At 60.3% G+C, this 255,428-nt stretch overlaps 3 protein-coding genes across 3 annotated transcripts; 1 reads left to right on the forward strand and 2 right to left on the reverse strand.

The window, feature by feature from the left end:
• Positions 1 to 640: 640 nt before the first annotated feature.
• SEZ6 (seizure related 6 homolog) lies at positions 641 to 40,906 on the reverse strand. Its single transcript, XM_065418501.1, has 19 exons — positions 40,703 to 40,906; positions 27,422 to 27,571; positions 24,405 to 24,522; positions 22,822 to 23,649; positions 21,675 to 21,805; positions 15,733 to 15,925; positions 10,879 to 11,064; positions 10,299 to 10,467; positions 8,234 to 8,400; positions 7,918 to 8,112; positions 7,541 to 7,679; positions 6,958 to 7,154; positions 5,278 to 5,472; positions 3,913 to 4,104; positions 3,305 to 3,502; positions 2,804 to 2,842; positions 1,678 to 1,795; positions 1,111 to 1,213; positions 641 to 673 (listed from the first exon to the last, which is right to left on the reverse strand). The coding sequence occupies exons 1-19, from the start codon at positions 40,904 to 40,906 to the stop codon at positions 641 to 643; spliced, it is 3,555 nt and encodes a 1,184-aa protein (XP_065274573.1).
• Positions 40,907 to 104,816: 63,910 nt separating this feature from the next.
• PIPOX (pipecolic acid and sarcosine oxidase) lies at positions 104,817 to 112,956 on the forward strand. The gene is made up of 8 exons (XM_065418452.1): positions 104,817 to 104,942; positions 105,889 to 106,037; positions 109,484 to 109,697; positions 110,153 to 110,335; positions 111,200 to 111,343; positions 111,761 to 111,919; positions 112,283 to 112,358; positions 112,826 to 112,956. The coding sequence occupies exons 1-8, from the start codon at positions 104,817 to 104,819 to the stop codon at positions 112,954 to 112,956; spliced, it is 1,182 nt and encodes a 393-aa protein (XP_065274524.1).
• Positions 112,957 to 123,601: 10,645 nt separating this feature from the next.
• Positions 123,602 to 231,275, reverse strand: MYO18A (myosin XVIIIA). The gene is made up of 40 exons (XM_065418129.1): positions 230,170 to 231,275; positions 184,477 to 184,512; positions 181,055 to 181,142; positions 180,390 to 180,499; positions 180,057 to 180,233; positions 179,228 to 179,438; positions 178,612 to 178,754; positions 176,611 to 176,711; positions 176,060 to 176,123; positions 175,307 to 175,451; positions 171,446 to 171,619; positions 170,189 to 170,279; positions 169,400 to 169,592; positions 167,983 to 168,069; positions 165,149 to 165,290; positions 164,095 to 164,254; positions 162,662 to 162,848; positions 161,594 to 161,831; positions 159,066 to 159,175; positions 157,433 to 157,498; positions 154,872 to 155,000; positions 153,841 to 153,984; positions 153,285 to 153,374; positions 152,956 to 153,075; positions 152,283 to 152,394; positions 151,850 to 151,977; positions 150,260 to 150,414; positions 148,723 to 148,846; positions 148,420 to 148,620; positions 147,150 to 147,260; positions 145,734 to 145,838; positions 145,010 to 145,156; positions 144,506 to 144,619; positions 143,593 to 143,709; positions 142,946 to 143,029; positions 142,210 to 142,347; positions 140,486 to 140,671; positions 139,218 to 139,357; positions 133,475 to 133,597; positions 123,602 to 123,749 (listed from the first exon to the last, which is right to left on the reverse strand). Exons 1-40 carry the CDS (start codon positions 231,181 to 231,183, stop codon positions 123,602 to 123,604), a joined length of 6,153 nt encoding a protein of 2,050 aa, XP_065274201.1. The 5' UTR covers positions 231,184 to 231,275.
• Positions 231,276 to 255,428: the final 24,153 nt, after the last annotated feature.

The following is a 255,428-nucleotide window of genomic DNA, read 5'->3' on the forward strand; positions in this document are numbered from 1 at the left end:
GAGCGAAGCTGAGGCCCTGGAGCCAACTCGGCAGCGGGCTCCTCACACCTGGAGTACACAGGGCCCGGTTCAGACCCCACGAGCTACAGCTCAGCGCCTGGGACACGAGGGGCTAAACAGGTTCGTGGGAATAAAGCGTCTCCTTGGCTCCCTTTCCCCTGCTCTGGGCTGGGCCAGGCTGGCGATGGGAGGGCGGCTGCAGAGCCCAGCCCCCCGGGCACGGTGTTATCCCCGGTCGCTGTGGGCAGGAGCAGGAGGCCGTGTGGCTGGCTCTGGCCTGGCCTGGCAGGTCCTGTGCACAGCTCCATGCGGCGTGACAGAGAGTCCAGGGCCCATCACACCCACATGGAGCCCAGAGCCTCCCAGTTTCTCTGTGCACAGACCCTGCTGGGCTGGTGGCTGGGGCTGGGCAGGGCAGCGCCGGCAGGAAGGGGCCAGGCCGGGGAGGGGAGCTGGGCCGCTGGCTCCTCCCGGAAAGCGCTTGGGCAGAGTCTCTTGGGGACAATATTTACAGTCCCTTCCCGCAGGACGCCGGCGGGGTGTCCGGAGGGGCCAGTCGGCGTGGGGGGCCGAGGACAGTGCTGCTGGGGCGGCCCCTCCTCCCGGCTCAGCTCAGCTCAGCTCGGCCTAGATGGAAACTTCATATTCCCTCGTGTCCTGGAAAGGAAACAGACTGCAGGGGGTTGGACACTTGCCAGCGCTGTCGGGGTGTGCTCTGCCCAACCCCACTGGGGGCAGCATCCCCACACTCGTTCCCCCCACCCCCCTCACGCGTTCCCTTCCTCCCTCCCCCCTCCTCTCCCTCCACCTTTCCACCCCACCCTTGGGGCTCCCTTTGCAACCCCCTCCTGGGGTTGGCTACTGCTGCACAGAATGACCCCTCTTCTGCTCCACGCACATACTGGGGGGCTGGGGCAGACCCAGCCAGGGCCCAGGGCACTCCCCAGTGAGGGGCATGGGGCTGCCCATTTGCACAGCTGCTCTGCAGCCCTCCAGCCAGGGCTGAGCCAGCCCCCAGCTCCCGGCAGTGCCCCGAGCACCTGGGTTTACTCCCAAGCTGCCGACAGCCCAGGGCTGCTGGGGCCCGACTGAGCAGGGCTCAGTACTTACTCCTGTCTCGTAGGCGGTGTTGTCAAAGGCCGATTCCACGGTGATGTGATCGTAGGGGTGAGAACCAGACAGGGGCAGCTGCAGGGACCGTTTCCCCTGGAGCCTGCAGGGGACAGAGACGAGCAGGCAGTGACCCAAGCTGGCAGCACTGATGGGCTCCCACTGACAGACAGGGCTGGGCAGGGCGCAGACAAGAGAACATGGGGCCCAGGTGGGGCAGATGAGTCCCAGGGCAGATGAGGTTGAGCCGGGGCAGATGAGAACATGGGGCCCACGCTGGGGGGCAGGGGCAGACAGGGTTGGGGACTGGGCAGGGGGGCAGACAGGATTGGGCAGGGGCAGACAGGGCCAGGCAAGAGGCAAATGGGGCCAGGCAGGAGGGCAGGGGGCCGGGGCAGACGGGGCTGGCAGGAGGCAGACAGGGTAGGATGCAGGGCAGACGGGACCAGGCAAGAGACAGATGGGGCCGGGCAGGAGGGCAGAGGGGCCAGGGGCAGACAAGGCCGGGCAGGGGCAGACGGGGCTGGCAGGAGGCAGACTCCCCCCCTCCTTCCCCGTGGCACTCACTTGGAGAAGTAGAGGTAAATGCCTCCAATGAGCAGCGCTACGACCAGCACTGGCAGGAAGATGGCGATGGCAATGTTGGGGCCCTCCTGCGGGTTCCCCGAGGGCGAGACCTTTGCGACTGCGGGAGAGATGGGGAAAGGGAGGGGGGTGGGGTACAGAGACCGGGGCAGCGGGCAGGGGAAGAAGAGAATTTACCAGACTCTTTGGGTAGCTCGGTGGGGATGAGGGGAGGGGGGATCCTGCCCCCCCTTCTCAGGGCACTGGGGTTCCACCCCCCTCCCCCCCAGGCACTTCAGTGACAGGTGCCCTGCATGGACATGGGACCCAGCCTGCTGTGCCTCCTCCCCGCTCACAGGGGAAACGGCGCCTCCTGCTGGCCGGCCGCATCCTGGCTCTGCGCTCGCTGCTTAGCCCAGCCCACATCCCCAGATAGCCCACCCCCACGGGCACCCACTCCCACCACACCCCCATGAACACCCCCACGGGCACCCACTCCCACCCGCACCCCCACGGGCACCCCCAGGGGCACCCACTCCCACCCGCACCCCCATGGGCACCCACTCCCACCCACACCCCCATGGACACCCCCATGGGCACCCACTCCCACCTGCACCCCTACCCGCATCCCACCCCCACCCCCACGGGCACCCACTCCCACTGGCACTCCCACCTGCACCCCCATGGGCACCCATTCCCACCCACACCCCAACCTGCACCCCCACCCTTACCCCCACCGGCACCCCCTCCCACCGGCACCCCCACCTGCACCACTCCCACCAGTACCTGCACCTGAACCCTTTCTTTGATCCCTCCTTTGCTGAGTCTCCCTGGCCGGCCGCTGCCGGGTGAGCCGTCCCTGTGGGCAGAGCTGCACTGCAGGCCTCAGCAGTGAGCCCAGCCCACCTGCCCCCTGCCCCCAGCGCCATCACTCCCTGCGTTTCTGCATCTCCACCTCTCCTGATATTCAGTGTCATCTGCTCTCCCCACCAGTCTCCCGGCCCCAGTGGCTCCCAGGCCACCCCCCTCAAGGCCCCTGCCCCACATCTGCCCTAGAGGGACCCTCCCGCATGGCAGCCTGTGGAGAGCCTGCAGGGAGAGCCGAGTGAGACCGCTGCCGGGTTCTTACCGTCCAGGTTGCGGTTGCTGTAAAATTTATCGTAAGCGGCTGGAAGAAGAGAGGGAAGAATGAAAGGCGGGAAGGGGGGGCAGCAGCTGGGCAGAGCGAGGGGGGCAGGGCTGCTGTGGTTATTAAGTGTGAGCCTGTGGCCGGTGCTTTGCTAGTGGCTTGGCCCAGCGTGGCCCCCCTGCCCTGGGGCTGACATGGGCACATGCTCCCTGTGCCGTGGGGCAGGAGCGTTAGGCTAGAGAAGGGACAGTCGGCTTTGCAATGCCAGGGAGAAGCTAGCGCTGGCAGTGGCCGGGGCACCACGGCGGGGGGTGCGTGTGTCCCTTGCACACTCACCGTTCGGTCGTGGAAGGGGCAGGGGAGGAGCTGGCGTGCCCAGGGCGCAGTGACCACAAGGCAGTCCCTGCCGGAGAGGGCAGTTCTGCAGGGAAGTTGAGACGCTGGGGGCTCAGGGACTGGCTGGCCCACACACACTGCTCGCCGGTCCCCGGGCAGACTCACCGGCCTTGCAGATGGGGGGAGAGCTGTTCCACTGCGAGGGGTGGCCGGGCACACAGCGGAGGCTCCCCTCCCCCCGCAGCACGTAGCCCGTGGCACATGAGAAGCGCAGGGTGGCCCCCGCCTGGTACAGCCTCTTCTCCGGGGTCTGGACGCCGTGCTCTGGGGCGCCCGGGTTGTGGCAAGGCTCATATACTTCCGCTGCAAATGTGGAACAGAGCTGGGGTGAGACGCACGCCTGCAGCTCAGCCACGGGGTGGGGCCGGAGCTTCCTTTGGGGGCCGTGGGGAGCCTCCCGCACGGGGCTCAGCCCTGGCCCAACTGCTGGGGGACTCTTGCCGGGGCTGGGAGGCGGGCAGCTTCTTGCCAGGCTGCTGCCCAGGCCCTGGGGGACAACCCAATGGGATGCCATGCCCAGCACGATGCTACCTGCAGCGCCCCCCTCCCGAGCATCCCATGCTTCAGGGTGCCAGCACAGGCTGCAGGGCCAGGGCTCTCCCCAACCCTGGAGACAAGCAGCCAGATGCCCCGTGACCAGTTTTGGGGGGAGGTCCCCAGCCAGCCAGCTGGAGCAGGACCCCACGCAAGCAGCTGGCAGAGCTCGGACTCACGGGTGCACTTGGGGAGGCGGTCGCTCCACTTGGGGCCCCCGGCCTGGCGGTCCCGGCAGGTCAGCAGGCCGCCCCCCGTCAGGACGTAGCCCTTGTCGCAGACGAACTGCACGGTGGAGCCCACGGGGAACTTGGAGCTGGAGATGATCCTGCGGCTGTGGTCCACGTCCCCGGGGTCCTTGCAGGCGGTCACTGTGCAGGGGAGGGAGGCAAGACTCACACCAAGCTGAGGGGCAAGGGGGAGACGCCTCCCCGCACGGCTCAGGGCCTTGGGAGGGCTGGAGCCAAGTGGGGCAGTGGCCCTTAGCGCTGCAGGGTGTGGGGGGAGGGGAAGCGAAGCTGCTGGGGAGGGGGGGCTGCAGCCCAGAGCTGGTTACTGCCCCTGCTGGGGGGCAAGGGGGAGGCTGCAGCCCCCGCAGCCTGCAGAGCCACGCCGTGGCAGGCAGCGTGGCTAGTGGTTGAAGCACAGGGGACCACAAACGCCTACAGTCTCTTCCCAGCACCCCCATCCACGCCCTGCGGGGCGAGGCCTCCAGCCCCTCTGCACCCCAGAGAGGGACGCAGTCAGACCCCGGGCGCCCGGAGCCCTGCCCCAGGGCTGCAGTGGGCAGGTGAGAGTCAGGCCCCCTGGGGCCAGCATTGAGGGCACAGAGCTCCAGCAGGGGGAGCTCTCGGCCCAGCGAAGCCGGCCTGAGCCAGGCAGCCTGGGCACAAAGGGGTGCAGGGTAGTTTGGGGGAGGCGACTGTTGGCGTCCTGGCAGGGTTCTGGTCTGGGGGACTCTTGTACCCCAGCCCCACCCTGCTGAGTGCGGCCGCCTGGGGGGCAGCCCCACCCACCCCTCCCAGCTGGGAGCCCGGTTCGGAGCTGAGGGGGGAGACAAGGCACTGTGGAGGGTCCCTCCCAACCTACGCTCCAGCAGCAGCAGCCAGTGCTGGAGGGAGGCCCAGGCCTGGCCAGCTGATTGTCCCCTGGATGGCAGGGGGCCCAACCAGCCGGCACTGGTGCAAAGGGGCCAGGACCCTGGCAGAGCTGGCCACCATGGCTCCTATGCCGCCCCCCCTTGCATGGCTGCCTCTCCGCTCTGGCAATTGTCCGCTGCTGCAACAGCCAGTGGGAGCGCGGGCAGGGGGAGGAAGGGGCTTGGAGCCGCGGCCCATGCCCTCCCTGTCTGTGCCCTGTGTCTCTGGGCTGGGTCTGACAGGTGGGCCAATGGCAGCAGCTGCTCATGGAACATCTCCTGGAGGCAGCAGGCGCTGGGGGGCAGCCCCAGAGGGCAGGCGGGGAGGGGACCCCCGGGGCAGTCTCTGGGGCGTGTGGGTGTGTGGTGCAGCCTGCCCCAGCAATGGCCCGGGCCCTGCGCTCACCTCTCTCACAGGTGGGCAGGTCCCCGCTCCAGGTCAGGTCCCAGTGGCACATGAGCAGGTCCGTGCCCACGAGCTCAAAGCCGGGGTAGCAGTGGTAGTTCACCATGGTGCCGTGGATCAGCTCGGGGTGGGACGTGGTCTTCCAGCCGTTGGGAATCTCGGGCAGCTCGGGGCACGTGTCGTTGCGTGGAACCTCTGCAGGGAGAGACGAGTGAGACCGCTGCCAGCACGGGGGCTTGGCCACACAGGCCGGCTGCAGGCTGGACTCCTGGGTTCTATCCCCAGCTCTGAGGGGTGGGAGCATCTAGAGATTTAGAGCAGGGGGCAGGACTCCTGGGTTCTCTCCCCAGTGCTGGTGGGGGGTGGGAGGTCTGGGGGTGAGAGCAGGGGGGCTGGGAGGCAGGACTCCTGGGTTCTCTCCCCAGTGCTGGTGGGGGGTGGGAGGTCTGGGGGCGAGAGCAGGGGGGCAGGTCTCCTGGGTTCTCTCCCCAGTGCTGGTGGGGGGTGGGAGGTCTGGGGCTGAGAGCAGGGGGGCTGGGAGGCAGGACTCCTGGGTTCTCTCCCCAGTGCTGGTGGGGGGTGGGAGGTCTGGGGCTGAGAGCAGGGGGGCTGGGAGGCAGGACTCCTGGGTTCTCTCCCCAGTGCTGGTGGGGGGTGGGAGGTCTGGGGGCGAGAGCAGGGGGGCAGGACTCCTGGGTTCTCTCCCCAGTGCTGGAGGGGGATGGGAGGTCTGGGGGTGAGAGCAGGGGGGCAGGACTCCTGGGTTCTCTCCCCAGTGCTGGTGGGGGGTGGGAGGTCTGGGGGCGAGAGCAGGGGGGCCGGACTCCTGGGTTCTATCCCCAGCTCTGAGGGGTGGGGGCATCTAGGGATTTAGAGCAGGGGGCAGGACTCCTGGGTTCTCTCCCCAGTGCTGGTTGGGGGTGGGAGGTCTGGGGGCGAGAGCAGGGGGGCTGGGAGGCAGGACTCCTGGGTTCTCTCCCCAGTGTTGGTGGGGGGTGGGAGATCTGAGGACGAGAGCAGGGGGGCAGGACTCCTGGGTTCTCTCCCCAGTGCTGGTGGGGGGTGGGAGGTCTGGGGGCGAGAGCAGGGGGGCAGGACTCCTGGGTTCTCTCTCCAGTGCTGGTGGGGAGTGGGAGGTCTGGGGGCGAGAGCAGCGGGGCAGGACTCCTAGGTTCTCTCCCCAGTGCTGGTGGGGGGTGGGAGGTCTGGGGGCGAGAGCAGGGGGGCAGGACTCCTGGGTTCTCTCCCCAGTGCTGGTGGGGGGTGGGAGGTCTGGGGGTGAGAGCAGGGGGGCAGGACTCCTGGGTTCTCTCCCCAGTGCTGGTGGGGGGTGGGAGGTCTGGGGGTGAGAGCAGGGGGGCTGGGAGGCAGGACTCCTGGGTTCTCTCCCCAGTGCTGGTGGGGGGTGGGAGGTCTGGGGGCGAGAGCAGGGGGGTAGGACTCCTGGGTTCTCTCCCCCGTGCTGGTGGGGAATGGGAGGTCTGGGGGCGAGAGCAGGGGGCAGGACTCCTGGGTTCTCTCCCCAGTGTTGGTGGGGGGTGGGAGATCTGGGGACGAGAGCAGGGGGGCAGGACTCCTGGGTTCTCTCCCCAGTGCTGGTGGGAGGTGGGAGGTCTGGGGGCGAGAGCAGGGGGGCAGGACTCCTGGGTTCTCTCCCCAGTGCTGGTGGGGGCCCCTCACCGAAGAAGTGGATGACGAAGCCCTGCTGGTAGCCGAAGACAGCGCCGCCGGGGTCCGACTGGAACTGGATGGTGACGTCGGCCATGGCTGTGTAGAGCTTGAAGCGGCGGTGGGCGCCCATGTACTGGCCCAGGATCCGGGCTGTCAGGTCATCCCCATCGTAGAACGTGAGGACGTCGCCCTTCCCGATGCGCAGCCTGCGGGGAGAGAGGGGCTGGGGCAGACGCCCTGCGAAGGGGACCTGTAGAGCCCGGCTTAGCTGGCCCTGGCCCTAGGGGGGACTCTCCCCTTCGGATGAGTGGGGCTCTGTGGGTGTGGACTTCACTTGGGGGGGGTTCAGCCAAGACCATCCTGGGGCAAAGGGAGCCCAACCCGGCCCTGGCCCCTTTGCAGCCACAGACCCACGGGGAGGGAGCTGAACTAGCCTCTTGCACAAGGGACGAGGGGCTCCCCACGGGGCTCACAGCTCTGCCAGCCAGCACCCAGGGCAGGCTGCCCCCACCCCCCGCCCCGGGGCAATCCACAGGCCCTTGCTCCTCTGCCTCCCTGGGGGACCTGCCCTGGGCAGCCTCGGCTCACTCACACTTGGACGTCCAGCATGATGCGCTTGTCCTCCTCCACGTGCAGGCCCCAGATGCAGTCCTGGCCCTTGCCGTAGGCCTCCGGCCAGTTGGGGGACAGCACCACGCCCGCGGAGTCTGTGATCTCCCCGCTGCACACGGCTGCAGGGAACACAACACTGAGCTCCTGCCCCCGCAGCCCAGAGCCGCGGGGTGGGAGGCCTCACAGCAGCCCCCCTTCCCGTCTCAGCGAGCAGCACAGGGGGTGCTCAGTGCAGGGCCTGGGCCCCGGCTCCACACAGGCCTGGGAGCCCAGGGGAACAGCGCCCTGCCTGCTCTGTCCCCCCAGGCACCTGCCTGCCCCCTCCCCTGCCGCCTGGCTTGGCCTCAGCAGACAGACCTCGGCACGCCGGCTCCGTCTCGTTCCACTGGGGGTCGCTGGGGTCCACGCACTCAATGATGATGGAGCCCTGCTCCAGGGTGTAGCCGGGGTCGCAGCTGAACTCCACGCTGGTGCCCACGGCATAGGTGGCGTCGCTGGTGGTGAAGTTCCCGTACTTGACGAAGGGCTCATAGCAGTGGCCCTGCTCGAAGGCTGGGGGCAGAGGGGCAGGGGGTTAATGCTGCCACCCGAAGGGGGCTGGGATCACAGGGCTCGTTCTCCGGGGCCCCGGGCCAGGCGTCTCTCCATGCCCTGCGGGGGTCTCAGGCCTTACCTTCGTAGCGGAGCGCCACGCCGGTGGAGGCGCCGCTGCTGTCGGTGGTGAGCTCGAGGAAGAAGTGGCAGGCAGTGCTGAGCAGCCCCTCGATGGGCAGGTACTCCACCTCGTACGAGTCGTACACCGGCGGTGCCTCAATGTCCTTCCCGTTCCGGATGATGAGCCTGCCGAGCAATGGGCACAGTACCAGCTGGGGGGGAGGGTGACACAGGCCTTGGCAGATCCCCGCGGCCTGGCCGCTGGGTACTAGGGCTCTGTGGCTCGGCCTCTGGAGGCCTGTGTGCATCGGGAGAATGGGAGGAGACAAGGGGCAGCTGCTGATGCCTGGAGGCAGGAGGGCAAAAACCACAGGGGCAGGGTGTGACGCTACATAGAAATATTGTTAGAATATGATTATAGCATCACTAAGATGCAAGAGAAGGCATGCGAGGTGTCATTGGAAGTTATGCTTTGCTGAGTATGATTATCCTATTTGTATGCATGGATCATTTTTGTATCTAAAGTTAGGAATATTGACTATACATCTGTACCACAAATACGTTTGCACCTAGGGAACGCCCACCAGACAGAATGCAATCAGTCTGGCTGCCTAGCTGGGGACAAGTCAATGGACCATTAGGGAGAACAATAGGCCTTTGAAGATGCTAATCTCTCACCTTCCTGGGATGCTCAAACAACCTCTGACTTCTGGCTGCTTTGACACTGCAGGGTCATGTGATTAAGTCCCCTGGTACTGGACTCCATGATAGAATACCAATATTTTTCTACTGGGGAATAGGGGGGAAACCACACTGGAAAACAAAGGATTCCCGCCACATGTAAAACCTATTTAAGGCGGGGAGGAAGATAATCAGTGGTCATTCTTCACTGACTCCCTGCCCAGCATAGGGTGACCAGACAGCAAATGTGAAAAATCGGGATGGGGGTGGGGGGTAATAGGAGCCTATATAAGAAAAAGCCCCAAATATCGGGACTGTCCCTATAAAATTGGGACATCTGGTCACCCTAGCCCAGCATGACTGCTGTGAACATCTAAGAAACAAAGACAAAGGGTGTGGGAAGGGGGAAGGACTGAGCCCAGGCAGGGAAGGTGTCCGCCTGTGAAAGGGACACCTGGAGTTTTAAGCTGCAAGCAAGAGCAGCTTGCCTTCAAGAACCTCTGCAGCCTGCCTAAACCAACATTTAGGGTGAGAAATTACTACTTGTAACCAGCTTCTTTTCTATCTTAAGCTGATCTTCGTTTTTGTTTTATTTGCTGGATAATCTGCTTTGATCTGTTTTCTATCCCTTATAATCACTTCAAATCTATCTTCCGTAGTTAATACATTTGTTTTTGTTTTCTCTCAAACCAGTTTGTGGAATTCATAACTGGGGAGTGGGGGAAAGCTGTGAATATCTTCCTCCACATTGAGGGAGGGGGCGAATTTCATGAGCTTATGCTGTGCAGTTCTCTGTGCAGCTCAAGATGATATAATTTGGGGTTTGCACTCCAGAGGGGGTGTGCACTTGAGTGCTGGGCTGATTTCAGGGTCTGTGTCGTTCTGCAGCTGGGCGTCCCTACCTGTGTGTGCCAGAGGAGGCTTGAGGGCCTGGCTCAGCAAGACAGTGTAAAGGGAGCCCAGGCTGGTGGAACAGGTGGGCTCAGTGGTACCCCAGTACATCAGGTGGCACCCTGGAGGGTGGGTAGCCCATCACACAGGGGAGCTGTGGTGCCCTGGGTATCTCCTCTGTCCCCTCTCCTAGAGGGGCTCAGTGGGAAGACAGGCCCAGGCATGGAGACTCGAAGGGCAGCCCCTGGTTGGGGTGGAAGCCCCAATACCTGTCACTATCCAGCAGGGCTGGCTAGAGCCCTGACCAGAGAGCAGGGCAGCCTCAATGGCACAGCTGCTCTGGCATGTGCCATTGGTAGGTTTCAGAGTCAACATCCATTTGCAAACACATGTTGCAAGTCCTACACAGAATGGTAGGGGAGCTCTAGCCCCCCAGGCCTCACCGACACGTCCATCCTGCTCCCCTGAGGCCGCACCCTTCCCTCGTGTGGGCCCCACTCCCTCCCCCGCACCTGTCATCATCCTCAGCCAGCGAGACCTTCTCAAAGTGCAGGTGCAGGCGCTGGCCCTCGGGGGCCTCCAGCAGCCAGTGGCAAGTCAGGTTGTTGCTGTAGTTGCCTGGGAAGCCGGGCGAGATGATGCGTCCGATGGTGGCGTTTCTGATCACCCCCCCGCAGGCCGCTGCAAGGGGAGGCTGAGGGTTAGGAGCACTGGGGAGATGGCTGCCAGGCAGCTGCTTGCACAGACGGGGGCATCAGAGATGGGGCCCGTCAGAGCGCCCTTGGCCACATACCGCCTGGCTTTGCAGCAGTGGGCAGAGGGCAGTGCCTGGAGCCGGGCGGCGGCTGCAGGGCAGTGGTTGGAACATGCCCAGTGCTTAGGGGGCACCCCACAGCCGGTGGGAAGGTGCTGGGGTGTGGGACCCTCTCTTAGGAGGAGGCAGCCAATCAGGAGCTGGCGGTCTGGGGCCAGGCTCAGGCTGAGAAGGCCAAACTCATGTCCCTTGTGAGCAGCTGAGGCCTGCTCTGGCGAGGCCCGTGCCTGGCCAGGGGGGCATCCGGCAGCACTGGGCAGGCCCTCCCCCCCACTCACCCACACAGATGGGCTCCCGGCTGCTCCAGAAGGGCCGCGTGGCGTTGAGGCAGGTGAGCGCAGGCGGGCCCTGCAGCTGGTACCCCGTGGCGCAGTAGAAGTGGGCGCTGCCCCCAGGGTGCAGGCTGGTGACGGAGACATCGCCGTAGGCCGGTCGGGAGGGGAAGCTGCAGCTCAGCAGATAGGCTGGGAGGGAGGAAGGGAGAGAGAGGGGCATTTAATGGCAGGGCCTGGCAGGCTGAATGGCTGGAGCGCTGTGCTCCCTGGCTTGGCATGCCTGGGGACTGTAGGGGCGGGCGCCTGGTGCCTGTGGGGCTGTGTGCCCAATGCCTGGAGGGGTGGGTGCCTGGTGCCCACAGGGGGGGGAAGGATAGCTCAGTGGTTTGAGCATTGGCCTCCTAAACCCAGGGTTGTGAGTTCAATCCTTGAGGGGGCCACTTAGGGATCTAGGGCAAAATCAGTACTTGGTCCTGCTAGTGAAGGCAGGGGGCTGGACTCAATGACCTTTCAAGGTCCCTTCCAGTTCTAGGAGATAGGATATCTCCATTAATTTATTTTTATTTATTTAAGGGGTAAGAGGGCTGAGGCCAGGGCCACAGGTGGGGGCGGGACCAGGAGCGGAGCCCCTGGGTGTGGGGCCGGCAGCCAGGACCCCAGGTGGGGGGGCCAGAAGTGGAGCCTCGCGTAAAACCTGGGGGTGCTGCAGCACCCCCACCTCCCTAGTTCCTGCGCCTATGCCAGGCTGGGGATCAGAGGGATCCTGCCCCACAGTGTGGGTGTCACGCCTTCCCTCTGAGAGCCACAGGGCAGGAACTGGGATGGGAGGAGGCAGGCTTTCTCTCCTGGAAGTCCCAGCTGCTGAGCTGTTTTCTCTCCTCTCCCCCCATTGCATGGAGACCCAGAGCCTCTGGAAACAGCTGGCCGTGTCTGGGGGCAGCGCCCAGTGGGCGCAGTTACAGGTGGGTCGGACAGGGGTGTTGTCCCTGATCCCAGCCAGCAGGTGGCAGCAAATCCTTCTGTCTGGCCAGGCAGCTGGCCAGAGGGGTGCAGCCCCCAGGCCCTGCCCTGCCGAGGGTGCTGCCTGCCCAGGGACACGGCTCTGCCAGGCTGCAGGCGGGGGGCCAGCTTCCTCGCTGCCCCTCTGCCAGGGGAGCTGGTGTTCCCCACCCTGCCAGGAGCCTGCAGGGATGAGCCCTTTGCCCCTGCTGATGCCTTGGGAACCCCGGGAGCCACGGGTCCGGACTGAGCGGGCTGCTCCCATGGGCTGCTAGCATGCCAGAGTCCCTGCCATCCTGGGGCAGGTGGCGCTGCAGGGCGTGGGCAGGATGCAGGTGAAATCTGCCCAGGTCACGCTGGGTCTGTGCAGGCCGGGGGTGCTGAGGGAGCGACTGGGGCAGGAGCCAGAGCAGGGCTGGCAGGACCTTTGCAGCTCCACTCTGGCCGAAGGGTGCTGCACAAGCCGGGTGGGGAAGGCAGCTGACAGTGAGGGAACATGCTGGTGCCCGGGGGAGGGGCGCAAACGTGGCTGGGGATGCAGCGCCCTTCCCCCTCTGGCACCTGGCTCACGTTGCTCACACACCCGGGCACAGCCACAGTGTAACAGAGGGGACACTGCTAAGCACTCTCCTGCCACGGGCAGTCGCTGCTTCCCAGCCTCCGCGACTCAGGGCTACACACTGACTGCCAATGAGCTCACAGCCTCTGCTTGTGACATCACTCCATCTCCGCAGCAACAAGCTGTGATGTCATAAAGAGGCGAGCCTGACCTCAGCTGGGGTGGAGGAGGGATTTGGAAGAGGGAAGGATCCCAGGGGCACTCCAGGAAGAGCACCCACAGGGGTCACAAGCAGTCCAGCACCTGCCCTAGGAGCTCCCCACATGGGAACCAGCAGGGGAGGGGAGCAGGGATGGGCGCGATGGCCAGTGGTAGCCAGCCCAGGGCTCTCAGTAGCCAAGGGCCTGACCCTGCTGTCTGGGAATTGAGGGTGACTCTCAGCTCATGGAGCGGCTCAGCAGTACCCAGCAGAGCAGAGCTGGGCCTGTCTGTACAACCCCGGGTTACAGCTCAGAGACCCTGGCCCTGGCCCCGCCTCGGCCTCAGGCTGGGGAGCGCAGCAGGCGCTTGGTGCGCTGGCGGAAGGGCCAAATCCCAGCAGGACGCTGCCCCTGAGCAAGAGGCAATTCCTCCTGCCCCCCATTGGGTGCTGGGACCCTCTGCAGCCGTGACCTGCCCCCCCCCCCCCCGTCCATAGAGTCCCTGCCCCGGGCCCATCGCGGCCATAAGCACCTGCGGTGGGCCCTGGGGTACCCGGGCATCCGGCTGGGGGGTACCACAGCCCGGCGGGTGGGAGTGACTGAGTCATGCCCAGCCCCCACCTGTACCCAGAATCCCCCTGAATCCAGAGGGGGGGCTGGGCCCATCAGACAAGAAAATAAAGGAGCGTGAAGTGCGGCTTTTCCCATTAATTTGCTGCACGTTGCCATGGCGACCCCGGCCGAGGGACGCGCTCGGCACAATCTGTCGTTATTTCCCCATTAATAGCGTCAGGGCGGCACCAGGCCTGTGGGTGAGTGAGGGCAGGTCGGGGGGGCAGCCCACCCCTCACAGGAGATTCTGGGGCAGACAGAGACCCCCCCAGCCAAGTGCCCCTGGGGGTATTGCTTTGCTGAGGAACCTTGGGCAGGTTAAGGAGACAAAGGACCATGGGAAATGGGAGAGGAGGTGCCCCCCATCCCTGAAACCCACCGAGCTCTGCCAATGCCCCTCAATCCCGACCCGCAGCCCTCGATAGCCCAGCCATGGGCTCCCCCCATCCCCGAAACCCACCGAGCTCTGCCAGTGCCCCTCAATCCCGACCCGCAGCCCTCGATAGCCCAGCCATGGACTCCCCCCATCCCCAAAACCCACCGAGCTCTGCCAGTGCCCCTCAATCCCGACCCGCAGCCCTCGATAGCCCAGCCATGGGCGCCCCCCATCCCTGAAACCCACCGAGCTCTGCCAGTGCCCCTCAATCCCGACCCGCAGCCCCCGATAGCCCAGCCCTGGGCGCCCCCCCATCCCCGAAACCCACCGAGCTCTGCCAGTGCCCCTCAATCCCGACCCACAGCCCCCGATAGCCCAGCCATGGGCTTCCCCCAGATCCAACAAGCTCCACGCCCCAAGGGTCTGGACTCCAGTGCCCCTCCTGCCCCCCGCCAGGCCCTGCCCCTGTCGTGCTGCCCAGCATCTGCACTGATGAACCATGCAGCCCAGCCGCCTTCAGCCCATGCTCCTTGGAGCCTCCCACCTCATCGGCTGGCTCGGCACTGACTCCCTCGGGCTCTACAGCCCAGCTCTGCCATCAGCCGGGTGGGGGCGAACCTGGCAGCCCCTGGGCTGAGACACAGAGCAGCTGGTGGGCGGGGAGTGATGCTGAGCCTGGGGACGAGGGGGCTGCACATGGTGTGTGGGGGGATTCACTCTGGGGGCTCGATGTGGGCATTGCAGCGAGAGGGGGCAGGGCGAGGGAGGAGACAGGTGCACAGGGCATGATAGTGGCCTGCCCGAGGCTCTGCTGGGCTCCAGGCCCAAGGAGAGGGGCAGGGGAGAAAGTCCCTGAGCTCCAGGCAGGCCTATAGGTGTGTGGCTGGCTCCCCCGCCAACAAGTGCCTCTGCAGAGCCCACAGGAGGCTCCCCGGAGGCACGTCCCTCGGCTGGCCCCGTGGCACATGGCGCCGTGCGGGAGGAGCGGCTCCGCCCTGCTATCAGCGACAAGGGGCCTAACTTTGCCGGTAATTATGTTAAATGAGCCCGTAATTGCTCACACCAATTATCTCTCCATTAGCGCGTCTCTCTGGTTGGTGCCCGTTTAACCTGGCGATGTCGCAGATTAACTCCGCCGGCAATTCCAGAGCTTTAAACAGGCTAATTGGCCCTGGCTGGCGGCAGCTGTGCCAGGGAAGCAGGTTCACCTGCAGGGGAGCGGGCAGGGCCCGCCCTGGGCGCAGACCCTTGGCAGGATGGTGCCATGCCATGCACTGGGGCGAGATGGCTGCGCTCTGACCCAGGGCTGGGCCTAACTCCCCGAACCCTGGGAGGGAGACGCTGCTGGGTGTCCCAGGCTAGGGGGGCAGAGGGGTGGCGTGGTGGCCTGGGAGGAAGAGGGGGCTCTGGGAGGGACGGGGGGGGGGTGTATGTGACCCACACTCAGCCAGAGCTTGCCTGGCAGCTCCCAGCCAAGGTGAAGTGCCAAGGGCCCAGGTGCAATGCCAGGCTGAGCTCTGGGCAGACACATACCCACAGGGGTGCCATGTTACATGCCCAGTGCGCCCACGGGCTAATGAGCCAGATTACAAAGAGACTCTAGGTTGGCTCCATGGGAGGGAAAAGGGCCCCTCCCCAGCCTCAGCTGCCAGGCCCCCCTTCCCTAGGGGCAGGGGCATGCCCAGCCCCATTGCTAAGCCAGGTGGCCTCTGGCTCCAGCACGTGGCCTGGAGATGAAGCCGACAGACACTGGCTGCCAGTCCCCTTCCCAAACCTGCCAGGCTGCCCGGCCCACCAGCTCCTGGGAGCAGCCCCACACTGCTGTGGGGCAGCACTCCTCTCCCGGGGGTGGGGCTGGCTCGCGGGGCACTGGGTCTATGGCGCAGGTCACCACATTGTGCCACCCAGCCCTGCTGCAACACCAGAGCTCTTGGCCCGCAGGGCTCTGCCCATTGGTGCGGGGGCAGCTGTGTGACCCTGCTGTGCCCCACCAAGGGACGAGGCCCGCTGGCTGCAGGAGGGCACCGTGTCTGGCTGGCGCGTGGGGGGGGCAGGACGGCACAGGGACCGTGGCTCCGCAGGGCACCGCAGGGAGCAGGCCGGGCCCGTACCTTGGAAGCGGAAGCGGAAGGTGCCGGGGCTGGCGGGCTGGGGGCTCCGGAACCGCACGCTGACCCGATTGGTCGGGCTGCGGATCACCTGGCCCCTCATGAGGAAGGACTCGTTGGCCAGGACGACAGGCTCTGCGCCCCCGAAGGTCTCCATGGCGACCGTCTCCCCTTCCAACAGGCTGATGTTCAGGACCTGCGGGAGGAGGGGGCATTGTCAGTGGGGCACCAGGTTATTGCCAGCACGGGCACTTGCCCCCGGTCCTGTCTGGGCGACTGGCACAGCAGGAGACTGCCTTGCCCCCCCCAGCTAAATCTGAGAGCCTGGGGGGAGTGACCTGGCCAGCTGCCCCACACCCACCGGGCTCCAGAGACAGCCCACAGCCCTCTCCTGCGCCAGGCCTGCCAGCTCCATGGGGGGCAGGCAGTCACCCAGACTGCCCCCGAGAGGGGCCGGTGCTCACCCCCATGGGGCCTGTTTCCTCTTCTGGAAGGGGATGTGCCTGTCCTGCCCAGCTCCTCCCCCGACACATCCCCCCGCCGCACCCCAGAGCCCCAGTGCCAGGCGGGCACGTCTCTCTGCGCCTTTCCCCACAGTCAGTCAGCGAGCGGTGAGGCCTGTCTGCGCAGGGCCAGTGGCAGCACCAGCTTTCAAACATGCTTAGCAGCCCCGTAAATCTCGGTGCTGGGAGATGCCTTGGACAGGCGGCGCTCGCGGAGTGCTGCTCCCGCACGGGCCGGAACCGGCCCGCGGGCACAGGGGAGAGCCCACACGAGAGCTGCCAGCTGTGCCCTGGCCCCGCCACTGGGCTCAGTAGCTGAGCTGGGGACAGAACCCAGGAGTCCGGGCTCCCGGTCCCCCCTGCTCTAACCCACCGGATCCTGCTCCACGCTGAGCTGTGCTGCTCACAGGCTGTTTCTCCCAACCCGCAGCAGGCAGGGCTGGAGCAGGCCCAGCCCTGGCTAAGCCCTGTCATGGGCCTATCGCTGCAGTAGACCCTGGCTGGTGCTGCCCACGCTGCCATTAGCTCCCCCAGGGGCACCCGCGCCAGCTCCCCCAAGCAGCCTTTCAGTGGCAATAACGCCTTCGCTCCATTGCCATGGTAACTGGTGGCTGTCCCAGCCGCGAGCTTCGGAGCTGTGATCACCGCCAGCGCACGGGGCACGGTGCCAAGGCGCCTCCAAGGGCTCCCTCTGCTTGCCACGGGAGGGGGCAGCACGATGGGCCCATGCATGACCTGCCCCCCCCCAAAGCCCGTGGGGACTGGCCCTGGGCGTTGTCCTGGGAACGCCGGGGCTAGTGACTGCTGGGGGCAGATCCGGGATCTGAGTCAGAAGGCAGCTTGGCCCCACAGAGGGGTGAAGGGACAGGCCCCAAGTGTAACTGCTGGGTGCCCCAGGCCCAGGGTGGGGCTGGATGGACAGGAGGGCGGCTTGTCCCTCTGGAGACTCCGGGTCACCCCTGGAAGGGGGCACAGCGGTGCCAGTCCCTTCCGCGGGCTGCCGGGGCCACGTGGCCCATCCCCCAGGGCACGGAACGTCCTGCACCTGGCGCAGCCACAGCATGCAGCACCTGAAGACAAACCACGCAGTGGCTTGTGCTGGGCCTGGCACTGGGAGAGGGCAGTCACTGGGGCTGCAATGCTGCCAGCATGTGAGGCAGGTACGGGTCACAGATGGTACCTACCTGCTGCAAACCCCTAGTGGAGACACCATTTGCACGGGCCCAATGAAATCAGGGAGAGCTGCATGGGTGCAAACCACATCTCCGTCACTGGTGCCTGGGGCAGCAGCACCAGAGACTGGAACCCCAGGGAGGCCTGCAGCCCCCTCTGCCAGGGACAATGGCTGCTCGTGCCAGCAGTACAGGGGAGCTCACAGCCAGCGTGCAGGGACGGAGGCTGGCAGAGCCCAGAGCAGCCCCTGCAGGGGCTCCAGGTACAGGGGGCTCTGCGGGCAGCAGCTCAGACGCCAGGCAGGAAGGGAGCCCTGGGAACGGCACGTGGCAGCCTGCACATGGCTCATGGGGGGCACGCACATTCGCTCCCTTGGCCTTAACCGTCAGGCGAGAGCCAATGGGAACCGGGGACGAGGCTCTGGGCACGGCGCGATGGATCCCGGCCAGCGGGAGATGGAGAACCGCCAGCACAACGAGCTCCAGATGGCGAAGAGACGCAGCCAGCTGGAGAGAGGGGCCCAGCCACCGAGCTAGCAGAGCAGGGAGCCTCCAGCAGGATCCACACAGCACACAGACACTCCCCCCAGCACGGGCACACGCACACACTCATACACCCCTCCCCCGCATGCACACCCCCTCCCCCGCGTGCACACACTCATACACCCCTCCCCCGCGTGCACACACACTCCGAGACCCCCCCAGCATGGGAACACACTCATACACCCCTCCCCCGTGTGCACACACTCATACACCCCTCCCCTGTGTGCACACACTCAGAGACACCCCCCACAGCATGGGCACATGCACACACTCATACACCCCTCCCCCGCATGCACACACACTCACAGACACCCCCCCCCCCCCGGCATGGGCACACGCACACTATAAACCCCCATGCACACGCATACACACTCCCCCATGCGTGTGCACACACACACGCACGCCCCTCCACATGTGCACACACACACTCAGCAGCAGTGATGAGAGGAACGCAGCAGAGGGTTCCGTGGCAGGATGCTGCAGCCGCAGGCCAGGCTGGGTTTGGCTGCGTGTCTGCAGGTTGCTGCAGGGCTCTTGCCTGCCAGCCCCAGCGGTGCCGTGCAAGTGCCACGTGACTCACAGCACGGCAGTCAAAGCGCAGCAGCTCGCCCCCGGCCCCAGGGGCTGCTACCGTGCTAGAGCCTGCAGCCCACCCACATGGGTGTGGAGCGGGGGGGGGGGGGGTGTCCCACAACAGGCTATGCCCTGCTCTAACTGAACTGTTTTCACACCGGTTGGATCACGCTGGGCACCGTTTGGTGCAGAGGTGGCCTGGATGGGAGGCAGCTGGAAGCTGGTTTACACAATGGGAGCTGGGTGCTGGCCAGGGCACAAGCTCACGCTGGGTTAGTGCATGTGATGCCTTCCCCGCAAGCGGCTGCCTCGTTGAGTAACAGCTGGCTGCTCACCTTTGGGGGCAGGGCACACACAGGGCACAGAGAGCCGCAGCCCGGGTTTCGTAGCTGCCTCTGGGCCAGCGCGATCCCGTCGAGTCCCCGTGCACCTCCCCATCTCACTTCCAAGGGCTAAGGGGCTCCTGGAGTAAGAACGCGGCTGCCCTCCCAGGCAGAACAGACCGGGCCCTGCCCAGCGCTCTCAGTCAAGCTGAATCGCATTCACTTAGGCCAGCCATGGATTCTCACGGCGGGCGCGGTCACGGCTGCCACTCAGCCACGCAGCGTGGAAATGCAGACAGATTGCCCGGCACGGGTGAGGAAATGGAGTTCTCCCCTGTGATTGTGCCGCAAATTCAAAAACTCCAGCTGGGGTGGGCGGTGTCCTGGACGGGGCCCTTGGCAGCAGCCTTGTCCAGGCGAAGGCAAGTAACTGCCCCACTCTCCCTTCACTGGTTTCAGCATCCCTGGGCCTTGACATCTGCAGCTGTTCCAGCCAGCTGCGAGAGCAGAGCAGTCCCCACATGCCCCCGCGTACCCCCACAGCCTCACGCCCCCTGCTCTGGGGGTCAGGATCACCCCAGCTTTACAGGGGGGCAACACGGCTCAGAGAGACTCAGCCAAGGTCTCCCAGCACTAGGAATTGGACCCAGGTGTCCTGAGTCCCACCCGGCCCGGCTCTGAGCCGCTCGCTCGTTGCTGGAGGTGAGCGAGCATCCACACACTCACGGGCTCCCGGCTTGCTGGGAATCCTGGGAAGGTTTAACCTTGAGGTTGCCTGGCAACAGTTTATATTTTAATGGATCGTTATAAAATATAACAACCCCCGCCCCGTTTGGGACTCTCCCGCTGGTGGCCCGGGGGTGGGGCGCTGGCGGGGGAGTAGGGGTGGTGTTTCAGCCCATTCAGTGGCCACGGAAAGCCCCGAGGCCCTGTGGCTGGGGGACGGCCGTGCAGCCCGGCACAGACACTGCAAGGACCAGCCCCTGGTCCCCAGCGTCCATCCCCACTTCCCTGGGGCCAGCGGGGAGGTTCCAGGCCCCGAGGCCTGGCTCCCGGCAGCCTTCTGCTGCAACGGCATCATCACTTATCCTGAGAAACCCCAAGCTGTTGGCTTGTCTCATTAGGAGGTGATTGGATATTAACGACATTAATTAAGCAATGCTACACGGTAATGGAGAGCAGTGCCGGTACGCACTTTCTCGCCCCACGCCGCTAATTACCGCGAAGTACCTGTTGGGCGGCGGGGGGTGGGATGCCACGTGTGGGCCGGCACCGTGCCGAACTCCTCGCCGTGCTGTTCAACTGCCGCGGGATGGAGAACGACGGGGAGGAGGGAAACTCCTCGCCTGGCTCCACGGCGATCAGCTTCCCCGCCCCATAGCCAGCCCCAGTGCAGCGCTGGGCTCACCCTGCCATAACGGGCCACCCCCTCCCACTGCGCCAGGGCCGGCCCGCGGGCTGATCTCCCCCCCCAGCCCCTCAGGATGCCGGGTACTTGTGGGCCGACCCAGCCGGGGTCTGGGGGATGTGAAACCAGAGCCTGGCTTAGAGCTGGAGCATGACACAGGCCCACAATGCCCAGCCCCGGGCAAGCAGAGCCTGCCTGGTTCTCCTCCCGGTGCCGCCGCCCTGCCCTCTCAGCGTGGGCAGCCAGCACGTCACCCACCCTGGCTCGACGGACGAGGCCTGTGCGGCAGGTGGAGGCGGCGGGGTTATTTATTTATTAATATGGAGTCTGAAAGCTCTGCTGTTGCCGAGGTCTAATTAGGCCCCAGGAGGGGGGCTGGCTGGGGGCTGGAGCGCATTGTTCAAATGTCGCCAAATACCACGTGCATTGATTTGACATTCTGTTACCCTTTCACGAGAGCAGCGCTGCATTCGCGTGCCCCTCGGTTGAGGGCTGGGCTGGGTTTGCTCCGCAGCGGCAATTCCAGCCCCCCTGCAGCCACCTCCTGCTGGACGGGCTCCTGAATTGTGCCCCGGGTCCCCTGCTATTCCCCCTGGGGGTCCCTTCCAGCTCGCCAGCCAGCGTTTCCCTCCCGGGCGGTTCTGCAGAGCCAAGAGGGAAAGTCCTGGAGTGCTGGGTCATGGGCCCGCCACAGACCCCATCAGAGCAGGGCTGGCCTTTGCTGCTGTCTCCAATCCACAGCACCGTGGCCGTGCAACCGCCCAGCTATGAAACACGAAACACCTGCCCAGGGACTGCCCAGCACCCCACCCTCCCTCACCCGCCTGCCTGGCACCACAGGGCTCAGCTGCACCAGTGCCCAGGCACGAGTTCCAAAGGGAACAACTTCCCCAACCCCCAGAGTGAAAATCTTCCCCACCCAAACAGCCGTGGGTGACCCTGGTTCCTGCAATGGTGCCCATGCTACTCACTCCTGCAGCCATGGCAGGGCCTGCCCTGCCCCTCCAACCTGGCACCGCGGCCCAACTCCCTGTCCCACAGCTGGAGATGCCCCCTGCCAGGTAGTGAGGGGCAGGCCCAGCATGCTTTGCGCAGAGGGATTTGCACATTGAGTGCCCTCTGGTACCACCAGCGCCATCTGTTGTGGGGGAGGAGAGATGCAGGGTGCTCAGCAGCTCCGCCGGGGCGTTCCCAGCGTGAGGCTTAGGGGCTAAAGGCAAGGGGGGGAGCCAGGTGTTTTGGCGGTTTGAGGCACTTCGCTAAGATTCCGTTCGCGCCGTGAGAGACCCACACTGCCCAGAAACCCCTCCTGTCCCCCGCGCTGCGCGGCCTCGAGTGCGGGGGTGTTTCCCACTCAGGGCCTTGGGGGCTGCAGGGTCCCCCCCGGCTGGCAATGCGGCATTCAGGAGCCCCCGGTACCAACCTTGATTTCCACGCCGTAGCCGGGGTATCCGGAGATGGTGTAGGTGCAGTCCAGGCTGTCGTAGGGCGAACTGACCAGCTCCGGAGACTCCAGGGAGCCCTCGGGGCCCGTGAGGTTCCAGTTGCACGGAGCTGGGGGCAAGAGGAAACCATGGGATCAGACAGGCCTCACGCCTGCTCCCTGCCCCGCCGGCCCATTCCACCCCTCCTCCCCAAACAGAGTCCAACATCATCACCCTCCTCTCGCTCGCCCAGGCTCCAGGACACCTGGTGCTGATGACAGGGTGGCTCATGGTCTCGCCCCCAGCCAGGGAAGTGGAACCCCTGGTTAGCCTCATCCCCGGTACCCACCAAGGGCCAGAAGCAGCCTGTGCCCTCCCTCCCACCAGCCCCATCGCCTTAGATACGAGTTTGCCCAGGCCAAGCCCCCATCATGCCCCATTTCACACGCAACTGTGGCGCTGGGCCAGAGCCCATGGGCTAAACCGGCCTCCCTCTAGGGCGCGTCTACACTGGGCGCAGCTCCAGCAGTGGTGCAAAGGCGGGAGCGCTAGCGTAGACTGGGCACAGGTCTCGTCTCCAGTACAGCTCCCACCGCACCCTTCCCGGTGGGGCCACGGCCACAGCCCCCCACCACAGGAGGGGCCGCACGCCACAGCAACTGCCGCCCCCTCCTGCTGGGCCGCGCACCCTGGGAACCTGGGGGCTGAGTGCTGCTAGCGGAGAGGTCAAAGCAGCTGATGTCGGCATGGCGGGACGGTCCTTACAGCCGTTCCATACCTGGACAGCAGCTGTCCCATCAGCCCCAACGGGTGCTCACCAGCCCAGTCCCAGTGGGAGCCGGCTCCCAGCCAAGGCAGCTGTGTCTCCTGCAGCCCAGGACCATCTCCCTGGCATGTGGTGACACGCTGGCTGCATGCCTGCCACGCACTGGGCGTGGAGCGATGCAGCCAGTCAGAGCTGTTCCCAACTCCTCCTCGCCTTCCCTTGTGTCACCAACGTGTCGTGACTGCCCTGCGCGACGGCCCACTGCCACCCCAAAAGCGGGTCCAGCTCTCTCCGAAGACCCTGCCCCCACCCCCACCCCCTCTTTAGCAGGTAGCCTGGCCAGGTGCCCCTGGCCCCTGCTGGGGTGGGAGTGCCCTCACCTGGCACCTGCACCGTGGTGATGGTGGTCGTGGTGATGATGGTGGTTGTGGTGGTTTCCTCGTCGTCCCCAGAAACCGTGGCTGTGGTGGCAGCCTCCGTCCCAGGCTCCTTGGCCCTTGGCAGCGCCGGGCTGGGTGCCCGCGGTGAGACAAATCGGGCTGTGGGGGTGATGGCGGTTGGGGTGTTGCTGGTCACCATGGCGGCAGTGGCTTGACCCGGGTTGGGCAGGGCGGCTTGGGAGATGGCAGGCGCGGGGGTGATGGGAGGCTCCGTGGGGACAGAGGCGGAGTTGCTCTCTGGGCCGGCTGGCCGGGGCTCTGCCCATGGCGCCACGCGGCCTGCAGCCGTGGTCAGCAGCTCGGCGGTGAATGCTGGCTTGACCATTTCTGGGGTCCTCTCCGTGTCTCTGGCCTCGGCCTTCTCTCCCACCAGGGCCGTGGTGCTGGTCATGGTCACAGGGGCCGTGGCTGGCACCGTGAGGGATGTGGTCAGGTCAGAAAACACCGGGAGGTCATCTTGGTTTGGCAGGTTGGCTCTGGGGGTCTGGGTGATCTGCCCTGGCACGTCAGGCAGGACCGGGCCTGGCCCCCCCAGGCCCCATGTGAGGAAGGGCACCTGCCTCAGATAGTCCTTCTTTGCCAGGGCCTCGTGCAGGAACTCCTCCAGCAGGGGGTGATGGTTGAGCAGCGTCAGCGTGGGGGCTGTGGTGACAAAGCGGACCTCGCCCTCCAGCTCGTCCGGAGTGGGGGGCACCGTCTGGTCCCCCTCAGCCTCAGAGCTCCCCACTGCCTTCCGGCCCACCACGTTCGGCTCCTCTGAGGCAAAGTCTGGAAGCAGGAGAGAGGCGGCTGAGAACACGGGTGGCCAAGGGGGAAGGGGCCAGGGAGAGGCGGGGAGCTGGGCTGCCAGAGGCCTGGCTCTATGAACCTTGGCATCGCACCCCCCACCCCCAAGGGGACCTATCGTGGCAAGTCACGGTGTGGCGGCTGGTGCTCCGGGGGCACCCAGGTGCTCAGAACACCCCCATCCAGCCAGCAGGAGACCCCCAGGATGGGTGGTGCTCAGACCAGCTGCCAATTCCCGCCACAGCTGCTGACAGCCACAAGCCTCTGCCAAGCTTGTGGCGGGGACAGACACCATGTGCGCAGGGGGACAGGTCCCCCCCAGCACAGCGCCCTCAGAGGCGTGGGGGGGTCTGCAGAGCTGCCCCCAAAAGGCCCTGCACTGCCCTGCTCCTGCTGGCAGTCACGGCTTTTACACCACACGCCCTGGGCCGCTGAACAAACTGAGCCACTGGCCTCCACACTGTGCCCAGGGCCCCAGGGGAGGGGAACTGAAGCCCTGCTGGGAACACCAAAGGCCCCAGCTTCTCTGAGAGACAGCACGCCCCTTTCCTGGGCAGCAGGCCCCGAGTAAGGCTCCCGAGCGCTCCCCAGGCCAGTCTCAGCAGCTGGCCGTGTGCCCTGCCCAGCCTGGTCTCTGAAGGGAAGCTGCTAGGAGCTGTGCTGAGCTGGGCCAGCCCAAAGCCAGTGCCCCACACATTGCAATGGTGCCAAGGGGGCACAGCCCTTAGCCCTGGCACCGGTATCCTGCAGACCCAAACTATCGCACTTGGCCCTGGCACTGAGAGACACAGCAAGCAGCTCCATCGGGCAGCCAGGCTGGGGGCCCTCCATGGGGCTGGGGTCCTGAGCCAGGGCCTGGAGAATGGAGGGGACAGGACACTAGCAACAGGCGGCTGAGTAACTGCCCCAGAACTGCGCCCACCCCGCTCCTCCTACCTAGACAGGCTCCAGGCCTTACCGTCCCAAGCCAGGGATGGGATCGGAGCTAACCCCCCATGACTGAGACAAACCCAGCTGCCAGCCAGCCCCCTCCCCACCCAGGCAAGACAGGGGCACTGTGAAGGCCCCCTCCCCATTTCCTGCGAGGAGGGGCGGGCAGCCGGGAGAGGAGCGGGAGCCGCGAGGCGGAACGGTATCTAAGAGGAGGCGCCAATCGCTTTCAATAAAGCTGATGACTTTATCGGGGGACGTGTGTTACTGGGTAAACAGAGCCGGGGCTGGAACGTCACTGACTGTGCAATCAGCAGCCGGTTCGGCAGCCCAGCCACGCGGCTGATGGGTGCTGCCGAGGCTCTGGGGAGATGGCGCTTCCGGACGGCATTATGGGGCCCTTATCCTGCACGTGGCTGCTCCGGAGAGTCATGCCCAGCAATGCAACACTTGCTAATGCATGGGACGCAACAGTTTGTGGGGGCAATGCCCCCTGCCCTCCCCAAACTACGCCCGTGTCTTCAAATAGCCTATTCCGGCCGCTGGGGCTCTTGATGGGCTGATCCGCCCTCCGCCCCCCACCTGGCCTCACCAGCCCCCACCTGCACAGATCCTGAACTGGGCCCTGATGTCAGGAGATTTTAACTCTAACCACATCTGGTTCTTTGCTCCTGGGTCAGTGTCTCAGGGCCTGTTCCCAGCAGCTCTCCCCCAGCACGAGGGCGGGGAATGCACTCTTTTCCGAAATGCCAGCCGAGATTTCCCCCCAGTCACCTGACTCCAGGAGCTGGGACATTAGGCAAGCAGCAGACGTGGCAGGAGCTGGCAGAGTGCCGCTCCGGGCCTCCCGGGCCAGCCACACGGGGTAGGGTGGGCAGGGCAACCTGCACGGCTCCGTGGCAGGCGCGCTCCCCTCCTGCCAGCGCCGCAGCCTCATTAGCGGCCCTCCCTGCACATTATCTCCTAAGCTATGCAAATAACCTGTGTGTGAAGCCATTTAAAGTATTTAGACTAAATGAGAAAAGGCTTTCATCAGTCCTAATGAGCCATTGAACATGGCTCCCTGGCGAATTCGCTCTCCCTGCCTCTCCTCCCCACCACCGCTTGTGACCCCATCTCCCGGGGATGGCTCCCACACATGCCCTGCCCTGCCTTACCCAGCAGGGGTGGGGGGGTGGGGGGACAGAGCTCCCAGAACGCCCCCTCCCCCGTTACAGAAAACATCACAGCTCAGCCATGCGGTCACCGGTGACACCAGTGCCGCCCGGAGACTACGCAACACTAGACTTATTGTAGGGCCTACGTAAACGGTGGCTGAATTGTTTACTCTTTCCAGACAAGCAGGGAGATTGCTTTGAGGAGTGGAGAACCCTTGATTTTCCCAACGGGAAGGGCATTCCTCATGTGCTAAGGGGGGTCACAGCCACATTACACTGTCTGCCTGGGCCTAATGCAGAGCCGGCTGCTCGGGGTGAGATGGGCCCTCGCCAGGCCTCAGGCCTTGTCTTCAGCTAACTCTCCCCTGCCCCTTGGTCACACCTGGGTTGGGTTGTTCGGAGCCGGCGGGGAGTGGGCTGCCCTGCTCAGGGCGGGAGTGGGCACACAGCGGGGCGCGTGTGGCTCTCAGGTCCCCAGTGCGGGGCAGTGACTGACCGCCGGTGAGGGTGGTAACACCTGTCGGGAACATTGAACTCCAACTGCAGGAGGAGAAGAGCTCTGCTAACGGAGCTAAGGCTGGCGCTGGGAGCTCCTGGCTCAGAGAAGGCAGGACGGCCATGTCGCGGGGAGCTCCCGCCCCCTTCGCCCCCCGGCCAGAGTGAGCAGGCAGCCCCCCTCGCTGCCCAGCGCAGCTCCCTCAGGCCTGGCAGCACTGGGGACGTGGCAGATGCACGTCAGGGTGGGCGTGGCGGGGGCCATTGTGCCACCTGCCAAAGGGGAGCAGGAGACTCCCGCTAACGTGCTGCAGCAGAGTTCAGCTCCCGGGGAGGGTGGGACAGAGAGAGCCAAGGACGTGCCCAGCAAGGGCCAGCCATGTCCCAAGGGCCCAGCCCGCGGAGCACGGCTCGTGTCTGCAGGAGGCAGCGGCACGAGGTGGCCAGGCGGCGCGTGCTCTGAGACAGGCTGCGTTAGCGCACAGGGCACGTCCTGGCGGAGCGCTTACACTGCGCACCAGCACTGATGACATGATACTGCCAATTAGCAGGTAATTATACTGAACGCTACCAAGGGCAGGGCCCTTCAAGGATTAATCGCCATGTGACTGCCACTTTGAAGGGACTATTAAAAGGCTTTAGCTTCAAAGATTGGGGGAAAAGTTATTGCTCCAGTTCCTGAGTCCTGCTGAATGGGGTGCTCAGAGAGTGGGTGGGGGCTGCCAGCAAAAGGCTCCCCCCCCCCAAGCTTTGCCAGTGCCCCTTACTCCCGACCCGCAGCCCCATCCCCACTATCACAGCCCCAGGCTCCCCCACTCAATGCAGTCCTTCAGCACCTCATGCTATGTTAGTCCCACTCACCCTCACCCCAGCTAATGCCCCTCGACCCACAGCACCCAGGGCGTGGAGGAGATGCTGGCTGTGGAGAACATCTCTCCAGGCCACGACAAGTCGAGGTCCCCCCACCCCCATTTTCACTTGTTACTCCAGGCACTTCTGGGGTCACAGGACTCGCCAGACCCGCCTAGCCCTGGCCCTGACACTGCCAGTTCTGTCAGAGGAGACATAAGGAGCAGCCGGCGAATGGCTGTTTCCTGCCCTGGTACAGCCGGATTTACGTCCCTTCCTACTTTATAATTAACCCACTTCATGGCGCCAGGCATTCTCCTTACCATGGCAAGGCCCCCTATGAACCCAGGTGTCCGGAGGCCAACAGCTGGCGTGCTGGCCCCCAGCACCACGTGCATGTAGAGCAGGGTTGGGTGGCAGTTGGAGGGAGCCCCTGATCTGCAGCCTCCAAGACCAGGGGCCGGGATGCGCCCCTGGGGCCGGCGGGCGGCCTTACAGGGGCGTCCCCAAAGCGCCGGAGGAGCCTCGCTGCACGGTAGTGGCCAGGAGAGGCCCTGTTCCCCGCCTCCCCGGCTGAGCAGGGAGAAATATGCCTTGTTGCAGAAGTTCTAAGAGGTTAACTTGCACCCAGCACGACTGGAATTATTTTTTAATAGGATCCATTTATTATACCATAAAAGTTAATGAGTTTATACTGAAGGGCGCCAGAATCCCTTTTAGGTTTTAATAGGGGATTAGCACTCCAGCCCAAGCCCTACACCGGCTCATTAACTGCTGCCTGCAATGGCTCCCCACTCCAGGGGGTGGGATCTCTGGGGAAGCGATTCCCCCAGCCCCCTGGCCTGGCGTGCTCATGGACACAGCCAGTCAACGCAGATTCCCCTTTGTCACCAGGCCTCGAGTGGCCCCACAGGACTCAGCCACCTGCAAAAGCTTCTGGGAATTTGCCTGTCCCGGGCCAGGCATCCAGCAGTGACCCCAGGGTCACCGAGAGCCGTGTGGCCACAGCCCTGCACGGAGCCTGACCAAACCCGGGGGAGATGGGCAGAAAACAAGGCCGTGTCCTGTGGGGTCTCGGAGCCCAGCCAGGGAGCGGTTGTGCGGAGACCAGTGCCAACAGAGGGGTGCCAAGTGCATGGCCCCATCTCCCCTGGGCAGGGGACACACTGGCAGAGCGGGCAGCAGGGTGCACTGGTGCTATCAGGCGGTGCCAGCCCTAGGGAGGGAGAAGGCTCCGGTGCTGGCACTCGCCCCGCCCTGCCCCCTGCTCCTGCCGGATGCTGCCCCCAGCCCCGAACCAGCCGGCTGCTCGGCTCAGCTCTCCCCGAGTGGGTTATTTTCTCCTCAGCGCTCTAAACGGCTGTGATAACTCTGCTCCTGCTGCTCGCTGGATGGCTCCGATAATGAGATGTAACTTCTCAATGGGTGTTTTGTGCTCCAGCAAAACGTGTAAATAAATTGAAATGCTAATAATACCCCATCAGGAGAGATTCACTCCGCGACCCCCGCAACCTCATCAGCGCCGGCTCCTCTCTACCAGAGGCTGCCGGCAGAGACGCAGGGCCAGCCAGGCGGCCGATTATGGAACGCTGGGCTGGGGGAGCCCCTGCGGGGGTGGGACGGAGGCAGCCGGATATTTTGGTGAATACAGAACAAGGCTCTGCAGGAAGAGACATCGCTCGGTAGTGCCCCCGCTCCCCACGGCGGGCGTTGGCCAGAGGCGCTGCTGGGCAGTCCTGGAGCGAGTACCAAACGTTTCCCACCATGCCCTGAGCAATACGCTGGGCTGCAGGCAAGACAGGACCAGAGAGTGGGGATGCAACGGGCTGCACCAGGTACCCTGCGGGTGCTGTCAATGCAGAAGGCCCCTGGGCACCGCCTGCCCTGCCCCCACCCTCATGCCTGGCACAGGCTGAGTCCCAGCCCCGTCCCACACCCCTTATGCCACAGCTGGGCACATGCTAGCGCCCCACTGGAAGGGGGAAGCCGGCGCTGGGTCACCGCACATGAGGTGGCCAGTGCCACCAGCCGGGGGGCTGGGCTAAAGGCACCCTCTTTGCCCAGTGGCGTGTTTACCCCCCGGAGCCCTCCGCACTCATCTTCCCACCTGCCACTGAGAACAGCCATGAGCCGCACGAGACACCTGGTGCCCGGGTCCGCCAGGCGGGTGGAGAGTGCTGAGCCGGAGCGGGGCTGACTGAGCCCTAGGTACAGAGTCGGGACTGCCTGGGCTACCGGCCCCCTGCCAGCGGCTCCAGGGACAGCGCTGGGCATCAGCACAGAATAAACCTCACGCGCAAAGCTGTGGGATCCCCCGGTGACGAAACAGGCACAGAGATGGATTCATGTGCCTGACATCACACAGCAAGTAGGTGGTATGGAACCCAGGAGTCCTGCTCCTCCCCCCGCTCCAACTCACCAGCCCCCACTCCCCGCCCAGAACGGGGGATAGAACCCAGGAGTCCTGCTCCTCCCCCCGCTCCAACTCACCAGCCCCCACTCCCCGCCCAGAACGGGGGATAGAACCCAGGAGTCCTGCTCCTCCCCCCGCTCCAACTCACCAGCCCCCACTCCCCGCCCAGAACGGGGGATAGAACCTGAGTCAGGCTCTGAGCTCCACACTCCCCCCAGATGCATCTGAAGAAGTGAGGTTTTTTTACCCACGAAAGCTTATGCCCAAATAAACCTATTAGTCTTTAAGGTGCCACCGGACTCCTCATTGTTTTTGTGGATACAGACTAACATGGCTACCCCCGATAAATACTCCCTCCATTCGGCTCTGCACCCCTGGCTGGGAACCAAGCGACTGGAAGGGGAGACCATGCCAGCAGCGGGGCGAGCGGGGGGGTGGGTTGCCTCAGGAAAACGGCTCAGATGTGGAGCTGCTCAGGCAGGGATCCGGCAGCGTGGCTGCTTGTTAGCGGAAGGCCCTTTAGACTGCGGGATTAGGCACTGAGCTGGTAACAAACACTGGCAGATCAGCCCTGCGCTGCGGCTAATCGCACATAAGTCAGCACTGGCTTCTGCTGAAGGAGGCTCGTCTGCTCGGCAAAGCCAGGAGAGAGAGAGAGATCGGCTCTGCCAGGCTGTGGTGCCCATAGTGCCCTGGGCTCTGGGGGGGCTCCCAGCCAGAGCCGGCTCCAGCTTTTTTGCCGCCCCAAGCGGCGAAAAAATCAAAAAGAGAACAAAGAAAAACCCGATTGAGCTGCCGCCGAAGTGCCGCCGAAGAGGAGGAGAGGGAGTGAAGGACCCGCCGCCGAATTGCCGCCGCAGACCCAGATGTGCCGCCCCTTTCTATTGGCCGCCCTGGGCACCTGCTTCCTTCGCTGGTGCCTGGAGCCGGCCCTGCTCCCAGCACACCTGCCATGGGCGCTGGGTGCGCCGCCGCCCCATGCCAAGCAGGGCGCTCTGGGGCCGAGGGGCAGGCGCTGCCAGGAGGGCTCTGCAGGAGCGAGGAGGTCAGGAGCCAGGTTCCCGAGAACGATGGCCCCAGCTCTGTGCCAGGCTCCGCTACTGAAGCTTTGCCGGGCACATCGGAAACACTCCCTCCGTGCTCCTATTACTAGCGCCGGAATAATCCGCTGGGGGCCGGGGCCACGCCCTGGTAACCGGGCTGGGGATGTGGGGGCACAGCACCGTCGCAGCACAAGGGAGGGTCTCAAGGCCGCGGAGGCTCCCGAAGCGGCGCCCCCCAGCGGAGAGCGGGAGGGGCTCAGAGCCCCGGGGTGACAGCAGCCCCAGGACGGCTGCCTGCGCCTGGCTCCGGAAGAGGAGGAATATTTACTTCCTGTGCAACCAGCAGCTGCTCAGCCTGCAGTGCAGCGCTCAGTTTGGATGCCCCCCAAATGCTCCCCAGGCTGCGGCACGGCCACCGGCCACCCTGTTCACTCCCCAGGCTGGGCACAGCCAGCAGTGCCAGGGGAGGTGGCAGCCGCCTCCTGCTTTGCCCCATGCAGCACCCCCCAGCGCGGACGCCACGCTGCTCGCCACAGAGCCTGGCAGAGGAGAACTCTCCCGCTCCCCCTGAGCTCGCTGGAGCTGAGACGGGGCGGTCGCTGGCTGGAGCCTGGGGCAGCAGCTGCACAGAGAGGGTGGGAACGAACTGCCTTCTGGAGTCCTGCTGAATCCGGTGGGGAGTTCTCGGGGCCCCGGGCCAGCCCCCCAGCCCCAGGAGGGGCTTGGAGCAGGAGCCCTGAGCACACAGGCCCCGAGGGGCATGGGGAGACAGCAGGTACTGAGCGATGGGGCCACATTCCCCATGGGACAATGGCTGCACCACCCAGGACCCCAGGCAGCAGCGGCAAGGTGGGTGCCACGTGGTACGCCAGCCACGAGCCAAGACACCCACCCCCCCGGCCCAATGGACGCTGGCCCTATGGCGGGGCCTGGCACCCGTCACTGGGCTAATGCCCCCAAGCAGCCAGGTGGGTTTCAGATCAAAGGGATAAAGATGACGCTTTCTCCAGCTGCCATCCAGGGCAACTGATGTCCTGTGCAAGGCGGTGCCAGCCGAGTGCCAGGCCGAGGTGTTGCAGGGGCCAGTGCAACTGCCGCTAAGAGAGGAAATTTCCCCCAGGCCTACAAAGCCTCTCCCCACCCAGGCATGTCCCCGCTGCTGGCAATGGGCGTTTATACAGACACCGCCCAGAGCCCGTTGTCTTCCCCTTCCTCCTAGTGCCAGCTGCACGGCCGGTGCCCCCCACCGCTGATCCCACAGGCCCCACCATTGCCACCCACACCCTGAGCACAGCGCGGCGACGGGACCTGCCTTAGGCCAGAGAGAGAACCCAGGAGTCCTGACTCCCCGTCCATTTCGCTAACCACTAGCTGGCCCCGCCCACCCTTGCTTGTGCTGTCATGGGACAGGCACTAATGAGGCCTCAGCCCAGCAGCAGAGCCCTCCGGTGCGCGTGTGCAGGCTATTCCAGTGCAGATTGGCACAGAGATCCTGACAGCTCCCCCTCCCCGGGGCCTGGGCTGGCAGGGCCTGGCTGGGCTCTCCTGGCTGGCCCTGGATTGCAAGGGGCACCCTGGAGCTGAGCCCGCAGGGGAGCTGTGCGGAGGGGCAGGCTCGCGGGGAGGGCACTGCAGGCTGGCTCCCAGCAGCCTGTCCGGCGCTTGGCACACACCACATGCTGCCAGCCGGAGCAGCTGGTCTGGGGGCCTAAACTTCCTGAGCGCCAGTCTATTAACAACGAACGCACGTTGGGGCTGCTGGAGAATAAGCCTCTCTGTGCTGTGTGCGGCAGGTGAAGGGGGGGTGGGCGGGCAAGCGGGGGGTTCCCAGCAGAAATCAATAGTGTCTAGTGTAAAAAATAAACAAACAGCAGCTGGGAACGTGCTCAATCGATATCGCGCAGTGCACGAAGCAATACCCTAGTGCCTGGCAAAGCGAGGGAGACGGGGCTGCGTGCCACCCCGGGCAGCGTGCATGCCGGCCGGGGGCCCAGCGACTGCTGCTCTGCACTGCTGGGGCCTGCTGGAACAGGCAGGCTTGGGGGGGGGGGGGAGGCTCGACTGAGCCCCTGGGATGGTTTGACCGTCAGCATCTCTGTGGCACAAGCTCCCCCTGCACATTGCTCCCTGCCCTACGCTGCCGTCCAAGAGCACCTGTGCTGTGCCCCAGAGGTGGCTGCATTGCAGCAATCCTGGGGCCTCTCCCACATGCTCTGGAAGGCCGGCCAGGTGGCAGGGGAGGAGGGACGCGCTATCACTCAGTGCTGGCTGAGCTCTCTGCGCCACCCGCGACCCCAGCCAGCAGAGGGGACCTTTGGTTTTCTTTGTAATTGTCTAAAGCCCTGGCTGGCAGGAGCCTTGCCCAGTCCTCACTCATTAACCTCCCAGCGAACAGACCCTGTCTGTGCAGGAGCCGGGCGCCGGCTGCCATGAAAATGAGGCAATTAGAGCGAGCAAGCAGCCCTGGGCAGAGGGCAGGCGCAGAGAGCGGGATGGCTGGTCAGCTGACAAAGCAGCTCCCTGCAGCATGGCCAGGACCACGCCAGCCACCGCTCTGCAGATCAGAGCCCCCCGCTCCTGTCAATCAGCCTCAGACCCATGGCAACAGCCCCCAGGACCAGCAAGCACCTGCACGATGCACCAGCCCCCTGCAGAGCCCGTGGAGGACCCATGCCGGCCACCTTCCTGGGGCACCCCCACCCCAACCCCCACACAGCCGTCCCTTCCCGCACGGAACCCTGTGATCATGGGGGGGGCCGCTCCTTGGTCTATCCCCGCCTCCGATGTCTGCAATGACCTTTCACGGCATTGGCTGCAAAGCTCGGAGCAAGGAGGCCGGGGACGCAGGCAGGCGGCCCATGGAGGCACGGAGGGCTTGCTTGGAGGGGAGCAGTCGGTGCCTGGGTTGTTTGCTTTGTGGGGCCTGGTGAGATACTGCCCCGCCCACAGCTCCTCCCCACAACCTGCAGCCTGACTTTGGGAAGGGTGGGAATTTCTGAGGCTTGAGAAGTTCTCGGGAACAGGGTGAAGCGGGGGATGGAGAGTCTCCCCCCACCCCTCCACTCCCGCTGCCAGCCAGCCACCAAGGTCCTTCCTGCATGCGCCGCGGCCCCTGGGGCCGGGAAGGCTGACAGCGGAGAGACATGATGGGAATGCGAGAACGAATCGTGCTCTGGGTCAGCTCTTGTTCTCCATCAGCGCGGAGCTGCAGGGCAACTCACATTGTGCAGCCAGAACAGGTGTGGAGCTGAGAGCCGGGGCAGGGCGCTGGCCGCCCCGGCTGGGAAGCCTCTGTCCCTGCTGCACGCTGTGGGGCACCCCTAGTGTCTGGAGCAAGGTAACCCCTCCAGGCAGCACCATGGGTCTGGCCCATCAGGGCCCTGCCACACCTGCTGGAGTGAACCGTGTTGCGAAGCTAGCAATGCATTATGGGCCACAGTATGCAAATGAATCCTGCATGGACTGGCCGCAAGCCGGACATTGCAGTCACACGGCTGCTGCACCAGGAGAGGAGCTGGTGCCGCGGGCAGCTTCCATTGGGCAGGTGCCCCCTCAGCTCACACCCGCTGCAGCTGGTCAGCATGGAAAGCTCTAAGCGCTCAATGCATGGGGAGCCGACATGCAGCAGAAGGGGCTGCCTCTTCGCAGAGCGCTGGCCTGGACACTGCACCCCGAGGCCCGGCCACTGCACCCCCAGGCCCGGCAGCATGCGGGGATGTGGTTTGGCTGCAGCCTGGGCCCCTGTGCTAGTTTCTGTGCTTCAGGCCGCTCCTGTGAGCGGGAGAGTCGCTCTCCGTGTCCCCCCACCGCCTGCTCCAAATGACACCTTCCACCACATCCTGCCCTTCAGGGACCACCTATGTTCTCTCTGCCCTGGCCCTGGCGAGACGGCCCCACTCCCCTCCCTTGGGGTGGTGGGGTTGGGGATCCAGGGAGCCAGTTCACATCAGCTACACCCAGCTGGTGCTGGCCCTGCGCAAGGAGAGGCAGAGAGGGCAGGGCAGGGCAGGGCAGGGCAGGGTGAAGCCCCAGGCCAGAGCACGGGGACCCTGCTTTATGCGCTCCATGAGCAGCAAGGTGCAGAGTGCGCGGGGAGGGCAAGGTGGAAACCAATCCGGCATCACAGGCCCACAGAGCCTGGCTGGTGCTTGCCCCTCGTGGCTGCTCTGTCACACCTGGTTTCCATCAGGCAAGCTGCGAGTCCAGCAGCCTGACGGGTTGATGAATCCAGGCGGGGCCGGGCCCTGGAAAAGGTCACTATAAATAAAACATGGCTACGCTGCTCCCCTCCATGCCCCCTCCCACCTGCTGACCTTTCGCTGCCCACAAGTTCCCACCCCCAGTCTCCAGATCCAGCCACACAGAACGGGGCAGCCCGGAGCCCTCCTGGGCCAGCCGGCGGGACACAGGCCTGGCACCAACGAACCCTGCTGTCCAAAGTGCCCCCCAGGTTGTGCCGTGTTGGACTCCGTCCCACTATGGAGGTGACGTCGCTGCCCACCAACCCTGGCTGCTCCCAACGCCCCAGGCCAGTGCCGCTCGCTGCAAGGTCCATGGCGTGCTTTACAGACAAACCATAAAGAAAAAGACCCAAACAAATCCCTAATTAAAATTTATGCAAAATTGCGCCCGGCGCTGGTTGCTGTAGGGCAGCGGGACTGGCATCAAAGGGCCCAACAGCTGGGCAGGCACAGGTGGCCCAGCCCAGCCAGGCGATGGAGGAGCGTTCGGCGCGCAAAGCTGGGTCGGGCGCTAACGAGAACGGACAGGAGCCCTCCAGCGACGAGCGCTAACGAGAGACGTGACAGGACAGGAACGATGAAGCTTTAATTCTTGCTGGTCTTACTCAAGCAGAAAGGCCGCGGTGCCTGGCGTGAGGGCTGGTGCCAGGGCTGGTGCCAGGCAGTCACCCCCACCCCTCTGGGCTGTCCCCGCCCGGGCCAGCCCCCTCCCTGCCTCGCCGGGCCATGCTGGGGGCTGCCCCCTCCCCGCAGGGCTGGCTCACACAAAGCCAGGCAGCGCCTTGGGCTCTGGGAGCTCCTGGGGCTGGAGGGAGCTGGCTCCCCAGCCCTGCTTGGTCCTAGATCCCGTCTTGCGCAGCGGATTCTGTCCCCACATTCCCTGCCTCCCTCCCCCCCATGCCTGTGCCCTAGGGAGCAGTGCCCATGGACCCAGACACAGACCCTGCTGCCGCCGGGGCTTCCCGCCAGCTGCTCTGGGTGCGAGGCAGCTCTCCTGGGTCTGCCCTCTGCTGAGACTGCCCCTTGGGTCAGATGCCTGGAGCCGCCCACTCCCCCGGTCTCAGCCCCTCGCCAGAGCTCCTCTCTGCAGCACTGCACTGGTCCCCCTGGAGCCTGGCACTGCGATCCCGCACGCATGGAGGGAGCGATCCACGCGCCGCCCCCGGCTCCCGCCGAGCCCTGCGGTGGTCCCCGGGGGCTGGCCCGGCATCGCCTCCAGCGCCGGAGCTCCGGGAGGCCGCGCCGGTTTAATATTCCTGCCGGCGTACGCAAGGAAGCGTTTGACCTTGTGTGTCTTGCGATTCTCCTTGAATTGAACAGTCATTTACCCACTGACACGTGTCACATGTCGTCTCAATAGGCTCCCTCGAGCATCAAGGAGAAATACAGCGATGACAAATGACGGCTGACATATCAACTGCAATGTTTGGAAATTACAGCCATGTAGCGGTAATGGAGCAATCCTGTCAGAGCTGTGCTACAGCCGGCCGCGCCCGCGCCGGGGCCACACCAGGACGGGGCACAGCCGGAGCGCCTGCGGATCCCCTCCCAGACACTAGCTGGGCAGGGGCTGCCGGCTCCCAGCGGGGGAGGGGAGGGGAGGGGACGGGACTTTCTGGGTCACTCCACAAATAAAAAACGGGAGGAGCCGAGTGAGTCCCAGCAGATGGGTGGCCAGGCGGTGCACTTGCCGAGGCTCGGGGGCACTGTGAGAGGGGAGCATCGGGGCCCGGGGGGGACACAGCGCTCCAGCCCGGCCCCAGTACACCTGCAGCCAGCGGGAGGCCCCCATGCCGGCCTCCAGCCAGCCGGGTGACCCCGTGGGCCCTGGCACTTCCTGGGAATGCCCCAAACTCCACAGCCCCGTGGGCTGGCTCAGCTCAGAGCCGTTTGCTAGCAACTGGTGCACCAGCGCAGCCTGGCTGGGCAGAGGACGCTGGCACTTGGCCAGGGTAGGTTGGGAATTCCTTCTCCCACCCCAGCTACAACCTGCTTGGCAGGACCGAGCCCCAGGGAGCGTTCCCCTAGCGGGGCAGTGGAGGGAGGATGGGGGAGCACGGCTTCACCCTGCCACCTTCTCCCAGCCCAGCTGTGCCATTGCCTGGCTGCTGTCCCAGCCTGACCGCGCTATGGGGTTCCGTGCCGGGGGGACCACAGGGCAGGCGATTTGCTACCCGAGGGCACCTGGAGAATGGTAGAGGCCTGCTGGGCTTGTCCTACCCCCCCCTCCGTTCCCCCCGGAGGCAGCTAAGCCGAGGGGCTGGCAGTATGGAGGGGCAGGGGTGCTGGGCAGGGCCAGCTCCTAGCAAGCCAACATTAGCCTAGCTGCCTTTCTCCACGTCCCCTCCCCCACCGCTGTCCTAGGCCGCCCACGCCCAGCCTGCCTGGCAGATCCTCCTGCATGCCAGAACCTCAGGTCTAGACCCCCAAAGCACCCCCCACCCCCATTCCCAGCTCCCCCGGCGGCCCCACCCCGTGTCTGTCTAATCCCGATTCCCCGCTCTCCCGCCGGAGCTAATGCATTTGTACAGCAATTTCCCTGAGCAGTGGGGATGATAAATGGCGCGTCGGCTGCTATTTCAGCCCCGGGAGTCATCGCCAGGCACACACAAAAGGAGCCAGCCAGGCTTACAGTGGCATTTTCTCCCCGAGCCAGCGTCACTTGAAACAACCCCCTCTCTTCTCATTGCAGGCAGCGCGGCCGTGACCTCCTGCAATGTGTACTCGGGACGTGCTGGAGCCGAAGCCGGAGCCCGACTGGGTTTGGGGAAGGGGAAAATAAGCAGCTACAAGAGACATTAAAACAAGGCGCGAGCGGCATGGCGAAATAGTGACCCGCTTCGCACCCACGCTGGAGACGCCAGCTGATAGCCCCTGCCACGGGGCTTCTGCGCAACTTTCCAGCCCGACACCTTCCAGCCCCCGCTGGAAAAGCAGCCCCCAGCTCTGCTCCATGGGGATCCCCGTGGGCACTGCAAACTGCCCCGTACACCAGCTGGGGCCGGCAGGCAGAAGAGCTCCCCGGAGCGGAGCAGAGTGAGCCGCTGGGGTTGGGCGCCTGGCAGACGCTGCGTCCCACACTGCAAAGGCACTAGAGGGGATGGAACCCGATGGGCAGAGTCGCGCCAAAGTGGTGGAGGCGCCGGTGTGAGGAAGGAGCCTGCGTTAGCCAGGCAGGGGGACCAGGCGGCCTGCTGGCGCAGTGCAGGTCTCTGCCATTCCTCACCGCGCGCGCCAGGGGTGGCTCAGAGCGTCTATCCCATACGAGACACAGGGCAGCTGCCCAGGGGCCCATGAACCACAGGGGGGCCAAGCAGAGTCCATTGGTGGCGATCCCTCACTCACGTGCCCTAGGAGCTGCGCCCTGGGCGAGGGAGGACGCCTAGGCTGGCTCTACGCTGCCCGTCTAGCACCAAACCACCACTCCCTGGACTCTCTGGTAGCTGCCAAGCCTCAGTGGCACGTGGTGGTGAAGCGAGTCCAGCTACCCAGCACCCGTGGGTCCCTCGGCACGTGTAGTCTGGCAGGGCCTTGGACGGACCAGCTCACTCACGCTCGCTTGGCGGGCGCGTCATGAAAATACCGTGAGGGAGGGGTCACTCCCAAACAGCTGTTCATGCCTGGTCATTCGCCGAGCGAGGTGGGCAATTGGCTGCCAGAGTCACATGGCAATATTTCTGTTCCCCGATTGGCTGGCTAGCGTATCATTTCCCGCACGCACCACGTACCCACAACAGCGGCCAGAGAGAAGGTCGAACAGCCAGGAAGGGGCTGGGCTTATGCCCAGGCCTGTTCTGAGACACCTTTGCCCAGCATCTGGCCAGCTCCCAGTGCCAGGAGAACAGATGGGAGCTCAAATGCCGAATACTTAGACCCGAGTTTTGTATTTGCAGCCACGCTCCCGCTCCAACCTCCCTGGAACCCAGCACGACCTCCCCATGGGGGGAGCTGGGCCAGGCGGCAGCACAGAGCTGCCCCAGCTCCGATCCGCTTCCCCCAGTGCCTCTGATCTCCCGAGCACACAGCAGCGAGTGGGGCGGGGGGCTTGCTGAGGCTGCGCCTTGGCTGAAATCCTGCAGCGTTCAGCACCCAAAGCCCGGCTGCAGGGAACAAAAGCCACTTTCTTCCCCGCTCGCTCGCTGCGATCACATCTCATTTCAGGTCGGAGCGGATGGCGGCTGAGACTGGGCATGAGCACAAGCGGGAAGAGGCAGAGGCCGGGCACGCGAGGCGAGCTGCAGTGTGGGGTGCAGGCCCCTGGCCCCGCAGGCTAGGGGGCAGCTTGCAGTCACCAGTGCGTGACGTTAGAAGCCATCTAGCGGGGGCTGAGGGGGGGCACACGAGAGGGTAGGTTACTGGGCGGGCTCTGTGCCCATGGGCAGCAGCTGGTTGAGTTCTCCCCCCATGCGGGCTCTGCTCAGAACTCAGTGGCCTTTGCTGCAGCGCCCAAGGTGGGGGGCCGGCAGCCAGACTGGCGATGCTAGAGCTGTGCCAATGCGGGGATGCTGGAAAGGTGCCAGCGAGCACACTAACAGTGCGGCCGGGGAGCTGGGGATGTTTGCTGGCCAGGGTGAGCCCTGGGGGCAGCCCACGCCGTGCCACGAGCACGGAAAGCCTCGCTGCATGGGAAGGGGCTGTTGGAAAAGTGTGGTGGGGGACTGCTCAGCAGTGGGTGGAACAAGGGACGTGGTTTCTAGTCTCAGCTGTGCTGGGCTAGAATGGGGGGGGGGGAGTTTGAGGGCTCCTGGGCCCTATTCTCAGCTCCGCCACAAGCTCACAGCATGACCATCTTGTGCCTCAGTTTCCCCAGCTGGGGTGAGCAGGAAGTTCCTTACCCCCAATTGTGGGCTGGGTGCTCTGTAACCGCACGCAGCCCCTGCCGCCCGTGTGGCCCTGTGCCCGGGGTGCAGACAGGGCACGGGAAGGCCCGACGGGTGCCAGGACGGCTGCTGGCAGCGTGGGATCCGTATCATGTTTCCCGAGGTGTGTTTGTGAAGAGCCACTTGTGCTGCTGCTGCTGCTAATTGGCTGCGCTGCAGTGGATTGCGAGCGCGGTGACTGCTCTCCCCGGGGCCCCACTGTTTGCAAACACGACGGCAAAGCAGGAGAGGGGAAGGGCAGCGCCCTGAAGCGTGGCCTGATGCGGAGAGACGGGCAGCGCTGAGCACGGCTGGGGCTCCAGGGCGACTCTGCTCTGCCCCCCCCCCACACACTTCGCCAACCCTCGTCTGCCAAGGAGACCCAAGACCCCAGCTCTGGTGCTTCCAGGTGTCTGGGAGCTCACGGAGCCACCCCATGCAAGGGCCCTCCCTGGCCAGTCCCAGCCCAGCCGTCAGCTGGGGTGGTTCCCTAGGGTCAAGATTTCCTTGGAGCCAGAGATCTGCCTCCCATCCTGTACCAAGCCATGCGCGCCGCCAGTGCTGGGTCACGCTGGGCACACCCCAGCACCTCCTGTCCGAGGGCTCGCCGCACTCACAGGGAGCTGGGCACGGGCCCCATGACGCAGAGGGGAGGGGACATGTGCAGGGGCCCATGGGGCTCACCTGCAGGAGAAAGCTGTCTCCAGCCGGGGCAAAGCAGCCAGCGGGCTGTAGAAAGAGCCCAGGTGGGTGGATGGAGAGAAACCAAAGGTACCAGGGGCTGGCAGAGCGGGAGCAGGCCTGGCCGGGCACGCAGCAGGAGAGCACAGTCGGTTGTCAGCTGTGCCTAGCCTCCCTCCGACACAGCAGCCACCGCCCTGCCCTGTGAGGGGAGAAGGTGCATGGAGGGAGCAGGTTGCCATGGGAACGGCCCAAGGCAGCCCAGAGATAATCCGCAGGGCCAAACGCTGCGGAGGGGGCAGCGCAGAGGGAGCCAGCCCGGAGCCCCACCTGTACCCCCAGCTCCCAGGGCAGCTCACCCCCCTACCTGCCACACAGGGAGAGGAACCTGGCCCTGCCTGGGCTGGCGGTGGCGCACGGCCAGCAGCTGCGATTCTGCAAGGGGCGCGGTGCCCTCCATTGCCAGCACGTCGGCGGAGCTGGCAGTTAGCCAGCCTCGAGCTGGGCGCCTGGCTGCCTGCAGGGCACGTCGAGCCGCCGTCCCCGGTGGCTGGGATAGGATCCAGCGCATGTCGCAACTGCAGGCGTGCCCTCGCCAGCCAGCAAGGACGAGAGCAAAGGAGTTTTGCCCTTTACCAGGCTCCCTCCTCCCCCTCGCCCCCATCTCTCTGTGACACTCACAATAATTGAAATCCACTTGCGTTAAGCGTGCGAGATCTGCTTGTTCCCTTTCCATGTTCGGCTGCTCAGCCATGTCATCATCCCCTGCAGCCACAACTCCTCAGCCGCACGCGGGAAGTTACTCGCATGGCCTGTGAGACAGAACCCAGCCTCCCCTGCAGAGCACTGCCAGCACATCCAACACCCTGCTGCACGGCACAGGACACCTGCCAGCCCCTGCCCCCGCTGCCCGGGGCCTGTAACCAGCACGGTAAGACTTGGCCCTCAGCACTAACCGGGATTTGGCTTCAGGCAATTAAGAAGCTGTGACGTTATTGATATAATCTGGGACCATATAGATCATTGTTGCAACCAAGGTCCTGTAGTGGCACCAAAATCTTGTATAAAGGGGGTCAAATGGGGTCTCTTAGACAAGGTTATGGTTTACTGGTTATGATTATGCTGTCTATATGTGTGTATCAATTTTGTAGTTGAAGTTATGACTATTGGCTCTATACTGTCTATATTTCAAACTTATGCTATGCTGCTGGGTGACATCCCAGACAAGCTGGTGTTAGCTCTGCCTAGCCGCTGGATGGCCCATTAAGGACCATCAGCTATACAATGGACCCATTGAGAGAAGGCAAATATGCCTTGAGACTCAGCAAAGTATGCAGGGACTGGCCCATGTGACTCCAGGCTCCATTTTGCTGTAATTTTCCACAGTAAGGACAAAGAGGTGTTCTTACACCTGGAAAAGACTATATAAGGCTGATGCCTCATCTCCATCTTGTCTTCAATCCTGCTTCTTACCTCTGGAGGAACTTTGCTACAAGCTGAAGCCTTGAACAAAGGACTGAGGACCCATCCCAGCGGGGGATGTATTCCAGAGACTTGATTTGAACCTGCAGTTTATTCTATCGCTGCTGCAAGCCTGAACCAAGAACTTTGCCATTACTGTATGTAATTGATTCCACTTAACCAATTCTAACTCTCATCTCTATCTTCTTCCTTTTATGAATAAACCTTTAGATTTTAGGTTCTAAAGGATTGGCAACAGCGTGATTTGTGGGTAAGATCTGATTTGTATATTGACCTGGGTCTGGGGCTTGGTCCTTTGGGATCAGGAGAACCTTTTTCTTTTACTGGGGTCTTGGTTTTCATAACCATTTGTCCCCATAACGAGTGGCACTGGTGGTGATACTGGGAAACTGGAGTGTCTAAGGAGATTGCTTGTGAGACTTGCGGTTAGCCAGTGGGGTGAGACCGAAGTCCTCTTAGTCTGGCTGGTTTGGTTTGCCTTAGAGGTGGAAAAACCCCAGCCTTGGGCTGTAACTGCCCTGTTTGAGCAATTTGTCCTGAGTTGGCACTTTCAGTTGGGTTCCGCCAGAACCGCATTGTCACAGAAGCGACCCCTTAAAGCAGAGACCCTGGAGCTGGCAGAGTGAGAGGCTCCCAGGTAGCTGGCATGGAGCGCAAGCCTGCCATGACCAGCCCGGCACCAGGGGTGTGGGGCTCTGGGGCATGTTCCCTGCCTCTCCCTGTAGGCCCTTCCATCAGCCCAGGTCTCAACAGGCCCGGTGCCCTTTCCCGGCACCACGAGGTCACCCAGCCCTTGGAGGCAGCTCTGGAGCCCTGCTCAGCCACCCACAGGAACCAGCAGGGGAAGGAAAAGACACACCCACATGCCAGAGCCTGGCACCTCCATGGAGAGCTGGGGAAGCTGCGCTTGGTGGGCACCAGCCTGGTGTGCCATGGCGCGGGGCATTCTGTGCTCGGGAAAGGAGACGAGACCACATATCCAAACGCGCTTCCTGTTCCAGCCTCAAACCTGGGTCTGAGTCACTTGCCCACAGATTGCAAACATAGCACTCTGCGCAGTCCAGGATCCCCACTTTGTGTTTGTATAGGACCTACGTTAAAGGGCCACTCAGCCAGTTTGATTCTGGAGCCATTAAAGACCCATGTTCTAGCAATAGATGTAGACGTTAAAGTCATCTCTTCCCTCCCGCAGCATCCCCGTGTCCTCTGCTGCCACACGCTGCCCCGAGCTGGATCCATCTGGCACCTGTGCTGACACCTGTGCTGCCTGCAGCTTGCATGGACGGGCAGCGTTGCCTAACAAGCAGCAGCTGCCAGAATCTTCGATATTTCATTTGCAAGTGGGGATTATCTATTACATGAGTTCAGGCAGACGCGTGCAAGGAGTTTAAAAAGGAGATTAGATCCCTGCACCTGACGAACTCTCACCCTGCGGCGCTGCTGGGGCATGGGGGGGGGCTCCCTTTGCCACCTGCACTGCTACATGCCAGATGGCACATGGGCCAGGGGCCCTACAGTGGCAGAGCGGGAAGGGGGGTGTTTCTCTTGGGACCCAGCAGCCCCACAGGCTCAGCTCAGTGCACCGGGGACCAGACCCGCGTTGGGATCCCCCTGCCTGGCGTTGGCCACTGGAAGCCTCCTCCCTTGCTGGCTAAAATCCCCTGCCCTCCCGTGCCCTCCGGGATCAACTCAAGTCTGTTTCGGATTCAACTGAAAGCAAAGGATGAGCAGGGACAGGACAGAAACGCCCCCAAGTGCGCGTGGGAAGATCTCCTCTCGAAGGAACAACTGAATATGCGGAGTACACAGCGCAGCTCTGCCCCTCTCCCGCCACACCCCCCTTGCACTGGGAACACCGGAGACAGGCGAGCCCGTGACAGACAGCGATTGCTCCTCACCCTGGCCCATGGGGAATCCGCCACAGAGGAGGGGAGACTTGCTCAAGGTCACGCAGCCAGTCAGCGGCGGAGCATGAACACAGGGTCCCGGCCCTTTGCTCTCACCACCAGGGCACACTGCCTGCTGCAGGGACGCTCGGCTTACAGCAGGTGCCCCTGGCTCCTAGACAAAGCTGGACGTTCAGCCAGTGGCAGGGAAGGCCTCGTCTACATGAGAGAGGAGAGACGTTTCCTGTTTGCGCTCTACAGCGCCCGTAACCCCCTCATGCCCTCGCCGCGTGCCAGGCTTGGCTCACACTCCCGGGGCCTGGGCAGCCAGCCCCACAGTGCAGTGCTCCCGGAGCCAGGGAGAGCTCGCCAGAGGCCACTGCAGCTGGGGAGGGGTGAGGAGTGCGCTGGAGTGGCGGTGGGGCAGACGTGCCACCATCCTTAGCTGGGTGCAAGCGCACTGACTCGGACGGGCTGGGCCAAGGACTCCATTCTCCGCTGTGGGCCCAGCCCGAGAGTCTGGGGGGAACCGAGGGAATGAAGAGCAGCTGCATTTCGACCAGCTCACCAGGTGGATCTAGCCCAGGACTTCCGTACACGCGCAGCGACCTCCCGAAACCCTGCAGGAGGCAGCCCAGGCAGAGAAATCCCGTCCCAGGCAGAGTGAGAGAAGAGAATTCACTCTGGAGAGGTCACACAGCTACATCTGATCTTGAATTTCAACCACCTCACTCCATTTTCCCTGGGTCACAGCCATCTCGCTGCTGATTAATATTTTAAACCTTCAGCACATCTCATTACCGGATTTAAATTATACATGCCAGAATGCCCATTGGACTCTGCAGCATGTAGGCCGGGTCTTAATGCTCCTTCAGAAGGCCTGCAATTGCATGCAGCCTTAATCTAAACAAGCAGAGACCTCTCCTGCGCCCCCAGCTGCTCTCCCGAGACCCACCCAATAGCCCGGGGCAGCTGCAGAGCTCGGGGCCGGGCAGCAATGCGGAACAGCATGTGCCCACACTGCTTCACCTCAGTGTGCTCAGCAGAGTGGAGCCACAGGGGTCTTGCTGCAGCTCGGGGACTGGGGACCCTTTCACCGCTAGGGGACGGCTGCCTGGGGGAGCTGTGCCAGCTCTCAGGACGCCCGCAGGAAGGGCAAGGACCGAGTGAGTCCCTAGCTCCCAGCTGGCCGGTGGAAGAGGTCACTCTGGGAGGGGAGCTGAGACAGTCACAGGCGGGTCCTTGGTCCTGTTCCGCAGGAAAAGGGCACCTGTCTCCAGGACTGGACTGACCCCTTCGGAGTCACAAGGCGATGGGTCAGAAGGAAAGGAGTGACTGTGTGTGACAGAACTGGGCTATTGCTCGGTGGTACCCCAGATCCAGGTTGCACCCTGGGGAAGCACATCACAGTGCCCTGGGCTCTGTGCACTTTGGGACACGTGGTGGGGGCGGGGGCGATGGATTTGCTGCGATGGTACAGGAGATCCCTGCTTGGGGGGTTAGATCTGGCAGCCCTGGAGCAAGGAATTGGGCCTGCTCTCGTTAGTCGGGGCTGGGGGTTTCAGAGGCAACGGAAGGAGCCTCGCCATACCTCCAGGGACAGACTGACAATATCCTGCATGTCCGAAGGAACTTAATTCAATTGAGCGCAGCATCTGAGGGGACCATTGTATTAACAATGCAATTGTGGCTGTTATTGTGGTGCTGGCTGGATGTACCTGTTCTAGGAGACTGGCTAATGCAATCTCTGGCTGGATTAGGAACTTCAAAGGGCTTTTGGGAACAATGCCTCTGAAGTCGATTTCCCACTTACAATCCTCCCTTTTCAAGCTACCCCCGGGGTGGAAAACCCATTATCTACTAATTACCTGCGCCTGGAAAATCCAGCCCAGAGACCCCTGACCTGTCTAAAGGGTGGACTAAACATGTGATGAGTGAGCTAGTTCTTAGCTGAAGCTGCGATGAACTTGTAACCCCCACAAGCGACCCTTGGGAGGGGATTTGAACGGATGGCTCCATGTTAGGGGTGGGGGGATCTCTGGTAAGGTTATTAGCATGTGGGGAGGTTCTTTCGCTGTTGTAATATATTGTCTCTTTGGTACTTTTACCTTCAGAACACAGCAGGCTTCACCGGAAGAGCAGCGATTACACCTGCTGCCCGTCTCCAAGGTGAAAGCCGGCAGGACAAAGGGTGCTGGGAAATACAGTGATGGCAGGAAACTGCCCCGGTCAGCAGGGAGAGCCACGCGGGTCTCCGCCCAGAGAGGCAAGGGCTGGGCCACGGGAAGCAAAGAGCAGGTGCCCTTTGCCGATGCACTGAGGGAAAACATGGAGCCTGCCTGGGGCTGCCACGCCCCGAGTCCATCCCCACTGCTGAGCAGTAGGGTTTAGACCACGTAAGAATTTTGCCTCAAGCTCCTATGCAATTTACTGCTCAACTGGACAACTTCCCACTGCGTCCCCCACTCAGAGGGCTCATCGCATCTCCCCCTTCATCCTGACCCGGGCGACAACAGCCCCTCCCACGCCCATGTGTCGCTCCCACATGGGCTCCAACCTATCTTCATATTTAACCCCCAGTAACTCGCCCCAGTGGGCGGGCGCCGGTGGAGGAGAAGGCAGGCAGGGACAACCTGCAGGAGCCTTGCAATTCGCTTCCCTCTGAAGGAACTGGGTGGCGGGTGGCTGCTGTGCCCAGAGTTTAAAGGCTTTGAGATCTCCCGCAGAGAGGGGCTGGACAGAGGGCAGTTCATGAGCAGCATCAGTCATGGGTGCAAGCACAGAGGCCACTAGCCAGAGCCAGCTGCTGTTCACCCCGGGCCGAGCTGGGGAGCTGCCGGGGGCCAGTCCCTTTGAGTGACTCAAAGCAGGCGGCCACAGACCCGGGCTGGCGTGCGTCTCCACAGCTCATTGCAAGGGGAGCTTTAGGCAGCCACAGTGGCTCCCTTGCCCGCTTTGCTCAGCCTGCCAGGGCCGGGGCCACTGCCCAGCGCTCGCCCAGCTTCACTTCATTGCTTTTATTTCACAAGCTCAGCACTGAAGGCTGCCCAGGGCCCCTCGTGTGGTAAGTTTACGTGTCGGCTGCCTATTACTCGAGAGGAATCCATTATCACACTGTTTGTAGGCAGCTTTCAAAGGCAATCTTTCAATTGTGTGCATTTAAAGAATTGATTGGAGGCTAAATTATCCTCTTCTCCTGGCTCCAGGAGAGGGAACTTTCTCCCCATCTATTACGCCCAGGCCGCCAGCTTGCCTCCAGGCCTGGCTCTTCGCTGGCTGGCGGGGCCTGGGCCCGGTGCCTCGTCTCGCCCCCTTAGGGGCTTTTGGAACCGGGCACCGAGGGGGAGTTCATGTGCCCATTGCCTGCATCTCCCCGGGAGAGCCCGACACCCGGGGCGCAGGCCCAGACCGTGCCCCGGGGCCAGCAGTGCTGACGAATCCCCGTAGGCCCAGCCTGGCTTGGCTCCCCAAGCTTTCCCTGCAGCGCTTTGGGCGGGAAGCCCCACAGTAACCAACGCCTAGAACGGCAACCTCCACACTGGGCCCCTGCCACGGCCAGCCCCCTAGCTCACCAGTCCCACTGGCACAAGTGCTCCGAGCCCACGCTGCCCGGGGAGCCTGCTCTGGGGCCAGCCGCAATCCACAGAACGACGCCATCCAGACTGGGGTCGCCCCTCCAGCGGGGAAGGCCTGTCCCCATAACGCACCTGCCTGGCTGTGCAATACCCTCTCCCGGGACCCTCCTTCGCAACTCCAGCTGCCGGATTGGGGTTGGCCGCCCTGCCTGTCCCTGCCTGTGTACCTAATCCTTGTATCCTGGCACTTGCAGTCCTGGCCTGTGGCAGAGAGTTTCACAGGTTAATTGTGCACCTCTCCCAGCTGGTCCAGTCCTTCGCCCGCCCCGCCCCGCGCCCCGGCCAAGCACCGTCTCTCCAGAGCCGTCCCCACGTAACCCCTGTGCTGGCAGCGCAGCAGCCCAGCGGCACACTTCTCCGAGATGCAGGACGAACACGTATTCAACTCATTGCTGAGCCAGATGTTGCCGGAGCTCCTCTCCGGATGCCCTGGCTTCCCCAGCCCCTCTCGGACATGAGCACCACCATTTCCAGCTCCTGCTGCACAGACAGCCCCGCTCGCTGGGCAGGATGCCCCTCAGCGCCGCACCCTGCCACATCTCGCCCTCGGGGACGGGCCTGCCCAGGCCTCCCCATCACTGGGACCCTGTGCCCATACCCGTAACGGTGCAGAGCAGGCGCTGCTCTGAGTCCACAGCGGCTCCGCCCAGGGCCCGCGGGGCTCCCGGCTCAGAGCTGGCTTTTGCCGACCGGCGGGAGAGGCCAGCTGGGCTCTACCCTTTTCGCATGTCAGTGCCGGTACCCCTGAGCCAGAGAAGGGGAGCACTCGGCCCGTGCGCTCTGGGAGGCACCGGCCCCACACTCCCTGGGTGGGCTCTGCTCCCAGGGCTCTCCAGGAACCGTGGCAGGGCCAGCAGGTCTGAAGGTGGCTCGGCGAGCTGCCCCTCGGGCTTCGGGGAGGGCTGTGCCAGGCGCAAGGTGCCTTGTGCAGGGGCTGGCAGGGCGCAAAGCGGGGATGGCAAATCCTCTGCTGTGCGAGGGGGATTCCTCCTAGCCCCCTGCCTCCCAAGGCCTGGGGCTGCCCTGCCCGGCCCCCTCCACAGCAGGGAGGGGCTGCCACCAGCCTCGGCCGGCTCTGAACAGACTGCACCAGCTGCGTGATTGCTGCCGCCACCTCCCTCGCCAGGGTCACGTTTCACCGGCGGCTGCCCCCAGGTTAGACGCGATTCCTTCAGAAGCGCAGGGTCCCCGCGGGCCGGAGAACAGCAAGGTCGGGCTCGAGCTGCCCGCACTGGCCCAGACACACGAGCAGCCTCAGATCCAGGCCGCAGATCAGAGATCCTCCTCATCCACCCGCCGGCTGTGCACCGCTGTGCCTGCTGGCTACAGCACGGGCCGGGCCTGACCGCCTCCCAGGGCCACTGGGCCCCGTCTGCGCCAGCCCACGCCCTGGGGGGCCAAGAGGAGCCTGGCTGGAGCCCGAGGCATCAGCTCCAGGATGCCCAGAAGGTGGCAGCCTCTGTTGGGGCAGAATCCCAGACAGGAAAGGTGCCTCAGGGACAGCGCAGAGGGGAGGGGGTTGCAGCGCTGAGCTTATCCCTTCCTTTCCCATAAGCTCCTGATTTATAGCCACCCGCAGCCCCCTGCTAGCCTGGCCCTGGGCTCCCCCCTCACACAGCCCCACCGGTGCCCCCAATCCCAGCCTGCAATCCCCTACTAGCCGAGCCCTGGGCTCCCCCCTCACACAGCCCCACCAGTGCCCCCAATCCACTCCTAGCCTAGCTCTGGGCTCCCCCCTCACCCAGCCCCACCGGTGCCCCCAATCCCAGCCTGCAACCCCCGGCTAGCCTAGCTCTGGGCTCCCCCCTCACCCAGCCCCACCGGTGCCCCCAATCCCAGCCTGCAACCCCCTGCTAGCCTAGCCCTGGGCTCCCCCTCACACAGCCCCACCAGTGCCCCCAATCCCAGCCTGCAACCCCCTGCTAGCCCAGCCTTCCCCTCCCCCCTGCCCCCCCCCCGCAATTGAGCTGATCCACCCTAATCCTCCGGGATTATCCAGCAGGCACCAATGGCCATTCTGATGTAAGGAGCCTGTTGCTACCTTCAGCTCTGGGCCATCACCAGGGCACCCCGGGGCCACCCTCCCTCAAGCTGCAGTACTTTGGGTTTGTGTCTCTTTGCGCCCTGGCTTCCTCTGGGCATCCCCCGGAACATGCACTGCTCGGGGAACGGGGCTGGGGGGGCAGTGGCTGCTCCACACCCAGCAGGGGGTGCTGTCACACCCATGGGTTATTACTTCGGGGACTGAAGGGCTCTGTGGGCATGGCAGGGCCCAGCTCCGAGGGAGGAAGCCACCCAGGCCCACGCTCCCAGGAACGTGCCCCATAGTCCTGGCGGAGCACGCCCCAGGGCTCCCAGGTGCATGGGTTGTGTGGCCAGGGCACAGCTCTGCCCTGGGCACGCTACCAGGTCCTGGCAGGAGTGCGGCAAGCTCCAAATGCAGCAGGCAGGACACTTTGTCAGGGGCCTGGTTAAACACCAAGAATACACAGGCCCCAGGTTCCGAAGCACAGGGGATGAGACATACCCCGCCACCACAGGGTCCCCTGTCTCCTGCATGTCTGGACTGGCCCCAGGACACAGGCTGGGGAAGGTGGTGTCAGGGCTGGGAATGCCCTGACAGAGGCGTGGGAAGCTTGCTCAGTCCCTGCCTACCTGCACCCAGCACCGCCAGCCCCTGGCCAGGCACAGAGCAGAGCCATAGGTGCCGGGAGAACCCTCGAGGTTCCCGGGCCACCGACAGGCCTTCTCACGGGTGGGACGCACAGCGAGGAGCGGGAAACGTAGCCTGAACAGCAGGATCGGGCCCTGCCCTAAACACGTCCCCTGGGCCCTGCCCTAAACAATGCAGGGACTGCTGGGGGGGCTGGCTCCCCAGCGGGACGTAACCAGCAAGAACTGCCTCCCAGTAGGCCGCTGCGGCGCCGGCTTTGGGACTGGCAGAGGTCCCCGCGGGGATGTGGAATGGACGTGTATGGAACCACTGAGAAAGGACTCCAGTAGAGATCAAGGTCATTTAGCAGCTGGGGCCCTGCCTTCACCCTGCTGTGCTGACAATCCCATGGGGTGACTCTTCCCCATCACATGGGCCAAGTGTTCCTTCCCTGGACAGCCCACAACAGGCTCATGAGGCCAAGCTGGGAGCGCAGCAGCCCCAAGGCAAGACGCTGCCCCTCAGGGCCACCCCAAGCCCCAGATGCCAGCCCCCAGGGCTGCCCCATGCACCCCAGGATCAGCTGCTCCCAACAGCGATACTGGGCAAAAGACGACAATTGCCCCACACACACTAATTCATCTCCTGAGGTCCCTGGAAATGAAAGTCAGAACAAGCCTAACAAGGATGCAGCTGCCCCCTTGCTGCCTGCCCTCCCCAGACCTAGTCTGGGCTGTGCCTCCCTTGGCGGGGGCTCTCTGGGCAGTGTCCCACTCTCACATGGGAGCTACAAGGTGTCCCAGGCTCTAGACGATGCCCGATGGGGGCCAGGCCCTCCAGCCCCGAGGAGCGGCAGGCTGGCCCTGTGTTATGCAGGTGGAGCAGAACGCACACCTGGAGGGCTGGGGAGCACCAGAGGGGCCCCCCCGAACTCCACCAGCCCGTGACCAGGGCTCCATTTTCCTTAATGGCCGAGGAACTGCAGGCTCACGACAACCGCGCCCTGACAGCAGCAGGCCCAGGTGCAAGGGGCCTTCAGGTCCCCCAGCTCCCAGCTTTGCTCCTGACGTGCCACCCTAGTGCCACCTCAGCCCAGGCAAGGAGACGGCTGGGGGGCCCAGCAGCCAGTCACGGCCACGCTGCTGTGAAGCCACTACAAGCGACGCATCGCTTTGCGGGCGGTCCGTCCCCAGCACGAGCCCCTTGCTCAGATCCAGTGCTCAGCCCCGGTGCCTCTTTCATTACAAACTCAGCACTGCTCAGCTCCCCCGAGGGCTGCAGCACAGGGAGGGGTGCAGGAGGGCTGCCCCTCTCTCCGCTCCAATCCCACCCACCTCCTGCTTGGGAAGAGGCTGTCAGCCCTGGAGCTGGAGGCGCCTCTCGCCGGTGCGCCCTCCCTACCTTTCATCTGCTTGCTGCTCAAAAGAAACACACATGCAGAGTTTAATTAACTTTATTGATATTCAGAAATTAGGAGAATGACTAAAGGTAATTGCTCATTAAAAATCATTACACTGACACAGCAGGCACCGTGCAGGCAGCCTCCTGCCTTGCAATTACGGCTAGAGCTTCGCTGCGGCCTGCCCAGGACCCCACGGCCAGGCTGGCCCTGCACCGGCTACAGGGAGTGCGGTTACAAGTGCTGAGCCATGGAAGTGGGCACGGCTGGACGATCAGCCTGGCCTTTCCCAGCTTGCTGTCGTGCTGACCAGCTCCCCAGTGCCAGAGCACCACAGTGCCCCCAGCCCTGCCTCCTTCGCCACCCTGCACGAGAGGGGCCCCGGCCAGAGCAGGGAGCTGCAGGGCCTCTCCCCAGCTCCCAGCCTCAGGGGGTGGGGAGCTGGCTCTAGCTTGGGGATGGTTCCAGTCTAGCCCATGCAGCACCATCCTCTTAGACCGACCCCAGGGACCAGCCTGGCATGCTCCAAAGGAGAGATGCCGCACTGCCCATCCCTGCCGAGCCCAGGGGAGTGGGGACGTGGCATCTCTGCCCTCAGCGGGAGGCCCAGCCCCTTGCTGGCACCTCACACAGCAGCTCCTCCCTCTCGGCTAGGAAAGGGTTGAAGAACCATTCCCCCTCCAGCCGCCTCCCACAGGCAGTGGCCCCTGGCTGTAGGCGAGCTGGGCCAGGGCAGGGCACGAAGCCGGGGAGCCCAGTGTCAGAAGGGGGCTGCCAGGCCCCTGCCAGTGCTGGTCTCCCCACCCCCTCTGCAGCCCAGAGCATGCAGCACCCTTCGCCCCTCACACGCCAGGCTCCCAGTGCAGGACGCGGGAGCAAAGTGGCTGCTAGCAGGGCTGCGTGTGCAGGGAGACTCCAACCTTCAGGGTGGTGGCTGGTGCAGCAGCATGGGCCTCCCTTCTAAGGCCCAGGCGTGGCAGCCAGAGCGCTCCCCAGTACTTACCCTGCCTGCTGGGGTTTACCTGCATGGATGGGGGCTGGGATAATGCTGCTGAAGCCCCCCAGAGCAGCAGGTCATGGCATGAACTCCCATTGAACTGAATGGAGTGGGTGACGCCTCTCACAGCAATTGGTTCAGGCTCTCTGCAGACACTGGCAGATGTTGCTGTGTCGGTTACATGCAGGACATGTTTTTGAGCTTTTCTCCTCAACCACAAGAGCTTTTTATTTAAAAAAGGAAGCTGAGGTCTTGTGCTGATCACCTGACTCCAGGAGCTGGGGCCATAGGCCTATGGTCCCTGAGCCTTAAACCAGCTTTGAAACTACACTGACTTCCATGGAGGCACTCCAGAGACACACTGGGACAGGCCTAACATTTCAATATTGACCCAGCCAAGTGCTTCAGACTGTTCTGAAACTCAGCCCATCTCCCCCCACCCCCGCAGCTGCTTTAGGAGGCAGAGTTGAGGCACACAACTATGGATGGGAAATCAATTAACCTTCCAGCTCCAGCAAACACTCCCCGGCTGCGAACTCCAGCGATGATGACATTCCCCCAGAACAGCACCATGCAAAGCATTGTGGGCAACAGCTGCATATCTGCCAGCCAGCCAGCAATGTCGACGTCTTTGCATTGCTTACAAGGCTGAATTACTGCCGACAACATATGGTGCTTTATGTAACTAGCTAGATACGGCTTCTCCTTGCATCTCCACTATTAACCACGTTTGCTCATGCCTTGCCCTCCACCAGCGAGCTCTGCGGGGCGGGAAGGCCCTGAACAACGCAAACAACTCTGAAAGCGACAAGGGAGCCCGTCTACCAATAAATCCGAGGGGAGAGATGTACTGTAACCGATTGTACTGCACTACGAGAACAGCTAGCTCTCTGCAAGTAATTACCCACCAAGCCAACAGGGCCCTGGCAGCTCCCTGCCAGGCCACTCAGGGTCTCTGGGAAACACAACAGCCTCCAAAGGTCAGCGAGGTGGTAGTTAGAAATTGCAGCTCACGTTCCTGCCAGGAGCTCAGCACCAGTCACCACCCTAAGAAGCCAGCGGGACCCAAATATCCCATTTCTACTCTTCGGAGGAGCTGCTCACAACAGACGTGGAGTGGGAACAGCACACGGTACAAACTCCATTAACTGGGCCCCCAGCAGCCCCGGGACGGGATCCTCAGCACAATTCCATTGGCCAAGTTCCCCCAGCCCCCGTGTTTGAGGCCCCCCTCCTGGCTGCCAATGATGCAGAGGAAGGTCCATCACTCACATACAAACCCTCCTCCAGAGGGGAGGTGCAAACACGCTCATCCGGCCCTCAGCAAGTTTAATTACAGCCTCCCGCAGCCTCAGCTAAACCGCATATATTTGGAGAACTGTGATTTCCCTGCCCTCGGAGTGCAGAGCGATGCAGCCTGAAAGCCTAGCCTCCCGCCCCCTGCCATCCAACGCGCTCTGAGAACCGCCTTGCAGGCTGAAATCCTCCTGCCTGACACGGAGGGCTCCCCCAGGCCCCTGCCATATGGCTGGCTTAGAGCATCGCTCTCCCACTCAGGGGGTCATTCCTATTGCCATCTGGCTGCCTCCAGAGATGGAGCAAACACGGCAAGCTCTGCTAAGGTGGACTCTGCTTTTTTCCCAGGCATCTTCATTTCAGGGAGAGTTCAGGACATGCACCACCAGGTTTGGAAGGGGGAAAAAAAGAGTTTGACACTTAGCAGCTCATGTTCCCGCTACCTCCAGCACCCAAGGGAAGCCAGCTGCTGTTTGCTTTTCCTCCGGCTAGCTCGCAGCAACCTCTGGTTAACAAAGAGGTTCGCCTGGCAGTCACCCTCGCTCCCCAAGGATGGCCCACTGCTACCCTTAGGCTCCCCGGCCTCCTCCCACCAAGATACAGTTCCACTGGGGGCTGGAGCGTGAGGAGCCAGAGACACTCAGCTCCTTGGCCTGTAGCTTGCAATTAAAGCACCAGCAAGAAGCTTGACATGGTTTTCAAGATGGCCTCTGCATTTCCATGCAGGGAAGCACTGGAGCACTCTGAGTAATGCCAGCCTAATATCAGCCTAATAGGGGAGTATTTGGGGAGAATTAGTGAGCCAAGGCTTTATATACTAACAAGTGTTCTGACTCATGTGAGCTGCGAGATCAGTCCCCGAGCAAGGAGAGAAGCAAATCTCCAAGTCACAGAGAAATCAATCCAGAAATACCCAGAGCAATGAGACTACAGGAGCACTGCAGATTTAAGGGCATGTCAGACAATGTGGCAATTAAGGAAAACCCAAGGGGCCAGTCAGCCCTCTGGAGATGCAGGCAGGGTAGGGGAGAGAGGCCTTCCCAGGCTCCTGGGAGAGTCCTTGCAGCCAGCATGAAGCAGCGTTCTCCCACGGCCCCGGGGGGCCCTCTGCTCTAGGTGGGGGGGGTGGGGAACACGGGGGCAGCTCACCACACAAACAAGGGCCTGAGCCAGACCCCGTGCGGAGACTCTGATTGGTTCCCTGGGCTTTGGATCAGGCCCAGTGAGCTAACAGTGTTTCCCTTGGCGAGCTACCCAGAGAGACATGACCATGTGTCACAAAAGGAAATACGGCCTTCCTCCCTCTCTCCAAAACGGTAACTCTGGCCTCCCCAGCGACGTCGGGCCCAGCACAGATCCCTGGGAAAGGAGCCCCGGCCAGGGCTCACACTTGGGAACAGTCCAGCTGCTCGGAGGATCAGCAGTGAGCAAAGCAGGGGGATTGGTAACCAGTCTGTGGTTCTGCCTTCCCCACAGCTCTGCATGTCCGTCCTCTGCTGGCGTCCCGGGAGAGGAGCCAGAGCCTAAGAGCAGAGCGGAGACGGGAGGGCGACTGGGACACCAGGCGTTATGCCCCCAGTGACGTTTGCGATGGCCTGGGCTGTGCAGAGGTCACAGAGCAAGGGGCCATTGCAGCAGGATGGGGCAGATGCCCCAGAAGCACTACTGGCAACCGAAGGCATCACAGCAGCACAGGGGGCTGTGCGGTGCCCTAACCCTAGTGGGTATAAATGGATGTTAAAAGAAAAAAAGCTACTGAACATCTAAGCACCCGGGGGAGGCTCCTTAGGAGAGCGCCCCCCTTCCGGGAGGAAAAGGCGCCAGGGAAGGTGTATTACCGGCTCTGGTGGGGGTTTCCCTTTTGATCATGTCCAGCATGGGAGCTTGTTATTGTATTAATACCAGAGACTGGGAAGAGCCAGGCCAGGCCAGACCAGAGCCAGGCCTCCCCTCAATTAGCCACTGCCTGGTGCACCAGCCCCCAGGGCTCTCCCATGTTACTGACAAGGCTGATCCGCCAGCCCACAGAAATCGGCCCTAGAGCGCCAGCCCCGGGAAGCAGCACATGGGGGGGCTCTGGGAGGCAAACCACCATCTTAGGTCAGCAGCTGGGCAGGGTTTTCGGCCCATCGCGGCCTCGGGCCACTGCTGCCCATGGGCTGAGGGCACACCCGGAGCTGTGGGGAGCGCAGAGCCGGGCCGGGGCCAGGCCCCGGGACACAACGAGCGCAGCAGGACAAGTCGTTCGGCGAAGATCAAAGGAAGCCGAAGGAAAGGAGGCGGCGAAGCGCGGGCTCCTGGCGAAGGCGGCGGGAATTGGTGCCTGACAGCCCCGCTATCAGCAGAGGACGGGCGGTGCTGCGAGACCCGCAGCCAGAAACACCCGCTTCAGCCAAGCGGTTCGTGCGGAATCCGGTTTCACCCCAATCGCAGGAGACTCGGGGTAAACCAGCTCCGTGTTCCCCCCGGCCCGGGCAGGCTACTCCTGTTTGCAGCGCTACAAAGGAGCTTTACCAGCAGTCCGCGCCGTGCCGGGAGGGGTAACGGGGCGGCCAAAGGCAGAGCAGACTCACACGCGTTTACACGGGCAGCTCCAGTCATTCGGAGCGGGCGCTAGAGCAGCCGCGTCGGGACCTGCAGGGAACGGCGGGGCTGTTGGGGGCAGGCGCGCCGGGCCAGCCTCATCCCCCCACGGCTCGGGCCAGGGGGGTCCCAGCCAAGGCGGGACCCCGCGTAGGAATTACAGACACTCGGCAACTGACGTCCGAAGGCAAAAGGATCCGCTACGCCCAGCCCCGCGCTCCAGCCCCGCGCCCCTAGCAGCGGGCTGCGGTGCCCGACACCCCGTGCACCCGGCGGCCGAGCGAGTCGCCCAGAGGCGGGCAGGGGGCTGCCGGAGCTGCTCCCCGAACGCCTCTCCCCGGACCGGGCGCGGCTGCGTCCCGGCCGGGAGCCGAAGTCCCCAGCCCGCTCCCCACCCCCGAGCCCCGCAAGCGAGCTCCCGTGTCTACCCCGCAAACCCGCCAGTCTCCGAACTTCTGCCGGGCCGGGCACCCCACAGCCCGCAGGACCGGGGCCCCAGAGCGACACCCGGCCCGGGGCACGGACCCCACCCACCGCCCGAGCCCGCTCCTCTCAGCGCCTGGCGGGGTTAGTCCGGGCAAGGGGGCCCGGCTGCCCCACCGCCGGATCGGCCGCTGCCCGGGGGGCGCCTCGGCTGCTCCTGGCCAGCGGGCTCCGCGGGGCGGAGGATCCCGGGGAGCCGGCAGCCGAGTTGACGGGAGAGCGCAACTTGGCAAAGTTTGGCGCAAGGAGCCACGCTGGCCGGGAGCGGCCGGCCCCGGGGGGACCCCTCGGGCTCGGGCGGATCCGCAGCCCCGGCCGGGCCGCGCCGTGCGGAGCTCCGAGCCCAGCGGCGGGCGCCAGGCAGCAGAGCCGGGGCTGGGACCGGCTGCCCGGGCTGCGGGGGACCCGGGCGAGCCCCAGGCGGGCGGCCTGGGGGGGGGGGGCAGCGGAGCCCCCCGGAGAAGTTGGGGGGCCGGGCGCGGAGCGAGCTCTTACCTCGAGCCTGGCCCTGGAGCAGCGCGGCGAGCAGCAGCAGGCAGCCGGCGAGCCCGCGGGCGGGAGCCCCCGGCGCGGCGCCCATGGCCGGGGCTCGGCGCGGCTGCAATCCGCGCTCCCCGCGCTCAGCTGCGGCTCCGGACCCGGCGCTGCCCGTCAGCACCGCGGAGAGCGCCTGGCGTCTGCTCGGGCGAGCCGCTCCTACCGTAACGCTGCGAGTAGCGCGCCCCGCCAATCCTGCGGGGACGCCCGGCCGCCGCTCCGGGGGAGGGGGGCTGGTTCCTCCCCGCTGCGCCGGGCTGGGGGGCGGGGGCAGCGCCGGCCCCGGATCTGCCCCCCCCGGCGTCACATGGCGCTGCCAGCGCCCCCCCGCCCGCCCGCCCGCCCGCAGCGCCGCCGGAGTCCCGCACACCCGGCAAAGTTGGCGGCGAGTTGCGGGGCGCGCGCACGGGGGCGCGGGGGGGGGTCCCCGCAGGGGTAACGCAGCCGGCTTTGGCGCGCACAAAGGAGGCAGCTGCCGGCCCGGGACAGGGCAGCGCCGGGCTGGTGCCGCGGGGATCTCAGCGAGTGACTGCGGAGAGCCGGGCTCCTTCGGGCGGGGGGCGCGCAGCCCTTCCCGGGCTCCCACCCTAGCCCCCCGGGCCGGAGCCCACGTCTCCTTCCTGCTGACCTGCGACCTGCACAAGGTTAATCGCTCGCGGTGCCAGTCAAGCAGATTGACAAGGATAGCCCCTCCCCCACCCATCCCTAAATCGTCTTTATTTGGCTCCAGCGAGTTGCCCCAGTGGTTATTTTCGAGGCTGGAGGAAGGGCAGCTCTGGCAGGAGGCTTCCTCTTGTCTGCCCCCCTCCCCCTTTCCCCCATCTGTCAGCCCTGCCTTCTCCTGGGGCAGAACCAGACACAAGGACAGCCCTAGAGATCCAGGGGATTGAATGTTTACTAGATTCAGACCCATTCTGGGTCCGGCCTCTGGGCCCCTGCTTTGGATTTCTCCTCCTTCCATTGAATGGTAACCTCCTCCTGTGGGGAGAGCAGCGATTTCCAAGTGACAGAAAGAACTGCTGGCAGCAGACAGATGGCGTTTGGAATTAGCACAGAGAGCTGCTGCTAGCTGGACACGTTTGAATGTAGTAAATAAAATAATTAAAATAAAAAATCAGCTGTTTGCTTAATGAAATACCCCCTTAGTCAGAGTCCAGCTGGCTTTGGCTTTGTGCAGGCACCACAGCACAGGGAAATGGCCGCAGCGCCCTTCCAGCCTGTACCTACCTCCATGAACACACCACAACAGGCCGGAGAAGGAGCCGTTCTGCAGCCTGTCCATATACTTTGGGCCAGGGCTTTGTCCTGCCCTAGCGTGGCCATGCACCTTCTCCACCTGAGCCAGATGAGCACGGCATTGGCCTGTCACCCACAGAGGCTGCACTTCCACACGGAAGCTGGCAAAGTGCTGCAAACCAAGTGTAGGCATCAGGCTGCTGGCAGCCCTCCGCTGGGTACTCTAAGCTCTGAGATCCTAGGAAGGAATCTGCTTGCTGCAAATCATGATTCTCTTAAGAAGCAGAGCGGCCTTTCCCAGTAGGCAGAGCCTGCCCCTCCCTCCCACGTCCTGGCTGAGCATGGGATAGAAATGCTGGGATGAAAGGGAAACGTTTCTTTCCAACATCCTTGCCTAGCACCTAGCCCCTCGGCTGGATAGGAGGGCATTTCGAGCTCCCTAGGAAGACTGACCCTCTTACTCCAGGTGTATGTCAGCATAACCGCACTGAAGGCAACCAAGTTCCCGCTTTATACTGCTCGAACTCTCCTGGCTTTGGTACCAGTGGAACTCCACCCCACTGGATTCCTGCACCTCATTCTTAGTGGCATACACACATGGCTCTGGTCACTTATTTCTGCTCCCGCTCTGACATTGCTGGTACACACACGTTCCAAGTGAGAGCAGGAGAAAACTGCTCTAGGCTGGGGCAGTTCTAAATCACGCATGATTCAGAGTGGGAGGAAGTAGCCTCTGTTTTTTAAATACACGTACAGACAAGACAATACTAGCTATTGTTCGCCTAGGCAATGCAGAGCTATTTGCAGTAACCCTACAATACGTGAGGGGAGAGCAGACCAGGGATCCAAGTAACACTGGATTCTCAGTTACCATTTTAAGTGACAAAAAAGCAACTGTTTTGAAAGCCCCAAGCAGCTTAGATGCTGGAGCCTCCATGGAGAGCTGAGTTTCATTGCAGGCTAGGCACCCAGCACACATCTGCAAAGCACTTTCAATGCTAAATTTGAAACTTTGATCCTCAGTAGCTCTATAAATGTTTAATGCAAAAACGCTTCTGAAAGGACTCAGAAGATGTGCAGTTTGAAGCCAAATTGAACTTTCTAATATTATGATATTCAAATAACTTTAAGCTGCTTGGCACTTTCCAGGCACATACTTGGACTCTTAATGAGGGGGGGCTCCTTTAAAAATAGCTGTTGATTTTAAAATAAAACAAAAACCTGATTTGCAGGTACCTTCAAAGCTTTATTGAAGGGAAGCGATGGGAAGAGAAATGATATGTGAATGCAAATACAGCTCAACAAACAAAGCAGCAAATAAACTCGCAGACGAATAATCAGCCCCTTTGGAGCCTGCTGGAGGTGTGTGGATGTGTGCGTGTGAGACAGTGTCTCGGTGTGTTTGCATTTATCTGAAGTGCATGACAAGCTGAAGACTGAATTTAATTGAAAACCTCATCATTTCCCCATGGCTTGTCTCACAGCTGCGTAAACTCAGACAGCACCAGAGTTTCTGGGTCCCCACAGTTATCTGAGGCTCCTTGTGTCAGGGGTGGTTCTTCACTTCAGCCCAATTCTTTACAATGCCAGTGTAAGCTGCTGAGCCGAGACTCAAGCGGAAGCTGGCAGGAGGTTCTTGCTTGGGTGATTTTTGACCTTTGGGCAAATGGCAAATGTAAAGCGTGGCCCAGCTGTGCTGTGAGAACACCCAGGGCACATGTGCTGCTGCCAAGCACCAAGGCAGGTAGATCGCAACAACTGAGCATATAGGGTACATTCAAGGAGTTAGCCAAGGGCGAGAAGTGGGGGGGGGGCCCTCTCAGGGTGGAAAATGGCAGATTAGGAGCCTGGTTTATAATGGATCCTAAAAAAAAGATGCAGCCAGGGGGAGGGTCTCCGGGTTGCTGCTTGGTTGCCCCCATGAGGGCTGGCCAAAGTGTGTACAGGATGGCAGCCTGGTGAGCCCTGAAACACCCGGGCTGAGGAGGGGACCAGGGAAGCAACTGAAGGATGGGGGGGGGGGGGAACCAAAGGGCAAACTGCAAAGGCGCTTCAAGTGCATGAGGAGATGCTGTGGAAGTGGACCCGGCTCCCAGCACTGCACAGAGACCAGGCGCTGCTGGAAGTCCCGTCAGCACGTGACAGGAGGGGGCCAAGGCCTGTGCCCAGCAGGCTCCAGGCAGCACTGAGCAATGCAGAGAGGGGGAGTGGGTGGTTCGTCCCCAGATCAGGCCATTGGGTGCATTCACATAACTACGGCCATCCCTGGGGATGGAGGGGAGCTTTAGCCAAAACACAGGGCCTGATTCTCCACGCCTTGCACTTCACACCATCACTGACTCATGCAAGGTGAGTGCCACATGCTTTGCACTGGAGTTGATGGCCGTACAAGGCACAGGACGAGAGAGGACCGGGCCCACATTGTTAACAGATGCCGAGAGTTGTTAATTTCCCTCCTTCCCCTTCGATCCTGGAAACAGCAGCTGGGTCAGCCTGAAGGCAAATGGGAAAGGGGGCAGGAGCAAGGGACAGACCAGGAAATCCACAGCCGAGACACAGGGAGGGAGGAGACCCTGCTAACAGAAGCCCTGCAAAGGACTCATGGCCTCCTTTGAGTATCATTTAAAACACCCTGAAGGTTCCCCCCTTTCGGCCTCAAACCTTTTTTTAACCTTTGAAATACCAGGAAGGTTAAACCAGTCCGGAGTGTTGCTGGAGGGCGCCTGCGGGTCTCAGTATGGGTGTGAAAGTGCTGGCAGCTTGGGAAGGGCCGGAAGATGAATCATTAGCAAAGAAATCCTTTTCCTGAAGTGTTCATTAGGCCTCAGAGTTGAATACATGTTTAAAAGCCAAGAGGTTTAAACAGTCCCTCCTCTCTCAGCTACTCACCGTTCAGTCACTGTAACAGGCACCAAACTCTTGTGACTCCAGGCACCAGGCCGGCCTGAGTGTGTAGCGTGAAAAGAAGCAGGAACCCCCCCCCCCACACACACACACACACTTTTTAAAGACAAACGTTTCTGACCTTCTCTCTCCATGACAAACAAGCCCAAGCCCAGCTGTATAGTCCCTTTGCATGTCACCATTAACGAGCAAGTCCTTCAGGGCAGAATATTTAGAAACACAGGAGCGAAGAGCCTCTGGGAGTCATTCCTTTTCCTGTACTTGGCAGCACCACAGACTAAAGGTAATCTACAAGGTCACTAAGTATCACACAGGCAGGCTGCTGCAATCAATATGGACCTGCCATGGGTACCAAAGATAGAAGACATCTGTCAGAGGCAGTAGATTGGGTTAGAGGGAGCTGAGTGCTGGTGTCTCACCAGGATCAGCATCGGGGCTGGTCTGACCCACTAAGGAAATCAATGACCCAGAGGAAGAGCCATGCAGGGCTGGAGTTTGTCAGTGACACAAAACAGATGAAGCCAGGGTACTCTATTATTATTAATTATTATTGAATAAGTGCTGACAAGACACAACGAACAGACAGTGCCTGCTGGGGAGAGCTGGGGAGCTAAGCCAGATGTAGAAGGGCAGACGCAGAGGAGGAGTGGACCTGGACAATTAATGTATGTTCATGATTTATTTCAGTTGCCTTTGGCAGGAAGTAGGAACAGAGTGCCAAGAATTCCTGCATTCTGATCTCAGCCCTGCCTACTGTAGGATCTTGGGCAAGTCAGAACCCTTATGTGCCTCAGTTTCCCCGTCCATAAACTACAGCTAATAATCCTCCCTGCTTCACAGGTGTGTCAATGTCTGCAAAACGCTTAGGGACAGGGAAGAGGGCCCATTACCTGAGGAGGGGGAGAGCTTTCAGGATGGCAGGTCAGCAACAGTGAAGGGGTTTGGGTAACTCCAGCCCGCCAAAAAACTTCTTCCACTCGTGTTGAGTTTCAGGAGACGAAGGGCCTGATGCCTGGGCCCCAGTTCTCTTAGGAAAATGAGAAAGCTGCTGCTCGAGGGACCTCCTCCTGCGAAACCATGGGAGGCAGAAAAGCCCAAGCCCAGGGCTGTGTCCACGGGCTGGAATGCCAGCTGCTCTGAGGATCTAAAGCTGAAAGGTAATTTCCGGGGTCTGAAGTACATGGCTATTTCTACCAAGTTGTCAAGTGTTACTGATTCATGCAATCTTGTTAAAAGATATGAAATCCAATCCCCCGTCCCTCTCACGGAGCCAAGGGGCTCAGCTCAGATCATTAGAGCTATCCAGGAGCCTCAAAGTCCCACATCTCTGGCCTGACACTTGATTGGATGTGAGACAGGCTGTTGTCACGACTGCTCTCCTCCTGGCATTCACTGCTCAGATTGGCAGCAGCTCTCCTGTCATCTCCTCTCCTTCGCTCACAACTTTCTGTGCAGAGCATTTGCTCTGGCGCAGATGAGAGGGATATTGTCAGTGCTTCAGCAAGCTGCCGGGGCTGACCTCAATCCGAGCCAGCCCGTGTAATTCTCATTCCCATCCCAGAGATACGAGGGGAAATTGCAGCTCTGAAAAATGCCCTTTCAAGCACTAACCCGGGCTCAGCAAGTTATCAGCTCTGCAGATTTAATTCTGAGCAGAGACGCCATCCAGGGCACCCGGGGAGCCAAGCGCCGGCCTCGTCACCCCGAAGCCGGGTGAAGGTGGGCAAGGACACGCAATCCGGAAGGAGATAAATGCTTGAGCCGATCGGCTTGGATTGTCTCTCTGCCACTGATCTAATGCGAGGGCTGCCACCCCTTGAGGTCCAAACGAGGGGCCACGCAGGATGATCCGGAGCCCACAGCAGTGGCCAGCTGGCCGTGTGTTCTGGGCACCTATCTAGTGTTCCCAGGACAGCTACTCAAAGAAGGGACGATCCTGGGAGAACCGGGACACGCGGCAGCCCTAGCTAGGATTGCCTTGTATGAGTCCAGACTGGCCAGAGCAGACGTGTGATGCTCCTTATGGCCTCCAGGGCGGTGCAGCAGACACCTTCCCCGTCTCTTCATGCACAGACAGGGGGTCAACCCGGCTGGATTTCTTGTAAGTTGCCACTTCCCAGCTGCTGACGGCTACACAAGGTCCTGCCTCCTCTGTCCCTGGGCCCAGCCGCCAAGGCCTGCAGCCGCCTCCCCTTGGGTGAGCTTTGTTCCAATGGAGTCAGGCCCCAGGTGTGAGCAGAAGCCACTGGGGGTGCCGGGGTAGCTCACCGCACAAACCTGCAGGGCTGGCTGCGTCCCGCAGCATTGCAGGGCCTGTCCCCAGGCGAGCCCGGAGAACGGCAGCTGGCCCCCCAAGTCCGTGAATTCCCGGGGCATGGCACGATGGTCCAGGCTGCTTCCTCAGAGCCCAGTGGGGCTGGGTTTGAGACCCAGCCCGGCCACTGGGGGAATCAATCCACACGTTGCTGTGACGGATCGGTGCCCATGGCCCTCTGGCTAAGCCCACTGCAGCCAATTAGCAGGCTCTTGCCGGAGCCGTCCCAGCTACAGGGTAGCAGCTGCCTGCCTGCCACAGCTGAACAAAACTGTCACATGAACGTCCGTGCCACCAGCCGCTTAGTAACACTAACCTCCAACGTGTCATCTTTCTATCTCCATGGGAATCCCACGCAGCCGGCTGGCTCTGAATCGCACCAGCGCTACGGTCAGGCAGCACGGCTCCTCCAGCTTCAACCCACAGACGCCAAGAAGCACAGAGTGATCTCTGCCATGCAAGAGACCCTGGGCTGAGAGCACTCAGAGCCGCCGCGTGGCCACTCCGGGCCAGCGGGTTCCTCCTCGGCTAGTCTGGGTTTGTGACATCACAGCAGCTGTGATGTCGTAGATGCCAGACAGAGGCTGCCTTGAAGGAGCCCGAGGAGCTGGAGCCCAGTTTGTAGCCAAAGCCCGGGTTCCTTGCCCGCCCTGTCCTGTCAGAACTGGGCCGTGTCTGGCAAGCTCCCTGGTCTGCTTTGCTTCCCCTGTGCTACACTGTTCGTCCTCCCAGGACAGCAGCCATTCTGCACTCAGCCAGGCCGGCTGAGGGGACACATGGGGCTTCACGTTGGCTGGCTTCGAGCAGACATATACAAGTAATTTGGAGCGAACGTCCCCTGTTGCTCTTTGTGTGCTCGAGAGCGAGGAGGGGAGCGAGGCGGAAGCCGAACCGTTTGGAGACGGGAGCTTGGCCAGGCTCCCATGAGGCAAAGCTTCAAATCACGTTCGCTGGCCTAGCAGCTCCAGCAAAGGAAGAGCTCTCTTGTCTCTTGCGGGGATAATAACCAGCTGTCGAAAAGGCTTCCTGATGGGTCTTTTAGTATCCCCCCCCCCCCGGATAATTACAGCCCGTTGAGTCACAGCCCCAGTTCTGTCCAGCACCGCCCACCCACGTCACGCTAGCCTCGCTCAGCCGCAGCGTTAGCACAGACTCCAAACTTCCCCTTCCTCGGCAGCGGGCAGAGAAAGGGACAGAAAATGCAAATTCTCCTCTTGTCAAATCATCATCAAACTGGTAACCAACCCACTCCCCCTGCCCCGGTCCCCAAAACAGAGTTTGAGCAGCCTGTGCTAGGGTTCAGCTCTTCCAGAGCTCACTGAGACCCTAACTGAGTAGAAAGAAGCACTTGGAAATTGGAAGCAATCTTTTTATTTACTGCTTCAACTCTGGCCCTATAAAGGTGGCAGGAACCATGCTGCCTGTAGCAGGGAGCATGAGAAAATCAATCAGATCACCTGCTGCATATTTGTTTGCTAATCAATTTCCTGAGATGCTTCTCCTCCACATGGATTAGGGAGATGACACAGGGGCTCAGAGCATTGCAGACAGGTAGCCAAAAATACAGATCAGAGCAGGCTTGCTGAGCAGACCCAGAAAGTGCACAAACTGGCAGCTGAGACATCGTCAGAGAGACTAGATCTCAGTTCCCTTGGTTATCGGATCAGCTGGAAAGAGGCGCTGAGAGCACAGGACTCAGCTGGGGACTCCCAGGACATCGGCTTGTTAATTATTATTATTATTGTGCTTCTGTTTAAATCCTGAGCTCAGCAGGTAATGTCATGCCCCGGAGCCCCTCCCCATGCAGCTCCTGAGGAAAGGACAAGCTCTGGAAATGCCAGGGCTGGTCGAGTGACGCAGGGTCTAGCTTCCTAAGCAGCCAGGGCTGGCGTATGTGGGACCCAAAGCCCTGGTTTTGCCTGGCAGAGTTACTGGTGGGTTCTGTGTGCACCCAGGCGTTGGGAGACCCTCCCAGTCTTCCCTGGCTGGTACAATAGATTCATTGTGCTAGGTCCGTTCATTATGTGCACCACTGGAGCATCCAGAGCTTCGAGTCAGGCTAGGGACTGTGCTACACACACACACACACACACACACACACACACACACACACACACACACACACACCAGTCTGTAGGGCCGCTCCCCACACACCCGTGCGCACACACACACACACCAGTCTGTAGGGCCGCTCCCCCCCCCACACACACAGCAGCAGAGTCAGCGGCTCATGGCTCATCAGGGGCTAGCTGGACCCTGCCCCCCAGCTCTGTGTAAAGGGTGGGGCGGAGCTGCACAGCCACAGGGGAGCCCCAGAGAAGTGGGTGGGGCCTGGCACAATCCCCTCCCATGGGGAATAAGCTACTGCTCCCTTCCCCCATCATGCCAGCTAAGTGGGGGTGTGGACTGGCAGCCCTGCCATGCCTCGGGCCATCTCCCTAGGACTGTCCCAGCACCACTGGGAAGGAAAAGGGAATCCAGTGGACCAAGCTGCCGGGCGCTGCCCATGGGCTGCAGGTCACCCAGCGGCCCCCAGTGACGGGCAGAGCCCGGGAATACTAATGGGGCTCAAAGTGGGACGTTCACAGACATCCGGGAAAATACAGCATCACATTAAGCAGCGGTGACCTGTGAACCAAGTAGCATGACTCATCCCCCTCACTGACTCTCGAACCTGGGGGCTCTGCAGCTGGATACATCAATGTATTTGGGGGGAATCAAAGGCTTGTGCGGGTCAGTAGCAGACCCCCCCGGCAGACAGCCCTCCTGCAATCCAGACAATCAATATAAACACACTACAAGTCGCACCGAGCAGGGGAAATCGATCTCTGTGTATGGGCTTGTCCACACAAGCTGTGCCGCTGTAGCACGTCAGTGTAGACACTACCTACACCGATGGGAGGGTTCTCCTGTCGCTGCAGTTAATCACCTCCCCGAGAGGCGGCAGCTAGGTTGGCGGAGGAATTCTTCTATCTACACCAGGGTTAGGTCAGTCTAGCCCCGGCTCTGGGAAGGTGGATTTTTCACGCCCGGAGAGACCGAGCAATGCCATGTCAGTTCCAGAGGAGACCAGCCCTTGTTTGGAGTGACGTGAGCACGCCAGGCCAGCGACCAGCTTTGAATTTCTGCAGCACTAGCGGAGTTTCCTTCCGTCACCGGGCTGCTCTGATTAGCCCATGTTTGTAGCTCGCTGGTGGATGGAACCCCTAGGGGTGTAAGTCAGCCTGGGACTCCGGTGCCAATTTATCCTCGTCCAGAGGAACCCTGCACAGCCTGGGGCACTGGACTTCACAGCTCGGCTAGACACTAAAAAGCAGGGCCTTGGGAAAGACCTGGATTTATGGCTCATCACAACACTCTGTAGCCCACTGACCCCCGTCTCCTGCTGAGTGTTAACCTCCAATGGGCTCGTGCAACAGGTGTGAACTCCTTACGCTGACCAATCCGTTCCTGACACTCAGCGCCCCGGCCCGAGCCTTAGGGAAGAGCTCTGCATGCCCTGAAGATGGGCCAATCAAAGCTATTACCTCCCCTCCCCCCTTGCCTCACTAAAGCTGCTCCGGTTTACACCAGCCGGAGATCTGGCCCAAGAATTCATTTTGCTCTTCCCTTCCAGTGCCGGGCGGGAGCTTTACCAAAGGCACATGGTCAGCGCTGCCAACTCACACAGCTGTGTTGGGAGCTCGTGACAGCTGGTGCCTGCCGAAAGCCCCAGCTCCTGGAGGCCTGGGACTGCAGGAGAAACAGGTTCTAAGTAGCCATTTCACGTTCTAACCCTGCTGCTGCGGGATACGCTGGAGATGTGGCCCTGCCCGGCTCACAAACCGCAAGGCCAAGGTGGAATAATTTAAAACTCACCTGACCTGGGGGAGTCCCGGCTCCCGATTGCTGAGTGCCTGGGGGCAGCAGTACCGGAGCTGGCATCCGCAAGTGCAGCTCAGCCCCGTGGCCTGACCGGGAGCCCTTTCCCGCTTGCTGATGGCAGGCGCTTGCAGCAAGGCCTTGGCAGAGCCACACACCCTCGCACCAGCTGCAGTGGGCCCTGACTCCATCCCCCACCGCTGGCCACACCCCTTCCCTCTCCTCCTGAGCTGTTGCTAATTAAGATCCTGGGTGCAATATGCAAACCCTGAGCAAACCAGTCTCTGAGGCCCACTGCACAACATCAATGAATTCTCCCTTCTGGCTCTTGGCACTGACATTGCAGAGGTTTAAATGAGCACATGGGGCAAGGCAGCTGACCCACTGTTGTGTGCGTCTGGACTCAGATCTGCTTTCCCCAGTGACAGAATTCAGGGTTTGCTCCTTCTCTCTCCGGTTGGCCCTGCGGAGCCAGCCCAGCTGAGGGAGAAGGACCTGGTCTGGTCTGGCTCTGGCGGGCTCATCACCGGGAGAATTGTTAATTAAGCTTCAGTTGCAGAATCTTCGCTCCTGGTGATGAGGCGTGAGCCAGCCAGTGCCCAGCTTGAGCGATCCCTGGGAGGAGCCTGCCGGGCTGGCAGCTAGAGAAAGAAACAGCTTTTCGCTTGTAATTTGGGCAAATTTGAGCCAGCGCCTCTGAGGGATAATGGACGTGGAACTGCACAATGCCAGCGTCTCAGAGCCACTTTCTGGTAAACATCAGGGCTCCAGCAGCTGTTCTTGGAAACGTACAGCAGGTAGCCCCATGTTTGCTTAACATGAAATGAACAGGACGGCAGGGCACACGCTTCCCTCGCTGCCAGGCACCATAATTCTACCGCTTTGAATTCCTCCCCTGCGGCTCCCTGAGTGCCGAGAGGCTGTGATGTCGTCATAGGTTACTTGTGACATCACAGATGAGCCGGCCGCTGAGGGAAATGCTTCCAAACAGTAGGCAGAGAGCTAGATGGAACTAGAATTTTTATCTAATATTACACACACACAACACAACACAACACACACACACAGCATCAACACACACACACTCTGCATCAACATACACACACACACAGAGCTTGTATCACACACACAGAGCCTGCATCAACACACCCACCCATACACAGCCTGCATCACACATGCACACACAGAGCCTACATCAACACACATACGCGTACACACAGAGCCTGCATCAACACACCCAGACAACACCAACACACACAGCCTGCACCAACACACACACACAGCCTGCACCAACACATCCAAACACCAACACACACAGCCTGAACCAACACACAACAACACACACACACACTGCACCAACACACACAAACACCAACACACACAGAGCCTGCACCAACACACCCAGATAACACCAACACCAACAGAAACACACAGCGCTTGCACCAGCACACTGACACACACCTGCACTAACGCACTCAGACACCACCACACACACACAGCTTGCACTAACATACAAAGACTCACACCCACACCGACACACAGCACCAAACACAAACACACACAGGCTCTCCCTGTCTCCTAGTTTGAATGTCTCCAGAGCCGGGACGTTCAGCCCAGCGCTGTTTTCCTCCCTGCTCAGACAGGCCCATCAATCTGGCTGGGCCAGCGCTGCGAGTATTTCATTTTTACAGTGCAGCGTGGCAGGGCTCTCCTGACCCTCACACGCTTCTTTAGGAAACTGATTTCTTGCTGCCATGAAAATCACTTGCAGTTAATTTAAACCAGGGTCAAGAGGAGCATGCGGGGACAAAGGAGGCCAGGGCTTTTTTTCCCCTCCAGCTCGTCTCTCTCTCGCTCTCTGAATTTATTGGCAGCCGGGCCCAGCTGCTAGCAAAGAGGCTGGGACTTGAGGCTGGCACAGAGGGCTGCGGCAGCGCCGTGGGCATGGGGGCACAGCAGGAGGAAGGAGATGGGGTTCTGAGCTCACTGCCGGCCAGGGAGCTGGTCCCTAACAGCCACCTTCTCCGAGGTTACAGGGAGGAGCAGCAGGAGCCCCCAGTGACGGCACATCCCCTGGGGAGAGGGCTTCCCAGCTGTGCCTCTTAGGAGTGCCCATCTGATCTCAACCACCCCCCTCCCCGGAGTGTAATTCCCAAGGTCGGCCCCAGAGATCTGCCATCTGGGGAGGGGGGCTCTGCAGCAAGGGCCTCGGGCTGCCCCCAGCTTTCTCCCATTCTGCTTCCCTGCTGGTGAGAGGCCGGTGCCGGGGGCGCGCCCCCAGCGTCGGGTGCAGCACTGCAGATGGGGCTTGGTGGGCAAGAGGTGCTTTGTAGTGACTGAGGCACGAGTCAGGACTCATTAACCCCCCACGCGCAGCCCTGTCACTGACCCCCTCCTGCCGCGCTGCAGACACAGTCACCGTGTCCCTGCCAACGTGCCCGGCTCTCAGCGCCCGCCTCGCCACGCCACCAGCCGGGACAGGAGACGCCTTCCCCTTCAGAGCCGGTGCGGTTTCACCTGCTGCGGCTGTACATCTGGCTCAGGACACATGCCTTGCCCTGCATGGAGATCAACGCAGGGCACTAGTCCTGGGAGTCGCGTTTCCCTGGTGCCCTTGGAGAACTGACCTCCGGCCCATTATTGTACATGGTGCTAGTCACATGATGGTTGCTGCTCTCCACCCCAGAGGTGGCTGCATTTCAGGCATGACGTACATACAAAGAGTGGGCCCCCTTGGGGGTCTGGCACACTGAAAGGTTCCTCCAAGGGACTGTTTAAAAGCTGGGGCATCGCCCCAATCCTGTGATTCTGTGACAGCCAGCAACGTCTCCATATGGGAAGGCAAAATGCCCCTTCACGTCATGCCAAGGCCTGCTGACAGCATCAAGGCGTGGTCACGTTGCCCCCTCAATGCCAGCCGCAGACTCCTCTGAGGCCACGAGGTGCCCACCCAGCTGCACCCTCACCTAAAGAAGCAGGTTCAGTCTCAGAGCCTCTGGCTCAGGGGTGCAGGCTGCCAGGCTGGCCTTAGGGTGAGGCAGGGCACGGGGTGAGGCCTGGGGCGTTAATGGTGCTGGGCTGCTCCCTCCTGCCCTTCTAGCCCTTGTGTAGCGAGCTCCTGGCTCGCACCTTCAGCCCCACTCAGCCCCTGTCTCCAGTGTGCCCTGGTTTGCACACGACTGCACTGAAAGGCCCCTGCTCCACTCAGCAAAGCCACTTCCCCAGCACCTTGGGGTGCAGCATACACCCCTAGCCCCAGCTCACCAGGCCCTGGCATGGCTCTGATATACAGCTGGTTGTTTGCCAGGTATGGAATCATTTCCAATGTCACCTGCCGGGCGCTAGCAATGCTATTGGCCAATAGGCTCTGTGCCTCAGTTTACCCCCTTCCAGAGGGGTGTAATAATCCAAGCTCCCCCCATATCATTCACACCCATGCAGCTTGGACCTTCCCACGTCCCCTATCCCCTCCCATCCATCCCCCCTTCCTCCTGCCAAGTCCTGCTCTTGTGCTGCGCGGTGCAGCTTTTTGCCCCCAGCTGTTCGGCAGGGTTAGCACAGGACGGCTGGTCCCAGCCCAGGGCTGGAGAGATGACTAAGGAAATAAAGAAACCCAAGCAGATTGCAGCTGCCGCGGGGAGCGTGGCTCGTTTGTTACTGTCAGCCCTCCCGGAGCACGAGATCTGGCTTCCCAGACAAAGTTTCCTTAGGAGGAGGTTGGTTTTCTTTGGGCAGAGACTTCTGGGCTGCCAGCAGGGAGGTCTTGCTGATGCACCAGCAAGCACCCTGCCTGCTGTGCCCCAGCCTTCCTGCTACTCCTGCCGAGCACCCAAAGGCAGAGGGGGGAGGTGAGGGGTCTGGCTCAGGCGGGGTGCGAGTTGCTAACCGACGCCCCATGGGAGAGGCAGAGTGCTGGCTCCACGCACAGCACAGGCAGGCCTGGGGCAGGTGAATGGAGCCTCTGGCAGCGCGTAGGGCACTGCAGAGTTCAGGGGAAATGGGATTTCCAAGCCCTGTTCATTGGGCTGCTCCCAAGGCCCTGAGTTCTAACCGAAGAAGGGCCAGGGTAAAGCAAAGCACGCACGCTGGCTCCTCGGCGCCGGACCCCGCAGCAGCACCATCAGAGATTCCTGGAGTGCAGGCCAGAAGCAGCACGGTGACCATCGAGTCTGACCCCCTGTGTAGCACGGGCCAGAGACCTGCCCCATGTAATCCCTAGAGCAGGTCTCTTCTTCACTGTACAGATCGTCAGTGGTGGAGAATCCACATGACCATGTCCAGTGGGTGATGCACGTCTTGTTTCCAGACTGAATGTGTCTCACTTCAACTTCCAGCCACGGGATCGGGGTCGACCTCTCTCTGCTGGATTGCAGAGCCCAGTAGCAAATCGCTGTTCCCCATGTGGGTACTTACAGCCTGGGTTCAAGTCACCCCTGAACCTGTGTGAAGCTAAATAGACTCAATGAGCTCAATCTATCACTGTAAGGCAGGTTTTCTAATTCCTTAGTCATTCTCAGGGCTCTTCTCTGCGCCCTCCCAATTTACCACCGTCCTTCTGGAATTCCGGACCCCAGAACTGGACACGGGATTCCAGCAATGGTCACACCAGTGCCACACACAGAGGTAAAATAACCTCTCTGCTCCTACCTGAGCTTCCCCTCTTTCTACAGCCCAGGCGCACATTAGCCTTTTTGGTCACAGCGTCGCACTGGGGGCTTATCGCATGATCCCCAAAGGTTCTCCAGAGTCCCTGCGTCCCAGGCTAGAGTCCCGCACCCTGTGAGCACGGCCTAGACGGGCACACTTGCATTTAGCTGTATTAAAAGGCATGTGGTTTGTTTGCACCTAGTTTACCAAGTGGTCCAGATCTCCGCATCAGTGACCTGTCCTCTTCATTGTTACCAATCCCCAATTTTTGTGTCATCTGCAAACTGGATCGGTGACGATTTTATGTTTTCTTCCAGGTCTTTGATAAAACTGTTAAATGGCACAGGGCCAAGAGCCGATCCCTGCAGGACCCCAATAGAAACATGCCCTCTCCGTGATGAGTCCCGTTTCCACACCAATCGCTTCGCCAGCTTTTAAGCCATTTAATGTGGGCCATGTTCATTTCATCTTCTTCTAGTGTGTTAGCGCCATGCCACAGCCCCCTCCCCCCCCAGCCCCACGCAGGGCTCAGGGGCGCACGGGGCACCCAGCTCCCCCTGAATTACTCAGCGGCCGTGAAGCCGGGCTTCCCTGGCACCGTCGATTGTGTGCAGCCAGCGGCAGAGGAGTCATTTTTGCCATTTAACATTTCATGGATAATTAATTATTCGTCATGCTCCGCGTGAAAAGCTGAAGCAGGTACAGGCCGTTCAAAGAGCCGGCTCCCGCAAGGAGCATGATCAAACCAGGGAAAGTGGTGAATTATTCACACCGGCAAACGCAGGGAAGGCGCTCGCCCTTAATGGAGCAGGGTGGCTCGTGCAGGGCGCTGAGACCAGCGCCAGAGAGAGACCGGCTCAGTGCAGCTCCTACCAGGGGACTCGAGGGAGGCCTCTCCTGCCAAGCCCTGGGGTAGCTCGCACTGCCGCTGCCCACGCTGTGTGGAGAGAGGCTGTCGGTTCCCAGGGCCTGCCTCAGTGATGAATACACGTGCAATCAGCAAGCGCAAACGGGGGTCTGCTTGGCTCACACCCCTGAAGACACCCGCCGGTAATATCTGAGCCACTAACTGCCGCACATACGCTAGGGGATCCGGCATCTAGGGGCCTCCAGCCAGCAGCAACGCAATGGTCGACTAGTAGAAATCAGATCCTAGATCTCAGTGCAATGTGGGGTAAGACCTCCCTGCTGCTCCCCAGGGTCCTTGCCCCTCACAGCCCCTCTCCCACTTGATCTGCCCGGTCGCGATGTCCTATGGCCAGGGCTCCTGCTTGCAGCTGAGGGTTTGCACTGGCGCAGCCGTAACAGAGAGGTGCTTTGCTGCACTGTCAGTGCGCCAGTATCTGGGGCCTGCCCATTGGGCGGCCCAGCCGCCCTTCCCAGCACTCCAGGTGTCAGCACAGAAATGCACTGATTAGCATCACCTGGCCTGTCAGAGCTGGGCGAAGGAACCCAGTGCCCCCGGGGGCCATGTGCTATCAGAGAGAAGGGCCTTGAACCCACCCCGCTGATTCCTGGTGGCCCGGCTCACAGGCTGTGCAGCTCCCCAGCCCGCGGGAGCAGAGCCGCACGCTGACCAAGCAGCAATCACTTTCCGGGCGGGTGTGGGCAGGAGATTGCATGAAAGGAGCCGTGAGACCAGCACATCTTGTCTGCAGCAGCTGTGGTAATTGAACATTCTTGCCTATTTTCTAGGTAACCAGTTGAAAGCTGCAGAGATTAAATTTCCAGGCAACGTTTTGTTGTTCAGGGCACAGCTCAGTTAATTAAAAGGGAAGGAAAAGGCTGACCACTGGGGCAAGGGAAGCCGGGCCTCGTGCTCGCAAGCGATACAGGGGGCATGTGGGGGACAGCAGGGAATAGCAGCCATGTGTGTCTTCTCGTTAATTGCATTGGAGACGTAAGGCAAAAGGACCCAGCACCGTTCGAGCCCCTCTGCCGCCTCACACGCAGACCTAGGAGCCTGGTGGCCTGAGACGCACCAGCCTAGGCGGAATAGATGAGCCTTGAGCTGGGAAAAACCCTTCATGTCCAGGCCCAGGACCCTGCCCGAGTCCAACCCCAGCCCTCAGGGTAGCCTGGGAGCTGATTCTGCATGGCAGGCGGTGCTGGGAGAGGATGGGGCAAAGCCAGGATGCGCCGGGACCCGGTGTGTGCCTACTAAGACTCTACTTCAGCTAGCCTGCCAGGCGCTTTGCTCAGCTGCAGCCGAGGGAGAGAAGGCGCCCGCCCTGTTCTTGTTTGCGCCTGGTCCAATGGAAGCGTTTGACTCCACAGCAGCTCACATTTACTTTCTTGTTGCATTCGCTTCCAGCACAATTCTCCTGATTCCCGGAGCAGTGGGATTTGAAATTAGTTTCTTCATCTGAAGGAAGAGTTGGTTTCTCACTTAGAAACCCCCTTTTCTCTCTGCTCCCCCCTTCCGGCCTGGGGCTCCCAGAGGGACTGCCCACCTGTGCCCACAGCAAGCTTCCACCGGGGCTGGAGGCTGCAGCGGCACTGTCTGATCAATTACAAACTGCATTTTAAATACCTAAAAACTTAGTAAAAGCCTGTAAACCCAGCGGGAGCTGGAGAGCAGCTTCAGCTTGAAAGCAATTCTTTAGCATAAAACGTGTTGATAAACCAGGAGGTCGTGAATCATGAGCCGCACTGCGGGGACCGGGGGAATAGAAAGAGGGTTTAAAGAGTGTGTGGAGAGATGTAAATTTGAAAAATGTCCCTGTGTTCTCCTCTGGTGCTGGTGCTGATTCCCGAGTGCATCCAGGGCCCTTTGCAAAGGAACAAAGCCGGGCCGAGGCCTGCCCACGCGCCTGGCATTAGACGTGCTAGCCGGCCCATTGTTCCAAGGAGACGGCTCGTGGGAGTCCGCAGGACTCACACTGCACTGCAGCCCAGCAAAGGCAGCAAAATCGGCTCCAGCTCTCATCCTCAGATCCCAGCTCTCATCCCACATTGGCACCGTCTGACCCTCAGCTTGGTGAGAACTTGCCATGTGTCCACGCACGGGTCTCCAGACCTTCCTGGATGGAAATAACTCCCGACGGTGGCACTTAAATCAATGCCGTGCATGTGGATGCACCCCACTTCCAATGTAACTGAAGTGGTGCAGGTGAGTGGGCAGGGCTGGGCTGGTTGGCTACCTGGCTGCTCCCCCAGCAGGTGAGTGGGATCCGCAGGGCAGGGCTGGCTGGCTACCTGGGGGAGGCTATAAGGTCCAGGTGCTCTAATGCTGCTCCTCCTGATGCCCCCTCCCCTCTGCCCTGCACCACCAACCCCTCCCGTGTCAGTTTGCTGGGGACCCAACAGTCGCGTGGGCTTGACCTGCATCTGGCATCTCCACACAGGCACTGGGCTGGCTGCCTGTGTGTGTGTGTGTGTGTGACCATTACTGCCACAGGGCCCCAAGACAGATACCTTTGCAGACTGTAGCTAGTGTCTCCATAGGCGATGCCCAGGCCGCCCCCCACCCTGTGCCCTCAGGCGCCGGGCTGAGTTGGTCTCAGCTGGGAGTCGCCTCCCTCTGAGCCAGCCCCGTACACTGCCCGCTTTCCCACAGCCAACAGCCGGGTGCGGTGCCCCTGCTGCGACAGTAGCTGCCCTGCAAGGAGGGTTCAGTCAGCAAGTGACCGAACCCTTTGCTGGCCAAGCTGCCCAGCCCTGGGCCGGAGCAAACCCCCGGGACCCAGCTGGGCCGTATGGGTCCTGAGCCGACGGGGAGAGGCGCCGAAGGTGAAGCTGCAGCAGCTGCCAGGAGCCATCAATGCAACGGTTAAGACTTTCCATGTCGGCAAAGGCCAAGGATGGCTGTAGTTGGAAGTCAGTCGAGGCCCGATTCAGCAGTGCCCGGTGGAGTCGGCAACACCTGTGCAGAGCAGGTGCAAAAGGAACAGGGCCAGATTTTCAATGGCTCTGCGCCCAGCCGCTCCCACCGGGACCCTGCGAGCTCGGCAGCACCCGATGGCCGGGCTCCTGGGGGGATCAGGGCAGCCACCTCCTGTGCTCCTGGGCGGAGGAGTGAGCGAAGCCACACGGCTCGAGGCCAAGCACGGCTCCAAGGGAAGTGGAGAGTGAGGACAGCCAGAGTTCTCACAGTTACGGCTAACACACGCGTGAAACCTCCTACGCCCAGGCGTACGCCCGTCTCTGCCTCGGCGGCTGGGGCGCTGTGACACCACCCACCGTGCTGAGCGGAATTGTCTCCTTGCTTCCTCAGGCTCCCATTGTCTCTTAGACTGTAGGTCTCTTGGTCTTGTGTGTGTACAGCGCCGTGCACACTGGGCCTAGGCCATGGCTGGGGCTGCTAGCGGCTCTAGATAGCTACAAAAACAACAAGGAGTCTGGTGGCACCTTAAAGACTAACAGATTTATTTGGGCATAAGCTTTCGTGGGTAAAAACCTCACTTCTTCAGATGCAACAGACTAACACGGCTACCCCCTGATTCTAGATAGCTAATAACTATCAGCGATCAGGATGGGGGGGCAGCTTAGCCCACATCTGCCACTGGGATGTTCCTCCGAGAACCTGCTGGCAGAGACAGGAACCTGTGCCCGCCACACTGGCAAGGCCTGTGTTCCTCAGGCAGGCTCTTCAAGTCCCCCTGTGCTTCCTCTCGCTTTCCTTTTATCTGATAGGAATCTTTTTCTTTTAAGCATTTGCACAACTTCCATTCCCTGCCTGCAGCCGGGCCCGACTCCGCGCCTGGCGGGGCTGGTAATTCCCGCCTCCTCCTGTCATGGTTCGGGACTTTCCCTGCCTTACAAACGTGATTAAGGCTCCATGCTACCTAATAAATTACCGGGAGATTAGCAGTCAGGGGGGCAAAATAAATGATATTTAACATTTTGTAATAACAACAATTAACCAGTAAATAATGTCTTTTAAACTGCAAAAGCCCAAGTAAATTAATTCTTCTAATTAGCTGTCAAGTAATAAAAAAAAACCTGCAGGTTCTGTGTGTTATTGTCGGCGTCTCCCAAATCCAGGCAAAGCTCCCCTCCAGCCTCCCGATCTCCTTACAAGGGAGCCCTCTGCACTGGCTGGCTAGCCCTGTTCACTGCTAATCAGCGCTTTGGGCTCCATGTTCCCCAGTCACACTGCATGTAGTTAACACAGCCACGAACACACAGTGCTGCGCACACACAGACACATCCACATGCACACCGCTGCACACACACATACAGACACAGCCCATGCACCTGTGTACACACAGCCACACATGCACAGTGCTGTGCACACACACACAGACACAGCCCATGCACCTGTGTGCACACAGCCACGCACACACACTGCTGCGCACACACATAGACACAGCATACACATACACACAGGCATGCATACACACCGCTGCACACACACACACACACACACACACACACACACACACACAGAGCACATGCACACGTGTGCAGACATGCGCATACACTGCATGTGCACAGATTCCCACACGCAGACACTGCACGCACACTCATCGGTACACACACACACACACACACACACACACACACACAGAGGCTGCATAGAGCTATACTTACCCAGCTGCTGAAAGACCACAACTTGCCAAGATTCCCGCATGGTACGGTTCCTGCCCGGCAGCAGCTCCGAGCGCGGGTTTGCTGCCTTCCTCTGGCTCCCTTTCTTAGGGAATGACTGTCCGTGTTGGCGGTTGGGGCTTTTTTAAAAACCTCCCAATAAATGTCACCTGCTGTGACTCCCCCGACGCCCGTATCACGTATCAGCCACCTGCTGCCACTGCGCGCGGCTCTTGTCAGCACCAGCTTTAAACACTTCCCCTGCCGCTGGCGCCTGCTGGGACTTTAAAGCCAGCAGGCCCCGTCCTAGCCCACGCGGGTCAGCAGCCTGTCCTCACCGTGTGGGCACAGAGCTACGCGGCTCAGCACCCACACCACACAGCCCCGCAGGCTCCATTGCTGCTCAGCGGGGGGTGGGGAGACCACAGAGACCACACGTGGCCCATGCCCTTGGCCTGGTCACTGTCCAGCCCACCCCCCTGCTCCAAACCTGCCCCCGCTCTGCGGGTGCTGCGAGCTGGATCCCAGCGCTGTGACTGGCCACCCTCACTAACGAAACAAACCAGCCCCTGGCTCCTACGCCCCCAGGCACCAAGATGTGGGAGTTCTGCGGCACGGCCCCATCTCTCATGCAACATTGCAAACACCAGCCTGCGCTGAGCAGGACAGAGCGGCTGGCTGCATCCAGAGCGCCCAGGCATCGCATGCCCCCCGCTGCCCAGCCTGGGCATCCCTGACCTGGGACGCCAGGTGCCACGGCCTCGTGCCGGTGCCAGGCAGGGTAAGGGACTGGCGAGGGCAGCGAGGTTTAGCAAACAATGCTGGCTAATCCCTAGCACTGAATTACGCTGAATTCCAGAACTGCTCCCATCCTTCGGAGACCTCCCCACTCAGAGCTGCCCTGGGCCGGAAGCACATTCCCTGACTCCTGCAGATTGGGGAGGGCTCCAGCCCCAGGCCCTGGCTGTCTAAGGACGCGCTACGCATGCCCCACAGGCTGTCAGCTCATTGGCTGCCCCTTTCCCAGTGACTGGCTGGTGGCAAGGCTGGTAACTTGCCCCTGGGCACTGGCGTTCGGAAGGGAACCACGATGCTGGCACCACGCTCCATCCAGCAGCTCTGCCCTAGGAAAGCAGGTCTCTGGCCCTTGCGATCCGGGGGGTCAGACGAGATGATCACAGTGGTTCCTTCTGGCCTTGGAATTGATGGGTCAGCCGGCACCCTGGGCAACCAGCCCCTGCCAGCTAGCTTTGGCACAATGGGCATGGGTGTGAGGGAGCCAGGCACACTGGGAGTGGGGGGTCTTACTGCCTGGCCTGGCTCACCGTCCAGCTCTTCTGGGGGTCTGCATCTTCTAGGCTGGGCCCCTGGGCAGTGCAGCTGGGGCAGGCAAGTGAGAGCCCTGGCACGAGACATGATCTCAGCTCGGGCGGGCGAAAGCGAAGGGCCAGGCCTGACATCCTCAGCCCCTCCTCCTGTCTCTCTCTCGCCTGCGCTGCCTTGGCCTGCTTCCCACCTGCGCCCACACCTCGGTGCTGGCGCCTTCCTTGTGCTCCATTTCCTCTCCTGCTCTTTTCCCCTCCGCCAGTTCGCTGTCTCGGCCCATCGCTGTCTCCTCCCCGCTCATGCGGACGCAGCCGAGTTCCCCGTGCTGTGGCGGACCCAGGCAAGCGTGTCGCATGCTGCAGACAGGAGGGAGATAAAGGGGAGCTCCCTGCCAACAGAGCTGGGCTACACAGCTCTGTGCCCCTCAGCTCAGCCAGCGGCTAAACTACCCTGCCAGGCTGCAGCTGGCAACGAGCAGAACATGCTTCCCGGCTGGCAGCTGCCGTGCCCAGGGGCGGGGCGAGCGGAGAGAAGCTCCCCTGACCGGCTGCAATTGGGGCTTGAACCCTGTGGAGCAGAGGGAACGGCTCCAGCTGTGACAAAGGGGGGGAGGAAACCACGCAGCATTTCTTCACTGCTCAGGGGAGTGAGTTTTATGGGAGCAGCGCGGGAGAGAGGCATAAATATCCCGTGCCCTGGGCTGCACAGAGGTGGCGATTTTATCCTGGCGAGTGATGAAAGGCCTTAAATCCAGCTGCCTGTTAAGCCACTGAAGAATTATAGTGAGGATAAAAGCAGCGTCCCTGGCCCTGGCAAGTGTGCTGGGCCCCAGTGGCGTAGCCAGGGTTGCAGCCGAGGAGGAGCGGCAGAGAAAAAAGGCGCTGGTCCTTCGGTGGCATTTCGGCGGCCCTGCGCATGCGCCGAAATGCCGCCGAAAGACGGAGCGGCGCATGCGCAGGGCCACCCCGCTTCCCCATCCGGAGCGCTGTCCGGGGCACCGAGACCCCCGGCCATGCTCTCAGGGCCGGAGTCCTGGCTGGAGCGCCGGGAGCCCGCGGCCCCGCTGCGCTGGCCGGAGCGCCGGGAGCCCACGGCCCCGTTCCGCCAGCTGCCTGGAGCGCCGGGAGGCGGGAGCCAGCAGGCCAGCCCGCGGCCCCGTTCCGCCGGAGCGCCGGGAGCCAACCCGCGGCCCCGTTCCGCAGGCGCCACTTTTGGGGAATGTGGTCAGGGGAAGCAGCCGCTTCCCCTGAACCCCGCTAGCTACGCTACTGCTGGGCCCCCCTCCCGCACGGTCACTGGCGGGGCGGGGAGACACGCGCCAGGCTGAAGGGATTTCAGAGCAAGGGCTCCCCCGAGCTGTGACAGCCAGCTCACGAGCAAGCGGGCATGACCCTTCCTCACACGTGCTGCCAGGGGTGCCAGGGCCAGCCTGCTGCCTTGGAGGGGCGACCTCTTATGCAGTGCTCCAGGAAGCATCCAGGAGAGCCGGCTGGTCTCTGGTGGCAGCCCCACGAGAGCCCCACCCTCATCACCCCCCAACTTCAGGGGCCACAGAGGGCCCAGGAAACCTGAGGCAGGGAGTTCCCAGAGCCACCCGAGCCAGTGGCTGCCCTGCCCCAGATACAGGCTGCAGCAGATCAGCACTTACCCCGGCCTGGGGCTCAGCGTGCCGAATGAGACCCAGGATCCAACCCAAGCTCCCGCCACAGGAATGCTGCTCCTTGTGCTCCTCCCTCCAGACTGCTCAGCCCACCGTCTAGATCCTCTCCCTTATACCAAGCCCCCTGCCTGAGCAGCCCCCCCAGGACACTCCCCAGTGTGATCAGCACCCATAGCAGGGCAGGGTGCCACTGGCCCAGTACAACCTGCCAGTGCCCTGTTCTGCAGGGAGGGGCTAGCAGCCTGCCCGGCCCGAGACAGAAGCACCTTTTACACCAAGAAGCACAAACACTGACTAACGAACACAAGGGAGCGGGGAAAGTCTCAACGGCTGGAAGGCTCCTCCAGCGGCTGAATGAAAAGCTTAGTGGCTGATTAAAGGCGAGATGAAAAGTGAAGTGCAGGTTGTGCAGTGCAGTGCAGCTCCTCTGCCGGTGCAGTGAAATCATCCTCATCTCCTGGACCTTAATCAAGGGCAAAGTTCGGCTTCTTACAAGCAGCCCTTTCATTGATTTGACACAGTGCCTTTGCCAAGCAAGGAGAAAGCGTTATGTTCTCAAGTGCTCATTAAATTTTATATTTGTGACATGGGGCAGTGCATTTACAGACACAGGCTGATTGTCAAATAAATCAGCGCGCAAAGCAGGGGAAAACAGCCTGATGAAAAGGAGACAGAGAGAGAGGGGGAAAGAAGTGAAGGGAAAGACAGGGAAGGGTTTTGCCAAGTGGTGTGAAGAGAGGAGAACAACAGAGCCCACTTCCCTCTTGCTCCAGCCTGACACTCACTCCTGGGCTGAGGCTTGACGCCGTTTCCCCCTGCCCCAAACTCCGACAGTCAGTCGGGTCGTCTCTGGAGACGCCTCACCACTATGGCTGAGCGTCACGTGTCTGGCTCTGTGCAGAAACCTGGCTTGGAGGGAGATCTGCTTCTCGACCTGCCCCAAAGGGTGGGGGCCCTGCCCAGGCGGAGGGGGAAAGGCAAGGGCCCAAGGAAAGGACTGACTCAAACAGAGTTCAGATTGGGCAAGCACCCACCCCCCACAGCTCTACCTGGCCCCCGTGGGTGCAGGGGGCCTGGGCCCTACAGGATCAGCCCTGGGTTCCTGAGTGGAGCTGCTGTCCCACAGGAGAGTCACCCCAGCCCTCAGGTGACTGGCAGAGTGCCCAGCCCCGGCCGAAGCGTGGGGCATCCAGCAGGCACGGGGAGCCGGCCCCTCGGAGCCTGCAGACAGCAGCATGCAGAACCCCGCTGCCAGGGGGATGGGAGGAGCCGCGTGGAGCAAGCTCTGCCCTACCTTCTGCAGGCTGAGCCGGAGCCCAGGGCGACTGCTTGCTTCGCAGGGACTGCCCGCCCCGCCACTCTCGCTCCAGCAGCTTGCAGCCAACACAGCTGCACCCAGAGCGCGAGCAAAGGCCGCTGGGCGTGCCGTACGGACAGCCCGGGGGCCCGTGAGCCATGCACACCCCTCGAGACGGAGTGAGCGGCATCTTGCCTTCCCCAGCCGGCGTCACAGCGGCCGGCAGGGCCTCTCCACTAAGCTACTCCCAGTGAGCATCAACTCCTGCCCTAAGTAACCCCCTGCCGCAGGAAGGTCCCCTCCCCGTGGCTGCACTGGATTTCCCACAAGGCTTCAGATAGCGCGGTGGGGGGGAGGGGGAGAAAGATCACAGCTGCTGCCAATCGCCAGCCAGTAAAGCAGAAGGTTTACTTAGACGACAGGAACACAGTCCAAGACAGGACTTGCAGGTACAGACAACAGGACCCCCTCAGTTAGGTCCCTCTTGAGGGGGGGGGGGCAGGGAGGCCAGAGCCCCGTTGGGAGGTCAGAGCCCCATCTAGGCTCCCCTCCATTTCCTCAGCCAGCTCCAAACTGAAACTCCTTCCAGCCTCTCATTCAGCCTCCCCCCGGCTCCTCCCCCAGCCTTTGTCCAGTTTCCCGGGCAGAGGTGTCACCTGGCCCCAATCCCCCTCCTGGTTCTTATGTTACATGCTCAGGTATCCTCCCTCAAGGCCAGTCTCCCATCCCCAATGCAGCCAGTCCCAGCCAAACTCCCCTGCAACATTCCACTGCCAACACTCCCCAATCAGCATTCAAAGACCACATTAAGAACAGTCCCAGTTCGTCACAAGGCGCCTTTGTGTTTAGCCAGTGCCTTGCCCAACGGGCTCCTGGCCCAGGACTGGGGCTCTGAGGTGCCACCACCAATCACATCCTCAATAAGAAATGTGAGAGGACAGGCGTGAGATGGCGCCAAACAAGGGATCCCCAAATAAATGACAGACAAGTCCCATGGGACTCCACACAGGTAGCCCAGGCCTGGGATGGCCAGGGGTTGGTTACTGGTGTGGATCCGGGGCAGGAACAATCTCTTCTGTCCTGCCTTGGGCCTCGACAGTCGCTTTCCCAGGCCGTGCGATTGCCTTTTGCTCTGCACGGTCCTGCTTCCCATTGTCCCAGTAAAGGGCTATTTGTACCCACTCATCCAGGGTGAAATTCCCCCTTGTGCCAAGACCCCGGCACTAAGTAAGTCCCACAAGGCCTAGGCACCAATTAAGTTGGATCCCAGAGGGCTGAAGCAGAACTTAATTTAGTGCCTAGGCCTTGTGCTGTATGTCCGCACGTGGGTAAATTCCACTCACCCACGCACCCTCTCATCTAGTAAACAGAGCTGGTTGACGGTTTTTGTCTGAAAGAAAAAATAGCTTTGGACATGGACCCCACGCCAGCTTTTCATCCAAAACCGAACCGTTCTCAAATTGTTTTCCACTGACCTAATTTGCCATGGGAACGTTCAGTGATTTCCCCTCGCCCCCACCCCCGATAAGTCACCAGGGGGTTTATGATCAGTTCTAACACCAAGGAGACCTGGGCTCTGTTACCGTCTGTTTTAAATGAGAACGTCTGCTGCTGACTCTTGTGACTTTATCGTGTGTGGAGTGACTTTTTGGGGTGTTCTTAAAGGCCCCAATGGCTGGAATCATGGCATTGACTGAGAAACTTGGCTTTCATTGAAAACAAGAGGAAGTTTCTAGCTTTCATGGCTGCAGAAAAGCTTGAAAATGTGAAAATCTCCACCCGCCATAGCCAAATAAAAAGAACCCTCCACTGACTGTAACGAAATGTATTATAAACTCATCACCATCACAAAGTAACCTCCTGCAGGAGCACTGGAGTGCCAAACCATACCTAGTGTATTAATAAAAGAGCACCCCCACCCCGACAAAATTACACGGCAGGTGGGTAACCAACCAAGAGCTGGGGTAGTTCGCTGGCAGCCAGGTGCCAGCTCATGCCAAGGTCCCCGTGTCTCAGCTGAACACTGACAAGCACAGAGCTGGAATCCGGCTGCTCACCTGTGCGTCAGTGTTGTTGAAATAGGTATTGGGATGATCCGAGTGTGTTTAGTGGTTAGACTTTGTGGAATGTTTGTCAGTTGCTGTGCGTATTAACATCTGCATCCCACGCTGCAATGCAATACTGGAGCATTTGCATTGCAAGCCTCTGTGAGGGAGTAAATCACCAGACAGGAGAGAGCCATTAGCTAGTGTGAAGTGCTGGCCAGACAAGGAAGGGCCATTGACACCAGATGGACTAGAGCGGAACATTAAAGAGAACAAAAGACTTTGTTGTCCTTCCCCTCCCCCGCACATGAAGAGGCGTCTTGCAAGTGAATTCCTCACATCAGCTGTGTTTGCTGCTCAGCGAAGAAGGGGGGAAGGGAATAAAAAAAAAAAAACTCTAACAAGGAGGAACTGAATCTTTATGCTGCTTGGACTCTGGGGAGCAAAGATTACTAGGCGTAAGCAACTGATCCCCAGTGCTTAGCCTGGGTAAGCCCTAAAGGACATGTAGGGCTTGCTTATCATAGAAGCTTCAATTACCTTTTGAAACTTAAAATTGTAACCATTTGGGTCTGTACATTTACCTGCTTTAACCTTGTCAATAACGCTCGTATTTCCTTTCCCTACATAATAAATCTGTCGATAGGTTTTTACAGGACTGGCTACGAGCATTGTCTTTGGTGTGCGATCTGAGGTGCAATTGGCCTGGGGTAAGTGACTGGGCCTTTGGGACTGGGAGTGGAAGGGACTATCTATCACAAAGGCCGGCTCACCTGGGTGGTGAGACAGATTGGAGAGCTCCCAAGGGACTATCTGTGGCTCCGTGCTGAGGCTGTTATCCTACCTGAGGAGTTCACACCTGATAACTAGTGGATGAAATCTACCTACAGAACTCACAGCCAACAGGGGTTGGGCTCTGGTGCCTAACAGTCTGCCCTGAGGTTGTAACTCACTCTGGAGTCACTGCTGGACAGCTTGCCAGTAGTAATTTAAAAAAAGTTACAGTGTAACTCTCATGATTTTGGGGCCCTGGGCCCTGTCTGAGCACAGGGGGCTGGTGCTGAGAACACAGCACCCAAATTCTATTGGTGGCTTGGCAAAGCCCAGCCTGAACCTTCCCCTAGAGCAAAGCCACCGGCGCGGCCCACCCACCCTACTGACAGCTGGCACTGCTGCCAGTCACAGAAGCATAGAATAGTAGGACTGGAAAGGACCTCTAGAGGTCATCTAGTCCAGTCCGCTGCACTCATGGCAGGACTAAGTATTATCTAGACCATCCCTGACAGGTGTTTATCTAACCTGCTCTTAAAAACCTTCAATGATGGAGAATTCACAACCTCCCTAGGCAATTTGTTCCAGTGCTTAACCACCCTGACAGTTAGCAAGTTTTTCCTAATGTCCAACCTAAACCTCCCTTGCTGCAATTTAACCTCCTTGTTTCTTGTCCTGTCCTCAGTGATTAAGGAGAACAATTTATCACCCTCTTCTTTATAATGTTTTATATACTTGAAGACTGCTATCATGTCCCCCCTCGGGGCTTGTCTACACTGAAAGCTTATGTCTCTCTGGGGTGTAAAAAATCCACACCCCTTAAGTAGTTTAGTATCATCTGCAAATTTGGCACCTCTCTGTTTACCCCTTTTTCCAGATCATTTATGAATATGTTGAATAGGACTGGTCCTGTACAGACCCCTGGGGGACACCGCTATTTACCTCTCTCCATTCTGAAAACTGACCATTTATTCCTACCCTTTGTTTCTTATCTTTTAACCAGTTACCAATCCATGAGAGCACCTTCCCTCTTATCCCATGACCGCTTACTTTGCTTAAGAGCCTTTGGTGAGGGACCTTGTCAAAGGCTTTCTGAAAATCTAAGTACACTCTATCCACTTGTCCACATGCTTGTTGACCCCCTCAAAGAATTCTAGTAGATTGGTGAGGCATGCTTTCCCTTTACAAAAACCATGTTGACTCTTCGCCAACAAATTATGTTAATGTATGTGTCTGACAATTTTGTTCTTGACTATAGTTTCAACCAGTTTGCCCGGTACTGACGTCAGGCTTACCGGCCTGTAATTGCTGGGATCACCTCTGGAGCCCTTTTTAAAAATTGGCGTCACATCAGTTATCTTCCAGTCATGTGGTACAGAAGCTGATTTAAATGATAGGTTACAGACTACAGTTAGTAGTTCTGCAATTTCACATTTGAGTTCCTTCAGAACTCTTGGGTGATACCATCTGGTCCTGGTGACTTATTACTGTTTAGTTTCTCAATTTGTTCCAAAACCTCCTCTAATGACACCTCGATCTGGGACAGTTCCTCAGATTTGTCACCTAAAAAGAATGGCTCAGGTGTGGGAATCTCCCTCACATCCTGATCCGCAAAGGCCGATGCAAAGAATTCATTTAGTTTCTCTGCAATGGTCTTATCATCCTTTCACTAACCTCCTCATTTTTGTGTAGTTCCGTTTTCTGAAATTAAACGCTACAGTGTTGGGCTGCTGTGGTGTTTTCCCCACTACAGGGATGTTCAATTTAATTATATTATGGTCACTATTACCAAGAGATCCAGCTATTGTCATCTCTTGGACCAGATCCTGTGCTGCACTTAGGACTAAATCAAGAATTGCCTCTGCTCTCGTGGGTTCCAGGACTAGCTGCTCCAAGAAGCCGTCATTTAAGGTGTCAAGAAACTTTATCTCTGCATCCCGTCCTGAGGTGACATGTACCCAGTCAATATGGGGATAGTTGAAATCCCCCATTATTATTGTGTTTTTTGTTTTTATAGCCTCTCTAATCTCCCTGAGCATTTCACAGTCATTATCACCATCCTGGCCAGGTGATCAGTAATATACACCCATATGGTGAGAAGTAACAGGCAGCCTGGATTTGTCAAGAACAAGGGGTCCCTGACAGGCTTGTACTGGGGGGCGAGGCCATGTCCTCACTGCCTGGCCAGCTAGAGTAAAGCTAGCCCAGGTGTGGCTACCCACACGGCACTCACACCAGCGCTCTCTGTGCGGACGTGCCCACAGTACGAGGCCGGGTGCTGGCCCCTGGCACACGGGAGAATTCCACCCACACTCAAAGCATCTCTTGCACATTCACACCTGTTCTCATGGCTTCCTTCTTAGCCACTCGGCTCCTCCCCCTCCCCCACTCCCACCAACCCCCCACATCAATAGCCACTCCGGGGCAGTTTTCCAAAACACCAGATCTGTCAGCCAGGGGAGCGGGGGTGTGAGCCCAGAGCCGCTCTCTTCTCCTTTCTTTTAACCCCTCTGAGCCTTGGCCCCCGTGCCTGCACCTCCAGGGAGGCCTTTGCTTACTCTGACTCTTCTGTAGTTCTATATTATTATTACTGTTATTTGCAAAATAAAAAAGAATCATTCACAAAGCAAACTGTTGACAGCGCCACACTGGAGCCCTCTCTCTGGCGCAGGGGAATATGCTGGGGATCAAACGCAGCTTGCAAAACCCTTTAAATGTATTATTCATTGCACCAATGAGATGCAATCTTTTCATTTTTTTAAATCAAAAAGAAAGAAAACCCCCACATGTATACTGCACAGATGCCGAAGCGCTTGGCTTCAAGGACCTCCGGATTTGTGCGTCTGCAAAATTAAACAGTTCTTACTGCCCCCCAAATTATAGAGAGTGTCATAGCTCACCACATAAAGTTACCTTAAACTCTGTAGGGCCCTAAATCAAACTGTTTGCTCCTGGAAGAAAAAAAAAGACTACAAAATATTTTATGGATGTAATAAATTGCAACCGAAAAAAAATGTTTCCCGTGAAACAAACTGCATGCTTTGCTAATCTGTAGACAAATGTGCTTTCATAGATAAAATGTGAGAGTTACAAGCAGCCCCTTGTAAGGGCCCTAATGAGAGCAGACAACAAAACAGTGGGGAGGGAAAGGGAAAATTTATAGGAAACAATTTTCCGTTACATTTATACCACCCACTCGCTCTAATCTTTCATTATTCTTTTCATCGCTAGATTATCAGTCACCTTCCATTTGCAAGCTCACCCAGGGGGTTTTTACCCCGCCCCGTTCCCTTTGAATGCGACATAATTCAGGTGACAGAATAAGGCCAGAACTGAAGCACAAATGTGAGCTGCTTTGAACATCGATTGGTGTCAGCGGCTAGATCCTTGCAAACAAACAGATAAATAAATGAACACAATACAAACAAAATAGCCCCATTTCCCAGGCCAGGCACAAAATCAACTGGCCTAGTCTTTATCCCCAGGGGCAAACAAGGGGCTTATCAAAAACCAATCAGCTGGGACTTGCCCTGGCTGAACAGCATTTGCAAAGTGCCTTTAGGGTCCTTTCCCTCCTGCAGATGGTTAGCCCAAGGCCGGCATGTCGGCCTGCCATCATCCTGCAGAGACGGGAGCGATTTCTGCACGTAGTGAATCAGTGGCAAGGCTACAGACAGAACCCAGGCAGGCTAGCACCCAGTCCTGCCCTAGCCACGGAAAGCTAGTGCCAGGGAACTGTGGCACAGTCTAGTCCAGCGGCCACCAGCACATCAAGTGACACAGAACCCAAAGCAAGCCTGTTCCTCCCCCGCCAAGGCGGTGACAGAGCAGAGCCAGGAGCGAGACGCCGGTGGGCGCAGCAGAGCGCTGTAATCCCTGCCCTCGGTCAATCGGATGGAGTTGCTCATGGAAGAAGAGGTTTGGAGTGGCTGTGAGAGATGGCAGGCGATACGGTAGACGTGGAATCTTCCTGCCGCCCTTCTCAGCTCTGGGCACGTCCAGCCAGCAAAACAAGGCAGTGAGGTGCAGGGTCTGGGGCTGCAGCCTGGGGCTCACTACGGGGCTAAACATACCTGTGTAGATGTTCAGGCTTGGGCTGGAGCTCGGGAGGGGGGTTTCAGAGCCCGATTTCCAGCCTGAGCCCGAACACCGACACAGCTCTTGTTAGTGTGAGCCCGGGCTGGAGCCTCATTGCTCCAGGGTTTTCCTGCCGTGCAGACGTACCCTCTGCCACTAGCCCAGACATGGCTCTGGTGCAGCTCGTCCCCTCACACAGCAGCTCCTTGGACACACGGGGACAAGCCATGGCCTGTGGCCTGAGCCCAGAACTGGGAGCCAGGAGCGCTGAGCCGCCAACCTGGAGCCCTGGTGCAACGCCGGGCTGCGTAAACGGGGGGATTTCGGGTAGGAGCAGGGAGGTTATTTTAGCACGTGGCACTGCCGCGCCCGCTGCTGGAATCCTGCGCCCAGTTCTGGTGCCCACGATTCAAGGCGGCAGTGGGTAAAGTGGAGAGGGGTCGGAGAAGAGCCATGAGAACAAGTGAAGGGTCAGCAGCCCTGACGCAGGGAGCTCACAGCAAAGGGTGTGACCTGATCCCAGGCTGCAAGCGCCTACAGGGAGACAAACATTTAATAACGGGCTCTTCAGCCCAGCAGAGACGGTCGGACTCGATCCAGCGGCTGGAACCTGACGCTAGACAAATTCAGACTGGAACTAAGGTGTAAATTGTTAACGGAGAGGGTAATTAACCACTGGAACAATTGACCAAGGGCTGCGGGGGAATCTCCATCCCTGGCAAGCTTTAAATCCAGACTGACTGCTGTTCAAAGAGATCTGCTCTGGGAATTATCGCAGGCAGGTCTCTGTGCTACGTGGGAGCGCAGATGGGATGATCACAGTGGGCCCTTCTGGCCTTGGAATCCGTGAATCTCGACACCCTCTGCAAGTAACCTGGTGTCTCTGTGCCTCAGTTTCCCTGGGTGTAACTGGGACCGTGCTCCTTGCTGCGTGGAGGCTGGCGAGGAGAAGCCAGCAGGTGTTCATGGTGTCCTCCGAATTGGATCTGAGCAGGGCTGTTGCATGGGGAGATGTGAGCTGCCCAAGGACACATTGCTGGCTCCCCAAGGGCTCCAAGGCTGGCTGAGAAGGGGCCTGCACTCAGATGCTTTAGGACCACTGCACATGCCCGGCCCTCTGGCCAGCATGCCCCCTGTGGGTAGATGTTGATAGATGTTTGGGCTGCATGTATGTGTTCCTTCTGTGTGCCGCTCCAGCCGTGTGCAGACAGTTGGCACGGCAGACCTCGAGCAAACTACCCAATGACCACAAGATCTGTTAAGGGACAAAGGCACCCAGCCAGGTTTATTGTCGACAAAGCACGGTACTAGTATCCCACAGACTCTACCAGACCACTAATACATGTATGCCCGTGACAATGGACCAGCTCAGTGAATGGCGGGACTTTCCGTTCCTCCCTAAGGCCAAAGACACTCCCTCTGAAATACATCTTTACACCCCGATACAAACAAGGTAGTACTGCCCTGCTGACATAGTTATTGCCCCCTGACGTGGCTAGTTATCACCCATCATCTTGTACATGTTGGTTGGATCAAAACATCTCTATTATGTCATCCTGACCTTATCTTTTAGGAGGGGTCAGTGTGTTCCTGTTATCCTTGGGGAATGGTTTTGTACCATCCTTGATAGCGGGATGTTCTGGTACCACTGGATATTGGGATGTTTGTGTGAGTGCTCTGTGACTAGCACTTCTTAGGAATGTGAATTTCTGCAATATCAGCCCTGTTCTTGCCAGACTCTGTGAGCAGGGCCTGCCTCATACCAGGCTCTAATACAAGGGCTTATGTCTCAGTCTCTCTTCCTACTACACCTGCCTCAGGCTGCTCAGTGCCAGGCGTAGTCAGCAAACCTCCCAGAGTGGGACCAAGGCCCCAGGCAGATCCAGCACGGCCTGTGGCCTGCACGCAGGGGACACCAGCACCCGTGATGCCGCACTCCGCAGTACTAACATGCACTGCTGGGCCTGTCCATCACAGCCAGTGTGGCTAGGCAACGCGCGTCCCTGTGCTGCAGACAGCCCATCCAGCTCACAGGGAGCAAACAGCCTGCCAGAATGGGGGTGGCCCCCATCAGTGGATATTTCCAGGGTCTCCGGTTACCCCTCTGGCGCCTCTTTGGAGGGGCTGGAAAGCGGCAGCATTAGCTCCTCTGGGCTAGGGCAGAGCCAAGCTAAAAATACCACAGCTGCAAAGCAGGCGATGCAGGGGAAGGGGCCAGAATGCCATTAGGATCAAATCAGCTGCCTTGCGGAGGAGGGACCAGAGCTGCCTCATTTGCAAGTGTCACTGCAAACCTCGGGGCAGGCAGAGGAAGGCAAAGAGCCAGCTTGAGGGGAGAGTCTTCAGCCAGTAGGCGCCAAACACCAGGGCTGGGTGGCCCTGCATAGGGGAGCAGAATGTCATGGCGCACACACACACACACACACTCACACACATCGGCGTGCACACCCACACACATCCGCGTGCACACCCCCACACACCGCACACGCATGACACGTGCACACATGCGCATGCACGCACACACACATGCCGCACACGCATGACACGTGCACACATGCGCACGCACACACACACACACTTGTGCATGCACACACACACACACACACACACACACACACACACACACGAGCCTGTCGCACTCGCAGCTGGAATTTCACCCCGAGCGCGGAGGAAGGGCCCAAGCGGGCTCAGCTCGGCTCACATCAAAGCAGAGAAAACTGGGGCTCAATTAGCTTTTCAGTTTCAAGGGAGCGAAGAGAAAGCGGAAAGGACCCGCGGCTGACAGGCGCTGGAACCGGAATGTCGACGCGGCCTGGGGCGGCTGGATCGGGGCCCACGGGGAATTCGTAGCCTCCGAGACCAGTGTAAATACAATCAGCGCAGGAAGGGGAGCGGCTTGTGGCTGCCGAGGAAGGCTTTAGGGTGCTGGGTGGCCATGAAGAGGCTTCCGGGGGCAGGGCTGGGGCTCAACTTCTTCCTCCCCCGCTGAGCGCCAGAGCCGCCGGCCTGCATCACAGCCCAGCTCCTGCAGAGCCGCACCAACGCCCTGGCCCAGCTGTCACTCGGCTGCACACGCCCGGGGGGCTCGGCAGAGCGGGCAGCTGCCCAGGGAAGGGGAGGTGGGTGGCAGCCGGGAGTGCTGGGGGAAGAGACTTTGTGCGCTGCTGTTTCCTGCAGCAGGTTGTGGACGACGACCTGGCAGAGCAGCTGTCAGGGTGTGTTCTGGGGGCCAGCACAACACAACGCACAAGGCAGCACCCTCGCACCACACCCATGGGTGCTCACCCCCTCATTGTAGGCAGGGCAAGAACCCTCACTAAGGTGCACTGCCCACCCAGGGGCGGCTCTATGTTTTTTGCCGCCCCAAGCACGGCAGGCAGGTGGCTTTCAGCCTGCGGGAGGTCCGCTGGTAACGCGGATTCGGCGGCATGCATGCGGGAGGTTCACTGGTCCCACAGCTAGCCGCCGCCGAATTGCCGCCGAAGCCGCGGGACTGGCGGACCTCCCGCAGGCATTCCGCCGAACTGCTGCCCTCATGGCGACCAGCAGGCCACCCCCCGCGGCTTGCCGCCCCAGGCACGTGCTTGGTGCGCTGGTGCCTGGAGCCGCCCCTGTGCCCATCCCCCCGGCCATGAGGACCACCCCCACCGGCCTCACACCCCAGCACGCTGCTCACACGAACCTGCGTGTGTGTGAGAGGTACACACTCTGCACCACACAACTGGTGAAACCTGCCCTCTGCGCTGGGCCGGCCCCAAGCGTCATCAGCTTTCAAGTCCCGCTTCAGCCCGGAGGGTGCACGGCCTGGGGAGCTTCTCAGATGCAAACGCCCTTCCCTGAAGTGTGCAGATACACTCGCCCCAGACATGTGCTCGGGAGACAGGCCTCAAAAACTCACACGGTTAGCTAAGTATCAAGAGATTTAAAAAGTGAATAGATGGGGGTGGGGGCTCTGCCATTGTCCTTGTTTCAGAGCCTTCAGGTTACACCTGGGTCACGTTTTGCAGCTTTTCTCAGCAACCACGAGGGCTAGAAACATGCCTTAAAGCCAGCTGAGATTCTGAGCTCAGTCGCCTGAGCCCAATCGGTGGGACTTTAAGAAAAGCAAAAAAACACTGAGAGCCTCATGCTAAAAGTCTGGAGTTGACAAGAGACCCGCGCTCCTCCCGGCACGCCGAGCGCTGCTCCAGGAGCGTGGGGATCCTCCGATCAGGAATTCAGCACAAGTGCGAGGAGCCGGTGCCTTTGCACAGAACAGAACTCCCTCTCTCTCCTGTCGGCAATTAAACCCGCACATGCTCAGCAATACAAATTGGAAAATTACTTAAAGGCGAATTTTTGTACACAGTAAAACATCTCGCCAGCCAAGCCGGTGCGGGGTAAACAGCCGTTCATTTGCTGTTCAATTATGTTTCCTAGCTGACTCCTCGGAATGAGTGGTTATTAAGATGTTGATGTGTAAACACAGGGAAGTTGACTTTCCTCACCCCTCCTCCTCCTTCCTACAATTAAACCACCAGGAACAAGATTAAAATCCACTTGGCAATTTGCAGCATCTCCCCGGGGTGGCCAGGAGAAACTCGGGGAGAGCACAGCCTAACGCGCAGCCTCTGCAGAGAGACGCCCCAGATCGGTCGCTCCCCACGGGCTGCTCAGGGCCTCGTGCCCGTCCTCGATGTGCAGCTTGCAGGAACTACAGCTCCCAGCATGCCCTGCTCCAGGGAGGCAGGCTCAGTGCATGCTGGGGCCTGGCAGGTTTGGTGGGTCGCCCCCTAAGGAGACAGTGCACGTGGTTCTCTGTGGCGCACGTTCACAGGCGCGATCAAGTGCCCTGCAAATTGGCAGCGAGGCCCCAGTGTCCTGCAGCCCCAGGGCGCCCCGCTGGGCGAGGACAGCAGCCAGAGTGAGGCTCCGTGTGCACCGAGCTGGGTGGGTCTCTGCTCCGCACAAAGGTGCTGCTGAGGGGCCATAGAGCCGGCTTGGGGCCTGCGCCGGGTCTCCAGGGCGCGCGGTCGCTGGCCACTGCAGCCTCCCAGAGCTCACCTGTCCCCACGGGAGGCGGCATCGGGGCAGGAGGCGGCGGCTGCTGTGACTCTCCATGGCCTGGCGCCGGGCTCTTCCCTTTGGTCCCAGCGACCGCCAGGCTGCAGCGCTCTTCCCACCTGCCCCCACTTTGTACCTTGGGAATCTGCTCCGGCCCCTGCCCCAAAGCTTTGGTCGCACTCGCTGGCCAGCCTGGGTCTTCTGAGCTGGATCCTCCTGGAAGCAGCTTGGCACCGCCGCCCGGTGCCCTGCCTGCCGCGTACCCACAGCAATTCTGCCAGAGCTGGCTGCAGGAGGCCACTAGCGGGCATTTCAGAGCCTCACGTAACCCACTGGCAAAGGCAGCAGGGGCTGCGTCCCAGAGAGCGACACCACAGCTCTGGCTGTATCCGCCCCTCTGACACGGCTGGAAGGACGGGGCTCCCTGCCTGCGAACCCCCCGCAGCTCCTGGAGCAAGGGGAGTCCGGCACAGGCCCACGCACTGATGCCATCAGCACAAATGCACTGAAATCAGCAGGTTCCCACGGGGCACCAGGGGCACCCGAAGGACCCTGGCTCCTCACCATCTGGAGCCTCTGGCTGAAAGCAGCTGGATCCCGGACAAGAGGCAAGGCCAGGAACCGGAGGAACAACCCAGCGCCAGGCAGGGGGAGTGGGGGAGAGATCAGCAAATTAACATTTTTACAACCACCCAGCAAGTCATCTGCAGAAATTATCCTCCCTGCGGTCTTTCATTTATCTCATTATCTGGTTCCTAATGTGCTTTCTCCCCCTTTTCTTTCCTCGCCACACTTCGGGCAGAATCTTATTAGCTGCTTTTCACAGGCCAGGGTTTCCCCCCCCCCCCCCCCCGCCGCCTCCATTTTTCATTAAATTCTCTAATAAAGGCAATCACAGTTATTACGTGTGCAGAAGTATTAAACGCCCGCATGTGCCGGGCCAGCCAGCTCACCAGCATCACAGCAGAGCCGGCCCTGGGCCAGGCACGGAGCGAGCATTAAGCCCAGTTACGGCGAGCGAGCAGAACCCAGGCATGGGACGGGGCAGCAGAACGTCAGCATGGGGCAGGAGTACCTGAGCGGAGCCGCGGATCCAACCCGTTTCCTCAGAGATTGGCTCCGGCCCCAGGAACTGCCCCGTTTGGGTGGCCAGACAGGGCCCTGACTCCAGGCCTTTCTGGAGATTTATAGGACAGTCATAGAAGATTAGGGTTGGAAGAAACCTCAGGAGGTCATCTAGTCCAATCCCCTGCTCAAAGCAGGACCAACACCAACTAAATCATCCCAGCCAGGGCTTTGTCAAGACGGGCCTTAAAAACCTCCAAGGAAGGAGATTCCACCACCTCCCTAGGTAACCCATTCCAGTGCTTCACCACCCTCCTAGTGAAATAGTTTTTCCTAATATCCAACCTAAACCTCCCCCACTGCAACTTGAGACCATTACTCCTTGTTCTGTCCTCTGGTACCACTGAGAACAGTCTAGATCCATCCTCTTTGGAACCCCCCTTCAGGTAGCTGAAGGCTGCTATCAAATCCCCCCTCACTCTTCTCTTCTGCAGACTAAACAAGCCCAGTTCCCTCAGCCTCGCCTTATAAGTCATGTGCCCCAGCCTCCTAATCATATTTGTTGCCCTCTGCTGGACTCTCTCCAATTTGTCCACATCCCTTCTGTAGTGGGGGGCCCAAAACTAGACGCAATACTCCAGCTGTGGCCTCACCAGTGCCGAATAGAGGGGAATAATCACATCAAAGCTTCTACTAATGTCAGTACTTCTTCTGTCTGGAGGGAGGTTAGATCGGCCCTGGAGGCGGGCGAGAAGCCAGCCAGGGCTCTTCAGACCTTGGCAGGAGTTTGGGGCTTGACTCCTGTTGGTATTGGTATCCCCGGCCCTGGGATCCCCTTGGGGGTGTCTCTCTGCAGGCATGTGCCAGCCTCAGCCCCAGAAGCTGCGACAGCAGGTCTGTTTGGGGGCAGGCTCTGTCCGGGGCACGTGGGAATTTCACTGGGGAGACAGACTCTGGCAAAGTCAGGCCGCCTGGGCTTGTGATCTAGGCCAGAGAGCTGCAGCCTCCTGCCCGGTGTGGCACACGTCGCTTGCCAGCACAAGCCCAGCAGGCAAGGGCGGCAGGCGAGCGGTTGTATTTCTCGGGCGCCCAGCACCACAGTATCAGAGCAGCTCCCAACACCCCCGTGATGCAGAGCCGGGCTATCATCCCCATTGTACAGAAGGGAAACTGAGGCACAGGGAGGCTAAGTGACTAGCCCAAGGGCGCACAGGGAGTCTGTGGCAGAGCAGGGAATTGACCCTAGGTCTCCCTAGGCTAGTGCCCTAACCAGTGAGCCACTCTTTCTCCGCACTACCCTGCGCCTGGCCCGGGTATCACAGCCTGCCCCCAGGGTGCCACACCTCACCCCGGCTGAGCAATGGGGAATTCACTGCAGCCGCATTTCACGCTCACTCGGCACAGGTGCAGCTGGCTACACGCAGCAGCTGCACTTTCCCCTTCAAACCCCACTGCCCCAGCGAGAAACGGGGTGTGCCAAGCCACGTGTTACCTACTTCCACACTGGTGCTAGCAAGCTGCAGGCTGAGAGTCCGGCCCCGCCGCGTGCTGGCCAGGAGTAAAGCCCCAGGGCTCCAGTGGCTCGGTTTCCAAGCGCTGGAGGCTTGTGGCTCTTCCTTGCATCTCGGCGAGCCCGGTAGCGCTCGGGAGGGCGCGGGGCTGGATTCATTTCTTGCACAGTTAGACTCAGTCGCTGGGGGGTTCTTTTAAATATAGTTCCCAACCTCTTCTCATAAATCTCCCTCTTGCTCGCGCTTGTTTAGGGTTTTTTCTGCCTTGGCTTTCGTTTTTTCCCTGCTTTCCCGCACGTCCCGATGGTATCAGCTCCTATAAATCAAGACCAGGAGAAAACTTTATCTGCTGCTGAGGATGGAGGACTCTCCTCAGCCAGGAGTGGGAGCCGGCCCTGTACGTTTCTGCGCTGACGTTTATAAATGCAGTGTATGATATTGGAGAGATCGAAATAAATCAAATTGTTTCAGAGCGCGAGCCCGGGCGGGCTGCTGGGGCTCATACTAATTCCCTCCCCGCGGTCCCAGGGCCCTGCATGGGACCCACTAGATTTCTTCATGTTCACCCTTCCACACCTCGCAGGCCATAGATGGTGCAACCCGAGAGCGACCCCAGGAGGTGTCAGTCACTGGGATCCCGGGGGCGTGAGAACGCTGCCCAGCGCCAGGTGCAGCACAGCTCTGGTGCCATGCTGGGGATCTGGCCCCTGCCGCGGTCCCAGGGTGCAAAGCAGATTGGTAGCAATTCCCCCCTGCTTTCATCCCCCAGCTCTCCCCAGAGAGCAAGCGTGCATTCACCAGCTAAAGAGGGAAGAAGGATCCGAGCAGGGGTGAAAGTAACTTACAGGACTTACCGGTACTGCCGGAGTCCTGAGGGGGGCGTGGCCTCATCCAGAAGAGGCGGGGCCTCTCAAGATTTAAAGGCCCTGGAGCACTGGCTGTGGCTGGGAGCCCCAGGGCCTTAAAATCAACCAGGGGCTCCCAGCTGCAGAGGTGGCTGGGAGCCCCCGGGGCTCAGGGGCAAATTAAAGGGCCCGGGGCTCCAGCCGCTGCTGGGCTCAGCGGCGGGGAGCCCAGAGCCCTTTAAATCCCCGCCGCGGTCAGGCACGGTGTATTGGCTCTTGCCGGTACGCCGGACCGGACCGGACCGGCTTACTTTCACCTCTGGATCTCAGGCAAGAAGTGACTCAGTGTCTCCAGGGAAAGCCGGGACCAGGATACGCAAACAAGCACCGGCCAGCTCCGGGCCAGGTCAGGGGCCAGCAGCAAGGCGGCGGGGCCAGAGGCGGGGTCCCCAGGGGGCAGCTTTGCATTGGAGTTGGAAGCCGAGAGAGGGAGGGAGGTTGGACTTGTGGACTTAGTTTCCTGTGTGTGACCTTGGCGGAGTCACTTCATCTCTCCGGCCCCGGGGAACAGGCGACCAGCTGGGAGCAATGGGGTCCCAGCTAGACTGGAGACGCCCAGGGCAGGCTGGTCAGCGCCTGCTTTCCAGGCCCCGGAGCCTCAGAAGGGCCATGGTCCCGAGGAAGCCGGAGGGGCCAGTGTAGGTGCTCTCTGCGGGAGCGGGCTGGGCAGACCGGGAAGGGAGGCCTGCCCTGAGGAAGACGGGTGCGGGTGGGTATTATCCAGGAGCGCCTCAGGCGGAGTACAGAGCTGTTACGGGGGGTGGGGGGAAGTCAGCCCCAGCGAAGAGACGCTGCAGCCTCTGGCTGTCGGCAGCACCCGAGAGAAAGGAGCGAATAAAGTGGAGGGCTGAGAGCATCGCTACACAGCAAGGCCCACTCTGCCTTTTCATCTCCACCCTGCCGGCCTTTGATCATCTCCCTCCCCTCCCCGCGTCAGGGCTAAGGCTGCAAAACACAAAGCAATTAGACTGAGCCGTGCTGGCTGCTCCGCGCCCGGGGAAGGCAGAGCCCCAGCCAGACACGCTCCAAGAGGGGCACTTGCCGGGAACGGCGGCGGTGGCCCCCTCACCAGTGGGCCTTGCAGGCAGGCAGCGCTGGGTTCATTTCTAATGACAAGTGAAGAGTTGCTGAGTAGATTGATTTGGGGAAATCCACCTCCCCGTGGCACAGCGACATCTGTCCAGAAGACTAATTGCAGCAAAGAGGGCTCAGCGCTCCGCTCTGGTGCATGTTCCCTCTGCAGCGGGGCTGGCTGCGCCCCCCAGCTCTGCGCACGGAGATCACAGGCCGGGTGTGGATCTCGGCCAGGGGGAAATAAGCATCCCCAGCACCAACAAAAGCGTCCCTGGCTCAGCGCGAGCAGTGCGATCCCTATCTCTGCCCGGTTTAATGGCAGGAATACCAATGAGTGACGCTGGGAGCTAATCCCCCTCCGCGTTACAAGGTAGATCTGAACCTGCACTCGGCCCGCCTGCTCCCGTCGCCCCATATCGCCATCAGCAAACCCCAAGCCCTTCCTCCTGCCTGGGCTGCCGCCGGAGAGCACAGGGCTTTGGCGGTAACGTGCTCCGGGAGCTGAGCGCGCTTCGCCCTCGGGGAAATAATGCCACACACTCCGCCCGGCTCCTGGCACCAGTGCAGACGGGCAGCGCCATGGCTTGTCGGGGGGGTTTTGTGAGCGCTTGCAATCGCATCCCCTAGTGCAGGCAGCTTCTCCTCCCCCAGCTCTGCGCTTGCTCCACTCCGCCAGGACTCCAGCGCTCAGCTCCCCCAGAATCCAGCCCCTCTTGTGCCGTGGGGCCTGGGCCTGACCCACCCGGGGTTCACCCCACTGACGGGGAGAGCTGCTCCTGGGGTACACGTCGCAGCAGAGGCCAGTTACTGAGAGCTCTGCACCCCCCCAGCCCCGACAGTCACCGGACCGCTCCGTCTGGGCTACAGTCTGCTGAGCGCCGCTGGGGCCCTGGTGCAGACTGGCCCAGAGACGGGCCCTTCTCCTCGCGCCTGGTGTGACGAAGCGGGGAATTTTCTTGTGTTTTCCTTGGTTTTCCAATGGTTTGCATGCAGAGGGGGTGGGACTCAGTGTCCCTGGGTGTTACTGGTTTAACGAGGGGAGGGGAGAGGGAGTGGGAGTTTGTTGTTGCAGAAGACCAGCAGGGAACTTAGGACCCCAGCCGATGGCCTGGAGGATGGACACCCCAGCGACCGGTGACCTGCCAACCCGAGGACCCAGCTCAGGAGTCGCAGCCGGTTCTGGCCAGTGGGAGGACAATGGGCTGTAAAGAGAGGACCCCATGACCTAACCAGCCGGTTCCAGCCAGAGGGGGCCAGAGGACAGAAGAGAGGAGAGGAGGGCCAGGCCCGGTTTATGATCCTGTTTACCTGGAGAGCAGACAATGGACAGAGGCGGGGCTTGGGGCCAGTGATGTCAGATGCCCAGCTGGGAAGCTGGGGGGCTCTGGGCTGGAGAGAGAGGTGCAGCTCCAGGAGGTGGAGGGGCCTAACCCTGAGAGTGGACCCCCGAGAAGGGCTGTCTCACTGAAAGGGGCACCCCCCCCCCCACGGCCAAGAGTGGGCACGATCTGTGAGTCCGTGACACCTGGGGAGGAATCAGAGAATCATTTGCTGGAGCTGCCGTAGGAAATACTCACTTGGGCCCACCCCTCACTTGGGCCCACCCCAGAGGCTGCCTCCCGGCCCCGTGCCCCTCTCGGCCCAGGAGAGGCCCTCTGCGAGCCCTGCACCCCCAGCACAGCTGCTGTGGGCTGCAGGGACAATGCTCCGGGCTGCACGCTAGAGCCTGCCGCAGGAGGTGAGGGGCCGACCGCCAGCACAGGACATGCAAGGGGGCTCCCGGCTCAGGGAGAGACAGGATCCGTTTGTGCCAACACGTCCGGACTCCCGGGGAGGTGTTTGCGGCTCCTGCCCTCCCCCCCCAGCTGCGGTTAGGTGTGCACAGCCCCTGGCTGATACCAGAGCGAACAAACAGAACAGGGGGATTATGGAATGATCCAGCCCCTGGCGTCCAGGCCCAGCTTCGGGCAGTCAGAGGCATAGGGACACCCAGAGCATGCGGTCGTGTCCCCGCCCAGCCTGGCTAATGGCCATTGATGGACCATCCTCCATGGACTTCTCTCATCCTTTTCTGAGCCCAGGTATACTTTTGGCCTGCACACCATCCCCTGGCAAGGAGTTCCACAGGCCGACCATGGGAGACACACTCCTGGTGTGTGCTCTACACCTGCTGCCTAGTCATGTCAGTGGGTGACCCCTGCTTTGTATGTTATGTTCCCGAGTCACGTCCTCCACACCAGTCATGATTCCATAGACCTCAATCATCTCCCCCTTCGTCGTCTCTTTCCCAAGCTGAACAGTCCCAGTCTCTGAGCTCCCCTGAACTGGATGCTGCTCCAGGCCCCTCATCATGTTTGTAGCCTTTCTCTGAACCTTTCCATCTTTCCGGAGCCGGGACGCCCAGCACTGCACCCAGTATCCCGGGGTAGGTGTACCAGGGGGTTATATTTACTGTCTTATCTATCCCTTTCCTAATGGTCCCGGCCCACGCTCCATGTGCACGGCCCCCCGCCCCGCAAGCAGCGACTGCACTTTACAAGTGGTGGAGAGCGACCCCCAGAACTGCCCGGCTGCCCCCAGCTGACACTCAGGCCGGCCCCACTGACGGTGCACGCTGGACGTTTCCCAAGCCGTGCAGCTATTTCCCGGGACCTCGCAGCAGCTCTGCTCCGCCGGGGTCGGCAGTTACACGGATTGATTGAGTTCTCTGGCTCTCTCGGTTTCCCAGTGCCGGTGAGTTCGCCCCCTGCGCCGGCTCGGCGTGCTCAGCACTGCACTATTCCACAGCCAGCTCTCTCCTCGCCCGCATGCCTGCCCCAGGACACAGATTGCAATTGCTGAGACATAAGTGCCGTGATGTGCAGATTTTTTTATTACTATTGTTCATATCAAGAACTGGTGTAAAAATGTAAAGAGAACAAAACCCGCTATCTAGCGACACGCCTCCTGCCAGGCTGCAGCAGCGGGAGAGGGCAAACGGTTCACAAGGCAGGTGGATTGGTTTCCTTCTACGCCGCGGAGGGCAAACCGCCCTTTCGGCGGCGGTTATGTTTGCAATGGAGCGCGCAGAAAAGGGGGGTCGTTCCACGTACGTGTCCAAACAAAACGAGAGGGGAAGCCATGATTCGGAGCTTCCCCCCGATCCCGCTCACGTGTGGCGCATGACATGGGACGCCGCTCGCTGCTCTGGAGCTGGAGGGCAGGGGAGGCAGAGGGGACCAGGAGCCTCTGGCTCTCTAGGGCGAACTCCACCGCCCGCAGAGAGGCTGGCACGAGGAGCAGGACTTGAGCAGAACATGGGCTTCGTGGCTGGAGTGGTGGCAGGTCTCTCTGGACAGGGGGCAGGTTAGGGCTTTGCATCGCCCGCTGCCCCCAGCAATCCCACACTCGTCCAGCACGGGCGCATGAGGATTTCAAAGCGCTTCCCAAACACTAAAGGCCGCCCACCACATGCCTGGGGGGGAATCGTAGCAAAGTCAGAACTGCTTAGAATGCCCCACTCCCCGCCATGCCAGGGACAAAACCAGGGTGGGCCGGTGCTGAAAGCACAGTCCCTGCCAGCTGAGGTAGTGGAAAATCACCACCAGCTGCTAGCAGTACAGGGCCAATGACACAAAGTCAGGCAGTTCCAGTTCTGCTCAAGGGAGGGCAGTGATGCACGCACAGCAGGCTCTGAGGCAGAGGCAGCTTTTGTTGATGTGGGGGCCAGAGCTCAGGAATAATGGCCCTCAAAGGGCCCGTTACCCCAGTGAGATAACGGCGCTTCTCTTCCAGACGCAGTGTCTGTTCTGTGCAATCCCCCTTTTCCGGGGGGGTTTACAGCCCCTCCCCAACCCTCCAATTACCTAAGTCCACCCAGCCAGCACATATTACATGCAAGGAGGCGAAAACCCTGCCGCCAGAGCACCTTGGGCGGCAACTCTCCCAAGCAAAGCAGGGCTCAGCCTGGGACGAGCCCCCATAGAACACTGGGGGAGCCCAGATGCCAGGGTGACGGGTGTCATGGAGTGTGGGGGAGTCAGGGCCCTGCACTCCCCTTCCTGTGATTCCCCGGGACTCTCAGCCAGCCAGTAAAACAGAAGGTTTATTAGACGACAGGAACACAGTCCCAAGCAGGGCTTGTAGGTACAACCAGGACCCCTCAGCCAGGTCCCTCTGGGGGGCAAGGAGCTTAAACCCCAGACTTGGGTTCTCTGCCTCTTCCCAGCCAGCCCAAAACTGAAACCAAAAACCCCTCCAGCCGGCTCTCTCCCCCTCCTTGACTCCTCCTCTCCCTTTGTCCAGTTTCCCGGGCCAAGGTGTCACCTGGCCCCACCCCCCTCCTGGCTCAGGTTACAGGCTCAGGTACCGTCCCTCACCTAAAGTCATCCCCTGCTCTCCCGTCCCCCATGCAGACAGTCCAGTAAAACTAACCGACATTCACAGGTCAATCCACCCCGCTCCCTACTGCGTCACACTGGGCATGGTGCGAATCTCTAGCTAGGTGGAAGTGTCCTGCCCAAGGCAGGGTGTGTGTGTGGGAAACCCCAGCCCCACAGGGAATATCTGGCCCCCAGTGGGAGGGCGAGGGGCTGCGGAAGCGTCTAACCCCAGGACCAGGGGGAAGCCCCAGCGCTTGGGCCTACAGCGGACGAAGCTCTGGAAGCTGCACAGAGGCTATGATCTGTGATAGACGCAATTCGGATCCTTCTAGGGACCCCAGAGCTCCAAGGGCTCGACCTCACCCCCCAGCTTCGGCTCCGGTTGCAACCAGCTACTAGCCCACCACTGCCCTGCTCCTGCCCCCCCCCCCCGATGTGTGCGGCTCTGGGGGTTACCGGGCGAGTGTCGCCAGTCGCTGCAGGGCCGTGCTTGGGGGGGGGGGGGAGATGCCAGCAGCCCGGGGCCCTCCCCAGAAGTGTCCCACTCTCCCCACCTGGCGGGGGCCAGGGGAGCTGGTTGGTTTTACATCATCGAACTCATTTGCCCCCAGCTGACTGAGCAGCCGTGTGCAGTGCCAGTGGCCCGTGCTCGCTCCAGGCCACGGTCAGGGCAGCTGGGCAGCTTTGCACGTGGGCCCACGCCAGCGCGGTGCGGCGCCGAGAGGCAGGGCCGGGGGGTCCCGCAGCGGGAGACACGGCTGGCAGGAAGCCATGCCGGAGCTCTGGGCTGGCGCTCACCCGCGCAGGAGCTGGATGGGTTGTCCGGAGAGAGCCAAACCGCAGTGATTAACGATCAATAATGCAGGCGCGTTTCCACCACCTCCCGTTAGCCGGGGAAGGAGACTGGCCGGCCAGTGAATGAATCCAGCACGTCACAGGCTGGCCACAGGGCGAAGGAGCAGACGCCCGGGCCAGCTCCTCGCTGGGGTAAGCTGGCGCAGCAGCGCTGACCGGCAGAGCGATGCCACTGGCCCTCGTGTCCCAACAGGCTGAAGAGCAAGTCAGTGAGAGAAGGGCAGGCCAGCCGCGCTGGGACGGGCCCAGGCCACCATGTGCTCCCTGCTCCTTTTAGTCCCAGAGCCAGCCACAGGCTAGCCCAGGTCTGCCCAGCCGAGCTGCCGCCACACGCTGAGTGCAGCGCAGACGGGCCCTCGGGCCGGAGCCGCAGGAGAAGTAATCACCCACGGGTAGAGCTAAGAGTAGGAAGGCCCAGGCTGGGCTAGCAGGGGGCTGCGGGTCAGGATTGAGGGGCACTGGCAGAGCAGGGGGGAGCTCAGGGCTGGGACGGGGGGGGGTTCGATTGAGGGGCAGGGCAGAGCAGTGCGCGAGGGAAGTTTGCCCAGTGCTCCCCACCTTGCTCCCAGGGGCCCTGGATGCCCCCCCCCTTTGCAGATGGTGCCCCAGGGACTGAGCTGGCCAGGCTGGGGCCAGAGCTATTTGCGTGGCATGGCTGTGAGGGAGGCAGGAGTCCCGCGGGTTCCAGCAGCGTCCGGGGACAGTCCCTGGCAGAGGCCACAGGATGCCCTGCTCAGGGACGGGGTGGGTGGGAGATGCCCAGTGCACTTATGCCCCCCCCCCCCCCCGCCCCAGGGCTGGGCTGCTCCGCTCCAGGCCCCGTGGCAGGGGGAAGCAGCCGGGAGCCCAGCCCAGCCAGCCAGGGCACATACTGGGGAGCCAGGAAGCCCCAGGGACCCGGATGCAGAAGGCCGGCGCCGGCTGCTGGAGGCAGGCCCACCGTGGCGGAAGTCAGCTCCACACAGCTTCCTGCCTGACCGTGCCAGAAGTCTGAACTTTGCTCCTGGCTCCGGTCCCAGGCCCCTGCAACAGGGGGAGGACTGAAGATGGCGGCTACGGGCGAGCCCCACAGCTCCCTCTACGACACCATCGTGGTGGGGGCCGGGATCCAGGGGTCCTTCACTGCCTACCACCTGGCCAAGCGGGGCAGAGAGACCCTCCTGCTGGAACAGGTAACCCCCTGACACGCAGCTCCGGGGGCACTGCAGGGCAGACACAGCCCAGCACTGAGCCCACACAGGAGCGAGGCCGAATGCCCGGGGTCTGCCTGAGCGACAGCCAGTCGGCAGGACAGCCATCGCCCCAGACACAAGCTCTGCACAGCGCAGCTCCGCTGAAGGCTCTGTGAGAGGGGGAGCTAAGCCCCTGCTCCCCCTCTCCAGGTGGGGTCCCTGCGGCTGGGAGGCGCACCCTCACCCGCCCCCCGACAGCACTTCAGGGCAGAGCCGCCCATATGCCAGGGGCTCTCGGTAGCCAGGGCTTGCCAGCTGAGAAAGCAGCGGCTGGCGCTGTGCGACACTGCCACACGGGGGCGCTGCAGACCTGCCCCAGGCTGGGCCCGCGGGGGCCCTACAGCGGAGATCAGTGACCACCTGGCACCTAGGACCCCGCATGGCTCAGCACTGGCCAGAGGGGCCGGGGCAAATCACTGCATTCCCCGCAGGGCGGGCAGCACCCGGGCAGCCCTCGCCAACGGGCTGCAGCCCCCCCGAGCTATCGCACCAGCCAGGCAGGGGCGTGTGGCCCAGCTGTGCCCACGGGGTGCCCCACAGCCAGGGCAGAGAGCAGCTGGAACCCAGACACTCAGGAAGCGATGGCAAAGAGGGGGGAAGGTCCGGGTACCTCTGCCCACCGCGCCAGGGCAGCTGCTGCCCCCAGCCTCCCCTGCAGCATGGGGAGGGAGCATGGCTCGGGGAGGGGGCTGGCTCCAGCGCTGCCCTAGGATGTCCAAGGTGCCCTGCCCCAGCCCAGGTGCGGGCACGCAAGTCGCATGCACCATGCACCCGCCCAGGCAGAGCAAGTGGGCTCCCAGCAGCACCGCAGCCAGGGCCGGCAGAGGGAACCAGCATCCCCAGAGCAGGCCGGGATTTCCAGCTGAATCTCCCCCTGTCCTGGCAGTTCCCCCTGCCTCACTCCCGAGGCAGCTCCCATGGCCAGAGCCGGATAATCCGCCACGCCTACCCCCAGGAGCACTACGCGCAGATGATGGCAGAGAGCTACCGCCTGTGGGAGCAGCTGGAAGCTGAGGCTGGCGCCCCGCTGTACAGGTGAGGTGCCGCCCGCCGGGGGCTCGGCTCCCTTGCAAGGGCATCTGCTGGAGGAAATTCAGCCCTGACGCCTAGGAGCTGGGGGCCGGGAGGTACAAGGCCCCAGCTGGGCCCCAGCAGAACAGCAGCCGGGCCGAGGCCATGCCAGCGAGCCCCACGGCCCATGCTTAGCATCGCGCGCTCCAGGCCTCGGCCCGGCTGTCAGAGCCGCAGGGGCAGCCAGCCTGGCCTGGGGGCCTGGGAAAAAGGAGCCAGCCACAGGCCCTGGCCCCCGGCCCCCAGCCGGGTTACTCCCCCCAGGCGCTGGCCAGACACTGCAAGCAATGGAAAGGACTGGCCAGGCTGCCCCCGAGTAGCCGACACCAGGGACCAAGTGGAGCATTAAGGGGTCGTTGGCCGAGCGGCTCAGCCCCACGTCAGGGCAGGGGTAGGATTTTACTGACCCGAGATTCAGCAGCGTCTCCGTTCGCTGCGGGGCCTGCCCGAACGAGAGCAGATTGACTCCCCCACTCCCAGGCCAGCCCCCCGGCAGCCTTGGGCCCGGCCCAAAAGCACAACGGGGTGCTGTGCCAGCCCGCCAAGGCATGCCGAGAGCAGGAGGAGAGGCTAGCAATCCTGTCAGCACAGGGAAGGGAACCGGGTGTGGGAGACAGGACTGTGTCCAGCCAGGATCCTAGAGCACGGAGGGGCCCGTCCCTCATTGGTCAGGGTGCCCAGGCCAGCGAGCGCAAACAGGGCCCAGCAAAGAGCAGCAGAAGGAGCGAAGTCCCTGGCACCGAGCATGAGCCACGTCTGAGCGATAACAACCCCCCCCCTCGCCCCCCCCCCAGCCTGGGCCCTAGACAGCGCGACCTGGTTTCCTCTGGCGACCGCGACAAACAGCCAGAGCCGGAGCCGGACCCGGAGCTGGAGCCGAGCAATCCCGATTGGCAGCGCCGCCCGGACGCAGGCTGGCGAAGTGCACGGAGGGTCTCGCTGCTCCACCAGCCCCCAGCCCGCGCGGATCTCCTGGGAGCGGTACAGCGCTGCTGCTGGCCACGCTGCTCTGAACGGGACGGTGCCCAGCCAGCTCCCGGGGCTCCGAAGTGTCCCCTAGGGCAGAGACTACAGCTCCGTACTCCCCTATGCAAGCCTGGCTTGGGCTCCAGACCTCTGGGTACACATTGCCAGCAGCCCCGGTGACGCTGAGCACTGGAGGGGTCATGGCGTGACCCCGCTCCCAGAGGGGACGCCAGCAGCAGCTCCGTGCTAGGCCATGTTAACAGGCAGGGGAAAACAAATGATCAACTTCCATCCACCCCGGTCCTTGGCTGACTGCTCAGCTGCTATCAGCGAGATGGGCCCCCCTCCATCTGGGCCATGGCCCCACAGGCCAGGGGACTGGTAGGGGCTGCAGTGCAGGGGCCGGGCATGGACAGAGAGCCCAGGAGGGAGGTGGCAGCCCACCTGTGAACATTGGCACGGGGCTGCCAGCCGCTCAGAAACCCCTTCCCCCCCATGCCAGCATGCAGAGCCCTGGGGCAGAGCTGCAGGGGGCCAGGCCCACAGGGCGAGTACCTGCACCGCCGCAGGGGAGTGTGTCCCGGACCTTGATACATGCTGAAAAGCCTCCACTTCCAATCACGACAGCAAGGGCCAGGCAGTGCCCGGGCCCAGCTCAAGGGAGGCAGAGCAGCCCGGAGCCCACCCCCAGGAGCCAGCCAGCATGGGCATGGCCCAGGGCCGGGCCGCAGCCCACAGGAGCTCTCAGCCCCTGGGCCAGCGAGGCCCTGCAGGAACCTCACCTAGACAGCCAGGACCCGCGGGCTGGGCCTGGGGCAGAGGCTGGGGGCAGGTCTGCTGGATGGCCCGTGGACTCCCAGCCCGGCAGAGCCGCAGCTCGTGCCCCAGGAAGCGGGTGACTCCTGCTGGCTCACGAGGCACTGCCCCAAGTCAGCCTCAGCCAGACCCTGGCCTGGCCCAGTGGGGGAAATAACCCGCAGCAGGGGGCCAGCAAGGCCTGTTCCCTGGGCTCAAGGATGTCCGGTCGCCTTTAATTACCAGCTCCCATGCGCCCTGTGACCCGGCTTTAGACTTTGCCAGCCACCTGCAGCCACCTCTGGGGTGGGACATGGCAGCCACTGAACAGCATGCAGCAACACCGCCCACCTGACCCTGGGCCCCCCTCCTCCTCCAGACAGTCCCCCCCCAGCACAGGGCAAACTGAGACATACTCCACAAGGGAGCACGGGTGCCAGGCTGATACGTTACCGCACAAACCGACTGCTCACAGGGGCTCCGATCATGTGATCTACAGCACTCCTGCCATTCCAGACCCGGACCACCCCATCACCCCTGTTCTGCCGGTAGCAGCCCACTAGCCGTCAGCCTGAGAGCCCCCGACTTTCTCCCTGGGCTCCAAACCAGGCTTTGAACTCTGTCCCAGCGACTCACGGGGCCGCCCACCCCCCGCCCAGCCCTTGCCCTGCTCTGGCCTGCCCTGGGGGCGCTCAGCATCGGCTGCCTCCCAAGGCAGCAGGGCGCATGGCGGGCGAGACGGACTCCCAGTAATTTATCTGACTCTATAAAGGACGAGCCATTAAGGAAATAAGCATATAAACGATTCCCCATCTAGCCAGGGTCGGAGCTAATGGAGCTATCGATCGTGTGAGACGGGAGCCCGGCAGAACGGCCCCTTCCTGACTCCCAGATCCTTTGGCCTCGCCCCTGGGGCCCTGCCCGTTCTCCATGCAGGGGCTGGGCTGTCCCGTGGGCTGGCAGTGCTCAGGGATCTCCCATGACGGCGCGGCCCCGGGGAGAGACAGACCCAGTCTCTTCTGGGGCAGCAGCAGCCGCGGTTCAGAGGGGAGATTCCCGCCTGCTGGGGGCAGGAATCGGCACTGCCCAGCCGCCGGGAATGGCAGGAATTGCCCCGTGGCGTTTAGTGACGGGAGGGATCCAGGCCAGGCTCCCTACGTGGCCACGGGACGACCTGCCGCAGGGCCAACTGCCCCCCAGCTCTGCCAGTGCCCCTCAGCCCCCTGCTACTCCAGTCCCGGCTCCCCCAGCTAACAGCTGGGCCCTGCAGGTTCCCCCCTCACTTGCTTAGGCAGCGCCTGGTGGATGCCACGTGGCACCATCACAGCCCGGCCCCTTGGCCCCTAACCTTTGTTATTTAACCACATCCGACCGCTGGGGCGGCAGCCTGCACCAAACCCCGCGATACTGGAACATGGACAGCGCTCCCTCTGCAGTCAGCGTCCCTGGCAGCATGGCCCAGTGGGTAGGACCCGTACCCTGGATTCCCTGCCCTGCCACCCACCTGCTGGCGGCCCCCGGGCAAGTCACCGCCCCTGCCAGAAGGGGCTGGGAATGGAGGGGGCTCGTGGCACACCCCATGCGGGGCCGGGACGTGGGCAGCGACTGCCCGGTGCCGTAACGCTCTGCTCCCCGGCCCATCTCCGCAGGCAGACGGGGCTGCTGGTTCTGGGGGCCAACACCAACCCTGATTTCCAGCGCTGCTGCCAGACCTTGGCACAGCACGACGTCCCCGGCGAGCTGTTCACCACGGAGTCGCTGCACAGGCGCTTCCCCGGCATCCGGCCCTACTGCGGGGAGGTGGGCGTGTCCGACCGCACTGCAGGGGTCCTCTCCGCGGACAGGGCGCTCCGGGCTGTGCAGGTACTGGGCTGGGCCTGGGGGCGCGCGGCCCCAGGAGATGGGGGTACCGGGACAGCTCCGGCCGGGCCACAAGCCAGACCAACGGCCACTCTTGCCACAGACACGGGATGAGGCTCAGCTGGAGTCCCTGCGCCGTGGGGAACGCCCAGTGCTCTGCCCAGCGCCCGGGGGTGCTGCCACGCGGCGCCCGGAGCTGCACAGCTTTGCCTGGCATTTCTCATCCCTGGCCTGTGCCCTCTGCACCGTCTCTGCAAGGCCATGGGCAGCCAGCAGCCCGCGTGGGGCCCCGGCACACTCCCGTGCCAGAGCCTGGCTTGGCCCCGTTGCGGGGCCCAGGAACGAGGGGTCCCCTGGCCGGGCTCACACCCACTGACTGCAGGGGCTGTGCACTACGCTGCGCCGCTCGACCCCTCGGGCAGGGCCCCCGCCCCAGGCTGAGCTGGCTCCCTCCCCAGGACGGGGTCCGGCGGTGCGGGGGAGCCCTGCGTGACGGGGAGAAGGTGACTGACATCAAGCCGGGGGTCGTGGTTACCGTGACAACCAGCGGAGGGGTGTACCAAGCCAAGAGTCTGGTGATTACAGCCGGCCCCTGGGCCAATAAGCTCCTGGCCCCGCTGGGACTGCAGCTGCCTCTCCAGGTAAGGGCTGGCTCCGGCTGTGCCCAGGTGACGTGGGGCAGGGCCAGCGTGAGCACAGGATTGTTACCCAGCGCTCTGCTGCTCTGCACAGCTCACTTCCACCCTGGCACCCGCCTGCAGCCGGCTCACCCGCGCGTGCGTGTCCTGGCTGGGCACGTGGGGCTCCGTGTCCTGCATGCGCCTGGCTGGGCACATGGGGCTCCGTGTCCCTGCCCTGGCTCACGCCTGGCTGGGCACGTGGGGCTCCGTGTCCCTGGCTCACGCCTGGCTGGGCACGTGGGGCTCCGTGTCCCTGGCTCACGCCTGGCTGGGCATGTGGGGCTCCGTGTCCCTGGGCGTGCCTGGCTGGGCACATAGGGTTCCGTGTCCCTGCCCTGGCTCACGCCTGGCTGTGCATGTGGGGCTCCGTGTCCTTGCCCTGGCTCACGCCTGTCTGGGCACGTGGGGCTCCGTGTCCCTGCGCAGGCCTGCAGGCCTGTGCGCACAGGGCTGGGAGGAGCGAGCACACCTTGCCGGGGGTCGCTGTTTGGGTGGTCAGAGCCCTGCAGTCGCTGCCTGGAGCTGCTGTGACATGTGGCACGGGGATGGGGGCACTGGCCTAGGAGCTCAGCTGGGTCAGGCTGGGCAGAGGGGCACAGGGCACCAGGCACCAGCCAGGAGGAGACCTGGCCTCCCACCCTGCCTGCCAGCTCTGCTGCGTGGTAGTGGGTCCGGCTGGCCCCGAACCTCGCTCACTGCACTGCCACCCCCACATGCCCCCGCCCCAAGGGAGCCGCATCGCTCTCGCCCACATCCCCCACCCCCCGGCAGGGAGGAGACGACTCAACACGGGTGACAGCAACCCATGTGCTCCCTGCCCCGCAGACGCTGCGCATCAACGTCTGCTACTGGAAGGAGAAGGTCCCCGGGGCTTATGGGGTCTCAGCGAATTTCCCCTGCTTCCTGGCCCTCTGCGCCCCCCACCACATCTACGGGCTGCCCTCCAACGAGTACCCAGGACTGGTGAAGGTGAGACGGGGCAGCAGGGAGGGGGGCCCAGCTTACGCACCCACGCACCCACGTGTACATACACACACATACCCTCTCGCACGCATGTGCACACACAGACACACACACACCCTCTCGCACGTGTGTGCACACAGACACACACACATGTACATACACCCACACCCACACACGCATGTGCACACACACCTCCACACACTTTGTTGTGGGGCAGGCAGGATATGGGCACTTCCCGGCCTGATACAGCCCCACGGCTGCAGCCCTGGGCTTTGCCAACCCTGCCCTTGCGGGGGTGGGGGCGGGGGCGGGCGCAGAGCTTTGGGGCGGGAGCCTGGGGGAGAGCCCAGCCCAGTGGTGCTCCGCAGGGCCCACGCTGGGAAGGAGCAGGGCTGGCCTGACCCTCCCTCCTAACCCCCCCAGATCTGCTATCACTCTGGCAGCCCGGCAGACCCCGAGGAGCGTGACCGGCCGCCCGAGGCCTCGGCCCTGCCCGACATCCAGATCCTCCAGGACTTCGTCAGCAAATACCTGCCAGGGCTGGTGCCGGAGCCGGCCGTGGTGGAGCACTGCATGTACACGGTGAGGGGCAGACGCTGGGCCCAAGAACTCCCCTCCCAGAGCCTGCCAGCTCACATGGGCACCCCCTGCCTGGAGCTAGTCCTGGCTCCCAGTCCCCCTGTCCCCAACCTGCTAGCCCCTACTCCCCTGCCAGGGCCAGAACCCAGGAGTCCTGGCTCCCAGGCAGCCTGGCCTCTGCTTAGACGCCTGCTCCCAGGTCATGCCCCACATGGGTGGTGATGGACAGGCCAGGCGATGGACCTCAAAGTCACTTGGGTGCCCCCAGACCCTCCCCACCCCAGCAGGAACCAGGGCGCCAGTGTCCCCCTCGCCCACCCTGGGGGGTGCTCTGCCCTCCTTGACACGCGCACTGGCTCCCCGCAGAACACCCCAGATGAAGACTTCGTTCTGGATCAGCACCCCAAGTTCAGCAACATCGTCATTGGGGCGGGGTTCTCGGGTAAGTGGGGGTGGGACGGCGGGGGAGGGTTCTCGGGTAAGTGGGGGTGGGGTGGCAGGGGGGGTCTCGGGTAAGTGGGGGTGGGACGGTGGGGGGGGTCTCGGGTAAGCAGTGCCAGTGCAGTGCCGGGGATGGCTGCCTAGGGACCGGGGTGTTCCCCATAGGGCTGGGATGGCCCAGCTGCCCTCCTCCCCGCTGCTCCATCCCCAGGCCCCGTTCAATCTGCTGCCACTGCTCAGCCCTGCCCCAGTGCTGGTCCCACCCCACGGGGACGGTGTGGTGCAGACCCCCCCAGCTGCAGGGCGCCCCGGGCGTTCCCAGGGACACTGGCCGGCAGCCTGGCTGGGGTGGCCGAGGCCTGTGCCAGCCCGGGGGCAGGCGAGCATGGGCAGTACCCGTGGCACAGGGCTAGCTCTCGGGGCAGCCGTTCCCAGCCGACTGGAGTCTCTGTGCTTCTGCCCACGCAGGCCACGGGTTCAAGCTGGCGCCAGTGGTCGGGAAGCTCCTGTGCCAGCTCAGCGTGGGGGAGGAGCCGTCCTATGCCATGGAGCCGTTTCGCATCCGCCGCTTCCCAGCCCTGCCCGCCGCTGCCCTGTAGCCTGCCCTGCGCCTGGGCTGCCCTGGGGCTGGGGCCTACGGGGCCAGGAGGAGACCAGGGGAGAACTGCCGTCCACCCCCAGGCTTCACGGGCCCAGGGGCTTCTGCTACCAGAGTCGCTGGCCCCAAGCTCTGCAGGCTGGCCGAGCCCGGACAGAAACGGGGGGCCTGGCTGTGGGCCTGGGGGGTCGAGCTGAGTGTGGGGGGGTCACCCCTCTGCCTGGGCTCTGTTCCCCGGTTTGTTTGGGTCTCAGCATCCCCCCGTGCTGGGCATACACAGCCCGAAACAAGGGGAGCATGGGGCTCCCCACTCCTGTTCCAACCAATAAACACTGGCAAGCCAGCCCCGTGTGCCAGCTCTCTCTCACCCCAGCTGGGGGGACCCCGGCCAGCGTGGAGGCGGCTGGGGGCTCCCTGGGCCCCAGGAAGCTGAACAAGCCCCACCATGCTGGGTGGGGGTGGGCCGGACGGGTAGGGGTAGGTTGGAGAGGTGGGGGTTGGCTGGACAGGTGGGGGTAGGTTGGTCAGATGAGTGGGGCCGGACGGGTGGGGGTTGGCCAGACAGGTGGGGGTAGGTTGGACGGGTGGGGGTTGGACAGACGGGTGGGGTAGGTTGGATGGATGAGTGGGGCCGGACGGGTGCGGATAGGTTGGCCGGATGAGTGGGGCCAGACAGGTGGGGGTTGGCCGGACAGGTGGGGGTAGGTTGGCCGGATGAGTGGGGCCGGATGGGTGGAGGTGGGTTGACCGGATGGGTGGAGGTTGGCCGGATGGGTGGAGGTGGGTTGACCGGATGGGTGGAGGTTGGCCGGGCGGGTGGGGTTAGGTTGGACAGGTGGGGGTAGGTTGGCCGGATGAGTGGGGCCGGATGGGTGGGGGTTGGCCGGATAGGTGGGGGTAGGTTGACCGGACGGGTGGAGGTTGGCCGGGCAGGTAGGGGTAGGTTGGCCGGATGAGTGGGGCCGGATGGGTGGGGGTTGGCCGGATAGGTGGGGGTGGGGTGGGACGGATGAGTGGGGCCGGACAGGTGGGGGGTCCCTGGCTCACTCGGAGATCGACCGATGGCGCCATGAGACACTAAGCCCCGTCTTGGCCCCACGTGGCTCCAGGCCGGCCAGCAGTGAGCCGTGGGCGCGAGCCTGAGCTGCCCCCGCCTGGCCCCACACACGAAGCCGCCTCCAGCAGGTCCCCCCCCCGCCCCCGTGTGTGCTTTGCAGCGGTGCCGCTCGGCACCAGCTCATCCCGGCACGTTGTCGGGCTCAGGACGATGAAGCTGTTTGAGCAGGAGACACTCGCTTAGGGGGCAAGTGACTGTTTGAATGTTAAATGTGCCATTTTATTATCATTAGATCGCTCCCACCTAATGAAAGCGCATTAGTGCAGCGCAGGCTTTATGGCGCCGCGTGCCCAGCCTGCCCCATTTGTTTCCAAGCGCTCACGTGAGAACCAGCCCAGCTCCTGGCTTGGGGCTCTGGAGCCGACGGCGCCAGCGGGGATGCAGCCCCGTGCGCCAGGCGGGTTGCCGTGGCCCAGGCCAGGTCCTGTGTGGGGACAGCCCGGCCTTGCCCCGGGTTTCCGGCGGAGGGGTTAAGGGCAGCGCTGGGTGTGATGAATCACTTAGTTCAGATGCCAGACGCAGCCATCGGGCTGCCCCGCAGGGACCGCGGAGGGTGCGAGGGCCCCGCCCCGGCTGTTGGTTCCCTGCCGCACTGATCCAGGCCCTGCCTGGCTTGACAGGCTGAGCCGGGCTCCCCATGGGGAGCGGGCGAATCCGCGCAGCGGGCACAGGTAAGGCCATCGCGCTGTGGCCCAGCAGCAGCTGCGGGTCCATTGCCCAGGCTGAGCTGGAGCTGGGCATGCTGGGCGGAGGGTGCAGCCACCCCACCGCCCGCTGCACTGGCGCCCACGCTTCTGGCGGTGCAAGGAGCTCTCGCCCACAATGGCTGAGGGCACAAGGGGATCCAGGGACCCCCTGGCTCTAAGGAACCTGCCTCACAAGAGCGCTAGGTCCAGGGACACGCGACGATCTCCAGGCCTGGTGGATCAGGCAGGTCACTCCAAGGCAGCGAGCCGGGCGCAGGGGGCGGGGGCAGCATTGGTTCTCACACGCAAAGCCACTGGCACAGCAGGGTGAAGGCACCCGGGGAGCCTGCAGCTGGAGCGGGGCAGGAACCCTGGCTTGAGGTGACCATCACAGGGCTGGTGTGGTGCGTTTGGGGGCGCAGAGAGGCGCCCTGCAGCCTTCGCTCTGTGAGCCGTGCTGGAGCTTACAAGACGGGGAAGAACCGGGGCCCAGCTGCCTGCCCGCCGAGGGGACGGGGCTGCTTGGGAGACAGGAGCTGACGGGTTTTGGATGTAACCATTTGTCCCCACCTCGCCATGGGCTGGCTCCGGTCAATTCCCGTTTTATAACTGAACTCAGGTGCTGGGTGTGCTGCAGGAGCGGGGAGCTGGGGTTTCTGTGGGGGCTGGGCTGGTGCCCACAGAGACGCGGGGGCTGGGTGCAGCTGTCGGCAGGCCCAAGGCAGGTTGGTGGAGCCCGCAGGAGGGCGCGAGTGGCTGCCAGGCTGTGGGGCAGGGACCTGACGCCCTGGCGCTGGAGGCAGGTGGGAGGACGATGACCCACAGCTCCGAGAAGCATCACACCTGCTCAGCAACAGCCCCACGGGGCAGAGGGAAGGGCAGACTGGCCTGGAGCGACACAGGGAGCTGGGTTCCCACGCCAGCCAGGCCCATCCCCCCTGCCCAAGGCCTGGGGACCAAGCTGTGCCCCTCTGACCTCCGCTGCATTCCATCTCCGGCACCACGCCACCCATCAGGGGCTAATGCTCCAGCTGCCTCGTTCCCCGTCACCAGCCAGCCCCGGGGAGGGTCCACCTCCCTCTAAGCCAGGGGCTGGGGGGGTCCAGGGCAGGCTGTGTGCTCCACAGAGCCGCCCGGGGGGTGGGGAAACAGGCTTCCAGGTTCCCACATTTGCATTTAACTCGCTGATTAGGGTCCAGGGTGCCCCAGAGCAGAGCAATGAGCTCCCCTAGCAGCCCGGGAGCCAGCGAGCGCCTGGCAGGAGCGCTGAGCAAAGGCCCCCGAGGCCTGGGGCAGGAAGGGGCTCGCGCTCGCTGGATGTACTGGCCCTGCTGCTGCAGCACATCAGGACACAGCTGTCCTGCAGCCCTGGCGGCCTATATAGGTCGACTTAATAGCTGCCATGGCCGATGGCCGCACTCCCCTGCTCCTGGCCGTGGTGAGCGCTTCCCCCACTGAAGGGGGGCAGCACGGGGGGGGGGGGGTGAGGGGCAGGGCTCTCTGTCAGTGCAGCTCCCCCCAGGAGCCCAGCTGCCCCCACGGGCTCTCGGCTCCCTTTTCCTTGCTGGGAGCGGCAGGGTGAGGGAGGAGGGTCAGCAGAGTCTAAGGCCGCATCTGCCCATGGAGCTGGGGTGAGCCCCCGCCAGCTCCCGTGCACACGCTCCCCCCAAGCCAGCCCCTGCAAAGAGCCGTGGCAGCACGGGGGGGACCCCATGGGCTGCCCCTTTGAAAACCTGCCTGTCCCCAGTCCATACCCCTGGGCGCAGGCAGCCAGCACTGCTGGGACTACCCTGCCCTGGCTCGCTGAGCTGGACTCGCCTCCAGCGCCTAGCGTACACGGAGCCTCCCTTCAGGCCCTGGGTCATCCAGGGAGTCTGGGGCAGGGAAGGGAGATGAACCCGGGACTCCCCTGGCCCCGGCCGGCGCCCCAACCCCAGGGCCGGCCTTCCTCGCAAACAGATGTGGTGCAAGGAAAAGGGCCTGGAAGCAGGACTCTGGCTCCATGCCTGGCTCTGCCTCGGTCTGTCTGTCTGCACAGCTCTGGGCAAGGCCCTTCCCCGGCTCTGGGGGGGCCCCGCTCCTTATGGCTGCGGGCAGAGCAGCTCGGAGAAGTTGGCTCCCAGCACAGCTGCAGGCAGCGGGCACGGCGCAGCCCCAGGCGGCAGCTTCATGCCCAGCTGCCAACCGCGGCAGCAGATAACTGGGACCAGGGCGAATCTCCTGCCACGGCGCGGGGGAGGCGCAGAGGCTGGAGTGCGGCTGGCAGCTGACTGGACACGCGCGGTGACAGATGGGTCAGCGAAGCCGGCACAGGCGGGATGGAGCAGGGACCCCCCAGCTCCCCGGGGCGCAAGGGGAGGCGGCTGGAGACACAGGGAGCGTGGACAGGCCGGGGGGCTCCAGCCGCGGTGCCCAGGGGAAGGGGCAGGCAGGGAGCTCTGGCGCTCCCAGCTCGAAGGGCCCCAAGGGGCTTTGGGACCCGCCCAAGCGCAGGGCAGGAGCTGGGGGGCCCTGCAGCTAGGAGGCGGGGCAGGAAGTGAGGAGCAGTGTCTCCAGCCAGGCAGTGGGGGGCTGCTGTTGGCCTCTGAGGACCCATTCCCGGCCCAGCCAAAGGCCCTGGTGGCCCCCAGGGGCCTGCTGCTGCTCCCGCCAGCCCAGCGAGCCGCCCGTGGGCTGGGGGCCGCACGGGCCCTCAAGGAGAAACGCTCAGGGAAGGGGCCAAGGCTGGGCCCGGCCTCCACTACCCAGCGTACACCAGGGCACCGCGCTGCAGAGATTACGAGCGTGATTATGCAAATAAGTGGCTCTTCCAAATTACCATAACTTTAAATAATTAACACCAGCCGCCCGAGGGCTCCTGGGCCCTGCTTCTCATCTGCATATTTATTGCGATTTATAAATGATTCAAACACCCTCCATGGGGCGGGGGGACACGCAGCCTCTGCCTCAGCCCCTGCCCCTGAGTGGGAGTGGGACACGGAAAGTGGGGCAGGCCTGGAGCCAGGGGGAACCAGGCTGGGCCAGTCCCTCCCACCCATTGCGTGGGGTGAGCTGCCCTAGCCCATGGCCCAGGGCGGGTGGAATCGGATCCAACAGTGCAAGGCCAGGCTGGGGCAATGCGCTGGGGGGTGGGAGGGTTGGGCCGGGCAGGGCCAAGCCAGGCCAGGGGGCAGCGCGCTGGGGGGTGGGAGGGTTGGGCCGGGCAGGGCAGGGTCAGGCCAGGGGGCAGCATGTTGGGGGGTAGGAGTTTTAGTCTGGGCAGGGCAGGCCAGGCCAAGGGGCAGCGCGCTGGGGGGTGGGGGTGGGAGGGTTGGACCGGGCAGGGCAGGCCAGGGGGCAGCGCGCTGGGGGTGGGAGAGTTGGGCCGGGCAGGGCAGGGTCAGGCCAGGGGGCAGTGTGCTGGGGGGTGGGAGTTTTAGGCTGGGCAGGGCAGGGCCATGCCAGGGGGCAGCGTGTTGGGGGGTGGGAGTTTTAGGCTGGGCAGGGCAGGGTCAGGCCAGGGGGCAGTGTGCTGGGGGGTGGGAGTTTTAGGCTGGGCAGGGCAGGGCCATGCCAGGGGGCAGCGTGTTGGGGGGTGGGAGTTTTAGGCTGGGCAGGGCAGGGCCAGGCCAGGGGGCAGTGTGCTGGGGGGTGGGAGTTTTAGGCTGGGCAGGGCAGGGCCATGCCAGGGGGCAGCGTGTTGGGGGGTGGGAGGTTTGGGCTGGGCAGGGCAGGGCCAGGCCAGGGGGCAGCGTGTTGGGGGGTGGGAGTTTTAGGCTGGGCAGGGCAGGGCCAGGCCAGGGGGCAGCGCGCTGGGGGGTGGGAGTTTTAGGCCGGGCAGGGCAGGGCCAGGCCAGGGTGCTGGGGGTGGGAATTTTAAGCTGGGCAGTGCAGGGCCAGGCCAGGGGGCAGCGCGCTGGGGTCTGGGGGTGGGAGGGTTGGGCCGGGCAGGGCAGGGCCAGGCCAGGGGGCAGCGCGCTGGGGTCGGGGGGTGGGAGGTTTGGGCCGGGCAGGGCAGGGTCAGGCCAGGGGGCAGCGTGTTGGGGGGTGGGAGTTTTAGGCTGGGCAGGGCAGGGCCAGGCCAGGGGGCAGCGCGCTGGGGGCTGGGAGGGTTGGGCCGGGCAGGGCAGGGTCAGGCCAGGAGAAAGCGTGCTGGGGGGTGGGAGTTTTAGGCTGGGCAGGGCAGGGCCAGGCCAGGGGGCAGCACGCTGGGGGCTGAGCTCTGAGCCATGGGGATGCAGTGCCAGCTATGCAGGTGAATCCCGGGGGTCCCGGCCAGCCCAGCCTGCTCTGTCCCGTGGGCTTGGCCGCTGGCACGGGCTATGCAGAGGCAGCCCAGGGCCCCCGTCCCGCTCCCACCGGGCTGGCAGCAATGAAGCCCTTGGCAGGCAGCTGCGCTAATGCACCATGGCAGAGGCAATCAGGGGAAGTGACAGCAGCAGCAAGTGCTGATGACAATGGCGTCTCGGGGCCCTGGCTATGCGGGTGGGGAGCCAGCCGGGCTCCATGCAGGGAGAAGGGAACCCCGGCCCTGCATGCCGCCTACGGGGAGCGCCCGAGCCAGCCTCCCAAGCTCCCGCGTGGCCAGGAGGGGCTGCCTGCACTCCCCTCCCCCAGAGCCAGGCAGAACCGGGCCGGGGGATGCGGCTGGGCTCGGCCTTAACAGGAGGAGCCCAGCTGCGTGTGTCCAGGAGCCCGCGGGGGATGGAAACGGGGGGGTGGGGGAAAGCAGCAGACGACTGTCAGCACAAATCGCCATGGGCAGCAGGGCAGGCGGGGGCCCGGGAGGGGACGAGGCGTGGGCAGGGGTGGGCCCAGAGGGGATGAGGGGTGGGCAGGGGTGGGCAGCAGGGCAGGCGGGGGCCTGGGAGGGGATGAGAGGTGGGCAGGGGTGAGTCTGGGAGGGGATGAGGGGGGAGCAGGGGTGGGCAGCAGGGCAGGGGTGGGCCTGTGAGGGGACGAGGTGTGGGCAGAGGAGAGCAGCAGATGAGCTCCGGGCCCCACAGGGCCCCAGGAAGATGGCCGTGCTGCGGTGAGTGAGGGCTGGCCCATTGGCCTGGAGCACAGCACTAGGGGGCAAGCAGGCTGCCCCAGCCCAGGGCACCACCTCCCTCCCTCCCTCTGCCACGTGCCCGGCTGCTCCCCCCAGCTCCGCCTGCCCCATTCCCCTGCGGGCCAGGAAGGAGCCAGGCTTCTGGCTGAAACCCTGGGCGGGTGCAGGGTGGGGGGGCTGCAGTGGAGCTGGCTTTCCTCGGCCAGCAGCTCTCGTGTGTCACGTAGCAAATATTCAGCACATTTTTTTCTCCCAAGCATCCTGCAAAGGCGCCGAGCCATAAATCATGCGTGTGCACGGCCGGGGGTGCGGGGGGTGGGCCGTGCTCTGTTCCGCCCTTTCCTGCTGCTCGTGTTCCTGGGGAGGGTTCGGCCAATTACCCCTTTAAGATGCCCAAACTGACTCCAACCAGCGGCACGAATGGCCCCAGCGCGGCGCTCCCGGGGCTCACCCCCACAACAGACCAGAGGCCGGGCCCCATGTCTCCCTTCCCCTCTCTGCCACCTTTCAGCCCCGAGCCACGGGACGCAGCCCAGCTGGGGCCGGTGCCAGCCAGAGCCAGGGTTTGCCCGCACGGGCCAGGACATCCAGCAACAGTGCCACCCAGGGACCCCGCGACACGCAGCACTTCACTACCGCCAGGCACGGCTGCTGGCCTCAGCCCTGGGCACGTGAAGCTAGTGCCCACCTGCGCTGGAGAGCAGGGGAAATGCAGCATGAAAAGAAACAGTTTCCTCACTCCTTGTCGCTGCCCACTGGGCGAGAAGGGAGCGTTTCCTAGGGCTGGGGCAGGAGTCACGAGGCAGCAGGTAGGTCGGGGTGGGTGAACGAACCATCAAGGCTGCCCTTGGTGAGACAATGGGAGAGAAGGGCCGGGCGCTACCTTAGGGGAGGCAGGAAATGGAACGGGAGCGCACCCGGCTGCGGCTGGCACGGAGACAAAGCAGGGGGCTCGGGCCTGGGGGAAGAGCCCGTGCAGGGAGAAAGGAGGCCTTGCCCCGGCGCAGGAGATGCTGCCGGCCGGGGCTCTTCCATTGTCACGCAAGGCCCCATGGGTCCTGCGTTCCTGGTGACAGACACCCGGCCCCCAACAGGAGTGCGGGGATGATGGACTCACTGCAAGGACCAGGGGAGGCAAAGCAGGGCCTGGCACATGGGCATTCAGGCCTGGCCCAGCGCTATTGTCTCTGCAGGGGGTTTGCCTGGTTACCACATCAGCAGGGACGGAGGGGGTGAGGCCGCACGCTCGGGGGATCGGGGGTGGGAGGGACCCGTCGTGTCGGTGAACTGAGGGGCAGAGAGGCAGGCAAGGGCCACAGCTGTGATGGTGAGAGGGGCACAAGGCCCTGACTGAGAGGCCGAACCCCTGGCCCAGCCCGCCTGGCTCGTGTACGGGCCAGAGGCTGCTGGGGGGCTGAGCCACGCGGGCTGCTCACGCTGGGACGTGTTTCTCTGGCTGATTACGCTGAGCAGAAGCCAGGTGGATCAGCCCGCGGCGCCCGAGCGCTTGGCACGCACCAGCTGCTCCAAACAAGCCGAGATTTGTGGCTGAGATTTCCTGCCCATTCCTTGGGCAGCTCTTCTCCTGCAGCACCTGGCACCTGAAACCCGGCGAGCCCCATGCCCGGCTCCTCTCCCCAGCGCCAGCCAGCGGGCCGGGGATGCCAGCCCAGAGCAGGGCGCAGCGGCACGAGCTGTACTAACAGCCGTAGGGGTTGGAGTGGCCCAGGCAGCCGCTGGGAGATAATCGGTGGCTAGGCCCTGAACTAGCAGAGCCAGGCTCCAGCACGGGGCTGCGGAGGACGGGCTAAGAGGGCCTTCGGGGATAGGAGGGAGCGGGAGGCAAAGCTCCAGGACAGCCACAGGTCAGCTGGGCCTGAAAGCCCTGCCAGAGCCTCTGCTGCCCCTGGCCGGCCACCCACCCCCAGCCTCAGCAGCTCCCAGCCCACCCCAGGGAGCTCCAACAGCCGAGCAGCTCTGCCCTGGCTGGGGGTGGACTCCAGCTCCCTCACTAGCCGCTGGGAGCGAACGCGCCCGACCCTGCACTTAGCATCCGACTGCTGGGTGACCTGAGAGGGAAGCCACAAGACGCGAGCCTGCACCGCGGCCAAGGCTCGCCCCACAAGGGAAGCCCAGGAGCCAGGCCGTGACACCGCCTGGGGGTGGATGGGGAGGGAGAGCGGAGCCGCCACACAGGACGGCAGCCCGGAGGTTGGTTCATGAACAATCACACTCTGTTATAGGCGTAGGGGGGGAAGCTGGGCTGTTGCCACGCTGGATTAACTCAAATCACTGCACCCCCCATCCCTCCCCAGACGCTTTGCCCCTGCAGGCTCCACGCCCCGCGCAGCTTTCGCACTGCTGCCCCGCAGGAAAACCACCACTTCCTGTCCAAGTACTGCCCCCGCACCCAGCACCCACCTCGCCTCCCTTCCCCCTGCTGGCAGCAGCAACAAACAACCCGAGGGGAGGAGCCGGCGTCACCAGCCATAAATGACATTTAATATTTAAACGGATAGGAAAAGACACACAGCCGAACTAGTGCAAACCAGACAGGCAGGGCTGGGCAGCTCCAGTGTCCAGTCCAGCCACTGAGAAGTTAGCAAAGATGACCGTACCCGCGCGGCTGGCTCTGGGGACTGAGTCCTGGAGGGAGATAAGCCGCTTCCTTGGCATCGACGAGGGCAGTGGAGTCAGTAGGGGGGGCAGCTGCGGAGAAGAGCCCTGGCACACGCCCAAGTGAGCAGATGCAGTTATTCTGGCTCTCCGGCCCCCTGTGACCAGAGGAGGCGCTGTGGCGCTCCTGCCCACAGGCTCAGCAGACAGTGCGGGTGTGAATGAATGTGCGTGTGCTGTGGAGCGCCTGCCCACGTATACTCTCCAGGCACCGTGTGTGTGCGCATGTGCACATGTGTGTGGACAAGGGCAGGGGTACATTTTATTTCAAGGATACTTTAAACAAAACTGTGTGCTAGGCACCAGCCCCTGGAAAAAGAAATGACTCAAAATCAATCGCCATGCCTGGGAAACAGAAAACCATGTGCAAGGAAACCCCACATGCAGCAGCAGAGTGAGCGTGAGTGTGCGAGATGCACACCCAGGCGTGCCTGGACTGTGCTGTCACACGCAGATCCCCACTGACAGCTGCACCAGGAAACCAGCTTCATTCTTCGCTGGGTTTTTTAAGCCAGGTGAGAAAGCGTCCCCTTTGGCTCAGCTGAACAGGAAGGAGTGACAGTGGAAACGGGGGCTGCCAGGGCCCCTCCCGTCGGCCCAGACACACACGGGCTGGGGGGTTAAGTTATAAAATAAAAAGACAGCAGGCACTGAGGAGGAAAAAAGCCCCTGAAGACCAGCTCAGCTTCCCCTCCACTGAGAATGGAGCAGTCCCCAGGCTGGAGCAGCATGGGGGTTGCGCGGGGTGGGGCAAGCTGGCAGGACCTCGGGGAAGGAACACTGACCAGTCCGGTCCGGAGGTGCCAGCTCACCCCATCCGAGGGTATTGCAGCCGCTGTCGGCCGGCGAGGCGCAGACAGGTCTGCGGTCGCTCTGAGGGAGGGGTTGGAGAAGAGGGCTTTAGATTAACATTTTCCACCATGCAGGAAATCCTGGGTGCATACAAGACAGCGGAGGTGGTGACAATCTGTAAATGCAGCATTTCCCAGGCAAGGCGCTTGTTGAGGGGCCGCCAGGAGCTCTCTGGAGGCCAGTCTGAGGGTCGCCAAGGCCTGGCGTGGGCTGGCTCACGGATCTGCGAGGCAGAGTATTTCTGAGGCTGTGGAAAATGCGTCCCTCCAGGCAGCCTCCCGGGCTATGCTGAGGTCTCTGCTGGCTTGCTCTCTGTGTCGCTGTCACTCAGGTAGCCCCTGGAGGAGTCCCTGGACCTGGGCATGCTTTCCAAAGGGGCTCGCTCCTCCTCCGATTTGTCACAGGCGAACTGCCGGCGGTAGCCTGGGGGGCTGCACGGAGGGAACAAGGTTAGCAAACAACCAGGGAAGAGCAGACATCACCTCGGGAGATGCATGTCAGGCCCTGCCTTGGGCAGCAGTGCTCCCCCCTATGGGGCTGGGCTTCTTCCAACGCCCACCCCGGGGCTCAGATCCAAACCCCCAAACCTCAGAGCCTCGGCTGGGCAGCAGGGAGGCCAGGCCACGCTGCGGGAAAGTGGGTTGGAGGCCAGTTGAGTGACTGGGCCCTGGTTGGCAGTCTCCGCAGGCACACAAGGGCTCTTATCCTGGGAGGGGGGGCTCAGAGGAGCAGGCCCCCAGGCTTTCCCCAGCACCCAGCTCCCTGATGCCATTCAGGCAGGCCTACCAACAGAGGGGGGCAAAGGGGGCAATTGCCCAGGGGCCCGGGTGATTTAAAAGGTCCTGGGGGCCCCCAGCTGCCACCGTTGCTGTGGTAGTGGTGGCCGGGAGCCCTGGGCCATTTTAAATCACCTGGGCGGGCCTCAGGGCTCGCTCTGCAGAAGCAGCAGGCTGGGGAAGTTGGTGGCTGCCCCGCCCCTGCAAGGAAACGTCTCTTCTCCACTGCGGGCACCAGCGCCAGGCAGGTAGGGCTGGGACCGCTCTGTGCTCCCAAGCTTCAGCTGTTCTGCCCCCTAGGACTGTGCTGGGAGGGGGATCCCTGCTCTGCGCTGGCTCAGTAGGGCCGAGGGGTGTGGCCAGGGGGCAGGGCATGGGGGTGGGTCTCTGTGGGGAGGTGCTGGGCAGTGGGGGAGGTTTCTGTTTTTTGGAGTGCTAGGCAGTGGGGGGTTGTTGGTGGGTGCTGGGCAGTGGGGGGTTTGTGTGGGGTGCTGGGCAGGGATGGTGGTCTGCAGGGCACTGGGCAGTGGTGGGGCTGTGGGCAGGGGAGGCGCTCGGCATAGCGGGTCTGGGGGAGGCTGGGCATAGGGAATTGGGGGGCCTGTGTGGCGCGGCATGGGCCCGCCCCAGAGGGGAAGGGGCCCTCTGGCAGCACAGGGCTGGGCGGGCCCATGTGTGTCTCCCGGTTCAGTGCGTTATTATCCTGTGCTGATGGCCAGCCGAACTCGCAGGCATCCGAACTCCCTGGCGCAGCTCTGCTCCTGTACGCAGCCTTCTGCACCGCCACCTCCTAGTGCCCCCTTCTCCCAACCCTGAGCACGGGCCCCCAGGCACTGCAGCCAGCCAGCCGGAGCCCTGAGGAGTGAGATAGCGAGGGGGCACGTCCGTTGTGGGGGGAGCCCACCGGCACAGCCTGCCCCCACCCCTGGAGAACACCCAGATGTTAGGGGATGGGCTGTCCTTTAGTGGCCCAAGCACAGGCTCTTGGGATTGGGCTCTGCCTCAGTTTCCCAGTTGCAATCAGGGGTACCAGCCATGGGGTGAGGAGTAACTAACATCTGCAAAGGGCTTTAGACCTCAGACCAAAGGGACGCCAGGGAGACTGAGCCTTACTACTACGTCCCAACATTTACTGGGCACTGGGACACACCTCAGAACAGCACTCTGCCCTGCCTTGGGCCCGGGAGCAGCTAAGCAGGGCTGCCATCACATGTCCCTGTGAGCATCCGACAGAGACAACAGCAGATACACCCAAGGATCTGGCATTGCTGGCACTGCCGTCTCTCCTCCAGTACTCCACCCTGGACCAAGATACCAGCAGGGCCGTATCCGGTACTACCCAGACCCTGCTCTGAGACAGGTGCCCACTTTATAGATTGGGAAACAGGCAGAAAGGAGGGAATGGACTTGCATCCAAGAGTTTTAAAAGAGCTGGCTGAGGAGCTTGCTGGAGTTTGGATTTTCAATAAGTCCTGGAGCACTGGGGAAGTGTCCAGAAAATGGAAGAAAGCCATTTTTTAAACGAGTAAATGGGATGACCAGGGTCATTATAGCCCTATCAACCTGACATCGATCCCAGGCAAGATAATGGAGCCCCTGACACAGGACTTGATTAATGAAGAATTACAGGAGGGTAATATAATTAATTATATGGAAAATAGGCCTGCTCAAACTAATTGGATCTCTCTTTTTGACATGAGTACAGGTTTGGCTGATAAAGGTCATAGTGTTGACGTCATATATGTAGATTCTCTAAGGTGTTTGGTTTGGTACTGCATGACATTTAGATTAAAAACTAGAAAGCTATCAAATTAAGCTGGCACAGATTACATGAATTAAAAGCTGGCTACCGGACAGGCCTCGAAATACGGAATCGTCATCGAGCAGGTGAGTTTTTAGTGGGGTCCTGCGCTAGTTAACATTTTTATCAATAGAAAACATAAAATCATCACTGATAAAGTTTGCAGATGACACAAAAATGGGGGGAGTGTAATGAGGAGGACAGGTCACTGATCCAGAGCGACCTGGCTCACCTGGTAAGCTGGGTGCATGCAGATAATGTGCTGTACTATGTCTAACTGTAAATGAATACACCTAGCAGCAAAGGTGGCAGGCCATATTTACAGGATGGGGGACTCTGAAAAGGACGTAGGGGTTGTGTGGCCAAAACAGCTAATGCGACCCTTGGATATATGAACAGGGGACTCTGCAGTAGGAGCAGAGAGGTGGTTTTACCTCTGTAGTGATTGCTGCTGGAATCCCGTGGCCCGCAATTCCAGAAGGATGTTGATAAATGGGAGAAGGTTCAGAGAAGAACCACAAGAATGATGGAAGGATTAGCAAACCTGCCTTAGATTGCCGAGAGGGGCTCAGTCTATATAGCCGAACAAACAGAAGGTTAAGGGGTGACTTGTTTAACCTAGAGGTGCCTACATGGGGAACAAATATTCGATCCTGGGCTGTTAAGCCGAGCAGAGGCAGGTCTAACAGGGTCCAATGGTTGGAACCTGAAGCTAAACCAAGACTGGCAATAAGGCGTACGTTTGTACGGGTGAGAGGAATTAATCACTGGGACAATTTACCCAGGGGCGGGGCTGGGGAGGGGGCGAAGGAAGAATGCTCCATCCCTGACCATTTTAAAATCCCAGCTGGATGTTTTTCTTGCAGCTCTGCCTTAGGAATCTCGTTGGGGCAGGTCAGACTCCATGATCACAGTGCTCCCTTCTGGCCAGGGACTCCCTGAATTGCCAAGAACACCCAGCAGATCAGCACCAGAGTTCCTGGCTCCAGCTGGGCCTTTTGCTGGACAGAGACAGGGATGGCCGCTCCCACTGGAATGCAGGGGCAAGGAGGAGGCGTTCAAAGTTTCTGTTGTTCCCAAAAGCTGGTTGTGTTTGTGTATGCGTGTGTGTGTGTGGGGGGGGGGGGGGGTGGTAGTGGTTTTTAAGTACTAGCATTCAGCTCCGGATAATTGGGAGAGTTGTGTGTTGACATGGAAGCTGCATTCCCCCAGGACTGCTTCTGCCACCGCAGACTGTCAACCTGGCAGCTTTCTTTACGAGGGCTCATTAGTCTTTTTTATTATTTTTAAGACATTTTCAGACCATTTAGAGAGATTTACTCTCCCCTGGAGTTAGCAGAGCTAAGCAAGTAATCTGCAACAAATCATGCATTTGTTGAATTGCACCTCTATCTGCTCAGGAAGCGTTTGCGAGAAGACTGTGAAATTGCAGAATTCGTCCATTATTTAAAGTTTTGTACCTATTTTTTCCCTGTGAAAAGAAATTGCAGACGAGAAAATTCACTATTTGAATTTTGCGCTGGGTAGGCAGTTACTTAGGTCATATGGGACCATTTCAGTTTCCTGATTGGATAATGGTTACTAAGCAACAGCGCAAATTTTAAATAAGGGCTTTGCCATCAGCAAATATTCACACTTGAAATTTGCTTCCGGTGAGCGTCTGTGCTAGAGAAACTCGTCCGCTGGAGGGTCTGTGGGGTGAGCGCACCGACAAACCCAACCTCATCTTCCCATCCAACATCTACAGACATTTCCCTGCCTATTCGCCCAGCTCTGGGAACCCAGCGCAGCCACCCAGTCCAGGTGACCTGGGGGAGCTCACAAGTGGATTTCATTTCTATTCAAGGCGGCGAAGGTGCGAGGCTACATTATCCGTGTCTGCCTGGTAATCTGTCCTGCTCACCAGTCATGGAGCGTTCACACCCCTTCCCCTCACCTCTACCAGCCTGCGCCTTCCCCCCGCTTACGTCCCCTTTGAGCGCAGCCGCTGATTCAAACCCTTTAATGCCAGCCTTGGCCAGACAAGAGAAACTGCCCCCTCCATTGCTGTTACGGCAGCTCCGGCATCACACACGTTACAAACAAGCAGCGCGGCAGCCCCAGCTGCAGGGGATTGTTCCAGCAATTGAACACTTTAAAAGAATTGTTTAAAAAGCTTCTTTCCTTCTCAGATAATTCTCCCATTCAAAGCTGTCGGAAACAATTTAATACACAAATAAATTCCTGCTAGAAAAAACCCGAACCCTGACCGCAGTCGCTTCCCTTCCCCCTCCCTGCACAGCCTTCCCAGAGCTGCCGTTCCTGACTGGCCTCTCCTGCAGATCTCGCACCTAGCCCCCGGGGGGCCACCAGGAGCAAAGGGAGCGGCTCCCCCCTGGCTGCCGGACTAGTGACACCTAACACAACCTGCGCCCTGACCGGGGTGGGGAGCTAGCTGGAAATGCCGCCATTTCAATACCCAGATTGTGTCATATGCCAAGTGCTGGGTCCCTCCAACAATCCTGGGGGGGCAGTGACCCCACAACACCTGCCTGAGATGAGCATTCAGCAGCTTCAACCCACATTCCTCCTGTGAGCTAAAAAAGCACAGCTGTGCTGCCGAACGTGGGCTCCTGGGGCATGGTCCTAGAACCATTCGGCACTCCCCGAGCCCAGCCGCTTCCGGCTCATCCCTCCACATCTCCCACCCAACTGCCTGCTTAAGAAAGAACCCAAAAGTGACCAGAGCTACAGAACAAGGCCCTGGTCCTCCAGGGAGCCCAGCCACAGTCAGCCAGAGCAGTGCCCCACTCCCGCACCACGCCATATGTACCTGTGTGAGGGGGTGTCTCTCTTTCGAGGTAACCAGCTGCCCCATTAATCCCAGAACGGTCAGGGAATTGGGGGGCTACACAGAGGAGGGCAAGTGACGACTCCTAGCCCACAGGGAATGCCCAGGGGCCCATGGCACTGCCTGCTTTCCGTGCGCAGCACCACACCGGGTTTGCTCATGGGACGTCTGGGGAGAATCACACGGCCCCATCCCCAGCGGGAGGAATTCACGGAGAGTTTTCCATTTCCAGGGGAAGTGCCCAGGGCAGGGCCTAGAGCCCAGCAACTCTCGCCCCGCCTCGCCCTTGGACACAGTGCCGCTCACGAAGCTGCAGACACACACAGCTGCCCCCCCCCCCCCCGCCTCACACAACACACACCTGGCAACGGGCGTGGCAGTAACGCCGGCCTGGGCAGGGGGCTCCCTGCATACGCATGCCATTCTGCTGGAGGTTTCCAGTCCTCGTCCCCGCCCTTCGCAAGCCCACAGTCCCCGCGCAGGAGGTGGAGGCGCAATCTAGCCCATTGTCCGGGGTGCTGGGAGGGAGGCCAGCCCGTCGGTGTGCACGAGTAACATCCCCTGGCTCAGACGGAAACTCAGCAGCAGCAATCACATGGTGAGCACCCCCGGCCCTCAGTGGGCCAAGGGGAATCTCAAAGCACCCCCCAGTAAACCACTCTGCCTGGAATCCCAAAAGCGGGGGGAAGAGCTCTGCGAAAGGGGACTCTGATACAGGGCGGCCCAAGGGGGCTGTGAACCAGCCCGTGGAGCCACCTCCTCCTTACAGAGCTGAGATGACAGATCGCAGCATGCCAGGCACCAGCTTGATTGGAGCAGCACTGCATGCTGGGATGTGTAGTCTCTGCTGGCCACACTCTGTATCGGAGCTGATGGTAGCTGCAGCTGGTTCTGCTTCACGCAAAGATGGCTCAGAACCGGCACCCTTGAGCTGAACACCCCTGAGCTCTGGGACGCCTGCACTGTCCCATTTTGGTGACAAGCAGCCTTGTCTCTCACCACGTGGTGGAGGCGCGGTGCATGACATTACACAGCACAGTCAGTGTGGGAGCTTGAGAGAACCACGGGCTCTGTGTCCAGCTGCCTCATCTCTAAGGGTGCCAAGGAGCCCTCAGCTGGGGCCAGCATGGGTGCTGCCGGCTCGGAGTTACAACACCCCAGAAGCAGTCAGTATGCTTCCGACAGGCCAGCGGGAGAGAGCAAGAGGGCAGGGCATGAAGACATCTGATGATTTCCATGGCCTTTTCAAGTTTGCCCATGAGACTGCAGAGGGTCTGCAGTGGTGGGGTGTGGGAGCTGTTCATGCCACGGCAGGTTTATTCTGGCAGCACATGCTCCTCGTTAGGGCCTTTTTATATACAGCCTGATGCTCGTCTTTCCTGCACTAACTAATCCCCGGTCTGAACCGGGAGCGGGGGATCCTGCAATGCACTGTGACCCATTAATTTCAGGAGAAATAAATACAGCCGCATACGTAACGGTTTCTGAAAGGCCGGGAGGGATTAGTGCTTCTCAGTGTCCTGCGCGCGCCAGCCGCTAATCCCTGGAAAGGAGACACTAGCAGCAAACACCCTTTGTGACTATTGCCAGCGCGCTGCACTCCCACTGGGGCTTTGCCTGGGTTGCATTGACACGGGAGTGTATGGAAGCCAAAGGCAGGCCCCACGCCTCACCCCACAGCGAGTTCCACGGGGGAGCCCTACGCTGCAGCAGCTGGAGCTGCGTCCTTTTCCGGCAGGTTTCCAAACGGGCCGGGCTCTGCCAAGCGGCAGCGCCGGCCAAACCCCACAGCAGTGATGTGGCCTCATGCTGAACACAGGCGGCTTCAATGCAGCAGTGGGGAGGAGCGGGCTGACTGACGGAGGTGGGGCCCATGCCACTCTCAGCCCTGGCAGGGTTAGTAATTCAGGGCCTGCAAACCCCAGAGTGCCCCAATGCCACCGGCACACCCCTCTCCGAGCAGTGCCGGGCTGGCGGGATTACAGCCCCCCCTCCCCCCACATGGTAAATCAGCTGCTGAGCCGCCCTGCCCGAGGCCATTAGGGTTTCCCAGCGTGACTGATTTATCTGGAGTAGCCGGCTTAGCTGGGCTCGGGCAGCTGTGGGGCGGGGCAGTGAGTTCAGAGGCATTCCCCGAGCTAGAGGCATGCTGCCCGGGTGGGCTGGGGCAAGGGGTTAGGGGCAGCAGGGAGTGGAGAGTGACTGGGGTTAGTGGCACACGGGCATGCTGGCATGCTGCACTGCACACCACTCGGCACCTACTGCCTTAGTCGCTCTCGGGCCGGTAGAGGTATTTCATCATCAGGCTGTCCACCTGCTTCTTCCGCTTCTTCTCCTCCTTCTTCAGGCGCTTGCTTGATTTCTTGGCGTCCCTCCCCTCTGTGGCTCCCTCCCCTTCAGAGGCTGGGCTCTTCTTCTTGGGGCCCTTCTTGACGCTGGAGCTGCTGTGGTAGGAGCTGGACGAGGAGTCCGAGGAGGACTCCGAATCCGAAGGCAGCTTCTTCTTCTTGGACTTCTTCTTGGCGTGTTTCCTGGCGCTCTTCTTGCGCTCCTCCTCCGAGGAGTCATCTTCGGAGCTGCTGCTGCTCCTCCGGCCCTTGCTGCTGTGCGGCCGGGAGCAGTCCAAGGCTGAGGCGGAGCGGCGCAGGCTGCTGAAGGAGCGCTCTGAGCTCTCCGGCCGTGTGGCGCTCCTGGCGCTCCGCACGCTCCTCTTGTCCTCCTCCTCCGAGTCCGGGTCCAAGCTGGAGCGCTTGAACTTGATGGGCTTGTAGTTGAGGACCTCGTTGATGGCAGCCTCCAGGTCAGGGTCCAGGTAGGAGCGGTGGCTGACGGGCCGGATGTCCGAGTCCTCCGGCTGCATCTCCTTGGAGGCGGAGGTCCTGGGCCGGGGGGGCACGGAGAAGCTGCGCCCGAGCGAATGCTGGCTGTACAGGGAGCGGGTGTCGCTCAGAGCCACGCTAGACACGTCATCCAACTCATCCAGCCGGCTCCTGCTCAGGGAGAGCCGGGAGTCGACCCGGCTGCCCAGGGTCGAGGTCTCCAGCCCCAGCTCTGCCCGGTGGCTCAGTGGCGGGCTGAGGGCACTGGAGATGCCAGCCAGCGGCTCGCTGAGCCGGGACGTGCTGCGCCGCAAGCTGCCCGGGCTTGAAAGCGTGAAGCTCAGTGTGGACCTAGCATCGGCCTCGTCAGCCTCCAGCCCTTGCCGGGAGGAGGCAGCCCGGCTGGCCGGGGCGGACAGGGCAGAGGCCTGGTCAAAGTCAGCCGTGGTGACAGGCCACCTCTTCTCCAGCCCCTTCCGGGCTCTGCTGCTGGCCTCCGAGAAGGCTTGTGAGATGACAGAGACCCTGTCATCAGGGTCCTCGCTGCTTGGGGCCTTCTTCCACGAGCTGACGGAGCCGGTCTCCTCCTGGCCGCTGGCTGCCGAGCTGCGCTTGGCCTTGCGGAAAGACCTGTCTGGGGAGGCCGGCCGCTCGCTCAGGGTGGAGAAGAGTGTCTCCTCGTCCCCCTGGCCACCAATAGAGTCCTTCAGGTTGAGCCGTTTCCTGTAGCTCAGGGAGCTCATGACAGAGACCGGCCGCTCCTCGGCCTCCTTGGGCTCTCTGCCTTCCTTCCCCTCCTTAGGGGCCGAGTTCAGGGCCGGCCTGAGGAGAGTGACCAGTGGACAGCAGCAAATGGGGAGGGAGGGGGGAGAGAGAGAGCAGGTGAGATCAGAGAGAGACACAGGGCAAAGGAGAGAGGAAGGCAGCAGAGCAAACCCAGCTAAATAATTTGCATCAGTGGAAAACAGCTTCCTGGGAAATGTCATGCAAATGAGGGTATTGTTCTATCCCATCGCTTTTATCCCCCTTTAAAACGTGTCATTCAATTATTTCATTGTCAACTACCTGGAGCCGCCGCCTTTGATAGCCAACTTATCCCCAACACCAAACGCTCTACATCTGCACCGCCGAATAAATTAAACCAATTAAGAGAAACAGCCTCGGCTCTGTGGAGGGGGGAGAAGCCCCTGGGATCCCTGAATCCAGAGCAGGAAATTGCTTTTATACCAAACCAATCTGTACTCATCAGGTAGCCGCTTCTCCAGGCGAGGGGTGCCAGGCCCGCCCAGCCCCGCGGGTGCTCCCCTGAGGCACAGGGGAAAGCCACGGACAGGGCCCTGCTCACAGCAATCCCACCTGCTGAGCGAACCAAGGGGCAGAGCAGTAGGAGCCGGGGGCTCGGTCGCGGCTCCAGCGCTTCCAGCTCAGACATCTTTGGTACCTTCCGATTGATATGTTTGAAATTCAATGCGAGTAGTTGCCATAGCAATGAGTGCTCTATCCAGAGATCAATACACACTCCCCGTGGGCTTGGCCTCTCAGGGGTACAAAGCAGGGGTAGCTGGATACTTTTACTGCTCTGCCCACCAGCATCACGCCGGCTCCTGGCCAGCTGTGGGAGCCATCGCTGCAGGCCCAGCCCTGATTGGTCAGTGTTCTCTGGAGACAGCACGTGGCGGGGGGCGGCCCGTGCTTGGCTGCTGGGGGGCACCCTCCTGGATGGCACAGCTGCTCCAGCCCTGGCGAACCCTGCACCCGGCAAGTGACCGAGTGACGGAGACCAGCTCCCTCCCCCACGGGGCTGCTGAGCCCGGGGTCCCCGGAAGGGAAGCGCCGTGAGAGCTGCTGGGTGACAGCCCCCCCGCCCGGTGGCTATGGGGAGAAGCGATGGCAAGTGGCTGTTTCCCCGGGACGCTGACCCCACACTGACCTGGAGCTCTTCCAGCTGCCGTCATCAGAGACTGCTTTGGAGGAGCCTTTGTTCCTGGAGAGCCACGATTTCACTCCATCCACACGGTCCTCCAGCTCCGAGTCCACGTCTGAGTCCCCCTCGCTGCCAGAGGGAGAGATCCGGCGGGAGAGATTAGCGCCTGAGGCAGGCAGCCTGGCTCCCCATGCAGCTACGGGCTCTGCCAAGCGGGGTCCGAGTGTGCCGCCCTACGGACCGGGACACGCTGCAACGCGGGCTCAGCTGGAACCTCGGAGCCTCCCGCTGGCAGGCCCCCCAAAGTCCTGTCCCATTGGCCGGGCAGCCCCGCGCGCCCCCAGGAGAACGTTCCTGGCTCAGCCCGGCAGGGGAAGGGGCTCCCAATCCCTCGATGTGGGGCAGGACCTGGCGAACGTGCGGCCCCCTCTTGGGGCAGGGATCCTGCCTTGGACCCCGAGTCGAGTGACTCACTCCCGGCAAAGCCCGTCTCCCACACCTCCAGCCCGGCTGCGAGCTGGCCACGAGCGGGCAGTGCAAGCCGCACTCCTCCCTAGACTTCAGAGAGCTCCAACGGGCTGCACACCTGCCCTGCCCACGTTGGAAACACAGCCACAACGGCACTGACGCTGCAAATCTCCCGGCGCCAGGCCCACTTCTTGTGGGGTGGGGCAGTGCCCAGACAGGGACTGAGTGGGTGACAGAGGGATGAACAGCACCCAGGAGTCCTGGCTCCCTCTCCTGTGCCCCACCCATGAGCAAGTGCTGCTTCTGCCCGCCTCAGAGACGTGTCAGATGCTGGCTGAGGTCACGTTCTGTTTTCACGGTTGGATGGTCAGGGCCTGGCGCAGGGAGTGAGCTGGCCTTCCCAGGCACGCCTGGGGGACCAAAGCACTCTATGAATTAACGCACAGGCAGTAAGCCCAGCACTGCTTAGCAATACACAGTGCACCAAGCGCTGCTCCCCCCACATTAACCGGCTCCGCAGGGCAAGCCCCCTGCAACGCACCCCCTCAGTGCGCTGGCTAACTGGCCATGAGGGAGCATGGCGAGGCCCACACCTTGGACAGACACTTTTACTGAGCAGTTCTTACTGCTCCAGCAATTTTACATCTCCACAATTGTGCTCTCAATTAGACACAGAAACTCTGTGCAAAGGGCTCGCGTTAGTTTCATTTAAATGCCGCTATATTATGAACCGGCTGCGCCCTTGGATCGATCAGAGCCCTGGGCTCAGAGCCAAGGCCCCCTCTAACGGGAGACAGGCAAAGGGAGCTGAAGGAAAAGGGAACAACGCTTCCAAATGCTTCCCAGAAGGACATTGGACCAGGCCTGCGGGGCTGTGTGTGCACATAAGGCAAAGTTTACAGAGGAGATACTTGGCGGCACGCACATCACCCTGCCATTTGGAACACTGATCTCTGCTCCAGACAGACCCGGGAGCGAAACAGCAAGGGCTGCTGCAGGTCAACACTGGGATGCACCGGCAGAGCTGTGGGAGGGGGGCAGGCAGGAGCCAAGGCTGGGCTAGCAGGGGGGCTGTGGGTTGGGATTGGGGGGCACTGGCAGAGCCGGGGGAGTGGGAGCCCAGGCTGGGATAGTGGGGGCTGTGGACTGCGTGCATGTGACAGAGAACACACACATGCCCAGGCTGCAATAGGGGATTGAGGGGGACAGTTTCTCCAAGGGCAGCCAAACCGGGCCTCTGTTCAGCTGGACCCAATAACCCCGCACGTTGTGCGATTCTTCATTCCCTGGTGCAGCTGCCCCGTGCCCTGCCCACGGTCACTGCAAAAGCACATTGGGACGGCTGCAACACGAGGCTCTGAATGACCCTTGGACACCTGAGCTGGTGGCTCACGGAGCAGGGTGGCTAGGGCCAGCCAGCTAGGCAAGCCCGGTGGAGCGGTGACCCCAGCAGACTAGTCCTGGGCACAACAGGGGCCAGCCAGTGGGCTGTGCTCTGCACGCAGCTTCCCCCAGCGATTACACTGAGAGTGGCTTGGGATGCAGGCTGGGATGCTTTGTATAAATTTAGAAAAATATTGTTCAACACGTCCCTCACTGTGGATCTGCTGGGCTTCCCCCCAACCCAGGGGATAAATTTCCTTTCATCCGTATCAGCAGGAGAGGCCCTTCAGTACAGAATTATGTCGCTGAATAAATAACAAAGGGGAGAAAGAAAAGCAAGAAACAGGCTGCAATTCTGGGAGTGAATGAAATTTCAAATCTGCAAAGAGCAGAGGGTTGGGAGGGAAATAAGTGGGCTCATTTTATAGGCCTCCATCAAGTGCAAAATTACAGCAAGGAAGAGCTATGTTGATGTCTCTGGGTAAACAGGAGTTTAGCAGACAGAACGGAAATGACTCTGGCAGGCTGGGTGCCCAAGTGTGGCGGGCAGATTTACAGTGGCAGGCGAGCCCCTCCGTAACGACACAGCTGTCTGATTTATACACACACATAAAGAAAGCCCGATCTGGCTTAAAACAGCGAATTTATAACCACCGTTCATAACCCTATTGATTGCCTGTAGAAAGAAGGTGCTGTATGCACTGCAAAATCTCTCTCCATGTTAGAAGCAGTTCTGTATAAATCTCTGTTAATACATAACTGTTTACTGCTTTCATTAGGGTTATAGCAATAACAACTGTATCTATAAGTAAATCGAAACATTATTTTCCTTCCCATCTCACTCGGCTCAATAACTCTGCCCTGGCTTCCCCCAGCACTAACTGCTGGTAAAAGGGAAGGAAGTCTCTCGGGAACCCAAGGTAACTTTGTTAGAATTGCAAGTGTGCCTGGGAACAGATATATAATGTGATCTTAAATGAGCATTTTATCTGCCTAGCCTTAGGGCTCTTCTCTGCCTGGGGAGCATGGGGCGGAATCGCACAGGGGACGGGCTATTATAGACCCTGACTATGAATTCTCCTTGTTAAATTCAAAGCAATGGACTGCACTTGATCATACAAACGTCTCCCTCCTCTGCAATATAGCGCAGGCAACGCTTGGTTATTTTCCTTAAAAACAATAAGCCTCATAAACAAACTCTGGGGGCAGCTGAGATTTTAAATCGTCGGAATTAAACTTGATGTCAAACACAATTTATGTCCAGACTAGTGTGCCATTAGTTAACTGGGATCCAAATCACAAGGGAACAAACAAACGGAGCCTGAGCTGCGGAGGATATTAATTGTGTGTGACAACAAGGCTCCAGTGGCCCTCTATCACTGTTACACACGATTACATTTATCATTAGCTGTTATAGATCCTTTCACAACCAACAGCCCCTCCTGGCTCAGGAAAGAGACCTCACTGGCAAAGCCAGTCCAGAGACACCCAAGCCTCTGACCCCTCGTCTTCAAACCCAGGGCCTGTGAAATAAAGGAAGGCTCTGCAAGGCACACCTAGCCCGGCACAGCACAGAGCCGCTGGGGCAGGGCAGCACCTAATGGCACTCCCTCCACATGCTCCCACACTTCTCTCCTCTCCCTACAACCTGGCGGAGCCTGTGAGGGATCGAGGGACAGCGAAGATGCCCCAGACAGACCAGACATTCCCAGCGGCACCATTTGTGATCACTAAACCTCGGGCTTCAGGGCATCGCGGCTGGGCAAGGGAATGACTCACTCTCATCCACACGCAATTGCTCCACTGGCCAGGTGCATCATGGGGCTTTATACTTTCCTCTGAAGCATCAATTATCAGCCAATGCCAAAGGCAGGAGACCAGACCAGCTGCTCTGACCCAGCATGGCATCTGAAACCAAACGACCAATATCCACGCCCCACAAATCCCCACTCCCTGCCAGCTGCTGCACTGGGGCCTGATCCCCCACTGGGGGCGCTGTTCTGGCTTTGGAGAGGTCAGGAGCCACTGAGACGGCAAACAATTGGGGACCTTCTTTGTTATCTGTCTGTTCCCAGGCCGAACACACTGCTTATCTGACGGGGCTTCAGGGACAGGGAGCCTGGGGGAGTGGTCACTCTGGGGGCAGGGGGCACTTGTCCTAGGTGTGCACAGCTTTGCCTGTTGCCTTGTGAGGAGAAGGGATGAGTTATTGTCTCATCATATTCCCAGGACATCCAGATTTATAATTGATTTCCTCTCCGTTCCAGGAGCGGCTACGGAAGATGCTGCCGGGACTCCCGGGGGAGAGGCGCAGCCTGTCAGTTACGTTGGCAACGTTACCTGCGGAGCCTGGTGTGACGCGAACAGCTGCTCCAGGCATGGCTGAAGTGAGCCCAGCGGGCTGAACGCTCACAACGCAGCCCCTGGAGACTGCCAATCCCAGCATGCAACGGTGCCATCCCGAACCAGCCAACCAAGAGCTGCAGGGGCTCGGGGCACCCCCCACCCAGTGACACAGCCCCCCTCCAGCTATGGGCCTCTGCGATGCGGCTCCAGCACTGGTCCCTCATGGCACGGAGAGGCTCCCGGCCCGGCGGGGGGGTGTTAGAGGTTTAGGGCTAGTGCACATGCATGGAGCGCGTTGTGGGGGCGACATGCAGGGCCCAGCGGCGGGCTCCTTCCAGGCATGCTCAGGGTTAGGAACAAGGGGTTATTTAATTGGAGAGGAGAGTTGAGATCCTCACAGTTTATTCTTTCTTTTCTGATACTTTGTCACCACGTCCTGCAAACTGAGAATGGGGGGGGGCAGGGGGACAAAGAAAATAAATGAACTTAAAGAGGCAAAACGGAACAAAACCACAACAGAAACGAACCGGGGCAAACCAACGAGCACAACTAGGGAGGGGGGTAACGAGGAGGGGTTGGCAGCCCCTAGCTCAGACAGCAGCACTGTCTCCCGTGGGGAGAGCCCAACGCACTTCCCCACACTTGCAGATTACAGCGCGCCAGGGCCAGATCCCAGGTCTGCTGAGTGCGAGTCCGGCGTCTCAGTGCGCAGCCCCAGCCCGGCGCCCCGGCCACCTGCGGCGGGCACTGGAGTTGCTAGCGATGCTTTCTGACGATGGTTCTCGGGGTGGCGCAGCAGGCAGTACTCAGCTGCTCCCCTGCAGGCGTGCCCCATCATAACACCTAAGTCTTCGAGAGCATTTTCCATCCACTGCTCTCCACACACTTTCCCAAGGTCAGTGTCAATACGCCCATTTAACAGACAGGGAAACTGAGGCATAGAGGTGAAATGACTTGCCCAGAGTTTCCCAGCAGGCCAGCGGCAGAGTCCCAGTCCAGTGCTCTATCCACTAGCCCAGCCCGCCTCCCAGCCACTCTCGGCAGGTGCGGACGCACCCAGCACCATAAACAAGTGCTCTGTTTGCAAGCGGCAATGTGAGGCCAAGGCTGGCCGGCCGGAATTACGGCAGCTTTTGTCGTAGTCAGAAAGCTGGGACTCCCCAGGGACACAGGAGCGCACCGGCTCGTCCCATCATGTCCAAGTCTCTGGGAAACAGAAGCTGCTCTCCCGTTTTATGGCGAGGGGAAGTGGGAGAACTGGAGCAGGGGGAAGATAAGATCCGACCTGCCTGAATTGCTGCAAAGAACCAGCCCCACCAGGCACAGACCAGCCGCTACCCGGGAACATTCAAACCCCGCCGTGCAGAGATGCATCGGTGATCGTGCTTGGAGGAAGGGGGGGGGGCTGACTGCAGCATGCCCATGGGGGACCCACCAGCTTCGCCATGGGGCAGCCCTGTCCAGTCTGTTAGGAAGGACTGAGCAGGATGTGGGAGTTTCCTGGGCCCTGGCGGGTGGGGGAGTCTCCGACAGGGAACCGCGCGGCTCCCACCTGTTGATCAGGTCCTCGTTGTCGTCGCTCTCCATCTCGTCCTCGATGGCAGCCTGCAGGTCCCCGATCCGCTTGAACGCCAGCTTCAGGTCCGACTGCAGGCTCTGGTTGGCGGCCTCCAGGCTCTCCAGGTCCATTTCCTTGGGGAAAGCAAACCCCGTAAGCATCGGCTGCAGCCTCATGCCGCAGGGAACAGCCACCCCAGTGATGGGCTGTCACCCCCCAGAGGAGTCGGGGCAGCCACAGCTGGAGCGCAGCACCCGTCCCGTCCACCGGCAGGGAGGGACCAGAGGTGTGCCCAGCATGTCACAGGGCAGTTACACCAGGGGCGGATTTGCCCCCCCCCCCCGCCGCAGTTACACCAGGGGCAGATTTGCTCCCTCTCCTCCCCCGGGGCAGTTACACCAGGGGTGGATTTGCCCCCCTCCCCCGGGGCAGTTACACCAGGGGCGGGTTTAGCCCATCTCCCATTTTTAAAGGACTGTTCTCAAGATGCCCAGCTCCCAGTTTCCCCTGCCAGGCTCTGTTTATGGGTAGGACCTACGCTAACCAGCCTGGTTTCATAGCGATGTTCGGGGATCAGTGGCATGACCCATATACTTAAGGCTGCGCATCCGACCCCGACAGGGGCGTCCCGGCTGGTCTCTGCTCCCATCCCTGGGCACACTGGGGGCAGCGCTCCCCGTAGCCAGTCAGGGGTCGGGGGGGGTGGGGGGGGCTGGCTGGCCTCTCCTCCCATCCCTGGGCACACTGGGGATGGCGCTCCCCATAGCCAGTCAGGGGCACTGACAGGTCAGTGGGGAGGGGGTGGGCTGGCTGGTCTCTGCTCCCATCCCTGGGTACACTGGGGCGGCGCTCCCCGTAGCCAGTCAGGGGTGGGGGGGGGCTGGCTGGTCTCTGCTCCCATCCCTGGGCACACTGGGGCAGCGCTCCCCGTAGCCAGTCAGGGGCACTGACAGGTCAGCGCGGTGGGGGTGGGCTGGCTGGTCTCTGCTCCCATCCCTGGGCACACTGGGGCAGCGCTCCCTGTAGCCAGTCGGGGGGGGGGGGGGGCTGGCTGGTCTCTGCTCCCATCCCTGGGCACACTGGGGCGGCGCTCCCTGTAGCCAGTGAGGGGCACTGACAGGTCAGCGGGGTGGGGCGGGGGCTGGCTGGTCTCTGCTCCCATCCCTGGGCACACTGGGGTGGCGCTCCCTGTAGCCAGTCAGGTCAGCGGGCAGGGGGTGGGCTGGCTGCCCCTGCCTCGCCCTCTGGCCAGGCTTCCTCACCAGCTCATGCTTCTTGCGGCTGGCCTCGGCTTCCTTCTTGGCCAGCTCGCCCATCTCCTCCTTGGTGTCCCGCAGCTGACGCTGCAGCCGCTTGTTCTGCTCCTTCTCCCGGTTCTCAGCGGCTGCACGCTGGTCCCGCTCCTCCGTCAGCTTCTCCATGTTCTCCTTCAGGCGGCTGGCCAGGCTCTGGGGGCATGGGGACCGGGGCACAGTCAGGCAGGGACGCTCCCCCTCCAGGGGTCACAGTTACCCCAATCCCCAGGCAGGGCAGGGAACAGAACCCAGGAATCCTGGCTCCCCTCGAGATCAGCAGGGACATTTGGACCTTCTAGGACCAGGCCACCTCAACAGCCACCCCAGGTGTGAGCCAGTCATCAAGGCCCTGCCAAGCCACAGCGGCTCCCGGGTGCCCTGCCCAGAGCAGGGGCGGCTCAACCGAGGGCTGCTGAGTCCCCGCGCTGGTCCCCTCCCACGCCCACCTTCCCTCCCCACAGCAGGTGACGGGGAGACGGCAGCCCTGACAGAATCAATATTCACTCGTCAAGAATAATCGCAGCAGAGAGCGGCAATTACCCAGCCCGGCTCGGGAGCGAGCGCCGCCCCGTCGCTTCCCACTGAGCGCTAATGGAACAAACGAACCCAGCGCCATGCATTTACATGGAGGGGGCTAGGGCGGGGGGGGAGAACGGAGGAGCCGCTTCCCCCGGGCGAGGGAGGGGGCAGAACAATCGTGGGGCTTTGGCGAATTGGAAAAATAGATTTAACTTTGTGTGAAGTAATTACAGCCTGTAACGCTGAGAAAAAATAGACTCGATCCTTCCCAGCAGCTGAGCCATCCGCTGCATATTTATGGCCCCGCCAGAGAGAGGGGAAGGGGAATAACGGCAGGAAAATACGGCGAGGGAGAGCTGAGCGCAGCGCAGAAAGGGCCTGCGAACACAGAATATCAAGCAGGCTGCGCTGGGAGGGAGCGGCAGAGTCTATAATTTCACTAAGTCAATGCAGGCGAAGAGCAGCACTTTGCCGCACGCCGGCTGGCCGGCGAATTATTGTTATCAGCGCCCGCCGATAACCAGTCCAGGCAGGCGTGGAGCCGGGGGGTTGGGGGACAGGGCCCAGCAGGGTGCTGACACAGGTAACAGGCCGTGGGCAGCGGAAGGCCTGGAGAGAGCTGCCTAGCCAGCGCCCCCAGTCCAGAGCTCTGCACAGGCCACTCCGGGGCGGTGTTAATGCTGCATCAGGAGCCCTCAGCCTCCCCCAGTGGCACCATCAACCCTGCCCAAACCCACAGCACCTGCTCTGGAGCAGGAGGAGCTTTCGGTCCAGGCTTCGCACGGACGGCATGTGCCGGGGTGAGGACTGTGCTCCACTGGCTGCCCGACGGTGCCCATGGCTGCAGCCGCAGCTGCGCCTGCTGGCACAGACTGGCCGAGAGGCTGCTGTGGGCTCCCCTCACAGCCAGCCCTACAGCTGCCAACTTCCCTCGATGGACACTCCTCCACGGGAGCTCGCTCCCAGCTGTGGCTGGGCTCAGATCACCAGATGCCCAGGGAGCTCGCAGCCAGCGTACAGGCCAGGCCGGGAGCCACTGGCAGACCCGCTCGTTGGGGAGCCCGCTGCGCTGATGGGGCTGCCCTGCTCCCCGCCGTGCTCAGAGGCGGTCCGGCTCCCCTCCTCCCCCAACGTCGCGACCTGCAGGGCCAGGACCATCCGGAGCTCCCTACCTCCAGGCGTTTGACTTGGGTCCTCTCGAACTCTAGCCGTGTCTCCAGCTCCCGGATCTTGGCTTCCTGCCGGCTGACCAGAGACTTGTCCACCATGGACTGCTCGAGGAACTCCAGCTGGCTCTGTAGCCCTTGCAGCTGGGGACAGGACAGGCAGCAGCTCAGGTCACGCCAAGAGAGAACCAAGGCTTGGTCCCGGATCGGGAGAAGGGCCAGATGGGCCAGCACATGTGGCCGCTCTCGGGCTCAGCCGCAGACAGACACAGCCCCTTGAACCAGCCCCCGGCGACAGGGGGGCACTGCAGGCCATGCGCCCGTTAGCCCAAACGGCTTCTTCCCTGGGAGAGCGGCAGGGGCTGGTGCCTTTGGGCAGAGCCAGGCTGGGACCATCGCCAAGGGAGGTAGGGGCTCTCTGTAGGCAGTGCCCATGTTGGGTGGCTGGCCCTGTGCTTGCTGCTGGGCTCTGCCAGGATCTCCAGAGTCCTGCATGCAGCGCGGGCGGCTAGGGGCCAACCATTTCCCCCGTTTGGCTCTTGCAGAGGGTCAGGCTAAACGACCTGGCCGTGGCCCTGGAGCGGCACGCGGGTCTCCGCAAACGGCCGGACTCACGTCGCTCGTGTCCCGGATTGCAGTGCAGGGGCCGAGCCCCTCCCAACCCAAAGGCCGTGCTCTGGGCAGCAAGACCTGCCAGCACACTCCCCCCCTCCCCTGATGACGACCCAGGCCACCCTGCTACCTTCTCCTGCAGCTCCTGCTTCTCTTTGTTGGCGTCTTCCAGCTGGGACTGGAGGTCATTTATCTGGGCCAGATCCCGGGAGGCCTGTGGGCAGAGAGTGTCTGGGCTGCTCAGAATCCACTGCCAGGCCAGCTGCCCTCCCCCAGCCCCAGGGCCTGGCTAAGGGCGCAGCACCCCCTAGGGCAGGCAGTGGGACTTGCCAGCCTCCAGGCAGCCCCCCTAGCCCGCTCTCCTGGGCGGGCTCACGGCAGAGAATCCAGCGGTGCCCTTTGGGATGCCAGGGATGGCCAGAGCTCAGCTGAGACTACAGAGGGGGTGAAGACACCTAATGGCTTGCCTCACTTCCAGCCTCCACAGAGAGGTGTCTGTGGGGCAAGGCTGGGCTAGCAGGGTGCGGACGGGGCGCCCAGGGTGCCGGGGGGAGGGGGGGGGGAAGAAGAGGACAGGGTGCCCGGGAGGGCATGCACAGGGTGCTGGGGGGGACGGGACGGGGCGCCCGGGGGCTGGGGGACGTGCACAGGGTGCTGGGGGGGACGGGACGGGGCGCCCGGGGGCTGGGGGACGTGCACAGGGTGCCAGGGGCGCCGGGAGGGGACGGGGGGCCGGCAGCACACAGGACCGGTGGCGCTGGGCGTGAGTGGCATCACCTGGGCCACTGATGCTTTGTGCTTCTTCATCAGCTCGTTCATGTCCTCCTGGTCCTCCTCCAGGCGGCTCTGCACCTCGTTTTTCTCCCGCTGCAGCCGGCTTAGCTGCTCCTCCAGCTGGGGGGGGAGAGAGGAGAGGGAGGTGAGACCGCCCAGCCCCACGTACACTGCCGCCTCCCACCCACTGCCCCCGAGGCTCCCCCAGCCCAGCCAGCACCTCTGGGCCCCTCCGTCCTGCCATAGCTGGGCACCAGATGGGTTCTGCCTGGGGCGGGCCAGAACTCATGACAATAATGGACCTTCCAGCGCACCAGAACGCCGAGCCTGAGCTGGACACAGGCCAGGGACGGACTGGCTCTCGGGGGTGGGCTCAGGGGCTTTCCCCTGCGTAAGCAAGATTGATGACGAGAGCCAGGAGGAATTAGCTCGAGGTGCTCATGCCTGCTGGAAGCTGGTGCTCCCTTTGCCTGCCATAGCCATAAGGCTCTAGGATGGCCATGATCCATGGGGCTCGGAGTGGCCTGCACAAGCCTGCTGGGCACACTGCATTGGCAGAACACTGGGGTGAGGACAGGAGCCCCTCGGCATCTGGCTCAACGCAGGGCACAGGGGAGGGGAGCCCCGCGGGCAGGGAACCGGCTCAGCGCGGGGGAGCGGAGCCCCGCGGGCTGGGAACCGGCTCGGCACGGGGGAGCGGAGCCCCGCGGGCCGGGAACCGGCTCGGCGCAGGGCACGGGGGAGGGGAGCCCCGCGGGCCGGGAACCGGCTCGGCGCAGGGCACGGGGGAGGGGAGCCCTGCGGGCAGGGAACCGGCTTGGCGCGGGGGAGGGGAGCCCCACGGGCCGGGAACCGGCTCGGCGCAGGGCACGGGGGAGGGGAGCCCCGCGGGCCAGGAACCGGCTCAGGCACTCACGGCTGCCTTGGCTTTGGAGATGTCATCGATCTGCAGGTGAAGATCCTCGATTTCCACCTCCATGGACTTGCGGGCCTTGACCGCCGCCGCGCAGGTGAATTCAGACTCCTCCAGCTGCAGAGAGAGCCCGACACGGGGATTGTCAGCACCGGGCACGGCATGGGCAACACACTGGCCACGGTACGGGCGACGCACCGGGCATGGGAGGGGGAGGGGCAGGGGGCAGCAGCTGCGGTAGCCTTGCGTGCCCAGGAGGCAGCAGCATTGGTGATGCCAAGGAGCCGTTTCAGGAGTGGCAGGCACGGAAAGCAGTGCCAGACACGGCCAGCGCACGCCGTGGGAATCGGGGGGGGGGGGCAGTCTAGAGCACAGGGATCCCCACAAGGGCCCTGAGCTCCCCTGGCTCTCCCTCGCTCAGAGCCGCTGAATGCCCAGGGCTGGGAACCCCCTTCGGGGGACACGGAGGACAAGGCTGGCCAGGCGCAGTGCGCGGGCAGTGCACACCTGGTTTCTGAGCTGAGCGATCTCCCTCTTGCTGGGTGCGTTGTTTTTCAGGTGATCCAGCATGATCTGGGCATCCGCTAGCAGCGCCTTGGTTCTCTTCAGATCCTTGCGCAGCCGCTTCTCCGTCTCAAAGTCCCGCTGGCTGACCTGGGCGTGGGGAGGCCATGCAGGGCTCGAGGGCATGCCCGCTCTACACGCTCCATCCCGGAGAGGTCCCCCACCCCCACAGCAACGGGCACGGCTCCCCCTGGAACCTGAGCGCCACACCTGCGATGGCCAGAGCCCCCAGCCCGCGGGAGTTCAGCTCTTGCAGGGGACGGTGCCACCCGGGCACAGAGCGGGCGCCGCACTCCCTCTGCTTTGCCTGCCCGGCCTTTCGCCCTGCATCGCCGGGCCCATGCTCCCTCCGCAGAGGCAGCTGCTTGCCAGCCTCGGCTCTGAGCTCCCAGCCAGGGACCACAGCCCGCTCCGCCCCAGACAGCGGCAGGCCAGCGGAGTGCTCCTGGGGCAGACACAGAGGGGCCAGCTCTGGCTTAGGGACTAGCCAGCCGGGGTGCCCACGCCCCACTCTGCCATGCCGGCGCCAAGCCTCCTACTTCTGGCAGTGCCCCCGATGAGCGCGCCCGGCTGGGGTTAGTCCTGGCCATTAACCCCAGGGAGGCCCAGCTCCACGCTGCACCCCAAGATGGGGGGGGGGGGGTGGTGTCTCTCGCCCGGGCGGTACCTGGTCACTAGCTGCAGCCAGCTTGCTCTCCAGCTCTCGCTTCTCTCTCAGCACCTTCTGCTTATCCTCGTACTCCTCCTCCAGCTGCACTTCCATCTGCTTCAGCTGCGCCCGGCACCCCACACACAAGAGCAAGAGGGTTTCCATGAGGCACGCTCGGGCCGGGGGAGGCTGGGCGAGCGGTGCGCGGGATGGGCAATCGGTGCGCGGGACGAGAGGGTGGCCGGGCGAGGGGGGGACAGGACGAGGGGGGGGGGGGCCGGGAGACGGGTGCTGGGGGACGAGGTGGAGGCTGGGAGAGGGGTGGTCGGGACGAGGGGGGGGGCAGGCGAGGGGAGCGCGGGATGGGGGGGGCGAGCGAGCGGTGCTGGGGGACGAGGTGGGGGGACGAGCGAGTGGTGCGCGGGATGGGCGAGCGGTGCGCGGGACGAGGGGGTGGCCGGGCGAGGGGGGCTGGGGAACGAGGGGGAGGCCGGGAGAGAGGTGGTCGGGACGAGGGGGGGCAGGTGAGGGGAGAGCGGGATGAGGGGGGGGCCGAGCGAGGGGTGCTGGGGGACGAGGGGGGGGGCGAGCGAGGGGTGCTGGGGGACGAGGGGGGGGGCGAGCGAGTGCATGGGACGAGGGGGTGGCCAGGCGAGGGGGGGGCCGGGAGAGGGGTGCTGGGGGACGAGGGGGAGGCCGGGGGGGGGGGCGGGAGAGGGGAGCGTGGGATGAGGGGGGGGCCCGGGCGAGGGGTGCTGGGGGATGAGGGGGGGCAGAGCAGCGAGCACAGATCGGGCCCTAACCTGCACTAGCCAGTCATCTCCCGGCTGGGGGGCCCCTCGGCTAGCCCTGGGTCCCTGTCCTAGTCAGGCCCCGCCCCCCCCTCAGCTCCTGCAGACATGACCCACGAGGCAATCTGGGGATACGGACTGTCCCGGCTCAGGAGAGACCCTAGGACTGGCCAGTGGGGGCTATGAATCCGGACTGAGGGCACCGGAGTTACCCGATCCCCAGCCTTGTGGGGAAGTGGGGAGACGCTGGCTCAGCCAGCGCGAGTCCCTGTGCCATTGCGCTCGTTGGAGGGGAGCCAGCGCGCTGCCTGACCCGGCGAGCGCAGGGAGAGCGAGCAGATGGGCGAGCGCCTGGTTAAACTCGCCAGGCCAGGGGCCGAGCCGCATGGGGAGCCAGATTAACACAACCCGCCCATCGCATCACAGGGCCCTCCCGCCAGCCTCACAGCATCGGGTCTTGGGGGGGGCCACTATGCAGCGGGGCAGGGATATCATGGAGTGGAACAGGAGAGAGGGGATTAATGGCTAGGAAAGAGCCCCCCCCTTCTCTCCTGAGGTACGTGGGTGCCAGGCAGCAGGGAGGCAGCCGGCTCTCCACGGACCCCTGCCCAGCAGCGAGGGCAGAGCGACGCCCTGGCCCTACCTTCTTCTGGCACGACTGCCTGATCTCCTCCACCTCCTCGTCGCGGCTTTCCACCTCCTTGGAGTGGGTCTGCCGCAGGCGCTCCATCTCCATCTCCAGACGCAGCTTGGCCTGAGGGTGGAAAGCCGCCCCGGTCAGCCCGATGCTGGGAGTCTGGCCGCCTCCCTCCTGGCAGAGCGGCCCTCTGCTGATCACTTCCATCCCACCGAGCCCGAACGCAGCCAGGCAGAGCACGGCCACTAGTCCTCAGGGGCAGCACACGGACAGGGCCAGCCCAAGGCCTGTCGGACCTTCCATAACCCTCAATCCCCACAACCCAGCACACTAGACAGCAGCTGTCTACCCCGGTAACACCAACGCCCTCTCGGCCGGCACGGCACAGAGCAACCGGCCTGCACCCAGGGACAGGTCCTGTGTTACCCCGGCTACGAACTGCCAGGGAGCGCAGGGACAGGGGAGCCCTCGTCCTGGGGAGCTGAGGTGACAAACACTCCCTGCCCATCGCCGGGGCTCGGTGCCAGAGATGGGGCCCCCTGCTCATCGCCGGGGCTCAGCGCCAGTGACGGGCCCCCCCCGCTCCCTGCCCATCGCCGGGGCTCGGCGCCAGAGACGCCCCCCCCCCGCTCCCCGCCCATCGCCGGGGCTCGGTGCCAGAGACGCCCCCCCCCCCACTCCCCGCCCATCGCCGGGGCTCGGTGCCAGAGACGCCCCCCCCCCCACTCCCCGCCCATCGCCGGGGCTCGGTGCCAGAGACGGGGCCCCCCGCTCCCTGCCCATCGCCGGGGCTTTTCACAGCAGTGACACTCGCAATGCCCCCAATCCAAGGCCCGTGCTGCTGCTCTGCCAGCCAGCATCTCTGCGGCCCTTGCAGGCCACTGCTCCGTGACGGGAAGGCAGCGTTCCTGTCTCTCCGAGCCCCCGGGGCAGGCCTGGCCCCACACACCAGCCGATCGCCCCGCGCTCTAGTCCCCTGGAGGGGGCTGCTGCAGCAGAGGGGGAGCACCCCGCCCAGACTGAACGCAGGGTCACCCAGCAAGCCAGCTGGCCAGAGCCGTGCGAGCCCTGGGCGGGAGGAGCCAGCACGACAAACCCACATGAAACCGGCACACCCAGAAACCAGCCCGGTCCCAGGCTCAGCCTGGGACGCCTGCCGCCCACTCGAGGAGGGAGCCGCACCCTGATCCCTGCATCGAGCCAGGATCAAATCCAGTGGGTCACCCCCCACCATCCCCCTGAGGTGAGTCTGGTCTGAGCCGGGCCCCCTCCGCACCTGCTCCAGCAGCTGGATGGTCCCGGCCTGCTCATCCAGCTCCTCCTCCTGGTCCTTGACCTTCGCCTCTAGGTCCCGCAGCTGCTTCTTCACCTTGGCCAGGGAGGCCTCGTCCTTGGACTCCTGGGAGGAGACGTCTTGGAGCTCGGCCTCCAGGGCTTCCACCTTCTGGCTGAAGCTCATGATGTCGGAGTCTTTGTCCTGGAAGAGAGTGCAGGGAGAGCCTGCTGAGCCGGCTGCACCGAGCGCCCAGCCGCGGCCCCGCCGGTGAGGGGCAGGGAATGGGGTGGCCATTCTGCTCACCTCCAGCTGCTGCTTGAGGCCGAAGACCTCTGCGATGAGCATGTCCTTCTCCCGACTCAGCTTCTCCCGCAGCAGCTTCTCTCGCTGGGCTTCTTCATGAGCCTGAGCGAGCTCGCTGTCAAACCTGCAAGACACCCATGGCCAGGCCGTCAGCTCAGCTCAGGCACCAAACCCGCCCCGTGCCGGGGCGCCCTCCCCCAGCACTCTGCTATGGAGGTGCTGTCCGCCCAGCATCTGCCCCGTCACTGCCCCAGGCAGGATCCGGGCGGGACGAAGCCGAGACCGGCTGGGGCAGCAGCTCCTGCTGAGAAGGTGCACCTGGCTCCAGCCCAGAAGGGCACGCATCTTTCCCCGCCTCCCAGCCTGGGCCCCCCAGGAGATTCCCGGCCGGCACTGAAGCCCTGGGGAGCAGGGGCTGATCAGCACCAGGCCGTGGTCCCTGTGGACAGGCAGCTAAGCACCTTTCTCCTGGGAAGAAGGCCAGGGTGCTAACGCAGCCAGGACAGAGCCTGAGGCTGCTGAGCGTGGGAGGCGGGTGCAGCGTCACCTCCTTCTTGCTCAGCTCTGGCCTGTCACTGCCTAGTCCGCTGGCAATGCCGATTCCTGGAGCTGTGCAAGGAGCCGGCCCGCACCGGACAGCCAGGAGAGCCCTGGGCGACAGCAGATGCGCCGTGGAGCAGGACAGTGTCCTGGCCTGATGCACGGGGCCAGGAAAGGAGGGAAATGCCTCTGAGGGTGCGTGGACCCTGGGAGCTGGGGGGAGAGTCCCAGCTCGAGAAGATGACCCCACGCGACCTCTGGGTGAGCAGCAGGAGGGGTCGCTGCTGAGCATGCGCCTAGCGTCTGTGCTGGGCACATACTCGGGGCAGCTAGCCCCTCCCCCTGCCACGGCACCGCTCTCTCTAACTCGTCCAGGTGCTGATCCTGGCCACCCCAGGCAGCGCAGAGAGCAGATCCCCGGGGGGCACGTCACCCTCTGGGAACAGCCCCTGCTGACTGGCTGGAGGGGGCTCGAGGCTGGGAGAAGACAAGAGCTGATCGGGCCCCCATCTCCCCCCATCCCCGCAGTACCCTCAGGGGAACTGTTTCAAAAGCGGCACAGTGACTCAGGGGACGTCTACACTGGAGCTGCAGCCGTACAGGCGCTAGCGCCGATCCAGTGCGATGTGCCTGGGGTGTCGGACGGGAGCGTGCCGAGCCCACCTGGCCGCCCGTAGCGGACTGGGAATCACCCCCAGCTGCCCGGAGATGTTCCCGCAGGAGCCCAAGGCTGAAAACGGACGTAGGCTCCTAAGTCCCTCGGGCCCTTCAGAAAAGGTCACTCCAAAGACACACGGCGAGTCCACGGCTGAGCCGGGAACTGAGCCCGGGTCTCTCTCGCCAGAGGCCACTGGGCTGCCTCACGCCCACCTGCTGGCTCTGCCTCTGGGGCTGGCACTGGTCTGGCAGCATGGCACATTCCACCAGCCCCCTGCAGTGTGCCCTCCAGCTGGGCCAGGGAGGGAGGAGTGCCCACTTCGTGCCCCACGCTGCTCACCTTCGCTGCTTCTTCTCCAGTTCGTGGCTGCGCCCCTGCTGCCCCTCCAGGTGCAGCTTGGTGTCCTGCAGCTCTGCCGTCAGGCGCTGACACTTCTTCTTCAGCTGCTGCAGGGCACGCTGGCACTCCTCGTTATCGGCCTGCAGATCTGCCAGCTGCGGGCGGGGCACGGATTAGGGCTCTGCAGGGGGAGGAGGCTGGGCATCCCATCGCTGCCACTCAACCTCCCGACTCAGCCACGGAGCCTTTGGGGTGAGCCCCTTCCCTGGGGGGGGGGGGGGGTGGGAGGGGAGGGTGAGCAGACAGCCTCTGTCCAGCCCGGGCTCTAGGCATGTGACGTTATGAGTGGAATATCTCACTGAAAGGTGACAGGGCCAGAAAGAGTTAATTACCTCCCAGACTGACCTGACCCATGGCCCAACTTTAGAGACTGGTTAGGAAGATAGGTAAATGCATAGAGCTTTGAAATGCAGCCGGCATTGTTAGAGAGAGGAAGGGAGCTGTTTGCTCAGGTTGTGTGATGTAAGCAAATGAGTCTTGTCTATTGCTGTAGCTTTAATTCAAAGATCAAAAAAGGAATATTAACATTTATGATGACACTTGAGTGAAATAGTATTATTGTCTCTATGTCTCTTTGAAGGTTGTGATAAACTGTATCTGAACTGTTTAATGGATAAATTACACTATGCTAATTGCCAGGATGTTTGGGAGACAGAAGATTAAGCTTATTCTCTCAGGCCGAGAGGCTGCTGGAAAATGTATAAAAACCTTGGGACACCATCCTATTTTATCTCAGATCTGCTTTGGGTTTCAAGAGGGGGAAACCTTAAGCCACAAGAACTGAGATCCCCAGTCACTGACTGGAGTCACCCTGAATATGGACATTGGACTATAACCTATGGACTATTTCTAAGAGGAATTTTGGCAACTACAAGCTCATCTCTCCTATGTATCTGAACCTCAAGAATTGAATTCAAGTCTGTATGTATATTGATTCTTTAACCAACACTCTCTCTCTTTCCTTTTTTAATAAATTTTAGTTTAGTTAACAAGAATTGACTATAGCGTGTATTTTGGGTAAGATCTAAGTTATAATTGGACCGGGGTATGTGGCTGATCCTTTGGGGTTGGAAGAACCTTTTCTTTTATATGATGAGATAAGATTTTCAGTAATTATCATCATATCTGATGTGTGTGTCTGGACGGAGGCCTGAGGCTGGGCACTTTAAGGGAACTGCGTTGTTTGGACTTCTGAGTAACCAAGCTGTTTTGGGCTGGCTTGGTAAATCTAAGTATTGGAATATCCACCAGCGTTTGGGGTTTGTCTGCCCCGTTCTCTTTGCCGTTCACCCTGAGTGACCCCAGCTGGCTCCCACGGGCACCACCGTCCCAAGGCGCTGCACGGGGGTTAATGGAGCCAGCAGCGCTGGCACAGAGAGGCTGAGTTCTGAGTACCCCAGTGAAGGAGATGCTGGGGGGAGGGGGGTCACTGGTGCATGTTAGGGGGAGAGGAGGGTCACCGGTTTGCGCGGGGGGGAGGGAGATCACCGGTGCACGTGTCACACCCCTGGCAGGGCTAGGCACACTCACTCTTCTCTCCTGCTGCCTCTTGCTCTGCTGCTCCACCTCCAGCTTATCCTCAAACTCCTGCTGCACGCGCTTCTTGGTGAAATCCACCTCGCGGATGGCTCGCTCGTACTTCAGCCGCCACTCGCCGCCTGCGGGAGGGAACCGGAGCCCCGGGCTGAGCAGACCCCAGACTGGGCTTGCGGAGCACACGGAACAGGGCGGGGGGAAGCGGGGGCATCGCTGCTGCTGCTGCCACATGTGCTGAAGGCGGATGGTGAGAGCCCCCCCAGAGGGCAGGGGGTGACACCGAGCATGGATCGGGAAAGTCACCTGCCCAGGGCGCAGAGTGAGATGGGTGATGCGCCCCCGTGTGTGGAGATGGAGGGGAGCGGAGGGCAGGGAGCGAGAGGGGGCTCCAGGGGGTCCCGGGGGGCTGCCTGGGGCAGGCCAGCACCTGAGTCGTCGTCGTCGAGGTCCCCATTGAGCTCGGCCGCCCGGATGAGCCGCGCCTCCATCACTTCCATTTCCATGGAATCCATCTGCTTCTTCAGCGACTCGTACTTGGCCTGGGAGGGGGAAACAAGGCCCAGGTCGGTGCAGAGGGGTGGAGCAGGGCACCAGGCCCAGGTCGGCGCCAAGGGGTGGAGAGGGGGTTTGTGGGAAGGCACAGGGGGCATTCCCAGACCGGGGGGAGGGGCGGGGCAGGGGGAGCAGGTGGCTGGTGTTCAGGCACAGGGGACAGTGCCAGACCGGGGGCAAGGAGGGGGGAGCAGGTGGCTGGTGTTCAGGCACAGGGGACAGTGCCAGACCGGGGGCAAGGAGGGGGGAGCAGGTGGCTGGTGTTCAGGCACAGAGGACAGTGCCAGACCAGGGGCAGGGAGGGGGGAGCAGGTGGCTGGTGTTCAGGCACAGAGGACAGTGCCAGACCGGGGGCAGGGAGGGGGGAGCAGGTGGCTGGTGTTCAGGCACAGGGGGCAGTGCCAGACCGGGGGGAGCAGGGGGCACTGCCAGTGTGCGGCTGGGTGTCCTGCTCCAGGCTCCCACAGCCCAGCGAAAGGAGGCCGCTCACGGAGGGAACGGTGGAGTGCGCCGGCCGCCAGCCCCCCTTGGACACAAGAGACGCTCACCTGCAGATCCTTCATCTCCTTCTCCGCCCGCAGCCGCTCGGCCGTCTCCGCATCCAGCAGCTGGGAGGCCGACTCGCCCGTGTGCCGCTCGTCCGTCAGCTCCGCCGTCAGCTCTGCCACCTGGGGATCAGCAGAGCCAGGCTGAGCGGGTGCCATGGCTGGGGCGGGGGGAAGGGGCAGTGCCCAGGGATCGCAGCGAGGCGGGGCCTGGCCACGGGGCCTGCACAGGGAGCAGGAAAGGGAACCACCCCTCTGCCCTGCACCCCCGGGCCACGCAGCCAGCCGGGGCAAGCAGCTGGCCCCGCGCCCACGTGCCCGGCCGGACGTACCCTGCTCTCCAGCCGGTCGCTGCCCAGCCGCAGCTCGTTGCGCTCTCTCTCCACCTTCTCCAGCCTGCCCTTCAGCTGCTGGATCTCCTCCTGGAGCAGAGACGGCAATGAGGGGGGAGCCCAGGGCTGGGGCAGCAGGGCCCCCAAGCAGCAATGCGGAGGCGTCACCAGTCCGGGGGGGCAGGGAGCCCAGGGCTGGGGCAGCAGGGCCCCCAAGCAGCAATGCGGAGGCGTCACCAGTCCGGGGGGGCAGGGAGCCCAGGGCTGGGGCAGCAGGGTCCCCCCAGGCTGCAGGAACTGAGCTGTTAATACCAGATGCCAGTTTGGGGGTCTGAGCCCCCCACGCCAGCAGGGCTGGAGCCCCCAGGGCTGGGAGGGACATGCAGGGGGCTGGGGCTCTCTGTGCCGAGCACTCTGCACGGCCTTTCCCGCAGCCTGGTCTACGACAGGCTGTCGCTTTCCAACCCGTCCTTGGAGTGCCCCCCCCACGGAGGAGGCAAGGGCCAGTTTCCCATTTGCACTCCCCTTCCCCGAGCGGCTGCGAGGTCCTACGCACGTCTTTGCCCCGGATCTGTTCCTCTGTCAGCTGCACCTCGATGAGGGGCCGCACCATGGTGAAGAGCTTCCACCAGCGCCAGTCCTTCACCCCCTTGTTCTTCTTGATGTTCTTCTGCACGCAGCGGATAGCCAGCTCCTGGACCTGGGGAGAGCAGCCCGGGTCAGGGCAGCCCCACCCTGCACCGTGTCTGCCCCCGGGGGAGCCAATCCCCCGTGGAGAACACGGAGACCTGGGGCCCTGGCCCGGGGGGAGGGGGAGGCATTGCCTGCTGGGGGCCTGGCGGGGCAGAATCATAGAATCATAGAATATCAGGGTTGGAAGGGACCTCAGGAGGTCATCTAGTCCAACCCCCTGCTCAAAGCAGGACCAATTCCCAACTAAATCATCCCAGCCAGGGCTTTGTCAAGCCGGGCCTTAAAAACTCTCCAAGGAGAGCCCCTGCCTGCCCGCAGCGCCACTCCTGTCCCCCTCCTTTGAACAACTGCACCTGGTTTCTCCACTGCTGGATGAATCCCTGCCCCCGCGCCCCACGCAGCCATCAGAGATACTCCTGCGGACACGCCCGCCAGCTCTGCTTTATGGACCCCTCAGTAATACAAGGAAGAGCTGACACAGCTACTTAATCTTAATGGAAGAGCCGCTGCCCTGCAGAGCCGCACACAGCCCCCTTGCAGTGCAGTGGGTGCCAGCTTGTACCCGTAACGTCAGCTCCCGGCTCCGGCGGGCTGCAGCCTGGAGTGCACAGAAGCCAGCAGGAGATACCTCCTCCTCCCCAGCCCCCACGCAGCCCTCCTGCCCGGCTCCTCACGGGGGGGCGGCTGCCGGCACGCTGGGACCGCACTGGAGAGCAGGAGCGGCTCCGTCTCCTCCGCGGCGGGTGCCCCGCAGGCAAGATCCCCCCGCGGGGGAAGCCCAGCTCGGAGGGGGCGGCGCTGAAGGCAGAGCTGCCCATTTTAGGCGAAGTCATGCAGCTGTAAACGGGAAGAGGACATGGGGGGGGGCGGCAGGAGGGCTGCCCTGCTGAATACCTTTCTCTTCTTGAACTGCTGGCGTGCCAGGAAGCCCCTGCACGCAGCCTGGAAGAGTGCAATGTTCTTGCTCGTTTGCTCGTCTCGCTGCTCCTCAAGCTTGGCCAGGGTCCCTGCCCGGAAAAACACCTGTGGGGGAGGAGAGCAGTGAGCAGAGCCCCGGGGGGCAGACAGTGCAGTACAGCTCAGTGCCTCTTTTCTCACATCAGCCACTCTCCGAGCCAGCCTGGCCCACTTGGGGGAGCAAGCAGCCCCCAGGCAGGGCAGGCTAAGGAGGCGCGTGTACAGAGGGGCCCAAGCATGGGTGGGGGAGCCGGAGCGCGGAGGGGAGCCGCGCAGCTGCCAGCACCAGGCAGAGCCGCCATGGTGACAGCATGGCACATGAGGCCAGAGGCTGCGCAGTCTTCCCCCCTGCTCCCTGCAGCACACTGCCAGCTGCACCGGAGACAGGCAGCTCCCTCTGCCTCTCTGGGCAGCGCTGCTCCCCCAGGCTCACCTCCCCGAGACCAGACTGCCCTGGGCTGCCCCCCTGCCACCGGAGCCCAGAGGCCCAGCCCTGCAAAGCTGGAGGTAGAGATATAGGAGTGACCCCCGCTTGGCTGGCCTCACGGACAGAACAGCTCCCCTGCCTGCTTGCTGCCTTCAGGCAGCCTCTGCCACTGCCCTGGGCTACGATGTGCAGCCAGACCACCCCCAGCCCCTCTCCCGCTGGGGCCAGGCAGGCGCCGCGCCCTGGAGATGGGCTGTGACTAACAGCACCGACCGTTACACAAGGTGGGTGCAAATGCCACAGCTGGAGCCTGATCGGCACCTGTGTGCTTTGGGCCAGGTGCTGCTGTGGCTGGGGAGCAGACAGACGGGGGGACGGACGGCTGGGGAGCAGATGGGGCGATAACCCGCCCCAGGGGGCGTGCAGAAGGCTGGTCTGCCAGGCCGGGCCAGAGGCAGTGCAGTCAGTACTCCTCTAACCTCGCTCCAGCGCAGAGTCTCCCATCACCCCTGGCTCAGGCCCCAGACACCCCTAGGTAACAATAACCCAGAGGAGTCACTGCAGAGCGAAAGCATCTGTCTGACAGCAATGGCTGCGACGCCCCGTCTGCAGACCCGGGGTGGGGGGTACCTGGTGCTGGGCTGGGAGAACGTGAGACGTTCACTTCCACCCCCACGCTCTCCAAGGCCCCGGCTGTCTTCTCACATGAGCCACGCAGCACAGAGCGGCCTGGCCTCTGCCAGGAGACTAGCTGGCCCTTTGCGTCTGCGGTGCCGCCCCAGACCAGGGAGAGGTGCCCGTCCCTGACGGAGGCCCCTGCAGCATGAAACGCCAGTCGCACCTCGCAGTCGGTGCCATGGAGCAGGCCTCAATACCACGTGGTCCTGGCGCTCAGCCCTCCAGCGTCCCCCGCTCCTGAGCAGGGGAGACCCCCCCCCCCGGCCGCTGGCTCTCTGGCCCCAGGGGGACAGCAGGCACCGCGGCCGGGCAGAGCTCGCCTTCGGCCCCCTGGAATGCCGCGGGCGGGACACGCAGACACAGCTCCTCCTGTCCCAGCACCCAGCGCGGGGAAGCCCGACGCCCGGAAAGACAAGGAAGCCTTTGTCTCCTGGAGCTGCCTGGCCTCCCGGCCCCCTTCCCACACTGCACTCAGCGCATCGCTCAGCCAGCCTGACCCCTCCAGACAGGCCACGCTCCCACCGGGCTGCATCTGCCCCAGGCTGTGCCCAGAGCAATGCACCCCGAGAATCCCCTGCTCCCCCCCCCCTGCACTGACCTCACGGGTCTGGGGAGCAGGGCAGGGGAGAGGGATGCTAGGCCCCAGGGGGGCTCGTAGGTGTCTGAGCTGCCGCTGTGAATGCTGGGGCCTGAGCGCTTGCATGACTCGGCTCTGGGGCGAGATGGCTGCTTCGTGGCCCCCCCCATCCCCGTGCTCAGACACTCAGAGCTGGGGGTGAGAGCGAGCAGCACCCCACGCCCCCAGGGCCAAGCAGAGATCCTCTGCTGCTCTCAGTATGCTGCAACCCAACTCACATGCTCCCCGGTGCCACTGCCAGAGCAAGGGGGGGGGGGGAGACAAGGTCCCAGGGCCAAGCAGCCCTCCCCACAACCCCAGCCCCATGCTGGGGGCCACCGATGGGACATGGGTGAGAGACACAGACGCCTCAGGGCTGCAGCCTGTGTCCCCGGCAAGGTGCCCAACGGCCCAGCCACCACACGAGGTTCCGGGAAGCAGCCTGGGCTGAGTGGCCAGGAGGAGGCGCAGCGAGCCGGCCTGCCTGGGCGCGGCTCTGCAGAGGGAGCAATGCGTTTGTGTCGGTGCCAGGTGCCCACAGGGACTTGGCCCAGTCTGCTGGGAATGTGACTGGCTCTGAAGTGCTGTCAGCCTGGCCCCGGCTCTGCTGCGATCCCCCAGCACGCACCATGGCCGGGGGCCCCAGAGGTGCATTGTACAGCGTGTTTGTGACTGGTTTCACCTCCCCGAGGGGCCTCACTGGGGCGAGGGGCTACGCAGAGCCCGGGACGGTCCCCGAGGGCTGGCTGGGAATGGCAGGAATGCCCGGAGGCTTACCCGGCTCAGGCCCATGTGGTAACTGCTCTTCTCGAGGTCCAGCGATTCCAGGAGCTCTTCCACAGCCTGCAGGGACAGGGGGAGTCAGCGTTGGGGCGGGCGGCTCAGCTGCAGGGAGGCGTGGCGGGAGCGCCTGGCCGCGCTCGCTGAGCTAGAGCTTGGCACTGCTAACGAGCCCTGCTGAGAGCAAAGGGGCACCGAACGCAGAGGGCAGCAGACACGCCCCTATCCCCCCAGCAGGGCACGTGCCCTCTGCACTCAGGGGACTCCCTCTCGCACGCCCAGCCAGCGTGCCACACGGGCTGTCTCCAGGGAGAGCTGCTTGCTCCCCAAGCAGGCACGTGCTGCCAGCTCCGAGGTGCAGCGAGCGCCGTCCCAGCCCCAGGTCCCACGTGCTCTTCTAGGGGGAGGAGGAGGAGGTCACGGCTAGTCAAGGAAGCCTTTGTCTCCTGGAGCTGCCTGGCCTCCTGGTCCCCATCCCACGCTGCACTCAGCGCATCGCTCAGCTTCCCCGCTGCCCACGCAGCCAGCGCCCAGCCACCAGCCAGCCTGGCCACGGGACACACTACATGGTAGGCAAGGGCTGGAGAGGGGCTGCCCGCCTGCCCCCCCTTCCGCAACCTGCCTACGCGGTCCTGGCAGGCTGCCTGCTGGGTTCAACACTCGCCCAGTGCTTAGCGGTGAAGCAGGAAACATGGCCCTCGCTGGGGACCAGAGCGCAGCAACCAGACCAGACGCTTCACGCGGCTCCGTCCTGCGTTCCCGTCACTGGCTAGAGCCCTCTCCCGGCCGGGCGTCAGCCATGCCGCCAGCTAGACTCCCCCTGCGAGGGCGGAAGGTCCTTGCCAGGCTGCATGGCTGGGCTCAGGCCAATGGGGAGCCCCCAGCAAAACCCAGCCCATGGGATCAGTCCTCTCCCCCGCAGAGCGCGACCAGCACCAATGCCCAGTGCGGAAGAGCCAGCTCCCCACTCTGTGAAACACGCTGCGCTGCGCTCCTGGGGGCTCTGTGACAGCAAAGCCACTCTGTGTACAAGGCCCTGCCTGGTCTCACAGCAGCGGGAACCCCACCACTCTAAGCCCCCTGGCCACACCACTCGCTGCATGACCTGTCCCTCTCCATCCTCGGCTGCAGCACTGTACACAGACTGTCTCCCTGCCACAGCCACCGACAGCTCCTTGGGGGGCTCCGGCCCTTCCCACGTCCCCATCCAGCACCTAGCGCAGGGGCCATGGGGAGCCATGACAAACTACATGCCACTTGCCGGGAACAGAGAGGAGCAGGGGCACACGCCAGCTGCAGGAGCTCTTCAAAAGAGGAGGGTCGGCTGCAGCAGGCTCCCTTTCTCAGCTGAAGGGAAGTTGCCCCGGCTACACTAGGCTCCGGGGGCACTCCTCTCACCATTCTCTAGCATGGGCACTTCCGGGGGCAGCATGGCCCGGGCAGAGAGCACTGCCTGGCCCTCAGAAGAGCTGGGCTCTATGCCCAGCTCTGCCTTTGGGCAAGTCACTGCCCATCTCAGTCTCCATTTCCCCACCCGCCCCATGCCTGCGGCGAGCTCTTCGGGGCAGGCAGCACCTGGCACAGTGATCTGGGCACTGCCAACACGCGGCCTGCCCGCTCCGACACGCACCCGTTTCTCGTCCGTGACGATGTAATTCCGCCCATGTTTCTTGGTCAGGTGAGGGGCCAGAACGTCGAAGCGCCGCCGGAACTCCGAGAAGACCATGTGATCCGGGTAACCTGGGGGCAGAGCACAGGAGAGCGGGCATGTGCCTTGGCCCCTGGCGCAGGAGGGCAGAGACTCAGGAGCCTACAGGACGGAGCTGGTGGTGGTGGTGTGCACAGGCTGCCCCTCCCAGCTCCGACTCACCCAGCACCAGCCCGCAGAGGTGCGCGAGGACAGCAGCCCCACCTGGAGCCCCTGAGCATGGGAAGCAATTCCTATGTCCCGCTGCCACAAGGCACTGGGGGGAGCCAGCTGGGCTATGAAGCCCAGGGGAAGATCCTGCCTGCCTGGAGCCCTCGCCCTCCAGAGGCTCTGGGCTTGCCCCTCCCCAGGCCTCGCGGTGCAGGGACAGTCTGGCAGCATCTTGGGCAGGACGCAGGAGATGCAGAGACCCCCCCATGCCCAGCACGCAGGGCCACCCACCCAGGACATCCACACACTGGCTCTCCAGACTGCGCCTCTTACCCAGCCCTCTGCCAGCCAAGGCTCAGGCACACGGCTGCAGCGGGCGCTGGCTTTTGGGAGCACCCTGCCGTGCACCCCAGCGCGAGGGGAGCGCCCTGCCCGGAGCCCACCAGGCGGGATGTGGCCCAATGGGCTCATTTCCTGCGGAAAGGCCAGCGGCAGGGAGGGGAACGGAGGGCTAAACTACACATAGCCACTGAAGTGCAGCCACCTGTGGAGTGGGACCTAGCAGCTGTTTCAGAGCAGCACAGAGCCACCCAGGCAAGTCCTTGCCGTTGCGGAGGGTGAGGGGCCCCATTGCAGTCCTAGGGCAAGAGGCAGGTGAGCGCCTGGAGATGCAGCGTCTCCTGCTGTGACTCCAGCAGCTCGTTGAAGTCCCGCAAGGCGAGGCAGGGCCGGCACTGGGGAGGGAGGCCCCTCTCCCGAGTCACTGGACAGAGCCGCAGGAGGGCTGGCGTGGCACACAGGGTGTTATCCCCGCGGAGCGCACCGGCACCTCGCACAGCATGCTGGTGAACGTGTCCACGCCCAGCCACTCGGCAGGGGCAGGCACCAGCCAGCCATGCCACCCCAACAGCTGCCGGAGCCTGGCTGTTTCTCAAAGGTGGTTTTACGCAGCCCATGCTTGGCAACATTGGTTGTGGCTTTCTGCCAGCTCCGGAGAGAAACCAGCCGACCACCTGACTTGGGACAGGGCTGAGGCGAGTGTGTGTAACTGGATCAAGTGACCAGGGATCTTATGAACAGACCCTGCTCTGGACTGTCCCTGGACTGTAATTAAATTGATGTGCAAAGATAGCGGAGTTGATGCTTCACATCTTAATTCATCATCGGCGCTATCGATGGGGCGCTGAGCCTAGCACAGCCCAGGCGGCCGCGGGCCATCGATCCCGGGCTGTGCGAGCCGCATTGATTTTGGTTCAGAGCAGTAATCTGGCTTTGAAATAATAAACACCAACTCCAGGGCAGGGTGTCTGTGCTGATCAATAGATGAGGTCTCATTCTCTCCCCGGCAGAGCAGGGAGCAGCCCACCTGCAGAGTCAGCACTGACCAGTTGTAGCCCGTTTCGTAATTAGGGAAAGGGGCGGAGAGCCCTGGAGAGCGAAGGCCTCTCTCCAGAGAGCAGGCACAGCCAGGGGAGCAGCGCTGGTCACCCGCACTCCTCTGCTGCCCCGCACCGTGACCTCAGAGCGCCTCCCACATGGCCCAGAGTTCTCTTGTGCTCTGTGGTTTGGGAGGCAGGAGCAGGCACTGCTCTCCGGGAGTGGGGCTCAGCCCCCCAGGCCTGTCTGCGGCACAGGGCAGGTGGGCTGTTCGCCCGGAAGGTAGCTCTCCTGGGAGGTTACAGGGGCAGACCCATGAGCGTGACCTGCTGTCTCCAGGGATAAAAAGGAGCTTGTTCTCCAGGAGCCAGGTCAGTTCTTAGCGCCTTTGCCAAGGCTGCCCCCGGCATTAACTGGCCCCCTGCTGTGATGTGGGCCCCTGCCCCCTAGGAACTGAGCTGGGCCCCATTGGGTGCCTGGCTTACAAGCAAGGTGAGAGTTACATGCCTCCTTCCTGGGGGGAGGAAGGGAACGCCCCAGTATTTAGCCTGGAATCCAGTTAAGGGATTTGCCACCTCTTCATTGTCCACAGCTCAGAAAATTCCCATCTGGCTTCCCTGGTCCCTGAGGGCAGCGCCCACCCTGGCACAGCTGCCCTGACTGCTAGCAATGGGCAGCGGTGGGACTCACCACGCGCCAGTACCCATTACCTGCGGTGCTGGAGGACCAGTCCCTGGGCCCCTCTCTGCATCCCACAGGCACAGGGTCCCTGCTCGCGTCCCTGGCCCTCCCGTGCATACCGCAGTGAAGTCCAGCCCGCTCGTTAGGATCTGGGTGCTGGGGCTGCCTGCGCTGCCAGGAGCTGCACCCCATTGCTCCCGCAGAACAGGCCTGGGCCCGCCGCCCCGGAGGAGAGCACAAACCTTGCCGGTACATGCGCAGCGCGTCGAGGAGCCGGGAGCCCCTGACCTGGGCCCTCAGCAGGGGCACGTCAAGCTGCATGAGCCCCGCCTCACAGTGCTCCCCGTGCAGGTCCAGTTCGCTGCTGCTGATGCGCCGCGCCGCCAGCCCCTTGGGGTCCCCGCTCCAGCCCTCCGCTTTGGGCAGGAGGCAGTGCACAAAGTGGAGCTTCGACTTCTTGATGGTGTCAACCAGAGCATCCTGGGGGCGGGGAGAGGATGGCTCAGCCTGGGCGTGCCGGGGGCTCGGGCACGGCCTTCACCCGACGTGGCAGAAGCTGGGGTGAGGGACCTTGGGGCAAAAGGAGAAACTGCCCCTCGGATCAGTCATGATCCTGCAGCTTTGTCTGGGGAGAGCAAAGCCCCTGCAGCCGGAGTTTGCTGCAGAGCGCCTAGTGCCGTCAGGCTGCGGGGCAGGGTCAGTCTAACCCCACCAGTGGCGTTACCCCCCGGCTCCCACGTCTCTGCACTGGGGCTGAGCAGCCAGTCGCTCGCTGTCTAACCCTGCGCACACAGCACAAATGGCAGATGCTGGGTCCAGCCCAGATCCTGCAGGGACCCCGGTACCTGCTGCCAAGGCTGCTGGGGCATGCGACAGAGGCTGTCCCAGTGAATGGGAATGGACCAGATGGCAGAGGGGAACACCACCCCTCCAGGGCCCGCGGGCACAGGTGTGCAGCGAGGGTGGGGGGACAAAGGGAGCCCTGCCAGCAGGAGAAGGGGGAGACGGGCACCCACGGCCTGGCTATTTGGGCAGGTCACTTCGGCGTTGCCTCCTGCAGCCAGGCCCAGGAGCAATGCCTGTGAGCAGTGCAAACCGACGTGTGCGAGCAAGGGACGGTGTGACCGGCAAAGCCAATATAAAGCAGCGGGGCAGCGAAATGGGTGGGCCAGTGCTTAGGGCAAACGGCTGGGCGCAGGGATTCCCGCGGGCTCCTAGCTCCGTCCCTGGCTGTTGCCCGCCTGTGGGAGAACGGGGCCTGGCCCCTGGGAGCAGGGAGGGGTCATGGGCGCAGGCTCTCACTCACTCACCACTTGCAGCTTGATCTGAATGCACAGTGACTTCTTCTTCACCGCTGCCACCCCTGTGGTGAAGGTCTTGCGCATGCTGGTGGCCCTGCGCAGGGCCAGCTGGGACCCGCCTTCCAAGCCGGCGATGGAGCCCGACAGCACCATGGCCGTACCCGCCCGGCCCATAAACAGGCTGCTGATGATTTTCCTGACATCAGAGAGAGAAGGTGATCAGCCGCCCCACGCCTTTCCCTGCCATGGCCCCAGGAGGTGATGCCACAGCTACAGCAGGCTGGGCGTGGCCATTCCTGGGCACCGCACAGGGCTCAGCGCCAGGGTCTCACCTGCTCTGGGGAGTGCGGGAATGTGTGTGTGTGTAGCCACGGTCAGTGTACGACCTCCTGTTTGTTCTGGGTCGGCCGAGGGAGTGCACGTTAGCACCCATAACCCTCGGCCCCCAGCTGAGCGGGGAGCCTGGGCCACATGTGAGCAGAACTGCGCGGCTGGAGTCCCACCACACACTCGGGGGGCAGGCAGCAGCAACCCCACCGGGAAAGGCACAAAGCCGGCAGAGAGGCATCTGCACAGGTGCTCGGAAGGGGGGCTGACAGACACCTCCGGAAGATTTAAACATGGTGACCGCCGCCTGCACTGTCTGCCTCAGGCACTGGCAGTAGGGTCAGGGGAGCCCCTGCGCTGACGATGCAGAGAAATCCCTCCGCAGGCCAGACGCCGGACAGGGCTGGAAGCAGAGGCTTGGGCCCCGGCAGCACTGCGCACACCTCCCATGGGAGAGACAGCTCAGGCATGCTAACTCTTCCCCTAGCTGTCCCTGGCAGGATCATCTCACTGCTCTCGCTGCTGGCTCAGCTCCACAGACCCCGAGGCGAGCAGCGCGGCACTGGGACATCACAGGCATGGATGCCTGGCAGGGATGGGAACACACGGGTCACCAGCCCTGAGGCAGAGATGCGTAATTCACAGGTTTGCAGCGAAACCAGAGAGCCTCCTGGGGCCCTCTAAACCAGCACTGTAGAGCCCGGCGTGGCTCAGGACCACAGCCCATGTGCCACACCACGCGCAGTCTGTGGCGAGAGGCCATGCCATTCCCAGCCCGCAGCCCACTGCCCGCAGCCCGCAGCGTGACCCAGCCAGGGGGGCAGAACGGTGGAACGGGGCCTGAGAGGTCACCCAGCCCCTGCAACCACGTTGCTCAAAAGAAAGAGGCTGTTTCTCCCCTGCCCGGCTGCCAGGGCATGGACCAGCGCCCAGCCACCCCTGCTCAGCAGCTGCTCCTGGGGGACTGGAAATTAAGATTTCGCCTTTCAAAGAGTGTGAACCACCCCAGCAGAGCAGCCACGCCAGCCTCCCCCCTCCCTGGGGCCGTGTCTTGTGCCCGCCGACCCCAGGCCCTTCCCCCAGCCGGAGCCTCTTACTGCACAGCCGCTGCTTACTTCTGAGAGTCCTGCAGGACAGCTGCGGCGTTCTGAGACGCTGGGTTCTGCCGGACATAATGCAGCCAGCCTGTGGCGTCGTACTCCACCCAGTTGGTGCCGTAGCTGTGACCCAGGAAGAAATGGCGAGGCTTGTCGCTTCGGAGTAACGGGCTGTGGCCTGTAGGGACAGAAACCCCATTAGCGAACCGGTCCCCAGCGGGGCCAGAGATCCCCTGTCCTGGGCCAATGCGGCACAAGAGCAGTGCTCCCTCGAGTCTGTCCCACCCATGTGCACCAATATGGAGGCCATAGGATCTCCGGGGTGGCAGGATAGGCACCCCTCCCCTGGCCCCAGCAGGTCTGGGCCGGGGGAGAGCTGCTCCGGCCACGCCACCTCGGCAGGTCCAGGCCACAGGCTGAGTTGGGGCCCGGGGAGGGGCGCCCCCGGCAGGTTGGGGGCTGAGTTAGGTGGGGGCTGGGGGAGTGGCCGGTCCCCGGGCGGGTTTGCGGCACTCATTAGGCTGCTGTGCGGCCGCGCAGCTTACAGGGAACTTCGCACAAGAGCCCTGGCAAAGCTCACACACGAGGAAACAGAGGCTAAAACTCCGTGCCAGCGAGTCTCAGCGCCCAGGTCAACGGATTCGGGCTCATGCTGCGGGGCGCAGACGTGTCCGCTCGGGCTCGGGGCCCCTCCCCGGGTCTCCAGCCCGAGCCCGTACACCGTCGGCTATTGCTAGCCCTGCAGCACGAGCCTGGGGTGAGCAGCACCGAACACCCCCCCAGGCTGAGCTGCCAGAGCTGGAGAGCAGCCCTGTGCACAGGACAGGAGCCTCCCCTCCCCATCTCCTGCCCAGGTGCCCCACCCTCCCCTGGAGGGGTGCATGGCCCTCCCCCTGAGCCTGCGGGGCCCCTGGGCCATGGCTCCTGGCACACACAGGCCACACGCATTATACGTTTCCTGTACAAAGGACACAACTGGACTGAAAGCCTCACTTCGGCACGAGCCAGGAGTGGGGAGGGGAAGAGCGCAGAGGGCCTGGCTGGGCCTGCGGAGGGCTGGCTCCCCCCTTACCTTTCTTATCTCCCTCCTGGGGCCCGTAGTAGGCGAAGAGCCGTTCCAGCAGCGTGTCCTCGTTTCCCGCAGGCTGCAAAGCCTCCTCCTCCAGCAGCCACAGGAGCCCACGGGCCTCATCCGTGCGGGCCAAGGAGCGCACCTGCAGAGACGGTCCCAACCGCACGCATCACCCGAAGCGTGTCTGCTCCCCACCTGCTGGGCACGCGGGGACTGGCAGCATGCGCCCCGGTATGCCCTGGGCCGAGAGCCCCCAGAGAGGGAGAGATCTGTCCTAGCCCCAGCCCTACGGGAGTCTGGGACACGTTCCCCGGGACCAGTCAGAGCGAGTGGCAACCCCTCGCTCTGAGTAACACTTAATAGATTCTTTGCAGAGAAAGAATCAATACTTAATACCCGAGCCAGTAAAACACGTCAGCCAGGAGCGTTCGCACCAGCCACCGACAGGCAAATCCACCGCGCAGAGCTCAGCGAGATGCACCCACCCCATCTCAGGCCCCCGCTCTCCCACTCTGCCGCTGGCTGCTTCCCTGGCTTCTCACCGGGTAGCAGGGCGAGGGACCGAGGCCCTCCCTGCCTCTGTCAATCTCTGCACGCACGGGCCTGGGCGCAGGGTGAAGCCACTCGGGTTACTCCAGGAAGGCAATTCCCGCCCTGCAGGCAGGGGGCGCTCGGTTCCCGTGGGCTCAGTGTTACTCGATGGCATGCACCCCTGGGTGCCTCACTGTCCTGGGCCTGCATTCATTTCACTCCTTTACCACTTTATGGCGTTTCCTATTGAGCCTGTGGCAAGATCTCCGTGCAGGGAGAGTCACTTCCCCGAGTGCCCGCTGGGCCGGCGGGCAGGGCTGCTAACACAGCTGACCACCCTGCCGCCTGGCGCTCCTGCACCGCAAGCCAGGCTACACAGTAAGGTCCCCCTGCCACTGCCACCCTGAGGATCAGCCTGGCTGCCCTCTTTCTCCTTGGCAAGCCTGTCGCTCCCATTCTGGCCCCATGGTGCCAGCGCGCCCCAGGCAGACTGCGTCTTCCCGCTGATGCCAAGCCCTGGTCCTGCCCATTGAAACCCCGTTGGGCCTTTTCTCAAGGGGAAGCTCTTAGAGCCGGAAGTGACACTGGGCCTCCCTAAGCTCCCTGACGCTCCAATGGGCCACAGGACCCTTTGCTTTCCAGCCTGTGCTGTTGCGCTGCGCTGTTCAAGTGCTGCTCAGTCCTGCCCCAGAGACAGCTGCCTTTCAGTGTCGGGGGAAGTGACTCTACGCAGTCAGGAGGACAGGCCCCCATGTGCCTCCCGCACCCAGCCACCAGCCCCTGGCAATGGCGCCCGTTTCCCAGGGAGCTTCCAGAGCCCCCCAGGCAACAGGTACTCAGCCGCACCCTCCAGCACTGCCTGGGTGATCAGGGCAGGGCCTCCCCCTGCTGTAGTCACTGCTAGCGGGGAGGAGAAGGGCCCTGGCAGCGTTGGTCTGATTCCGAAAGCTCCATAAATGACAGCAATGGATCGGCGCCGAACGCAGCCCCTCCGTCGCCAGGGGAAGGGGCAGCAGCAGCTCTCAAGCCTGCTGTTCTCCTGCTTCTTCATTGGCCGAGGCGTTAACGGGAGAGGTAATTACTGGTGACGTGGCCCCACCGCCCAAATCTCCCCCCGCTTGCCTTGAGCCATCTGCCCGGCATGATCGCCCGCCCCAGCACGCCGAGCAAAGCCGCCCATGCTGCTGCCCCATGGCAACCCCCAGCTCGGCAGCAAATGTGGTCGGGTGGGTGGCCGGGCTCCGAGGGAAGCGGGGCCATTCCCAGCCTCGGGCACAGAGCACTGGGCGGGATGGGGCTGAGAGAGGTCTGGAGTATGGCATATGGAAGTGCAGCAGAGAGCAAAGCAAGGGGGGCTGGGATCACCTCTCTTCCCCCCCAGACACTCCCAGCAGAGAGCTTCCGTCAGGGTGACCCTCAGCCGCCTACCCCGCAGAACTGCCAGCAAGGAACCAACAGGGGGAACGGAAACAGTTCTCCCACCCGAGAGCTGGGCGGTCTGGAGACGAGTGAGGGGACCGCCGGCCCCACGAGCTGACGCAGAGGCCACGGCCCACCCCAGAGAAGAGGTCAGACTGGGAAGGGACGGCTGTTCCTCCCAGGAGGGGAAGAGACAGACTGTGCCTCCCCGCTGAGCCCTGCTGCCCCAGCATGGGGAGGGCCACTTCCCCGACAGCTCTGCAGACATCAGGACTAACTGCATCCCCCTGAACTGGCTCTGCCCGAAAGTGGGCAGATCAACGCCACCCGGAGCAGATCAGAGCAAGCCCCCGCTAACGGCAGCCTCCCCACCCAGAGCCAGAAGCCTCTCTCTGTTAGCGCCAGGTAACCAGCTGCTACGGAGCAGCTCCCAGCACGGCTGCAATCGCGTGTGACACTGGCGTTAACTTGGCATCTCCCCACCAATGTATCCCCAGGAGTGCATCTGCCAGGGGACTGAGGGGTCTCCTCTGCATGCAGGCAAAGGCAGCAGAACCTCCTGCAGGCTTCTGGGTGCTGGTGACTGGCTGGGATCCCCTGGCTGTAGCTAGGAACAGGGAAACACCCTGCTTTGGAGGGGAGCTTGGAGCCATGCAGCCTCCCCTCACCCTGTCTGCACACAAGAAACCCCCCAGGTCCCCCTGCCCAGCCCTGTCAAGATCCGGCCCAGAGCAAAGGGCAACTCCCTGGCCACTGCTTAGACAGGGGGCCCTGCAAAGCTGCTGGCTCAGGGAGCAGGAGGTGCTCTGGCCTGGAAAGGAGCTTTCGACACGGAGGGGAGGGGAGGAGAGACATTCTTGCCATGAAAGCCGGCGTGTGCTTACCAGTGCTTGGTGTGAGGCTTGGTCTACAGTGGCTACAGAGCCAGAGGTACTGGGCTCTATGTCATCTAATGCAAGCTCTATGCTTTCCTAGAGAGGACGGACAGACGAAGGGTTAGTGCCTGTGTGACTAAAGATCACAGTTACGGGACCCAGAGAGGGTCAGTCAGTACATTAGTCTGAATAGAAGCTACAGGCCATTAGACCACAGGGGTTTCCCTGGAGAGCCCCAGCCTCCCTCCCGCCGGTCAGCCCACCGCCCCGGGCTGCTCCCCATGGCGCTCAGCTCAGGAAGGGGAGTCCCTGGGGCAGGGGAGTGGGGTCACGGCCCTGGCCAGCGTGCACTATTCAGGGGTGAGCCGGGGGGACCGGGCTGGGCTGTAATCACACCCGGGGGGCACCGCCGTGTCCCCCACCAGGGAAGGCAGAGCAATAACCAGGCAGCGTGCTGTGCGAAGGGAGTCGGCCCCCTGGGCCACGCAGGAGGCAAAGAGCGGGAGCTCCCAAGGCTCGGTCACACTCCTCCAGGGCGAAGGCAGAGCAGCTGCCACTGGGGTGTTTGGAAGGGGCTGGGAGAGGGCCCATGGTCCCCCATGAAGTGAGGATGGGGGGCACTGGGCAAAGCGTCCCGGGGGAGCCATCTCAAACAGACGGGGGAACTCGGCCTCCACGGTCTAGCCAATCCTGGAGTCATCACCAAAGGGTGGTTCCTGGGTCACGGACACCAGCACCCCAAGGAGCTGGGCTGAGACCCAGAGCCAGGGCCAGGAGCAACGACCACCCTGGGCTGGCTTCGCACCAGGCTCTCGCTCCCAGAGCCCTCCCCAGCCTGGGGGTTCAGGGTTAGCTGGGCCGCGCACCCTTCCCACGCGGGCACTGAGAACCCGCCCAGCCGTGAGCAAAGGGGTCTGGGCCCAATTAGCCCCCTGCAGCGGGCCCGACATGGCTGGTGCCCACAGCTCCCCTCCCACCCTGGGGAGTTTGCCAGGAGCCAGCCCTCCATCGCTGCCAGGGGTGACTGCAATGCACAGGGCTGCTAGCAAAGCCACCAGTGCCCAGGGCAGGGCCAATGGCAAATGGCCTGTTCCCGGGGAAACCCCTGCTGCAAAAAGCACCAGATTCAGAGCTACTGATTAGCTGAGTCCTGTCTAGGCGTGACTGCCCGAGTCACCTACAGGGTTAGAAATCAGCTGTAGTCTAGTAGATGCTAGAGCAGAGAGGAGACGGCAACACAACTAGCTAAGGAAACAGCCTCCGCTGCCCCTTCCTCATGCCCTGTACAGCCCAGAGCCACCGTGCCCTGGGCAAGAGCAGCACCCGCAGCTTCTCCGCAGCGGGGGGGCTCGCCAGACCCTCGCTGGGCTCCTGCCGGGGAGCAGGTCTCTGCCACGGGCCGAGACAGGGCTCCCTCAGGCAATACCTCCTTGTATCGCTCCAGCTCCTGAGTGAAGGTGCGCTCGTGGAACAGCGTCTGCAGCCGCTCCTGGGCGTAGTTGTGGCACAGCTCCTCAAAGCTGGCCCCGCGGCTCTGGTTTGCCAGCTCGGGGTTCTGGAAGCCTGGGGTGTCCACAAGCATCATGGAGCACAGGGAATGCTGGCTGGACTTGAGAGCCCTGCGTGGGGGGAGAAAGGGGCTAGGGCACACCACGCAGGGCATGGGATCAGACCAGTGGGCCCCGGCCTGGTCCTGTGCCTTGTCAGGAGCGACGCCTGCAGCTCCAGAGGAAGACAAACGCCCCCGAATGCCCTGGCGACACGTGTGAGGTGAACCACTTCCCCCAGCGATTACACCTGGGCAGGAGGGCCCCTTTCCTGGCACCCGGCTGCCCTAGGGTAGCGCTCTCTGCTGTCCTTAATGCATCAGAGCCCTGCCTGGGCCTTGCTCCCGGCCCCGGAGCACACAGCGGGACGGCTGCAGAGGCCAGGCGAGGAGAGCATGCCAGACCAGGTCCCTTCCCCGAAGCAGAGCCTACACGTGCTGGAGCACGGACAGCTCTCCCTGGCTGCCGTCTCCTGCCACCAGCCGGGGGGATGCTGAGCTCCAGCAGCAGGACACCTTGGTGTTCTGGGCTTGGCCAATGCACACGGGGCCAGGACGGCTCACCCCAGCAGGGGGAGTGAGGCTCCTGCCCTACACACACACACCCCCACTGCACTCTGTGCCAGCCGGGGGCCTGGGGCTTGGCTTGGTCTCGGCGCAGGCACGTACCGGTTCAGCAGCGAGATGAGCAGCGTGAAGAGCTCTGAATACAAGCCCGAGGCCAGGCCTTCCAAGCACTCCAGAGCAGTCAGCCTGGAGCCTGGGGGGAGAAATGATTCCAGAGTGAAGGCGATTGCACTCCCCCCACCCATATGCTGTGCGGCTCAGGGCCCCGCTTCCTGTGCCAGGGCAGGAGCGGCTCGGGGAGCTGATCCAGGGGCTCTGAGGGGGACTGGGAACGGCTGCACGTCAGTGCTACACCAACTCCCTGGCTGACGCCCGCTATAGGCCTCTGCCCTTGCCTGTCAAAAGAGGGTGGTGACTCGCGAGGGTCTGGACCCCTTGCTGACCTCAGCGGGAGATGCTGGGAAGTGGGTGGCAAGCAATGGCTGTTTTGAGGAGGAACCTGGGGTAGGACTGGGGCCCGTCAGAAAAGGGGGTGGGATTCGGGGCCCTCAGCTGTTTTCTGGGCTCAGACCGTCCTGTGTTCTTGTCCACAGCTCGGGCAGCTCCGTGCTGGGCGGGGGGAGAAGGGGAAACCCAGGTTTCAGCATGTCTAGTGAGCAAAGCCAGGTAGCCTGGGCCGCAGCTCCCACATCATCACCCTCCTTGCAACCCGAAAGCAAAATGCTTCCAAAGTGACCCCTGGTAACAGCCGGCACCCCCAGAATGCCAGGGCACGGAGAGGAAGGGCAGCTCAGTGCTTTGGGCGCTAGCCTGGAACTCGGGGGATGGGGCCCGATCCCTGCTCAGCCTGGGGCAGTCACAGCCGCCCTGAGCCTCAGCTTCCCCCGGTACCAGGGGAACAGCCCTGCCCTGCGTCTCCCGGGGCTGGCCCTGAGGGCTGTGACGTGCTCAGACGATGGGGCCCAGGCTCAATCCCATTCAGAGACTCATGACAAGGAGATGATGGGGTCCAGGGGAATCCCGCTGTCCTATGTGTTCATAGGGCAGTGCTATTACCCCCCATGGGAACAGAACCCAGGAAGGCAAAGGGACATGCCCAAGATCGCGCAGGCAGTCTGTGGTGGAGCAGGGAGTTGAATGAATCCAGGTCTCTCAAACTCCGGGGCAGTGTCCTAACCACTGGCCTATGCTCCTCTCCCACTTGGCTAGTTACAGACCCAGGAGGGCGTCAGCTGCAAAGGAAGGCAGACGGTCGGGGGAGAGAAGCCAGGCTCCGGGCACCTGTAGGAAGTGCCATCACCTTGCTCGATGCTATCGGCTGACACCATCCGCGCCCCATGTTCGGCAGCAACCCAGTACCTGAGCCATCTCCCAAGCCGGCTTCCTCGGGCCCCTGGCGGAAGGACGTGGATCGCTGCAGGCTCCCTTTGGGCTGGTGCTTGAAGATAGATGAAGACAGCTCCTCCAGGCTGCAGCCCAGCAGGTAAGCAGCCTTCTGGGCCCACTCGTGCCGAGCAAATTGCTTCCTCCCAGCTAATGGGGAGGGAGAGAGTCTTAGTGCTGGGAATGCAGCCGGTTCCCCGAGGGGCTGTCTAGTGTCGGGGCATCCCAACCCAGGCATGGGGCCGGTGGCAGGTGTCCTCAAAGAACAGCAATGCCGGGGAAAGAGAGTCAGTGCAAGACAAAGCAGCAGCTAGGAGTGGCTGGGGAGCGCGTGAGGGGACACGGCAGTGTCAGGGCTCGGCGCAGCCAACCCTGCTGTCCAGCCTGGCCACTATTCACTCGCGCAGCTCGAAGAGCTCGGTGCGGAGCAGGGCAGACTGGGCCGTAAGGAACATGGAGTCCGTAGTTTGAGGAGAGGGGACTGGCGCTCAATGGCTGAGGCCGACGGCTGAGACATGCCGCCGTGCTGGGATAACAGAAAGGCGCTCTCGTGTTCCCACCCAGCAGTGCCCCGAAGCCAGGGCTCCAGACAGTGCCCGCGTGGGACGGAGGATCCACCTCGGCGGGGGGGCGACGCAGTGCACGTCCCTCCCCAGCACGTCAGGGAGCTGCCCTGGATCCCGGCTGGGCTGGGTCTTAGGACGCCTCTTGCAGAAGCGGGAGGAGCCGACCTCCCGGCAAGGCGCCGGGCAGAGCTCTCGCTGCAGCTCTTCCTCCAACCGCCGCCCCCGGCCGCCCCGGGGGACAGGAAACGTGGGGACGCCCGAACCCGAACGCCCCCGGCCGCCCCGGGGGGAGGGGAAACGCGGGGACGCCCCAAACCCGAACGCCCCCGGCCGCCCCGGGGGAGGGGAAACGCAGGGATGCCCGAACCCGAATGCCCCCGGCCGCTCCGGGGGGAGGGGAAACGCGGGGACGCCCAAACCCGAACGCCCCCAGCCGCCCCGGGGGAGGGGAAACGCGGGGACGCCCGAACCCGAACGCCCCCGGCCGCCCCGGGGGAAGGGAAACGCGGGGATGCCCGAACCCGAACGCCCCCAGCCGCCCCGGGGGAGGGGAAACGCGGGGACGCCCGAACCCGAACGCCCCCGGCTGCCCTGGTGGGAGGGGAAACGCGGGGATGGCCGAACCCAAACGCCCCCGGCTGCCCTGGGGGAGGGGAAACGCGGGGACGCCTGGCACCAGGCAAGGAGCCGGGGACACACAGGGAGAGTGAGTTAATGGGTAACACGTGGAACACAGCGGTGGGGAAGCAGAGAGAAAGGAGGCTTTACCTTCGTCGGTGTCTGCATTGCCAAGGGACGGCATGCACCATGCAAACAAAAACAGGGGGTTAGAATGCGCCGGTGACAGCTGCTGCCAGCGAACACCTGCACTGGGTGGACGGGCCACCCCTGGGGGCAAGTGTGGCAAGCCAACGCACACTGGCACAGACACACACAGACAGACACGGACATGCCACCCCCTGCCGGGGCCCCTCCTTGAAGCCAGGCAGCCACAGGAGGCACACACCAGCCCCCAACCCAGGGCCCGGCCCCCATCTTTCCACTCACCCCTCTGCCCCCCATGCCAATCCGCTGGCTGCTCTCGCCAGCCCCATGTGAGGTGGCACTGGGGCCCCATACAGACCCGTCAGGCCGGAGTCAGCGAAGGCCACCGCGCTGGGAGCCTCTCATCAACAGGGCAGCCAGTGGGCCACAGACAGACGTGCCCTGCGGGCCCCACGGCCCAGAAAGCCCTGAGCTTCTCTGGGGCCATCCTGGGACCTTTCCACCTGGCCCCGCTCAACATGGATCAAAGACAACCCCTCCCTCAAGCAACTGCCCATGGAGCTGCTGGAACGCGGAGGGCAGAACATCTAACCCCGGCTCCAGGGCAGCCGCACAGAGCGGGGCAAGGTTGGGCCTGGATTGAGGGCTGGCCTGTGTACTGAGGGGCTGTGATCCAACCTCATGGGCTGCCCCGGCTGCCAGCCAAGGGGCCAGCTGGCAGAGGGGCAGGGGCAGTCATGCTACGGGGCCCTTCTCCCCCTCTCCAGCAGGGCCTTGGTCTGCTTTGTGAGACACCGCATGGATAAAAATCACCTTCACGCCCCGAGTATGGTACCTGGCAGAGCAGGATCTGCAGCACACAGCGACTGAGGCTGCTCCCCCGCAGACCCTGACTCCACTCCAGCCCCCTAGCTACAGAAACCACCTCTTAATTAACACCAATGCCGGGGGGCTGGTCTTGCCCCAGGTCCCCTCCAGCTTGGGGAGGTTATGAAATCACCTTCCCCTGCCCCCCGCAAAACAGCCCCTGTGGTGCAATGGTGTGAGGGGCCTTCCCCGGCGGCGCTCTCTGGGCTGTAAAATCCAAGCCCGGCTAGTCACAGCAGGAACCTCTGGGACCCGTCTCAAAAGGGAAAACCCAGGGCGCCAGCGGGGAGCAGACGCCAGCGTGACCCACCGCCCTCTGACACTGCTGGGGGGGCGGGGCGAGAGCGCGGGCAGACAGACTTCCCCAGAACGCCGCCTCGGAGAGATGAGCTGCCCCCCCCCCCGCTATCTGACATGGCTGAAGGCCCGGGGGAACCCCAGCTCAGAGAGAGCGCTGTGAGCTCCCAAATCACGCCAGGGCAAACCCAGCAGCTCTGTGTCTCGTCACACGGAGCGCTCAGGGCCCTGCACTTGCCCCAAGTCCACCTGGGGCTCTGCCTTGGCCGTAGCCTCTCTAGGCACTCTCCCAGCTCTAGAACTGGGCCTTCCAGCCAGTGCCGAGACACAGACCTGGCTCCGAGAACCTGCCGCATGCCCTGCCGGGGCAGACACAATACACTGGGCCTAGGACCACACACACGCTGCTCCGGCAGCCTGGAGGAGCTCTTCAGAGCACAACGCAGTGGGATTGGGATCGGTGTTTCCCCCCTAGCTCAGTGTGCAGCCCCTACCCCCATGCCACCAGCACAGGGCACGGAGCAGACCCCACAGCCCCAGGAGAGACCAGAGGCAATTGCCAACTCCTCCTGCAAAGGGCCCTGCGAGAGGAGGCCAATTATTAGTCCAGAAACGGGAGGACAAGGCAGGCCGTCCTCATGCACACGTCAGCCGCCAGCCCAGGGAAGCAGCCAAGACCTTCTCCAGGGAGGGGATGTGGCTTCCGTCCCTGCACAGTGTGGCCACTAAGGCTTTCCCCGAGCCAAGGGCTGGAAACCCAAATATCTTCCCAATACTGCTGCCTCAACTCAGGACAGGCCTCAGACCTGCTCTGCTTAGCCTCAGCCCCACCCCACGGGTCTCTCCTGCAGCAACCCAGCGCCACCAGCAGCATGCCCATGCTCCCTCCCGTTTTGTGGGGGAGGGAGGAAGCTGGGGAACACTAGGGCTGGAGCCAGGGCCGTGCAGCGTCCCCTCCGCCCCCAGTGTGTGGACAGCCTTGCACAAGGCCCTGAGGTCAATGGTGAGCTGGTGATTTCCCTTGTGAATGACAGTGGATGAAAGCTGGGTGGATCGAGCACTGGGGATGATCCTGGCCCCAAAGCATGCCCCACCGGGTGCAGCCAGGAGTCACCAGGGCGCAGAGCACACAGGGCTGCCGAGGGGGAAAGAAGGAAGTTCTACACAGGGTTCACTAACCCCCAGGAGTAGTTCGGAGAGAACCTCCCCTGGGCACTGCCCTGCCCTGTGGGGATAGGCCTTTCAGTCACCTCTCGGGAAACAACCGTGCATGGAAAGGCAGTTCAGACTGGCAAACCACGGCTTATTAAAGCACCCAGTGAAGTTCTGAACAGTTTGTTACCTTTGGTGGCTCCTGCGGCCCCCAGATGATAAATGGCCCCCAGGACAAGCCAGAACGCCTTCTGCTCATCGCTGGAGATGCCCAGCACTTTCATGGCAGCCTGGAGCTTGCTGAACTGCTGGGCTGCCTTCTGCTTTTCTTCCGGCTGGAGAACAAGGGAACACGGTGCCGCTGCCTCAGTCAAAGGGGTGGCTTTTCTCACCGCTGGCTAACAGCCACCCGCTCTGGGCCAGAGCTCCAGCCCCCGCCCTGCTCCCCTCGCCCCAAGGCCAGGTCTGCATGGATCCCGGGGAGAGTACCTGGGCTAGGGCAAAGCAGGCGTCCTCGCAGAGGTTACGCTGCCCCCGTGAAGGACAGAGCGGGGCGTCCGGCACGTGCAGGGAAGGCTTTAGTTAAGCTTTTAATTAAAAATCTACATCAAAGGCTAATCCTGGGGCTCAGGTAGAGAGCAGAAGAGTAAACAGATGGCGCCCAGGCGACGGAGAGTCCGTCTCTCTGGGAAAGGCGGAGGCTCCCCGGGAGCTGGCAGGCAGCAGCAGCCCCCAATGGACCGCCAAGGCCCCCCGGTCTCTGCAGCTGTTCCAGCAGCCCCATGGTGACTGTGTCGGCCTTGGACTTTCATCCGAGGGCCCCCCTCCTCAGCCAGGCCCCCAGGGCCCAGCCCATGCTGGATCAGGCCTGGGGAGGTGGGCCCTGCCCATGCAGGACCGCGCCCTCGTAACACCAGCCCCGCCCGGCTCTGCCCTGAGTCACCTTGGACAGTGGCACAATCCCAAACACGTTGGTCTCTGCAAAGTGGCTGAAGTGAAGCTCGGTTCTGCGGGGAGAAAACACAGCGTTACAGGGCCGGCCTGCGCTGACAGGCCCCACGCCAGGGCCAGGTTCCCCCGAGGTCTGATTCAGCTCAACACACCAAGCCCTGTTCTCTGGAATAAGATTCCCTGCCGCAGGGCACGGAGGCAGCTTCCGGGACCCTGCTCTCTCTCTCGGACCCCTGCAGGCTACGCAGACTCATGTCGCCGCGTGCCTGATGGGGCAGCCAGCCCACACCATGCCAGCTGCACTGCCGGCCCCTCTCTGGCCCCTGCCATCTCCATGACCTCCCAGAGACGCCCATGGGCTTGCAGCCCCGAACCCAGCGGGCCGAGGCTGGCTCTCAGTGGTGGGCGAAGCGAGTCTTGGCAGGGGAATGGCTGGAGCAGAGCTTAGAGACCCGCCAGCGTTCAGACCGTCACCACAGCAACGGACCCCATTGCCAGGGGAGGGCGAGAGGCAGTGATGGGGGCAGGTGGCGCAGGGCTCACCTGAGGGCGTTGTCCGTGCCAGCCAGCAGGTAGTAGAAGACATTGAAGGTGGCCTCGTTGGCCGGCCGCTTGGTGACCCTCAGCTTCTCCAGCAGCATCGTCTGGGGACCAGAATGGAGACATTTGGGGCGGGGCTGTGGCATACTGCCAGCTGCCCACCAGCCAGGCAGCGCCAGTGCACAGGCCCGGCTCTGTTCACCGGGGCTGGGCCTACTGCAACGGCAGCCCAAAGCACCTGGCGCTGCTGGCCCCTTCCCTTCCCCTCCCCCCTTACCCCCAGCCCTGCATTTTCTGACTCGTGGGCGGGCAGCACTCTGGGGCAGGGACCATCTCTGGGCTGCCTGTGTCTGCCCGTGCCTGGCACAACGGGGCCCAAGGCCCTTCAGTGTTAGCCCAACAGACGCAATCAATTACACCCAGCCTGTCTCTAGCAGGGGCCTTCCAGCTGCCTCAGTGGGAGGTCAAATCCCAGTCACTCGCTGGGTGCCGAGCTTTCCCTGGGGGCTGCCCGCCAGTGTCACGGAGTCCCCGGGCCATGCTCTGGAACTGCTCCCCACAAAGCCAGTCAGGACTTTGGGGAGCCTCCTCTCCCTCGGAGCAGACTGTCTTCAGGGCAAGAAGCTCACACGGCTTCACCTCCCGGGTCTGACCTTGGCGCATTCAGCATATGCCCCTCCGTGCGCTTCCCACAGCGAGTCCGCCCAGGCGGGGTCCTGGGGAAGCCAGAGGGTCCTGCACCCCCACTTTGCAGTGAGACGGGACTCTCAGCCAGCCAGTAAAACAGTGGTTTATTAGATGACAGGAACACGGTCTAAAACAGAGCTTGTAGGTACAGTGAATGGGATCCCTCAGCCGGGTCCATTCTGGGGTCCCGCGAGCCAGACACCCTGTCTGCCCTCACTCCTAGTCCCCAGACAGCTCCAAACTGACTCACCCTCCAGCCCCTCCTCCTCTGGGCTTTGTCCCTTTCCCGGGCCAGGAGGTCACCTGATCTCTTTGTTCACCTTTAGCTATTCCCTTGCAGAGGGGAAGGGCCTGGCCATTTGTTGCCAGGATACAAAGTGTCGGCCATTTATGCACACTGGAGACTTAAGACATGCATAGGGGAAACTGAGGAACCCACACAGTATTCAGAGGAAACATTAAGAACAGTCCCACTTCGTCACAGCCAGCGACTGCCTCTGCCCCATGCCCTGGTGACGCTGCCACGCCCCTGCCCCGTCTAACCCCAGGCTAGGGGTCGCTCTCATTGGGCGGCAGCTGATTATGTCAATACAAACACTGGTAAAGCGACAGACTCTGAAGCCTCCTCAGCCTCCCTGAACCTATCTCCCCACAGCTGATTAGCAGCTCTCGTTACACGGGCGTACAGAGGGACTTGGCTGTACGTTAACAGCTGCGCTCTCCTTACCATGCTGGTGCCAGCTTTTATGAGTGGCGGAAGGGAGAGAGACGCCTTGTTACGGGAGACTAATTCCGCGAGGAAAGGAAATCAAGGCCGTTTGCGACGGGCCTCGCCTCGCCACCTAGCTGTGCTGTGCTCCAGATGTGAAGGAAGATGAGCACCAGCAAAGGAGGCCAATCATCACGGAGTGGATTTACCAGCAGTGCAGCTGCTGAGCGTGGCTGTGAACACGCAGCTCCGCTTTCAAGAGAGAGCCCAGGCAGGCAGCCTGCCAGCGCCAGTCTAGCCCCACACGGAGACCAGCAGGGGGCAGCTTTAGCTCCGATCTGGAAGGAGGGGAGTTCAATCTCCAGGCCCCAGTGGGTCCCTGGCTTCCTGCTGAGACTCCCAAAGGCAGCTCCCCATTTGGGCCAGCCACAATGGGGCTGGTGGGACAGACCACAGGTCCTGTTAGGAGTCATGTGCCAGGGACAGCCCCAAGCTCTGAGCTAGGTACCAGGTCCCTGTTCTGTGGTCACTGCCCAGCGCCATCCAGGCCCCCCCAGCTGTACGCTCAGCACACCCCATGCGTGTTCTTCCCCCCAGCCCCCTCTCACCTGTATGGAGGCTGAGGCCACCTGGCCAGCCTGATCGAAGTCCAGCGAGATGATCTGGGAGAAGCGAGTGGCGTTGCCATTCATACTGGTGCTGCTGTTGCCAAAAGCCTCTAGGATGGTGTAGAGCGCCTGCCACTTCTCCACTGTGGGGACACAAGCAAGCCAGCGTGTGCATGGCCAGCCCCGTGGCCCAGAGGGCTGTGTTAGTTACAGAGCAAGCGCCTGTGTGTGCCCACAGTGCAGGGCCAGAATGGGCAGCAGCAGGGCAACCTCGCCACTCAGGGACCCCAGCGCCACCCTAGAGGGAGCAGGTCCCCTTGGTCCGAGCTGTGCTCCCCTGCTCACGCCCGTGGCCAGGGACCCAGAAAGCAATCCCCCAAGCAACATGGGGCTGGCAGGAGCCAGCAGTGCTGCAAGGGAGCCCTCAGCGTCCCCTCTAGCTGCCCCAGGAGCAGTGCTGACGGGTCCCAGAGAGCTGCTAATAACCCGCCCAGGCCAGGTATTGGCGAGAGCAGTGAAGGGCCCATCCAGGCTGCAGAAGCGTCGAGTGGAGCAGATCTCGGCAGGTCAGCGCTCTCCTATCGCCACGGCCCGGCCAGCATGGCTGGGCACTCACCTGAGAAGATCTTCCCCGTGCTGCCAGCTACGGTGGCCAGGTACTGGATCAGGTGCTGGCAGCAGGTAGTCTTGCCACTGCCGCTGCTCCCCAGCAGGACGATTGACTGATCCTGGCGGCTCATCAGCATGTTGCGGTAGGCGGCCTGGGCCACGGCGTAGATGTGTGGAGACATGTCTTCCCTGCGGCACCCTTTGAACATGTGCATCACCTGGGGAGAGTGCAGGAGGCTGGGTGACCTAGCGCGGTGCTGGCCGGGCCAAGCCACTCCCCCTCCAGCCATCCTGGGCGGGGCCCTCAGCCCCACGCGAATCGCTCCTTCCCCCGCTCCAGGGCTCCCACGGGCAGGAGCAGGAGCAGCGGACCTTACCCAACGTGCTGAGAGACGGATGGGACAGCATGCCCACCTGCTGGCACCGTCCAGCCACAAGTCCAGCAGGACCTCTCCTCAACACGGGCAATGCAGCCAGGAGAGGACACAGCCAATAACTGCACTTGGGGCTGTCCCTGCCCCCCACACCCGCAGGAGAGTCTGCCCTCGCCCCCGTACCAGGAGCACAGACCCCCAGTGAGAGCCCAGGGGCTGTCCGCCGTGCCCGCGAAGCAGGGCAGCACTACCATCGCCGTTACAGACCAGCAAGCGGGGAAGGCTGGCGTTGCCCAGGGCACTGTCGCAGAGCTGGGACCACAGCACTTCCTGGCTCCCAGCCCTGCGCTCTGTCCCCCGGGCACTCTTCTAGCCTGCTGCCGGTGGAGTGGGACCCCCGTGGATTGAGTGCAGAAGCTGTGACAAGGGTTAATGCAGCCAGGCCCTGAGCTGCAGCATTACCTTCTCGGAGTACATGGAGGGGGAGCTGAGCGGGTTGACGACCAGCACGGTGGGCCCCGCGTAGGTGTGGATCAGGTTACCCCCGTAGCGCTGGCGCACCGTGTGCAGCACGCTGGATTCATTGAGATAGACGAGGTTGGCCAGGTCCTCCACCCGGTCACAGGACGGCGGGTTCGCCTGGGGACACAGAGGGGACAGGCAGCATCAGGCAGGGAATCCCAGCCCCTACCCCACACAGCCCCTGCCACCGCAGGCACAGATCCAATTCTCGCCCACCCCGCGGCCCCTGCTCCTGCCCTGCCCACCCAGCCAGTCAGGGCCCAGGGCTCCCACCTTCTCCACGTCATCCTCGTCCACTTCCAGCACGGCCCCATCGTGGTCCAGTTTCACCTTCACCTTCCCTTCGGGCAGGAGGTTCGCTTCATCCGCTCGCAGCTGGCTCGCTGCCAAGGGAACACGCCATGGCATGGGCAGGCTCTCCCGGCACCATAGCCCCTCGTGTCCCCCCCTCCATCTCTTCCCGTGCCCGGGGACACGCTGACACCTAGTGGTGGAGCTCTGGTACTGAGGCCAGGCTGCTCCTGCACACCAGGCCCCACTTCTTCCAGACAGCAGGACGGGGCACTCCCCTGGCCGCGTCTCCCCACGCCGGCTGGAACCCGCTGGGCAGCACAGGACACGTAGGTGGCCAGGGACCTGGCTGGTTACCACTTGCCTCCCTGAGCCCTGGCATGGGCGTAGAGGCTCAGGAGAAGGCACCCCGCTCTCACACTGCAAGGGCACACTACTGATGTCTTCTGGAGCTCTGCTCTTCTGCCTGTCACCTGGCAGGTCAGAGCCAGGCTAGAGCTCTGCCCTGCGCCGTTAGCAGGCGAGCAATACTCTGGAGAGCAGCAAGGGGGGCTGTGAGCAGAGCCGTGGTCTAGCCCCACTGCACGGCACTGCCCCAAGGAAGCCAGGGCCAGGGCTCCCCATGGAAGGTGAAGGACAACACTCACCCAAGGAGAAGCCATCCTTGTGGACCAGCCACACCTTGTCCGTCTCATACCAGGCCTCCTCGGCAGCGATCTGCTCCTCCGTCTTCGCCTGCCAGAGCGAGGAGAAAGGGGAAGAGGTCACGGCTCAGGCTGGGGGGACTGGACCGGCCCAGGCCATCAGAGACTCCAGCACCGCCTCTCACCCTGCTGCCCTCCCCTCTCCCCACCCAGGCGCCCCCTGATCACCAGGACAGAACCCAGCCCTGTGCCGGGGCTCCCACCCAGGGAAGAACTCAGACCCAGAGAGCTCGGCAGTGACCCAGGGGTGGGAAAGCTGGACCCTGCTGTTCCACGTGACAGAGCCTGGCTCTAGCCATCGAAGGGAGCATGGCAGCACTCCTGCGCCACTAACAGCCAGCGTGGTCTGCGCAACACAAGCTCTCAGAGCAGCCACCCAGCTCCAGCCAGCCTCACATCGGGTCTTGGACCAACACAAGCAAGCTGAGTGTGCGACCCCCTCGCACCCCAGAAAGGAAGAGCAGGGCAGGGCAGCGGGGAACACAGTGCATCCTGCAGAGCAGAATGAACACAGGCCACGTGCACACAGGGAGAGTGCAGAGAAGGGACAGCCCTAAACCTCCAAGCCAAGTGAACAATGTATGCAGCCCCTGCCCCCCCGCACAGGGCATGGAGCGCACCACATGGCAACTCTGCAAACGGAGACACCTGGAGTCTCACAAAGCAACACCCCCACAGCCGTGCAAACAGGGCCCCACATAGACAGCTCTGCAAACCAGGCCCAGCTCTCTGGGGCTCGCGGGACAGGAGAACTGCTGAGGGTGGGCCACAGGGGAGAACCAGGGGTCAGGCTATTTGGCAAAGCTGCCCAACAGCGGGCTCTGCTGGGTGGAGGAGTCGTCCCGAGGGCAGGCCCTGAACCTTGGAGTCACTGGACAGGGCCATGTTCCTTCAGGGAGCAACCCCAGGCTGGCCTGTGGAGAGTAGATTGGACGGGCCCAGGGGGCTTTTCCAGCTGTCCTGGCTAAGACCTTGTCCCACCAACGACCTCATGCAAACATGTAGGGCAAAGGCCTCATGCAAACAGAAAGAGGGGGAGCAACACACCAGCACACAAACAAGGCAGTCCCCCCCCCACTCCCCAGCACCAAGCAAATTCACAGACACTCCCAAAAACGTTAGTGTGGTCAAGCAGCCAAACCTGAGGCAGGGATGCAGCAGAGGCTGGGCCCAACTTGGCTGCTGGGGCATCGTCCGCCTGTCCCTATTGAGGCCGACGGGGAAGCAAGGTGTAAAGGGTTAATGTCCTCTCCCCCCAGGGGAAGGCGCAGAGAGCAGGGAAGCCACTATGAGAAGCGAATGGAGGTGAATGGGACAAAACCTGCCGACCATGCAACGAGGGGCCAGTGGCACAGCGTCTCTCCCGACCCTCCGGCACAGTCAGCACTGCCCCGAGCACCCCCTGCCACGCTGCAGGAGAGTGTCCGGTGCCCATGCTGCACTCAGGGTGGCAGTGTCCTGCAGCCCCCACCCACAGCTCCCCTGCTCCTGGGCTGCTCCAAGGGTCACAATGAACAACAGTGCCCTGCGTTTCCCAGCGCGCCCCCCAAGTGCTTTGCAGAGCTGGGCCTCTGAAGAGAGGCCACTGACCTGCCCACGGTCACCCAAGGAGTAAGTGGCAGACCTGGAGTGCGTCTCCCAGGCCTGGGCCTTGACCTCAATGCTCTGCCCCACCACACGGGAGGCCTGGGGGCAAGCCCCCCTCCCTGCCTTGCCGTGCCCCCCAGCTATCCAATCCACAAGCAGCTGGGAAAAGGAGGAGCCAGTGGGAAGGAGGGTCCCGCCTAGGCTAACAGGCAGGCTGCCCGGACGTCGGGGAGGAAGTGCTAAAACGGGCATGTTCTCCAGCACGTGGGGGAACCCTCGCCCCCTGCTCAGAAGGGTGAACGGGACCCCCCAGCATTGCAGATTCTGCTCCCCAAACGCAGCTGCGTGCGTGTCTGGGAGCAAACGTCACGGAGAGTCCAGCTTGGCGGCTGAACGGGCAAGAGGACAACGCTCCAAGACACGCCCAGCCCAGCGCCCAGAGCGCTGCGGATCCCGCCCTCCCTGGGTGACTGCACAGCCAATAACAGACCAGAGCCCACTGGGGCTGGGCGATCGGTCGCACTCGCACGTCCCCCCAGAGCCCAGGAGGGGATGCAGGTTTCACTGCTGACCAGCAGGTGGAGACAGAGACTGCACCTGAGGCAAGAGGCTCCCGATTACCCATTTACCTGCCGGGCCGGGGAATGGAACCTGCCTCCCTCGCCCTGTCTACAGCCGCCCACTGGGCTCATCAGACCAGCCCCGGCTCGGGAACCTCGTCCACACTCAGGTGTTTGCAGCCTTGGGGACCCAAGTCCCCGCTGGAGGTCTGGGGGAGTTTACTGCCTATACCACTCTGCTGCTCAGCCAGGCCCTTCACCTTTGGGCGTTTGTCGGTACAAGGAGCAGGCCAAGTGGTGGCACCCGTACAGTCGAGAGGCAGCCTACTCAGTACACAGGGCCTACAGCTGGGAGTCAGGACTCCTGGGTTCTCTTGTCAGCTCTGCCACTGACTCCTGGGGACGGACAGCCGGCAAGGGTGCGGCGTCCTTCGTCCCACTCACTGTTAGCAGGTGAGGACCTGGGAATGCAGCCTTCTGCGGAGACAGTTAACAGCTGCTCCTGCTCCTCTTGCCTGAGACTGTCCAACAGCCTCCCCCTGCCCAGACTGATCTGCATGTCTGTCCTCTGCTGCCAGCCCAGCGCCAGGACTAAGCAAGCTCACGGGCACCATCCCGGTGCAGAGCTCACACCTCCTGCTTTCCGGGTGGGAATAACTCCCACCCCAAGGCAACTCCTGCACAGAGGTGAACAAGTCACGCTGCAGCCAGGAAGCCCCGGTGCACGAAGGCAGCCATTGGCCTGAGGGAGACCCACACTAGCTCTAGAAGCTTGGGGAGGCCAACAGTCAGCGGCACTGGCCAATGCAGCCTCCCGCTGCCGGGAGCCGGGCGGCCTGTTCCCCGCCCCGCCGTACGCGGCCTCCCGCTGCCGGCAGCCGGGCAGCCTGTTCCCCGCCCCACACACGCTTGCCTGGCTAGTAGGAGGAAAGTCTCAAGGCCAGAGGAAATACGGCTCATTAGTAACACACGAGCCCCCGCCCGCAGGCGGGCGGACTTGGGACTACTACAGAATGGCTCCGGAGCAGGTCTAGCTAGCAGAATGGCAGGACTGAGCAGGGCAGAGAACCGGACAGGGCAGGCCGGAGAGGAGAGAGGTGAAGAAAGCCTTACACTCCAGCATGAGGCGCGTGCACAGACACCAGCCCAGAGGCAGACAGACGACGGTGGGAGGTCACCGGTGGAAGCAGAGAGCTCCTGTGGGCAGGGGTACAGTACCTGACTCTGTGCTGACGGGGAGGCCACAGGCTCCAGCTAATGGCAGCAAGGCAAGAAGGGGAAAAAGGAGAAGAAAGAAGCTGAGATAAGCAGAGAATCGAAGGAAACACTCCGGCCAGCGACCCCAAACAGAGCAGGCGTGCGACTGCCCGGGCCAAAACCCCACGTTAACATCCAACCACGCGCTGCTCCAACCAACCACTTCCCCACAGCTCAGGGGACACCACCACCCTTCTCAGGCCAGTGGGGCATCACTCTACCAGCAAGGCCAGCTCCCAGAGCCAGCCAACTTCTGCCGGCACCTCGCACGGGCTCCGGCGTACGCGAAGGAACTGCACAGCTATGTCTCAACGGAGCCTGGCCTCCAAGCCAGTGCAGGAGTCGCAGCAGCTGGCTCTGCTCCCTGATGACGAAACCCCTCGGTGGAACTGCTAATCGCCTGGTACAGCCATGAGTGAGCCAACAAGGATGTGATGCTGGGCTGGGTCCACAGTGAATGGGTCTGACCCCAGGGACTGCAGCCTGCATCACAGAGCAACCCTGCCCCGGCCCTTTCAAACCCCATCCCGCAAGGTACAATCTGCTGAGCCTTCCCCTACTGCAGGCCAGGTTGGGTTTCCAAGAGCCAGTGCTGCAGAGTGGACCCAACAAAGCTAGCCCACCTCTGACTCCAGCCAGCCACCAGCCTCACTGCTGGGTGGCCCAAAGCTCTCTCCTGGAGGAGGAGGAGGGTGGAGGAAGCAGGTCACCCACTGGTAATCAATGGCCCTGCTCCTAATGGCACCACTCCTGGTGCTGACCATGGCCCGCCCCAGGGAGCTCACAGAAAGCTGGCAGCACTGGCCTTTCCACAGACGGCTGCTCACCAGGGTCAGTACCAACCCTCTACAGGCTGCAGACCTGGCCGACTCCGGGCTGCACCCGCAGGCTGCACTGCTCACTTGCCAGCAGCCCAAATGCCACCCTGGTGTAAACCCAAGTGAGTAACTGTGGCTGCTGTCACCCTCCTCAGCGAGTGCAGCCGGGCTCGAGGCGCCAGGAGCCATTCGCTCACCCACCAGTAGAGGGCCCAGTAGGCCATTGGGGGCAGCAGGCGTGGGCTGCCCCTTGGCACAGGAGGGGTGACACGCTTCCTTCTCCAGGCTGCAGAGCGCCAGCAGCCTCACCCCAGTGTTACCCTTCCACACGTGGCGCAAGTCCGCCTGGCCACGGCCTCTCCCCGACGCTCCGCTAACTCCCACCCCCGGGAGTCAGAGGAGAGGGTCCAGACAAGGGACGAGTGACCCGGGGCCCGTGTCGGGACATCCCCTGCTGTGCTCTGGGTCACTTGCCCCACCCCCCAGGTGCAGCAGTTGGTCCGTGGCAGGCAGCTGAGGAGAGGAAGCGCAGGAAGCAAACGGGGACCTCTCCTGCGTGGGCAGTGCCAGGATGAAAGGGAACGGCAGGCCCCTGAGCCGCACACACCCTCCTATGGGCAGTAATACTGGCAAGGGATAGAAGAGGGGCGTCCTCAGAGAGCAGAGCGCCGCTCCTACCCTGCCCGCTGGCCAAGCAGCCCTTAGCCCCTGGGCTGTGCGCCCTGGACTTGTTAGTGTAGGTAGCCGGTGCTGATACGTATTTCACACAGCAAGGAAAATGGTTTTTGTGGAAGAGAATCCTGTGACCTCTGCAGCCAGATGTGGGGGACAAGGGGGGATTTGATCAAACCAGGGAGCTCCAGCACACGACAGCGGAGGCTTCTCGCCAGACGAGGGACAGCAGCAGCACCCGCAGCCTCAGGGCTTAGAAGCTCCTGGTGGCTCCCAAATGGCGAGGAGAGGTCTGAGGTGCCTCCCGGCAGCTCCCAGGCACACGGAAAAGCAAAGGGAGCGCACCAGCCCACTCCCGGAGGCACTCCGAGTCAGAGCTGCCACACACACGGGGCACAAGCAGCGGGGAAGCCATAGCACGCTGGCTGGGAGAGCTGAGCAGGTGCATGTACACAGGTACGTAGGAATAACTCCTTGAATTACAGCAGCCATGAAGATCCTCTCCAGCCTTCTGTGAGCTTCCTCCACGGGGGTCAGCTGGGAACCGGGGCCGGCTGCAGCCTAAAGGTCAAACCAGCATTAGCGTCACCCTTCGTGCCACTCCCAGCCCTGAGCAAAGGAGGCAGCTGGGGAACTGGCTGCTGGCAAACTGCTGGGGTGCTTTGCCAAAGGCAGGCGGAAGCTGGCCTCCTTGGGCCCTCAGAGCTGCTGACAAATGCAGAGGGAGTGTGCGTTTGCCCCCTGAACAGCATGGGAGTTCGCATGCCCTGCATGCTGCAGAGAGAGGGCTGGGGCAAGGCTCCCTCAGGGAGGTCTCAGCCCCTTCTCCCGCTGGGAAGAGCCGAGGCAGAGCCTGCAGCCAGCACTCCCCAGGGGGACGAAGGCACACAGCATTCACAGCTCCCAGGCAAAGGCCTCACCGTCTGTCCGGGCTGGCGCACTGGCCCATCTGCCCACGCAGGGCACCGAGGGGGCAGCACTTGTAACACACTCCACCAACACTACGAACTAGCTGGGGGTTAACACTGCTGAGCTCACATGCTCACCACGCGGCCCGGGGGGCCAGCGGGGGAGGGCTCCATGGTCCTGAGTCCCTGCGTGGGGATCCAACCTGCTGGCTGAGCAGAGGGGACGCTGGCCTGGCCCCCCACTAGAAGAGGCGGGGGCTTGCTGCAGTGCTTGGCAGCCGCTAAGGGCAAGGAGGAAGGGAGGGGGCCGATCCAGTGCTCCCAAGCTAGAGAGCCGAGGGGTTCGCCCAGCACGAGGGGCCCGTGGGGGAAGGGTACGGCCAGTCACACCCGGAGAACCAGTGAGTGGCATCCAGAAGCTCAGGCCCAGCAGAGGAGGGGGCTCGGGGAGGGGGTTCTTTAACGCCACCCGCTCCACTGGTTGCTGTAGCAAGACAGACTTGAACTGCGGTGGTTTGCGGCTCCCAGGCCAACGCACATGGCGGCAGGGCTACATTTAACGCTGCATAGCAAAGGCTTCTTCAGGTTCCCGCAGAGTCTGCGTGTGCTCGAGGGCGGCGATACCAGAGCCAAGGGACTGCGCTCGCAAGCAGCGACCCTTTCAGAGAGCCTGACCAGGCAGGCCGGGGCCCGGCAAACTTCCCTCAGGGGGAGAGGCTGGAGCCAGGCCCAAGAGCTGCCATGCAGGCAGAGCTGCCAGCCAAAGATCTTGGCTCTCTGGCCACATTTCTGGAAACACACCCGACACCAAAGCAACTGTCCCAGGAACACGCTAGTTACCAGGGGGGGGAAGCTCGGATCGTACCCCCCACACTAGAGTGCGCCCCGGGCAAACCAGCAGCACCCACCTAGTAGCAGAGCACTCACAGGAGCAGGCCACTGCTCAGCCATTCACAAGGAGGGCCTTGCCGCCCCCGAGTCCAGCACAAGCCCAGGCACGGCCACCGCCAGGTGTGTTCTACCCGGCCAGGCTGGCACGCTCTGCACAACTCCTGAACTAAGAGCTTAGCCAGCTACCATCTCAGTGACACTGCCTAATGGTGGTCACGGGCCTTTCACAGCCCCCGACAGCACCGGCCTCCCCTGTCCCCAGCTCCCCCACCAAGCAGCTCACCATGCACACCTGCTGGGAGGATCCCTCTGCGGCTCCTGGGGGAGGTAGTTGCTTCTCTGCTGGCTGGGGTTCCTCCATGGAGCGAGCCGGGTCAGACAGAGACAGGGACGCTGAGTGACTTGGGTTTGTCCTTCGGAATCCCGGTAAGGAGACCAGGCGAGGTTCCCCCCCACGTGCTGGGCTGGGCCAACGCCCAGCCTCACATACGCTGCACAGCACACGTCAGGCTGCAGCCTAACCAACATTTCACACCACACCGGGCTAGCACCAAAGGGGCCGGGAAGGGGCGTGTGGTTAGGATGCTGTGCTGGCATGCAGGAGACACAGGTCAGGTTACTGGGGCAGAGGGCTCGTGGTGGCACGAACAACGGGGCCAAGCGCTCAACGCCTTGGGCAGGCAGGAACACCTGGCTCTGCAGCGCCCCCTCCTGTCACTCCGGGAGTGGCAACGATGGCTCAGAGAGGGACCTGGGGAACCGACTCCCAGGTCTTGAGAAATGAACAGCATCTGCGAGAGGTTCCCAGGAAGCCCTGTGGGTGGCAGGGGTGTGCTGCTCTGAGCGAAGGGGAAGTACTAACTGTCCCTGGTTTGGAGCAGCTGGGGCAGGGCACCAGCGTCCTGCACAAGGACCTGGCTCCCCCAGGAGATCCCAGAGGTTCTGCCTGTTGGAGGAAGGGGGCAAAGCCTGCTCTGCGAGTCCCCCCAGTGCAGCGCCCTGGTGGAATGAGCTCTGTCCCTAAAACACAACCCTGAAACAAATTCTTCGGAGACTCGCTACCAAACAGAGCTGGGAGGGGAAAGGTCACAGCTGACTGCTGCTGGACCCCACCCCTCTCCTTATGACATACCCGGAGCTCAACAAGGGGAACGAACAGCCAAAGGGGCTCCCATTACTGAGCAGCCGCAGGGCTCCTCCTCCAGCCCTGGCTCGCAGGCGAACAGGAGCAAGCCCACGTGTTGGGACAGGTCCGATAACAGGCCCCGTGCCCCAGGGCCGGCTCTAGGATTTTTGCCGCCCCAAGCTAAAACAATTTTGGCCGCCCCCCCCGCCCCCCGTTTTTTAATTACCCCACCCCCGGCCCCGCCTCAACTCCGCCCCTTCCCCAAATCCCCAGCCCTGCCTCCTCCCCCCAGGCTCTCAAACCTAGGAGGGAGGGGGAGATCCCGAGCGGCCCCGGCGCGCGAAACAGCTGATTCGCGCGCCGCTGCTCCCCCTCCCTCCCAGGTTTGAGAGCCTGGGAGGGAGGGCGAGTAGCGGCGCGCGAATCAGCTGTTTCGCGCGCCAGCAGCAGCGGAGGTGAGCTAGGGCGGCTGGGGCACATTTTTAGGGGCGGCATTCTGGCGCCGGCCATGCCGCCCCTAAAAGTGTGCCGCCCCAAGCACCAGCTTGTTTTGCTGGTGCCTAGAGCCGGCCCTGCCGTGCACTGACCTGGGAGGAGCAGCACCAGCACGGGGCTAGGAACACGTAGTAAGTTACGGTGAGCAGCTCACACCATGCACCTGTCACCAAACGGATCGAACTGGCACGTCCTCGCACTCCTGCGAGGAAAAGCCATGCACCGCACGTGTGCATGGACACGCACCCAGACCCTGGATGTGTGCTGGCAGTGATCACCACGCTCAGCCCCGCGGCACTCACAAGCAGTGTTAGGAGTGACAGGCCCAGACCACACGCCGGTGCCATGCATCACCGGTCTAGACTGCACACACTGGTGCGTACCTTGGCTTGCCCCAGGGCAGCTGCTTTCTGAGGTGCCACTTGTGTTGGCTCCACTTTGGCTCCTGAGGGTTGCACCATCTGCTCTTGCTTTGCTTTGGGGTCTGGGATGGCTACTGGCCCTTCCTCCTGCGCAGGAGACGGGGAGCCAGGCTTCTCGGGTTCCTTCCCCACTGGGGGTGTTTTCAGCTTGGGAGGTTTCTCCTCCTCCTGCTTCTCCGCTGGCCTGAGGCGAGGCCTGTGCTGTTTGGTTTTGCCTCGGGACATCAGGCTTCTCAGACCCACCGAGATCTCATCCTTGGGGCCAGTCTCCTTGGGCTCCGGCTTCGGGGAGGACGCAGGCAATGGAGGTGGAGACACCACCCTCGGTGGCACTTTCTCTTCCTTCTTGGCTGGCGAAGCTGGCTCAGGAAATTTCACGTCCCTCCCCAGCTCCTTGGTGCTGCCAGAGTCCTCGCCAGGCAGGACTTTGCGCACCACCTTCCGCACCACCCTCACCACTCTCTTCCTGGACAGGCCCTGGCTCTCCTCTCCCAGCGGCTCGGGCTGGGCCAGCGAGCCAGCCCTGGATCCTTCCAGGCCGTTCATGGTCTGGGCAGGTGCGAGGGAGGGCGGCTGGTTATCACCGTTGAGCAGCGGCTCTGGGCTCTTCACTCTCTCCGGACACACTGGAGGCTCTGGGCTTCGGGATGCGGGTGGCTCGTCTTTCCCTGCATTTGGATTTTCTGACTACAGTTACAAATACATGACCACATTACAGGAGGACATCCCCTTACCACAACACACACACATGCACACCGAGACCTCGCTTCAGCAGCTAGCCCAGCCCCAGCCTCCCCTGCAAACCCCTCTAGTGCATCCACATCGCAGGTGACACAGAGAGAGGAGAAGAGTGTTCTGGGCTCCATCCTGCACCCACTGCCATCAGCAGCAGTTCTGCCATCGGCTGCAATGGGTGTAGGACTGGGCCTTGGAGCTACAGACGCTTTGTTTAGTGTTCACGGTTTTCCCAGGCCAGGACAAGCTTGTTCTGAGACCTCGCCATGTGGCATGGCTTACAAAGAGCACCGGTAACAAAGCTGCACCCCTCCCGGAGTCCAGCCCAGCCACTGCTCTGCAGGGCGCTCCCCAAGGACGGGTTTGGAAAAGGAGCCGCAGTGGATGGCTCCTTCTTCATGCGCTGCTGCTTTGAGCTCTAGCACCAGGGCTAACGGAAACACTCCCCAAAAGTTTCACCACATCTCCAGGTGCAGGCAGGAGAAGATGATGTCAATGTGCGACCCTACCTGCTGGGGCGTCTAACACCAAAATGCTGGGGGACACCTCCCCGCAACAGGGGAGAGGGGCACCCGCAGCACAGGGGATGGAGGACAGTTGGTCCCCACCTCCTGCAAGGGCCAGTCTGGTGGGGGGCGGGGGAGAAACCTCTCCCTGCACTATAACTGGAAGAGACAACCTGCAGACGACAACTCCCACCTGAGCCTAGACCAGCAGAGCTCCCCCCGCTCTGGGCTCAGTGGCTCAAAGCACGTACAGATGGTTGGGGCTCCTGTCTCCACCATGACGCACACACAAGTCCTGCACGGGTTGGGGGACTCCTCTCAGAGGTTTATGTTGCTGCCAGACTCCAGCGGGACCAGCCCAAGACGTGGGCATTTGAGCCGAACATAATTAATTCAAGGCCTCTGCTGAGACTTTCCATGGTGAAGGAGGCAGCAGGGGTGGGTTCCACCCTGCCCCAACTGTCTGCAGAGAGGCAGGTGGATAAGAAACCTGGGAGCTGCCAATTCCTTGGCAAGAAGGATAAACAAAGGGCTTTGAACTAACTCTTGGAGCCAAGTCCTGTGGAGTCAGCTCTGCATCATGTCATTAGTGATGGCTGCAGCAGGAAAACCAAATTACTGAGAAACACCCTGTCATGAAGTCCCCGGGCGATGCTCTGGAACTGCTCCCCACAAAGCCAGTCAGGACTTTGGGGAGCCTCCTCTCCCTCGGAGCAGACTGTCTTCAGGGCAAGAAGCTCACACGGCTTCACCTCCTGGGTCTCTCCTGGAGCATTCAGCATATGCCCCTCCATGCGCTTCCCACAGTGAGTCCGCCCAGGCGGGGTCCTGGGGAAGCCAGAGGGTCCTGCACCCCCACTTTGCAGTCAGATGTGACTCTCAGCCAGCCAGTAAAACAGAGGTTCATTAGATGACAGGAACACGGTCTAAAACAGAGCTTGTAGGTACAAAGAACCGGACCCCTCAGCCGGATCCATCCTGGGGTCCCGCGAGCCAGACACCCTGTCTGCCCTCACTCCTAGTCTCCAGCCAGCTCCAAACTGAAAACCCCTCCAGCCCCTCCTTTCTGGCCTTTGTCTCTTTCCCGGGCCAGGACGTCACCTGATCTTTTTGTCTCCAACACCTTCAGTTGGTACCTTGAAGAGGAGGGGCCCAGGCCATCAGTTGCTAGGAGATAGTGTCGGGCATTTATGTACACTGGCCCTTTGCTCTGCAGCAACTATACACCCTTATTCCACCACCTAGATACTTAAGAACTGCATAGGGGAAACTGAGGCACCCACACAGTATTTAGAGAAAACATTAAGAACATTCCCAGTTCGTCTCACACCCCTAGGCCCAGAGGTCTGCTCTTCCCATCCTGCCAAGAACGAGTGGCTCACACCCATCCTCCCACACCCACCACGATCCAGGCGGGGAGAGACGCAAGATCCTGGGCCAACATAGATCCCGCTGGGTGTCTCAGGCTGCTGCCCTAGTCCTGTCTCTGTATGCAGCTCATTTGGTGACACAGCTCGTCCTGACCACGCCCCTCACCTGTCCCTCATATGCACCTGCCAAGACCTTTGTCTGTCACTCAGCTCTGGGCTGCTCTCCCTGTGAACTGTTTACAGCCCCGATCTGAGACTAATGGAGCATGTTACTGGTGATAGTGAAATGGATCTCACTAGCATGGTGCTGCCCCTGTTTGATCGCTAGGTCTCCAGCCAGCAGCTGATACTTTGGAGAGGTAGGAACAAAGCCAGCTAGAGTCTGCATTTGGGCTGGTACCACGCAGGGCAGCATCTCCCAATCCCACCACAGTTTTCTTTTCCCTAAATGCTGCCAATATTGTCCCACCGTTCAAAGCTGCTCGCTCAGAACAGCCCCTCCAGCCTCATGCAGGAAGCTGCGCGCTCCATTCCGCTTTCTATTTCAAAAGAGGGGGGGGAAATCAACCTGGCCAGCAGGGTGCTGCAGCATGTTCACACGCTCAGCAATTCTCCCTGCAAATCGGTGCCCCACTCACAGGGCACGCCTTGGAATTGCCTTCCCAGCTCATTTACCATCGCGTAGGACGTTAGTCCTCATGCAAACCACACAGGAACCTTTTATCCACCCCCAGACAACCCCACCCCCCAACACTCCAATTAAAGCCAACACAGGAAAGAAGAGATGTGCTGAAGGTGGAAAGAGACCAGCAAGCAGCAGACCGCCCGTCTGAGTGAGCAGCCAAGCCCCCAACGGGTTAACCTTGCACGGCAGGTGGTGACAAAACCCAGGTGAAAGAGACCCTGTTTGTGTCACCGCTCCTAGCCAGAGCGGGTCGCATGCCGGTGAGATCTGAAGCAGGGATAATACATTAGACTTGAATCTAGCCTCCTTAACAGACTGCACTGCAGCACAGCCTGCCTTGAGAAGCACTCTGCAGCAAGTTGACTGGGAAGGCAAAGCACTCACAAAAACCGCCTCTACGGGGGTGCCCACTGTGCACTTCACTCCCCACGCCCCAGACCCCTGCAGGAAGGACAGGGGCCCACAGCAGAAGGCATTCAGAGGGAACAGGGCTTGTGACAGCTCAAGTTAGGCAGGTGAAGGACCCCTGCTCTCTTGTGCACCATGCTGCTCTGGGGAGCAGCTCCCAAGGAAGCCAGCTCAGCTCTGTGCCTGGGCTGGATGTGCCATGACTGCAAATACCTTACGGGCCAAGCCCTCCCTGGCGAGGGACAGGGATCCCCTGGAAAGCCGAGCCGTGTCCCACAGCCCCTGGACTCGGTGGCGATCGGGTGGCCGGTCTGTGCCGAGTGGCTGCCAGCCAGCCCTCTTGTCAGCTGGGGAAGAGCAAGCGCGCGGAGGAGCTCCCAAAGGGTCAGCCAGCAGCAGCCCACATGGGATCAACGTTCCCAGCGCCAGGGACCTGCCTGCTGATACCGCATCAACCGAGATGTTCGCTGATCAATGCCACTGAAGTGAGAGGTGACACTGCTGGGTGTCAGAAGGGCAGCATCTCCACAGCTCCGCTACCGCAGCCTGCGCTCTGTGTCTGAATAGCGGGATGGCTCTCTGGACGCGGGACTGGAGGAGAGGAGGCTGCACCCAGCCCAATCTGCCAGTCATGCAGATTAGTGTTGATGCTGTATGTATCTTTCTGTAAAGTCACTTTTATAGCGATACAGTCCCAGCAAGATGAGCTGGGACTTTGGTAAGATTACCGCTTTACCAGCGCTGTTTGTCATTTATTTCCTCTGGAGGGGTCCCACAGAGCTTTGCTAACCACCAATATACAGGAATCACTTGATCCACCTCTGGGGAGGAGCCAAACAGCTCATGCACAACAACAGAGGAAAGAAAGGAGAGTTTGGTGTGGGGACAGGAGGCACAAGGACACTGACGGAGCATGTCCCAGGACCTTTACTAGCCCTGCACGGCAGAGCAAGCCTGGGCTCTTAAGGGTGCATGTGAAAAAACATCCCAATAACCTGCCACCACTCCATGGATCGGCCTGGCGAGGAGCACAGAGCGACCCTGCTGGGACGTGAACCACTGCTTCCAGCGGCTTCGCATCTGAGCCTTAGCGCAGCAACCAGCCATCCCCTCTCAAGTCAGCTGATGCCCTCTCCTTCAGCTCCACCCTCATTAGCACAGAGGGATCTGCCCCCAGCCCCTGGGGGTCAGCATCCTACAGGCAGTACGTGAATGCAGAATGACACGCCAACCTGCTCAGCGACCACTTCTACCTGCATCTCATGCTCAGCCAATCAAATCCCCGTTCTGCTTCCATCCCGTCTCCAAGGTAACCACCCCGCAGCCACAGAATCACACCCCGACCCCGATAAGTGGGCACTAGGCAAGGGGGGCAGGCTGGCCAGACAGCTCAAAGCAGCACATGGCAGAGGCAGCCTGGGCACTGCCACATGGGATTCACCCCGGAACCTCTACAGGCCTCTCGGGCCTACCCAGGGGTGTGACCAGCTGCCCCCAGAGGGAGCCGCACCCAGCCCACTGCGCCTGGGGAGCGCGGCTTCTCCTCACTGGATAAATCCCACCCTCAGAAAGGAAAAACAGCAGCAGCAGCAGCTTTGCTGAACCACCTTGGAGGGGTAACGTCGCAGCCCCCAGAGCCAGAAGCAGCCCACCACCCTGGGTCCACGTCTTTGTCACCAGCAGTGCTAGTACCAGCCCAAAGAGCGAGCTGCCCATCAAGCAGAGTCGGTCTGGTACCAGCCGTTAATGGCCTTTGGGTCTCAAAGGAGGTTGTCTGGGCCTGTGAGTTAGCACGAGCTGGATGCATCACTCAAAGCTAGCCCCCCGATCCCACAGACACTTACTGCCCCATCCTCTTTCCCAGTTTTTTTCACAGATAAATCTTTGTCCTCGTCCTTAACCTGGGGGATAAACAGAGAAGAGGGGCACATTTCAGTCAGAGCTCTCAAAGGGACTTCCAGAGTTTCTATTGCACACACTTTGCACTAGCACGTTCTGAGCACACAAGCGTGGCCGAGATCAGAGCTGTGGGGGTGAGGCTGCTTCCAGAGACTTCGGCTCACGCTGCTCCCATTCTTGTGCAATTCACTGCTGCGACCACAAGAGTCGAAGCAGAAGCAGGACCTCTGGAACTCACCACTGCAGGACGCTGGGGCAAACAGCTTAGTAAGGTTCAAATATGACAACAGTTATGAGACCAAGAGTAGCATTAGCAGATATATTAGTATGGAGAAAGTTACAAGGACTACTGATATTCATGCTTCAGAGCAAAGAGCAGCTGCTTGTGGGGCTCAGGAAGCAACAGCCGCCCAAGACATGCCATTACACAATGGAGTGTGTTGGGGGGGACTTTTGTGCCTTCCTCTGAAGCATAGGCCATGGCAAAGCCACGGACCCTGACAGTGCATTCAGTTCACAGTAAAGCTTATGGCTTCCCTGACATTCACAAGCATTGGAGATGAGTGCAAAAATGTTTCCCAATTATTTCAAAATCAAAAACCGCACCGGGCCTGCTGAGGGGGAGAAAGCAAAGATGACACTGAAACACTCCTCCTGCATGGCTTTGTAACACCACTCAGCTGCCCTAGGTCAGTAACATGCCGACATGCTCCATAGCTCACAGCAGCGAAGCTCCAGCAAACAGGAGGGACTGTATTTGCAGTTGGTGACGGAGCTGGCAACTGAAGCCCCATTTCCCCTCCCCAGGAGGATTTCTGGCTTTCTGCTTGTTACTCGGCTTAGCTCTGACAACTGAGCTAAACTGAGTAACAAGTGAAAAGCCAAGTGCTCAGATAAGGAAAGTGACCTGGCTTGGGGCGAGCTGCCCCTGCTCTTACCACATCAGACGCTGTATTAAACATCATCGGCTAATCTCTCCAGCAGCCATCCCTTTGGAAGCTCCGGCGAACACAAGCACATGCCTTTGCCCGCCCTGGAAAACTCCAGGGAAGGCACGCGGTGACCAGGGCTTCTTTAAACCTGGCAGTGCTCTGAAAAGGCCTCTCTACAACAGAGGATAGACTAATATGGAGGAAACTTTCCTTGGCCTGTGTGATTGTGCCCTGCACTGCATTAGCAACGAGGGGTCGCTGGCAGCAGGAAGCACAGCAACTTGCCAATCAATAGCTGATCTCTAGTCAGGGCAAGCCATCGCCCAAGGTGTGCCATCTTAACGGGGACAACCCAATTACGGGCCTGATCCAAAGCTCACTGAAAACCGTGGAACAACTCCCATGGACTTCACTGGTTCTAGGATCAGACCCTGAGAGAGGCCATGAAAACAGAAAGCAGTGTGAAAAGCCTGAACATGACCAAGTCAATAGTCCCTGCAGTCGGCCGTTTCTCCTTGAAGCCTACCTAACCCCTGGGCCCCAGCTGGGATTTCAGCTATTCCCATCCCTGTTGAGCAGCATTCACGGCTGACTGCTGTCCGCCAGCTTTAGCTGAGGGAAATACAGTCCACCCCGCCCGCCCCCGCATGAGGCAAGTGGCAACGGTTGCAATTAAACGTAGTGAGGAACATCTTCCGTGAAAGGTCAGTCATGAGCAGGCCACTGGCGGCATTAGTAAGTCACCCACTCAGGCCATGCATTAGTAACCGCTCCTTGGGGTACTCTCCCGATACCATGGTACAAGGGGGAACTCAGCCCCCACCCCACACGCACAGCTACTGTCAAACTTGGGTTTCAGGATGTAACAGGCTTCAGTGTCTCACCATTTCACTGCTTCCAGGGCACCCAGGCTCTCAGCCACGGCTCCCGCACGGCACTTGGCCCCCACAGACCGGTGCTCTCCGGAGCAGGAGCTATCACAACACCTTGGGAAGCTTCTCCAGAGCATTTAGACAACCCCCCAAGGAGCTCCCCACCCTGGAGCTCAGTGACTGCATTTAGATTCAGCCTGACTCATGGTACCAAAGAAGTCTCACAAGGTGAGGTCAGTGCACAGAAGGGAATCCTTCCTCACCAGCTTGGGTTACTGCTGGCGCTGGCGAGTACAGCTCAGCCCCCGCTCCCCCAGAATGGCTCATGCTGGCTTGGGCATTGCTCCTGCACATTCCACTCCAGAGCGGCAAGAGTGACTGACCGCACAGCAGCTGTGGGCTCTCCTCTTTGCCTCCCTGCACAGACCCCAAAGCCAAGGTTACAGTAATGTTCTTACAGCACAGCTGGCCCAGGAGCCCAGATGTTAGTGCTGCTTAACATGGGTTTAGAAGACACAGAGTATTTATCAGGCAGATGTTAGTGATGGGGGGAGCAGCTCCCAGTTTGCTCAGCTCACAGGGGGGGGATTTTGCCCCGGTGCAGAGGACATCACTGAAATCCCATGTCAGGCCTTGTGCTGGCCGCTGCACTGGGGGGATTGCACCCAAGGGAGCAGCACATCGCACCAGGCGGAAGTTCGCAACAGCTGTTTGAAACCAAGTGCCTGAAGTGCATGCTGCGGGGCTGTGCCGGCCCTCCCAGGCCCCACCACTGCACCCTGCAAGCTCCCCGAACTGGGCAAACTAGGGGCAGCTTCCTGGAAACATGCTGTCTGCTGGGCACACAAACTGCACAAAGGCCGAGCACGGCAGGGACGGCAAACACAAAAGAGACTTCCCTTTTGTTCCCAGAATGCAAACCGTGAAGAAAAGGCCATGGCGATGTCACATGGAGCTGGAACCGGGACAGCTACCCTGACTGGGAGGAAGAAAGAGGAGAGGTGAAACTTACATGAAAGCGATGACCTTGCTTCTTCCATTCAGCAGGGGTGCGGGGCCATGCCTGGATGCATACGGGGGTAAGACAGGGAAAGGGGGAAGCCCTCCAAGGAAATTTCAAATAATGAATTCTGTAAAATGAGAGCTATTACAAGATGAAGGCATGAGAGCAGAGCCGGACTGAATGCTCTGCACATGGGGAGAACAGCCAGTCAGAGAACCAAACTTCAGCCATGTCTCCAGATAGCAGCTCATGGCACAGACTCTATTGGGAGATTCATTTTCTTCTGTTTTCCTGTTAATTAGCTAAAAGCTGCTCCTGCCCTTGCGGTTTTCAGCACCAGCTTTACAGGAGAACAACATCACAAGACAAGCAGCCAGCTAGTAAAACAGACAGACAGAGCCCCAGTCGTCAGGGCTCAGCTGCTGGTATCACTCCCGGTGTCCCCAGCAGGAACCCCGGCACTCACAGGCATATCTACCCCGAGGAGTTACTGGGATTTAAGCAGCAACTATATGTAAAACATAAACATAATACAAAGCTATACGAAGTGCCCCAATTATGCACTCTAGGACTAGGGCAGGGTCACTGCTTCCCCTCCTGACCTGTCACGTATTGAGGGGAGAGGCACACACCCTGCCAACTCTTACATACAGCTCTGGCCTTTGGCAAAGAGGAGAAATTGTGCAGTGTAAAATAGAGATCTCAGCAATTACACTGGCTACACAGCGGTAAGGCAAATTACCGAGGATACAACTCAGCCCAGAGTCCAGCAGCTCAAGGAAGTCTGGCTGCTCCAGTGCCTGGAGAGGAAACAAGCTTCCTAGCTAAACTACGCCCTTTCCTATTTATCACTAACATGTGGCACCGTAAGCGTGCACAGAGCTACGCCTGCCCCAGAGAGCTCCCAATACCAAGCAACACAATGGAGCGAACACAGAGTCACTCTCGCTGATTTCCCGCAGCTGATAACGTGCAGCCATGCCGTACAGCACTGGCGACTCCCGGGAGCTATACGAGTCCTGACAAGGAAACCTCTGCAGCCCACCTCTCCATTCACACGGCAAGAACAAAAAACAACAATGGAGTGAACTCATGCCGGCATTTTGCCCCATGTGGGTGTGGCTAGAAGCTGAAAGGCTCAGCCAGCCTGCCTGACGGATGGAGACGTGGGAGGTGCTGGGCTCCAGCAGGGATGAGCAGGGACCACATCGCATGGATCAGTGGAGGGGTTGGTTGGACCTGCATGTGGTGGAATTGTTAGAGCGCAGAGCGAGGCTCGGAGCCCAGCATGGCAGGAGCGCACAAGTGACAGCTCTGCAGCTCTCCGCCAGCAGAAACCTGGTGAGCCGAATACAGAGGCCTCCTGGCAACTACCACAGCCTCCATTGGCACGAACTGTCCTCGGCTGCCCGTCCATCATCACGGCACCAGTCAGCTAGAGCCAGGCTGTGCAGAAATCAGCTCTCTGGGGGACAGGCAGGATGCCGGCCTGTCCCTTAGGTGTTCCAATCTTGTCTAGCCTGGGAGAACCCAAGTGAGTGCAGAACTAGTGAAAGGAAAGGGGACGCTCGCTCCAGCCACCACGAGGGAAAGGGACTTTCCCAGGTTTACCCGTCTCTGTTAACTCCTGTTTAACGCCAGTGCCCCAGGCCCCCCTGGAGAATGGATTTCATCACTTCCATCCCTTCGGCTGAGCTCGTGAACTCAGGCCCCCAGGGACCCTCTAGCAGCAGCAGCAGGCTGCACACATCCCACTTTTAAAAGCACAAACCAAGCAGATTTATTAAGCTTTCCAGTCGTTCCATACCCTCTCCTCAGGCCTCAAGCCATGAGAGAGAGAGAGAGAGCTAGGCAGAGCAGAGGGCACCCTGTTGGGCAGCGGTGCCTTCGCCCCGTCCCCCAGGAGCGTGCTACACTGAGCTACCCCCTGGCGGATTCAGAGAACAGCCTTGCCTCCAGCACGCCTTGTGGGGTACGCAGTCGCCCTCCTGCCCATGACAGGAGAGGCCAGGCAGACGGGAAGGTCCTGAAGATCGCTTCCCCCAAACAAATCCAGTGGGCCCCACAGGATCCTGTCTGAGCTGCGCTCTGGTCACTGTGACTCAGAGAAACAGAACAGGGCTCTCACCCTGCTAGTCCGTGAGCAACTCGGGGGCTCAACAGGGCGTAGGCAGGGAGGGAGGTTTAAATCCATTCAAACCCAAACGCTGGGCTGGCACCAGCCGGGGGGCCGCCCTGCCCCAGCTCCCTGCAAGGGGAGCCGTTCCCAGCCGAAGCTCTCCGGCGCCGGGGCTGAAGGTAGCACTGAAATCCCCGTGGAAAGTGCGTTTCACAGGCGCTCTCACTCATTCTCAGCCCGAGGGAATGGAACGGCCCCACAGGCCCTGCCCCAGGCTGCTCTGTGCCTCCCCAGCAAGCCCAGTGTAGCCTCTCCGGGGGAGGCTGCCAGACAGCTCTGGAGACGTGCAGCCAGAAAACAGGCACAGCCTGGGCAGCAGCAGAACAAGCTCCCCACCCCAACATGCCTCAGCCCTGCCCTGCAGCAAAGCCTCTGGAGTGAGGGGACCGGTCCCTGCCCGCCCCTCTGCCGAGAAGAGTCACAAGGGGTCATTCCAATGAGCTTGCCTGGGACACTTGGGTGACATGGGCACTTGGCCCACTAAGGAACCCACCAGAGGGCAGCTGACGATATCCTTTGGTCACTGCCGGATCTGGACTGCTGACTAGCAATGACAGATACCCCACAGCCCCCCGAGCCAGCCTGTGGCATGAGCTAGCAAACTCCAGGGAGGAGGGACCTTGTCCCACTGGGCGCCCCTCCCCTCTCCAGCCGGCCCCACACACGGCACTCACCATTTACGGCGTGTCAGTGCTGCTGGCTGCCAAGCCCCAGATGCCCAGGATTTCAGTGAGCCCAAACAGGGCGATGAGTGGCTTGGGGACGGCCCAGCTCCTGGGCAATGACTGCGTGAGGGCTGTGGCAGGCTGGCCAGGCAGGCACGATCCGCCCGGACCCCTGTACGTAGGGCTCAGATCGGGTGGTGGGAGGGAATCCCTTTGGGGAAGTGAGCTGCTCCCTCCCCTCCCGGAATCTGACCTTGTTACACTTGTCAAAACTCTGACCACAAATTTGAAGGCAGAGGCCTCTGTCTGGTTTCCTGCTTCCGGCTCCGTCAGACAGTCCCTGTATGAGACCAGCTCCATCCCAGAGGGGAGCCTCCCCCCAGAACCCCAGCCAAGCACTGAGTTATCCAGGGGGTCTCCCTCTCACACAAGACCAGCACACCCCAGCTTCACTACTCAACCGACCCCGGACAGCAGGGACGAAAGGGCCACAGCTGGCGACGGGGACACCAGCAGGCTGCGTCCCGGCTCCTGGCTGGCGTGTGGCTGCCGTTAGCCTTGTGCCAGTGCTGGGCGGTCCCACTCCCCAGCCTTGGCCCAGCCAACAGCAGTTCCCCCATAGCCCCACAGCAGCAGGGCTACATGCAGGCAGGTACTGCTGCTGCCCCTCAGCACAGCCGGGGTCCCTGCTAATGCACCCGCCTTGGAAACCGGTTTCCTTATACACAACCATGTAAGCCACAGAGATCCTGACAGGCTTTCCGCACTCCAGAGCTCATGCCACAAAAACTGGCTCCTCTAAGCCGCTTTTTATCCTCCTGCGTTCAACTGGTCTCCAGTTCTCCCACCTCTTCATTTATCTGTACTTGATGATTTGCTCGGTTCCACTTTGCTTTGACAGGGCCAGTGCTCAGACTGCTCGGTTAGCTCCCCCGGACACAGCGAGCGAAGGGTTCTGCAGGGGTCTGCTCTGTAACGAGACTGATCCCGCAGGCACCAGACCGCTCCTGACGGGGCGGAAAAGGCTCCAGGCTGGTCCTTTACCAAGCAAAGCTTTAAGCCAGGGCAGTCAGTAGGTGGACCGGGGCCAAAGCCAGACCTCCAGACACTTCTGAACTGACTGCAAAATCTTTTTATTTACTTTTATTATTTTCTCTGGAGTCTGGACCTTGACCAAAGATAACTGCTTACCCCTAGCTTAAGCCAACGCTGCGATCCAGAGGGGAATTGAGTGACGCCCAAGAATGAACTCCCCAGCACCCAGACACCACGGTGGTGGGCACACAGCAACGCCCCAGGCTGGGGAAATCCCTGCAGTGGGAGCAGTTGTACTCAGCTCCCAGCCAATGAAGCCTCACTCACTGGCGGCGCCAAGGCAGCCCAAGGCACGGCCATCCCAGGCCCTGCCCAGAGGAGCAGCAGAGTCTGGCTCAGCCGGGCTCCTCACAGCCCACGGAGTAGGAGATAGCCCTTTGAACAGCAAACATCACATTCCAGGGCTCGGACTCCTCCCCGCACCTGCCTCGCTACTGAAAAGCTACTCCAGCACAGCCCCTCTGACAAAGAAAGGGGCTTGGAGAAATAAATCTGCAGCCAGCACATCTCAAGGGCAGGGCCTGGAAGCAGAAATCTCCGGCTGCCCCAGCACTACAATGCAGGAGCTGGTGCCAAGGCTGAGCAGGCTCAGTGAAACGTACCTTCCCCGGAGCACTGGGTGGCACTGCAATGCCGCTGGGAAGTGCCCAAGAGGCTGCCCCAGGAGCCCTCCCAGCTCCTGGGGTTTGCTCAGGTGCCAGCATTAGCGAACTCCCCGTGAAGGGTTCTCTAGACGTTAGCAAGTCTGTTAGAGTCACCAGGATGGTTAACCAGGGCTCTCCTACGGTGCCCACGCTCCCCGCTCAGCGGGCAGGAGCCGGCCGCACTCTCAGCAGGCCATGAGGGAAATCACACCTCGTCCCACACGTTGCAAACTTCCCCGAGGGCCCCTGCAAAGCCTGGATGCCCACTAGACTGAGCCATGGCAGGGCAAATGACTGGGAAACATCAGCACGTCTCCAATACACCCTGGGAAGCATCTAAAAATAGGCCAGCCTTACAATGGTGGCCTGCTGGCCCCCGGCAAGCCGAGAGCGCTCCACCTCTGAGCTGTGGGCTCGTGCCAGGCACTCCGAGCGAGGGGAAGGAGCCCTTACCTGGAGAGCCTTCTACCTTACCAGTGAGCTGGGGCCGGGGCCCTGGCAGCGCCCGAGAGGAGAGTGCCGAGCAGGCAGCCGGGCAGGGCGTCCGTGCAAAGAGAGCGAGCGTAATGCGATAGGTAAGCCAAGTGTCAGTTCCCCAGCGCTGCAGCCGGAGGCACAGGGACAGCTGGGCTGATACAGCCACCCTAAAAATAGCCAAAGAATGCAAGGCAGAGCGCAAGCCTGCCCTGCTCCCTGTCGCCAGCCCCCACCCCCGGTCCCCACTCGCCTTTGCCTGGCCTTTGAATGCACACATGGGAAGAGCTGCACCGCCGGGGTAAAGGGCCTCGCTGCAGGGAGAGGAAGTGATGTGGGCGTCTGGCAGCCGGGCTGCTAAACGCTGCTCTGCGGAAGGAAACCCTCCTCCAAGGGGAGCGTGGCCGCCGCGAGCACCTCAGCCCTCACGCTGCCAGCTACACAGGGGAACCGGGGCTGGACACCGCACCTGGCCCTGCAGAACAGCAGCTGTGGCCAGGGAGCCTCTGGACACAGGCTCGTGTGACAGGGAAGCAAGATAACCCCCACACAAGAGGGGCCAGAGTCCTGCTGAGCTGAGCCCTCTACGGCTCGGGGTGGGACAGCCCCACTGGTTTCCACATGCTGTGCCCGTGGCAGCGACTGCGTCCTGCTCCAGGCCCTGTGCCATGGCAGGTGGTAGAAGGAAGACAAGCAGCAAAGGGAGGAGCCTGGTGTGCAGGCCCGACACAGAGCACAAATAACCCCTCCGGGGAGCAGGCAGGAAACAGGACGGGGGGAGCAGCAGAAATGTGGCAGCCAGAGCTCCTGGGGAGCCAGCGGCTCAGGGAAGGGATAACCCTGTGTGGGTCTGCTCCAATTCAGGGGAAGAGTGCGCTCCACGCAGCCAGGCTGGGTTCCTTCTTCAAACGCTTCCCCGGCTGCAGCTCTGCCGGTGACAGCGCTAGATTTTAACCACCACATCCTCTAACTGCTCAGCCTAGGGGGCAGTGATCAGAGCCTGTGTTAGCGCCACCACCAGGGAGACACACTAAAAGGAAGACATTCCCGCACACAAGGCCAGTGTCTTTCACACTATGGATTCACACATACTCCTGGGGCTCAAGGTGCTAAACACTGGTGTCCCCCAGCCTGGCTCACTGGGGTACCCGCAAGCAAGGCTTCCAGATCCAGCCAGCTCACAGGGTCTGGGCTCTCTGGCTGCCTTTCCCAAACGGATGCCCGTACACATTCCAGCCGAAATCCGGAGGGGTCCATATGTAGGACCGTCACATAGAAACCCATTTCAGGCCCAACATTTGGTCTGCATTGGTAAAACATTTGACAAAGCCTCATATGAATAGAAACAGTGCCCTGACATTTTACATGTGCAGTGAAATATTTACACGGGGTGGGAGAGGACGGGGGAAGTTAACTCTTGTCCCCCCTAAATCCAATCCCAAGAGCACAGGAACCAGCCATGGAAACCACGGCGGAATGGCCTGGTTTGGATTTACGGCCTGAGCACAGGGAAACGGAGTGAGCAGGCAGTATCCAGGGGGAGAAGCCAACCAGAGCATCTCTACTCTGCTCTCCCCAGGGGGCTGGTAGCAAACTGGGAGGACCCCACGTCTCAGTGCTAGGGGGTAGGACAGGACCCTCTCCTCACCAACAGGCACCTGGCGAGAGTCCAATAAGCCCCTGGTGTTTGCCAGGGAGACAGCCTGGGTGTTTGGGACCTGCCAAGGAGAGGGGGCCAAGATCACAGAGTCCCCAGCGGGGGAGAGAAGGTGGCAGCACTAATCTATCTGGCCTGGGTGGGAGTAACATGGTGCAGCAGCTCCTGAGCGTGCAAGTACCCCCGTGAGCACAGCCAGCACGTGGAGGGCAGCGCACACGAAGGCACAAAAACAATCTCCCACTTTTAAAGTCGGCCTTAGCCTTTCAAAACCCACTGTGCCCAGCAGATGGCGCAGGCCTCCCGCTCCCAGCTGGCTGCGCTCTGCACGAGCACCCTTCACTAGCCGTGACAGGTTCGTGCAAGGCTCGCAGATTTGCTGTGGTGAGGGCACCACCCACTCCTGGAGAAGCAGAGGCGCCCGGATGACTTGCGGAGCACGAGCCCGGCTCTGGAGCACTTCCCTCAGGGAGACCGGGGGGAAAGCAAAGCCACTGGAGCTGAACTGTGCCGCTGAGCCCTGGTGAAGACACAGAAAAGCAAGGTCCTGACGGCTCAGTCACTAACGCCCCCATGGTCCTTTCCCCACAGGGGTGCCCGCCCCCAGCACTCTGGCCAAAGCCCAGTCGGAGCGACTGCATCCAGCCATGCTGCAGCTTCACGTCCTGCTCGGAGCTGTCATGTAACGCTCCGCGTTAAACATCTACTGCATTTCGCTTCCAGAGGTGGCTGCTGTCAGCAGCAGATGCAATACTGCATAGCTGGCTTAGCCAAAACTCCCACTCCAGCCAAGTGGGCCAGAGGACCCCCAGGACACAGGGCCAGACACAGAGCTTGCAGAGGGCTTCAGGATCCTCCAGGAGGAAATGTCACGTATGAGCATGTTCTCACTACAGAAACCAGGAGGCCATCAGAAAACACCCAGAGAATGCTCCTGTCTGCTCCAGGAGGCACGTCAGACTGTCTCTAGGGGGCACCAATAGCCCCGGGGCCATTCCTAATCCTGCAGTACCCTCATTCTAGTCCTGGGCCCCCACCCAGCTTTGCCAATGCCCCATATTTGCTGGCATGCCCCCAGATTACACAGAGCCTTTGAAAGGGGCTTCCCTCTGTGGTCCTGCACTCAGTGAGCCCTGAGCTTGGTGGCACGTCTCCTGTATAACATCTGGGGGGCAGTCCCTGAAGAACCGCAGCCCGCAACGCCTGAGGCCGTGACACCCAAAACAAGAAAGCCTGTGAGAAGAGCGATCTGGCTGGGAGAGCAAACCATGAGTTAATGGCCCTACACTGAATTGCCCTGTGTCCCAGGCCAGAGTTACACACCCCCGCCGCAGCCAGCAGGCCTCCATTGTCGTTTGTTCCTAATGAGCGCTAATTAGCAGTAGCTGGGTTAACCCGCCTGTCTGCCAAGCAGCGAGACAGTTGCATGTTCCACAGGCAGCCAGCACTCCCCCAGCCCCAGACACCAGGGTGGCAGGGAGAGGTCAGAGCCCGGAGCAGCGCTGGGACAGAGAGGGACCAGCACTTCCCACTGCGCCATCTAGTCACTCGGGTGGAGAAGGAGGGGCGTGGTGCTGCATTCTCCCACCAGGCACCTCCATTTGCTTATCCCTCCCCACATTCCCCTGCGCTCCCCCAAGGCCGCAGGATCATGCTGGGATCCTTAGCGTCTCAGCAGCAGAGGGAAGGGCAGGACGGGCCATGCTGCAGAACCCCAGGGGTTACATTTGGCCCCCCCATCCTAGAGGGGAAAAGCAGAGAAGGGAGCATCAGGGTGGGTCCATGGTGCCTTAGCAGCATCCCCTCCAGCCCTCAGAGGGAAGGCGCCTCGGGGATTGGGGGCTCCCCGTCCCCAGGTTCAGAAATATGCCTGAACTGCAGCCCAGAGCTGGGCCCGCAAAGCCAGGTCATTCTCGCTGGCTCTCTCCCCACCCACACCAGCCAAGTCGACAGTAAAGCGGCTTTTGTTGCAAAGCTCGGTAGTGAACGTACAACCGTGTCCATGGCAACAGACGGGAATAGGGCCCTGGGAAGATGAATGAGAACTGGGGGTTTCCTCCCACCTACTCCAACGCTTGCCAGAAGGGGGGCAGGACAAACCACGGCACACGAATGGCACAGGCCAAGAGATGGGGTAGCCCTGGGCAAACTCTCAGCCCACAGGCAGCAATGCCCTGGGGTGTGTCGTGCAACCCCACAGCTGAGGATGGGCCACCAGAATGCCAAGCTGCCCAGCCTGCTATGCAGGGCGCATGGAGGCTCCAAGGGGTCTCGCTGGCCCCCTGCTGCTGAGACCTGCCTTCGCCCTGGGCCTAGGGAGAGTCCCCCTCAGGCAGCACACTGCAGGTTCCTGCCGCCCCTGCAGCCAGCATGGCCCAGGTGCTATACGAGGGACCCGCTCGCATTTGGCACAGCAATAAGTTCAATACCTGCCGTAAAAATAAGACAGCCAGGGCGGGGAGGTCTGTCAAGGTGCAGAGTCAGGCCCGGGACGGCTGCAAAGGCAGACCCCATCTCCCTGGGACCGGCGGAGGGAGCCGCCTGCCCTCCCCCTTCCAAGACCCCAGTGCAGTGGCCAGCAGTGGAGTCAGGCTCCGGCTCGGGAGGGCAGCTGGAGCACACTGCAGTTGGGTTTTTGCTTTCCAGTCAGAGGCAGCCTGGAGCCCCCCAAAGGAGCGTTTCAAAAGGGCGTGTACGTCACCACCCAGCCCCACACACGCAGCGTGCCCCGTTCTGCTGGTCCTAAGGAACACTGCAGCATGGCATTGGGGGACCCGGCAGCCTAGGAGTTAACAGGCCAGCTGCAGTGGGCAGCAATGACTGCAGTAATGCACCTGTTTCCCAGGGAAGGAACCAACTCCGCTCAGATGCCAGGAGATAGAAGCAGCTGGCACCCGGTTAGACCTGTTTGCAGGCAGGCAGTGTGCAGCCCTGGGGAGATCCCAGCTCACCATGGCCAGGATCCACGGGCACCAGGCTTAGGTGAAGAGACAGGGCTGGGGCTTTCAGAGCAATACCCACGCCTTCTCCATCCCCCACTCTCCACCAGTGCAAGAGGTGTGCACAGAGCTCAAGAAATACAGCGGGCCCCGGTAGCCCAGACAGGGAATCTGCTCGCAGTTCACGCCAGCATCACAAGGAAACATGCTTGGGTTGGCACAACAAACAGGCCAGAAAGGAGTGGTTAGCTGTAGTCCACACCAATACACCACGAGTGGGGAGGAGACTCTTCCTCGCGCTGGAGAGCAGACACCAGCCCTTCAGCTGGCACTAAGCCCCCCGAAGCCTCCGCTGCGGATTGCACCTTCCATTGAGAGCATGTCCTGTCCCCAGTCAATCTGAGGGGCTGCCCGAGAGGCTTGCCCTGCCCCTCGTCCGTTCAGCACACAAGCAGCTGCCTAGGTGGGGCGGGATGTTCCAGGGTGGTGGCCGGCAGCTCCCTACCCTCAGAGCAGCACAGCACTGGCGGCAGCGGGGCGAACTTCCCCTGCGCTCCCTGGCCTGCAGCCCCCACAGGCCTGACTGCGAGCCCAGAGGGACGGCTAAGCTCACACTCACAAACAGCAGCTGCTGAATCAGAACCACTGAGCCCAGCCACCTGCCTCCAGCGCCGATTCCTGCATGGGTGCTTCAGAGACAGGAGCACCCCGGTCATTGCACACTGCTGTTCACAGGGCGTGGGGCGGGATCCCTCCTGACCCCTGCAGTGGCGAACTGGGGCCCTGAAGCAGGAGGTTTGACCACCTCTATCCTTAGCCCGGTAGTTGAAAAGCTCCAAGTATTGTTAATGCTCACAGCAGGGCATGAAAGCCTCCCCCACAGCACATGTGCAGCTTTCGCTTATCGGCAGACGCTCCCTTCTCAGAACAGGCTAACAAGGAGCTGCAAGGCCAAGTGCCCCTGTGCCCAGGGAGGGTGAGGGACTTGGCACAGCCTCTGGGCTCCAGAAATGGACAGGAACAGACATCAGGTAAAGGCTAGCACCCGCTGCCGAATGGGGTGCTCCAGCCCCTGCAAGGCACCGGGCCAGCACTGGGGTTTAAGGCACTGCCAGGCATTTCCCTCCAGTGTTTATGGGAAAGAGCTCTGTGTTGCAGGTTTGTCCTTGAGAACCAGGCACTTCCCTGCCACGGCGTCCGTCCCAGGAGAGCCACGTGTGCTGCGAAGGGGAGAGGGAGGCACAGGAGGCATGTAAGTGGCTCAGTGCCCCTGGGGCTGCGGAAGGGAACAAGCAAGCCCCGCCCCCGGCCAGAGTCACAAGGAGGGGCAGAGAGGGGCAACAGGCAGACACAGACAGGAGGAAAGGCACTTTGATAGCACAGTGAGGGGCCCTGGAGAATGAGGGGGACAGGAGAGGAGTGAGGGCAGAGTGATGGTGGAGATCGCAGGAGCCGGGGGGAGGGAGGCTGAAGAGTCTCCAGAGAGCTACCAACAGCCCCCATCCCAGAGCTCCTCCCTCCACAAGAGCCAGGCTCCCCACTCAGGTCCTTGCCCTCACAACTTCCTCTCCCTCCAGCTGAGATCTCTTCCTGCTGCTAAGAAGTCCGGGCAGGGCACCCTCAAGGCATTCCAGGTCGCAGGCAGAGGGACAAGCACCCCGAGAGGCTGCATTCCAGACCCCCAGGACTCGAGACAATGTGCGCGCAGATTCCTGCTCAGCCCCCAGGGATGGACAGAGGGAGCCAAATCACTCAGCAGCAAAGGCAATTCCCAAGCGTTTGGGGTGTCCTGGAAAGCAGGACTTGGGGGACAGGGGGCAGCGGTTGGGGAGCAGCATGCAGAAATTCAGGAAGCTCTCTGCCTGGCTCCCTCAGCCAGCCACGGCTCAAGGGAAATGCAAGAGGAAGCGGTTCCTTCCTTGGGCATCATCATTAGCACTTCCTACCAGGCCAGCCCGGCAATTCTTCAACTGCAATACAAGCAATTCCCTCTCTTCCCCCCCAGCACATGTGTGCAGCCACCAGCTGCCCCTGGGTAGGCCTGGACACCAATGCACGTAAGCATGCCAGCCAGCTATCCAAGCCTGCAAGGAAGTTATTGCATCAGACATTTTCTCAGCATAGCCAAATCCCCTGGGAAGGTCTGGCCAGTCACTGGGCTGGAAGTACTCGCTGGACCAAGCTCCAGCAGAGCTGCGATGGAAGGAAACAAGCCAGGCTCAAGCTGTGTGCAGGGTCTTGTCCTGGAGTTCAGTGCACTGTGGGAAGACAAGGCCAATGTTCGGAGCTGTGCAGTTCCAAGATTTCATCAGCCCTATGAGGACACTGGCCTGTTTTGCCCCACCCTTGGCTGCTGCTCTCCTTAGAGAATGAGACATTTTGCTACAGCAGTGAAGGGTGGAGACACAGTCCATGCGGCAGTGTGAAGCACCAGGACTGGAGAATACCCTAGTACATTTCTGAGGGTCTTTGGCAAAGATTCATCGTCTGAGTGACACCAAATTCCCTTAAGGAGGAAGAAAGGGTTTGTGGCCCCAGCTCAGAGGACATCTGACTGCCATTGGCGCACAGGGCCCTGGGATCGGCTTGACTGCTGCAGTTCATCCCCACAACTCTTCCCTTGCCAAGGTCTTTAGATCATTTACCATCCAATGACGCTGGCCATAACATTCCCACAGCTTGTGGCCCAAGAGTTCAGGACATTTCATATTCTCCTGACTGGCTCAGGATTTCTCTCTGCAGCTGGTTGGCTGCTGACCAGAAACCCCAAGGGACAAATTACGGGTAACCACAGTCGACTGTGGAGGAGAATACCCTGAAACCAGCCCTCTGCCATTTGCTGACCAATATTAACACTAGGATTTGCCAGAGCCTTCCAAAGGGCCTCCTTTGCCCGTACTCTGCTCAGCAGGAGAGTTTGTTCTAAGCTGGTGAGAAAGGCGCCCTCCTCGACCTGTGTGCAACAGGGCCTGGCCCCAAGCAATGGGACAATGCCCAAATCTGGGGCTCCTGGCTACAAACATTCCCTCCCATGTCCTCTTCCTCTTCACTGGGACCAGCATGCCAGGTGGTAGGGCAGTGAAGGCTGGGCTCTGGCCTAGGCAGAGAGAAACATGACCCAGCCCCAGATCTGAACTCCCCTGAGCTCTGGGGAAGGTCACAGCCAGAAGCCCAGCAGGCCTCACAGAGCTGTTAGGGCTCCCTACTCCTAGCCCCCCAGACCTTCGCGAGGAAGGCATCTCTCACACCTACCCCCAGGCAGTGACCTGGAATAAGCCAGGTCCACACCTCCTTGGCTGGAGGGAGAGTGACCACGACATGGGCAGGTGGTGGTGGAAATCTAGGACAGTGCAGGAGAAGTTTCCCAGAGCGGAAAGGGCTGGGAGGACACATGTTGAGATGAGTTATTAGCAGAAAGATCAAGGCCATTTCGCGTCCATTGGGGAGCCCTAGGCTAGCCAGGATACGGTCAATGCACAGGAATTTTTGCACATAAACATTTCCATGTCCCAGCCGGTGGCTATACCTCCCTCTGCCAAGGGGAGGAGAAAGACCAGAACTGAGCAGCCACAGAGCAGGGCTCTCCAAATCCTACAGCCCACAGAGCGTGGGGCAGCAGACTCACAAGGCCTGAACGCTGGAAAGTGATGCACGGCTCAGGAATGTGGGGGCGGCTGCAGCCAGGAGGTGCCTAGGGCGATGGGAGCCGGGGCAGGGAGACTGAGCAGAGTCTGGTGTGCCAATCCCATCTGCACGGATGACACTGGTGACTCTGCCGGGGTTGCAGGCCATGAGCCCTGATCTCCCACTGGAATACGGGAGACTGGAAGTGGGGCTATCCTCCCCTTGCTCAGTCACTGGGGAATCCCACCAGCTATTGCAGGGAGACAGTTCTCCCCCTCTGCAGCGAGCAGAACAGTTCTCAGACAATGACTGCCCAGCCCAAAGAGGGGGAGTTCTCTTGCCGGGGGGTCTCTGCCACACAACACCACAGCCTGCTCTGGGCAGCTCAACGGGCCCGTGGCCAGGCTGACAGAAAGCAGGAAGTTTTCCGGATGACAGCTGCTGGGACACGCTGTTTTTCAGAGGATTAGCTTGGAGGCCAATGGTGCTGACAACAGCTCTCTAGCCCCCACAGCAGGACCCCCGGCCCAACTCCAGATGCACACTACCTTCCCCTGCCATGTTCCACCAAGGCTTCCCACGCAGCCGGGCTGACTCCCAGGTGCAGGGGAGGGGCTGGGGAGGAGGTTTGCTCTGCAATTTAAGGATTCCTCCACTGATCACCCAGCGTCTCCAGGGCCGTACAGCACCGACGAGGGCAGGAAGAGGCTCCGGGAAAGCGGCCCTGGGGGTCCCTCATCAGATGGGACTGACCTATTGGAGCAGGATCAAGCTGCCACCTGAACTCTGCACTGCAGAACCAGAGCCCCAGGGAGTCCCCCACGGGATCCATCCCCCTCACTCGGGTCTCGGGGCCCTGCACAGGGCCAAATCCACAGCAATCCCACACAAAGCGTCCTCTCTCCCCATTAAAGCGTTCTGTTCCTTCACACTCCGGGGCGGGGATGGCAGAAGGCAGCTGGCACGGTGCGGTCAGGGGTGACGTGGGTCTCAGCCTGTAGCATTTGGACTCACCCTTGTGCCACACTCCCTTAGGGCAATTCCCTCCATTCTTTGTAAACAGGGGCAGCCCTGGGGCCCCTGCTACCTTGGTGCAGCTAACTGTGCCTGGCCCTGCATGACAGATTCAGCTGCACCCCGACACGGGCTTCGACCCACTAGGGACACAGCACAGCGCAGGGCCAGCGAAGCGCTGGCCGGATCAATCGCCTCCCCCGCAGGCACGGCAGAGACACGCTTCCATGCCGGGGCGGGCGTCAGGCAGATGGAGCTCCACATCCAGTGTCCTTGCTACAAAGACAAGGCAATTCATTCCCAAGAGCAAGTCAGCGGGCTGCAGATGCTGCAGCAGAAGCTGCAAACGCCAGGGCAGCGGAATCACTCTCTCCTCAACACGAGGCACCACACATTGGTTCCTGACTCTGCCGTGCTGCCACAGCACCTCCCGCTGCCCCGACAGAGTGGGGACGCGGGGGAACGAATCCCACACAGATGGAGTGCCGCAAGGGTAGGAGCAACCCTCACTGCTGTGGGGACGCTGGAGCAGCAGAGGGGGCTGGCAGGGACTAAGGGACGCCTGCAAGGTTTAGCTGGAGGGCAGCTGGGAAGAAGACAGGTACAATGGTAAGAGTGCCGGAGCGCAGCAGAGCAGGGGGACAGTCTGGGGAAGAGAGAAACCAAGCGGGACAGGGCAGCCACGTTCCCGGCTGTGACGCGAAGAGAGCTGCAGCGGGACAGGGAGGCTGTTACCTCCTCCCAGGCACTGTACAGGAGCCCAGCACACACACCACTCAATCCTTTGGCACCTCTCCTCTCCGCCAGGGCTCAGAAGGCCGACAGCCCAGCCTGCCCACGCAGAGGGTTGCCAGGAAGCAGAGAATGGCTCTGACCCGGCCGGGCGTCGGGGCACGCTGGGAACAAGCAGAGGGCTGCAAAGAGACTGGATCCCCCCGCCCCCCCCCCCCAGTTCTGTGCTCCGGAATGCCACTCTCAGCAGATCAGCCTCTCCCTTGGGCCCCTGGCTGCTCACAACCAGGATTTCTGCTCCACCAGCAGATTCCTCTCATTCCTCCTCAGAGCCTTTCGGAGCAACTGCAGCAGAGACCACCCTAGCCCAGCAGCTGGAGACAGCTCCCCACCCTTCCTCAGCACCACCCTGCCACCCCTCGCCCCAAAGCCCCCAGCCCAGTGGGCTGCAGCCCTGACCTCAGCCCCACCAACGCCCAAGGCCTATCACAAGTCTATTCACTCCTGGGTGGGACGTAGGAGCACACAGGAGCCACGGTCTAGGCAGGGAACTGGGGCTTTGGAGTGGCTCTGTTCCACTAGGGAGCTGGAGCACACAGAGCTTACTGGGAGGCAGCTGGCGCTGCAGGGACAGCCAGAAGCAGGCTAGGGAACTGGCCCAATCACATTGGGAATGAGTCACTGGCCTATAGGATATCATTGCCACAGAGCCCTGAATGGCATGGACCACTCCATCCCACCAGCCTGCTCCCTTTCATGGGGCGGGGGGATCCACAGCCCATCGCAGACCCTCTCAGAAGCTATGAGAACCATTTGCCTAAGGGAGGCCGTGACTTACCCCATGGCTTGGGACACTTCCAGCTAGGCAGGGAGGGACAATCCTGCCCTGGAGGGACAGAGCAGGGCTTTCCCCTCTCCTCTGGAGACCCACTTTCAGTCCTGCTCAGTTATCACCAGGACGAGGCCCCTCCTCCCATCACTCCTCACCTGCTGCTCCTAAAACATACCAGAGCAGCCACTCCACCACCTGCCCCTTCCTTCGCTGCCATCTCCAGCAAGGTTCCCCTGCCCTACACCCAGCAACGTGGGATCCAGGCAGCTCGAATGGTGGCTGAACAGGGAGAGAAATTACAAACTTTCCTTGGAGAAATACGAAAAAACCCCAAAAGTGTCTCCAGGCTAATTGGAGCCAGGGAAAAATCCAGAGTATTTCCTGCGTCTCCTGCACCCTCTATTTCAATAGAGCAACACAGGCCAAGCCAAGGGCTACAAGTGGGGTCTGCAGCAAGCACTGTAATCAGAGAAAGCCCCCTTCCCCCAGCCCTTCCTTTAGCTCCTAACTGCCTCGGCTCTGGGGTTGTGCGTTCAACAAGCCACATCAGACCAGACATTCCCTGCCTAATGCTGAGAGGTGGTCCCCGTGGGCAGCGCTTGGCACCAGGAAGACAGGGAAGTCAGTGGGCTCTCAAGGAGAGAGTACCTGAGCCACAACTTGGCACCTTTGGCCAGCTATGCACAGCCAGACTCTACAGGGATACGTTTCACAGTGCAGAGACAGGAAATCTCAGCAGTGCACCCCAAGAAGGTAGGAAGAGAGGGACTCCCAGAAATCTTCCTCTGGAGTGGGAGACGGCTGATCTGACCTCTGAGCAGAGCACAAGCACCATGTGCACATCTGCTGGTGCAGCGAGAGATGACTCCAGAGATAGCGATGTGTGGGGGCACTCAGGGCTCTGCTGGCGCAAACACTGAATATTTGTGGTCTCTCTGAAGTGCTGTAGTGCTCTGGGGCGTCTCTGGGATATTTCTGCCCCTGCCAGAAGAGAACTGTGCATACCTGCTACTTACCAGAAGAATTTAAATGGTAAATAAACAAATACAAACTTGGAGCAGAGCCAGCCTGGCAGAAGAGGCCAGGGGTGAACTTTGGGCGTGAGGGGCTCTCTGCTCAGGGGCCCTGGTGCATTGCATTACAGCACCCAAAAGGGCATCTCCAGCAACGGCGCTGCACATTCCTCCCAGCGACGCAGACATATGCCCTGCTCTGCCGCCAGTCACTCTGATTTCAGCTGCTCTCGTTAGCACTGTAAACACGGCTGCCTCGGAAGTCAGGCTGACAAATCAACCTAGCACAAAGGGTTTGAGACAAATCTAGAAAGCAGCCCTAGACCTGCCAATCACTCACTGCACCATCCACATGACACAGACGGGATGGAGGACAAGGGGACAGTGCAGCTGGGCCCCTCTAGTCACAGGTCAGCAGCGACGGGAAGTTGTTCCCCATGGTGGCTGTTCAACGTGTGGGTTCTCAGTCCGGTTCCCAAGAGAAACATCACAAGATACCAGTCTCGGCACTAACTAGCCTCCCTGCTGGAAGCCTCCACTGAAAAGGCAGCGAATGAATGGGCCCCAGAGACTGAACTGGGAGGTGTTGCCAATACAGAGAAGGACCAGGATATCATACAGGAAGATCTGGATGACCTTGTAAACTGGAGTAATAGTAATAGGATGAAATTTAATAGTGAAAAGTGCAAGGTCATGCATTTAGGGATTAATAACAAGAATTTTTGTTATAAGCTGGGGACTCATCAGTTGGAAGTAACAGAGGAGGAGAAGGACCTCGGAGTATTGGTTGATCACAGGATGACTATGAGCTGCCAATGTGATATGGCCGTGAAAAAAGCATCAGGCGAGGTATTTCCAGTAGAGATAAGGAGGTGTTAGTACCGTTATACAAGGCACTGGTGAGACCTCATCTGGAATACTGTGTGCAGTTCTGGTCTCCCATGTTTAAGAAGGATGAATTCAAACTGGAACAGGTACAGAGAAGGGCTACGAGGATGATCCAAGGAATGGAAAACCTGTCTTATGAAAGGAGACTCAAAGAGCTTGGCTTGTTTAGCCTAACCAAAAGAAGGCTGAGGGGGGATATGATTGCTCTCTATAAATATATCAGAGGGATAAATACCAGGGAGGGAGAGGAATTATTTAAGCTCGATACCAACGTGGACACAAGAACAAATGGATATAAACTGGCCATCAGGAAGTTTAGACTTGAAATTGGACGAAGGTTTCTAACCATCAGAGGCGTGAAGCTCTGGAGCAGCCTTCCAAGGGGAGCAGTGGAGGCAAACCACAAGCATCTGAGGGAACAATTGTTCGGGTCTGTAAAATATTCTCTCTTCCAACGTTGCTCCTGCCCTGCTGTCACTTCCCAGAAGAAACACAAGCCTTCCTACCAAAAGGAAGTGGGCTCCAGGTGAGGCTGGCCACACAGCCATGTGTGCTCAGAGAGTGCCCAGGATCAACGCTTACAGAGACCCTACGCAGCTCACCTCTCGGCCACCCCACAACTGACCAGCTGCTGCCACGAATGCCAGGCACCGCAACTTAACCAGCATTGTAAATGAGAGGCCTGAGAGGCCCATGGCATCTCGCTCCACACAGAGGCATGCTTCCCCACTGCAAAACGGGGAGGTTTCTAAAGCAATGGCCAAAATATGTAGATCATTTCCTGTTTCCAAAAAATGGATCATTTTTATTTAAATTAAGAACAGAAACATTCCTTGCAGCTTTGCGGGGCCTTGGGGAGAGCACGGGCCTCTCTGCAGCAGGTCTGCACCTTGAACGGCTCCGGCCGAGCAGTCAGACATGAGCGGTGCTCTGGGGTTTCTCCCCGGAGAGCGTCACAGAGCCGCCCCTGCCCCAGGAGGGACTGCAACAAGGCAGCAGCGTTTCACTGCAAACAGCCATTTCGTGACCAGGGCTGAACACGCTCAACTTCACCCTGATTTCACAAGAGCCACTCCGGAGGCGAAATCCTCGCCCCAGCACAGTGTCTTTCTCACAAGCAGCAAAGGCACCAGCTTTACTGGAGCAGGCCCCGAGTGCGAGAAGGTAATCCAGCCCCCCACCCCGATCGCGTCATTCCTGCAAGGTGTCATAGCTGCCCACACACTGAGTGCAGGCACAGCCCTCGTGCCCCAGGCAGGAACCCGTGAGCCAGTACTGCTTTGGGAGTCACCTGCTCTGTGCTCCCAATGACTTTGGCTTGCAGAGGATTATAACAGTCACAGCGCTGTCTACAGGGGGAGAGCTGCAACATCTTCTTTAGGCCCATGATGCCAGAAACTCCTGAGTACCCAGGTTTAAAGGCGCTCTTTACAGCAACTCCCCTCAAAAGCAGTTCTGCATGGCAAGGCTACATCCAGGCATGGCAAGTCCCACATGGAACCCCCCCCATCTACTTCCACCCTCCTGTGCAAGCGGGCAGGATGAGCAGGAGGGAGAGTGAGGGCGTGGGACACTGCTCACGTGGAGCAGAGCACAGCAGGCAGACAGTGAAGCTCTCAGCTCCCCCCTCTTCCTTTTTTGTCATTAAACTCAGCTATTCTGTACCCTAGCTATGGAAAGCCAACAATTAGCACAGGCTTGTACATATCCTCTCTCTTCTTACATAGCCCCTGTCGCCACAGCATGTGAGCATATCTATCCTTCCAGCACGCCCTGAGTAAGGGAGTGCTATTAACCCCACCTGGGGAACTGAGGCACAGAGAGGAAGGGACAGACTTGCCCAAGGTAACCTAGGGAGGAGGGGACTGAACCCAGGACTCCCAAGTCCCAGGCCAGCACCCTAACCCTGGACCATCCTGCCTCTCCTATTGAGCTAGTCTATGGGTAACCATACCGCTAACCCTTGCATGAGGGTCTCTGTGCCTTGTGAGCATAGTGAATGGATCGGGGTGCATGCTTTGGTAACTAAGTAGGCCGTAATTCTGACGGCTGCTCATTAGCGTCAGGTTTGCTCTGCAGAAGTGTTCAGCAGCCCCCGGAGCTCACTGCATGTTGATATTTCCACCGTTAGGGAACCCACTCCCTGTCTCACGCATGGCATCTTTCAGCTGTCCTGAGCTTTCATGTGCAGACTGTGTGTGTCACAGGGAAAGCGGCATCAACAAATAACCCTGCTGCTAACAAGCTGTCTCCCGAAGGATGGGACAATGCTCTGAGTGCTGACGACATTCTGTTACTGCGTGCACTCAGAAGAGCCCACAGAGCGAAGGAAATTTAGATTTGAAATTAGACAAAGGTTTCTAACCATCAGAGGCGTGAAGTTCTGGAACAGCCTTCCAAGGGGAGCAGTGGGGGCAAAAGACATATCTGGCTTCAAGACTAAGCTTGATACATTTATGGAGGGGATGGTATGATGGGATAGCCTAATTTTGGCAATTAATTGATCTTTGACTATTAGCAGTAAATATGCCCAATGGCCTGTGATGCAGTGTTAGATAGGGTGGGATCTGAGTTACTACAGAGAATTCTTTCCTGGGTGCCTGGCTGGTGACTCTTGCCCACATGCTCAGGGTTTAGCTGATCGCCATATTTGGGGTCGGGAAGGAATTTTCCTCCAGGGCAGATTGGCAGAGACCCTGGGGGGAGTGAGGGGGGTTTGCCTTCCTCTGCAGCGTGAGGCACGGGTCACTTGCTGGAGGATTCTCTGCACCTTGAAGTCTTTGCCACGATTTGAGGACTTCAATAGCTCGGACATAGGTTAGAGGTTTGATACATTCTGTGGCCTGCGTTGGGCAGGAGGTCAGACTAGACAATCATGATGGTCCCTTCTGACCTTGAAGTCTATGACTCTATGACAGTCTGTTTGCTTTGGCAGCCTATCTATTCCTGGGAGACCCTGCAGGCAGTCCTGAACAGCCGAGCACAGTTCAGAGCTGAACCCCGATGCCCATCTCACTGCGGGGCGTGGAGGAGAGCGGGGAATCCATCACTCCATCTGGGGAAACATTCTGAGCTGGTGGGGTGATGAGGAGGACGTAATCCCCTCTTCCAGGGCAAACCCCTGCCTCTGCTGTCCCCATTACAAGAAGCAGGGGGGGGAGAAGAGGTAATATCTTTCATTGTACCAGCTTCTGCTGGTGAGAGAGACAAGCTTTCAAGCTACACACAGAGCTCTTCTGCAGGGCTGGGAAATGTGCTCGGAGCATCTCAGCTAAATACAAGGTACAAATCGTTTAGCATAAGTAGTGACACTCTGGGTACATTTCCCAGCCCTGCAGAAGAGCTCGTACACCAGCAGAAGCAGGTCCAATGAGAGAGATTCCCTCACCCCTCTGTCTCTCTCTATCCTGGTACTGACAGGGCTACCACCCCCCCAGCACAAGAAGCAGGAATTGGGAATGGAGTCCCCCAAAGCACTTTCACACACTTGTGATTGCCATGGAAGCTAGGGCACAGCCGGATGCGGCAAGGAGCTCTGAAACTCCACCTCTCTCCTCCCACTTCCAGGCCCAGAGTATCAAACCCGCAGCATGCTCCCCTGCCACAGCCAGGGCTCCTTACACCACTAGTTCTCTCCAGTGCTCCGGGCAAAGCACCCTAACCCTAACCCCAGATACTCTCCCGTTGCTCCCCAGTTTCCACGTGGCATTGGCTCTCCCATTTAGAGGTCGAGAATTTCTTGGACATGCCTTCCAGCCCCTTAAGAGTGCAGAGCCGGGCCCCTGCTCCAGGAGTTCTCTGGTGAGACACTCCACGCTCCTGACGACTGGGTGCAATTGGGTGTCCAAGCAAATAGGTGCCGAGAGACCTTCGCTGCCCAAAGGACATCCATGGAGCTCTCCCAGAGTGAGCGGTCACCTTTGCCGTCTCGGCTTCCTCAGCCGAAGAACCCACGAGATCCATTCCAAGGGTTTATTCGGGGCACCAGCCATGGATTCCGAGCTCTCCTCTCTCAGGCGGGCAGGAAGAGATCCCAGCCCATTACAGGTCTGCTCAGACCCAGCCAACAAAGCCAGTTAAAAACAGCAGCTGTGACACTGTATTCTAGTGACTATTCATCAACGAACCTGCACAAAACAAGGGCTTCCGCCCTCTCCGGAGGCGGACACACATTCCGAACTACAAAGGGAATGAAAACCTCAGACCTAAGCTGCCTTCACTCTCAATAGAAACAGCAACAAAGAGTTATGAAAACACCAGAGTTAAGAACTGACCAGTCAACCATGCATCTAATCTGGAACCACAAGTATGCAATCAGGCAGCAGCAGAGACAAAAATTAAAGCAAATATAGTACAGTACTGTGCTAAACATAAATAAAGGGAAAGTTTACAAAAAAATTTGACAAGGAAAGAAACTTTCTGTGCTTGTTTCATTTAAATTATGATGGTTAAAAGCAGCATTTTCCTTCTGCATAGTAAAGGAAAATAGAAAGGAGCATAAACTCTGACAAATGAAGTGTACAAATATAATTAGGAAGGCCAAAAAAGAATTTGAAGAACAGCTAGCTAAAGACTAAAAAGTAATAGCAAAAAACATTTTTAAGTACATTAGAAGCCAGCTAAACAACCAGTGGGGCCACTGGACAATCGAGGTGCTAAAGGAGCACTCAAGGATGATAAGGCCACAGCAGAGAAACTAAATGAATTCTTTGCATCAGCCTTTGCGGATCAGGATGTGAGGGAGATTCCCAAACCTGAGCCATTCTTTTTAGGTGACAAATCTGAGGAACTGTCCCAGATCGAGGTGTCATTAGAGGAGGTTTTGGAACAAATTGATAAACTAAACAGTAATAAGTCACCAGGACCAGATGTATTCACCCAAGAGTTCTGAAGGAACTCAAATGTGAAATTGCAGAACTACTAACTGTAGTTTGTAACCTATCATTTAAATCAGCTTCTGTACCACATGACTGGAGGATAACTAATGTGATGCCAATTTTTAAAAAGGGCTCCAGAGGTGATCCCAACAATTACAGGCCAGTAAGCCTGACGTCAGTACCGGGCAAACTGTTTGAAACTATAGTCAAGAACAAAATTGTCAGACACATACATTAACATAATTTGTTGGGGAAGAGCCAACATGGTTTTTGTAAAGGGAAATCATGCCTCACCAATCTACTAGAATTCTTTGAGGGGGTCAACAAGCATGTGGACAAGGGGAATCCAGTGGATATAGTCTACTTAGACTTTCAGAAAGCCTTTGACAAGGTCCCTCACCAAAGGCTCTTAAGCAAAGTAAACTGTCATGGGATAAGAGGGAAGATCCTCACATGGATTGGAATGGAGAGAAGTAAATAGTGGTGTCCCCCAGGGGTCTGTACTGGGACCAGTCCTATTCAACATATTCATAAATGATCTGGGAAAAGGGGTAAACACTGAGGTGACAAAATTTGCAGATGATACGAAACTACTCAAGATAGCTAAGTCCCAGGCAGACTGCAAAGAGCTACAAAAGGATCTCACAAAACTGGGTGACTGGGCAACAAAATGGCAGATGAAATTCAATGTTGATAAATGCAAAGTAATGCACATTGGAAAACATCATCCCAATTATACATATAAAATGATGGGATCTAATTTAGCTGTTACCACTCAAGAAAGAGATCTTGGAGTCATTGTGGATAGTTCTCTGAAAACATCCACTCAATGTGCAGCGGCAGTCAAAAAAGTGAACAAAATGTTGGGAATCCTTAAGAAAGGGATAGATAATAAGACAGAAAATATCATATTGCCACTATATAAATCCATGTACGCCCACATCTTGAATACTAAATACAGATGTGGTTGCCCCATCTCAAAAAAGATATATTGGAATTGGAAAAGGTTCAGAAAAGGGCAATAAAAATTATTAGGGGTATGGAACGGCTGCCATAGGAGGAGAGATTAATAAGACTGGGACTTTTCAGCCTGGAAAAGAGATGACTAAGGAGAGATATGATAGAGGTCTATGAAATCATGACTGGTATGGAGAAAGCAAATAAGGAAGTGTTATTTACTCCTCATAACACGAGAACTAGGGGTCACCAAATGAAATTAATAGGCAGCAGGTTTAAAACAAACAAAAGGAAGTATTTCTTAACACAAAGCACAGTCAACCTGTGGAACTTCTTGCCAGAGGATGTTGTAAAGGCCAAGACTATAAGAAGGTTCAAAAAAGAACTAGATAAGTTCATGGAGGATAGGTCCATCAATGGCTATTAGCCAGGATGGGCAGGGATGGTATCCCTAGCCTCTGTTTGCCAGAAGCTGGGAATGAGCAACAGGATGAATCACTTGATGATTACCTGTTCTGTTTATTCTCTCTGGGGCACCTGGCACTGGCCACTGTCGGAAGACAGGATACTGGGCTAGATGGGCCTTTGGTCTGACCCAGTAGGGCCATTCTTATGTAAAGTTTCAAAGCTGTATTAAGTCAATGTTCAGTAGTTAACTTTTGAAAGACCAACCATAATGTTTTGTTCAGAGTTACCAATGTTGCAAGAGACTTCTGATCCGTGCACCTGCTCTCTCCTGGTTCCTCTACAGCTTTGGGTGGCTTCCCTGGGTTCAGGGTTACATTCAACTGGCTGGATGTTCAGTATGCACTTCACCTGACTGCAGCTCTGCCCTGCCATTTATAGCAGCAAGGGGCTTTGGGGTCCTGTGATATTCAAAGCGCTGTCTAAACCTACGTTCTTATTAACACTGGACTAAACCTCTGGCTGGGTCTCTCCCTCCCTTCACTGGCTGGAGGCGGAAGTCATTTCTGACCCCAAGGCACACCAGCCATGCGCTGGGCTAGCGGCAGCTGAAACGTTAACAGTGTAACCGCACTGCCTAGGAACAAACATCCTGACAGCAAACCAGCAGCCCAGGAATTTGGTGACGCCTCCAAGTTATTTCACCCTTTCTTGGCACTGGTCACGGGGAAAGGGTTTCCCAAGACAGGAACAGGACATACTTCAGAGACTAGCGATGCCAACAATGGGCTGTTATCCCTCGAGGGTCACTGCCCAATCAGCAGAGCAGTGCGCCACATACATGATCCAACCAGCCAGCTAGATCTCTGGCAGCTCGAGGGCCAAAGGAAAGCACATGAGATGCAGGTATGTCAAAGAGGCAGCACAAGCCAGTAGCACCAGGACTCCTGAGATCTGTTCCCAGCTTTGGTGCTGACTCGTTCTGCGACCTTGGGCAAGTCTGTGCCTCAGTTTCCCTGTCTGTACATCAGGATAACACCACAGCTTCCTCTGGAAAGCACTGTGTGATCTAGGGATGTGAAGTGCTGTAACGAGCTAAGTATTGACAACAGCTGAGGATTAAAAGGTCTCCATACACAATATACCCCAGTCTTTCAACTAGCTACACTCGGCCCACTAACCACTACACTACACTACAGTTCACACATGAGATCCTCCTCCTGCTGTCATGGAGTCAATACCACACAGAGATGGCCAGGGTCATGGACTAACAGTTTTCTTTCCCACACAGGGCAGGTTCCCCAAGGACACATCTCAGTTCTCTGTTCAGTCAAAGTCAAGAGACGGTCCTTAGCTGCGAAGACTGACACTGTGAAACAGTCTTGTGTCCTTCTGCTCAGTTCTACCCCATTCCTCCCACATCACTTGGAGACAACACTGGCTTGTTCTCTTCTCTTTCGCCAGCCCTCCGGGAAGTTGGATGGTGATGCTGTGTTCTCGCTGCTGTGTTACACTGTAGCCACGCTGGTGAGCAAGGGGTGCCGGCATTACTTGATTGTAAAGATAAATGCAGAAGGGAAACACATGGTTTGAAGAATTGGAAAGAACTGTTTCAGCTTTGCAAATACATAAGGAAAAAAGTCATTCAAATTTCAGGCCTGCCAAATCAAGAGGGTTCTTTATGGGCCTTTCCACACTGGACTTTTAACTTCATTTGAAAGCTTGACATTTGCACCTGGTTTTAGCTCAGTTCCAGTTCAACAGGCTGCAAACAGGGTTTGGGTGGGCAGCATAAACCAGACCAAACTGCTTAAAGCCATTGCCAAGGTGGGAACACACAACACTGCAGGGAACTACCCTCAGCTAGGCACTTACAGACAGGGAGAGATAACTCGGCAGCGGACCTCCTGGTCTCCAGCCTACCTTAAACAAGGATGCCCGTGGGAAAGGCAATCACACGGCAAGCAGATGCAAAGGGTCTCATCAAACCTTAGGTTTCACTGTATGTTACATTCTGAACTTACATTTTCAGCATCTGCTTTTTAACTTTTTATTGGAAAGCTACATCAAGATGCTCGTGCCATGTGAGCTCAGCTCTAGCGCTGGGCAATTTCTCTCAGCAACCACAAATCTCTACACATCTTTAGCAGGCTCGGGCCATGACTTGGAGCAAAAGGAAGTGGGAAGAAAGGTGTAACAGAGACAGCAAGCGCTTGACAGGGGCTCGCTTCCCACCCCCAACCTCTCCAAAGAGGAGATGGAGACATTGCGACACAGAAAGGTAATAGCTGTGATTCAGGGCTGGCTCTGGAGAATGACTAGAACCCAAACCGTCAGACACAAAGCCCTAATGCACTGGCCACTTACAGAGCTGCTGGAGGCGCTCGACAGACTCTATGCTCCCGTGGAAATCTCGGAGATCTCGTGGCTGCCACAGACCAGCCACTTTCCCCCTGCAGCAGGCGTTGTGCATTCAGATTCAGAATGCTCCACGACACAGACAAGGCACAGCAGCATACGGAAGAGCAGGGATTGCTCCTGCCAGCAATGAGTAGGTCAAATCTGCTCATCTACCCTACAAACCCCCCTCTGAGGACATCGCCAGCAAAGTGTCATCAGCACAGAAGGCAGCTATCCACAGCGCAGCAACCTGCTCCCCAAGACACACGCTACATCAGCATCACCACCCACCCTGACGTTGCCTCTTTCATAATCAAACATGCACCTCTGGCTACAATGATCTGAAAGATTCCAATCAGCTTTCTTATGATTTTGAGAAGAGGTCAACATACCGAGAGAGACAGCTGGGGGGCAGGGGAAAGATGTCCGCAACCATCAGAACTTTCCTGCAGCCTAAATATACAGGTGCCACGGGAGAGGAGGGAAAGGAAGCTAGACTCAAAGCATGGAGCCTTCACCAGCAGTCAGGGGAACTGCCGGCACGTGGGGGTACATGCTACTGGCTTCTCAACAACTGCAGCTCCAGCTGCTCTGACAGTACCTGAGTCTCTCTTTATTTTCCAATTCAGCATAACTCTAGCAAAATCAGTCTGAGTGCCTGGGCTGGTCTCCGCAGGCTGACCAGGAGGCTTCTGCAAGCATCACATTCAGCAAATACCTGCCAAACAACACAACTGCATCACAAAGTGCGCTACAGCACAACCAGCAAACACAAGCAATGAGGTCCAACCTCCATAGTCACTCGGGGTGGAATTCACCCCTCTGTGCACAGGGCCAGCACAACGCCTACGCTCCACAGGGCCTAGTTAGCCCTGCTCTGAGGCCTGAAGTAGGATCCGAGTAGTAGTTAGCCCTTGTGCTGACCCTCACTCCCTAAATTGGCCCATTGGGGCAGCCCACATAGGCTGTAGCTTCATGCACCAATTTCTGCAATGCCTCCTAGGCCCCAGGTGGAGGTGCTGCCTTAACTCAGAATCTCTTTGCTTGTATGTCAGCCATGAAGTACACTGTTAAAGCTCTCAGACAAAGCATAAATCCATCCACCTGAATGCCAGAGGGTCTGGCTGGATCCATCTGCTAAGTAAAGCTGTGTGTGTTAAACCAGGGCCTTGCTCCTTCCCATCTCTTCTTCTCTGCCTACTTGATCCTGCAGCGAAGGGATGGCATTTCATTCGTGTCCACTGCAGCAGGCTCTCTGGTCACAAATGTTATCTAAGGCTCTGCTGTAGGATGAAGCAGACGAAACCAAGCTGGGGGGTGGGGGCAAGTTCTAATTCAGAACACAAATATCTGCCAAGTAGTTGCACAGACCGTGCCTGGCCCAGCCAGCTGATACTTGCACGAATGTCCCACTGTGCTGACTCCGTGAGAAGGGCTGCCTGCAGTTAGTTTATCGCTTGTGGGAAGGAATATCTCCATTTTTTAAAAAGGGGGGAATGGAGGGGGGGGTTAGTTGGTTGTTAATTATTCCAGAGCTAAGTACCAAAAAGCGATGCTTACTGTAGGGCCTACCCAATCAAAGCAACAGGCGCTACAAGAGTGTACACAGTACATGCTCCCAGAGCTTTCCTGCTGCCATCTCTTACAAGGCCCAGGTTACACTGCTGACGCCTGTTCTCACTGAACTAAGGAGTGATTCTGAACAGATTTAGCTAAATTGGTGCAATTTTGTGTGTGGACATTCTGATTTAAACCTGGCTTATAATGGTTGCAAGCTAACTCACCACAACCAGTTTTAACCCAATAAAAGCATCTGCACCAGCGTAATTCCTCCTGATCAGTATGGATATAGACAAGCACAAATGACAGCAAGTGCAACCCTGGAGCCTTCCCGCCAGGTGACACCTGGGTCTCCGCCAGGGATGCCCATAAGCTGTCATTCTGCACTGAAGGTGCTGAGAAGCGCATGCATGGCCCAGAGACCGGCTGCCTTTCCTCCCCACTCTAACTCGGTACCAGGCAAACAGAGCCGTTTGGCTTTTACTTGGAGAGCTTCCTTGAACGCACTCTCCACTGAAAGAGACTTCTTAGATTTTGTCGGTTTCCATTATGCTGCACATTTCCTTAGGACTTCCTACTCGTTTCTGCACCATAAACATCTGGCAGGTCGTCTAGCAGCTGATCCTACACTGCTGACTGCATGCTTCACAATACGCATCCCTTTGGCAGAAGCCTGAAACAAGGCCAATCTTTGATTCTTTTAGACGTAAAGGGTATTCTTGTCCAGGCAGCTGGAGGTAAAATGCAAGTGCATCTCTCCGTGTCAGAGGTAGGCTTAACTCTTCAGGGGCCTCGCATTTTGGGGGGCTTTGTCCAAACTTAAAATGACCCTGTCAGAACGAGAGGCTCAGTTAGTCAACAAGCCAATGTAGAGTGTAGCTGGATGGCCACTGTACTAGCAAGCAGGATACGGGCCACCGAGCTGTTACATTACTGTCTACACAGCACCACAGTGCACTTGGCACTTCACAAACGACGCACTGCGATTTATAAACCACACTTGTCCCACCCCGTGGTATCCACACGGCACTACTTCAATAATCCCCCCTTGGGAGACACCTCCATATCCACAGCGCGGCTCAACGTGGCTACGGGAAAGCACCCTTTTTGCACGGCGGTACTATGGGGATGCCTCTGGCGGTGAGCAGCAAAGCTTATTTCCCTCTAGGATCGGACTGCTATATGCAGAAACATTCCCCACTGAAACTACAGGAGACGCATCTAGACATGGAGCCACCACACACACATATGGCTCACAGCTGCAGAACACAGACTCTGAGCCAGGCGCCTGACACTCCAAAACCTCGGCACCTGCCAAACGCTGCAGCAGCAGACACGCTTCGGTTTGCTGTGTATCTCCTCCAACCCGGCTTCTGGACACTCCTCAGAACCTCCCTGTCCCACTGGCCTCATTCCACTCCACTCCACTGCTCATCTGGGCAGAGCAAAGCCAGACCCTGGAAAGGGATTCTGCTGAGCAAAACCAGCCCTGCCCCACACTGCTAGCACCTTCCTGGGTTGTTGAACCCAACCCTCATTTAGCTTCCCACCAGGGATGCTGTTTGTTTTCTTTATACATGTCTCTCCCTGGGAACAATAAAAATAAACTAGTCAGCTTTGCTTTTGTTCAAGTCAGTTTCACACACAGGTTCTCGTGCCACAGCCCAGGCCCACAATGCCAACAAACTGGCAGGGGGAAGAGTTAAATCCAAACCAAGAACCCTGTTTTCATTACACTGCAAACTGGAAAATGCCAGGATTTGATTTAATTTATTTATTTTTACCAAAGCTACATGTTGGACTTAAACCACTAGATCATGTCCCTTTAAATAGCTTATCCTGTTTTCCAGGCTAATTACCCAGGAGGCTCTCTGCTCTCCCGGGTCACCATCAGCAGGAATTAGTGAACCAGCCACAGAGCACAGCCACTTTGGAAGCAGCACAGAATGTTGTGGCAAAATTAACCCTTTGCATGGTGGCATTTTCTATCAACCAAACAATAGGTTCCATCAACCATGCCATAAGCTTTTGCTCCTCTTTATTAGGGATGTAAAAGGTTAACTGGTAAGCAGTAGTCTTACCGGTTAACCCACCTTAACTGTTAACCCCGGGTCGGCCGGCGGGATCGGCCCCAGCCGCTTAATTGATTAACTGCTTAAACGACAGATTTTTAATCGTTTAAATGGTTAACTTTTTAGACAGTATTTACATGAGAGCCTGTCAGTATTTAGCAACAGAGGGTCCTGTGGCACCTTTAAGACTAACAGAACACGGCTACCCCTCTGATACTTGTCAGTATTTAGCATCTGGATTACCTGAACCACCAGAACAGCAAGTGAGCAATCTTTTCACTTTCTTTTAAACAGCAGCAACACATTTAGTTATCTGATATGTACAACAATCCACTCCCTTGTTCAAGGGATTCATAGGCATTACAGAGCTGGGCTTTCCAAGACCGCTTCCTGCAACACAAAGTGCTACTGGAGCCGTGCAGAGCTACCAGGAAAATGTACCGTTCTCCAGAACAAACAAAAAAAATCTATTGGCCCCCATTTCACGACCATGATTCTAGTGAAAAAACTAGGGATATTTTACTTGCCCATGAAAAAGTGAGCGTGCAAGAGGAATTTTGCATGGTTGTGCTAGAAGGACAACATTTTCTTAAGGGCATGTTTACACTAGAAAATCTCATTTCGGTTTACACCTGCCCTGGCAATGTCAAACATGGCTTAGCACTCAGTGTAGACAAGGACTGTCCTGCTGAAAGTCGTGTCAGCTGGTCGCAAACCACCTGAGGCGCAATGTTCAATATGACACATCTCTGCCCACACAATGAGTGAAACCTGGCTAGGGCCCTGGCAGGGAGCAAGAGCTAACAGCTGAAGCCAGGGCGGCTCTGCTCCCATCTGACCAGCACCTTATATCCTCACAGTCCTTCACACCACAGGCAAGGTATTTCCAAGGCCCCAACTCCAACATGTCATAACTCCCCAGGGGGAAGAAGAGAGTTCAAATAGGTCAAGAGACCCAGATCTCAGTTACTGCAATGGATCGAAGTCTGGGTCCTACTGGGCTATGGGAATGAAGAACAGTCTTTAACTGAGGGAACCTCTGACCACATTCTCCAGTTCCCCTCCCCTGACTCTCTGCATATGGAGCAGTGACAAGCACATCAGTGTATATGAGCTAAGGGACTACATGTTTCACCACAGAGAAATTGGGTACGAACTCTGTGGTTCTCTTTCCCCACAATGCACATACAGCTAAGTAGCTGGTTCACTTCACAGGCCTGAATCCGGCCCCAGGAGCAGTCCAGGATGTTACATTTATAATGCAGGCATAAGGTGCACCAAGAACAGGTGTCTATACAGGGATCTATCCCAGGGAGCCCAGGCAGACACTGCAGGCTGCTGTGATGACTTGCCAGGAGTCCAGGGCACCAAAGTCTGTATAACGCACAGCTGACCACAGAAGCTCTCTTCAATACGATAAAAAGAAATGCCTGCACGAGGTTCTAGCAGACACGCCAGGTCCAGAAGGCTCTCTCCCACCAATAGCTGCTCCCAGTTCTCTTTTCAAGGGGCACCCCCCAAACCTGTGAAGGGAGGCAGTGACTGGTCCAAACACACACATCCCCTCCCCAAAAATCTCCAGCAACACCAGGCGAAACCTTTTAAGCTGCTATTACTTTAAATTGCCACACCAGAGCCACGTCGGGGGCCACACGCTAATACCATCTCCCAGAATCCCCTGCTCCTCACTCCCTATTCCTTTCAGATGGGAAGAGCTTTGGGCACTGCCCCCTCCCTAGTCACACACAAGCCACACCAAACCAGTGCCCATGTGTGCTATCCCCCAACCTCAGAGCTGCCAGGGGAGCAGAGCTGGCTACCCCCAGGGCTGGTTAGCACTGAACAAACCAAAGAGACGGACGCATTTTAGCAACGGGCTACTCACATCGAAGGCCGCTCGGCGCAGCCCCTCGCTGCTCCTCAGCCAGCAGCGGCTCAGCTCGCTCAGCTCCAGGATGGGCTGCACTTTCAGCCGCACAGTCTCCCCTGACTGCCGGATCATCTCCACTATCTCGTCTCGAGATTTGTTCTCCACGTTCCGGCCGTTGATTTCCACCAGCCGGTCCCCCGGCACCAACCCCAGTGCCAGGTCCTTGGTGCCAGCACCTGGCTCCGCAAAGTGTACCACCCGCCTGTACACCTGCCCGTCAGGGGCCCGGTCCAGCATGGTCGTGCGACGCAGAGAGAACCCAAAGTCACCGGTGTTACGCCGCTGCAGCTCCAGCTCCCGGGGCACGGGGGGCTGGGGCGGCACCACCATGGGCAGCCTCAGCTCAGCAGGAAACCTCTTGCTGACCACCTCGGGCACCCTGGCTCGCAGCGCCGATGATGAGGGGGCCCTCAGGTGGCCCATGGGTGCTCCCTGCTTGCTGAGCTGAGTCTCCAACATGCGCACCTCCACCTGCGGGGAAGGGGCTGCAGAGTGCTCGGAGGGTGTGGAGGTCTCCGAGGCACTCTCGTCCCGGCTCTTCTGGGAGAAGGAGAACCTCTTGACAATCATTTGGGAGTTCTGCTTGGCCAGGGAGCCGAACTTGGCCGCCCGCTGCAGGACCGACCCTTTGAAGTTGGTGTCGTCCACCTTGAGGTCATCGCTGGAGCTGGCTGTGCTGAGATGGCCCGAGTCCAGGATCACGCTGCCCCGGTTGCTGTCTGAGTCAATGTCAGTGAGGTGCAGGTCTGAGCCACTGGCCACCTTGATGGGAATGGGGTTGGAGATCTCCAGCCGGGACTTGGACTCTCTCTTGGAGGTGCGGCTGAGGTTGAAGAAGCCCCTGCGCAGGCTCATCTCCTCCAGGCTCTTGAGCTCGGCTGCCGACATCCGCTCCTTTTTCTCCTTCTTTTCCTTCTTGTCCTTCCTCGACCCATCTTTGTCTTTGTCCTTTTTCTTCAAGTTAAACATGTTGGAAGGGCTCGCGGGAGGCACCCGCGCTCCAAAGGGCAGGAGGCCGCTGAGAGTTAGCGGCAGCCGCTCTACAGCTCTGGATCCTGCTGCCTTTCTGCTGGGTCTGCTGCTGCACAGGCAAAGAACAAAAACAAAGCATCTTGTTAGCCAGAGGAGCTCACACAACTGGCACCTCCCAATTGGGCCTATGGCCCAGCCCCCTAAACCCAGACTCTGCTGCTCTCTGGCTCGCACTGCCCACTCCCCGCCAGGGCACATACCAGGCTATCGAGCCCGCAGCTTCTCTGATGGCAACAGGAGCTGCACACATGGGGCGAGGGCACAGGGCAGCCCACCTTTTCCTGTTGCGTTTGAGATAGCCGCATCGGGGAAAGCCGAAGGTCTAGGGATGGGATTCCAAACATCTCAATCCTAGGAGGCTGGTTCCCAGCTCAGCCTGGCGTTAAGCAAGCTACCATAAGCGCTCCATGGGCTATGCTAAGTGAGGGGGTGGCTCACAGACAGCTGCAAGTGGACAAGGGCCCATGTCACAAGATACATCATTCACTCTCTATGGCCTGACCCTGGGAGGCAGCGAGCAGCTGCATCTCCATTGGACTCAGGCCCCGATTAACAACCCCAACCGAGACGCCAAGGAACAAATGAGCCACTGGGACCAAACTCCCCTCTCACCCAAACAACAACTGGATGTAACAGCATCCCCACACACCACCCCTTGCCTCCCCGCCCCGCTGCACAGGCAGGGCTGAGGAGCACAGGTGGGGGAGGCAGAAAAACTCATCTCTATGGCTGTCAATCAAGCAGCTTTCAACAGCCCTGAAAACTCTTCCCAGTAAGGAGAGGATGCAGGTGTCCTGCAGTGGATGCCTGAACACAGCAAATGACCCTCTGCCAGAGAGAGAGAAAACATCAGGACAGGGTTAACAGAGGGCTCCTTTGAGCGTACAAGTTTTTCTGCTCTCCCCTCTAGCTCAAAGGGAACAGTACTGGGAGACCCCAGCATGGCGCATCACAGGCAAAATAAGGTGGATGTCAGAGGCGGATGGAAAAGCTTCTTCCAAAGACAATTCCAGATCCCAAATCAGCTCAGGTCACATGGGCACGTCTTGAAACAAAATCCCCTTCTTCTGCCCCCATCCCTCTACCTGTCAAGACCTGAACTTCCTCCCCTGCTCCCCCACAATGGAGAGCACCACTAACCTCTAAAGGAGAATTTCTCATGCATCCATCCCCTGCTGTGCCTTAGGCAGGGCAGGCCAGCAGCTGCAGGGGAATGCAGGTCTCGCCAAGTAAAAGGAATTGCTTTTCAGAGGTCTGATTTTACTTGCAGGGTTTAAGCCCGCACAGAGATTCCCTCCCTGATACAAGACTGCATACAGCCCATTCTTGCTTTGCTGTAGCTGTAAGAGTCTCTTGCTCTCTCACTCAAAAAGCCCCTTGTTAAAATAAACAGAGGCCTTGTTAGGACAGGGGAAAGCCCTGCCCTAGGCTTCTGTCCTGGGCCTTTCAAAAAGCAGCAGTGCCTCTTTCCCTCTGTCACAAAACCCCTGAGCGCTGAGGCCCCTCCCCGTCAGTGACCCAGAAGAAAGGGGACCTGGGCTAACAGCAGCAGCTAGCGGTCCCTGCCTGGGGGAAGGAAAGCTTCCTGCAGGGAACACAGAAAACATAGCCCTTACTAGTCATTTTTATTTTTTTATTATTATTATTATTATAATAAACAGGATCCTGGAAACTCACATCCCTCTGAGACAGTGATAAGTGTCTAAAATTAGTCTCTGCAACACAGAACCCGTGATACTGCCAGGCGACCTCTAGGAACAGTCGCTCTTTCATTCGGCTGCATCTCTCTGACTTTGGGGGAGGTACCCAGCCTGCTGCAAAGACGTTACAGACACATGAACAGCCTGGCTCACTCCTCAGCCAATCAGTCCCAGCTAGAAGCAAAAGCCCCTGCCAGGGCTACTGCTCCAACTGCCTTCTCCAGGGCTGCCACAGACAAAGAGGAATTGCAAGAATTGCTGCATTACTCATATAGGGAGGGATATTTCTCCTCCCCCTTTATGGGGGTTTTAGCCAATACCCCAGTCAGCACCCTGATAATAGCATACATCCAAAATCAGTGGGCCAACAGGTCTGAGCTATTTATTATACGTGCCCAGAGCCAAAAGGAAGTCCAGACAACACCAGAGGTGCACGCTCTGTGGCGTCACAAAACCATACCCTGTGATCACACCCTTCGCTGTCAGGTAAGAGATATGGCTCTCTCAAGACAATTCTTTCCTCTTCATTATTGCACACACAGATTCTGGCCAATTACACTCCAAGCTCCACTGTGTGATTTGTTTACAAAAACAAGACAAAACCAAACAGCTGTATGGAAAAAAATGGAGAGATACAGACCAACAACTATATGTAAATGTAGCAGGAAGTCACCCAGTTAAAGCAATTACCCTTAACACCATGTATCTGATGGGAGAGTACTCCAGATTGTAAATATCTGCTTTCAGAGCTGTCAGTTCATGTGCTCTGAGAAACAGAAGCAATTTATGTAGCGAGTGCGAACACACACACACACACGCACACACGCCCGCGCCCCATTGTGCTGGGTTCCTGAGCTCCCCCTTCTGGCTGTACAACAGTTATAAGGTGACTCCTGGCTCCACGGACACCAAGGAGAGCGCACGCACGAGGCAGGACAAAGAGCAGGATGATTTCAGACCCATTTCAAGGCACAGCTAACACACAAAGCCAAAACCCAGCGCTTGCCAAACAGAAAAGAGACATCAGGAGGCCCAGGGATGTCAATCAATGCTGGGTCAACACTGGAGAGCACCAGCAGCAGCATTTTGTCCCTCCAGAGTGCCTTCCATGCCTCCTACTAGCTGCTACCATTAATCTGCACTGCCTTCCTGTGGGCAGGAACTGTTAGACCCATTTCACAGATGGGGACACTGAGGCACAGAGCAGAGATGGGAGTTGCCCGAAATGGCAAAGCTAGAATGGAAGCCAGAAGTCCCGAATCTCACTCCACCACTAGACCAACACTGCCTTCCTTTTATTTAAGTATTAATTATTTAAGCTTTGAGCAGGGGGTGGAACTAGATGACCTCCTGAGGTCTCTTCCAACCCTGATATTCTATGATTCTAAGTACTGAGCACCTTTCCTCTGACTCCTGAAACCAGCAACAGAGTAAGGGCTTGTCCACACTTGGAGATACTCAGCAATATCTATTGCATTTTAAATTAACACCCTCCCTTAATCCGAATTACCTTTCAAATGCAGACAAGCCCAAGAGCAATTCCAGCCTGTGAGGCTCTTATTTAGGCACAGCAATGGCATGCTCCCTGCTGCGGTCCCTGCCTCAAGGACCAACTATCCAGGTACAAAGTGCTTTTCCTTTGACCCCTCACCCTTTAATAGCCCCTTCGGCCTAGTGAGTACAGAGCTCATGGGTGAGGGGAATCTGGAGCCCAGCTGCCAAAGCCAGGACAAGGCAAGAGAAAGAGAAGCAGCTTGTCGATGGTAAGCTCCGGCCCCCAGGCTCTGCCGCCAAGTGCTGCCAGGGAAGGAGCTGGTGAAACATGTCTCCTCCCAGTACGGGCCAGCCACATGGGCACACGCCCATACAGACAGACACAAGGAGCCCGGGACACCCGTCCACAGCACATGCAGCATGGCAAAGACCCACGAGAACTCTTGTCACATGTTGAGAGGGTTACAAGGCCAAAAAACACAGCTTGGCTTCACCACTGTGTTCACCTGCCCCCAGCATCCTGCCAACTGCCACAACATTGGAGCCTTCATCAGCCTCCTCCTGCAGCGCCCGCCCTAGGTCTGTGCAGCGGGGGGATAATTTAAGGTTTATTCCCTGTGCTGGATTTGACACCCCATCAGCAACTCTGCACATGTGTACCACACATGACTGCTCCCTCTCCTACTTCTGCCTCCTGGCAAGAGAGCCAGCAGGGCACGCTGGAACCCGTCACCTACGCCAGCCGCACCTCTGCTCTGATGATGAGAGCGGCTGCAATTTGCTCTATTGTATGATAACTAGGTGCAGCCCTGGAGCTGCCAGCCCGGCTCTCAGCTGTGCACACAGGGCACGTACCGCAGTGACGTAAGCAGCAGGGTGATTGGCCAGTCAGCAAAGCTGCAGAATGAGTGTGGATTACACACCAAGGGGCTAGACCGTAGGGGAGACGCGTCTGCTTGCTCCAGACTGAACCAGGCCCCATGTCAGAGCAAAGCACCCAGCAGTTCCAAGGGGACTCACAAGACCACCCTCCTTCCTCATCTCCTCAGGCACCTCCTGTCCCCGGGCCAGGCTTGTGCAGCACTGGCACATTGCACCTGGCTCAGGCATACCAGGGGGCAGCTCACCCCAAGGGTAAGATGGGCAGAGAGTACAGGAGTCCAAGCAAGGGGCCACTGATTACACAACGTGGCCCCGAGCACACAGCCCATGGGGGCAAAGCCTCTGGCAAAGAAAAGAATGAAAAATGGAAGCGGCAGCGCCCCCAAACGTCAGCAAGGCCCCAGCCAGGCACTGCATTTACAATAGCAAGGTGGAATCTCCTGTCACTGGCACAGGCTGCTTTGGGAAGGGCTCTCACTCAGCCCCAGGGAGCGGTTCTCCTCACACACCCCAGCCAAAGGCACAGTGATCCGGAGAAGCATGACTAAGCCACCTGCCCAGGCCGCGCACTCAGCCTGGGCAGGAACACGCAGGCCAAGGAAGGGGAACTGACACTTGAGATTGTTCACAGCACAGTCTGAAGAGCATGTGTCTTTCCTTTGCTCTTCCGAAGCTGTACGCGGGCCAGGCCGGCTCTGTACTGAACACGGCAATGTCATTAGTCCATTGACGTCTGCATTCTTCCAGTGTGTGGAGCACGAGAGGGTTCCTCGTTTGAGGTGGTCCCTTGTCTCTCTCACCAACAGAAGCTATTCCCTCCCCTACCTTGTCTCTCCACTGGTCCATGGACACCTTTCATTTATCAATGTTCATAAACTTTAACACAACATTTGGAAACATCCCACACTAAAGCCTCAATCTGCCTCATAATTCACCCTGAGCACCTCTATGTGAGAGAGGAGACACAGTCACAAAGGTGAGACACCCTCCTGCTCCTGGGCATGAATCACCACTAAGTAATGGGGTCAAGAGGAAATGCCCCAGGGGCAAGTTATTCCAGAACTATCCACTGTGGGCTTTCAGGACATCTGGTACTGGCCCCTGGGGTAGGTGGATCACTAGTCTGACCCACTGTGGCAATTCCCATGTTCCTGTGCTATCACTTTCCATCTTCCGTAACTACCTAATCCTCACCAGGTATGTCTACACTGCATTAGACACCCACGGCTGGCCCATGCCAGCTGGATCAGGGAAAGGGATTCAGACGAGGGGGTTGTTTAATTGTGGTGTAGACATTCAGGCTAAGGCTGGAGCCCAGGCTCTAGGACCCAGCGAGGTGGGAGAGTCCCAGAGCTCCAGCTGCAGTCCCACCCGAATGTCTACATGGCAATTAAACAGCCCCTTAGCCCCAGACCGTCAGCGGCACAGGCCAGCCGTGGGTGTCTATCTGCAGTGTAGACATACCCTGTGGTCCCTGTGCGGCAGGGCAGCATTACCTGCCCCTCCTTTGCAGAGAAGAAGCTGCGGCACAGGAAAAGGAAGTGATTTGCCCAGGCAGCAGGTCAGTGGCAGAGCTGGGAACAGAACCCAGCAGTTCCTGACTCCGACCCACGTCCCTCTCACCCAGCACCCCAATGCCTTGTGGCCCACGTGCAGCTTGTCTGAAACACAACAGTGGAGAGCTCATGCGCTTTCTCTACGTCCTGACACACACACCACATAGCAGTCACTTGCCTGCTTTGCTTCCATTCCCACAGCCAGCCACAGCCCAGGAAGTCTGTACTCCACTGTAGGACAGTCTCCACTTTCTCTCCTCACAGCCCCTAAAAGGGGAACCTAGCAAGTCCCCCACCCCCCCAACTCCTTCCTTCTTGGCTTCAAGTCCTGAATTCTGCAACAACTGACCTGACCCCTTGACCCTGCCCTGCATTCTTCCCCCTCCTTAGACTGAGCAGACGCTTGGGCTGAGCAGCCAGGAACGCAATGGGGGAAGCAGCCAGGGTCAGCACAGCGACAGTAAAACTCAGGCAGGACAGACAGACAGGGATACTGACAGAAGGCACAGTCTCTCCAGGCACTTGGGGGTCTCGGCCCAACCTCAGCCCAGGCGGGCCCTTCCTTGCATAGGGCGTGAAACTTGAGGACTTTCAGGCTCCCAACCAGGCAGAAGTGAAGACACTGCTCTGCCCTAGGGGCTCTGGGCCTCCACTCACACAGAGCCACAGGGAGCTAATGAGATGCTGAACTGCCCCACGTGACTCCCACCCCACTCTCCATCTATAGCTCATCTAGTCAGAGCAGGCCCTGCCTGCACAGCCCCCAGCACACTGATGGAGCTATTCTACACAGTGTGGTGACAGCGCACAGCACAACGGCAAAAACCCACTTGAGCACTGGAGTTACTGCTCCAGTCCAGAAGGGGCCCATCCCCCAGCAGGGCTGGGCGGTTGTCAGCCGACAATATCATCACTATCAGTTTAGCCTGGCATGGCAGAGGTGCTGCCCCGCCGCTTTAGAGGGGTGCAGCCCGGAGCGGGGACAGTGAGGCTCACATAGAACAGAGAGACTAGCTGACGGGTCTGATCACACTGAACAGCCACCACCTACCAGCCCCGCATCGCCAAAGCCTTTATTGCAGAGGTGACTGCAGTGGCCCCAGATGGGAAAAGGCTCCCGATATCAGCAAGGCTAATGGGAAATCTTCCAGAGGGCTCCAGCACATTTTCTCAGGGACCAATTCCGCTCCCAGCACTTCCTGTGTCTCAGTCCCACACCGGTGGGAAGGAAGGACAGGAGAGGTGACGCCCGGGAAAGCACAGAGGTTTCTTCCACAGAGGGCCAGGTTCCAGGTGAATCAGAGCGATGGAGATCTCAGCTCAAACCACCAGGACACAATTGCAATGCTAAGACTCTGAGCGTCTCAGCCACAGATCTCACACAACTACTATCATTAGCCCCATAATCCTCCTCCGGGAACCATGCCATCCTCAGAGCCTGCCTTTCTATGGGGGAGGGTTGGAGGCTGGGAGTTTCCTGCACAACCAGCAGTCAAAGCCAACACACCTGGATGGATGTGCCACCTGAGACATCAGGGATTTGAGGGGTTTGGCAGGAACACAGAGAGAGTGGACACATGGGCAAGCATGCTGGGCCTCACTCTGCCCCTGAAGTGCCTTATGTTCTCCACCCGTGTGGCCTCTGGTATTTTGAAAGGTTTGAACCCCATTCTTGCTAGGAAGGCACCAGTCAGATGTCAGATCTCGGCACCAGGGTCATTCAGCACTCTGCCGTGGGTCAGGACTGCTTCCCTTGCACCAGGCAGTCACACAAACAGAACAGAAAATGACAAGGAAAGGTGGGATCCCAGCCTGGGACCATCATCACCAGCTCCTATGGACCACAGACAGTGATCAAGATACCACTGCTATCATTACCCCGCAGTGTGACTCCCTCCCTCCCCGACCCAAGTCCCTTGGAGGGCAAAAAACCTCCTTCCTAAAGCAGCCAGCCGTCCCCCTCAGCCACTACCCAGCCAGGCCTTTACATGGGGAGTCAGCTACAGCTGGGGTGTTTGAGACAGGGCGTTGTTTGCTGGAAGATACACAACCCTCTCCCTCCCTCCCCCCCACCCCCCACTCCAGCCTAGTCTTTGTATTCCCCCAACAGACGCAAAAGTAAGTGTTACAATTTGCATTGCTAATCAGCATTGCTAATCAGCATTGCCAATTAATAGAACACGCTACATGCTCCCAACTTGAAGCCCACTGCATTATTCACAGCAGGGCAGTAGCAAGGCAGGGCGCTGGGCGCCAGGGCTGGAAAGCCAGACAGGTTCCTTAGCTGGATTCCAGGGACAGAAACCAGAATGCAGAGGGATGGCGTACAGCACAGGGCAGGAACATCCCCTGTGCATGGCCTTTCCAATGAGACCCAGCACTTGGGCAGCCAGGCCAAAGGGCAACCCAGGGAGACAATGCAGCCCAATGGCACCCTCCTCTATCATGTGGAGGGGGAGCACATAGGACTACAAGTCCCACCATGCACCGGGCCTTCTGATGCCATGCTGGGCCCTGGTGAACCTCTGGGAGGAAGAGGAGAGCAACAGTAATTTGTTCCTTTTGATATAAACTGGGTGCAGCCCTCGGGCTTCTGGCAAGCTGCCAACAGGGCCCCTGTTGGAGCCAGGTCTGGGGGCACCTGTTCTAAGCTGTTACAGCCTTTCTGCTAGAAACACTAACGGCTGTTAGCTGAGGAGGAAGACACACTCATTCCAAAGGGAAACTGTGTCACCAGCTGCTTATGAAGTCAGGCTTAAGAACACCCTTCATACGGGTGTAGAGAGAGGATGCTACCTTGAAAGGCAGGCCCGCTCCCAATGCCCCAGCTGCTGAGCAGAGATCTCCTGCAGAGCCGATTTTCATGGGTCTCATGCGCTCTATACCACCAGTGCAAAGCCCAGGTCACCAGGAGGCAGGAGAGAAATGATCCTTTGCTACCGAATTGCACGCTCTGAGCTCCAAGTGCATCTCTCTCTCTCTCACTGACTCGCTCTTGTGTCACATGGAGCTTATCTGGCCCTAGGAATGTTCAGAGCAACTGCATACTTCAGGCATGATCTCGTAGAGTTAGCCGAGGAGAGGAGATGGCAGGCCAGAGGCCCTTGCGAGGGAGGGAGGGAGGGGGGGCTCTTCAGAAAGGACAAACTCTCCATGGGGCAAGGGTCGGAGGGGAAGAAGACAGCGACACTTCACACACACAGCATGCTCACGCTCCAGTCTCAAAGCACCTTATCCAAGGTACCAGAGTGCCCATGTCAGAGAGAGACTGAGGCACATGGCAAGGAAACAATTTGCCCAAGCTCCCCGGAATCAGGGCACAGCCAGGTGTCCCGATCCCAGCCAACTGCAACACAGGATGAGTGTGTGTGTGTGTGTGTGTGTGTGTGTGTGTGTGTGTGTGTGTGTGTGTGTGTGTGTGTGTGTGTGTGTGTGTGTGTGTGTGTCTACACACAGAGTTAAAATACTCAGCCACTTCTCCCTTGTGCAAGTTGTCAGACTAAAATACGGCAACCGTGTCTGCACAGCCCAGCTCGGCACTACCCAGCTCCGGTCTCACCCTCTGCCCAAGCATCACTCCCTGCCACTCACCAGCTCCACTGCTTGCTCTCTGCCCTCAGCCGCCCAATTAACAAACCTTCCTCCAGCGCCCTCATTAAACACTCCCAAACCTGCGCCGCCTCCTAGCCACTCCCTTCCCCGTGTTTGTACGCCGGTGTCCTGGATGGGGTTGCTTTTGCCATTTGTGGCAGGGGACCCAGTCTTTGACACATCTCCCCTACAGCCCCGAGTGCCTTTACATCTCGGTACTGACATTTGCTTCTGGCACATATTTAGGGCTGGCTCTCTCTCCCTGGGGGTACCCCAAACAAAAGTGAATTCAGTGCTGCACTGGCAAGCCCAGAGACTGAATCTTCTCTATCCACAGAGCAAGTCCACTAGCAGACTCAGCTTCCCTAGGCACCACTGCCTCAGCCCCGCCCTGCAGGGACACCCATCAGTCCTTGATCTCTCCACCCAGACCACTAATACAGGCGCCAACGACAGTAGCGGGCTTTGTGACGTGGGCACCTGTCTCACTAGGAAATAAAATGAGACCCACCAACTTGTTTCACAAGGACTACTGAACAGCTGTCTGATGGGAATGGCTCCCAGACACGAGCCAGCCTGGCCCCCAGAGGTGAAACTCTCCATACAAACCATCCCCAACCCACCCAGTCCCCCTCCCACCTTTGTATTCTGGATAAAATAATGAAAATGACAAACTGCTGCTTAACACTGAAAAATCAAAAAGCCTTTAGACCTGGGGGAAGTACCTAAACTGAGAATCTCACTAGACAACACCTCTCGAACAAAGTACATTCTTGTTCAATGCAGTGGTAACAAAAGGACCTTGGAGCACCAATTTGTTGCTAGTCTCTTTCTTTCTGGCTCAGTAACATAACGGTTCAAGCCCTCTGTTCTGGACACTGGTTGCATTGTTTATTTAATGAGATGACCCTATCTGCTCTCATCATACAGAAGTTTTGGCACACAGGAAAACTGTCTTTCAGGCCCTGCCTAGCCTGTCCTGGGAAGTTATTGTAGCACCTCTTTAGCAAGCCATGCTAAGGGCTCATCTATAAGCAAAAAGCACTGGTTTAACAAGAGGTGTGACACTGATTTTGTTAAACCAGTGCAAAAGGCTACATGGAATCTCTCTTAAAACGATATAAACCTAGTTTATATCAATTTAGCGGAAGCAGATTAGGATCAGGTTTTATGCTAAAGAGAAATAAGCCACTATGAAACCAAAATTGAAGTGTCTACATAGGGGGTTGCACAGATTTAACTAAATCAGTTTTAAAATCAATTTAAGTTAAATTGGTTCACCTAGGATTCTTACCAGTATGGTGCTAATGCGGTTTCCATGAGCAGTCCAGACTGAAGGCCCATGTCAGAGGTTATACTGCACATTTAGATGGGACCTTGCATTACTTGCACCTGTGTAAGGGATGGGCTGAGAGCACTCAGGATCCACTAGCAGTAGGGTTCATTGACTAATCTGAGGAAATCAGAATTTAGTGTTTCCCTATAATAAGGAAGATTAATTACAAGCACTATTTCCCAGTGTCCATAGCAGATCTCAAGGAGTAAACTCAGTGTCTGCCTAACCTTATGCATGCGCCAAGATGTTTAGGCTTGAAATTAGACGACGGTTTCTAACCGTCAGAGGGGTGAAGTTCTGGAATAGCCTTCCGAGGGAAACGGTGGGGGTGAAAGACCTCTCTGGCTTTAAGATTAAGCTTGATATGTTTATGGAGGGGATGGTTTGATGGGATAATGTGATTTTAGTCAATAAGTCAATAACGTGCCATCGCTGGTAATTAGTATCAATGGTCAATGTGGGTCTGGCTGGAGAATCTTGCCCGCATGCTCGGGGTTCTGCTGATCGCCATATTTGGGGTCGGGAAGGAATTTTCCTCCAGGGTAGATTGGCAGAGGCCCTGGAGGTTTTTCGCCTTCCTCCGCAGCATGGGGCAGGGGTCGCTTGCTGGAGGATTCTCTGCGACTTAAAGTCTTTAAATCATGATTTGGGGACTTCAACAGCTGAGTCTTGGGAGAGAATTATTCGAGGAGTGGGTGGGTCAGATTTTGTGGCCTGCATCATGCGGGAGGTCAGACTAGATGATCATAATGGTCCCTTCTGACCTTAAAGTCTATGAGTCTATCTGGATGAGACAGATTCCTTTCCATCTAAGTCCCACACAAAAGGAGCTGCCCTTCTCTGAGGCAGTTTTTGGTGTATTTTGCAATGGCCGCGGCCCTGCGGTGAGCTCACCCTCCAGCAGACAACATGGGGGCAGTGAAGGAAACAGCCCAGCTGATTAATTTGTTCCTTTCGGCTGCTGTTGCTGCAGATAAACAGTCCCCAGCTCTGGCTAAGGAGGCTAAAACAAACAAGCACAACTGTCGACAGTCTGAAGTGTCACTCTCTGAACTGGTGACACAGTCTGGAAGGATTTCCATAGTATTTGCACATCAGCACTCCACCCTCCTCTGAGAACCCTATACAAGGCCATAACCCTGTCCGCTACACCCAGGTCTTGTTTGCAATACCTGCTTCAGCACAAACAAGGGCAGTGTTGTAATAAAGGCAGCTACAAACAAAGATTGAATACTAATTACAAAATGTACATTGCAGAGAAATTATTCAGCACAGGGTTAGGTTTTGGGTGGGAGAGAAATTGTGAGCAATTATTCAACAGCATTTAACACAGTACAACCTGGAAACGTTGGGGGAAAATGCAGGTTAGAGGTTACAAGGAAGTCGCCCATTCTCCACACCAGTTACAGTTCCTCTTGTGGGAGAAGAACTGTGACTCAGTCCTTCTTACCAGTTGCCACAATGCAAGGTCTGCACCTAGGATACATTTCTGACACCTTAAGCTTCAGGGGTGAGCAAATGCAGCTCTTTTCTGCAACAGCAAACAGAATCAACGTGGCAAACAAAGGTAAAGCAAGGAGTTGATTATTGTTCAAAGTTCAAGGCTTTGTTTGAATTAGACCCTACAAATACAGAAGTTTCTTTTCATATGTTGTTTCCAGCCAAAGAAACATCTGATCTGTATCATACAGCTATTTCAGAAGTTAGATTGTACAGATCCATGGCTAGCCATGGCTAAGAAAATTGCCTGTACATTTTTTTTAAAGCACCCCGCCAGGCCTGGAGCTCCTCAGCTCCATCTGATAGAGGGAATTCTGAGTCCCTCCCCCATGCAAGTATTGTTTTATGTCATTGTCCTAAGTTTAGTTCCTTGTTGACCAGCTAATTTACATCTCACATAACTGCCTGAAACCACAGAGTTTTTGAGCCCCTCGGCAGATGTTTGCTACTCTATATATTCCTCCCTAAGCAAGTCAATTCACAGTAACTCCCTGGGCAGGAGGCAGGCAGCTCAAACCTCAGCCATCCCCAGTGATACTTTTGGCTGCTTTCTAGCTATTAGGCCAAAAGTCACAGCCCGGCAGCGCCAGGGCTACAGGCAACTGAACAGGTTTCCCCTTATCACCATCAGCCTTACCCAGCCTAGGCAAGCCCACTCCAGTTCTCACTGGCTACAACACTGCAGCAGTGAGACCAGCACTACAAATCAGTGCGATGCAAGCCAGCCCTGCCAGGGCTAGAGGGAGGAACGAAGGAAGCCCTACACTGGTATGAAATTGTTCATTACGCATGAGGATTTCCCTACCTTGGAAACGGTGAGGTAAACAGCAGGCAAAGGACTAGCAGTAACAGCAGCACAGGGAACCTGGAATAGGTTTGCCTTTCCAGTCCCCAACTATCAAGTATTCCCCAGGATTAGCCCAATTAGCCCTCCACATCTTGCTTCAATGTAGCAAAGCAACTCAGCTGCCTGAGAAGCAAAGCAGCAGCTCCTTCCTTCTCTGCCCCCCCATTGTTTTGTCCACAGAGAAAGGAGGACCAGGTGCCAGACAGCTGCTGCTCTTCAGAGCAGGCAGGCTGTCTCCAGCAGCCAGAGAGTTAATGGCACGCTGAGATAATGGGTTCCCATGCAAAGCCTTGTGCGGCTGCCACCCAGCACACACACAGCCTGAGCCAGTGCTGAATTTGCAATGAAAGAGGGGCTGGGGCTCAAGCAATATTTTTACATTCATAAGTAACGCAGCAGGCCCGGAGGTGCCCGAGGCTCTGAACCGCCAGGCCCGGAGGTGTCCGAGGCTCAGCCCTGGCACAAACTAAGCCTTGCCCAGAGACCCGCGCTCCCAGAGACCATAGGACCTGCCCTGCTCTGGGGGCACAGCAACAGTGACCCCTCGTCCCTCAACACCTCGCTGCCAGCACCCCACATCTGCCATGCACAGCCCCCCAGCCCCCAGCCCCCCACATCTGCCAGCGCCCAGCCCCCCACATCTGCCATGCACAGCCCCCCAGCGCCCATCCCCCAGCACTCCACATCTGCCAGCGCCCAGCCCCCCAGCACCCAGCCCCCCAGCCCCCCACATCTGCCAGCGCCCATCCTGCCAGGGCCCCTGCACACAGGGCCAGGGCACAGCCTCCACCCCCACCCACAAACGAGGTGGTGGCCCAGCTGGCCAGGTACTGGCACCGCCATGGACCACGAAACCAGGGCAGGTGACACACCCCTACATCCCCCCACACACACATGGGGACACACACACATATATACAAGGGATCACACACACAGGGGGGACACCCCCCCCACACACACACACACATGGGGGGACACACACACATATACACAAGGGATCACACACACAGGGGACACACACACACACACACACACCCCACACACATGGGGACACACACACCCCTACATCCCCCACACACAGGGGTCACACACACGGGGGGGGGGGACTGACACACATACACAAGAGGTCACACACACACACGCGGGGGGGGGGGGGGCAGACCCCTACCCCCCACCACAGACACACGGTGGGTGGGTGACACTGACCCGCCCGGCCCGGCCCGGCGTTCCCCCGGTACCTGGCGCCGCGTCTTCCCGGCCTCCCCGCCCGGCTCCGCCGCCGCAGCCCGGCCCGCGCCCGACCGCACTCACCGGCCGCCGGAGCTCGCGGCGCGCGGCCGAGACGGGCCCGGGCCGGGGGCGGGGCGGGGAGCGGGGCCCAGCCCGGATCGGCCCCGGAGCCGGCACGCGGCGGGGGAGCGGCCCGGCCCGGCCCAGCGCCGGCCCTGCACCCCCCGCCGTGCACACCCACAGCCTTGCACACCCAGCCCCCCCGCCGTGCACACCCACAGCCCTCCACCCTCCCGACGTGCACACCCAGCCTTGCACACCGCCCTGCACACCCACAGCCCTGCAGCCCCTACCATGCACACCCACAGCCTTGCACACCCAGCCCCCCCACCCACCGCCCTGTACCCCCCGCCGTGCACACCTACAGTCCTGCACCCCCACCGTGCACACCCACAACCTTGCACACCCAGTCCCACACACACACCACCCTGCACCCCCGCCTTGCACACCCACAGCCTTGCACACCCAGCCCCCCACCGTGCACACCCACAGCCTTGCACACACCCCCGCTGTGCACACCCACAGCCCTGCACCCCCTGCCGTGCACACCCACAGCCTTGCACACCCAGCCCCCCACACACACCGCCCTGCACCCCCACAGCCCTGCACCCCTACCATGCACATCCACAGCCTTGCACACCCAGCCCTGCACCCCCCCCAGCTGTGCACACCCCACAGCCTTGCACACTCAGCCCCCCCACACTGCCCTGCACACCCATCCCACACGCACAGCCCTGCATACTCACAGCCTTGCACTCTCTGCCGTGCACATCCATCCCCCCACAGTTCTGCACTCCCTACAGCCTTGCACACTCTGCCTTATAGATTCATAGATTCATAGATTCTAGGACTGGAAGGGACCTTGAGAGGTCATCGAGTCCAGTCCCCTGCCCGCATGGCAGGACCAAATACTGTCTAGACCATCCCTGATAGACATTTATCTAACCTGCTCTTAAATATCTCCAGAGATGGAGATTCCACAACCTCCGTAGGCAGTTTATTCCAGTGTTTAACCACCCTGACAGTTAGGAACTTTTTCCTAATGTCCAACCTCAACCTCCCTTGCTGCAGTTTAAGCCCATTGCTTCTTGTTCTATCCTTAGAGGCTAAGGTGAACAAGTTTTCTCCCTCCTCCTCATGACATCCTTTTAGATACCTGAAAACTGCTATCATGTCCCCTCTCAGTCTTCTCTTTTCCAAACTAAACAAACCCAATTATTTCAGCCTTCCTTCATAGGTCATGTTCTCAAGACCTTTAATCATTCTTGTTGCTCTTCTCTGGACCCTCTCCAATTTCTCCACATCTTTCTTGAAATGCGGTGCCCAGAACTGGACACAGTACTCCAGTTGAGGCCTAACCAGCGCAGAGTAGAGCGGAAGAATGACTTCTCGTGTCTTGCTCACAACACACCTGTTAATGCATCCCAGAATCATGTTTGCTTTTTTTGCAACAGCATCACACTGTTGACTCATATTTAGCTTGTGGTCCACTATAACCCCTAGATCCCTTTCTGCCGTACTCCTTCCTAGACAGTCTCTTCCCATTCTGTATGTGTGAAACTGATTGTTCCTTCCTAAGTGGAGCCTTGCACACTTATCCCCTATAGTCATGCACACTCTGCCTTACACACCCACCCACACTTGTACATTCTGCCTTGCACACCCAGCCTTGTGTATGCCTGCCCCACACCCCCTGCACTTCCTTTTGCAGCCTCGCACTCTCTGTCTTGCACACCCACCCCACACATCCTTGCAGACATGCCCAGCCACCAGCCTTGCACACTCAGCTTTGCACAGCCTCTCACCCCACCCATCAGCTAGCCTTGCACATCCACTCCTCCACACACCCACGCTTGTACACCAAGCCTTGCATCTCCACCAGCCTGCCTTGCAAACCCACACACACATATCCTTGCATACCCAACACCGCTGCCTATCCTTACATACCCAGCCCCACCAGCCAACCTTGTACACACAGCCTCCCAGCCTTGCACACCCATCAGTCAGCATTGCACCTCTGCCAGCCACCCTTCTACACCCACAAATCTTGCACACCCATCCACACCGGCCAGTCTTACAGACACACACACCGGCCAGCATTACAGACACACACACACAAGACACCAGCCAGCCTTACATGCTCATGCACACAGAGGCACCAACTAGCCTTAGGCATCACACACTCACACTAGCCTGCCTCACACACACAGGCCATCCTTACTCACTCACACCAGCCTTACACACACACACTGGTCTTGCAAACTCACTTTCCAGCTATCCTTACACGCACTCTCAGACAGTGGAAAGCTACACTCACAATATAGCATCACACAGCCCCATACTGGACAGCATGACACACAGAGACGTGGACATTCACACTGGCTCTCATAACTTGCTGCCGGTACAAACACATACATGCGCATGCGCACACAAACGGAAGGTGAGAAGGGGGCCAGGCAGATCGTCTTTGGGATTCGGGGCCTGCCACGAAGCCCACGAGATCAGGGTACACTCTCCAGCTGTCCCACAGCCTTGACATGGGGCAACTCACTTCATTTCTCTGGCTTTCGGTACCCAGTTCTGAGGATAACAGCATTTCCCTGCCTCTTGGGGGCTCATGAAAATAATTCCCCTAATGTGCTCAGATACGACAGGGATGGGCCGCACAGAAACCCTGGCGCAGACGACAGGTAAGGTAACAAATACAATTTGTGTTTATTTTTGATGTCCTGTCATAAAGAGCTGCTGTGGTCTTCCCCAGAGGTGGCTGCAGTGCAGGGCTGGGGCCACTGAGCTCTGTGTAAAGCACACCCAGGTCCATCTGGCTAGAATTGCACAGCATAGTAAAACCAGTCTGATCTTAGAACAAATGAAACCTGCCGAGGCTCCTGTGATGGCTACGGAGCATCTCTGTAGTGATGTACGGACACTGGATGTTGGGATAGTCACCGTGTGAATATATTGGGTTGGGCTCCTAGAGGGCTGTAAGGAAAAGCCAGCAGGAAGTGAAAGACTAGCTCAAGATAAGGCAGCCACCTCTCAGCAAACACCTGAGAGTTGTTAAGGGACAATGGTAGAGCCACTGGCTCTGAGGACTCTGACTCCATCTCCTGCTGAGCCTGGGTATCTGCAGAAGGGACACAGGAACACAGACGAGCGAGCAAGAGGACTAGAGCAGCTCAAAAAGGACAACTTGCGAGAGTGGGGGAGTTGTTTGGGGGAGGCCGGCTGAGACACAAGCACCCGCTGGGGGTGTCTGAAGACACCCCTGCCTGGGTTACCGTCAGAGGTGGGAAGCCTTTAGGTAAGAGCAACATGGTGTAGACAGCGACAAAGAGTCCTGTGGCACCTTATAGACTAACAGACGTATTGGAGCATAAGCTTTCGTGGGTGAATATGTCTGACGAAGTGGGTATTCACCCACGAAAGCTTATGCTCCAATACATCTGTTAGTCTATAAGGTGCCACTGGACTCTTTGTCGCTTTTTCCAGATCCAGACTAACACGGCTACCCCTCTGATGGTGTAGACATTTTTTGTTTTCAAATCCTTTTATGATCTGTTCCTTTGGTTGAAATAAGCAGCCCTTTGGCTATGAAGGCTCTTGTGTCACAGTCAGGGTGGATTTGATTTATATCATGATTTAAATCACTAGTCAGGAAGACTCCATTTAATCATGGATTTCTACATAAAAGTGCATTCTTGTTGGTTGTTATAATCTGAATACATATTCTTCACAACTCAGATAGATGTAGGTTTCATTTTTTGAAGGTACACACTATACATTTTTAAAGTGATTTATTTTTAAAACTTTTCAGATTAGTTTTACAGCTATATCAGAAAATGAATGATTGTGTGGTTATTTCATTTATCGAAGGTAATTGAAGCAGATATTTATGAAGTCATTGGGAGGTGAACTATCTCCAATTCAACAGGTTAATCATTAATATTTGGAGGATTTTCTTGCCATGCTGTATTAGGAGGAGAACATCACCAGACAGACATTTAAATTGTTTTATTTAACTAAAACAACAACGTTATGTATTCTGGATTTTTATCTTCAACAGCAAACATATAATATTTTAACAAAACAAGCATATGAATTTTTGAATTGAGTTAAATGTTCAAGTTTTTTAAAATCAGGCTTGTTTTTAACTAAAATGGTTAAATGAAATATTTAAAAACAAAAAATGAAAGCGACTGTGTCAGCCAGGTCAACATGAGAAACTTCAAATATTGGCTTCTGTAGCTAACTCAGTCATCTTCACCTTCATTTTCCTGTTTGTTCATAATCTGGAAAAGAGACACAAGCTGTCCTGCTTTTTCAGGTCCCAAACGATTTCTCAATTTGGAATGAATTAGTCCAAAGGAAGAAAATATTCTTTCTACACCGGCAGAAGAAGCTACTGCTGTTAAAAGTGAGATCGTCACTTCAACAGTCTCTGAATCCAAGTACTTAAGTGACTTCCGCCAGTTCGCTGGTGTGACTTTCTTTAAAACATCATCATCAATCATATATTTCTTGAATGGTTCTTATTCCCAAACTGGGTCTCTTTTACAGCCTACTGCCATTATAGGTTTTCCCTTCTAGTGAGAGAATGGTATGGTAGATCTCAAATCAATGAAGGCTACACTCAGAAAGACCTCAAGACTTCTGGAATGTGCTGCTCAAACAGTTTCACTTTTGTTTCTGCTGCCTGTCCCTCCCTTCTCACATTTATCTCCAGACTTCTTCTCCTTGTCCAGATCTATTCAGCCCCCAACAATCTTCTATTTATTGGACTTTTAGAAACTTTGCATTTTTAGAGAGAGGTAAGGGGTTGACTCTGTGTACACAAATCTGCAGAGGGACAATAGGGTTGAGGTCTGTTATTTCTCACCTCTATATATTATTTATTTAAAAACATTTTTGCTGTTAACAAGCATGTTCTCTCTGGAGACACAAATCCACAGTTTGAGAACTGCAAAACTTAGCATCTCTGATGGTATCTTCTAGACTGAGCACTGAGTCCCATTGGGTAGATAGAAAGATTAACCCAAATAATCTATACAGAAGCCCCTGGAACCCCATAAAATTGGGTCCCTAATCCATGAACTATTGGAACTCTTTTACAAAACTTTTCTTAAACATTACATGACTATATTGTCTCATATTATAGAATTAGAATTTATAATCCCTATTCCATGACCAGATATCTTTGAGCTATAATGTATCTTTAGATAGTTTTTTTCCTCTAAAAGCATTTTATAAAAAAAATCCGATTTAAATTAAAAAAAAATCCGATTTCATTTTTTTTTTTAAATCATTGATTTTTATCCACCCTGGTCGTGGTACTCCACTGGGCACAGACTCCTGAAGGGAAGAACCAGAACTCAGCCGGGCCTCCAGGTAAGCATGGTGGATGCCCAGGGTACTGTCGCCCAGCACCTAGTCTGGGAGTGGGAGAATTGTGGAATCCGACCCCAGGATAGGTAAAGACACGTGGCCTGATACTTGGGGGGTGCACCAGAGAGGGGACGGTGCAACTGGGACATCTCCCATGTAGGTGAAGCAGCTTATCCGGGGCTGATGCAGCACTGCTATGGTCAGAAATACCCTTGAGAAGTGGGGCAACGCAAACTGGAAATAACTGCAGAAACCTAAGGGCCAGGGCTGGGATTTCCAAAGGAGCGTAAGGGAGGTAGAGGCCCAGGTCCCACTGCCTTCCGTGGGGTTTAAAATCCCTGCTACCCGAAGCAGCACAGACCTCTGCTCCTGACAGCGGTCTCCAGTCAAAGTAGCTGGAGAACTCCGGGAACTGAATTTAGGGGCAGAGTTTTAAATGGGACTTTGTGCTTTATCAGTGAGTGATCAAGACTGTTAACTGCACGCCTCTGAGACAGGAGCATCTAGCTAAAGGCAGCCCGAGGGATTTGGCCACCTAACCTGTGGTTAAAGCAGGCATTTAAATGGCCCTTGTGGTGTGTGTAACAATTAGTTCTGTAGCGTAGCTGTTACCCAAGTCTGTTGTCCGCGTGTATTTCTATTGTGTGTTTGCAATGGCCATTGCCAATGTAACCACAGGCTAATAAATCCACAGATCATGGTATGTTCTAAAGCCAGGGTGTTCTAGCCCCGTTTCCAGGCTTGCATTTGACGTTGGGCTTTTCTTTGGGGAAGCGTCGCTGGGATTGTTGCTGAAGGAGACTGTGGTTTGAAGAGAGGTCTCTCCTGAGGCAGCGTCAAGGAGGCCTGCAAGATGGAGCCCATCAGCGGGAGGAGAAGGGGCTCTGGTCTGCAGTTCTAGCCTCCTGTCTCGTAAGCTCAGAGCAGGTGGAGTAGGTTGACAAGAGGATACAAAAGCCACAAGAGCGGCCCAGTAATGCAGCTCGGCCAGGGTCCAAAGGAACAGCCAGGCCAATCCCACTACGGTCAGATAAAGCAGTCTGGCCTGGCGGAGCAGGGGTAAGTCTCCCTCTGGAAAAGGTGAGACATCAAACCCAAAGAGGTAATGCTGCCCCCCCCCCCCACACACACACACACAATCCTCGCTGCATGCAGGACCACACAGCCACATGGGCAATATACGTGACCAAGGCCCAATCTGAAAGATGAGCTGAGCCTTGAACTGTCGTCCTGGTGAGTTTTCGCATCACCTATTCCCGATTCTTGGATGCTGCTTTGCCCTCAGGCCAGCCTTGACCGAGGTCGCACTTCCCCGGCAATTGCTCACTGGCCTCCAGACTTTGCAGAAGCTCAAGGACACGGACCCCCTCCCTCCAGCTCCACCCTCTTGTCTGTGGCGATCTGGTGGAGCACGGACGGGGTGGAGACCGAGGCCGTCTGAAAGGTGCAGAACCACAGGGGGGTGCAACCATGAAACTGCCACAGCTGACGCTGCAGGTAAATTGGGACCATCAGCGCCATCACCAGCAACTCCCACCAAGCTGACCAGTAGGCTTCAGAAAATGAGAAGTGTCATCAGCCATTTCTTCCCACTGGCAGGGGCGTGGTGCTGGGCTGCTGTAAACAGCTGACCCAGAGCTGACCGGTGCCCATGTGGGAGCCGGTGGGGAACAAGTGAAGCGAATACAGAGCAAGATGCGGAAAACCAACATGTTCACAGAGCCGGTTAGCAACTCATTCATATCCCTGGTGCTCCCCCTGTCCCTGAGGTGCCCGTGAGCTGATGCTGTAGATCACAGGACCTTGAAGGTTCTGCCGGGATCCATCTAGCAGGAGGTGAAATGGACTCTGTGACGGTAGCATTATCACATGTTCCAATGGCAATGGCAGTTAATCCGTTGTTACGCACATTTCACAATCGCTGCGGCCCCTGGACATTTGGACCCAGATCCCATGCTGATGAGCGAATTACAAATATTCAGACCGTTAAGATCTGTTTGTCTGTCCTTTCCTTGCTCTTCACCCAGTTCTTATACAGCCCTGTGAAGTGACCCGGGTCTCCGATTCTGCCCAGTTCCGTCCAGGAAGAAATAATTTACCACCAACCTGGTTGGGGCCAAAGCAAAGAAACACACTTTGCTTAGCGCATCTAGATGTGAAGAATCAATACACTTTGATTGGACAAAGCCCAAGGCAGGAACGCTGGGAAACTGATTGTGGAGCGACATGCAGCTGCCAGGAGGGAGTTTACATGGAGAGAGGTGGATTGCTGCAGTTCAGATGCTCAGAAAGAATCACGCGGGGTACCATTGATTTAGAGACAAAGGCTGCAGCGCTAATTCAGGCAAAATCCCTGTTGTACTCAAGCAGTTATGACAGCAATTGGGTCCTGGCTGAGCCTTCACGTGAGCAGACAATTCAGTCCCTGACGCCCGTCCCCGTAATGTCTGTGCATGTCCCTTTATGCCATGCAGTTAATTCCGACTCCTTGAGCAGGACCAGTAGGGATGTAATGGACTCTAGCTTCAGATGCAGCCGGTGCTCAGTGAGGAGTTGAAAGCTGACATGGATTTTATTCTGCATTGTATCTGCTGCCAAGCACCCTAAAGCAGCTTTGGGTGGCTCATGCATGAAAAAACACCCATTGGGTATTCCAGGACTGGCTGAAGCAGCACAGTGCGGTGAAAGGGTAACCCTTAAAAGCCATGCTGAGACAGACATAGAGGGACCCCCTTTCAGAGCAGGGGTGGGGCTCGCAGTGCCCTGCTGAGAAGGGTCTCTGCTCTGGAGTGGAGTGTGAAATCAAGCTGAAAGGTGCAGCTTACCTAAGGCCCCTTTGTATTGCTTTGCTGGCCGGGAGGTGAGGCTGCCTCTGCTGGCCTGCTTGGGGAACAGGCCGAGCACGTCATTAAATGGCCTCAAACTTTCATTGTCAGTGGTTTGCAGAGGACAAAAAGGGCCAGTTTTTGCAGACACGAATGTACAATGGGGATCAGCTCTTCTGTTCAGCTAGGCAGCCGCTAGAATCCCCCAGAACAGCCAACTCCCCGGCCCAGTGCCGGCAGCGCAGAACGCTCTGTGACGGGAGGAGGGGCACTGGCAGACTGACAATGTGCAGCACTGGGGTGACCCCATATTAGGGGCTTTGTTTTACATACACAACTAGACCCCCTCCACCCCCCCCAAAAAAAGTGTCCCAATTTCTCATACTTACTCTCTGGTCACCCTAGAGAGCACCAGTGACTGGCAGCTTTCTCCTTGCACCAGTGAAGTGGGAAGGTGCCACACAAACCCGAAGGAGGCACCACCCCAGCTGTGCTAAATGGACATCACGCATGGGCATGAGTGGCGCAATGCCCAGTTACGCGGCTTAGACTCCAGCCTTCTGTGCATGAACGTGGCCTGGGCAGGCCTGGGCGATCAAAAGGCCTTGACCAGCCAAACCTGGCCTTAGAGAAGAACAGGGAGCGTTACTGAGAGAACTGCTAGGCCCAGGCCTACTTGTACCTGGGCATCTGCAAACTCACCCACTAACCCTTTGCATGCTGTACTGCACCGTTCATCGAAGGATCTCAAAGCTCATTGACCTAGATGGACCCAGGCGTGAGGAGCCAGTGCCAGTTCTGACATCAAAGGAGTAACAACGGTGGGAATGTGGTGCTATCCCACCTGCTCTTCAGGCGGCTGTGAAAGGAATAACCTCTGCCTAACGAACACCCCAGGCCTGACCCAGACCCAGGGCCGGGTTGAGAAACTGGAAGCCAACTCAAGGAGGCAGGAGCCCCCGCAGAGAAGACTGGGATTGCTTTGGGGTTATTGTCGTTCAGGTTTTGGAGGAAACAGTAATTCCACTCATAGACTTTAAGGTCAGAAGGGACCATTATGATTGTCTAGTCTGACCTCCTGCACAACGCAGACCACATAATCTCACCCACCAACTCCTGTATCAAACCCCTAACCTATATCTGAGCTATTGAAGTCCTCAAATCGTGGTTTAAAGACTTCAAGGTGCAGAGAATCCTCCAGCAAGTGACCCGGGCCCCACGCTGCGGAGGAAGGCGAAAAAACCCCAGGGTCTCTGCCAATCTGCCCCGGAGGAAAATTCCTTCCCGACCCCAAATATGGCGATCAGCTAAACCCTGAGCATGTGGGCAAGAGTCACCAGCCAGACACCCAGGAAACTCCCCTGCGCATGTGTCTGTCTGTGACCGGCGAGGGCCCAGCTCTCAGAGAGTGGCATTACCAGCCAGGTGTGGGAATGAAAAATACAAACCAGCCATCATCTTCCCGCTGGGGCCCCTGCCACACCAGCGCCTAGAGCACTCCTCCGGGCTCCTGTCACCTCCTGTTCCATTGCATGTGCTCTAACCAGCCCAGAAGCTGAGGCTGCTCCAGCCACTTCCCCCATGAGCTTGCCCAACTTAGCTCTGTTGCGGTCAGAGTACGCAGCGCTGAATGGGAGGCATAGCCCTCGGTCTTGCATTTCTGCAGCACGCACCCACCACTGCAGAATGAAAGTGCCCTCGGGGGCAGTTACCCCAAACGCCAGGAAGTTGCTGCTCTCGAGTGGCTTCGTGCCTTGCGTTGTGCACCCCTGAATT

The sequence above is a fragment of the Emys orbicularis genome, chromosome 17, assembly GCF_028017835.1.
Source record: "Emys orbicularis isolate rEmyOrb1 chromosome 17, rEmyOrb1.hap1, whole genome shotgun sequence".
In the NCBI taxonomy this organism is placed as follows: Eukaryota; Metazoa; Chordata; order Testudines; family Emydidae; genus Emys; species Emys orbicularis.

Coding starts and splice junctions, on each gene's coding strand:
- SEZ6 (XM_065418501.1), bottom strand. CDS start 40,906: ATGCGCTGGATCCTATCCCAGCCACCGGGGACGGCGGCTCGACGTGCC. Junction 21,806..22,821: donor CACCACGGTGCAGGTGCCAG/GTGAGGGCACTC, acceptor TCTTGCCCCCAG/CTCCGTGCAACTGGAACCTC. Junction 3,503..3,912: donor CCGCCTCCCCAAGTGCACCC/GTGAGTCCGAGC, acceptor CCACATTTGCAG/CGGAAGTATATGAGCCTTGC.
- PIPOX (XM_065418452.1), top strand. CDS start 104,817: ATGGCGGCTACGGGCGAGCCCCACAGCTCCCTCTACGACACCATCGTG. Junction 104,943..105,888: donor AGACCCTCCTGCTGGAACAG/GTAACCCCCTGA, acceptor CTGTCCTGGCAG/TTCCCCCTGCCTCACTCCCG. Junction 109,698..110,152: donor GGGCGCTCCGGGCTGTGCAG/GTACTGGGCTGG, acceptor CTCCCTCCCCAG/GACGGGGTCCGGCGGTGCGG.
- MYO18A (XM_065418129.1), bottom strand. CDS start 231,183: ATGTTTAACTTGAAGAAAAAGGACAAAGACAAAGATGGGTCGAGGAAG. Junction 180,234..180,389: donor ACGAGGATGACGTGGAGAAG/GTGGGAGCCCTG, acceptor CTGTGTCCCCAG/GCGAACCCGCCGTCCTGTGA. Junction 143,710..144,505: donor TCTCCAAAGCCAAGGCAGCC/GTGAGTGCCTGA, acceptor CTCCCCCCCCAG/CTGGAGGAGCAGCTAAGCCG.